This window comes from Armigeres subalbatus, chromosome 2, assembly GCF_024139115.2.
Source record: "Armigeres subalbatus isolate Guangzhou_Male chromosome 2, GZ_Asu_2, whole genome shotgun sequence".
NCBI lineage: Eukaryota > Metazoa > Arthropoda > Insecta > Diptera > Culicidae > Armigeres > Armigeres subalbatus.
The window spans coordinates 24878031-25166388 of NC_085140.1; the positions used below are offsets into that span (position 1 = coordinate 24878031).

Consider the following 288358-nt stretch of genomic DNA (forward strand, 5'->3'; position numbering starts at 1 on the left):
AATTTTCAGAAAGATTGCAGGTTTTAAAAAATTATTAGAATTCTCTGTATTTCTCCAAGTAAAACGAGTTTGAAAAATTCAACGACATATTACTTAAGTTGGAGAAAATTGACATGGGACGCTTCTGCAAATGTTGAAAAGTGTGGATTTTGTTTTTTGTCTTTATTCAGTGGAGCCGGGAGTGGGTGGGACAAGTAGGATATGTCCTACGCATGAAAATACCTGGGTAGGACAGTCGAAGCATTGTCCTACCAATGGTTATGCTAAGTATATACTTAGTATGTATACATACTATATGGATAACTAAAAGATCTAATACTATCAACTTTATTTCAATTTCTAGATCTATTAAAATATCATTAAAACGTTTCAAAGTTAATCAAAGGTTTGAAAGTTTATCAGAGGTTAAACTAACAATCTTGGAGGTTTCCAGGGATTGTAAAGGAGAAATCTATTCCGAAAGGCTACTCAGAGTCTATGAGGAATTCTTTTCATTCTAAAAAGTGCTCAATGATGTATAAATTTTCCAAGAAGTCTTGAAGTTTCTAATAGTATCTGCTCTCCCATAAAATTGTTTCTGAAATTTTATAAGAATTGACAGGCTGACTGTGAATTGGTCAGAAGTTGAATATCTTAATAAGGATATAACTTAGCTTAACTTAGCTAAGACTGACTGTTGGAAATAGTCACGTTTAAATACTTTTTGAGAAAAGATTCCATTTCTATCAGCTTCAAAGCTTTACATAATTTATTTATCATTCATTTACATTATTAATTCATATTTTCATATTTATATTTATTCATATTTATATTTATTCTTACATTCTAGTATTATAATCTAGCGGACCTTTTTTTCCCGACATACGACATTTTCCCATATACTTGTCAATTCTTAAGCACAGACGACGGAATACCATCTGGGCTGACCGTGGTTGAGCTTTTCAGTTTTCTAATGGGTGACAGAACGGTCTACCGTTTTGACTCGAAGCCCGGACACTTAAGCACTGCTGAATTAAACTGAAAGTTTAATATTCTAAACGGAATTGAGTACTTGATACTAAGTGATAACACACCCTGTTATGATTAACTTATCAAATTTGCTGTAGTGTACTGAAAATGACATTTTGTATACACCAATTAGCTAATATAAACGAAAACATTGAACATCGTTTGCTTCGAAATCCGGACACAGTATAAGGGATGCTTCAAATACCGGACAATTTTGATTCGAATTTCCGGACACATCGAGTTTGGCTGTATTGATTCTCAAATAGCCAATTTAATCCGTTCATAGACAACTAGGATATAAAGCATTCATATTTCTCGATTAATATAAATCCGTAAGGTAAGGTTTCTATACACATTTGTATGGAAATCTGGCATCCCTCGGTTGTGTGTACCATCCGAAGTTTCTGCTCCGAGATTGACCAGGACTACAAAAAACAGCATTTGAAATCAAGCAGGAGCATTTAACTGCAATATACAACATTGGGAATCTAATACTTTCATACAATCTCCACCCTCTCCCTTTCAAGGTAGAACGCTTTTTTGACATTTGACGTGTCTGTGGGTAATGAAATATTTTCTTCAATACTACCTCTCACATGCAATTAGTGGTATTTATGTGTCTTTTGAAAACCGTTTCAGTTTGCTTTTAGAAATCAAGGATTGAAAGGAGCGATTGAAATAATGAATTCATGCGGATTGGTAAATCCGGGCGTGTCGAAATGTTGAGTTTTTTATTTGACGGGAGTCATTCACAACGTGTCTTTTTATACAATTCTGCTAAAAAAGCTAGTTTTACGAACTTGTTTTTTTTTCTAAAAAAAAATGTGAATGGTCGAAAAAAATACATTTGAAGACAACCTTTCACTAGAAACTGAAGGCAAGTTTTGCTACTTGTGTACAATTAATAAAGTGATACCATTTACACATATATTATACTGTATAAGTATATATCGATAAGCTGAGAGCAAGCAATGTTCCTTTTAGGGTGTAGCAACTCAAATCTAATGAAATTGTTACTATGATTGCTCATTACGAATCATTTGATTTCAATTAACTTAACTGATAAACAGTTATTTAACATCATTTCAGCATGTCCGGAAATCGAAGCAATTGTAAAAACTTGCCTCGAAGTCCGGACATACAGAAAATGTAATAAAAATTATAAAGCTATGAATTCCCAAGCAATTTCTCTAATTCATGACAAAGAGTGCTATCATACTATGTTAATAAATTACTAATACCCCTTGCAAATGATAGAATATAGAAAACATGAGCTTCTTGAGTCGTAAACTGCATTCTAAGAAAAACGAAATTCATCGTTGATTATGTACATGCTTTCAACTTTTACCTCTAATTTTCAAGTTTTTATTACAGATCACGGATTACTTACTTTTGTTAAAATGGTTTCAAGTACAAGAATCGTTCCCTGCATTGATAACCTAAGAAATACTTGTTGAGATGGTAAATAAAGTCAAATAACAATTGAAGTGTCCGGCTTTCGAAGCGTCCGGCAATTCGAAGCAAAACGTCACTTATCGATTCAAAACGCATGTAAATCAAATACATTGCTTGGTGTCAGTGGTTCCGGGATCGGGTGGGACAAGTAGTAGTAGTAGTAGTAGTAGTAGTAGTAGTAGTAGTAGTAGTAGTAGTAGTAGTAGTAGTAGTAGTAGTAGTAGTAGTAGTAGTAGTAGTAGTAGTAGTAGTAGTAGTAGTAGTAGTAGTAGTAGTAGTAGTAGTAGTAGTAGTAGTAGTAGTAGTAGTAGTAGTAGTAGTAGTAGTAGTAGTAGTAGTAGTAGTAGTAGTAGTCGTAGTAGTAGTAGTAGTAGTAGTAGTAGTAGTAGTAGTAGTAGTAGTAGTAGTAGTAGTAGTAGTAGTAGTAGTATTAGTAGTAGTAGTAGTAGTAGTAGTAGTAGTAGTAGTAGTAGTAGTAGTAGTAGTAGTAGTAGTAGTAGTAGTAGTAGTAGTAGTAGTAGTAGTAGTAGTAGTAGTAGTAGTAGTAGTAGTAGTAGTAGTAGTAGTAGTAGTAGTAGTAGTAGTAGTAGTAGTAGTAGTAGTAGTAGTAGTAGTAGTAGTAGTAGTAGTAGTAGTAGTAGTAGTAGTAGTAGTAGTAGTAGTAGTAGTAGTAGTAGTAGTAGTCTATAGACTGCCGAGCTCCAGAGCGCTGATTAATTGGGAAAGAAGCGGATACGAATTTGGTGGATCTGCTGAACCCCCTTACTGATTAGAACTCTGCAAGAAATATTAGAAGTTTGAAAGAAAAAATGTCTGAATTTCAGAGTAACATTGTTCTCGAGAATTCTGAAAACCTGTAAATAGTGCTGAACACCCTTAAAGATTCTTGGACGATCATAAGCTTTACTGGTATCGTAGGATCGTGGTGAAATTTCTTGAGATTTCTAAAGGTTCGAATTCCTAGAAGTTGGTGATAATTGCTTGAAATCAAATATTTTACAAAATTTACAGGAATCCATAATCACTTTTGGAGATTCCTAAAAATGTTTGAAGACATTCTTTTAAGAAATATTCTATAAACACTGGAAATGTAATGATTGTCCTAGTAGTCATAGGGAGTCAACTTATCTGATGATGTCCAAAAAAAATCTCTTGAAATCCGAGAGGATCTTCGGAAAGTCACTAAAATTCCATAAAAGTATTCCATAGATTTGATAATCCAGTTTTTGTCCTACCCACGTCTCGGGACGTGGCTGCGCCTTTGCACACAATGGACAAAGTACGTAAGAATACGTTTAAAGAAATTTTCACGAGTAGAGTCCGCGCGCCGGCTCATTTAGATGTAATTCGGTTTAAGGCTAACATCCTGAAAATTTCCGCACTAGAGGTACATACTATCTACAAAGATGAAAATGATCGCTGATTTTTTGATGAACCGGATTTTTATTGCTTCGTTTCTGGAATCGAAGAATAATACCGATTTGAGTACGGTGATGGCGATTCGACAATGGTAAAATTGGAAGTGGCCAGTAGACTGTTTAGATACGTGAGGATTTTCAATCTGCCTCCGGAAGTGGAAGATAAAGACATTGCTACAGCACTAAGCCAATTTGGTGTAATAAGACAGCATGTTCGAGAACGATATCCTTCAGACTTCGACTGTGTTCAGTGGAATACATCGGACATTTCAAGACTCGTCTGTACTATGATGGACTGAAGAACAGATGCTTTTTCTGTAAGCAGGAAGGTCATGTTAAATCTGATTGACCTAAGCTGACCAGGTTGAAGAGTTCAACTAACACCGCATCATACAGTGGTGTGGTTTCCGGGGCAGTGGCTAACAATCTCTCCAAGCATAACGATGACAAGCTTCAGTTGAACATGACACAATTGCAGCAGTTAATTAACAATGCAACAGCTTCGAATACCAAAACAATCTATCCCTAACCCAACCCGGCCGCTCAACTGGAGCGATTCGAAGGCTAAACAGGCAATTCAACCACAGCCGTTTGACGTGGAAGAAAAACGACACGAGACCATAGATGTCACAGTGACGCAGAAGAGAGCTGCAGAGAAGTCGCCAGACGACATCTTCCCCGTTTCGCAATCATCGCGAAACGTAGCAAAAAGCCGAAAGTTGAACTCAAAATTGAACAATTGCTAACGCAATTATTCGGTAGGTCAAGGACCAAGGTCCCGAGGTCATAGTGATCTAAGTGATAAGTAATGTAATGATAAAGGCAGAACAAGTGTAACTACTTAAGTTAGATTTTCTCTAGTTACTAGTGTAGTGGTGAGTGTATCGTGCTAGAACAACTCACTAATCAAAGCTATACGAAGCCATGACGATCGTTCGTAGGCTAGCGACAATTAATTTAAATGCGATAAGCTCTCCGGTGAAGAAGTCTCGCTTAACTTTTCGAAGGACCTAAGTAACATTTTTTCATGAATTAATTTGAATAGCGCAATCAACAGAAAAACATGAAAGCTTTTGGTTGCAGTACTCAGATTAATTCATGAAAAAAATGTTACTTAGGTCCTTTTGAAAAGTTAGGAGGACCTAGGACCTCGGACCTAGGACCTAGGACCTAGGACCTAGTTAAAAAAGGACCTAACTTTTGAAAAGTTAAGCGAGAAGTCACTCTTGAGAGCTTTTATTTGGAACCACGATCTAGACATAATTTTTGTCCAAGAAATAGTATTTGAAAACTTTGCGTTTATCGGTAGCCATAGAGCAGTAGTCAACATAAGCGAGGATAAAAAAGGGACGGGAATCCTCCTACGAAAAAACTTAAATTATTCTAACGTCATTTTAAACATCAATAGACAAATAACATCGTTAACAGTCGATTGTGTAAACTACATCAACGTTTACGCTCATTCTAAGAGAGAGGTTTTAAGAAGGAAGGAGATGTTTTATTTCAAGACGAAATGATCATGTATTTGAGGTACGGTATGGAGATTTCAACTGCGTGTTGAATAGAGATTACATGATTGGCTCGGTAAAGAATTTCTGTAGTGGTCTTAAGAATTTAGTGGAATCACGGGGTTTAAAGAACATTGAGATAACAATGCAGCAAAAACGTACTAATTACACTTTTATAAGGGGTGGTTCGATGTCTCATCTAGATAGATACTACGGCTCTGAAAACTTTTTAAGGTCTACTCAAAGTATAAGTACTGTTCCTCTGTCTTTTTCTGATCAATACAGTGTAATATTTAACGTCCAGCTTTCCGAGGATCAAGAAATGTTTTTTATTGGCCGATGGTATTGGAAACTGAATCCTTATTTTTTGAATGGTGATACAATTATGCATAGATTTGAAGAGCTCTACAATCGCCTAAAAACTCGAAACTCGTATAATAATCTTAGTTTTTGGTGGAATAATGACTTTAAGTTTGCCGTCAAAAGACTTTTCAAGAACGAGTCTTTTAAGAAGGAATCAAGAAATCAGTAGGGACAAAACTTTTACTATAATTGTTCAAATGAGTTATTTTTGGAGCAGCAAAATAATAAGGGTGTGGACGATGAAATTAAAATAGTTAAATCGTGCTATCTTACCCAAAGTGAATACCCTCCTGCACGCATGTTATATGCTGGTGGTTGTCTGATAAGTAACTACTTTATCAAGGTAGTTGCATACGCGGATGACATCAATGTGTTGATTCGTAATAACCACGAGTTTGACAAGGTCTTAGAACAGTGGTCCCCAGCCTGCTTACTATCGAGGGCCACACAGCAATTTTGAACTGTTGAAGCGGGCCGCGGTATATCTGCAATATTTGTTTATCATTTCGAATAAATTTTGAAGTATAATAAAAAAAACCCTGATTAATCCACCTAGCGGTAATGGTGCCTTTCTCGTGCATTATAAAAATAGTATTTTGGCCATTACTCTTGAGCCCATAGTCCGATCTGCCCAATTTTCAATAGGAAGCAATGGCAGAGTATCTTGCGTCGAATGCAATTTGTTGCGAGTAAAACGGTTAAGGATATGTGCCTGAAAAATGAGTGACATTTTTATTACTCAATTTTTCTATAAAAAAGTGGTATTTTGGTCATAGCTTCCGAGCCCATAGTCCGATCTGACCAATTTTCAATAGGAAACAATGGCAGAGTATACTGCGTCGAATACAACAACAAATGCGAGTAAATCGGTTAAGGATAAGTACCTGAAAAATGAGTGACATTTTTTTTGGGTGGGTGCGCACAGACGCACACACACACACACACACACACACACACACACACACACACACACACACACACACACACACACACACACACACACACACACACACACACACACACACACACACACACACACACACACACACACACACACACACACACACACACACAAACACACACACACAGAGACATCACCTCAATTCGTCGAGCTGAGTCGATCGGTATATAACACTATGGGTCTCCGGGCCTTCTATAAAAAGTTTGTTTTTGGAGCGATCATATAGCCTTTACCGTGTAACAGTAGCCGTTTTCGTTATTTATTTATTTAACAGTTATTTGTTTTCTTGTTATTATTGTTTTGCTTAAGCATTCTAAATAAATGTAAATATTATATAAAAATCTTAAAAGTAGTAAATTACATGAACATAGAAACGCGAAACACAATTAAACAAAATAAATTACCACACAACGCACAATACTTGGAAATTGCATACAACTTTCGAAGCGTTAATAGGTATCCCGTTACGCAAGGTTGATGCGCGAAGCGATTCGAGAATCACTATTCGTGCTCTCGTTGCCTGGATAGAGAACACTGAAAGGCAACTATTGAATTCTTCGACACGATAACGGAATGAGATGAGTAAACTAATTTCGATTCGAAAGCAAAAGGAGATAGCTACAATTGATATCTCTCGAATATAGTAAGCGGAGACCATTGGGTTCCCGTTTCTTAAAACCATACCGTGACAGTTTAATCTGAGGGATTTCAGAAATAGTCTCGTCCACTTTGTCCCAGACCGTGGTAGAAGAAGGATCGCGAAGTTGTGTAGTTTCCGTGGTGTAATTGTTGTAAGTTTATTAAAACGTGAAGTGTTCTTAAGTTAGTAGTAATTATTTCTAAATGTTTCCCCGTAAAGACCCTAGCTAGATTTCGAAGTTTGTGCGGTAAAAGTTGTGCGTGTTGAACTGTTGTGTCAGAGTTCAAAGGTAAATGACTTTAATTGTGTGTCATCATATGTGCTAATTGTGTCGTCTAGCCTAGCGCAAGCTACGGCTTTTTCATTCAGAGCCAGCCCAAAAATATCGCACAAAGCGCAAACGAAAAGCCAGCCGCCGCACCATCCTCCGTCGCGCATCCAGTCTACGCTCTGGAAGCAAAGTTTCCCGGCGGTTTGAGGCCGGAAGGGAGTCGCGAACGCCCTCAACGCACTCCAGGCGACTATTCCGTTCATCGTTCGCCCAGCCAGTAAGTTCACGGCACGAGAAAACCACCAAAATCTCGTGCGTGAACGTGAAACTCGGTTGTAGCTCAACGAATCATCGCCGGTGGCAGCCATCGCCGTCGTCGTCGTAGGAAGCGCAAAAGGGAGCTTGAAAGCGTAAGCCCCGAAAGACCGTGAGTAGAGAGCCTTGCATGCAAGCACCTTAGCACAGACACACAATATTAGCTAGAGTAGGCAAAAAACCGCACACGTTAGGTAGCCAGATGTGAACAGGGGAAATTAAGCCGGCCGGTCGGAATGACCGTTGTAAATACCTAGGTTAAGTAATCCGTTAAATAAACGTCGTTGATAAAGTCTTTGTTTCCGTAAAAACATGTATTAGTGATAGTTAAGAAAGCTTAAGTGTGTTTCACGTTCGAGTAGTTTTAGTTTGTCCGTGTAATGTCTGGTTTATCCGGCTTCCAAAGTGGAATGAGGGTGAAGAGGTTGGGGAATTTCTGCCAGTGATGATAACGAACTTAGGTAGTGTTGATGGAATTCGGTTATCTGGTGGAATTTGCGAGCTATGCTAGATAGGTGTCGATTGTCTGCGTTTCCAGGTCATTCGGGTCGGAATTAGAATGCTTGCTTGTTCCCGTTCATCTCCGAGAATTTAGTAGCTGACTTTCGGTCAGTATCTAGCCGGGCATCGTAGAAAACGACAGGTGGTCCTCTTCGGAGGTGGCGCATAAGCCATTTTGTTTGCAAGGAGTCGGGAACAAGCCGCGGAATGCTAGCCGCCATTTTGGCCGCTACAACCGTATACTTAGTATACGAGAAAGGCAATAATCAAAGAATCTTACACTTGTACCTACCCTACATACACTTGTAGGGGCATTACATTCTACAGCGTAGCTGAGTATTAGTTCATATTACACACTTCTGCGATAGCGGACTTAGCGTGAAATTTTACTTTCGCAACAAAACCTTCTCGGCTTATTACCAAAACTATTTTACCAAATAAACATCTGTCGACCGATTATTGTTCAATGAAAGTTGTTGCAAGCAACAACAGCATGTTTGAAACGTGAGAACTGAGCTTTGAACTTTTTTTTACACTTAATTTTTTTACTGGGATCTCAGTAATTTGTTCAACTTTTATCGACATTTGCACAGCCGAGCCCCAGCAAACATGTTTTTCGCTGAGCAATTAAACCGAAACTCCGCTAACAAACCTAATTTTTGACGGGATATCAGTTTTAGTTTTGCTGGGCACACGGCTGTGCGGATTTTGCCGAGCTGCAAAAATAAAAACTGAGTGTGTACTTATTTTTTGACTTTTTCGATCTGAGATACTCAAACGGGATTATACCTGCATTACCCGACGTGTCGACTCGTTTATTTGATCTTTTTTCAAGGAAAATGCTCATCAGGAAAAAACTCAATAACGGACCGAAACGTCCAACTCTGCAAATGTAAACCCGTTTGAATATCTCAGTCGAACTACAAGCACTTACCAGCAGTATTGATATAAAATTGAGTAAATCGGAACTATGAACTGTTTAACGTGTTTCAATTATTTCCAAGTATCTAATTGAATTTTCCGGAAACCTTTTCTTTATCATCCCAACTAATCGCAGCATGACAAAATCTTGAATTCGTTGAACATTTTTCTTAGTGTGAAGTACGTTAACATGACGCATTTTCAGGAATTATAAATCAAGCAATTTCCAATCGAATTTTGCCACAACTTAACTTATTTTGAAGAATGAAAGAATTCATATTAGGGTGCAATGTATGACAACATTATTTTTACCTAATAACGTTATATATTCAGCTTGGTTAAAGCGCCAAAAATACCATCAAGGTATGTTGCCGTTAGCCTACATAGCATGTATGAAATGAGAAATTTATTTAATCATGATGATAAAAAGATTCTTGGTTTATATGATTCTTGAACATCATAATGATGTGAACTCGACATACAACGAAAAACTGGACACGATGAAAGCTTTTCCTGGATGTGATGTTTGTCAATGGACCACATGTAGTGTATATTCTGAAACCCTTCGCGGGCCGCTGGAAAAGGCTTCGAGGGCCGTACTTTGGGGATCACTGTCTTAGAACTAGTCAACTACTTTAGCATCTATGCTCAAATAAGGTTGAACATTGTTAAATCATAATACTTGCGGTTTAACAATTGTAGGTCAGGACCTCACATGATAGAAGAAGTGGATAGTCTTAAATAAAAATAGTTTCTGCAAGGACTTGCATAGACCGCGTAACCCTATGGAAAATGATGGACGATAACAGCTTCCCTGGGAAGCTTACCAGACTGATCAAAGCAACCGTGGATGGTGTGCAAAACTGTGTGAAGATTTCGAGCGAACACTCCAGTTCGTTCGAATCGCGCCGGGGACTAAGACAAGGTGATGGACTTTCATGCCTGTTCTTCAATATTGCGCTAGAAGGTGTCATGCGGAGAGCCGGGTGTAACAGCCGGGGTACGACTTTCAACAGATCCAGTTAATTTATTTGTTTCGCGGTTGACATGGACATTGTCGGCCGAACATTTGCAAATGTGGCAGAGCTGTACACCTGCCTGAAACATGAAGTAACAAAAGTTGGACTGGTGGTTAATGCATCGAAGACAAAGTAAAAGCGCGACAGGGCCCGGCTGGGAAGCAGTGTTACGATAGACGGGGATACCTTCGAGGTGGTCAAGGAATTCGTCTACCTCGGATCCTCGCTAACGGCTGATAACAATGTTATTCGTGAAATACGAAGGCGCATCATCTGTGGAAGTCGAGCCTACTACGGGCTCCAGAAAAAACTGCGGTCAAAAAAGATTCATCATCGCACCAAATGTGTCATGTACAAGACGCTGATAATACCGGTTGTTCTCTACGGACATGAAACATGGACAATGCTCGAGGAGGACTTGCAAGCACTCGGAGTATTCGAGAGATGGGTGTATAGAACCATCTTTGGCGATTTGCAAGATAATGGTGTGTGGCGGCGAAGAATGAACCACAACCTCACACAGCTCTACGGCGAACCCAGTATCCAAAGCCGGAAGGGTACGATGGGCAGGGCATGTTGCAAGAATACCGGACAGCAACCCTGCAAAGATGGTGTTCGCTGCCGATCCGGCAGGTACGAGACAGCGTGGAGTGCAGCGAGCGAGGTGGACATACCAGGCGTAAAACGACTAGGCGAGCGTGGGGCGCATTCGAGGATGGAGATATGCGGTCTCGAACTATGTATTGTTAGGCGCAACGTTAAGACATAACCGAACCCCTCAAAATGTTATGTAAGTTGTGTTCGCCGACAAATTCAATGAATATTGGCTTTTTGGTAGCTTTGACCCCTCCTTTATATGGGGCTGTCTTATTGTGAGGCGGTGGAAAGCATCGCAATACTTAAGAGTTCCGCATAAAGGATACGTATCCTATGTGCGGGGCTCTTTACGGATCGCGGACAATTTCCAAACGTGTCATAAGGATGTGCGTCTTTGCTGGGAATCTGCAGTTATTCTTGTGAAGGAGGACTTTAAGGTCACTCCTGACAGAATCCAGGTTTAAAAATGCTTGCGTTTTCGGGGGCACACCACTCGATACGGAAGCAACGCACAACTGTCATTTTTATTTTTTCACGCATGCTGCGACGCAGCAAAGCTGAATCAACAAAAATGACAGTTGTCCGCCGCCTCCGTATCGAGTGGTGTGCCCTCGAAAACGCGAGCACTTTGAAACTTGGATTCTGTCAGGAGTGACCTTAAGGCAGGGTTTGGTATTTTTAAATAAAAAAAAAAATAAAAATGACAGTTGTGCGTTGCTTCCGTATCGAGTGGTGTGCCCCCGAAAACGCGAGCATTTTGAAACCTGGATTCTGTCAGGAGTGACCTTAAAGTCCTCCTTCACAAGAATAACTGCACAACAACTCCGTAGTTAATCAAGTACCAAATCCTGCGGATAAAAACTTCTTCCTCTTTATCGAAGGAGTCGTTTTTAATACCAGTACATTAACAACTACTGGAGCAAGATTTCCGCACGGCTTGCAATGACGGGTTATAAACGTATTGATTTTAATCAATATATCCATAAGATACGAAATAAAATTACATCTATATTTGAAGTGAGAAACACCTTGAAATAAACTTCCAGTTCTACAATAAAATTTTAAAATAAGCAGAAGCATCTTCAGTATATTTGATTCCCTGGTAAATTAGAAAATTACAGTTTTTCGGTAAAATCGCTTACAAACTCAACTTTTTTTTCGATAAAATTCACAGATCTGTCAGTAAATTTGATGGATTCTCAATTAATGCAAATTACGGATCAAGTTCGGTTTTTCGGCAAATAATACAGAAAAATCAATAAACTTGACACCTCTCATCCTAATACAAAATAACAAATCTATCGATATTTTATAATTTCACCGAAACCATTACCGAGGTCGGTAATTTTTTCAGGAAATTACGGAAACGTATTTCATAACAGAGTTAGGTATCAATAACAGAATTAATTATTCTTGAGATATTTTCCCCTGATCGGTAAGGTCAAGTGACACCAGGAATTGGAATATGCGGAAATGGTAGGTAGATCCACTCGCTCATTCCCAATGTGTCGGTGTGGGTGAACAAGGAAACATGCAGTGGTGAACTGTTTCCGCAAATACTAGCACCGGTGTGACTATGCGTCGTCACACTTCTGCCCGGCGTGTATCTACGTAGAGCTAACTCCAGATCACGTGGTATACGATGGTCCGAGGTTAGACAAATTCCGTGAAGGAATGCCTGCTCTAAGTGCGGATAATATCGGAGTCAATGTGTCACGAGGATGCCACGTGGAATGCGATAAACAGAGTCGTGTCGCAAGTACTGACGGAGGCAGCAGCGTCAGTTTGGGAGAGTATCTAGTAGAGTGGGGCGTCATGGTCATTTTTTCAAATCAATGGTTTTTCGAAGCCATTGTGGGTCCTGAACAACTGTGCAAAATTTGGGACCGATTGGTTGCTTCCTCGCTTTCCGCATCGCGTTTGAAGTTTGTATGAAAATTAGTATGGGAGAACGTATATTTTTGCATTTCTACTACTAGAGGCTTCAGTTCATCGTAAACCAAGTAGCACATTGCGTTAAAGTATTACCCAAAGGATGCCGAAAAACTTTGCTGAAGAAGGCACGTTGCTGGAACGTCCACGAAAAAAGTTATAACGCTAAGAACATTGAGTGTTCAAACCATATGCAAAAAATCGTTTATTCTGCCAGCACTGCCGTACTACGTAGACCAATAATTTAACTGAGTGTTATTTCAAAATAATTGATCTTATAGGACTTTAGAGCTAATGGGAGCTATCAGGAATCATTTCACAAAGAAAAAAATCCGAAGAGAAGGAAGATGGGTTTTGCCCTTCGAGAACCATAGGTCGTCCGGTAGTGCTGGCAGAAACATTGATTTCTTGCAAATGGTTTACACAATCAATTTTCGAAACGTAATAACATTTTTTGTACACCTTCCAGCTACGTACCTTCTTCGGCAAAGTCTTTTGGCATCTTCCAGACTAGATGCTAACGTATTGAGTCACGTGATTGATGATAAATTGAAGCCGCTAAGAGCAAAAATGTAAAAAAGTACGTTTTCCCATACTAATCTCCATGTAAATTTAAAACGCGATGCGGCATGCGAGGTTGCAACCAATCGAGCCCATATTTTGCACAGTTGATTGGGGTCCCAAAACGATTCAGAAAAACCTTGATCTCACTTGATCGGACGAAGTTTGCGTTTTTCCATACAACTGCGCCCCACTCTAGTATCTAGAGTAGTGAGCAGTGCCGTGTCGTCAGTACGCCGGTGAATCGGAAATCTTCTGTCAACCGGAATTGTCGCAACCTGCTGAAGAAAAGCACCGCCAGTATGGCCGTGGGGCCACCTATCATCGGAACTGTCAGACCACTGTGATAGACGTCGGTAGTTGAGGCACCATCAGTGTGGAAGTTTCCTTCACCGGAAGTAGTGGACTACCCTCGACGCTAGCGCTGGGGGGAGATTGTAGTGGAGCAGTCAGCCAGTTAGCGAACTAGCCTAAGCGAATGTGGCTACTATTTTTTTTTCAATCTTATTCTATTGGTTTTCTTTCATCATTTTCGAAGAAAAACAAATTCTCTTTATTACACTGTAAAGACTCCTTTATTTACATTTGTCCCTTACATATGTGAGTGTTTGCTTGTCTGTTGTCCGTTTGTTTGTGTCCAGTATTGTGTTTTTCTTGCATGTTCCGGTTCGTAAGTATCTGTCTGTTTTTTTTTCTCTGTGATGTAACTGTTTGTTTTTTCTTCTTTTCTTGTATATTAAACTTATTCTTTAGATAATATTTCTAATGATTTCTGTTTTGCATCTTTCTTCCTCTGATTTACAATAACTATTCTCTCTTCAATTATCGAGTTTTGCTGCATCTCTTTTACGTTGCCTCAATACATCCGACATTTTGTTTTCTATGTATTTGTTTATTATTCGCCAGGCTGATCACTTCGAACTCGTCTTCGCCTATTCCGATATACTCTGTGTCTATTTATTGTTTTGCTTTTTTTCCATTTACCGCACTTTAGTAGTATTAGTAGTTCGGGTGCGAGCACGCACATTTACAATTTCCAGTTAATTTCGTGGCTAATTCTATCGAAATCTTTCCAACACTGAGAGAAAAATATAGTTCCAGTAGAAACGAGTCGAGTTAGTGGAAATTATATCAAGAGTTTCGAAAATTTTCATTTACCTTCGTTCGGAATGTAATTCGCGGTTTATTTGATTTTGAAGCGACATGTTAATAATAAATGCATATCTTTTACTGTAGTTACCGGGAGATTCCAAGCAGTGGGATGGCGAATTTACGGTCATTTGCGGTAGTGGAAGGAAGAAGGAAGTGTTACCAGCTAAACTTAAATCTTTCCCAATGGCACAAAAATAAAATCGAGAGGACAGGGATTGGCATTAAATTAAAATGTTATTTTCGAATCATTTCTTTCCTATAATCAGTCTCTAGTTAGCGTTTGAAGTAATTGGGAAGGGGAAGAGGGGTGTCAAAATAAAAAGTGAATCATTTTAGGAACGGCAGATAATTGTGGGTTGCATTTCCTCAGTTTATCAAAGTTCAGCTTAGGCCATTGAATCATCGTTTCTCATCTTATTAGTGCGTACATCTGAGAGGGGTTAGTTTTTTGGTTTTCGTTTACAAATCGTTTTGACATCTGATCACTGGTTTCTGTTCAACGATGTGGGCGTGCTTTGTTTTGGATTCGAGTCTATGTGGTGGTAAGAGGTTGCTGCGATTGGACGTGTCTGTGGGGGAAGCTGTCAAAATTGGTGGCTTCAGTAAGCTGCCACAACGTCACCGAGATGGCGCTGCTGTTCGGGCGTTGGATTTGCGCTTTGCGTTAATGTGGCGAATTCAAATGCGTTGCAGGTGTTCGTGTTTATGATTATTTTCCGAGTGATAAAATGTCCATCCAAATATTTCTGGCGCATCTTACTAAGTCAGCAGTATATAGGTTCGTTAGCATGATATTACTCTCTATATATAGGATACATTTGTTTATCTCTTCTGTAAGCAATATCTAAATAACGGGCAAAACAACGGAAACTGAGCATGGTTACAGATTTTCCTAAACATGAGTACATTTTCTTATTCTCGGGCACATATAAGGTTTGGTTGATCAAAACGAGTAAAAATATAGCTCTCCCACTCTAGTGGAGAGAATTTCTTTATCTGGTTGCTATGGTAATACTTGTTTGTTTTCGTTCGGGAGCTTTGCACGGTATACACGCCTACTATTCAGATGGGTAAACATTACGTAAAATCCATGACGTCACATATTTTTTGTTTGTTTTGGTTTGTTTGTTTGTTTACTATACTAATTACAATGATAATTATAATAGTAAATTTTGCGTCCACTTGATTTATACATACAATTTGTTTTCATTATCTCAGTTTATAATTTAGTAAAAAGCTATTTGTATGTGTGATATCTGTTCGATTTATCTTTCACTTCATGTTTTTGAAAAAAAAAAAGCAATTCATCTTCCTCAGAGTCATTGAATCTTGGAGCTCTACTGAGGAAGATATACGCAAAACCTCGTTTTGATTACCATCCTTCAGTGAGTTTAATTCATTTAACCGAAAACTAAACGCCACGTAATTAGGTGTCGAAAAATGTCTACCTACTACGTTATAATGTTTCAAAACCTGATCCTTTTCAAGCTACGAATCAAGACGCTCATTTGATTAAGTGTTTTGGATCGCTCTTCAGCTGGTTCAATTCCGTCGCGTGACAATAACTGAAACAAAAGTGTACGCGTGAGTAAAAAGAAACTACATATTCGACAACATTTAACCAATTAAGCTGCATTGGAAAATGTCTCCCCGTTTTCCCAATTTCCCCCCTCTATTTGATCGCTTTTTTTTGCACATTAACCCGAGTTGAGACGCACTGAAAAAAATGTTCATCAATTCACCGTTAGTATACGCTTCCTATTTTACTAAAATGCTCATTAATCGTCGTTTTTCAACTTTTGAACAGAAAAGACGAGCTGTTTGAAAACTCTGCTTGTTTGAGTTTTATTGCTATCAGAATTAATTGTAACAGATTCTCTTTTTGTTAATAGTTAGTCTGTTTAGGGCTTAATTTGTGTTTCTTCTTCATTAAAAAAGAGTAATAAGTAATTGTATAAATAATAATAGTTTTATATATATTTTTGTCCTATACAAAGATTTCTCATTTTTCTCAGATATCTTTTCAGCATTCTAATTACCATACTTTAACAATAAAGTATCAATCGTCTTTCCCCAGTTATGGATGAAATGTTCAGTTTTTCTTAGATTTTGCCTATATGATTTTCAAATATTGTCTGAAAAAAAGATGCCGTGGCGTTAGAACAGAAAATATGGCGATCCCAATCGAAAAAAAAGAACGAAAAAAAAAAACTTTATTTGTTTTCTGTTCTGCCTCCATTTTCCGTCATCCAGCTTGCCATTTATAAATATGTAACATCTATTTACTCCTATATAAACGATTTTTAGCCTTTTTCTTACATATTAGAACTTTGCCTGTTTTCAATCGCCAGTGTTATTCACTGCGTGTCAGAGTGAGTAAATATGCCTGCCTTCCGTAATAAATGCTGCAACGTTACACTTCATATCTTAACTTTTCAGGTTTAAAAGGAATAGAAAAAACAGTTGCCACGTTTCCTAAAAAAACATTTTAGTTTTTGAAAATAAAACGAAAATCTAAAAAATATAAAATAATCATGCTCTTTGTAGGCGTTAGGTGCACCGCACCCACGCCTACTATTATTTTCTCCCTCTGTTAGTCTCTTTTTCGCTGTCTATGTCGCCAAAAGTAAACAACTAATCAATCGCCTACCAAATCATCTTATTCGCACCGTGAAAAAACTGTTGCTGAATTAACTCCGTCAACACGACTCTACAGATCAGTTGTGACTCGCCGTTTGTGTAATGCCGCCGTCACTCTCAGTTTCAATACGCGTTTCCATTGAAATTTCGCTCTAGTCAGAATTTTCTCGGAAAGTTTTGCATTTTAAAAAAGCATTCTACCCGCAGCATTCTGATGTTTTAGTTGTTTTGTCTACATTCTACCTTTTGCGCTAGTGTTGTTCCAATTGTTTTGTTCCCCTCAATTGGTGACCATCCCCACCGAACCGTTCAAATCAACACAAGTAGTAGTAGCTTTGCTTTTTTTCTATTGAGGAGAGAAAGAGAGCAACGTCGATGCACCCGATTCGTACACGAACGCAGCTTACAAATCACCGTCACTGGAGTCGATCGAGTAGTCTCAGGCGTAGAATTCCCGATTGTTGGCGTTCTTGGCGTAGGTGTTGGCCGTCGGGGATCGCTTGGGTTCGTCCAAGGCGTAGCTTCCTTCGTCCTTTTTCCGCATTCGGTAGACAATGAACATGACCACCAGGATGGCGCAAAGCAGCCCAACTACGGCGCCTCCAATCACAGCTAGAAGGAGAGAAAAAACAATGGAAGAATTGTGAGATTTTTTTGTAACTCAGAGAACATAATATTTCAGTTTTTTAAGCAGTTTTTCAATAGACCGCGACCTTTATAAGTGTCTCAATACTCAAGAGATACGGAATTGTAAAAGAAAACAGTTCAGGTCGCGTATTGAACCAACACCATCAGCGAATAAGGCATACTCGATAGTCATTTTACCACAAGACTATCACACAACTGTTTCTTGAACCGTTCACACCGGGCTGCAATGCTGTTAACTACTTTGATTCTAATGATTTTTATGTACTATTCAGAATACGAGCTATACTGCCGTTAACCGCAAGTCGAGCACATCTGTATATGGGCCTCCATATACAGATGTGCTCGACTTGCGGTTAGCGGCAGTATATCTCATATTTCAAATTAGCTTAATGGTGAAGATCACACATTTGATCTATGTTTCACTAGAAAGAATATGCGTTTCATACCCACTCTACATCACATTATAAAGTTCATAGTCGGAACACCCTATCACACTTTACAAGTTTAAATTAAACAATTCTCCATAATTTTAGATCGGAGTGCTATCTTCTAATTCTGAATAAGCTAGAAACTGTTCTAGATGAATAAGTTCTACCTAATCCCTTGGATTCATAATCCAATAAGTTAATTTACCCCTAGAGAAATCAGCAATTCTTCATTGCACAAAATATTGACCCAAACTTCCAAAGTCGACAACTTTTGGTGCAGAGAATAACAAACTTCATCCACCCGCAGGGTCCACTGGGCTTACAAGGAAAGCCAACCACCCCCCGAGCTCCATTATTTATCCGGCGATTATTAATGCGCAAATAATTCATTATCACTGGAGTTGGGTTTGCACGATTCGCCGGCAAAGCCGTCCCTAAGCAAGCACATTAATTCCCAATCGAAAACCCTCCGAGCTGTGGAGAACAAAAATAAACCCGAACCCTTGCCCACTAAATTCGCCATCCATCGAAAGGCAACCCGCAATAATGGTTGTCAATTCTTGTATTAGGTTCGAAATGGCATTACCATACACATATCCGTCCCCGATCAAGGAGAATCCTTGTCAAGCAACTACCATCTTCGACGTTAGGACGGACAGAATGCGGTTTAACGAGAAAAGTTTTCCAGTGTCTTTGGAATTATTTTCGGCTACACGTCCCGCGAGTCGACCGACCATGACCACCGACTGCTGATGGCTGACGGAAGCTCTTATCGACGACGACGACGGCTTTCATTAAAATTTAAACCCAATTTGATCATAAATCAATGCCAGTGGAAATGGTTTTTATCGTCGAAGTTGGTGAGTTGATATGAAGCTCACTGGTTGTCAGTCCTAAGCCCGAACGAATGATTCAACTCGAAACTATTAACGAACTGCTGATCAAACATTGAAAAAATGGTTCTGTTGCTGCAGTGCCTTTAATTAGAGGTGTGCGTCGCCGACGTCGACAGTTTTTGGCATCACGCTACCGCTGACATTTTCGCAACGGTGAGTCGCAGTTCAAAATCAGTCACGCTGCTGATCTAAAATAACTCACCCAGAACAAATTTGTAGGAGTCGTGTGAAACTGGCAGAAACTGCACTTCCAGTTCCAGTAAGTTCAGTAAGGATTCAAACCACGAGAATGAAAATTAAACATGCATTTGTTCAGGATACCGTTTTATTTATTTTTTGTCATTGTAACTATGCAATGCTCAAAAGAATGTGCGGTAAAAAATCAGAGGAACTTTTATTCTCTGAATTTTCACTATAGCGACATTTAATTATTTCACTAGTTCGCACTCTGAATTTCTGGTAACTTCGTAAAAATTATCCGTGGGAATTGGGAAATGTCCTTGATGATTCGATTCGAAACGAAACGAAATATAGATTTACTTCCGTGACATCGAAACGAAACGAAATCAAGACTAATTTGAAACGAAATTTTATTTTTTTCCATGTAATTTTAATTTTTGAGCATACAATATCAATTCAATATTTGTAACAGTAACAATTGATTACAATAACGCCGTTACAAATAGTTAATTGAAACTATGTCCTACTGGTCTCCGTAAGTTCAATATAAACAACGTAGATCATTTTCAGTGATTGTTACATCTCCCCCAGGTTTACCCTCGTAGACCTAAGAAGACCTTTTCAAATCCTCCCCTTTTAAAAGTCTATATAGACCGTCGAAAATATTATACAGTACAGTAAACCAATATGGTACGCCAAAATATGCTTGACTTGATTTGCTACAATTGAATTGAATCAGAATCAAGTGAGATGCATCCATTTCTTTATTTCTTTGGTCCTGTAAGTAATTAGTGTCGTCAACAGTCCATGCTTCCCGATGAAAAACCAGCCTTCAGATGATAAGCTAAATTTCAATTATTCCTATCAGTTTTTATGGAAGCAGTCATGGTAAGTATATTTTGAAGTTTGAATTCCTAAGTAAAAAGAAAACGTTTCTAACAAAGTTATAGCGAAAGAACACTCTATTTGTGGTTACCAACATTATTCAGTTCTAGGCAACAACTTTTCGTAAATTTCTTCCGAAAAATCCGGAATGTCCATGCCCATGGTCGGTCTCAGGAACATATAGAGAAATTGCACACAAGAGAAAAAAAATCCTACGAATCCGTTTACCCAACACTTCTGAGCGAATGTTTTCATTACAATTTAACAAAAACTACTAGAAAAAACTAGAAAGGCGCTCTCGATAGGTAGAAATCCAAAAAAGTTTCTTCTGATTATCCATGAGAAATTCCCAGAGGAATTGCTGATTTCGTTTGGGTCATTTTTTCCCAGCTGCATTTTAGGCCATTCTCACCACCACCAAAACTATTTGCATTAAAAGGGCCTTTAATAACCATGAAGATTGATATCCACACAGATATCATTGAAAAAAAAAATATTTGTGGCCATATTCAGAACCCGTTTCACGGATTTCACGGAAACGGTCATATCTCATGTGTGTGTGTTGACCCATTTATGATGTCAATATATCAACCAGTTCAGGAAAAGTTTGAGTAGTGAAAAGTGAGTTATCCCTCCACTCACAGAAAGAAGAAGGAAGATAGTAAACAGAAGAAGAAAAAAGAAAGAAGAAAAGCGAAAGAATCTCGTTTTTAACTTCTCGTACTCCGGTCCTCACTTCTCCCTTCTTTCCACTCATTTCTCACAACTCACTTCTCACTTCTCATTTCCCACTTCTCACTACTTACTTCTTACTTCTCTCTTCACACATATCGCTTCTCACCTTTCTCTTCTCACTATTCTCTTCTCACTTTTCACTATTCATTTTTTACTTTGCACAACTCATTTCTCACTTCTTTTTCACTTTTCACTTCTCTCTTCTCATTTCTTATATCTCATCTCAGACTTATCACTTCATCTCTCACTTATCACTTTTCACTTCTAACTTCAAACTTTTCACTTCTCACTACTATTTCGCACTTCGAATTTCTCACTTCTAACTTCTCACTTATCACCTCTAATTTTCACTTCCCACTACTCACTTCTCACTTCTTACTTTGCACTTCTAGCTTCTCATTTCTCACTTCACACTTCGAATTTCTCACTTCTTTTTCTTTTACTTTCACTTTTAATTTTTTACTTCTCACTTCACTCTTTTTCTAAATTCTTATTTTTCAATTTCCACTTCTTACTTATTTATATTTGCTTTCTGACTCCTTATTTCTCACTTATCACTTTCCACTTCTATCTTCTAACTTCCCACTTCTTCACACTTTTCATTTTTTATTTATTACTTTTCAATTATAACCACCCACTTTGCACTTCAAATTATTCACATCTAACTTCTCACTCCTCATTTCTAACTTCCCACTACTCACTTCTCACTTCGCACTTCTCACTTTTCACTTTGCACTTCGAATTTCTCACTTCTATCTATTCATTTCTCACTTCTCATTTTTCACTATAAAAATTCTTATATCTCACTTCAGACTTCTCATTACTCACTTATCACTTTTCACTTCTAACTTCTAACTTTTCACTTCTTACTTTTAATTTTTCACTTATTGCTTTTCACTCCTCACTTCCCACTACTCTCTTCCCACTTCTTACTTCGCACTTCTCACTTCTCATTTCTGTCTTTTCACTTCAAATTTCTTACTTATCACTTCTATTTTTTCACTTCTTCCTTCTCATTTCTCACTTTTAACTTATTATTTCTCTCTTCTCGCTTATCACTTTTCACTTCTAACGGAGAGGTGAAAGTGCATTAGAAAATTACTTCGACTTAGAGAATATCGAGTAAGGGAGATATCGACTACGGAGGGAACGCAGTTAGTATGATAGTTTCAAGGTACTTTGAATTCCATCGAGTAAGAGAAAATATCGAGATACAGAACATCGAATTAGGGAGTTCACTGTAATTTAAATTTTGTGAAGTTACTAGACAAAAAATATTAAGAATCATGATTTTGAGCGACAAAGCTCACATGAACTACGCTTCGAAGAGTGAGATTTTGATGAACGGTCCGTAAAAAGCATACGCATTTTGACGTGAACTACGTCTAAGGGGAAGCCTCGGATACAGAGTGCCAAATGAAAATTTCCAAATTGGGGACCGTCACGAAATCTAAGATTTCAAACGTTAATAGCGACTTTATCTTTCGATAGATTTTCGAAATTATATTATCAGTAGAATCGGAAACTTTCCACCAATTCGCTAATTGTTTTTAAACTATTGTTTATCAACGTAATACTATTGAAAATTTTAGTTGTTTCACGTCTGGTAACAATTTCAGAACTAACCAATTCCATTCATGCATCCCCAACACGGATATCAGATTGCTGTAACTTACGCACCTTTTGGCCCACCGCTTCATTTTCCCTGTGCGCTTCATTTTCGTTCGAGATTTCAGGCGCACAATTTAGAAAATCGGTCCTTTATCAGGACCATTTACTATACAAAGTGAAGGGTTTGATTTGCCGTGTTAAAATTTGGTGCTTGAATTCTCGAAAAGATTGCTCTTTGTACTGCTGAACGACAGACGATAGCGCGGATATTTTTTTTGCAGCAACCACCGCCGACGGACAGCTCTGATGCGGCTGCGACTGCTACCCGCGCCATAATTTCCGCTTTTAATTTGTGGAGATAATTCGTCTCAAATCTACTATCTTCCAATCAAAATGGGGATCATAAAAAGGAATCCGAATCTTGCGAGAATATTTCACTTTTTATATCAGATTTTTCTTAATCCAAGTTTTTACCACATTACTAAGCACATTCTCAAGATGACTGTCAAAAATTGGATGGCTTCATACTTGACCTCTGTGCCGGCCGTCGGCAGGTAGATGCAACACAAAATTGTAGACAATAATGCGCCTTTCCAAATATTAAACACAACCTAGCATTAAAATTTCACTTTTCAATGCAATTCTCTGTTCCTGTAAATAATATTCGTAACATATCCAGTGTCTTCCATTTAAAGTATTAATCCTGAAAAGGACCGGTTGATGCGCCTCGATACATATCCGCCGACGATTGTTGCGGATGGCCACTCAGTGCTTCACCACGATTTGCTGTACTGCTGTTCACTTGAGTACTGCTGATGAAGGCCACACGATGATGATTCTGCATCAACAAGCGGTCCCAGTATCGACATCAGTGATGTTCGCTCGTGTAATTGGCGGATGCTGCAGATCAACACCATCAAGATTTCGAAATTCTGCCAGCATTGATGGTCGTCGGCGGTGGTTTCTGCAGGAATCTCGTTGTCGGAAGGAGCAGTACTAAAGCGAAATTTTCTCGCATACTGATAGTGGATGGCGCACTTAATTGGTCCTTTTTCTGGACCATCATTTTATAAAGAAGGAGGTTTTGTTTGCTGTATTGGAAATTGTCGCCCAAGTTAAATTTTCTCGCAATGTTCTTACTTTCGTTTTGCTGCTGTTAGTGACTGGGAAAGGGGTATTAAGAGGACTTTTTGCCATTGGCGGCCGTCAACGAGTAGTTGCTGCAGAAAATTATTCACAAAGATGACGTATATGTAGCAAATAAGCGGAAATTAATCAGGGGCTGTCGTCAATGACAGCGAAATTGTACAAGTGCAATTTTCTCTCTCATTTTAACTCGCTGTCGACAAACGTGTTCTACTAAAAAATTAAAACATATTCTATTGGCACTTTGATGTTCCATGAAGAAGAAGAAGAAGCAGAAAAATAATAATCGAAAAAATCTCCACGGGAAAGCATAGGTACGAAGAAGTTTTTTAAAATCTTCTCTTTTTATTTTACTTCATTAAGGGGACAGATTTTAGGCATAAATGTTTAAATAAAATAGCGTGGTGATGGATATTTAAAATAAAATGCGGTTTGAACTTGATGTAATGTTCCCGAAAAAAATGATCAAAAGGTTCGGCATTCGAGCTGCAATTGATATTTGTTCTGCGCGACCCACCAACAATCCGCTCGCGACCCTCCTGGGGGTCGGGACCCACAGTTTGGGAAACCATGTTCTACGGTATAATAAACACAATATTTCTATTCGAAATTTTATTTTGTGATATTACACTTGATACACAGTATAAGAAAAGTCCAACCCAGTACTGCCTACCGTTTTTAATTAAATGGCTTTTAGAATTTTTGAGAAGAGTTTTAAAAACTTCTTCGTATGCTATCCCGTGGAGATTTTTTCGATTATCATCTTTCTGCTTCTTCTTCTTCTTCATGCGACATCAAAGCGCCAATTGAACGCTGCCGATGCTGATAACCGCACGATGATTTCAAGAAAAACCGCAAACGCGCGCGTGACGGTTACGATATTACGATTCTCATTGCACTAAGAGGTTTTACGTAGTTTACGTCGAGCGGTCGTGTCTTGTACACAACCCTTCAAATTTTTTTTGTGTAAATAGTTATTGAGAAATAAAGCGAGATTTGCATTTAATATTTATTTTCATTTATTGAATATTTATTGGGTCTGCTTCATTTGATGTTACCCAACATTATCCAGGGATTTTGATAATATTCGATGACAAATTTATATAGTCGCAGTAAACAAACAAAGTAATGAAGATTTACATAAAAAAAAAAATCATACTCACTGGGGGAACCAGATGTGGGAACCACTCATCGCAAGCACGCTGTAGTTCTTGATATTTTAGAAACAAGCAAAATCAAAGCTTATTATTTAAGCTTTATTTTGAAGTTTGTTGCAATAAGGTGGTCCCACTACATTTTGAGATAAATTTTTTAACTCCTGTATTTCCAATTTTGACATTGTTCGATGTTCTAGAAAGTTGTTCCTTATTTCATTTTGTTGAAAAAACCAATGTTGTACGTCATTTGTATCACGTGTTATATTAACGTGTTGATAATAATGTCAGGGTGACCCCAAAAAATCAATATTCTGATTATAACTTTTTAGATTAAATTTTTAACTTAATTTTTATAATTTGTAGTAACGTCTCCTACAAAGTTTTAGAGCATAAAAAATGCATGTTTTGGTTACACAACCAAGCAGAGATATCACTGATTTTCTTGAAAAAATCCACCATTTTTAAATGTCTGTATTTTTGAATGGGGGAAAGGGGGATCCATTTCTCCCTGGATTAGACAAATCATCAATTAAAAAATGGCTATTTGTACGAGAATATTAAATATCATCAGATCTAGAAGTGTTGTAAAATCAAAAATTCCGCTCCATTCTTCAAAAATAAATAAGGAGGCGTACGCTTCATTAACTCAGGAAGAAGGGTGCGCGTCGCTGCCACCGCCGGTGCAAAAGCGTCGCGTGTCGCTGAACAACATCTGCCATTCCACAAATTAAAAGTTTAGCGGACATTTGTAATAATTTATCATTGAAATGCAGAAAATACTATTGCGGATCTTTTCAAAATTTTCCATTTTAAGGATTCCGTAAAGCTCTTCCGCAGCTGTCAAAGTTCTACCGCAAGCCTGAAAATCTTGAGTACACTGAAACAAAAATCTGCTATTTGGCGTAGTCATCGTAGAATGCCATGGCAAACAGCAGAGAGAAAGTATAAAGGGACAGCTGCGGTAGTTTAAAAGTTGAACCGTAAAGAGGAAAGTTTTCTCTTGAACAGCAATATCTTAAAATCTGTCGTGATAATGATCCGGTGATTTGAATTCACAGTTAATCGCACATAATAGATACTGGATAGACTGATGTTCAGGACCAGAGTGTAAAATAATCGAAAATTTTTAGTGAAGTTCATTTTTCTTCATTTGTCAGTTCACTTCCGACACATTCATAGTCGGCTCTGCACAGTCAATATTCAGTTGAATATTAGTCATTGAATATTTATGCACATTTTACAAATTGATAAATTATCTGAAATCTGAACATGTTTCAAATGAGTAAAGTGATTTATCACACAGGACTGAATCCGATTTTCATCCGCGAGGCACTTTCAGCGGTCAACATCAACATAAACAATGCTAATTATATTTTTTGTCTGCACATAGTAAACACATTCAGTGACAGTCGAATGAATGAGTTCGTGGAGTAGTCGTCTGACTACGTCATTCTATGTTTTGAATATTCATGCGATGTTTGTCAAAATTCGGACTGAAGTTGCTTCATGAAGATGAATATTTTAAGCTCTGTTCAGGACATGCAAATATCAGAAGCACCGAAGGGCGCTTATGACAATAGAACGCTACATCATTTCAATCGATTGAAAAATACCAATAAATATACCGAAACTTCGTATCTTAATAAATATAGCGTTTAAAGGGTCCGCAAAGCCAATAAACACTACATCGAGCTAAATTCCAGTCAATAACCACCTCAACTGGAAACATCTCCTTTATTTCCGTGGGAAGTTCTTCTCAATTTGGGACGTGGGAATTTTGGTTAGCGGCACACGAATGTAGACTTTTCGGCTGTGGCGGCGCAAGCCTCTATTCCTGAGTTAGTAAAGTGTACGCCTCCTGATAACTATAAACATTTTGTTTTGGACGAAATTTCCACAAATAAAGGTGGACATTATAAAATCAACTAAAGGATCGTGTCGTATTCTGAAAGGATATGGAAGCAATAAACCTCTTAACGTTGTCGGTACTTTCGAAGCAGAAGTAATTATCGGATGCAGATCAGCGATTGCGGAGTTCTTTGTCGTCAATGGAGGCCAGCAAGATATTATCGGTGATTCGACGGCCAAGAAGTTGGGTGTGCTGCGAGTGGGAGTAGAGGTGAATAACATCAACTTGGAAGGTAAACCGTTTGCAAAAATAAAAGGAGTGAAGGCAACAATTGAACTGGATCCGAATATCAAGCCGGTGTTTCAGCCATTACGCAGAATACCCATACCATTGGAAACAGCAGTAAACCGCAAGCTTGATCAATTATTGATTCGCGATATTATCGAAGTCAAGACTGGGCCTGTCACGTGGGTGTCTCCGCTGGTCGTTGTGGGTAAATCTTCAGGGGAGCCCAGGCTTTGTTTGGACTTACGAAGAGTTAACCAAGCAGTGATTCGGGAACACTTTCCAATGCCGGTAGCGCGGTTAGGGAAAGGAAGAATATGGAGTAAATTGGACATACGTGAGGCATTTCATCAGGTCGAATTGAGTATGGAGTCAAGAGATGCCACAACGTTTATCACTAATCAAGGATTGTTTCGATTCAAGAGGCTACCGTTTGGTCTAGTAACCGCACCGGAAATATTTCAGCGAATTATGGAGGAGATGCTAACAGGATGCAACTTTGAACTTTTGAAATGGATTTTCAACATCAAATTTAGGGTCTATGAGTGTGAAAAAATATGTTGTAGCTCAGAGAAAGGTAATCTATCGTATGAATAAAAAAATCAACATGATTTTCATAATTGAAAAAAAAACATATGTTATTCCAGATTTCTGCGTGGTCTTTAAATACATAGACATAGTGGAAGTTCCTTAACAGGTTCTCAACCGTAGGGGAATCGGTTGCCTAAAAGTTCCTATCTCTTCAGCCCAATTACAAATACAGGAAACTTTTGAAAAAAAAATCTCGTCCAGCAAAAGGTAGGGGAACTGCTTCTTGATTTCATACCATGTACCCAAATGCCCAAATCTTTGTACCATTCGAGAACAAAGAATTGATGCGAAAATTGTTTTTTTCTCATTTTTGTGATTTTTTTTTTCAGCAGTAAGCACGCCGGATAATAACAAAACACGACACAAATTGAGCCTAAAATGCCTGTTTTGCGAATGTTTTTTTATATAGGAGCATGTCATTAATAGTGGAACAGATACCCTATTTATTTTGGAGACCTTACTCGAAGATGTAAGAATGAAAATCGAACGTGACGAGATAGTCAGTTAGTTAAAACAAAATAGTAACACAATTACATCAATATGTGTTACAAGTAACTGCAATAATTTTATTATATTTATAAATTATCTGTCCCGGATGAAGAAAAGAAAATTGCATGACCATCATAACATGATAATAATAAATCATGAATAGTCAAGGGGCAACCAACTCTAAACTTTCGACAGTATCTAGAAATATAAACAAATACTAGCGAAATACTTCGTCGTATCAATGGCAAATTGATCGAAAAGCCCTGGTTGGGAAAGCATGAAGCACAACGCCACACAGTCATTACAGTCAACCCCGTTATAGGCAACACATAATTTCCGTCTCCTTCAAATTCTAAAAAAAATACCGATCAACTATTTCTATTACTGATGCTTTTCGGACAATCTCTGGGAGTCCTGTTTTGGATTGATGGCATGAGAAATATGAAATGCAGTTTGAAAGTTTTCTAGAATGTGTGGATGGTAGAAATCAGTTGTTTCCAAACCGGAGAAGCACCATGTTTCAACAACTAACTGGCAAACGTCATACCAACCGAAATAGCAACCGTATCTTGTTTGAAGAAAATCATGGATACCAGAAATATCACGAAATTCTATTGCGGGACAATGATTAATATATTACAAGTAATTATTATAATAGCAAAGTTTAGAGTTAGTTGCCCCCTGTGAATTGCGATATTTGTAACACAAACAGTGCTAACTTTGTTGTATTCATTATCGTAATTTGTAATATTTATAGTTACTGACGTAAGACTTACGTCTTCCTTTACTATACTGGGTGTCATTTAATTTTTTTTCATAACTTTTCACGTAACACATCGAGTTATGTTTTGCTCAATTGTAAACATATTTAGTAACGTTTTCGCTAAAGCTAGATGGAATTTTGTTACAAACACAAATTTTGACCGATTCTCCAATAAAAGCAGCATCGAAGTCAGAGGAAATGCTCGAGAAAGTGATATGAACCGTAAGTGTACTAAAGTTTACTAAAAATGTTTAAAAAGACTACCATTTTCCTACTTCTAAAGTGAAGTCTTTGACTACCTGTTGGTGGTGTTGGTTTGCGTGGAAGTGCTCTCAGATTCGACAAATCGACGTTTGAATCTTCGTTTACAAAAGCAGATATTCATCGTTTTGAAAATTTTGTATTGACTTATTTTAACAAACTCAGCCAACCGCCTCAGACCCAGGGTTGATTGGCAGATTTTTTTCGCCGCATTTGTTTGTTTATAATTTTTTGCTGAATTTGTTTTCATCGATAAAAAATATGTCATTCGCATATTCGAACTTATCGACCTTCCCATGCTTCCTTCAATTTCACAACATTACGAAAAGACTGAAATATTCACAATACATTGCTGACAACGTGTCACAATCTCACCCTTGCAAGAAAAAAACAAAAAATACCGCATTGGTCGGATTCCGAGATGGAACCCTGAGCTTCAGCTTCATAGTATTCTTTCGAATCACTATTGCATCCATTACTTTCGCTACTAATGAACTATTCATTCAATCACTTATTATTTTTATGTGAAATATTGCGCTACTCAGAGGGTTTTAAAGAATTTCTACAGATTTCTTCATATTGCATCGGATTTTATAAACTGTTCCCGAAATTATAAGCACACTTGGTTTTTTGAATATTTTTTTTTGTCTTTATTATCAAGACTTTCAGATATTTTTGAATACTTAGTAATTTAAAATATTAAATATTAATTGCAATTTTTTTAATAAGTCTTTGACTATCATGTTGCTTATCATGTCTACTTTCTTCTAGTGCCGAGTTTTGCCGATTTTATGGAATATAAGTCATGCTTTAGGATTTATTTTTATATCAAGCGGTTTCGAGGTATTTGTACAACACAGTTTCAAATGGTTTCTTCAAATTTTAAAACTTAAAATATTGTAACCGAAGGAGAATTAGAAGCATCCGGAGTTCACAGAAAAACTTCAAATAAATGTCAAGCCATCGTTTCCACTTATTTATCATGTTTTTTGCTTTATTTAATCAGTGTTGGCTTATGACTAGGATTCTTAATGAACCCCAACATATACCAAACGCCAAAGAATTTTAATTTTTATGACACGCACCTAGATAAAGTTGTGCACTTTTTCGACGTTTTCTAACCATCACAATATTGACGAATTTCGTGCCAACTCGACCAGCGCACACTGGGGATTTTCAAAAGCAAAAGGCTCGAAATTCAATTACTCCAGCTGACGCTGCAAAATTTCCAGAAAGTAGATGTTTCCTGAAGGGAAAAAGTGCGATAAATCGATTGCGCGGGGTTTCGTGCTGGTCAGACCACTTTAAAGTGCCCGTTTTGCCCAAATTCCCCTAAAAATCACAACATTTCTACTATGCCTCGAACTGACGCTGATATTTTTAGAATAATTATAAGTTTGCTGAAGGGAAAAAGTGTAATAAATCGAATGCGAGGGGTTTCGTGCTGGTCAGACCACTTTAAAGTGCCCATTTTGCCCTAATTCCCCTGAAATTATAATATTTGTACTGTGCCTCGAACTGACGCTGATATTTTTTCAATAATTATAAGTTTCCTGTAGGGAAAACGTGTGATAAATCAATTTCTAGGGGTTTCGTGCTGGTCAGATCACTTTAAAGTGCCCATTTTGCCCAAATTCCCCTAAAAATCACAACATTTCTACTATGCCTCGAACTGACGCTGATATTTTTTCAATAATTATAAGTTTCCTGAAGCGAAAAAGTGTGATAAATCAATTGCGAGGGGTTTCGTGCTGGTCAGAACACTTTCAAGTGCCCATTTTGCCCTAATTCCCCTGAAATCACAATATTTCTACTATGCCTTAAACTGACGCTGATATTTCTTCAATAAATATATGTTTCATGAAGAGAAAAAGTGCGCTAAATCGATTGCGGGTGGTATCGTGCTGGTCAGACCTCTTTAAAGTGCCCATTTTGCCGATATTTCCTTTAAAATCGATATTTCCGCTATGCCTCGAACTGACGCTGATATTTCTTTAATAAATATATGTTTCCTGAAGGAAAAAAGTGCGATTATTCGATTGAGTGGGATTTCGTGCTGGTCAGACCACTTTGAAGTGTCCGTTTTGCACAATTCTCTTGAAAATCACAATATTTTTCCTATACCTTGAAGTTACGCTGATATTTTCTCAACAAAAATGTTACGAAATGTATCGAAGAAGACAATAAAATTCAATGAAGAACATTCTTCAGGAGGTAGAAACATATTGTTCAAACACACTTTGTCTTGTGCGATTCTTTCTTCAAAGGATGCATTTTCCCGGCATATGGAAAAGGAAGATATGAATCCCTTTTATTCAAATGCTTCTAAAGTAATTTTTTTAACTAGAATCAATGTTAATCAATTTGATTCCTTCTTTCAATTGATGTATTTTCATGGTTTATGACAAGGGAAGATAATAATAAGAAGATATAAGATATATTTGATTCCTTCTTTTAATTCGTGTAGTCGCTTGGTTTAAGGCAAGTCAAGCATTTGCCCAACAGAAGGCAAGAGGGAATATAATTTTTGCTATTCTCGTGCAACAAAGTTGTACCGAAATGCTATCATTTCACTCCAATATCGAACTTTTTATAGAAAGCTCAGAGAACAGAGACCCATAATGTTATATACCAATCGACTCAGCTCGACGAACTGAGTAAGTGTCTGTTTGTCCGTGTGTATGTGTGTGTGCGTGTAAATTCACATACTAATTCTAAACCGATTCTCTTACATCAAGTTACAGAGAATAAAGCGTAGTTGATCACTATTGAATTTCATAACGATTGCGCATTCCAAAAAATCTAAATATTAAAATAGTTATGAAACATAGTAATTAAGTTATAGCATGCCATAAAATTCCTTGAAGTATCAACCCATGCAAGCTTTAGTACACGACTTTACTGCCGTCATACGCACATTTGTCACATGTTTGCTTGGATTTCCTATATACATGGGACAGTTATGCGTATAACGGCAGTTTAGTATGTACAACAATTGAAACGCAAGCTTTGATTGCATGCAAGTTACGACGCATAACACCAGAACGTTTCTGCAACTTTCTGATATAATAAAAAATCTCGCATAAAACGCGCACGCTAATAATACTTTACTTAGTGATTTTAAAATTAATGTCACAAATAATTCAGCATTTCAACGAATTTTCCGATAATGCATTTGATTGTTTGATTGGGTTGTTTAATAATGCACGAGAAAGGCAATCACTGCTAGGTGGATCAATCTGGATTTTTTTTTCTTTGAATTCAGTCATTCACTCGGTTTAAGGCAAGAGGATATATGATTCCTTCTTTGAGGGATGCATTTACCTGGCGGAAGGCAAGAAAGAATATAATTCTTATTTTAAATTCACATTTTCTCGGTTTAAGGCAAGAGGAGATATGGTCTCTTTTTCCGAAGAATGCATTTTTACGGCTGACGGTAAGGTAGGATATGAAACATGCATTTCCCCTCTCTGTCATTCCTTACTTTTAAGCATTTATCAGTCTTGTCTTAGAAGAGAACACATGTCTCGAATGAAGACTCAGAGTTCCATACATCAGCGTCAGTTCGATGCACAACTGAAATATTGGTATTTCAGAGGAATTGGGGTAAAATGGGCATGTTAAAGATGACTGACCAGCACGAAATCCCGCGAAATCGATTTATAGTACTTTTTCATAATCGATTTATCACACGTTTTCCCTTCAGGAAACTTATAATTATTGAAGAAATATCAGCGTCAGTTCGAGGCATAGTAGAAATATTGTGATTCCAAGGGAATTGGGGCAAAATGGGCACTTCAAAGTGGTCTGACCAGCACGAAACCCCTCGCAATTGATTTATCACACTTTTTCCCTTCATGAAACTTATAATTATTGAAAAAATATCAGCGTCAGTTCGAAGCATAGTAGAAATGTTGTGATTTTTAGGGGAATTTGGGCAAAATGGGCACTTCAAAGTGGTCTGACCAGCACGAAACCCCTCGCAATTGATTTATCACGCTTTTTCGCTTCAGGAAACTTATAATTATTGAAAAAATATCAGCGTCAGTTCGAGGCATAGTAGAAATGTTGTGATTTTTAGGGGAATTTGGGCAAAATGGGCACTTCAAAGTGGTCTGACCAGCACGAAACCCCTCGCAATCGATTTATCACGCTTTTTCGCTTCAGGAAACTTATAATTATTGAAAAAATATCAGCGTCAGTTCGAGGCATAGTAGAAATGTTGTGATTTTTAGGGGAATTTGGGCAAAATGGGCTCTTGAAAGTAGTCTGACCAGCACGAAACCCCTCGCAATTGATTTATCACACTTTTTTGCTTCAGGAAACTTATAATTATTGAAAAAATATCAGCGTCAGTTCGAGGCATAGTAGAAATGTTGTGATTTTTAGGGGAATTTGGGCAAAATGGGCACTTCAAAGTGGTCTGACCAGCACGAAACCCCTCGCAATCGATTTATCACACTTTTTTGCTTCAGGAAACTTATAATTATTGAAAAAAATATCAGCGTCAGTTCGAGGCATAGTAGAAATATTGTGATTTTTAGGGAATTTGGGCAAAATGGGCACTTTAAAGTGGTCTGACCAGCACGAAACCCCGCGCAATCGATTTATCGCACTTTTTCCCTTCAGGAAACATCTACTTTCTGGAAATTTTGCAGCGTCAGCAGGAGTAATTGAATTTCGAGCCTTTTGCTATTGAAAATCCCCAGTGTGCAGCGGTTGGCAGCACCATCTTAGAATCGAATGAAACTTGGTGGGCATATAGATATGATATTTCTAAGCCACTCTGCATACTTAGTTTTTCAAAAATTGTTAAGAGTAACATTTGATGAGGGCCTTATTTTTTTCATTGATGTTTTAAAAACCGATGTGAATCTTAAATGGCAAGACTTTCAAAAAAGTGTTGTATGGCGGACTGTCGTGAAACTCCCTGATTTTTTTTGGAAAGATATCCAAAAAATAAAAATAATACTCTGAAAAAAAAATATTTTAAAAATATATATCGATTATCAGAAATCGATGAAATTTTCTGCAGATAGGTATTCAATTTTCGTGTTCATATTGAGTGAAAATTTATCAGCGTGTTTTATGCCTACAACGCCGAATATAGGTTCTGTAGCCTATCATCAATCAACGACACATTTTGGACGTATAAAATTTTAATTTTGTTTAGGAAGCAATTTAGCATAATCTCAAATATACTCGATTACCAATATAGTCCACTCTGGCTGATTTGAAAAGACAACGCAGTAGCGTGTCACGAGAGGAAAGCAACGTAGTGAAGAGACATTCCGAGGGGTGCCTCAACGTATGATTGAATATGCAGTATAACATTTCGAAATAATATGCTAGAAATCATCCCATGATCCCATTTTGGTATCTGAGTTCAAAAATAAAATTTTGAATAATGCAACTCAAATTTTCAAAAATTGTTAAATTTGTGTATTTTTTGCAATTATCGCTCTCCTTGGCTATGGTTTTCAGGCGTTAGTTACCTTTTGTGACGCAAGATGGTGTGAATGTGCTGTCTCTTGCCTAATATATGGGGATTTACGAAGTGGACTATATTGCTAATATACTATATTTGATAATCTTACATTAATGTGGACCAACATTTGAAAATGGCGTATATTTTCTTAGAAATACTATCGTCGGGGGTGACAATGGGTCAAATGGGGGTTGAAACTACTTAGAATGCTTGTAGAACAGATTGAATGTATCTGAGGACAAGAAGACTAAAATATAAGAGATCTTTTTTAAAGACGATTTTGCTCTACGACCTCCAGATTGCCGGTGAGAGCTGACCCATGACCCATGACCCATTCGCACCCTCAAACCCATTGTCACCCCCAATTGGCGGCACCATATCTTTATGCCCATAAAGTTTCATTCGATTCTGAGATGGTGCTGCCAGCCCCATAGAAGGGTTGGAGCGAAATTCGTCTATTCGCAACCATTTCTAGACAACAAGACTTACATTTTCATACGCTTCCAATGGAAATTCAACTGATTTAATAGCTCTACCGTTTTAAAGGTGATTCTTTAAAAAAGGCATCGTAAAAATGGTCAATTTGTGCGTAGCAATTTTTCTGACTCAAAATAGAAGCTAAATATTTTCTAAATTTGACGCAGAATATTCAGAAAAATCACATCACTTTTATTAAATGGATATTATCTGTAGGATGCATCGAGATTTTCATAGAATATGACATGCATTTTAATTTGACTATTTTTAATGTACTAATAATTTCTGGAACAGTCTATACGCATGATTTTAAGAAAATATTTTCTGATTTTCTCAACAAACACGAATCAATCTCAGTTAATCAATCTCAAGTTAAAATTTTAAAAACATTGAACATTTTTTAATTTGAAAACAACACAAAATGTGAAAACAAGATTTAAATATTCAAATATTTCTATAAATATCAAGAAAAGGTATAAAAAATATCAATGTTATGGAGTTATTTTTTTTTTCAATGAAAAATTTTACTCCATTTTTGACAAAACTCAAGTTTCTTCCAAGTTTCCAGTTTTTATAAATTTTATATTTTGTAATTGCTTTCACCCTGATTTCATATGCAATATTTGAATTGTCTATAAAACAACGATACAGTTTCAAAATGAATCTAAATTTATATCTCCGAACGAAGATACGGACAGCGGACGATTATTTACTGATGGAAATTCAAATGTGTTCAAGAAAACTGGAAGGATATTGTTTGTTCTGGAAGCGCGTGTCTTTGCATAATTTAATCCCCTCAGATGCGTGAGAGTGCACTTGACATCAATACCAATTTGATTTGAACAAAAATAAACATCCCAATCCCAAACAAGGTAATCACCAGCCACTAACGAGGGCACAGACCCGCATCAATTGACAAAACTCCGTTCACCTCTCATTATCAATTCCACCCCAATCAAACCCGAAAACCCAACCAAAATTGAAGAGCACTGCTTACCTGCGAGAATGCCCGGCTGCGCGAAGAAGCTCGCGGTCCTGTCCTCATTCTTGGCGTTCATGATCAGGACGCCGCTGCCGCCGTACGCGTTGTTGCTATCGTGGCCGCCGCCCTCCGTCGGCGGGATGCGCGGGGTGTAGATCTCCGGATCGGTTCCGTCCGGTGCGTGACCGTGGCCGTGCGTTACGCTGCCGCCGCCCGATTTGCTCGTGTCGATTGGCACTGTTTTCGGTGTGCCACACCAAGGGGAGGGAAACACGGGAAAGAAACGGAGAATTGTCGTTAGTGGGAAACGTGTTGCCGTTCCGAATGGGTTCCCGCTGGGGACCAAAACATTACGATATTAGGATGTAAAACTAAACTTAAGGGCATGCATGATGAGTAGTGAAACTTACATTAACTAAGCTAACTCTGAGGTTAATGGGTGGGGACGTGTGTACAACGATGAGTGGTTTTGATGGGGTTCTAGCATTATAACTTGAGCGTGGGATACAACGTGATTTGCCTACACAACTTCGTGGGTCGACATATGATTCAAGGGATTTACATTACTGCTGAAGGGATACTTTCGAGCACGGATTTGAATCCACGTTGCGGAATCCACCTTTATCCGGGCAAGCTTGCCTTGGAACTTGATTAGCATATGAATTCGGTCTATATGAGCCTAAAAGCATCCATTATGTTGTTTTATTTGTTATTTGACTACGCAATGGTAGCTTTTAGCGCTGAAAACATCGAATGATCCATAAACTTTCGTTGACAGTAATTTCGAGGATTAAATCATCATAAGTGAAACCCCCTCAGAAGGTGAATATGGTCAATTAACGATAAATCTAGCAATAATAAAACAAAAATAAAAATTTATCGAAGATGAAATCGATGCTTCATTCTATACATTAATTTGTTTGAAAGTTAACTGTGTGATTCTTTGCATAATTACGCAAAACAGACATTTGATTTTTCAATCTGTTGTCCTGTGAGATAGACAATCAGAACGGGAACTTTAAATGTATGATCTACAATTTACCAAGTCCATTTCCTAAAACATTTGTTAACCTCTCTAATAAAAATTGATATAATCTAAGGCATGGTTGTAACACAAAACTATCATAAAATCGCCTTCCAGCATTGTACAAACAGACATGTGCACTTATTACATTGTGGAAATATTCGTAATGTTCATTTCAAGATAGCTCGCAATGTCATCATTCCGTTGCACTGATTCAGCGCTAGCGTAATAAAAAATACCAATGTATGCTTTTGCTTGAGTGCTCGAGCGTCTATATCAGCGTCTTGGCGTTGTCAGAAAGAATTTTTAATTTGCATTATCGATGTTGGAGGTTTCTATTTGCTTACATGTTGGTACACAAATAATCTAGAGAAAATTTGTTCGATCCTCTATACTGGATCTTTCTTTGTGCTGCTGAATAGTATCAGACGAGCTTTGACGCCGGATTTCAAATAGCTCATATCTTAATTTCCACCATCAACAACTGATGATAATGTTTGAAAGCACGCTGCGAAACAGCATAGATGGAAAAGTCGTTTCAGCTTAAGTATTAACGTAAAACGTGATTCTAAAAGTAGTTGATTGGGGAAGAAAAATAAACATTGAAAATCATGGATACTTGCTTTTTCTTGTTTTTTTTTTTAATTTGTTTGGCAAATTAAATTATGCATAACCATTGGTCATTTTTCCTATAAAAAGCTTGATTGGGTCTACTTTTTAGCGCTGTTATCAGCAAAATGGCGTATACGTCATTTTACTGGATTATGGCAGCAATCACAATGTCTTTCTCCTCCACTGCACTGCAGGAATAATGTGAACATGAAGCAAATTCACTCATAAATTTCTTATCGCGTTGTCAAACCTTGTTTAAAATGATGGCCTATCAATTAAGCGGCCCCACATTTACAAAGAAGTTAAATCAAACACATTAATTTTGATTATTGTTGATTTATTGGCATTTGTCGATAGGTTCAACATCTAAAGCTCGAAGTTGGAAGGGAACAGAATGAATAGATGTAACATCACCAGTACGAAGCGAATAGAAATTAAAATTTTAGCAGTAGGTCAATTGTAAGAACAGCAATTCGGATCTTACAATTGGACTACTGCTGAAATATCAATTTCTATTCGCTTAATACTAGTCATTCGCTTGCGATCAGTCTGGCATTGTAGAATTTTAAAAATGGAACCTAGGAAAGAGAGGAATAGCAACAAAGTATTTTTTTAGTTTTTATGGCCAAGTTGTACATCGTTATAGATACTAGGAAAGCAATAAATTAAATATAAAATAAATTGTGATGACTTGTGATTTCAAAGAAAATCGTTCCTTATACTGCCATTTCAGATCTCTATTTCATCGTGCTCGAAAAATGAGTTAGTTTCTAAAACGCAGTTTGAGTTCGAAAAAGATGATTTTTTCAGCAAGAGTTGTACATTTATCCAACGATAGGGACACGGCAGGTATTTCCGTCCATCGTCGTAGGGGCTAAAACCAACGCAACGAAAGCAACGTACATTTGCTAGAACTCCACTATAGCAGAACGTTTCTCCTGAGCTTACGATTTGGTACGTATGAGTTTTACAAAAAAGCGTCTCTTTTATTGGTTTTCTAGACTATGACGAACAGACGAAAATACCTGCCGTGTCCCTACTTGCTGAGTTAAATGAATACTACGAGTGTTGAAATAATTGAGTTTTGCAACGAGTTGCAAACGCTTTTTTTTTGCAATGAAGAAAAATGGACTTTAATATGATAAATATGTACTAAAATGGTTCAATTTTATTTACTTCACATGACCAATATTCCCAAAACATCATGCTGCTGTAGAAAACAAACATATTCCATGTTATTGAGCCGCACTGTATGCACTAATGCTCAAAAAAAACTTTCAAAAGAGTGCTATAATGATTTTTTGCAACCCTTCTGAGTTGCATAATCTTCACAAAAGCATCCATTTCATTGGTATGGGAAAGTAGGCCGTTTTATAAACGCCACCGTAAACCAGGTATAGGGCACTGCACGGAAACATCTCTTTCTCTTTTGCTCCTCATAAGTTTAGACGTTTACTGGCATTGCTGCTTTCTAATTTCTTTGCAGCGAGAAAGAGACGAAGCAGTCGGTGCAGTGCCCCATTATGATCAGGAATTGCAAAAATAATATTTTGGCCTTAACTTTTAAGATTGTTCCTAATCGACTGTAACTTGTTGAGAGTAAATTAGTTAAGAATAACTGTCTTAAAAATGAGGATGTTTTTGAAATGTATTCAGCATATAAAAATTGGCCATACATTCTGAGCCCATATGGTTCGATCTGACCCATTTTCATTAAGAAACAAAGAAATAGGACACACCAAATGCAACTTTCGAGTAAATCCGTCTAGGATAAGTGCCAGAAAATGAATGAGTTTTTGAAATGCATTTTGCTTATATAAAATTGTATTTCGTCTATAGTCAAAACTGGATAGCTTTCATCAAGGAACGGTGTGAAAAGATTCTATGTCAAATGGAACTTGTTGCAAGCAAATCGACAGAGCGCGTAGCCTAGTTGATGACTATTGAACGATCGGCCATTACATTAAAAGTATATAAGTATATAAGTATAAAAGTTGTGAAGAAATTTGAACGAATGTTATGGAACGTACACACGGTCAAGCAGATTGACGAACATTGACTCCGCCCCCCCAGAAAACGCTTCGGTTGCTGCTATGTTTGAACTAGAGGCCTGAATAAGAGAAACGCGGATAGAAAATATGACTCTGCCAACACTGCATTCAATCTTCTTCATCAAAGAACAACACATGAAAAGGAAGAAATGGTTTATGTAGATAAAATCTCACAATCCGCTATTTTATGTGTCCACATTACATAACAATTGAATCCAATAAACAATGGAATTTCATTTCATAATCTATTAATGACTTGCATATATTATTGCAAACTAATATAAAATACATTCAATTTTGTTTGTTGATAAATGGCATAAAATCGAATTTGGCCATTTTCAGTATTTGAGCCAACATTTTGGCTGCTTGACAGGTCTCCTGCTCGATTGGCTGCTATTTTCTGACGGTTCGATTGGCGGCACATGGCTATCCGCGTTTCTCTTATTCAGGCCTCTAGTTTGAACGTGTGTGAAGTTATTCGAACAACCATTTGACAGTTGGCGACTCGGTTGGAAAAAATTAAAACGGTTTGATTTTGGTTTCAGTTGTCGGGGGTGGAGTCAAGGTTCGCCGAACATGTTTGAGCATTTGTAGTGAAGTTGCACAAACTCCCATATATTTTTTGATGGTCGGTGCTCAAGTTGGTGCTTCGGTCGTTCGTGTGTGATATTGTTGGTCGAATAAATTGATTGTTCGTGTCGCTGTTGGTAAAACGAGAGGTGGAGTCAATGTTGGTCAAACTGCTTGACCGTGTGTACGTTCCATTAGTGTCTAGGTTAAATGCGAGACAAGCAGAATCACTACTAAGTGATTGATCTGGTTAGACTGTTGTCTTGAAAGAATTGTTGTTTAATTCTAGAGCAACATTTGAAAAGGGCGTAACAGCCAACATTTATTCCTTCTGATTCTTTGTATATGTATAGCTATGTATTTGAACGAAAAATCAGAAGGAATAAATTTTGGCTGTTACACCCTTTTCAAATGTTGGTCTAGAATAGTATCAGATGAAACAATACTCAAATACATGAACTCCCGAAGAAATGACGTATTTACTTTTAGGAATAAAAAAAATTGGAAATTCATGAAAAAGCTTTTGTGGAAATTCATGAAAAAGCTTGTTGAACAGCTTCACAAAAGTGAGGGTTTTTTGGCATTTGTTTTTGCAATTGTAATAATAAAGTTTTGACATAATTTTGAACAACGCTAAAAAGGGTAATTTTGAAAAATATGAAATATTAATAGCGTGGAAAAAGATAACATTCAACTTTTCCATAACGATCTATTTACAAACTACGTGACGCATTTGGGGGTAGGAAACGAGGTCCGATTCTACCTTGAAGGTCTCGTACTACCGTATAATTTTTTATATTTATATTTTTTACATATATTATGCGTAACGCAAATGAAACATGTCTTGAACAACTGATCAGACTATTTTCTGACGTTTCTTCATCGAGACGATGCATCCGAGTCCACAAAACGACTTCACCACTCTTCCATGCATAAGTTCCCGATGTTAGTCAACGATTTATCTCAGAGTAGTCTCCATTTTGTTTATCTTTGTTTGTTTTAAATATATTTATGGATATTTTTCGAAAACTGTTCCAGATTGTTTGAAATGCAACGCAGCATGCGTGGAATAATAAAAGTGACAGTTGTGCGTGTCTTCCGTTTTGAATGGAGTGTCCTTGAAAACGCAAGTGCGTTTAGTTTTGGATTCCGGGAGGCTTGTCCTTATACATCAAGCTTTTTACAAGATTTTGAAGATTTTCAAAGACTCGCAGGTTTCTTGAAAGGAAGCTCCTTTGCCTCTTGAAAGAAGACTCTTGAGCCTCTTAAAAGGAGGCTTCCAAGCCTCTCGAAAGGAGGTTTTCGAACCTCTTGAAAAAAAGGTTTTCAAGGCCTTTGAGCCTCTTGGGAGGAGGTTTCTAAGCCTCTTGAAAGAAGGCTCTTAGTCTCTTGAAAGGACGCTTTCGAGCTTCATAAAAGCAAGCTTCCAAGCCTTTTGTAAGAAGGATTTTGAGATACTTACAAAGGGATTCCGAGCCTTTTGAAAAAAGGCTTCAGATACTCGTGACAGGTGGCTTTCGAGCCTCGTGAAAGTAAACTTTCAAGCCTCTGGAAAGACGGCTTTCGAGTCTATTGAAATAAGGCTTCGTAACCTTTTGAAAAGAGGCTTCCGATCCTCTTGAGAGGAGACTTCACAGCCTCTTGGAAAGAGACTTCCGAGCCTCTCGAAAGGAGGAATCCGAGCTTCTTGATAAAAAGCTTCCTAGCTTCTTGAAACGCCTTCTTATAGCAGAATTTCCAGGCTTTTTAATGGAGGCTTCCGATTCTTTTAAAAATAGTCCTACGAGCCGTTTTGAAGAGAGCTACCAAAACAATTTAAACCGGAGCCACTCAGCTTTTTGAAAAAAAAGTCCTTTATGCCTCTCAAGCTTCTGAACCTTCAGATGCTAAATTTAAGATCAGAAGAATATTCTCAATAAATTATTCAAAACAAAATTTTGTCTCTATCGGATAGATTACACTAGTCAACAGTATTTTACTTCCTTCAACCATTCTCAGTGTACTTGAAAGATTTTTCTTCGCTGAATTCAGTCATGTATTAAGATTTTTTGTAACACGTTCCACAAGGCCCATTCTACAAAATTCAAACTTTATTCCCAAAGTGAGGAGCCGAAATTCAGCTTTGCAGAGCACATAATCCAAATTTCATTGAAAATACGTATATTTGTGAATTAAATTCCGTTTTTCACAACAAATGCACGTGCCAAATAAAATACAACAACCCACATGCATTCTACAAGGCCCATTCTACAAAATTCATAGGCGGTAGGCCTTGATTTAATGATCGCCATACATATTGTGTACAATGCAAAGTTTTAGAATAAAAAAACTCATTAATATTTTTTATTGGAACTGGAATACATTCGCCATTACGCGATTTTGTCCAACGTACCAGGCCAGTGAAGGTGCCCCTAGGGATGCATGTACCCCAGGTTGAATACCAATGTTCTAACTGATTGCATTTTGACTTCACTTCAACCACATACGGAAAAGAGCTTTTTGGCCGAAAGTTTTGCGGCCAGGCAACTATGCCGAAAGTTGTTTTGCCTGACATGGCATTTGGCCGAAAAAAAACCATTAGGCCGAAAACCTTCCGACCGAAAGTTATTTGGCCGAAAAATGTCATTTGGCCGAATAAGTAATTTGATCGAAAATGACGTTTGCCCGCAATTGCCGTTTGGCATGAAGGGTTATTTGACACTTTTCTGAACAGGCCAAAATATCGTTTGATCGAACAGCTCATACGGCGGAAAGTTTTATGTGGCCAAACAATAGTGTTTGTGAAAAGGAATGTGAAAAGAAAGTAAGGAATGAGAAACGATAAGTGAGAAGTAAGAAATAAGAAGATGTTTATCTTCTGCCCTCTTACTCCTCATTTTTCACTTCCCACTTCTCATGTGTACTTTTACCCGGGGAATGAATTGCAGAAATATTCCCGGAGAAGCACTTTAAAAAATGTTTGAAGAGTTTTCGAACGATTTCCAAAGAGAATTCCTAGAGCATTCCTAATAAAATTTCCGGAGTAGATCCTGGGCTAGTTTTTAGAGGAATGCTAGAGAACGTGTTTCCAAAAGAAAGTCGGAAGCAACTTCTGGTAGAAATATTGAGGAACTGCCTGTAGAATTCTTAGAGAAAATTTCCTGGGGAGCTCCGGGTCGGAGGGTCAGATTTCCCAAGGAACTAAGCAAGTAATTTCCAGAGGAAGGAAGCAATTTCCAATGAAATTCTTGGCGAAATTTAAGGCGCAACTACTGGAGGGTTTCAAAGAAGAACTTTGAGGAAAGAAGGAATTTTTTTTGGTCATTTCCTGAGGAGTTTGGAGTGGACGAATTCCTGCAGATATTTCTTTAAAAATTACTTAAATTCGTAAAAGCCCCCTTAGCAATGCTCGGACGAATATGAAGGAAAACTCTGTAAAGCGTTTCCGGGGACTCGTGGCAGATCATTTCACTAATATTTGAGAGGATTTCCGGAGGAAACAATTTCGAATTACTTGAGTAATTGTTGTGACTAGGAATAATTCGCAAGAAAAAAAATCAGTTATATGATCTGTCCTACCAAACAACATTTCGCCGGATCGACTAATCTACAGTTTTGGACATTCTGCCAAACGATTGTTTCAGTTAAACGACATTTTCGGCCAAATGACTTGTTTGACCAAACGACTTTTCATCTGTCATAAGACAAATTTAGTACTTTTTTATTTAATTCTACTACGTTGCTTTCTTTACAGATACCTATGTCGACTTCAACTGTAAGGCCGCCTCCAGTGTCTCGACTTTTTCGACCAAATGACCAGTTTGACCGAACAATATTTTCAGCTTATAACGCTTTCGGTCAAACCATTTTCGGCGAAATCATAGCCAATAATGCCTTAAGAAGCGTGCTCACAGTTAAACTGTTCGTATCGGATTTGACAGCCGAAGCTTTTCCCCCGATCTTGGATCGTTGATGTATCCAGGGGCTACATTAAAGAGCTGAGCAGAATAGATATGTTATTGCGTACGTTTGGACAGTTTTTCTATGAGAAAACTATCAAACCGTACGTAAACGTATCTATTCTGCTCAGCTCTTAACTGTACCTGATGTTCCGTGTTGGTCATCGCAATCAACAACCTAATACTTTTCACCTAGATCGGAATCGCCATTCCAATTATTCAAATTAGTAACAATATTTCCAACATATTTGCTAGACGAAATAGCGTACTAAAAATGTTTTGTAATTTTCTCGCTCAAACTTTTTTCAAATTCTTTATTTATGTCAAAGTTTATTGATCAATTCTTCATTGAGAGGCCTGAGAGCCAAGGGACCTGCCATAGGCGAAAATTTTAAAATTCAAGATTTAATCACAAATTTTGTTGGTATCCACTAGTCGGTTGGGGATCGTCGACAATCTGATGGAAATTCTAATGCGATGCTCTCCGGAGATGTAGTTATGGTTTGAGGCCAAAGTCGTACCGCAAAAGGTCGTGATTTTACCCTACTTTCCCCCTGATAAAAAAATATCAGAATCGGGAGTATTTCCGTTGGCTGAAGGAACACAGAGTGCTAGATTTGTTGTTGTAATCGGCTTTTCTGGTGAACCCTGCTGTGGATTTTTTTTATTCGAACACTAGGTTAATCGACAAATATTTATTGTCATATATAAATCAAAATGCTGTAAGCAGCATAGGACTTTTTCGAGAAGCGTTTTTGAGCTTGATGTGTAAGACCAGGGATCCCTGATGTAAGAAACGAGGTGTTTTGTGGCAGCATAGATATTGGGGGTTAGAAGGCCCCTAGCTGACCGAATTGAGATTTGTAGTTGTATTATAAAGAGGTACTTAAAGGCTGGGTTGAGGCTCTTGAAAAGGAAACGGTGATAGCAGACCCGCCTCTTTCAGAAGAAGAAACGTAGTTTGGATGCAGCGGTGTACGAGAAGATGGCATGGAACAGCTGTGTCATTATCAAGAAACGCGCAAGATCTATCAGAGGCTCAACGTATGCCGCAAAGGTCTCGTGCCGCAATCATGGATGTGTAGGATGAAGTATCTTGACTAACGAACATGTGATTATCGAAAGATGGAAGCAGCACTTCGAGGAACACCTAAATTGCGCTAAGAGTAGAGGCAGTCAAAATCAAGGCAGCGGAAAAATGACAACAGCTCAAGAACAACAAAGCAGCTGGTAAGGATGGTGTCGAGGCAAAACTCATCAAGATGGGCCCGGAAAAGCTGATCACAAAAGCACGGATATTGCCGGAAATTCCCCACCTGCTCAACGGCTGGAGGACGAAGGGAGTCCAAGTCCGGTTGAAGGCCTTGGAGATATCCAGAGATACCAGGTCGGTGTCTCCCAAATATGCAAAGTATGTGCGTGTTTCGTATCCTGGGCAAAACGCGTACTGTCAGAATTCTAGTCTACCTTCCAATTTGTCACGCAGCCGCCGGTTTACTAACCTCAAGATGACCTTGGACACACAAGAGGTGAAATGGGCCCATACTTAGTGAAAATGACCAAGCTTTTTCGCCACTCATCCGGAAAGGATTGGCCAAACAATATTTGGTCAATTTGGGCGAAAGTTCTGGTACCGTCAACTGGGGGGAATATGATCATTGAGGTGAAGATGATCATTTGATGTGTCAGTCAAAAGTGTCAAATTTTTTTATGAAACGGTAGTCAACAATATTCTCCGTTCAAGTAATGTTACCGCTAGGTAGAAATCCGAGTATTTCTATTTGACTACTAGGTCATAATGGTTTTAGTAGAGCTGTCTTGATCAACCTCACCCCAAACCAGATTATTCAAAAAATGTGTGATAATTTAATTTATTTTAATAAATGCGAACGCATTTCAGAAAACTAAAGTTGTTGATTATTGCAACGTATAGCAGTACATATTTTGAAAATATTTGTTTCGATTTAAAATGTAAACACACATTGTTATTGCATGTTTTATCTTAAAAATGATCATCTTCCCCCCAGTTGACGGTACTAACATTAGCATTAAGCGATTCGCACAAATTTGTACAAGCCTAGACTGTTGTATGAGAGTATCATCTCCGCTGTAACCCGTTACCACAGAGACACTCACCAACAGTCGAGATCTGTCCTGGCCACGTGCTTGTGAATATTTTAGGGGAAAAGGATAGACTTTTATTAACCCGTATCGGCCTGAATGATGAAAAAAAATCAAATTGATCCCATTTCGTCATTTTTTTTACTGTTCTGCTTGTACGGATCCCTGAATTCAGAATACATGTTGGGACTTGTGATGTGGTCATCCTATCTGAAGTTATTATTATACAAATTTGACCACTACTTCCTTTTTTGACGATATAGAAAAGAAGAAGAAAGAAAGAAAAGAAAATGACGTTTATTTTGTTCCTATTTATACCATTTCGGTAGATTTGTATAAAGGAATTATATCAAAACCAAAAATCATGATGACACCTGTTACAGAAATGGCCAACAACAGGTTTCTTTGAAGTGACCCTTTGGGAACCGGCCCTAAAATGGCCAGATCAATATTTTCGCTCCATTTTAGCAATGTGGGTATCAAACTACAGCATTTTGCTAGACAAGTAGGATTATGACATCCGAATATGATTCTGGGGACATTGGCCACCCTGGGGTAAGTTCCGATGTCCTTGAGAAAGCATCAAATTAGGATATTTTCGAAAAACTATGGCAATATGGGTATCAAGCTTCAGCATTTTACAATTTAGCTGTATTGAATTTTGCCGAGAACTCTACGACATCTCATAAGTGCCACAGGAGGTTTTGCACCTGTTCGTGTGGAAGGCATAACAGTATGAATCGTTTTGGTAGAACATGAAATGCAGAAGAAAAAAAGTCATGCAGAATAGGAAAGGGACGAGTCTGCGATCGAGCCCACGACCTCCTGCTTATAGGCAGAAGCGGTAGCCACTAGACCATCGAGCTTGCCTTCTTGATTTAGGCACCCGTTCTTGTGTAGAGAAATCGCGACTGCCACTGAAAGCATAACCGTCCCATGTCCCATGTTAAAATCCATTTCAATATGGGTCAGTTATGATATGAAATCAACTTAAACTATTCAATAATAACTTGTGAAAGTTCTTGCGGAGAATATTCACATAACTTAAGATTTTTTTTTTCAAGACAGACATTGCTTTTCCAGGATTATTAGGCCTCCCAAGAGCTGACATACTTGAATACTTACAAGCTACAGAAGTTGCAGATCATAGAGATCTGCATAAATCATCAATGGTTCCAATCAATTATTGCTAACTGCTAGGATTTTTTATTAACTTTCAGAAATGGTTATGGATCTAGCGATTCAAAGCAAACTACCAAGATTACGCATGATTGTCAAACGATCTTTTTGGGAGCTCAGAATTCTTTAACGATCAAACCAGATCGAGATATGTTTGGTAAATTTGTGGAAAAACCTTCACACTAGAAGAAAACATTTGAAAATGTAGCCTTTGAAGTAAGTTATTGACATACTACAAAATGATCGAGCCCAAATTACTAAATGAACGAAAACATTATTAATCCCAGAAATCCCTATGATTATTGGTAAGACTCTAAATAACTTTGAAATCATCATTTGCTAACACACAGAATTACGGTAAACTATTTCGGGGTCTCCAAAACGTCCTGGAGTTCGGAACATGTGATTTACCCGATTAATCAAGTACTGAACGATGTATCTGTGCATCACTGGGCATTTCAGAAGGACCGTCGAGCCGATATAATGTATCTTATTACTTTTACTACAAGCCATTTTGTATTTCCAAAACGTCCTGGAGTTCAGAACAAGTCGATCAACTAAGTCCTGAACGATGCGTTCTTGCAACGCTGATCATCCTAGCAGGTCCGATAGGATTCCACTCATTACTTTTACAAGCTACTAAATGCTTTTTTGGTTCTAAATAACGTCTTGGAGTTCAAAACATGTGATCTACCCGATCAGCCAAGCCCTGAACGATGCATCTGTGCATCGCCTAATATCTGAGCAGGTCCATCATAGAATGTTACTCATTACTTTTACAAGCTACTATAGGCCTTTTTTAAATCTCCAAAATGTCCTTGATATGATGATATATTCGTGCATCACTAAACACTCCAGCAGCTACATTGAGCTAGTAGGATTTCACTCACTACTTTTACAAGCTACAGTGGACTCTCCATAAGTCGATGTTCTAAGACACGCTATCGGTTGGTGGAAACCAATGCCTTACTAAAATATTGTCTCGGTAACTCTGATAGTTCTTTCGAACAATTTTCCAATGAACTTCTGTTCCAAATCTCGATATCGATTGTAATACATCTCGAGGGTCGACTGTATTATAGACCCTTTTTGGTTCTTCAAAACGTCCCGAAGCTCAGATCATTCCACCTATCCAATGATCCAACTTATTAACGATGTTCGATGTGATATCCCAGTAGTTCAATTGAGCTTGGGGTTATATGACTTGTACGAATCTTTGCAGGCCTTTATGGTTAGCTAAAATATCCTGGAAGTCGTATTGTTTGATTTAATCATCCAAGTCTGTGAGCACTGTTCTACGCCCCAACAAAAAAAGTCCACAGCCAAATTCGAATGGACGTTGCTCGACACTAATATCTTCTTAGTTATAGATCATCTGGTAGATATCTTGATCTTAACTCAAGATCATTTTGGAGTACCTTGGACATTTTGAGAATATTGCAAAATTATTATTATTATAGAGTTTTGGCACTTCCTTAGCAAGCGTGCTGGGAATTTTCACCGAATCTATACCATTTCGTCGAATGACATTTGGTCGAAAGGACATTACGTCAAACAGACGTTTGGTCGAAGGGACATTTAGTCGAAAATGATTTTCTATTCCACTAGAGACGCAGGACATTTGGTCGAAAGGACACTACGTCGAATGGACATTTGGTCGAATGGACATTTAGTCGAAATCAGATTTTAGAATGAAAAATCTTCGTACATTTAGTCTAATGACGTTCCGTCGAATGGCTATTTGAAAAAAGAACTTTAGTGAATAACAATTAAAAAAATGAATGATTTACTGTGGTGTTTATAAAAGTCACATAATTATTGCTTCAATATTGTCCGAAGAATGGTAGGTTCATAAAAAGAATAAATAATATGAAAACGGTGAGTATTCCCGACTGGATATTGACTTTGGCGAACCCCCGCTAACCGACTATGATGAATCTATTCCACCTGGTCAAAAGAAATTCAGTCGAATGATGTTTCGTCAATAGACTTGACGTCGAATAGATTATGTCATATCACCATCTGGTCGGAAGTAAATTTTATTGAGTGAAAGAATGAGTTTCAATATGAAGTATTGGCAAAATAACATTGATATCATTGGTTTTTGACCATGTGCCATAACATAGATTAGAGATGTGCCAAAAAATAGATCAGTAACTAATATTTTGCTATTTCTGTAAGCTTTAAATTTTTCTATAATCCATCAGGGTCTCCAGTTTCTGTTAGCTCAGGTGAAAAATCCTCATTGGCATCCGTATTCGTTTCTTCCGCTGCTGATTGAACTTCCTCACGTCTACTGGATTCCTCTAATCAGTTTATCAATGTATCTTGTGGATTATATATTCAAATTTAACCAAAAATCTATTGACGAATTACCTATTTAACTTATTACCTATTACCGACTAAACATTTTCAACATTCACCTAAATTTACATGCGACTAAATGTCCATTCGACTAAATGTCAATTTGACTAAATTTCCATTCGACTAAATGTCCCTTCGACAAAATGTACTTTCGACTTAATGTCATTCGACTAAACGTCATTCGACGAACTGTCTCAAAGCCATTTTCACCTACCCCGGGCAATATGAATGCCAAAGGGGATTAGGATCTGTGAACCTCATTCGCCGGTTGACTTAAAATCCTATAATAAACGTTTGCACCGGATGTATTAGTTATGGTGGTTCAGGAATCTTCTTACGATGCTACAAGTTCCAAGAAGCACTGTCTTTTGGATGCTGTGTAGGTTATGCGATAGTTCCAGCTCTCCTAAGTATTTCAGCACGAGTACGTTTTAGAGTACCATGAACACCTCGTATTCAAGGTAAATTTGGTGTACATTATGCGCATATGTCTATTTGACTGAATTGGGTACATGCCAAAGATGGCAAACGCCTTGATTGATTTGGTAGATTCTTTGAGCACATGAGCACTTTGAGCACAGTAAAGCACATGTGAAGATTTGAGAAATCAAGCATCCGAAAGATTTTCAATTTGCAAAAAAGAGCTAATCGCGGTGGATGTTGATACTCGGATTCTGATGGCTTTCCGCAAACGTGACCTTTAAGTGGTCTTGTTGTGTAGGGGTTTTCACGCCTATCTAGAGAGTAGGAGGTTGAGGGTTCGAGTCCATCCAAGACACGTGGATTTTTTTCCGCAAATTTCATATCAATTTGTCCATTTCGAAACATGTGCTGTGCATATGCACAGACAAGATATTTAACAAAAGAAAAACTTTGAGCTGAACTCGAGAATGCTTTGGAGAACCTTGAGCATCTCGAATTTCTGAAAATTAATCACTGTCTCAACGATCAGGATGACTAAACTTGATTGGGTGTTTAGAATTATCAAACAATGTGGTATAGGCAGTGGCGTTTCCCTAACCTCAATCTACCTGTGCACTGAACTTAAATTTAAGGAATTTTTGTGCGAAAAGGTATAGAATAACTAGATTTTGATTAGATTAAACGACTCTGATCATTTTATTTTCCATTTGGGCTGTAGACATATCAAATTTTTTATTTTTTTTATCAGTGCACAGGTAAAAAGTGAGGTTACGCGACGCCACTGGGTATAGGATCCAAACTTTTCAGGTTCTTATGCATGCTTTCAGAAGCGAAGGGTATAGTCAAACCTGACCTTCAACATTTTTCCTGTAAAGCCGATCAGGATGAACATTTTTGCTGAAGAAAGTGGGGTCCTAGCTCTCTTCTGTGATTTTTCACAGTCCATCTAAAACGATGGACATATATGACCCATCCGTTCTAAAAGGGTTAAACATGCCTCACGTTATATGAGTATACCAATCACTCAATACATGAATGGTCGAGTAAAAGCAAGAAAAAAAATCTTGAAATAAATTTGTAAAAATAAATTAAAATCTTTTAAAGGAAGTCAAGTTAAAATTGGACAAATGCATATTAACAAAAACCAACCATTAAGAATTGTTATTTGAGATACTGATTCTATCTTTAAATTGTAATAGGGGAACGGTTCGGCACTTCATCCCATAGCTCTTATTTCCATCCCATCAAAAACAAAGCAATGAAAAGGAATTTGATTTGTTTCTTATTTTTGTGATTTTTGTCAGCAGTAGCACGCGTGTTAGCAAAAAGAAGCGACAAGATTTGTGCTGTATTTCATTGTTTTGCGATGAGATGAATATATGTTCAGTGAGATGGAAAACGGAACATTTCTTCTATATGTTTCGTTGCCTCGGTGCTGCTCAAAAAGCAAACAGTTCTAAAAGCGCAAGTTTACATTGTAAATCAAAAACACGTCATTGCTCTAATCGCTATGAAAAAAGAACAGTCCTGATGAAACACGTGAGTGATAGTCAACCATTTAATTTAGACTGTATTCAAAAGTAATTAGCCACGTGAAAACAATTTCCACAGTTCCTTTCAAATGTCAATACGATTACGAATCGAATGAGCGAGCACAACTGCGTTCATGGTTTTCCGATTTTCCAAACCAGACTTCGCCAGAGTCGAAGCCTGGAAACTTTTCCCTGCACTAAATAACTACCACTGACTGTGGCGCAAGGAAGTTTTTAGCCACTAATTAACTGTCACCGCTCGGTGGTGGTTGCAACCGCAAATGATTCGGCACCGAAATTGGCCTAGAAACAATAAACTCCGGTTTTCACCATCCAATAATTATCGTAGCAAATGTGAAAGTCACGGCTCAACTGGTGGATCGTAAAATTGGTAATTTCCAGCGAATAAGCCAAACAGCAGCAGCACATCTGTGCGATGGTCCTGATTAAGGGCACGTTTGGCCCAACGGAAATGGTCACTCGAATGGGTACGGTCAGGGAAGGAGGGGGAAAAGCAACACGCAACACAATATTCTGATTCTGATGAATTGACATAAAATTCGCAAAATCTACCGAGAATGAACATGAATCAATGATGAAGGTGTGTGGAACAAGCGTGGATTGTCGTCGGCATGTTTGCGGTTGTTCCAAAAATCAACCGAATGCTCTGGTTAATATTTGAAGCGGAATGCTGTTTTTTATTTACCCGACGATGTTTATAATATCGAGCTATGAAAGACTTTGCACGTGGCTTGAGCGGGGGTGGTACATGGGAAGGTAGAAAACAAACGATGGGACAGTGTTTCCCGAGAAGTCAGTTCCATGATCGGAAATATTTCGACGTGCAAAGTTAATCAGATTATAAAAAAAAAGTTTCCTTTCTGTTCCTGATAAAACGAAATTAAGCCTCCGGAAGTTTTTAAAATATTGTTCATTTTTAAATGAATCCTTGATTACCTGAAGCTAAAGTTTCGAAAAAAAAACTTTGATAATAAGCCATCAATATAATTTTAATGTACAATGATAATCTTTAACCATTTTTAATTTATAAATGACAAGGTATGTAGTTGAACAAATCTTCTAATAAAATTATGAACATCATTTTTACTGTTTCTGTTTCAGAAAACATTGTAAATATGATCAAGAGTATTGAGCATGATTTTTAAAAACGATCCAAATGTAACATTAAGACGAAAGACCCTTTCATATAATATTTTTCAGAGATTTCTTAGTGAATATCGAAGCACAAAAGATCGAATAAACGTATAATGATAATACTGCAACAAGTGAAAATATAAATAATACAAACAGAGCTTCTTTTTCTGACCTAGGACGTCTTCAAAAATCATGCTTGATTTAATTACACCAGCCAACCAACAGAGCGCCGAAATAGCAGCGAGCGATCAATAAAAGCGTCATGATTTCGATTCACAGAAAAACAAAACAAAAAATATTTTGCTGGAAGATGGATTTAAATTTAGCACCAACGGAGATGACGGGCGAGTATTGATGAGTTGTTTGTTTACGGTGATGGAATGCAGCTGGGTGATGCAATGAATGAATATATTCGGAAAACAGACCAAAACGAGCTCATGCAAAAATACGCAACAACGAAAACACGATTGAACTGATTGAAGAATTTTCGGCTCGAACAAATACGAACAGCAAAGAGACAAAGAACATGGCAAGAGAGTAACAAGTTAACCGGAAGAAAGTAGGTCAGGACGGTGCGCGATGAGACCGTATTCGTTTGGTTCAAAGTAGATAAACGTTCGAATTTGAAACATGGTTCGACAGTCACCTTCCACCCTAAGCTGTGAAATGATAGAGAGTCATACGGAGTCTGATCTTAAAAATAAAATCCTCAACCTCAAAAGGCTCCTGATGTGCTACCAAAGGTGGGGTACGAGCGAGCTTCCCTTCAGGGAAGCAACCGTGACTGGAATTTGATATGCTTTCAAACCTTGTCACGTTTGATTCCCAGCTTGGAGAACGGAAGCAAAACCCCGTACCCCGCCTCGTTCTAAGTCCCTACACCTTGCTTCCCTACACTTAAAAGATAAATAAAGAAAAAAGCCATGCAAAACTGACTATCTTCGTCGTCGGTCGGGCCCAGATCAATGGACGGTCTTTTGGTCTCTGTGTAGAGATCATCATCTTCATCGTCATCTTCGCGCCCGTCGAGCTCATGATCACCTGATCCGGCGCCGCCGCCGCCGATGGAACCTGCCCCGCCGGATGAGCTTCCGCCGCTGTCGCCCTTTGAGCTGCCGCCGAGGCCTATGCCCGAGATGCCGGTGCTGCCGCTGTTGCTTCGACTGGGGCCTCGCGCGGAGGAGTCCTCGTCATCGTCCCCGTACCCGGAGCCGGAAGATTCGTCGTCTTCCTTCTCTAGATCGTCGCGAATCTGCGTGGAGGGGGGAGAAAAGATGGAAAAGAACGGAATTAGAATTAGACTTCCTTTTGTTGAAAAACTTGTCAATTTCAACTAATTTTATTTATGGCTGCTTTTAAGAGAGAAATGAAATGAAATCTGCGAGGAAGCACACGGGCATACAATTCAGGATATTGGAGAAATTTATTTCGCCAAGTAAAACTTTCGCTGCAACTTTCGTGAATCTGCTTTTTGTCAACTTGTTTATTATCTTGTTTCTAGATACGGTAAGAGACAGCGACGCAAGGCGGAGATGCTGGTGCGGTGGTTTCACGAGAGATGGGACAAAGCTTGACGAATAAAACGTAGCTGTACGGTTTCCAGGCGGGCTAAATTTTGAAGTGAGAAACATTGGAGCAGAACAGCGATTTTGGAAAGTAAAACATTATATTTATCTATTTCACCGTTTCAAAGTTTATAATGTCTATGTGCTGAAAATAATGAAGTTTTTGTGGACCAAATTAAAATAAGTTAAATAGTTCATCAAAAGGGTGTGACCGTATGGATCACAAGAATGAATACATTTTTAATATTGGTATACAGGGAAACCGTTCAATTTTTCTGCTCACCGTCACCAAATAATATCTTTTTTTTTTTCTTTGCTTTCTGCTTCACAACTGCTCGGCTGAGACCTATACAGATCCATCTCGCCACCAAATGTATCTTAGCTTGAAAAAAGATTAAACCATCATTTTCGTCGCCATTTTTACTAGAATGCACTAACTAAAGAAACCAGTTCTTGTTTTCCACCTTGGGCCTTCCATGAGTCGATGATCTATAATTTGATATCGATTTATAGAAGCAATTTATGTTATATTAAAAAAGATTTTCTGAATTGCTGACCCTTAAATTACTTCATACTGGTTCTCAAGTATGTTCGGTTCCTTATCTCGATGATCCCTTCAATATCGAATCACACTGGGTTTACTGTTTTATTTTTATTTCTGTGTCACGTACTGAAGACATTGAAGAAGGTCTTACTGTTGAGGTCAAAATACGTTACTGAAAAGCTATAATCAAGTGATGGAATGAAATCGAATAGTATAACTCGTCTTATGACAAGGGGTGGGTACACTATTTCTGTTTGTATCATAAATGGTTTAATGACGAAATACTGGAGGAGAAACCCACCATCCACTTAAACGCATATACATGTCATACACTGATGGATTATTTTGACGATTCTGAATGTTGAAAACAAATCACCTTTTTTCCAATCCTTAGAAAAGATGGCGTAGATCTGCGTAGTCTTTTAAAACGTCGGAAAAAGAAAAAAAAACTTTTATTTTCATTGCTTAAGGAACTGCAATGTCGAAAAATACCGGTAATATGATGAGCAGAAACAGTAAAACTATGCACACTTCAAAAATCCTTAATCCAGGTAGGATTGGATGCACATGGAAGGAGTAGCCCGATTGACGCATATTTACGTCTGTTCTTGAAATTGCACAACCCTAAATAGAACTCAAACAAATTTTAAATCCAGATCTTTTGACCTTCTGCCCCTTTCGATTATTTGTCTTTGAGACCTTTTGTTTTTTCGACCTTTTAATTTTTTGTCATTCGACATTTTGTCATAGATTCTTATATTGTACTTTTTTTCACGTCATAACGTGTAAATTAGAGATCCTATGATGAGAGATATGCAAATACGTCTCCAAACGATTTAGCAACGTTGATACTTTTGGAGCACACTCGCCACCGCGCAAAATGTTAAAGCTTTGACTTGGCATTTGATGACAATTTGGAATGGTTGTAGGACAAAATATCGAAGGTCAAAAGGTCGAAGGACGTAAGGTCGAATGTCAAAAGGTCAAAAGGACAAAAGGATCAAGGATCAAAAGGTCGAAGGGACAAAAGGTCGAAACAAAAAAACTGCGTAAGAAGGTCGAAATGAAGAAAGACCCTTCTTTTTTCTTCCTTCTTCATTATTTTGTCTCCCTTTTACCCTCTATTTTCTTTCTTCTTTTTTTCCTTCTTCCTTCTTCCTTCATACCTAATATGTTTCTTTCTTTCCATTCTTCTTCCTTCTTTCTTCTTTCTTACTTCTTTCTTCATTCTTCCTTCCATATTTCATCTTCCTTATTTCTAACTTCTTTCTTTTTTTATTTTTCTTCATTTTTCCATCTTTCTTGCTTCTTTCCACCTTCTCCATTCCTTATTTCTTTCTTCTTTTTTCTGTCTTTCTTCATTCTTTCTCCTTTTTTCTTTCTTTTTTCCTTTTTTTCCTCTTTTCTATCTTCTTTCTTCTCTCTTTCTTTCTTATTCCTCCCTTCTTTCATTTTTTTTCAGTTTTTCAGGAAACAGTTTTTCTTCCTTCTTTCTTCTTTCTTTCTTCACTCTTTTTGCCTTCTTTCTTTCTTCCGTCTTTCTTCAATCTTTCTTTCTTCTTTTTTATTTCTTGCTTCCTTTCTTCTTCTTCCTTCTTTCTTTCTTCCTATTTTCTTCCTTCTTTCTTCCTTTTTTCTTCCTTCTTTTTTCCTTCTTTCTTCCTTTTTTCTTCCTTCTTTCTTCCTTCTGTTTTCCTTTTTACTTCCTTATTTCTCCCTTCTTTGTTTTTTATTTACCCCATCTTTCTTTCTTCCTTCCCTGTTATTTGCTTCTTCTGTCTACCTTCTTTTTTGTTTCCTTGTGTCTTCCTTCCCTTTTCCTTCCTTCTTCCTTCTCTCTTCTACTTTTCTTCAAACTTCTCTCTTCATTCTAACTTCTTTCTTCCCTCTTTTTTTCTTCTTCTTTCCTTTCGTATTTTTCTTAATTTTTCTGTTTTCTTTCCACCTTCTTTCTTCCTTATTACTTTGTTCCGTCTTTCTTTATTCTTTCTTCCTCCGTTTTTCTTTCTTTCTTCTTTTTTTATCTTTTCTTCCTTCTTTCTTTTTTATCTATTTCTTCAGTCTTTCTCTCTTCTCTCTTTCTTCCTTCTTGTTTCCTTTTTTTCCGTTTTTTTTCAATTGCTTCCTCCTTTTTCCCTTCTTTATTCATTCATTCTTTTTTTGCTTTTCTCTTCCTTTTTTCTTCTTGTATCCTTTTTTATTCTTTCTTCTTCTTTTCTTCTTCCTTTCTTCATCCTTTCTTCCTTCTTCCTTTCCTCATTTTTTCTTACTTATTTTTTCTCCTTTGTTCCTTATTTCTTTTCTATTTTTCCATACCCTTGTTCTTGCTTCTTTCTTTTTTTTGCATCCTTGTGTCTTCTCTCCTTCTTCCTTCTTTTTTCTTCCTCCATCTTCCTCCTCCTGTCTTCCTTTTTTGTTATTCTTTCTTCTGCTGTTGTTCTTCATTCTTCTTTTCTCTCTCTTACCGTTTATTTTTCCTCCTTCCTTCTTTCTACCTTTTCACTTCTCATTTTTATCACTCCTTACATCACATTTTTCACTTGTCACTTTCTACTTCTCATTTCTTCCTTTTTACTTTTCACTACTCACTACTCACTATACACTTCTCACTTCTTACTACTCACTACTCACTTCTCACTACTCACTTCTCACCACTCACTTCTTAATACTCACTTCTCATTTCATACTTATCAATTCTCACTTCTCACTTTTCACTTCTCATTTACCTATGTTCCCTACTTCCTTCTTACGGCTTATTTTTCACTACTTATTCCTTGTCTCTTTGTCCTTTCGACCTTTGTCCTTCGACCTTTTGACCCTTCGACCTTTCGACCCTTCGACCTTTTGTCCTTTCGGTCTTTTGTCCTTCGACCTTTTGACACAGATTCATTTGGAATTTGTTTGTTTATACTCTAACAGTGTTTAAATGGGAATTTTCACTAAAATATAAGTGCAATACAGGGTAAAGTATCCAATAGTGGACCCCCAACCAATAGTGCACCTTCCAGCCGTTTTTGCATTATTACAGCACAATGTAAATATTTTGCTTTGAAATTCCATCGGGAGAACCTACCTTACAGTCCTATGATTTGATTACATGCATTGGAAATGCTATGGAAAGTAAAATTAGATGATTTTTTACAATTCCATAAAAAATAAACACAAGAGTGTCCATTATAGGAATATTTTGGGGGGTCCACAATAGGGAAGAAGAACGTCCCGAAACGAAACATGAAAATCAAATGAAGTGTCGACTATAGGGAAGCAATTTCCTATTATGGACCCCCAGGGGGTCTACTATAGGGCGAATTCAGTCAGACTTTAAAATGTTAATTTCAACGAATAACGTCGTGTATTTGAGTGTTGTACGTATCGTGAACAGGTGATGCAGAACTTGTTATTAGATATCAAACAGAATTATTATGTTGAAAATTTCTACTCCTTATGACAAGAAGAACAAAACTCCGCTACTAGGGGGTCCACTAGTGGGTATTTTACCCTAAATTACCCAAATAGGATGTATAAACTGAACTACTTCCTCTTGCGAAAGTAAACCAAATTTTTTATTTGATAACTCTTTTCTATTTCATAACAATCGCAATATCTCTCAATCTGCAACAATGTTCATTTGGCTCACATTTCGACAGTTCTCAATGCTCGATTGGCTCAAAATGGCCGCTTTTGCATATCTTTCATTACAGGATCCCTAGTGTAAATTAAATATTAGTTTCATCAGCCTTTCAAAATTGAAGTAAATAAAAGGAAAAAAATGAAATTATTGTTTTTTAGATTTTTCTAAAACATTTTAATTTTTGGGATTTCAACGTGTCTCTGTCTCGATACGGACATGGAGATACATTTCAAAATTTTGAAGAATGAGACGGAGATCGCCCAGAAAAAAATAATAGTTTTGGAGGCTAAGGGTTCGCGACGCACACTGGGGCAGCCCTGGTCCAAACATGGAATAAACCTCTCATTCATTGAAATGATGAAATTGATCATAGGTATCTTCAGCGAAGTTTCAATATACATCAATGGCGACATTTTGGTCAATATTCGCAATTTTTAACGATAATCGCATGAAAGTCCTATACGCCAAATTGGCCAAACAGCGTTTTTAAAGTGTGATTTCTTCAGAGAAGTTGCTTATCACTTAATTTCGATGAACCTTGCTAAAAATTTTATATTTCCAGAGCATACTGTGATGATTTATTCACTTATTTTGAAAAAACAGACCAAAAAAAGAAATTTGATCAGTAATTGTATTTTTTCAACACTTTTACTATTGGACAGTACTGGTAGTTTTCGTGACTGTCATGTGAAAGCGAAAACAGTTGCATTTTCATTTTCAAGAGACCAAATGAAAATGTAACCGTCTCCCGGTCACCTGTCATATTACAAGCAGTCATGATGGCAATGTTGCTTTGTTTTGAAATCTGAATTTCTCAATAGTTTTAATAGATATGTGCAAATAACGATGACTAGTCGATAAAATGCTTGCATTGTTTTTGATTTTCGAGTTAGATATAACATTTTCGAAGAAGAAACAGCTTGTTTGCAATAGTTTAATGCGCTTTCATGAAATAAAAATCCGTGAAAATATGAGAGAATTCCTTTCATTGTTTATATTTTCTATGAAAGCGGGAGCGAATAAAATGTAAATATCGCGAGACCGCTCTGAATGAGAATGAAAAGCGCAGTACTGCTATTGGATATTATTCAAAATCATAGATATTGGTAAAATACACGATTCGTGGCGGTGATCCAGTTAGAAAAAAATGATTTTTAGTGATTAATCTGTTTCAATCGGCAATGGACAGAAGAGTTCATGCCCTTTCATACAAACACTTTCCCAAAGACATGATATTCGATGATTTTTTTCAAAATAAATTTTACTGAATGCCAGTACTAATGATTTTCTACTAATAATTTTCGATTAGTTAGGAGGATAAATAATTGAACAACATGGTACGATGAATTAAATTTAAATTCGCATCGCATTTGTTAGAAAAAAATATAAGAACTAATGAAATATTGTTATTGCCCCCTTCGGAAGATATTATTTTATTTAAAAATATTTGTATACACTCAGAAGAAAATGGATAAAGACTAGCTTTGTAAATATTGTATGGATTACTTTTTGTTCATGAGCTTTTTATATTGAACAATATGTACCAGTATTTTCATAATCATTTTTAGTAAATAATGTGATATTTGCAAAAGTGTCCTATGTATCTGCGTGTTTTCTTATATTTTATAAAGAAGTGTAACAGTAAAATATAAAAAATACAACAAAAGGAAAAACCGCAGATATGCTACACTTTTTGCAAATATCACAATACATAGTCAAAATAGTACATATGTACTAATATTCACATGCTTAGTATAAAAAACTAAATAAAATGTCCATATGATATTTAAACAACTAACTCTTTTCTAATTTCTTCTATGTCGAATCGATATGAATATGTCTAATAAACTTTATCTTTCAAAGGGACAATAATAATATTTCATCAGTTTTTAAATATATGTATAACAAATGCGATGCAAATCTTAATTCCATTCATCGTACCATGTTGTTCAATTATTTAACCTCCTAACTAATCGAAAATCATTAGGAGGTATTTTTTTAGCATCAGTACTGGCTTTCAGTAAAGTTTATTAAAAAAAAAATCATCGAATATCATGTCTTTGGGAAAGTGTTTGTATGAAAGGGCATGAATTTTTCTGTCCATTGCCGATTGAAACAGCTGCCCGTCTCTGCCCCATCGCATAAACGGCATATGTGAAAAATACCATAAATTTGCCTTTTTTCCACGATTAATCGCCAAAAATCATTTTTTCTAACTGGATCACCGCCACGAATCGTGTATTTTACCAATATCTATGATTTTGAATAATATCCAATAGTAAAAGTGTTGAAAAAGTACAATTACTGATCAAATTTCTTTTTTTGGTCTGTCTTTTCAAAATAAGTAAATAAATCATCACAGTAGGCTCTGGAAATATGAAATTTTTAGCAAGGTTCATCGAAATTAAGTGATAAGCAACATGTCTGAAGAAATCACACTTTAAAAACGCTGTTTGGCCAATTTGGCGTATAGGACTTTTATGCGATTATCGTTAAAAATTGGGAATATTGACCAAAATGTCGCCATTGATGTATATTGAAACTTCGCTGAAGATACCTTCAATTTCATCATTTCAATGAATGAGAGGTTTATTCCATGTTTGGACCAGGGCTGCCCCAGTGTGCGACGTTGGGCATAAGGACGTTAGGCATAAGGAAGTAAGCATAAGTACGCTAGGCATAATGGACGTTTGCTATAATTCTGCCTTCTTTATGTCATGGGCTGTTCTTTGGGTCATTTTATGCCTAACGTACTTATGCCTAACGGGGTATACCCGGAGGCTAATAAGTCGATTATTTCTCTACAGATCTCTAGGTTCTTTTTTTTTCAAATCGGCGTAACTGTGTTTGACATTGAAAATTGAAACGGCCAATACTCTCTTTATTCAGCATAGTTTGCTCAACTTACGCTACTACCACATAGATTGCCTTCCTTCTTCTGGGCACATTAGATGACGAAAATAGTTTGAATGAAGCGCACAATAGCGGTTTCAAAAACCAAGGTCAAAATCAATTACGCTTATTGAAAAAAAAATCCCTAGATCTTGTCTTCAATCGATTGCAAATCTAATCTAACAATTCAAGATTCAAAATTTTATATTTTTTATATTCAATAGCAAACTATTAGTTTGTGCCCTACTCTCAAACACAGTTTGTTCTGTCAGTGCGTTTTTTTCTCTTGCTTCGGATCGGACAGCAGAAGGATTGCGCGATCTGCCGAAATATTGTGTTCTGCATTGCGTGACCGGTAATAAAGTTAATCAGCTCAGTGCGTGTTTTTTCGGAGTAGTCATTGAGCAAGCGTTGTGCAGTGCGTGTTTTAGTCGTCACTAAGTAGTTAAGAAATCGAATAAGTCTTCGGTAAAATACGTAAGACACGCGTTTCTCGGTCTCTTGAAGCAATGAGTGTCGATCTAATTTTCCTCCCCTTATCCTTGTCTGGTACATGACACATTTGGTGCGGTGGCGAATCTTTTTTGGCCGTAGTTTCTTCGGGAGCCCGTAGTAGGCCCGACTTCCACAGTTGATACGCCTTCGTATTTCACGATTGATATTGTTATCAGTCGTTAGCAAGGATCCGAGGTAGACGAATTCCTCGACCACCTCGAAGGTATCCCCGTTTATCGTAACACTGCTTCCCAGGCGGGCCCTGTCGCGCTCGGTTCCGCCAACAAGCATGTACTTTGTCTTTGACGCATTCACCAGCAGTCCAACTTTTGTTGCTTCACGTTTCAAGCGCGTGTACAGTTCTGCCACCTTTGCAAATGTTCGGCCGACAATCTCCATGTCATCCGCGAAGCAAATAAATTAACTGGATCTATTGAAAATCGTACCCCGGCTGCTACACCCGGCTCTCCGCATGACATCTTCTAGCGCAATGTTGAACAACAGGCACGAAAGTCCATCACCTTGTCTTAGTCCCCGGCGCGATTCGAATGAACTGGAGTGTTCGCCCGAATACTTCACACAATTTTGCACACCATCCACCGTTGCTGTGATCAGTCTGGTAAGCTTCCCAGTGAAGGTCTTCTCGTCCATAATTTTCCATAGCTCCACGCGGTCTATACTGGCGTATGCCGCCTTGAAATCAACGAACAGATGGTGCGTTGGGACCTGGTATTCACGGCAATTTTGAAGGATTTGCCGTACAGTAAAGATCTCCGTTGTCGAGCGGCCGTCAACGAAGCCGGCTTGATAACTTCCCACGAACTAATTCACTAATGGTGACAGACGACGGAAGATGATCTGGGATATCACTTTGTAGGCGGCATTAAGGATGGTGATCGCTCGAAAGTTCTCACACTCCAGCTTGTCGCCTTTCTTGTAGATGGGGCATATAACCCCTTCCTTCCACTCCTCCGGTAGCTGTTCAGTTTCCCAGATTATGAGTATCAATTTGTGCAGGCAAATGGCTAGCTTTTCCGGGCCCATCTTAATGAGCTCAGCTCCAATACCATCCTTACCAGCTGCTTTATTGGCCTTTAACTGTTGGATGGCATCCTTAACTTCCCTCAAGGTGGTGGCTGGTAGGCTTCCATCGTCCGCTGAATTGACGTAGTCATCTCCTCCGCTGCCTTGACTTTCACTTCCTGTACTCTTAGCGCCATTCAAATGTTCCTCGTAGTACTGCTTCCACCTTTCGATCACCACACGTCCGTCCGTCAAGATGCTCCCATCCTTATCCCGGCACATTTCGGCTCGCGGCACGAAGCCTTTGCGGGATGGGTTGAGCTTCTGGTAGAACTTGCGTGTTTCTTGAGAACGGCACAACTGTTCTATCTCCTCGCACTTCGCTTCTTCATCCGCCGATTTCGCACTTTTTTTTTTTTTTAATTTTGTTTTTCAAGTTTTTATCGAATCTATTAATCTTCCTTGCATGAGAAAAAAAAATACACATTGTGCATTGGAGAGGACCACTTCTGCAGTATTTGGAGGTCACAATTTTTTTTTATTATTGATTGCATTGATAATTCGCCAGGATAGATTATTACGAAAAAAAAAATCGCGTAGCTTCTGGGGCATTTGGAGGTCACAGAAGACATGTACTATTGATTGCAGACACAATAATTTGCCAGAATGAATGATTACGAAAAAATCGCGAAACTCTGGGATGAACTTTTAGAATTGGCCACTTTTACGGATGAGATCTTTCAGAGGGCTTTCCGTTGACCTCTCAAGGGATAAAATTTCCCAGAAATAGTGTGCACAAAATAACAAATACAGTTGGAATCATCAGAGCACATAGGGGCACTGTTCCGATTTCCATCTCACTGAATATATTCATCTCATCGCAAAACAAAGAAATACAATACCAATCTTGTCGCTTCTTTTTGCTAACCCCCGTGCTCACTGGTGAAAAAAATCACAAATAAGAAACAAACCAAATTCCTTTTCATTGCTTTGTTTTTGATGGGATTGAAATAGGAGCTATGGGATGAAGTGCCGAACCGTTCCCCTATTTGCAAGCAATTTTATGTTTCATGACACGAAAATTAGGTGTCAAACTGAGAGGCTCAAACAGTACCCCTTTGATACAGGTTCCGTGGGGACTAGAGGGGTCAATTTGGATAAATCACCCCATGGGCTTGTTCTAGGACCCTACAGCTTTCGTTTGGTGCCTAAATATCAAAAATCGGATGAAATCTGAGAGTTTGTGATCGTGATAAAATCTTGGGTCCGAATGGACCCCAATGCACAATGTGTCACTTTTTTGTGGCGTTTCTTAGATGTCGCTCCAGGATGATTTTCTCAGAGAACCTTAGTTTCCGAAAGTTAGGAAAATTCTGAATTTTTCAGATTTTATCTCGTTGCATTACAAAGTTACAGCGTTGTTTTGAGTTTGCTTGGGTCGACCCCAATGCCCTAGGAAGGGTAATCTTTTTTAATTTTTCAAAACATTCAGAGTTTGAAAATTCTAATTCAATGCTGACTTATTGCAGCTTTTTAATTTCCAGTGTTAATTTTTTATTTACCGTGTAATAAGTGGGATAAATATTTTAGAGTGTAACATTCATCACTTTAACATTCTGTGAAAAAAGGTTAGTTGTAGGAAACTACAAATATTTCACTCTTCAAAGGTATACGAGCGAAAACACGGAGGAACAAAATATTATAATGTGTAGAACTTTGAAAATTGTCTTTAAATTACTTTTAAACATGCATTGAAGTTTATATTATTGATCAATCAATTATTGATATTATTGACATTACAAAAAAATATTAAAATACCTCGGCCCAAAATAGGGGGCCTTGGGCATTAGAGGGTTAAATGGATATTACATTTTTATTTTTAGAATTTCAAGCTTTCGGATTTTTAACATTTCAGTATTTTTGGATTTATAGACATAAAATTCTTAGATTGTTTAGATTATTTAGATTGCTGTAAATTTTCCAAACTTTTTGATCTTAAGAGTTAGGGAATTCAGGGTTTTCTGTTGTTTATTTATTTACATTTACTGATTCATTGATTTTCTATTTTGGTTTAACAATTTCATAACATTTCAAATTTTTGCCTTTCTTGTTTTTGTACAAGCAACTTTTACTATTTGCTGTTCGTAAATTAGGATGGACATTATTTCCACTTCCGTCATACAAAGCACGCTGCATGCTTATTGACATAAAAACTTTGGAAGAGCGGCGTGAAACAGCAATGGATTCATTCGTAAATGATATCTTTTCGCAACGTATGGATTCCCCTGAAATATTATCAAACTTAAACTTTTATATTCCTTCAAGGCAACTACGAAATCGTACCTTATTCATAACAAACTATCTTCGAACGAAAGGAAGAGAGAAAGGCAGTATTACTACTCGGTGAATTAAGGCTCAAATTACCGTCCTCCAGTCATTGACGAGAAAGCCACGTGCTCGTACCACCTCCCAGTAATAAAACTATCCACCGAGGAGAAAAAGCAGTCTCCAGCTGAATGGGGGAAGTTTTTTTGTTTCAAAACTACATCATCCAATAGCGAAGACATAATTATATCCGGTGGATGCTTCATTTGGTTGTATTCCGCTTTAGTTTTCAAAAAAACTACCTTTTGCAACATTTTTTCCCAAGAGGGGAAATCGTCGATTTACTCTCATGCTCTCCTACACACTTAACTCATTTCACAGTATTCGGTAAATTTTGTCGAAATCTCAACAGCAGAACTGTTCGGTAAATATTTCACAGATTTTTTGTAATTTTTTCCATTGTTCAACTGTCAAAATCACCGAAAATCAGTAACAATATTTACCGAACAGTTCTGCTATTGAGATTTTGGTAAAATTTACCGAATTCGGCGATTTATTTTAAGTGTGTATATATAAGAGCTCTCATAAATCATCGATTTCCCGTCTAGGGGAAAAATGTTGCAAAAGGCAGTTTTTTTTTGAAAACTGAAGCGGAATACAACCAAATGAAGCATCCACCGGATATAATTATGTCTTCGCTATTGAATGATGTAGTTTTGAAACAAAAATGTTTCCCCCATCCAGCTGGAGACTGCTTTTTCTCCTCGGTGGGTGGTTTCATTACTGGGAGGTGGTACGAGCACGTGGCTGTCTTTCTCGTCAATGACTGAATCACGGTAATTTGAGCCTTAAGTAATTCGTACAATACTGGCAAAACTTTTTTTTTGTTGTTTACATTTTGATGGCAAAGCACGGAAAATAGTATAATGTTAGGGATGCAGAGCTTGTTGTTAGATATCAAGCAGAGTTAATATGTTGAACATTACTAAGCCTTATGACAGGAAGAGCAAAATTCCGCTACTAGGAGGTCTACTATTGGGCATTTTACCCTACATAGTCGCATATAAGTTATCATAACATTGCAAATTAATGTCCAAGTCGGGTGGTTTGATCCCCGGAAATAGGCAATTAACTTTGATTAAACTATAATTTAGCTTCAAATCAAATTTTCGCAAATAAATTTAGACTTACTTTGTTTCATACGCACCTTCATGAGCTAACAATGGGCAAGAAATGTAATTCATTTTCTAATTCCAAACATTTGGCCGATGTGACTCTATCTTTGTTTTATACAAAAAGTGCAATTTTGGTTCAAATTTCAACATTCTTCTCAATAAAAATTGGTTCTGTCAAACATCTTAAGCTCAAGATCTACTCATTATCTGCATAGATCACAATAAGACTAAAGAAATATGGGTTAAACTCTTTGTCATATTTTTTTAAAGGTGAACCCAAACTTATGGCCGGGAGTGTACGTTGTAAGGTGAGTTTGTAGGAAGCGTCCGTTGCTATTTTTGACTAATTATCTTCTTTTTATCGCAGCTGGCATTTATTTTCAACTGGATAGCATAATACAGCATAGCATAACATAGAATGATAGAACCCTTGCATAAATCGTAGATGGAGTTGCAGAGATAAACATATCAACGGCAATTTTCACCACGCCGCCAACTATTGAGCACAGTATTTTCCAAAAATTCGATTGACTACATCTTTTAACGTTCATGCTTCATGTCCGCACAGGGTGACTGGAGGAATTAACGATGTGTACAGAGCTAGTTCGTGTCTGTTAGCTGCAAGACTTTGGCTGTTTACGCTAAAGTCCTTCCTGCAGCCACAACACGTCGTTTCACCTCGTGGCTAACGTCATTATCACATAATTGAAACAGATTTTACGACCGTGATTGTGGTGAATGATTTGTTTATCGGCTTTATCGGTCATTTCTACTCAAAGTGGTAGGGGTTAGCTACTCCCTCATACTTTGAGGAGAAATGACCGAGAAAGCCGATAAATAAGTTATTATCACATGTACCGAGTGTTCAAAGATATATCAATTCGTCGACAAACGCATCTCAATCATTTCCACCTAGGGATCAACACCGTTTGGACTGCCCCGTTCTCTGTGATCTACACCAATGATGTCGATTTCATCCGCAAAACCAAGGACTTGTTGATGATAGTTCTGTTTCTTTGAACACCAGATGTTTGTATTGTACCTTCCAAAGCAATGTTGAATAGCAGATTAGACAGCACATCGCCCTGTTTTAATTCATCTGAAGTCACGAACGAATCACGCACGATTTCGTACGAATAAGCTTTGCCGGAAATACTTGATACACAACTCCGCAAGTTGTATTCCCGGAATTTATCAAGGATTTGTCGCAGAGTAGCTATGGTCCGTTGTTGGTCGACCTTTCGAAAACCGTCGACATCTGGTCCGTTGTTGTTCGTTCTTCTCGAAAAGCGATTTAATATTCGACGACAAAGGACTCCACAAACGGTCTGCTAAACAAAATTCGGGAAACTACCTTGTAGGCGGTATTGCGGAGAGTTATACCTCGATAATTAAATAGCACAATAGAGTCTGTGGCCTTTCTTGTAGATAAGACTTATGAGTCCATTAAGTCAGCTCGAAGGCATTTTTACTCCCCCAAATCATTTCAATCACTTGGTGTTTTTTTTTTCGTTGAGCTGGTCACTCCCCTCTTTAAGAAGCTCAGCCGGGATTCCGTTCTCCACAGCGGCCTTACTGTTCTTTAGCTTTCGAACAGCTTTTCTTACTTCGTCTAGCGTTGGTGGCACCACTAATTGTCCATCATCCCCAATCCTGATACTGTGTGTACCCTCTCTGTCCAATTCTGCATTCAACAATAACTCAAAGTTGTAACGTTTTACGTTATTTGCCGTTTTAAATTTACGTAAATTTCCGTAGCTTCAGACGTTTTTATCTTTTTGAGCAAAATCAAGTGTAAATAAGTTTTTGAAAATAGTTTTACGTGTCGTCTATTTTAGTTGAATTTAATATTTGTAGTTATTTGTTGTTTTTGACATTTTTTTCTTTTTAAGTAAAATAATGTTCCAATTTAAATTTAAATTCGGTACGCGTCAGCACGAAAGCAAGTCGTTGACATGGTTTGTGTCTCGACTAAATGTTGTGATCATTGAGTACTATGACTACAGCCATAATCAATATGACAACGATACTTTGTAATGTTCTATGTAGTAAAGTTAGCTCGATGGTTCCAAAGGCGCGAACTCTATGTCGCCATTTGAAATTTAAATTGGCGCAATTGCTAAATAGGGTAAGACGGTATAATGCGCCCCACCAGGCCAAAACGCCCCCTTTGATTTATAGAAAACTATAACTAACTAAGGGCCAATTTCTTCACCTTCGCTTAACTCTTAAGCGGTGCTTACCCATACGTTTAAACCTGGTTTAAGGCCTAAGCGGAGGTGAAGAAATCGGCCCTAAGAGTAAAAATCAGTTGGTACCTTAAATATTTGTAAAAGCATCATACTATGTGAATGTGGAAGTATTTTTGTATTACATAATGAAAATAATAGCAAAATACAAAAAGTGACAATTTTGATGTAACTTTTATTGTTTGTTTGCTCAACATTCTGGAGCGATGCTAGCATATTGTCCGCAAAATTTGCACTGGAATACTCAGTTGGGCAACAAAATAACTTTTCTCAGTGATTAATGTAATATAAAATTGCTTCCATCTTCAAAAATGTAAAGGATTTCGAAAATATGTTTCACTGGTCAAAACGCCCCAGTGTAGGCAGGACGGTATGCCCTTACCAACTGGACACAAGCGCAGCGAGCCTGCAGCAGTTGCTTCCAAATTATATGGAAAATATTAAAATGTAATTCACACCTGCTTGAATGGACTTATGTTGGTTTTTAATGTCAAGCACATAAGGATTTGTAACCTTTTTATTATGGGATAGAAAAAATAATAATGAAGGGCTATGAAACGTCTCTGGCTAAGGTGGGGCGTATTGTCCAGGCACTTTTTGAAATCCATTTTTTCACGACTTTTCAAAAAAGCTTTATTACGTGGTATCTGTAATATTTTTATATGACTACTCACGGACAATGCATTTGTGACTTCTTACACTACCAAATAACACAAAGTTTGCATGAATTGCGATGAAAAGTAAAAAGTTATCATAGGTGTTGCCTTAGGGGGGGCGTATTATACCGTCTTACCCTAATGGGTTAATTGTTGTAGAAGGTTTCTTGTTCAAGAACAAACTCAAACTCGGTCATTTCGCTCCCATAACGGCTGGCAGTTAGAAGTTTTGCGAGTTTAAGAATTTGATTTAGAGAATCGTTTAGTTTATCGAGGTAATTAAAGTGATTGGAGTGATTTTGTACGTGATTGTAATTAGTTTTTTCGTTTGTTCCTTAGATTTTATTCTGTTGTCGGTGTAGCCGACTCTCGCAAATTTTAATTTTAAATAGTGTAGTGTACCAAAAAAGGTAAATTTTTGTCGAACTACTCGTTGTCTGTTTAAATGTTAATTTATGTTTCGCGTTGGACTTCCAGCGCGTGGCGCTTTTTTTTGGTACGGGCTGGAATTTCGGAGTCGACGAAAAGGGTTTGTGGCATTTCCGCCGTTTGATCGTTTTATCGCCAATCAATCGACGGTGGTCCAAAACGTTCCGAACCCTACGGACCGTTCGGAGAGCTCGGCGCGTGGAAAACGTCGCCAGTTGCGTACCACAGTGCCGGATTGGAACCGACGGCGAAGGTCATCTTATCACGGGCGGTCATAGCCGTGAAAAGCGAAGCCCTGTGAAAGTACGGTGCCCCTTGTCCAGAGGGGAAGATCATCCCGGGAGGCGCGACATCCGTCGACGCAGCTCTCACGAGAAAATCGCAACTTTAGTTCGGCCATATTTGCACGGGCTCATCAGCTGCGCACCACCCTGCAGCTAGGCGATTCTTCTGTCGCCGCCATCGCCACGAACAGGTTCGAAGCCATCGTTCCGAACCGGTTCGCCGCCATCGCGCCGGCGAAACCCAGCAAGTCGACGAAGAAGAAAACCTGCGCAGGTATGTGACTAGTGTGTAGACATGGCCATGATCTAGATAAACATTTCCATATCCGTACCAATTCCAAATGTGTTCAACCCGAAACAAATAAACCCCATGAATTGTAAGTAAGAAGATCGAGTAGTTTTTTTTAGTTGGAGTAATCGCTGAGAGATCACTCCGTTCGCTTTTCCGTTCCGTTCCGTTGACTACGTTGATCACTCGCTTTGCATAATTTCTGCCGGGATTTATTGGCGGGTTGGAAGAGTTTGAGGGTAACGTAACTTGGGAGGTGGCCAAATTGGAGAAGCACTTGGTGCAAAGCAATATTTTAAGTTTCAGCCAGCGACCGTTCGAGTGACCCCTGAGGAGAGAAGTCGAGTATTAGTCGGGCAATAGTAACTCGAGCGTTGGTCTTCCGGATCCCGGAAGTGGCGCTTAAGCCACCGGTTAATCATAAACCTCGAGCTGAAGCAACGAACGGTTACAAAGTGCTCCTTCTACCTAGCAGCCACCCCTGGTCCTGTTCGGTCAGTGTATCGCGTCAGAAATACTAAATATGTCTTTCAGATTCAAGATAGCCTTACGAGCAAAGACGCAGGATTGCTCGATCAATGCCGGATTTTTTCAGGTGAAAAACATTTCCGGCTCCCTGGTCTTAGTCATTTAATCTTTATATTCCGACTAGTGTTACCTTCATCTCATACTCATCAAATTATTCACTGCACCGTTTTTTTCCAAGCCAACATCTTAATTTTGGGCACGAACTTTACGCCAATGCTTTTAGAACAAGTTTTATGCATAATTTAGTGTTCTCGTTTTCTAGGCGTGCAAGCGAAGCGAGCCTTTTTTATTCCTTCGGTGCTGCACCTACCTACTCGAGAATGTGTTACTCTGCCAGCAACCGTTGTCGGTTGCCGGTTGAGTAAAAGCAAGCAAGCAGCAAGGCAACTGAAAAACATACTTTCCGGGAGCGAGCTATGCAATAGCTGAATATTTCAAGCGTTTGCCTTCTTCCAGACCGAAAAGGCTTCGGAGGTTCACAAAACCGTGTGGTGAGGTCAGGACGAGAAGCCTTCGCTTCTGCTGCATCATTTGAACCCGAAACGGAGGCGGTGTAGGGGAATGATGGAATAAAAGTGGAAACTGGGGAAAACTCTTAATGGATCACGGTCCGTGAGTGATGATAAACAATGAGCGTGATTCATGAATGTTGCCGATTCGAGGATGCACTAGTTTTGGGGGTTAATCATTGAACAGAACAGCTTCAGTGTAAATTGACTGCGAGGGATGCGATGTCAACATGCTCGTGTTTTCCAATGCCAAATTTCAGAGAAACTAATTGAAAGTGAAACCTGATCACTTTTCTAAGAAAACTTAGCGTAAATTGTTTGATTGTAGTATGAACATTTATGAATTTTAACCTAAGACAAAATAAGTTATAATTAAACTAATGTTCGTGGAAATGCTAAGAAGCATCCTTACTTCCACTTGAAACGTAACGCCAAAGAGAAAATGAAGTCAGAACCAACTTAATTTTAGTAAGGTGTGCTCCACAGTGAATACTTTGTTTTGCTCCTGAATCATGGGGAGGTTGATGCAATGAGCCGTTTTTTGGCACGGCGATGAAGAAAGTTTGTTTAAAGTAGAAAGATGTTAACGCTGGAACGGGAAGCAGAGGGTTTAACGAGCATACAAGAAACACAGGTTTATGTATTATTCATAATTAAGGTTTCCTTCGGTAATGGAAAATTATTATGCTGTTTTAGTGCATTACCGTGCGCTACTTGACTGGGCTTCATGGTGCTTTTGCTCCTGATAATAATATTTCCAAGGTAAAGTAATGAGACACAAAACAAATTGCGCTCCAATCCTTTATTTTCCATTGTGATTGATATGGGTACATGGACCTAATTCAAAGAGAAGGAACCCCAAATCAATGAAATGGAATAGCAATATGTATAAATAGTTCAAAGGACTGCTTGAAGAACGGTCGAGGTATATTTTAGAACGTCGATCAAACGATATCCAATATAACTGAGAAATCACTACTCTTGATACTTGCCTTCTATAAATATGGCAAATTATTGAAAAATGTGTTTAGTAACTGAATAATGTTATCTGCAAAAATCTCGATTAACTTTTCAAAAGGTCCTAAGTAAAATTTTTTCATGATTTAATTTGAATATTGCAATCAAAAGCTTTCATATTCGTCTGTTAATTGCAATATTCAAATTATTTCATGAAAAAGTGTTACTTAGGTCCTTTTGAAAAATTAAGCGAGAAATGTTTAAGTAATTTGAAAGTTCCTCGGTATTAATTTATCAATTTATCGTTTCTACTTGAAACTTTTTCAATGTTTTGTTATCGACTACAAAACACTGAAGAAGTTTCAAAGTAGAAAACGAAATACGTATCTGTTGATACAAAGTGAATACATATAGTGGAAGTAAATTGGATAGTGAAGTCTCTTTTAACTTTGCAACATTTTCCCCGAAGAAGCTCAATTTTAATTAATCATTTGAAAACTTAAACTACCTCCGAAGAAAACTTCCATTTAACTCGTATTTTAATAATAATTAGCGCTCTCCACTAAAAGGACTTTCCCAAATAAGGTATTTGCTACTTATAACATCGTACATCAACAAATTTTCGTAAAAGGGGCTATTTCAGTTAACTATGTATCGTTTTTTGTTGCTAACGTATGTGCTTACTGCTGAAAAGTTTTTGGATGTTCCTAATTATGGGTACTTGTTATGAATTCAAGTATCAGTAACCATATGCAATAAATCATCTATTAACTACTACTATATTACTTTTAAATTTCTTATATTACTCATTGATTTTTTTCCTGGGCGTTACTTTAGTTTTTTTTTTATTTCAGAAATTATTTAAGGAAGATCTTACAAAAATTGGGGGTATTTCTGGAATAATTCCACGGAGAATGTCTGGAGATGTTTCCAGGGGAATTTATGAGGGAATTACTGGTGGAAATCCTGGAAAATTCGACGTGAAAACTTCTAAAGGAATTCACAGATGAATTTCTGAAAGAATTTCCGAAGAAATTGCTTGAAGAATTTCTTGAATATTTATGAAAGTATACCCGCGGATCTTTCGGAATAATTCTTGCAGGAACTGCCGGGTTAATTTCTGAAGGAACTTCAGGAGGATTTCCTGACGCAGCTTCCGGAGGAATTCCTGACGGAACTTCCGGAGGAATTCCTGACGGAACTTCCGGAGGAATTCCTGACGGAACTTCCGGAGGAATTCCTGACGGAACTTCCGGAGGAATTCCTGACGGAACTTCCGGAGGAATTCCTGACGGAACTTCCGGAGGAATTCCTGACGGAACTTCCGGAGGAATTCCTGACGGAACTTCCGGAGGAATTCCTGACGGAACTTCCGGAGGAATTCCTGACGGAACTTCCGGAGGAATTCCTGACGGAACTTCCGGAGGAATTCCTGACGGAACTTCCGCAGGAATTCCTGACGGAACTTCCGGAGGAATTCCTGACGGAACTTCCGGAGGAATTCCTGACGGAACTTCCGGAGGAATTCCTGACGGAACTTCCGGAGGAATTCCTGACGGAACTTCCGGAGGAATTCCTGACGGCAAAAATAATTTCTTCTCCATCTCTTAACTAAAAAAACGAAAAAAAAACCACCAAGTGATTGAAATGATTTGGAGCGAGTAGAAATGCCTTCGAGATGGCTTGATGGACTCATAAGTCTTATCTACAAGAAATGCCACAGACTCTATTGTGCTATTTAATTATCGAGGTATAACTCTCCGCAATACCGCCTACAAGGTAGTTTCCCGAATTTTGTTTAGCAGACCGTTTGTTGAGTCCTTTGTCGTCGAATATCAAATCGCTTTTCGAGAAGAACGAACAACAACGGACCAGATGTCGACGGTTTTCGAAAGGACGATCAACAACGGACCATAGCTACTCTGCGACAAATCCTTGATAAATTCCAGGAATACAACTTGCGGAGTTGTGGATCAAAAAAGCACCGTACGAGTCAGTGAAACGGAACTAACTGTGGCTTATAATGCTAGACCAAGTATTTCTGCAAAGCTTATCATTAGGTTGATTCGTACGAAGCAAATCGTGCGTCAAAATATCTGGTGATACATCTGATTCGTTCGTGACTTTAAATGAATTAAAGTAGGGCGATATGCTGTCTAATCTGCTATTCAACATTGCTTAGGAAGGTACAATACAAACATCTGGTGTTCAAAGAAACAGAACTATCATTAACAAGTCCTTGGTCTTAGAATAGTCTTTGCAAATCACGTTTCAGGCTCCACCAAAAGGGAAAATGTCATCCAAGCAATCAGCTGTCAAAAATAGCAACAGACGCTTCTTACCAACTCATCTTACAGCGCACACTCCCGACCATAAGTTTGGGTTCACCTTTAAAAAAATATGACAAAGAGTTTTACCAATATTTCTTAAGTCTTATGTCCGATTTGTGATCTTCACAGCAGATAATGAGTAGATCTTGAGCTTGAGATGTTTGACAGAACCAATTTTTATATAGAAGCATGTTGAAATTTGAACTAAAATTGAACTTTTTGTATAAAACAAAGATAATTTTTTAAACCTTAATTATTCGAAAAAAAAACGGGGGATAAATCTTGATTTGTTTATATTTACTCGGCCAAATGTTTGGAATTAGAAAATGAATTACATTTCTTGCCCGTTGTTAGCTCATGAAGGTGCGTATGAAACACAGTAAGTCTAAATTTACTTCCGGAGGAATTCCTGACGGAACTTCCGGAGGAATTCCTGACGGAACTTCCGGAGGAATTCCTGACGGAACTTCCGGAGGAATTCCTGACGGAACTTCCGGAGGAATTCCTGACGGAACTTCCGGAGGAATTCCTGACGGAACTTCCGGAGGAATTCCTGACGGAACTTCCGGAGGAATTCCTGACGGAACTTCCGGAGGAATTCCTGACGGAACTTCCGGAGGAATTCCTGACGGAACTTCCGGAGGAATTCCTGACGGAACTTCCGGAGGAACTCCTGACGGAACTTCCGGAGGAACTCCTGACGGAACTTCCGGAGGAACTCCTGACGGAACTTCCGGAGGAATTCCTGACGGAACTTCCGGAGGAATTCCTGACGGAACTTCCGGAGGAATTCCTGACGGAACTTCCGGAGGAATTCCTGACGGAACTTCCGGAGGAATTCCTGACGGAACTTCCGGAGGAATTCCTGACGGAACTTCCGGAGGAATTCCTGACGGAACTTCCGGAGGAATTCCTGACGGAACTTCCGGAGGAATTCCTGACGGAACTTCCGGAGGAATTCCTGACGGAACTTCCGGAGGAATTCCTGACGGAACTTCCGGAGGAATTCCTGACGGAACTTCCGGAGGAATTCCTGACGGAACTTCCGGAGGAATTCCTGACGGAACTTCCGGAGGAATTCCTGACGGAACTTCCGGAGGAATTCCTGACGGAACTTCCGGAGGAATTCCTGACGGAACTTCCGGAGGAATTCCTGACGGAACTTCCGGAGGAATTCCTGACGGAACTTCCGGAGGAATTCCTGACGGAACTTCCGGAGGAATTCCTGACGGAACTTCCGGAGGAATTCCTGACGGAACTTCCGGAGGAATTCCTGACGGAACTTCCGGAGGAATTCCTGACGGAACTTCCGGAGGAATTCCTGACGGAACTTCCGGAGGAATTCCTGACGGAACTTCCGGAGGAATTCCTGACGGAACTTCCGGAGGAATTCCAGACGGAACTTCCGGAGGAATTCCTGACGGAACTTCCGGAGGAATTCCTGACGGAACTTCCGGAGGAATTCCTGACGGAACTTCCGGAGGAATTCCTGACGGAACTTCCGGAGGAATTCCTGACGGAACTTCCGGAGGAATTCCTGACGGAACTTCCGGAGGAATTCCTGACGGAACTTCCGGAGGAATTCCTGACGGAACTTCCGGAGGAATTCCTGACGGAACTTCCGGAGGAATTCCTGACGGAACTTCCGGAGGAATTCCTGACGGAACTTCCGGAGGAATTCCTGACGGAACTTCCGGAGGAATTCCTGACGGAACTTCCGGAGGAATTCCTGACGGAACTTCCGGAGGAATTCCTGACGGAACTTCCGGAGGAATTCCTGACGGAACTTCCGGAGGAATTCCTGACGGAACTTCCGGAGGAATTCCTGCCGGAACTTCCGGAGGAATTCCTGACGGAACTTCCGGAGGAATTCCTGACGGAACTTCCGGAGGAATTCCTGACGGAACTTCCGGAGGAATTCCTGACGGAACTTCCGAAGGAATTCCTGACGGAACTTCCGGAGGAATTCCTGACGGAACTTCCGGAGGAATTTCTGACGGAACTTCCGGAGGAATTCCTGACGGAACTTCCGGAGGAATTCCTGACGGAACTTCCGGAGGAATTCCTGACGGAACTTCCGGAGGAATTCCTGACGGAACTTCCGGAGGAATTCCTGACGGAACTTCCGGGAAATTCCTGACGGAAAATCTGGAAGAATTCCTGACGGAACTTCCGGAGAAATTTCTAACGGGACTTTCGGAGGAATTCTTGGCGGAGCTTCCGGTGGTGTTCCTGACGGAACTTCCGGAGGAATTCCTGACGGAACTTCCGGAGGAATTCCTGACGGAACTTCCGGAATAATTCCTGACGGAACTTCTGGAGGAATTCCTGACGGAACTTCTGGAAGAATTCCTAATGGAACTTCCGAAAGAATCTCTGACGGAACATCCAGAAGAATTCTAAGTAAGGTCTGTTTGATAAAAACCCGTTTCCTACTGTTCAAAGCAGAAAACAATCTTCCGCATTTTGTCATTACCCCTGTGAAACGTAGGAAGACCTAATCCCAGGGTTGTTTTTTATCATAACTCGATGCAAATAGGCTCTCTCTGGTATGCAGATTATTATAAACCTGTTTGCACGCTAAGTTTACTCACAAGGAGTAGATGAAGCAATACACCATGCGTCTCCATACTCCTGTATCATCATATATATAATAGCCCTGTTTGTCTGTCCGGTGACTAGCCAACCAGACGAAGCACGCGGGGAATTCTCACAAAAAATAAAATATTTGACACTTCAATTCTTTTTTACTATCAGATGCAGAAAACAAAACCAGTGACAACCTTAGACAACCAGACACAGCATTTGATGAAAAAATCACAGACAACAGACGTTGAAAATTTTGATTTTTTTAAATGCAGAAAAGAATATATCACTCTTGAAAATTAAAATTAAAACTTGCCACGGGCGCTTTTGCGTCCACAAATAAACTAGTGCTTATATAATGAACATGTTTAAAGGGGTCGTTCAATAATTACGTCACAGGTTCTAGGGGAGATTTAAGATTTTGTGACAGTACATATACAAGGTATACGAAAAAACGTGACAGAGGCGGGAGGGTGATAATCGAAACGTCCCAAAACTATTGGGATAAAAAGTCATAATCCTCCTAAAGTAATGAAATTACGAGCTTGGCGTTTTCGACAAAGTTTTTCTTTAGAATTGTTGCTACATCTTTTGTGAAGACACAAACCTTGTATGTTGTAAAGTGGAAAAAATGTTTTTCTATCTTACTTTTAGGAGGATCGATTGGAGATTTTGAAGAATTTATAGAATTTAAATTCGGAATAATCCATATGTTTTGAATTGTTGTTGAATTGCGACAATCAGATGCTTAACTCGTACTATTTATAAAAACAGATAGAGACCAAATCTTACAAATGTTAAGCTGCAATCAAATTGAAATTAAAATAGCTACTGTTAATCAATTGATGGACACCCAAAGTAACAATACAAGTTTTAGAAATTATTTCACAATATGTTGGCATTGTAATCTGTTGTTTACGGCAAAATTTTCAACAAAAAAGTCTCATTCTTCAATTTTTCTTTCCATTGCCTCTGAAATTGTTCATATTTCAAACGCTTATTTATTGCTGAAACAGAATTTTTGGAACATAACCTGACTCCCGGGCTCATTGCTGACAGCTTTTCCCTCGAGACTGAAACAGTGCGAAAAATGCTTACCTCTCCTCTGCTTCCGGAACCCTCGAGGCCTTCGTCGTCGATGTAGATGTCATTATTCGGACTGGATCCACCCGCGCCAAACGAGGCCGACGGAGACTGACTGTTGCGGTTATTTAATTTCTGCAATTAAAACCAAACACAGAGAAAAAGAGAGTGAGTGAGGTTAGGTTAGGTTAGGCGAAGAAACGGGTTAGACGGGCGTCGGCACGTGAAGGCTTTTATGAATTATGGTTTCGCATCAATCCGTGAACCAGCGGGAACTGGCGAGAGCTCGGGCTTGGACGGGAAAATTCTTTTCAAACGGAGTTGCTTTCACCGTGGCAGGACAAACAATCGAGTGCTCGGCAAACTGTGCTCCGGAATGGAAAACCGTCCGTCGTCATCGTTGAATGGGAGTGCGCGTTGCAAACCGTTTGAGGCATTTCCTTTTGAAACTATGTCACCTTTGGGGATTTTGCAGTCAGTCAATGCTGACTGCTGCTATAACTCATGCGAGAAAGTATGAAAAGCGATGGAGCCCTCGTTTGTGTACCAACTTCTTTTGGCGCAGAGAATGGTGACTTTCAGTCCGGAGGTAGTATGCCAGTAATGGGATTAATTAGAACCGGATGAACAACGCAGAACGGAATTATGTCGGAGTGCAAAGGCATGTTTGCGGAACAGGACTCGTAAGTTTGTTATCCTATAACAATTTAGCAGATCTGTAATCTGTATTACATTGAATACGTCAGAAAGTGCTTATTCGAGAGTTCAAACTTTATTCGAAGGCGGAATTTTACTTGCACTAAAAATCACTGATGGTTTCCATCAACAATACAAAAGTGTAGGAAGACTGAATTATAGATTGCAGCTCCAATTATAAAATAAAACAAAACTATTAAATAAAAAACAAAAATCTAAAAATATTTTAAAATAATTTAGACGTACATAAAAAACAGAAATGCATTAACGACAAATGCAATGCTGTACAATAAATTATCTTCAGCAAAGTATTTCTCTTTATTCACGCATCTTATCGCTAAGTCAAAGAAATCCCCTATGTAAGCAGTGTCATGAAATATGAGTGTAAATTGTTGTTGCAACCTTAACAACTAGTTCTGCATGGATTGAAAATAACTGCAAACATGATATGAGGCATGACAACAACCACATATTCCACCGAAGAGATTCTAATCTAATCTAATCTAATATTTGATCAGCATTTCGCAAAACACATTACATATGTTGTACATATTCACTTACGAATAAGCTTGTTTATATTACCACTATCCGCCATGTGGTTTTATGAATTCAGAACGATTACTTGGAACTGTTTAGCTCATACAGCATTATCTCGTATCATAATTGATAATCTTTATTGTCAGTGAAGGTTAGTCTGAATTTTGTTCAACCGTCAATCAGGATTCACATGAAAGAAACCATTCCCGAAACATAACTCAAATTGTTTACTCCAATCCATATCCATTATTCTCAAATAAGATCAATCTGATATGGACGTAAATGCTTGCCAAGGATTAGGTGAGTACTTCCACCGTGCCGTTCTTCTGTCGATCATTCATCACCAGCAATGGGTGGAAATTTCATCGAAGCGGAAATATCCGGCTCTTACGTCAGCCGATAAATTCTATTTCCCAGAGTGGAGAGAATTCCCGTCTCCCGCAGAACCGTATCCATATTTAATTGTCTTGTGTACCCAACCAACCGATACTTCAATGGAAAAATATTGTGCCGTGTGTTCGTAGCGGATTGCGGCTCGAAAAGTACCAACGTAAATGGAATTCGTCGAAATATACTCGCACAACATTATTTCGTAAACCGTTTCAAAATGAATAATAGATCACATCGGGGCTGTTCCCATCAGGGAATATTTTGGTATTCAATTCAAATGTTTGTTTTCACGTGCCGCATAATGAAGTAATCAGATGGAGGCGCTTGGTTATTCTTCACATTCCAATAGCTTTGAAATGATAAAACAGTATCAGAATCAAAATTGATTATCATAAATTCATCTGTATTCTTCTTGCCGACTGAAACATATTTGAAAAAATAAATTTTACAATGAATTCTTCACCGCCATTCCCTATGTCTGTGGCTTTCAACCTATCAATACAAGTTTCAGAAACACTTTTCGTCTCCCAACTTCTCAGCATCCGAACGAGAACCATTCTGACACAATTTCCGGAATGCTCCCGACTCCTTGCGGCCTCGCCGTTTCCCCGGACATGTCTGACGTCATTCATTTGTTTCCCTTGTTCCACTCCAGATCGAGTTACCCCAATTTGTCTTGCACGGTACGGTACGGAACCAAACTCCCGTGGAGGAAGCAGAGGACGCAAATTCATTTTCTCGACATCCACATCCTACTTCCGAACGATAAAATTGTGCTCCTTGCGTTTCGAATGTTCCGCACATTTTGTTTGACAAGAGCTCGTGTTGCTGCGTGTGTCTATCGGAAGAGTTACGGGGCGCTGCGAACGCCACACTATAGCGGACATTCCTTCTTCCCAACTTTTTATTACCACGAAAACGGGTCAGTCTGGGTCGTGTATTTATTCAAGATTTCTTTTCCGGGGATTGTTTTCCGAAGAAAAGCTTTTCTGGAATTTTCCACCCGGAAGGGTAAAGTGTGCAGTGGACTGCACTAATTGGGGCACAACACGGACGATTGCTTTATCTATTTCTGAATAAACAATGGCTTGGAAAACGTTACGAGAAGGCCTTTGGGTGTTTCTTTTGAATGTTTGATTCGTTTCTTTAGAAGAACATTTCCAATTGTACAACCCATTGTGCTTATTATGAGTTCAAACATTTATCGTGGAAATTGGTCATAGGTTCATTTTAGTCAATGGTAAATTTGTTTGATTATTGTATATGATTTTCGAAAATCTCTTTCAAAAATCTCAAATCATCTTCTAGTCATTTAGGGCTCAAAAGTGTTTACTTCTTGGTGTTCAATGTCTCTACATTCCAACTGGAACTTGCCCTGCTTCCCAAAAACTTGTTGTATTTAAGTTATAATAGTGACACCTTCTTGTTATAGGAACCTTCTTTGTTATAGGAAAGGTTTATTATGGTTTGATCCGAACATTTGTTAGCTAAATTATTCTGTGTTGTATAGTTGCGAATATATATTTATATCTTCATTATAACATTCATTGTATCTAACATTTTTTTATGTTTTATTGATGTTATATAAATGCAACGGCGCACATGACATACATTCATTGACGAATATATAACAAGTTGATTATTGCATTTTTTATTACAGATAAAGACGAAGAAAACTACCGACTTGAACAATTCTCGATATAATTTTGAAGATTCCAAATGAAAATTTATTTTCAAATTTCGAAAAAAATCTTGTCTGATCATATTTTATTCTAAAAATGATTTTAATTGACTTTTACTGCTAAAAAAATTATATAGTTTTATTGTCTCAGTCAATTGTTATGCTAATTTAAGGTCAACTTTTAAAGCTTCTAGGAGTGAAATCAGCAATGATTCAGTTTCATTGCAAATATACGAAAACTATTCTAGTTTGATTTTTTAGTGAAATAGAACAAACTCGCTGGTTTCCCCAGCAATGTTACATTAAAAATTCTTCATTTCATGAATAAATTATGTTGCTGTTAAGAAAGCGTCGAAACTGCAAAGTGGATTGATCGTCAATAAAATGGCGCGTCCATACACCAAAACAATTGAAAAATAATGTAATCTCGTAATTCATCCGTAGTTCAAATCCGCTAAAAAAAACTGAGCGGTATAACAGTTTTAAGCTTTTGAAACTCAACTGTTATAAAAAATTAATCAAGAATGTCTGCTGAGAAAATTGATGTTTCATATTAAAAATGACAGCCCTGATTACGCTCTTACTATTTGAAAACCGATAGCTCTAGACCAATATTTGAAAAGGGTGTAACAACCAAAACTTATTTTTCCAGTTCTTTTTCTAAGAATGTAGACCAGGAATAGAAAAAAATAAATTTTGGCTGTTACGCGCTTTTCAATTGTTGGTCTAGAGCAGCGCTTCTCAACCTGGGGTTCATGCACCCCTGGGGTTACCTTCGCTGACCCTAGTGGGTAGCTACGCAGTATCCTTTCAAATGAGTCAGAAATCTCCTTCCATGAGGCTCGAATGCCTCCTTCCATGAGGCTCGAATGCCTCCTTTCAAGAGGCTCGGAAGCCTCCTTTCAAGAGGCTCGGAAGCCTCCTTTCAAGAGGCTCAGAAGCCTCCTTTCAAGAGGCTCGGAAGCCTCCTTTCAAGAGGCTCGGAAGCCTCCTTTCAAGAGGCTCGGAAGCCTCCTTTCAAGAGGCTCAGGCCTCCTTTCAAGAGGCTCAGGAAGCCTCCTTTCAAGAGGCTCAGGCCTCCTTTCAAGAGGCTCAGAAGCCTCCTTTCAAGAGGCTCAGGCCTCCTTTCAAGAGGCTCAGAAGCCTCCTTTCAAGAGGCTCAGAAGCCTCCTTTCAAGAGGCTCAGAAGCCTCCTTTCAAGAGGCTCGGAAGCCTCCTTTCAAGAGGCCTGGAAGCCTCCTTTCAAGAGGCTCAGAGCCTCCTTTCAAGAGGCCTGGAAGCCTCCTTTCAAGAGGCTCAGCCTCCTTTCAAGAGGCTCAGGCCTCCTTTCAAGAGGCTCAGAAGCCTCCTTTCAAGAGGCTCAGAGCCTCCTTTCAAGAGGCCTCAAGCCTCCTTTCAAGAGGCTCAAGCCTCCTTTCAAGGGCTCAGAAGCCTTCTTTCAAGAGGCTCGGAAGCCTCCTTTCAAGAGGCTCAGAAGCCTCCTTTCAAGAGGCTCAGAAGTCTCCTTTCAAGAGGGTCAGAAGCCTCCTTTCAAGAGGCTTGGAAGCCTCATTTCAAGAGGCTGGGAAGCCTCCTTTCAAGAGGCTCCAGCCTCCTTCAAGAGGCTCAGAAGCCTCCTTTCAAGAGGCTCAGAAGCCTCCTTTCAAGAGGCCTCAGAGCCTCCTTTCAAGAGGCTCTGGAAGCCTCCTTTCAAGAGGCCTCAGGCCTCCCTTCAAGAGGCTCGAGCCTCCTTTCAAGAGGCCTGGAAGCCTCCTTTCAAGAGGTTCAGAAGCCTCCTTTCAAGAGGCTCGGAAGCCTTCTTCAAGAGGCTCGGGAGCCTAGTTTCAAGAGGCTCGGGAGCCTAGTTTCAAGAGGCTCGTAAACCTCCTTTCAAGAGGCTCGGAAGCTTGAATTCAAGAGGTTCGGAAGCCTCCTTTCAAGAGGCTCGGAAGCCTCCTTCCAAGAGACTCGGAAGCCTTTTTTCAAGAGGCTCGGAAGCCTTTTTTCAAGAGGCTCGGAAGCCTCCTTTCAAGAGGCTAGGAAACCTCCTTTCGAGAGGGTCGGCAGCTTTCTTTCAAGAGGCTCGGAAGCCGCGAATAGTTCTAGAAGTCTTGTAGGAAGCTTGATGTATATAAACTTGGTTTAAATTGGAAAGTTTCACTGAATAACAGAAATATCAGATAACTTTTTGGAGTGCCATAAATCCCTTTTGTTTTCCATATATCTAATTAGTTACGCCTATTTTTATATATAGCGAGAGAATAAGGGGTACCTCAATGAATGCAGAAGTTCGAAGGGGTACCTCTCAAGAAAAAGGTTGAGAGCTGCTGGTCTAGAGTTAACCTTGAATAAATTAAAGAGTCTGTTAAGCAAACAGACATTTTTGCTTCTGCCAATATTTTGGCATTCATATTCTCCAACACCTTTATTTTTTCGGAGATGAGTCAGCCTTGGGCTGCATCAAGGTGTAAAAAAATGGAATATTATCGAAGTTTTATGTACCTCTGATTTTTTTTTTCACAGAAAGTTAGGCAAGGTCACTAGAAATGAGGTACGGAGTGTTTTAAAATATTTCATCGGCGATTTTTTGAGAAAAAGGATTTTTATTGTTTTCTTCCTTGATATACCGTCTAAAAAGTCGATTGATAACACAGTAATGAATAAATTATTGCAATTAGCCCTCAGAATTTAAAATATACATATTTGTTGCCTCTTTTGTATAGGAAACCTATCTTGCAACGGATCTTAAATTTTGAAAAATATGTTGTTTTTTCTGTGAATTAAGCGTTTATAGAGCATGTTTTCGGATATTTGTTTTATGCTTTATTGATCATCTTTTTTCAGTTGTTTCAGCAAGTATCATCTATTTCCATCCTTGGTTATCTGTTGGATTCACATTTTTTTTTCTTCCGACATTCGCACTAGATGGCTAGCCCTTTGTCAGTTTGCCATATTTTATAGGATTCATAATATTTTCCCTTAGATACAGTGTCTCATCATTACTGTGAAACACGCCATGTACAAGAACCACACTGATTGTTCGCAGCACCTTTTACTTGAAAACCCCAAATCTTCCTGGCCTGCTTCTTACAGTGTTCACGCTTCATGACCGAAATAGGCTATCGGATGAAATCGGGCTTTATACAGAGAGAATTTCATTTTCGACTGCATGTTACTGAAGCTAAACTGTTGCTACAAGCACAACTGGTCTATATTTGAGTGATTCCATTTATGTAAGTTGGTTACGTAAGTCGTAAAAGACCGTATTCGCAACAGCAATCTACGGGTTAGGGACAAAAGGTCGAAAGACAAAAGGTCGAAAGGACAAAAGGTCGAAAGACAAAACGTCGAAAGACAAAAGGTCGAAGGGACAAATGGTCGAAAAGGACAAAAGGTCGAAAGGGACAAAAGGTCGAAAGGACAAAACGTCGAATGGGACAAAAGGTCGAAAGGAACAAAACGTCGAATGGAACAAAAGGCCGAAAGAAATAAAAGATCAATAAGATCAAAAGGCACAAAAGGTCAAAATAGACAAGAAACTGAAACGGGGAGATTAAATCCCGCACCAGAGTTGCCTTACACAATTTGCAAAACTCTGCTTTTTTATTTTTTAACAATTTTTAATAATTAAATAAAACTCATTCAATGAGTACAGATGGATGTTTGAGTTTTCAAAATGTAACTTCGTTCTCTCACAATTGCGCAAGCCGCACATTAAATACACCGGCATGTATTAAGGTTCCCCCAAACACACGCGACGAGACAATCTTGACGCGATTCTATTGCCTGGCGACTGCGATTCTGTCACCGTTGGTATGGAAGCGTAAATGGTGCATTGCGAGCATCCACCCAACGATAGAATCGTGGCATCAAGCTATCGCTGTCCCGGCAATAAAATTGCTTAGGCCTGGGGGTGCCTTTACACACCGGTGTATTTTTAATGCGCGCACTTGCGTGGCTGCGGCGTGCACTATTTAGACAGATTGAAGTGACATTTAGAAAATCTAGATCTCCATCTACTATTTTTGGACTCATTCAATGATTTTATGTGTTATTGTTAAAATAGTGGAAAATAAAAAGCATTTTTTGCCAACTTTATAGGACAATTCTGTTTCGTGCAATACAAGTTTTATTCATTTCTTAAATTAGCTATCTTTTTATTTTAACAGAACTATCTATATATTCATAATATTGGTTTATAGTAATTACTCCTTCTTTGAAAATTGCTCATTCTTCAGCTTTGATTGATGAGATGAGTGTGTTATTTCTGCTTGAAAATAAATGCATTTAACAAATTCCTATAGAATACACCCAACTTGTTCTTTATCGACCTTTTGTCCCTTTAGACATTTTGTTCTTTTCGACCTTTTGTCCCTTTCGACCTTTTGTCCTTTCGACCTTCTGTCCCTTTCGACGTTTTGTCTTTTCGACCTTTTGTCCTTTCGACCTTTTGTCTTTTCGACCTTTTGTCTTTCGACCTTTTGTCCTTTCGACCTTTTGTCTTTCGACCTTTTGTCATAGATTCGTAGAGTGAATTATCTCAATAATCTCAATCTTCAAAAAGATAAAAAATTCCACCATTCCGTCTGCAAAACCATATGCGTAAGTACTGCCGAGATGAAGTACATGTTAATAATTATTTTCCGAACGGAAGGTGCTGCGTACAATACATAGTAAGGGGCCAGTAAATGACGAGTGGTGCTTACGCACGAATTACAAGGAATATCACATGTTTAAGAGAGAAAATATTATTGATCTTTAAAAATACGGCACACTTCAGTGGGCAGGTCATATATTGCAAATGTCAAAAGATAGAATTGCAAAATCAATATTCAAGTGAATATTCATCAGAAAACAGTATAGATGCCGGAGATAGAAGATTTTTAAAAATGCCAAAATTAAAAACAATAAAAAATACTTGAAAAAATGCCTAACTTCAGAAAAACAATATTCTTACAAATTTTAGACCTGTTTTAAAATAGGTTTTCTATACAAAAAAGGCTACAAATATGTATATTTTCAATTCTGCGGGCTAGTACATGAAACTTCGATAATATTCTATTTTTTACACCGTGTGCAAATCTCTTTAAATAAGATAATAAGAACAACAACCTTCATGTTTTTTTATTTCTATTACCTTGACAAGTGAATTATTATTTATTTGATTATTTCTACTATTGCTACGAATCCTGATCTTATTAAGGCATCATATTTTATTATTTATGCCAGTCTTTCCTGCATTCTTATACTGGTTTACGATCAAATAGTGTTCATTAATCTAAAGCACTTCTCCTGTACAGCGATGTACGAATTACCAGATTGAAATGTGTGTCTGGAATCGAACATAATTGGATATACTCGACTACGGTCGACAAGCCTCCAGACAAAACTCTAGTCGCTTTCGAAAGAAGATCGACCAAGCATCTTCTTCAGGAATCCACAAGCTGCAACGTAATGCTCATTAGGTTCTGCTAGGACCTTTGGGGATATCTTTAGTCTCAGAAACATTCCGAAGCGTAGGTGGCATGTTGCTTTCCATTATCACTACAGAAATGAGCTCTAGACTCGACATTTAAAAAATCTGGGGTGACATTGCGCATCGTGATTCGAACGAATTTCTATCGAATCGAGCATGTTTGGCATTACGACTTCCGATTCGATCTCGAAAACGAATTATCGTTCGAGGAAGTACAAGAAGAGCGAAATATTTTGGCATTATGGATACTCGATAGCACATTGAAAAACGACTCAAGTCGAATAAAAAACGCTCGTCATCTTTGGTGCTTTCAAATGTTGTTCGAGAGTTATTTATTGTTGAAAGTTTATATTAATATTTAACGTCATTTATTGTAGGAGTGCGAAATCTCATCATGTGGTGTTCTGTTTTACATTAAGTTCTATCGATCGGCAGGTTTATGCGGATTTCGCACTACCATTCATGGAGGTAAGTCCATATCGTGACGTGTTCTTCCATTCACCCGATTTCGATCTAATTGGATAGAACCTCATTTTTTTTGTATTTAGCCAATTTTATTTCATAATTGAAACAGATTTTACGACCGTGATTGAAATGAATGATTTGTTATTATCAATAATTTCAATCACGATCGTAAAGTCTGTTTCAATTAATAATAATTTAAATAATAACTAATATATAACATACATGCTGTATGTATCAGATCTTGCTCGGAAGTGCCAGTTTGATTCGCATTTTTCCACAATCGGAAAATAATAAACCAATTGGTCAACAGGATGATTGTGTCTTCTTATTATTTCTTATACTTCATCATTTGGTAAAAAAGAAGCCAGGTTTCATTTGAAAGCATTGACTGATTTTGAAGGAAGGATCAAATCCATAATCGCCTTATTCCGACCAACGGTAATTTCCAAAGAAGGAAAACCATCCACCGATGCCTTATTCCGGTCAAACGTCTTTTTAAAGAAGGAATCATATTCACCATCCAGAAGGAAACACATTACACTATCCATCAAAATTGAGCTTTTTCTCGCTCCCTTCAACCATTTTTAATGTACTTGTCACGACCCCTCGGTCGGCGAGTCGCTTCATCTGGGATTGACAACGGAACGTCAAGCGTGAAACGTCAAACACCGGGCTCTCGGACGGGATGACGGGACCACTTTTCGCTGACAATAGTTTGGATGATAAACAGAGGAATTGGTATGCTGAAAACGATGAAATGTGCCTGCAAACGAATGTGTAAAACTTAAAATCCAGTTTAAAACTAGTTTTTCTTTTCTTTATTTAAATAGTGTATAAGTAAATTATAATTCTCCTTGCTATTCTAATATTAGGGTAGGGCGAAGTGTATTACGAATATTGAATATGTGCCTAAATTACCTAAATATTTTTCCATTCGTAGAAATTAACCTAAACTATACCTATACTTACACTATACTGCTCAAATCGGATAAGAGTTAGATATTAGGATTCACGGTGAGCCGAATTGATAATGCGTTAAATAACTAAATTAATTAATGTATTCGGTTGATAGCTGAATTCGTTTTGTAGGATTTAAGCTAGTGAGCAGTGAGCACTGCTGATATTCGTAGCCTGAAGCGAGGGTGAATATTAGAACAAACCACGAAGGTGAAACATTAATTATATGAAGTGTTCTTACAGGAGTAATATTTCAACCAGAGTAGGAGTTGGGGAATACCATAGGAAAGAGTAAGAACCCTAAACGTAAGTTTCTTTGACAAAACTATACTGCATACTTCTGAATGAGCCATTGTTATCCTTTTGCAGAAAGTTTTAATATACGTTGTATTAAAACCTGGAATTCTTATTCTTCGTTGGCCGTACGCCAACAGTACTCAAAAAGATTTTTACGCTGAATTCAGGTACGTATTCAGATTTTCTGTAACACGTCCAGTTTTCCATTTTTCACAACAAATGAACGTGTCAAATAAGATTCAACAAGTTACTTAGATCTTGTACAACTTCTTCTATATAATTCAAAACTCTTTCTCAAAGTTGTAAACCGAAAACCAACTTAGCTAAGGCTATACTAGTATAGCCTCTGAACCGCTAGACCGATTTCAACCAAATTTGGAACACGCATTCTTTATATTAAGGAGCAGAGTGTAAAATAGTCGAAATTTTTTGGTGAAGTCCACCTTTCTTCACTTGTCAGCTCACTTCCAAACACATTCATAGTCGGCTCGTCATTCTATGTTTTGAATATTCATGAGATGTTTGTCAAAATTTAGACCGAAGTTGCTTCATGAAGATGAATATTTTAAGCTCTGGTCTCGCCCCTATTGTGAGCGTCAAGCGAGCTTTTTCCAAGGTGTAATTTTTACAACGGCGCGAGTTTCGGAAGGTTAAAAATAGGATAACCCAAAAATTAAGTAAAAGATGCTTTTAGTTTTCTGTTGAACATTTCCAACAAAACACTGGAAACGTTTTCTGAGAATATAATTCAATTTGTCAACTCGGAAGGGGGTTACGTAAATAGTAGGCGTCAATATAAAAAAAAACTTGTATAGGTAAGGAAATTATTTTTATTAAATTTAATGTGGAATGTATTCACTGTATAGGTAACAAAATCCAAAAACGGCCTCTGTGACTTTTTTCAGCGGCGCAGCTGAAATTTTGAGAAATTTAAAGAATGATATTAGTTTAGTCTAGAAATTCCGCGGAATTCCGTTAAATTTCGTTAAAAGCTAGTTTTTGATGGCGAAATGTATGTTAATCAACGAAACGAAACGAAATCATCAAATCAGATTTCGCCACGCTCAAATTCCGCGAAATTCCGCGGAATTTCGTTTCGAACCACCTGAAACGAAATTTTTCGAAATACTGCATATGCTTAGTACTGTGACTTATAAAATACACGGCCAGTGAAATTTTCTCGCCAGATTGTTAGTTTGGTTATGTACTGTTAGGGGCTGTACACATATTACGTAAGCACTTATGGAAGAAGCGTGGTCTGTCGGTTTCTTACGCGCCATATAAATAAAAACCATTTGTATGAAACATATCTTACATGAGAAAAAACCCAGAAAAATTGCTTGCGTAATTAGTGTGCGACCCTTTAGTGGTTTGAAATGGATATTATTAAGACGAATACCAAGAGAATTACCCAACACGAATTACAAAAAATCGCTTAGCGTTGGTCGTGGAATCATGGCCTCCATCTCGGTCAGAGCGGAGGCATTCGGCGGGTAATTGTTGCATAAATTTATTGGTGTCTCCATCGATTTCGTTGTCGCCAGCAAAAATTGATATTTTCTTTCAAGATTCTGACTATAGTTTTATTGCCCAGAGCCAAGATTTGTTGAAGAGAAAGTTGATCCGAGACGAATATTCATCACAATACGTGACAATATAATACACAATCGCTTAACGACGGCAGACAGTTCGTCGGACGCTGCCATAAATTTATTCACAGACGACGGCTGAAAATTTTCTTACTATGATGGCGTTTTCATCGGTTTGGCTGTTGTCGATAAAAATGGAATTTTTCTCGCAAGATTCTGAGTTTGATTTTGTTGCCATTAGTGTTTGAAAATGTGCATTTATGAAAATAATTTGATTTTTCAGGACCACCATTTGTTAATCTGAGTCATTGTTTCTCCATATTTCAAAATACTATCGCTTGACGATGGCAGGCAGTTCGATCTTAACGATGCCGTCGGTGGTGGAATCACGAGCGTTTCGAGAAAAGCGCTGCAATAAATTTATTCGCATGGTGACTGAACAAAATTTGGATATCGTCCGAAAACCAACCAACGAATTTTCTTCAGTCACCGTACGAGTAAATTCATTGAAGCGTCTTTTTCCGATACGTAGTTGAGTTTCTTCCATCGCAATTATGTTTCGTACTTTAAAGGGAATTAATCTCGTATCTACCTTCTCTTATGAATACATTTTCGGAGGCATTTTCCATAGTGAATACATTTTCGAGTGCAAACACCTGACGACAGCCGGCGTTAGGACCGATACTGACGCCATCGGTTTTTCTTCAGTCATCATGCTAATAAATTTGTTGCATCGTCTCATTCCGACACGTGCTTGAGATTCTGCTACCGATGACAACCTTTGTGCAGTCGCTTCGCCAACCGATTATGCTTTGCAGTTTGAATAAGATTCATCTCGGAGCCGATTTCATTTCCAATCACTCCAGAAAACACCCGTCGATGGCCACTGCTTGTATCGATACTGACGCCATGGTTCTTTGAAGAAAGTTAGTGCAGAATCAACTTTCACTTGGTACTCTTCTCAACAATGCGCATTTTAAATCACTGACAGGACATAATTGAACACAGCACCAAACGGAAAAAAACAAGTAAGTGCAGTGCGTGTTTTAGTCGTCGGGAAAAAAAATAAATATTCATTTTGTTTTTGGTCGAAACAAGCGCGATCTTCAATAGTTTGCATAAGCCATCGAGCAAGGAAGTACAGTGCGTGTTTTAGTCGTCGAATATATCGAATCAGACTTCGGGAAAATACGTAAGACATGCGTTGCTTTTCCATTTCTGTGTCATCATAAATATGGCGTCGTTCCTTAGAAATAATTATTCGCTTATTAAGGCGATTTGCAATAAGTTTCCTTCCCAGCTAACATAACTATTCCTTCCCAGTGCGCTCATGGAGATGCAGAGGATTCCTCGGTCTCTTGTAGCAATAAGTGTCGAACAAATTTTCCTCTCCTTATCCTAATTGACTCTGAGGACGTGGCTGGCATAAATATTGGTCTTGAATTAAAGAAACTCCGAAGCATGTACAGTAAGAATAGCTTTGTAGTCCCGAGAAAACTACTCAATTGGTGAACTGTGCATTATTTATTCGTTTCTCGGCCAATAACGACTAGCAACTACGATGTGTATTGACTGTACACAAGCTAAGCTAAACTAAGCTACCAAGGTGACTTCCCACGAATTACCTTTTCAACTAACCAACTATTCCTCACGGTGATGCAGAGGATTCCTCGGTCTGTTGTAGCAAAGAGAGTCGAAATATTTTTTCTCGGGAAAATTATTTAAGCTCTTTTAGTGGAATGTCTTAAACTGTCTAATACGAGTTTAGTACTTTCCTTTCTCTTCCACGTTTTTTTATCTTTGCAAGTACGTCTTCAGTGTCTTCAGTTGAGTCAAATACGAAATTCGTCTTGTCTTAGATAGTATTTTTTCTCTCCTAATCTTAAATTGACAGTGACAGGGTGGCATCGTTATTAATCTTGAAATAATGAAACTCCAAATCATGTACAGTTCTAGCCCTTAGAAAACTATTCAATTGGTGAGGTGTGCATATTTGTTGTTTCTGACTAGCAATAATGATGTGTACAGTCAATCAAGCCAAGCATAACCATGGTGCTAATTGTTGATGATTTGATCGATTGTTAAATTTCCCTTTTTTTTAATTTTCGATTTTTCTCGGTAGTATCCAATTTCCGTTTTTTTTACTTTTCCCGGGCTTCCCGACTGAATGAACCCCCTGGAAAACCTTCAGAATGATCCCATCCCAACTTGGTTGTTTAACAGTCTTGAAAACTATGATGTGATCTGCAAGACTTAATCGTTCATGACAGTGATCCAACGGGCATAAGGTTCGCAGCGAGCAAGTTGGATCGATCAAGTGATTGACGGAGCCTTCGTAAATTGCGTGGCTGGCGACGTGCAGTCGTGGACAAAACGAAATGGAGAAATCTCGCTTAACTTTTCAAAACATATAAACATATTTAGATGAAAAACCAAACCAGTAGGAACAAAAGCGCTATGATTTTGCATCACATAAATGATTATCATTTATGTGATGCAAAATCATAGCGCTTTGTTCCTTCATCTAAATATGTTTGTGAGAATGTGTATGGGAACGTGAGCGCACACTTCTAGTTTTTGGTGCGATCCGCGAATAGGTATAATTTTAAGAAGTTGGTAGCACTGACTTTTTTTTCCGTTTCCTAGCATTGTTAACGACGCGATCGCGAGGGCCAAAGAGCCATTTTTTGTAGTTTGAATTTTGGTGGAATAAAAATTAAGTTGACTCTGTAAAGTGTTGAAGTTGTTATTACAGAATGGAAAATCAGTCTTTTTTGGATTCAGACAGCTGCATTTATTGGATTTCGATATTTTTTTAGCTTATGAAGAAATTTGAAGAAATATAAAATTTGTCCAAACGTCTTCTTTTACATAGACGGACCAATTTTTCAAATGGCAGCCAGATTGGGGAACATCGTATCAATGTTCAATGAAAAGTGGGTCACCCTTCTCACGAACCAACTTCTAAAGCCTTTACACAACAGGGGATACAGTAAATAACACAGTAATAATGACTCACTTGGAAGCCACATATTCACACCATTGCTATGGTATGGAAAATTGTGTAAAAATACAATCAAATCGATAAGAGACTATATTGAAGCAGAACTTTGTTTATTTATGATACCATGTTCGAGAATACAACTTAAAGGCCAGAACTTACTATTATTTGCACTATTCTTATAGTGCCAAGAAAACTGGGATCAATACCTATAAACATCCTATACTTGACAATTTTGCGCACCTTAAGAAGAAGTTATTTAAAGCATTGCTATAATTATCCATTAAATCCATCCAATGGTAGTATCTCTATCTTTGTTCTAATTACAGCATATTACTTGTTTCGAGGTATTTTGAATGCTAATGCGGATACCGAACTCGGTGATATACCAACCTTGAAACCCATTACATGTAAGGTGCATTGAAGCAAATGATTGGAATAATAATCATTTTCTGAATTTAATTTAATTTGGGTTAAGCTTAGGAACGTAAACAAATTCTAAGCTCGAAACATATATATTCACAAACAACATAAAATTTACCTCCGAAGAAGCGGTGAAAAACAACTTCCAACCATAGAGAACCGCACCCAGCAACACTCCCCCTCTGCACACCCTCCACGGCTTCCGTTCCTCCGGCCTGGTTTAAACTGCTAACGTCATCATTTCGTCCCTGAATGTGCCTGTCGGAGTATTTACTCAAACTACTGCCACCCGACTACTTATACGTGCCGGCACCAACTTTCCCCATAAGAACAACAACAGCATCCCACCCAGCCATCCAGCGAGCGTGATAATGCTGATGCAGCTGGATGTGCAGTGCGAACCTATAGCGAGCACCGACAGCGACCCATCCCACCAATTAGCACCAAGGCGTTTAGTTAGGCGTTTCCATGCCTAGTGGATGGATGAATTCCACGCCAAATGGTTGATGGGTAGAGCTTGGTATGTTCTCTGATATGGATAAAAAAAACTTGACTCGTTTTACTCTAGGCTATTCATTTAAAAAAAGTTGAAATTAAAAATTCACAAAAATGTTAAATTGCAAAATTTTATGAAAATCTAACGATGGAACACAAGTATAAAAATGAAGAATGACGATCAATTAAATGAAAATAGAGTATTTTTTTCATTTAATAAGATTTACTTCTATTTCTCTCTATAAAATATTTGTTTTGTAAAATAAAAACCTTTTTGAAAAAATGCTCTAAGCAAGTTAGCTAATAAGTGCAGGGTTTTTTTAAACTATGATTTTTTGTGTGAACACTATGCATTCCATGTTACTATTTCACACCGATGAAAACTCGAGTGTGATCATTCACTATTAAAGGTACTTCTGCTGTCAAATTTTACATAAATGATCTAATGAAAAATGTTCTTGTGTACGTATACATTTTAATGCTAAAAAAACATTTAGATTTTTTTTTTCCTGCATTGAGAATTTACGCTCTTTACAAAAATTAGAAATTCGATGGAATGTTTTTTCAGAGTTGCGTTACAAAGGTACGATCCAAAATAAACGATAGTTGGTTACTATATCGGAAATTGTTCGTTTATTATGGGTGGAATCACCCAGTACGTGTACCAGCAGCTCGGTTACCAACCAACGAGAGGAAGCTTCTTCCGGTTTTCCGATAATATTGATTTTTTCGCTTGAATTCAAAATTGCATAACACGCACTTGGAGTTACGCGGTTCAGGCAGCGTCCGTACTCGCCGATGAATCCAATCATCGCCAGGACATAAACGAAATACCAAACGAACGGACAATATACCCACCTCTTCACAGCCAGCTTCGATTTCGGCTAATCCACTGCCACTTGTATATAAAAAAGCACACACGCCTACTATGTACGGTCGTAGCACACCAAAAACGCGAACGTAACAACCAACGGCACACGGGGAAAATAACAACAAGAGTTTTTATTATGTCTCTTTAACAATTCCAAGAGTTTTCCAGATTTATTTCGACTTCGTCTTCGTTGTAACTTTGTATGATCCGTTCAAATCCGCACAAATTCCTTCGTTCATAAGTTTTGCAAATTGACAATTCTTGTTCGTATTCCTCCCACTTCAGACACACGCACACTCACACCGAAAACTGTTCTACAAAATTTGCCTAGCAAAGATTCAACAATGTACATGGAAAACAAGGAAACCAGAACCAGAAGATAGCACCAGGGAGTCCTTCAGCTCACACTGCGTTGTTCGTCCTTTCGCCGTGACGGAATGTGAAACTCTGACGACCAGCCAGGAACGAACGGCACTGCAGCAATTTGCCTCCGTACCCAACCCAGCAGGGATCGAGGCCACACCATCCGCACTCCCATATCGCACAAGGCTGGCGAACGGGCGGGCGACCGATTCGCACAAGAGAACGATGCTCTCGAGTGAGATTCATCTCCGTCATCTGCCACCGCGCGCGTTCGCTGCGTTTTGGGGTGGATGGTGGTGGTGCGATGGTCGTCCTTCTCGATGCTCCGAACTCTCGAGAAATGGTTCGCTCTTTTTTTTTGCACACCAAACAAACGTGCGGGGATATCCTTCACGAGGATACCGCAGGCGTTCTCGAACCGGGTTCCTTGGAACTGGTGCGATTGTTGGATAGTGAAGGTATTGAAGGCATTCCATGAAAAATAAGAATAGATTTCACATTGCTGCACAACTGAAGCAGGAAATTTAATATTGGGCACGTGTTTCATAATTATGTACATTGAGGAGTTCTAACTCTATCATATTTGCAACATTTCGCACTTTTGAAACAAACGAGATATTGTAATTTTTACGGATGCATATTTACCTACTTCATGCAGGATGAACTTCACTTGTTTTTTACTATCATTTATTGGGAAGGCTCATTTGCCGTGAAGCGTAATGGAGCCGAAATCATGTTTTTAAATACATTTTTTCACAGATCTAATACAATAATGTTAGTTATAGGGAACCGAAAGACTCGTGGTTTGGTCGAGATTAGGGAATACAATTATTCAACAGGAAAGGAAGGGAATGTAGGATGCTTAATAAATTACAAAGCTGATGTTAACACAGTTGAAATCCTTGGCGATGTTTCACATCTGTAACGAGACAAACATTTTTCGAGAGACAGCAACAAGAGGAAGATATATGAATGGGGTTTAACGGTAGACAACAGGAGGAAGACCTTTATAAGGAATTGCGACAGCAAAAGAGATGGATGGACGACGATTATAATCTAACATCAGCAACTTTCAACAATTGGTGGACAAGGGACCAGTATTCGAGATCAAGGTCCGCCAACACTTCCCTAATAGGCTTTGGCTGCTTCCCTCGGACCCGATGATGTTCAGTTAGCGCCGATCTGGGGCCACGATGCTCCTCGCACGCCCACACGACATGGTCAATGTCATGATAATCTGCCTCGCAAACGCAGAGATTGCCTTCTGAGAGCCCCACTCGAAAACGATGTGCATTTAAAGAGTAGTGATTGAACATTAGACGACCCATGGTTCGAATGAAGTCTCGTCCCAAATTCAATTTTTGAACTATGGACGTTTCGACACCTGTTGGCGAATTGAATACATCTACCCATCTACCCATCTCCCCTTTTGTCAATTTTTTGCCAGCTGATCAAGGTTTCCTGACGAACTAATGAGAAAAATTTATCGAAGGTGTTTTGCCGATCGTAAATATCACCTTCCATAGAGCCCACATTAGCCAGAGAGTCCGCTTTCTCATTTCCTGGGATCGAACAATGAGAAGGGCCCCAAGCCATTGTGTAAGGCCTTTGCGATAAAGCACTCAAAGCTTTACGTATCCCATTCATAAGATACGCTGAGTGCTTAACCGGTTTCACTGACCGAACAGCCTCCAAGGAACTTAGACTGTCGGTGAAGATAAAAAGTGGTCAGGAGGTAGGGATGCGATTTGCTCGAGAGAATAGTGTATAGCTGCTAGCTCAGCAGTATACACGGAGCTAGGCTCTTTGAGCTTAAAGTAGGCGCTATGAAAAACGTTGAATACTCCGAAACCAGTGGAGTCATCCGATTTTGACCCATCTGTAAAAAAGCTTCTCTCTTCACTGGCGTGCCCGTATTTGCTTGCAAATAATAGAGGTATGACCTCCGGACGAAGGAAGTCTGGTATTCCATAAACCTCCTGCTTCAATTGTTGGGCGAATTAATTTTAACGAGCGCACCAAGGATATTATCGCACTTTCGATAAACTTTATAAGCACGATCCATTTTCCATGCAGATTGTTATATAGCTTTTATACACGGAAAATTAATTTAATTTTACCGAACTTACATCAACAAATTATATTGAATTTACAACGAAAATTCCATAGAGATTCCACTGATTCCATAGAATTTCCACTTTCATCTATAATCCTTCCATTAAAATCCATCAAATTCTATTAAAATTCCAATGGAAATTCCATCGAATCAAAATGGAAATGTCTTTCAAATTTTTGTCAGAAATTTCTTCAAAATTTCTATGAATGTCCATCGAGAATTTCAATAAAAAATTTTATGAGAAGTACCTTCAAGCTTCCCTGAATCGCAAATCGTTAAATTTGATTGAATATGAAGGGATTTTGTTCATTTTCCTAATGGAGCTCAATTATGGATAACCTACTGAATTGTGATGGTAATATTCGTTCATAAATGTCCTACAACATATTGTATGAATAATTTAATGAGTGACCATTCTCACCTCATCTCAGATTGCGTGCACCTCTTTATTGACATACCTTTAGCTGGGGGCTGCAGATGCTGCAGATAGAGTCAAAACAAATGTCAAAAAATCTCCACCGCAAGCTGTCAAAAAGTATCCATCGCATCAAGAGTTTGTGAGCATTTTGAGCAACGCTGGGAGAGTACACGTGTAAATCCGCTTATACTGATTATAGTTCATTTCTAACAAAACTCATTTTTCTGGTATCATTTTGAATCTATCGAGGAAGTCTATAAAAGAAAACAGCATAGAGAATTTTACAATCGTCACAATAATTTATGTAAATCGACGATTTTTCAGAAAAGATAAACAAGATAATAATTCAATGTGAGAAAACCGTAACGTGTACATGAAACACTGAGAGGAAATTCGCGGGTTTCAAGCAAAATAAGCTTGAAAATTATAATCGATTGAGCCCCACACGGAAGAAAAAAGGTTTTTTAAAACGCCGCCGCCGCCGACAGTTTTTGGCACGCCGATGATTTATAATTTTCCACGCCGAGTCAAATTTTCAGTGCAAACTCCAAAGATTCAGTACAATTTCCATATAATTTCCTGATAGATCTCTAAAACATCACGTTGAAACTCCAGAGAATTTTTTTTTGAAGATACCAATAATTTTCATAAAAATTCCAAACAATATCTTGTTGAAATTTTGAAAAGCTCTCCGTAAAAACTAAGCGTGAAAATTGCCAAGGAGCTCCCATTGAAATTTAAAAAAACTAAATGAAATTGAATTTTTGAACAGAAAAGAGTCGTTTGGCAGAAAGCCACAAAGCTAAAAGTTGTTAGGCCGAAATGTCGTTTAACCGAAAAGACTATTTGGTAGGAGCCTTCACGAGCAAATCGATAACTTTTTTTAAAGCTGTGGAATCATTGATTATGTTTACTTAATTTGATATGTTTTGGTCGTTTTAACGGTTAAAATAACAAAACGTAATAGCAGAAATATCTTACTGTGACATTCAATCATAAACTATTCCTGCACCCAACCACCGGTTGTTAGATTTTTCAACAATTCTGTATTAGAATCTACCAAAACCTGTATAAGAACTGGGCATATGCGAAATTGCTAGATTCTTATACAAATATTGTATAAGAATCTAACAATTTTGTAAGCTTTTCTCACTTTTTTTGTACAAGAATCTAACAATTTCGCATATGCCCAGTTCTCATATAGGTTTTGGTAGATTCTTATACAGACTTGATAGAAAATCTAACAACCGCCGGTTGGGTGGCTGTCGATGAGGGCAAATGAAAACTTATCTTGATATTGGTTTCCGATAACAAAATAAGGACACAGTTCGATGTCATATCATTCAATTTAGTAATCTCCAGCAAAATGTGATCAAAGTATGTAATCAATCATAATCATTTATACATAAATGAACACGAATTATGACTCAATTTGATGTCAAAATCAAAATATGTTTTGTATATGATTTCATTATGTTTTCAGCCAAGCACAAACTTAAAATTTAAAGTTATTTGGTCAAGAATGTCATTTGGTCGAACAGTTCCTTTGGCTAAAAAAATCGTGAAAATGTCCTTCGACCGAAATAGTCGTTTGGTCGAAAAGGACTTTCAGTCGAAAGTGTCGTTCGGCTGAATTGATCATTTTGGATATTTTCAAGACAATAACAGGAGAATTTTTTGATTTTCGCCTCAAAATTTTAAAGAAAGATTTCTATTTTTCCCGAATAGTTATTCGAAAATTATTTTCAGATTTTCCGCGGAAATTACTTAGTTGTTCCAAATTTCTATAGGAAAATGTTCGGAATATCCACGGAATTTGTATTGAGTTTCTGTTGAATATTCTTTGAAATTCACACAGAAAATTGTGACTGGTAAAAGAGATGCTTTACGTTGACTTCCCCAATGTAGATTATATAAGACGGGTAGTTGTTTTTATCCTTTATTAAAGTGATTTTTTCGCAGGGAGAAGTTCATCACTAAACGGCTAGTTTGGTACAGCCAACTTTAAAACATCGAAAAAATGCTCGGATTTCTTCAGAAAATTCTTTCTATTTTCGATTAGAAATTCTTGGTAAGTTCCTTTGACCGAAAGCGACAGACGGCGACAGACGGCCGGAAAAGCCGTTTGCCCTACCAGGTTGTCCGGCCGAAACGATGGTTGGCCAAAAATGCCTTTTGGCAGAAAACGTTTTTTGACAGAATGGGCCATTTGGCCGAAAAAGACATTTGGTCCAACGGTTAACACAACCAAATTTCAATGAGTGATCCTCGTACTGAACGGGTAATATGGTCAGAAATGGCCATTTGTTTGGTGAAATGGTCTTTTTGTCTATTGACCATTGAACAAAATTCCGTGGCCTCTCTATTTTAAGTCGATACTGGCCTTTAGGCCAAAAGACATCTAACCAGGTACCATTTAGCAAAACTTAACGTTTCACGGAAACTGTTATCAGGTGAAAACTGGTTTGACCGAAAATGTAGTTTGGCCGAAAGCAATGTAAAAAGTTGTTTACCCTAACTATTTGGCTGAATTTGCCGTTTGGATGAAAAAGTCGTTTGACCGAATATAGATCATTTGACCAAAAATGCCGTTTGGTAAAAAATGTCATTCTGTAGAAAGAGCCATTTGGCCCAAAAATGTACTTTCTGCAACCTTCTTTGAAAAGTGTTGTTCGGCTGAATTGATCATTTTGCCAAAAAAGACGTTTATCCGAATATTATTTCGGCTTAATGGGATGGCTTTTGGCTTCAAGGCCAGTATCAACTTAAAAAGTAGAGAGGTTACAAAATTTCGTTCAAGGTTCAAGGGACAATTAGCCTTTTCAACGTGAATGTTATTAGGCCAAATGGATGGACATTTTAGATTAAATTACCCGTTCAGTTATTGACATTTGGCCGTATAACCTGTTGACCTGAACTATATTTTCGGACAAATATTCCGTTCTGCCAAATGACCATTTCAGCCAAACAGCATTTTTGGGCTGATGACCTATTCGGCCAAACGACCTATTAGGGCAAACGACTATTTGGGCCAAATTACCAGTTCGGCCGTGTGTCGCTTGCGGCCAATGGGATTTTCCAACAATTTCTTATGGACAATACATTAGTCGTTCGATAACTGCAACATGTTTTCGTTTCAGCTAGCCAATGGCGTTCGATAACTGCGACGCATTCAAGACGGCAAACAATTGTCAGACGGCGTCAGAATAGAAGTGCACCTGATTGTTCAGCGCTATCCAGCTTTCCACGCTCGGTAATGGCGGCTTATCGGTGTGTAAAAATCAATTGGTCACTGTACTGTTTGACACTAGCTGGAGGAAAGCCTACTGGCGTTCCTGGGTGAGGGGAAGGGAAAAAAGGCCTTTTCGACAGTGAGTTTTCCTCCAGCTAGTGTCAAACAGTACAGCGACCGATTGATTTTACACTCCGACAAGCCGCCATAACCGAGCGTGGAAAGCTGGATGCAGCTATCATCGACATTGACATCGTTTTGAAGCTCAGCCCTCCGATAACTACAAAACTGATGTAACTATCGAAATGCTGATAAAAGCATTGCATTTAAATAACTTTCAGTTATCGAACGTTTAATGTACAAAGAATTTTCCGTAGAAACCCAATAATTTTAGAGCAATTTTTCGTGGAGACATTTTGAACAATTTCCGTTAAACTGACGGACAATTTCTCGTGAACATTCCAGAGATTTTTCTTGAAAGTCTACCGCGGAAATTTATGATAATTTACTGTTTTATTGTTGGCCATGCCAAGCTAGCCGTCCTTATTATTCTAGACTGAGAAAGCCAACGGTTAAACACCCATTCTACCAACCGCACTCTCCTACAATTATCAAGATTTTTTTGTGAATATTTCGAAGAATACTCAATAGAAATTCAACAGGAACTTTTCATAAATTTCTGAAGTTTTTCCTGTAGAAGTTAAGAACATTTTTTGTGAAAATTCTGAAGTTTCTCATGCAAAATGCGACGATTTTTCTGCTGAAATTCCAAACAATTTTATTTGGGAATTACAAAGACCTTCTTTTTGAAATTCCAAAGATTGCTCCAAAACGTTTTCCAAATTATGGAAAAACTTATAAATTTTTCAGGATAAGTTCATTAGATTTTTCATACGAAATTCAAAGAATTTTCTTTTAATGTCTTGAAAATATCCCGAAAAAATGCAAAAAAAAAATCTTAGAAAAATGCAATGAAAAAATCGCCACTCCGATTCACGCCGCCGCCGCTGGCTAAAATGGCTTTCGGCGTGACACCGAAAACGCCACCGCCGCCGACCAAAATTCTGACAAACGCCGCCGCCGACGAATATGGGACCGGCGGACACCTCTACTTTCGTATTGCTTACGTTCTGATATTTCTGTTCAATAAAGCGAATCTGTGTCAAAAGGTCGAAGGTCATAACGTCTAAGGACAAAAGGTCGAAATGACAAAAGATCGAAGGGACAAAAGGTCGAAAGGACAAAATGTTGAAAGGACAGAACGTCGAAAAGACAAAAGGTCGAACGGACAAAAGGTCGAAAGGATTGAAGGTCAGAAGGAACAAAAAGTCGAAATGACAAAAAGTCTAAAGGACGAAAGGTCGAAGCTCAAAAGGTGGAAGCACAAAAGGTTGAAATGACAAAAGGCCGAAAAAAAATAAGGTAGAAAAATGACAGAAGGTTGAAGGAAAAGAAGGTTGGAAGAAATAACTGGTTCAAAGGGTCGAAAGGACCAAAGATCGAAAAGACAGAAGGTCGACAGAACAAATAGTCGAAAAGACAGAGATTGGAGGTTTCGTTCTATTAATAATTGACTGTTCTTACGAGTTATGCCTTATATTTTAGACAGACAACGATGAAATATTATCAGGTGAAACACAAATAAATAGAAATATACGAAACTCGAAAGGAAGCAACATGATAAGAATAAGGAGAAATGCAACAATAAAACATATTTTCGTGAAATACAAATCAATATGTATATGCGAAACCCGAAAAAAACAGTCTATGGCTAAAAAAAGGTAAAAATCAACAATGAAAATCAGGCTATACACAAATTTATATAAATGTGCGAAACTCAAAAGCAAGCCTATGATTAACAGAAGGAAAAATTCTGCAATTGAATATTAGCAGGTAAAACACAAACTCTACGTAAAACTTAAAACTCGACGTTTTGCCTCATTTTTTATAATTCCAACCTCTTATCTCATCTCACCTTTTAACCCTCTGATCTTTTGCCCTTCGATATTTTGTCCTACAACCTATCTTTTGTTCAACATTCGACATTTTGGCTCAGATTTTTTTTGTTTGATCTTTTATCCCTCGACCTTTTAATCTTCGACGTTTTGTCCTTCGACCTATTGACCTTCGACCTTTTGTCCTACAACCTTCTCACCATAGTCCCGGGTGGAAGAAAATAACATAAATTTGAGTTGGTGAAACCCAGAGTCTATTATATAGAGTTGCGCAAAGAGTGAAGCCAAATCTACCTATTGAACTGTCAAACCGTCTACCTATCGAGCAAAATAAACAAATGCTTGTTGGTGAGGCGGAAGTATTGTTATCGCCTAATGATTATTATGGCGAATTAAAACGCATGAATTGAAATGTATTAGATTTGATCTAGAAACAGCTTCAAAAAACATCAATACATTCCCCAATAAAGTAGCAACAAGAAACTCACGTGTTTGCACTCTGTGGGTAACTAGGTTATCGAATTAAAAAGCTTTAGAAGTGAACGCTCCCGTGAAGTCACTTGAAGGGTTGAACAAAAGTGAAAGTTGGCAACAGAATAACAAGAGCATCATTCAGAATAAGTGTAAGAAGATCCTCTTTGCGTAACTCTATATAATAGACTCTGGTGAAACCTAGTGGTGAGTCAAAATTCAACACGGGAGTAAAGGTAGAGAACTCACTTTTTTCGCTTTTCACTTACTTTTGACTCTCGAAATAGAGTCGCTTAGAAGCCGTCTGGGAACCTGCTATTTGAAATCACGATTCTTATGATTTCTTGATCGCAGTATTCGACTTGTTAACCAAGAACATGAACTTTCCAACACCCAGTTCAGGTTTCTCATAATACAAGTTTCATGCAAATGTTTGAACACTTGTTCATTTATTTAACGGATTTGATGAAATTTCCATAAAAAGTTCAGTCACATGATAAATCATTGAACAAATGTACCATGCGTTTCCACATGTCTGTATGCTAACGTGCTTTTGAACAGTTTTCAAAATTGCTGGCTTCTCCTGGGAGGCCCATTTTGCCTGTGTTTTCAGGACATGAGGACATGAGGACATTCAGATATCGTTATTACTTAGATTAGTGTAATAACTTACTATTGAAGCCAATTGAGAGTTTGAGGGTTTTGTCTCAGTTAAGAGAATTTTTTTTTTCTCATTTATGAACTTTTGTTTTTAAACTTATCTGAACATATAATCATGCAAACATGCAAGTGACTTTAACGCCGTTAAAGCGAACATCCTTTTCTAATTTGAGACCATAATCTCTGAATTTTGTCAATCACACAACAAACGCCAGTAACCTGTCAATTTTAGAGGTCGAGAACTACAAATGCAACACATGAGCATCGCGAATACAAACTTTTTTTTTCTGATTTTGTCGTCCAGTGATAATCGATTTTTGATAATCGAATCATTTTAGGTGCGAAGATACTACTTTTTCATTACATATGCACTTGAAATTCAGGATGGACCAAACAATCGGCATTCAATAGGAGCGCGCATACATTTTAGAAGGGAAGCTACCGATGAAAATCTTTTGGCCCATGCACTGAATAATTCGTTTTGTTTTATTGTATTTTGTTTTTAATTTAATGTTATTTATCACATCTCGGATGTGCCATAACATTTTATATATTCTAAAAACAGTTAAAGCCTTGATTGTATTCTGGAAGATGCTTCTCCGATTAAATTATGATTTTGAGCAAGGGCTGCACCAGCGGCACTGATTCGCAAATTGATTGGCAATGCTGTGAACGATGCAATAATTATCTTATTGCGATGCACACTTAAAAAAACTCATGTAATTTTAGATGCTCCGAAACCGACACCCACAAGCATAATTATTGATGCGAATTTGTGTCGTGACAAAAATGAAAAAATTCACTATTAATTTTACACGACTATTTTATTGAAACAAAAATCATAAAGTTCCAGACGGGAATCGAATATTGGTGTGCTGCGTGACCGCCACTCACGCTACCATTCAGCCATCTCAGCTTCTGGAAAGAAGAGAGATCGAAGTAAAATAACTTCTACACTCTAACTGCATGCTCTGTTCACTGCATCAACCCGTCATGTGCTTGAGTGCCGAGTGCTTTCCATCACTCATCGCACCGCTCGCTGTGTTTGGTTCCGAGGGATATAAAATTAAGTTCTTTTCACTAAAACTGTGGTAGTTGCACTAAAACTTTCGTGTGCATCCAAGTTGACTAAAAATACATCTCAATGCATATGTTATATTAAGTCATTCAATTCAATTACGTCACATGTAAAATTCTTAATTTTTTGGTGTGTGATACTTAAGGTCAGGTCTCTCGGAATCCATAATTAAATTCACTCTCCAAATAAATTCACAGCAAAGCTGAAATAATAAAAATGACAAGTGTGCGTTGCTTACGTATCGAGTGGTGTGCCCGTGACAATGCGAATAGATTTAATTTCGAATTTCGGGAGGCTTGTCCTTTAGTGGATTTTCCTGTGTGTGTGTTTTCCATGAAAGAGATTCATCGTGTCTTCCTGTACTTAACGTCCGCCATAGGATAATCCAGATTCCATGCAGAGCATGTTGATAATTAAAAGTATAAACCCTATTGATTTTGTTGACAAAACCATTCGATGTTGCTGAAAAAAATATTTTTTTTTAATTTTATTTTTGAAATTGTTTATAATCCGCGCAAAACTAATTTTCCGCTTAAAAATTCTGTTCAAATACCGAAACAAGTATGAAAAAATCGCACTTTCTTATTTCAAATGCGTTAGAAAATCAAAGAAACCATATTTTAAATAAAAGCTAGTATTGTAAATTTTACATCTACATGTTGAAATGGATCGATACTCTTTTTTTAAGAAAATTATTTTGAGCCTTTTAGTAGAATGTCTTTACTTGTCATAAGACGAATTTGTACCATCCCTTTTAATTCCACCACTTGATTGTACCTTGACAGATACATATTTCGACCTCAACAGTAAGGTCGTATACGTATCTGTCAAGGTACAATCAAGTGGTGGAATTAAAAGGGAAGGTACAAACTCGTCTTATGACAAGTGAAGACAGTCCACTAAAAAGCTCAAAATAATTTTCTTATCGAAAATCTAAATAATGTATCTCCACAATGTTAGTTTTTTTTTTAATTGTTGACATTTTTTTGTTGGCATTGAACCGAACATCTACCAGGAAAACGTGTTGAAAAAGAATCATGACTGTGTATGTGAAAATATAAGAATTTTACTGCAAAAAAAATCAGCAAGATTCGGATAACATCATTTCAATGTCTCGTGGAAATGAATCGCACTTCTCGCGAATTGTCTCTTTAAAAATAAGATTTGTTGACATTGTGCTATTAAGCATCTCATGTTACTCTCCTCAAACAAAATTTGAACAAGCTCTCCTGCCAAGTTTATAGATGGGATGGGAACTTACTCAAATGTATAACCCCTGCCGATTGTCGCCAAAGCAACGGAGAAACAGAGCGCACGATTCAAGCTCCGAATCTCACAGAATTGGGGCGAAAATTTTTGAAAGAGATTGTCGTCGCTGATAAACATCAACATCTAACTTTGCTGCACTCAATCGCCATAGTCATCGCCAGCATCAGTGTTATCATCGTTAGCATCATCACCATCGTCATCATCATCATCAACCCGCTGCAAGAATGGAGGACAAATTTTCCGACTAAATTTCCCACGTCCTTCCTCCACCGAAGAAGAGTTGCCAAAAAGTTCCTCCCGTTGTGTTGTTGGCTGGTGAGCATCTCTCCGGAGCAACAACGACGAAAGCGATGATGATTGTGCATAAATGATACCGTGGCGGATCGTTATCCTTTCAGTGCTGTGTTATCTGGCTCCCGTAAGTCCGGGGCACCCGTCTAATGGCACACTAATGGCAAATCGATTTATGGGTAATCAATTGCGAGCTTTTTGGGGCTTTCCTTCCGTTCGATTGCCATCGAAATATGGGCACGTCTATTGATAATGGGTGATTGCCAGAGGAATCACATCAGTGCATTATCCTTTTCGGCGAGTACGACGACGTCATTCGGTGGGTCGGTGCGCAGGAAGTTAGGCAGAAATATCTCATACAAGCGAGACTAGATTTCGATCTTTGCTGATTTTAGTACCAATTATAGCCATTTGTCGAGACGGTTTCCGCCGATAGGGAGAATTTTATGAGAAACGGAATTGAAATTGATGTGTTAAGTGATTGATGCATGGTTGGTCTTACGGGGAAGGATGGTTTATTCCGAATTCGAACAATAGATACCTTAATGTACCAAAAAACATTAGGGCCGATTTTTAGTAAGAGATCATGGTACCTTCTTTTGATATTTTCTTCTAGGGAATGACGGCTTTGGCAGGTTTTGTTCTATTATTGGCAGGGGTTTATTATGACTGACTAGGCTCAAATTTGGCCTAAACATTCTTTGCATATCAAAGAATATTGTGGCCAAATTTCAAAAAAAATGGTTGACAAAACCCCCCTGCCAATAATAGAACAAAACCTGCCAAAGCCGTCTTTCCCCCTATGAATTGTTTTCCTAATTTGTAAGAACCGTTCTCACATGCTGGATGGACGTCTCTGGATGTTTCAGGAAACCGCCGTTTTACGATAAGCATAGTTTTAACTCTGGAGTAACGCACGATGCAAAATATCATACCGCTCGTATTGGTTCACCAAAAGTCGATTTGTTTATACAAATGCAAACCGAACTCCTAACAGCGATATAATCATCATCAAGTTCCAAGGCGTGATACCTACGAGCCACCGATTTCGGTGATGAAATCCTACCACGCTTTAAACTATTTCACACGAAACATTCGTCCGGTTCATGAGGCACACAATCAACCCGTCCCGTCCGGCAAATTCCAAAACGCCGAAAGATGCGCGCTATTTTGTATACAAATATATTCATTCGTTGAAATAACGACTGCCGGCAGCAATATTATTTGTCTATTTTCGGGCGGATATCGAATTATTATGTTCTTTGCGCCTACGCGCGCATCACCGCGGCAGCAGTGGCCTGCATTGGATTGAAGCAGCTCTCATATTACCGGATCGTGGATCGCATCGTATCTATCATCGTATGGAGATTGGAGGTATTTGAAACGCATTTCATTCAGTCAGTCACATCATAACGCAGACCTGATGGGGTAATGGCGCGCGAAGATCAGCAGCCGCCAACGCAAATGTAGCCACAATCAGAGACATGAATACGTTACAAATGGGGTATATTTTCAATAAAAATAATCAATCGATAGAGAGAAATAAAATAAAAACCTTGAGAATTGTGTTGAGTTGGATTTTGAGTCATTTCAAGTGCTACATCTGTTTGTCTTTGATATTGCATTATTGTGATTTTTCAAAACCAAAGCAAATACGAAATAATGGTCAATATGAATCTAAGACTGATCTACGACATTTTCTGGACACGTTTACTCATCGTGGCCTTTTTTGAATGCCTAACAACAAGGCACTGTCATTCCTGGCTGATGGTGTTCCAATAAAGACGAAAAACATTGTGCTACCACAACCACTTAACTAAAAACCAGATACAGCCGAAATAAACTTTTGATTGTTTTCATCATCGCATTCTATTCTGACAGGTTTGAGTGCGATTCTTGCCGGGACCATTTTCGGCAAGTTTTTTGTTGTTGTGCTGAAGCCGAGACCGTGTGCTAATGATAATGCCCAAATACATTACGATCTGTTCTTATGAATGGTTGTGTGGTTGAAATAGCTGTGGTTGCGATGCTTCTAAACTAGACTGGAAACGTGATGACCAAAGGTGAAAACAAAGTTGTTTTGACTTGCTTATGAATGGAGTGAAAGTTTGCCACCATCTATTCCATTCTATCATCGACGTATATTGTTATCAATTATAATGATTGAAGTGCTTATGGATTTAATTTTTTTGTGTCTGTTTAATTTAAATAATTTTTCACGTTTTCAATTAATCGTGACAAGTTGTTACCACGTATGCGCATTAGGGGTGGTATATACCTTCATGGAGATTTTATTTTCATTTTTAAGATATACATACTGCAATCTTCTTCTTCTTCTTCTTCTTTTTGTTCAATGGATCTAAATTCCAACTGGAACTTGGCCTGCTTTACAACTTCTTCTTCTTCTTCTTCTTCTTATTGGCATTACGTCCCCACACTGGGACAGAGCCGCCTCGCAACTTAGTGTTCATTAAGCACTTCCACAGTTATTAACTGCGAGGTTTCTAAGCCAGGTTACCATTTTTGCATTCGTATATCATGAGGCTAACACGATGATACTTTTATGCCCAGGATGTCGAGACAATTTCCAATCCGAAAATTACCTAGACCGGCACCAGGAATTGAACCCAGTCTCCCTCAGCATGGTCTTGCTTTGTAGCCGCGCGTCTTACCACACGGCTAAGGAGGGCCCCTTTACAACTTAATATTATATTAAAATTTCTACTCGCTCACTACCAGGGATACGGATGTGTGAGAGGGTGCTTTATAACCCCGTCGTCCTCTTTGGTGTTTGAACTGCCGGGCGACAGTTCGTGCTCAACACGGATTTCACAGGATGGTGGCCGAGAAATTCGATGGCATTATCGAGTTCGTAAGCGGAAAGCAGAACGCCAACAAGGAACTTAAACAGAGCCTGTTGGTGCATCGGCAAGCTGTTCGAGTCGCAAAACAAGAACAGAACGCTTCCATTAGGCGTGTAGCGGGAACATAGAAGATAGCCAAAAGTACCCAGACTAAGGCCCTCTCCTCCACTACCGGTGTTACTATGGCCAAAGAGGCCCAACTCCGTCCTTACGGCCAGCAAGGGCAACAAAACGCCCAACTCGAAGCGACCCAGACGCGCTACCATAATGGTCAAACGTCGTCTGGACGGTGCACCGGCATACAAAGTGTGAGCCAAGTGAAAGGAAGTTTCCGAGCCTCTTGAAAGGAGGCTTCCGAGCCTCTTGAAAGGAGGCTTCCGAGCCTCTTGAAGGAGGCTTCCGCGCCTCTTGAGAGGAGGCATCCGAGCCACTTGAAAGGAGGCTTCCAGCCTCTTGAAAGGAGGCTTCCAGGCCTCTTGAAAGAGGCTTCCAGGAGCCTCTTGAAAGGAGGCTTCCGAGCCTTTGAAGGAGGCTTCCAGGCCTCTTGAAAGGAGGCTTCCGAGCCTCTTGAAAGGAGGCTTCCGGGCTTCTTGAAATAAGGGCTTCCAGGCCTCTTGAAAGGAGGCTCCCGGGCTTCTTGAAATAAGGGCTTCCAGGCCTCTTGAAAGGAGGCTTCCGAGCCTCTTAAAAGGAGGCTTCCAGGCCTCTTGAAGGAGGAGGCTGGAGTCTCTTGAAGGAGGCTTCCAGGCCTCTTGAAAGGAGGCTTCCAGGCCTCTTGAAAGGAGGCTTCCTGAGCCTCTTGAAAGGGAGGCTTCCGAGCCTCTTGAAAGGAGGCTTCCGAGCCTCTTGAAAGGAGGCTTCCGAGGCCTCTTGAAAGGAGGCTTGAGCCTCTTGAAAGGAGGCTTCCAGGCCTCTTGAAGGAGGCTTCCAGAGCCTCTTGAAAGGAGGCTTCTGAGCCTCTTGAAGGAGGCTTGAGCCTCTTGAAGGAGGCTTCCAGGCCTCTTGAAAGGAGGCTTCCGGGCCTCTTGAAAGGAGGCTTCCAGGCCTCTTGAAGGAGGCTTCCGGGCCTCTTGAAAGGAGGCTTCAGGCCTCTTGAAAGGAGGCTTCTGAGCCTCTTGAAGGAGGCTTCTGGGCCTCTTGAAAGGAGGCTTCCAGGCCTCTTGAAAGGAGGCTTCCTGAGCCTCTTGAAAGGAGGCTTGAGCCTCTTGAAAGGAGGCTCTGAGCCTCTTGAAAGGAGGCTTCCGGGCCTCTTGAAAGGAGGCTTCCAGGAGCCTCTTGAAAGGAGGCCTGAGCCTCTTGAAAGGAGGCTTCTGAGCCTCTTGAAGGTGGCTTCCGGGCCTCTTGAAGGAGGCTTCCGGGCCTCTTGAAATGATGCTTCTGGGCCTCTTGAAAGAAGGCTTCCAGGCATCTTGAAAGGAGGCTTCCAGGCATCTTGAAAGGAGGCTGAGCCTCTTGAAAGGAGGCTTCCAGGCCTCTTGAAAGGAGGCTTGAGCCTCTTGAAGGAGGCTTCCAGGCCTCTTGAAAGGAGGCTTCCAGGCCTCTTGAAGGAGGCTTCTGGAGCCTCTTGAAAGGAGGCTTCCTGAGCCTCTTGAAAGGAGGCTTCCAGGCCTCTTGAAAGGAGGCTTCCAGGCCTCTTGAAGGAGGCTTCCGAGCCTCTTGAAAGGAGGCCTGAGCCTCTTGAAGGAGGCTTCCAGGCCTCTTGAAAGGTGGCTTCCAGGCCTCTTGAAAGGAGGCTTCCAGGCCTCTTGAAAGGAGGCTTCAGCCTCTTGAAAGAAGGCTTCCAGGCATCTTGAAAGGAGGCTTCCAGGCCTCTTGAAAGGAGGCTTGAGCCTCTTGAAAGGAGGCTTCCAGGCCTCTTGAAAGGAGGCTTCCTGAGCCTCTTGAAAGGAGGCTTCCAGGCCTCTTGAAGGGCTTCCGAGCCTCTTGAAAGGAGGCTTCTGAGCCTCTTGAAAGGAGGCTCTGAGCCTCTTGAAAGGAGGCTTCCTGAGCCTCTTGAAAGGAGGCTTCCAGGCCTCTTGAAAGGAGGCTGGAGCCTCTTGAAGGAGGCTTCCAGGCCTCTTGAAAGGAGGCTTCCGAGCCTCTTGAAAGGAGGCTTCCGAGCCTCTTGAAAGGAGGCTTCCAGGCCTCTTGAAAGGAGGCTGCCGAGCCTCATGAAAGGAGGCTTCCGAGCCTAATGAAAGGAGGCTTCCGAGCCTCTTGAAAGGAGGCTTCCGAGCCTCTTGAAAGGAGGCTTCCGAGCCTCTTGAAAGGAGGCTTCCGAGCCTCTTGAAAGGAGGCAGCCGAGCTTCTTGAAAGGAGGCTGCCGAGCCTCTTGAAAGGACATTTCCCGTCACTGGTCCGGGCACAAGTCTTATGACTACAAGGGCCCAGACGGAAGCAAGATGTGCCGTCGCTGTGGCGAGGAGGGACACAAGACGCAGGAATGCGCAACCCTTGCAGCACACAAGTTCCACATAGGTTACAGTAACTCATATGTGACCGGATTCAGTCACAATAAAGTTGTTGCAACCATTTTTGTCTGACTTGTGCTGCTCGGGAAGGCACCTAAGCGCCTAAGCGCCTCAGCGCGGAACCATGCTATGGGCGGGCCTGCGTGACCCTTCGGAGATGCTAATCAGAAAAAGCCGTGCAAGTAACACAGCTGAACCTAAATCACAGTGCATCTGACTAGCAACTGCTATGGCAGTCGGTCTCGGAGTTGAGGACCAATGTCGCCCTCCTGTCCGACCCGTACAACGTCCCTGCCGAGAATGGCAACTGGGTGGCGGACGGGTCTATGTCGGCGGAAAGCTGCACAACGGGAAGGTACCCGGTTCAAGAGGTTGTACACTCCTCTGATAGCCAAGATCAATGGTGTGTTCTATTGTAGCTGCTCTGCCCCACCAAGGTGACCAATAGAACAATTTAACCAGATGATCGACAGGCTATCGTCCGACCTAGTAGGTCGGAACCCGTTCGTTATAGCGCGAGATTTAAATGCTTGGGCAGTGGAATGGGGCAACCGCAGCACCAATCAGAGGGAACAAGCGTTACTCGAGGCACTTGCGAACATCTACGCAGTGCTAGTCAATGACGGAGCCAGTAGCACATTCAATAGAAATGGGGCCGAGTCATGGATAGATGTAACGTTTGTTAGCCCCGGTATGGTCTTTGACCTGGACTGGAGGGTAGACGAGGGCTACACCCACGGCGATCACTTAGCAATTCGCTTCAAGTTATCAACTATGGTATGCAGCATCCATGGGCGGGGGATTCCTGACAGGCCCGTGGGTGGAAGACCAATCACTTCGACAGCGAAGTTTTCATCGCAGCCCTAGGGCAACACTGACAGACTAAGCGGGGATGCACTGGTACCTGTCTTATCACGCGCGTGCGATGCTACTATGCCGAGGAAAGCCCTGTCAAGAAATGGCAGACGCCCGGCATACTGGTGGAGTGCCGAAATTTTAGCCCTACGATCAGCCTGTCTCAAGGCTAGACGTAAGACGCAACGAGCCCGCACCGAGGAGGTAAGAGCGGTCCGCCGTGAAGTGTTTCAGCAGCAAGAGAACGTGCTTCGACAACCTGTGCGAGGGTGCCAACGCGAATCCGTGGGGTGACGCCTATAGGATCGTTATGGCCAAGACCAAAGGGGCTCTTCACCCCCCGAACGGTCACCGGACCGGTTGGCGAGGATTATCGAAGTACTCATCCTATCCAGTCTCACGATTCCCTGGCCACTTGCGCTGCAAGGCGCTGGGAGTGTGGTCGATATGGTGGCTCCGGTGACAAACGAAGAGTTACTCGCAGTGGCTAATTCCTTTGCGACAAACAAAGCTCCACGGTCTGATGGAGTCCCAAACAACGCACTCAAGGCAGCAATCATTGCGAACCCGAACATGTTCAGGCAAGCTATGCAAAGATGCCTCGATGAGTGTCGTTTCCCTGAGAGATGGAAACGACAGAAGTTGGTACTGCTGCCGAAGTCCGGGAGACGCCGACGAACCCTCGGCGTACAGACCAATTTGTCTGATCTACTCGACGCACAGTGGCGGGCCCTCATTCAAATCTCGGACAAAACCTGAGATTGCGTTCAAAATTTCACCACAGAGTAATTTTGAAACGTTGAACTCATTTTGAGGTTAAAATGGTTATCCGACATTCTTTATGTTAGCCAAGGGCTTCCGCAAGCCCAAGCCCTAGGATCTAAAACAAAGACAGCGTCCTCATTCTAACATTGCACCAGTCAATTTCCCGCTTTAGCGCAGCTATGCGCAATTCATCACACTAACCACCGGAAAGTAGACAAATAATACATAGTAATACATAGTACCAGATCTTTTCGAATATTTCCCAAAAAAGTTTAGCCAAATTTCATTTTCCCATATTACATATTTCTTCGGAAGACACTTTACGGAATGAACCACCAAAAATGAAGACACCAAAAATTAAATTTACAAGCTACAATCAAAAAATGTTGGAACTAGCTCATTCAATATATATGTTAAATTAAAAAATATGGGCTTCACGAAAATCACGAAAAAAAATTTGAGGTTTTGTCCGGCTTTCCGCCACTGTGCGACGGGTAAACTGCTCGTGACGATTATCCTCAACAGGCTCAACCCGTACGCAGAGGGTACGGACGGCCTGTCGAGCAACCAGTTTGGTTTTCGGAATGGTAAGTCTACGGTGGACGCTATCAACTCAGTGCTAAAAACTGCAGAGGTAACGATCCAACGGAAAAGGCGAGGAATTCAATACTGTGCGTTGGTGACACTGGACGTGAAGAACGCATTCAATAGCGCAAGCTGGGATGCCATCGCGCTCTCGTTACTCCGGCTTAGCCTGCCGGTGGGACTGTACCGGATCTTGGAAAGCTACTTCCAGAACCGTGTGCTGCTATACGAGACCGATGCCGGTCAGAAAAGTGCTCCCATTACCGCAGGAGTCCCGCAAGGGTCAATCCTGGGCCCGGTACTATGGAACCTGATGTATGACGGGGTTCTGAAGCTAAAGTTCCCTCCTGATGTGAAGATCGTCGGGTTCGCGGGCGATGTAATCTTGGAGGTCTACGGGGAGTCAATTCCTGAATTAGAGCTAACCGCAGCACACGCAATCAGCACTGTGGCGGACTGGATGAGTCCGAGAGGCCTTGAGCTCGCTCAACATAAGACGGAGGTGGTTATCGTCAATAACCGTAAGTCGGCACAACATGCATTTGTTCACGTGGGAGACGTCGCGATCACTTCAAAGCGGAGTCTGAAAATTCTTGGGGTCATCATAGACGACAAGCTGACCTTCGGTAGCCATGTCGAATATGCGTGCAAGAAGACTTTAACTACTGTGGCGGCATTGTCGAGGATGATGTCCAACAGCTCCAAGGAGTGCGCCAGTAGACGTAGGCTACTGGCAGGCGTTGCCGCATCTATCCTTAGGTACGGCGGCCCGTCCTGGGCAAAAGCACTGGGGGTTACCAGTTACCTGCGGAAACCGCTTGATGTGTCTCAGAGTTATATCTACTTACCGCACGGTATCGCACGACGCATCCTGCGCATCCCAGGTTGGCTTCTTCCAGGCGGCGTTTCTTCTCCTGAAAAGGGCGAATATGCTGTCTCCTTTTCCGTGTATAGCGTTCTACGTTCCTTTGCTGCAGCGCGACCGCCCGCTTTGCATCCTTCTCACCCAAAATCTGTCTGCATTTTTTTATGAAACGATGCTCATTTTGTAACTTTTTCCTATTATTTGATCCACCCCAACGACAATTTTACACTTGAGCTACAAAAAAAGAAATGGAATGCCAATAACATGTTAAATTTTCTGTTGGACATTCCTTAAAGCTAATCTTTCTGAGTCATATTGCCATGGGGTCATCGCCAGGTGAATATGAGTCATCACCAAAGCCTTTGCGTTTGAATACATCATTCTCGGCTATTTCCTTGGCAGAGATAATTTGCTCATAAACTGATACTGATGATACTTTCATTTGCAAAGCAACGTTTTTACAAATGTTACGCTGATTATGCAGCTTGAATTCTAAAAGTCGAAAGCTTGTCGACGTGTTTCGACGCACGCACTGTAACTGATAAATAGGTGCCACAGTGTAAGGTGACGTTGGTTAATTTCCAACTCACTGCTTGTAAAGTCAATTTAAAGACTGTGATAGACATGAAAACAGCTCCAGCTCTAGTAATTGCAGACATAAGCGAAGAGCCCCATGACTTTCTGCGTATGAAGCAAACACGATTGCAATTATATCATAGATTAGAAGTCTTCAACTTTTCCAATTAGTTCATCGAAGAAAACTATACGTACCACTTGATTAATTACGGGACTGGACAACTCTTCGATTTGGGAAAACATCAGTTATGTGCATGGGATTGAAACAGTTGCCACTTTCATATTACACAATCAAGATTAATGTAAAGTGCGTAAGAGCCCGACTTCAAAATAACAAATATCAAACCTTGACGCAGAAGGAACAGACAAAAGCGTAAACAATGTATCTCTGCAATTCAGAAATATTCATGCATCATGCTTGAGCAATTGTTTTCAAGTGTGTTGTTTGAACTTAATTCTATTACTTTTTGTTTCACCACTTTGTAATCTTCACTGATATGTATTTCGAACTCAACAGTAAGGCTGTCTTCGGTGTCTCGTACTTGACCCGACTTCTTTATTGAATGGAATGTCACAAAAATCAGAACCGTAAGACAATCATTGTGGTGGTCTAAGGACGTAAAATGTCACAAAGGTAAATTTACTATTCCATGATTTTACGATTTTGTATTTCTATTGATGCGAATACTAGTCATGAGTTGATTACCATTTTATGACTAACCAGTTTTATCTCGGTTACCGATGTGTGTTGAAAGATTTACCTGCAACAAGACGAAAAGAAACATATTAGTTGGGAATCAAATAAGAAAATAAAAGAAAGAGAAATATTATACCTGGAACTTAATATAAATATTGGATTTGAATTGAAGAATTTTCATGTTTGCTAGAGGAGATACATAAAACGCGTTACGCAAAGTTTGGCGATTTGTAATCAGCGCATTCTACACCTTTTGTTATGAGACCTAAAACAAATTGCATAAGCACTCCTCACGAAGCATAAAAAAATCAAAAAAATACCGAAATCAGTATGATAAGTAGGTATCACTGGTACCAAATAAAAAAATTACAATAATAAATTTCGTTTCTTCGTTGTTCGTGAAGTTAATCCAGTATTATTGCCTTCTTCTCGAAACGCATTGCTATCGGCGTTGATTTCACATTAGTTTTATTTATCAAACAATTTCATGAGCTCGAACCGAGATAAGAAAAAATATTGAACGGATACGGTTTATTCCCTATAATAAATATGTCAAAACAAAGATGCCGGAAGCAGCGGCTCAATACTTCCGAAGAATGTCTACCACCTGCAAGTGCACTTGACACAAAGCATCATTTGCCAGCTGTTTGTTTAGCGTCATAGATTAAATGATACGTGTGCAAAGATGGGGAATGCCGTAGGCAAACTAAACAAAGACCCTCCTCTGGGCTTTACAGTGAGAAGTTTTACGTGTCACTAACATTAGATTAAAATAAACGGATTTATTGCGATCTACAATGAAGATTAAATGTGCTAAATATTGAACCCCTATTCCGAACACCCGCTTCCAAATGGCCATTTGGCCACTTGTTTACGCAATTCTTCCCGTAGATTCTTGAATTCGTGTGTACTGCTGATCCTCGGTACGAAAACCCAATTAAAGAGAGAGAGACAGGATCCTTTTTCTTATATCCGATCCCGATGCCTCCCTTCTCTCTTTATTGGCACTACATCCCTCTACCCGAGCAAAGTCGGTTAAAACAAATAGAGAAAAATGACATTAAGTTCTGCAGTTGAGATTATATCGAAGACAAAACTTGATGTCAATTATTATAATAAAAATTGATATCGGAACAAGTTTTCATTATGCACTCTTCAGTTATTATAATAATAACAGCTATACATCAAATTATTCAGTCGATTAACTTTAGTGAGTTATTTACGAAGATTAAAAGCAATAATCTGTAAATTAAAAACACATAAAGGCCGATACAAATATTTAAAAACATTAAGAAAATTATTTTGAGCTTTTTAGTGGAATGTCTTCACTTGTCATAAGACGAGTTTGTACAATCCCATTTAATTCCACCACTTAATTGTACCTTGACAGATGCGTATTTCGACCTCAACAGTAAGGTCGTCTTCAGTGTCTCGTACTTGACTCGACTTCGACTGGAAGTTGTTTTTGGCCCATAACATGTTTAGGAGACAATAAAAAAAATCGGACATTTTCGAGGATTTTCAAAACATTCTCTAACAAATCCGAGGACCAATCGTCTAAAACGAGTTAAATGGAATGAAGAATTAAATGGAGTTATTCTACCAATTATTTCGATATCTTTGCAGATACGTATTTCGACCACAACTGTGTGGTCGTCTTCAGTGTCTCGTACTTGACTCGACTCAAGACGATTGAATACATTCCACTAAAAAGAGCTTAATATATTTTTCTGAAATCCGAGGAGTTTTATTAATTTTTTTCATTTTTTCAATTTTTTATTTTTTTATTATCCCCCCCCCCACCCTCCTTGACCTTTCGGAGACCAGAAGGACATAATTTAAATTAAATATTTGTAACGGCCTAAATAAGGTTAAAAAAAGGTCAAAAGCGACCTGCAAATAAAATATGCTCATAAGAATAATTTAATTGAATACTCATTTTGATATCAATTTTTTTTCAGCTTAAAGCCACTGTGTAAAAACATGCTCTCATTTCTGCTGTGTTAATCGTCATTAAGCACTTCCACAATCCACAGTTGTTAACTGCGAGGTTTCTAAGCCAATTATCAATTTTGCATTCGCATATCATGGGGCTAACACGATGATACTCTAAGCCCACGGAAGTCGAGATAATTTTTAAACCGAACATTTGTAGCCGCTCTTCTTATCGCTAGACTATGGAGGGCCATTTCCCACAGCTAAAAATAAATAAACGCGGTTTTCGGACAGTTTGTAAATTGGTGTTGTTATTGATACACAAACGATTTTTTTGGAGTGCAATCAAAAATCAAATTTAAAAATATTCGGGGGGAATCGATCCCTCTTCAAGTAGAAAGGTAAACACTGATTTTTTGAATATTTTTCCTCCAAAACACCCAGATTTTCCGATTTTTGATATGGAATTTGACAGGAATCTTAGAATCAAATCTGTCAAACCTACTAAATATTAGAGGCCTGGTATCATTTTTTTCCTTGTCATAAGACGAGTTTGTACCTTCCCATTTAATTCCACCACTTGGTTGTAGCTTGACAGATACGTATTTCGACCTCAACAGTAAGCTCGTCTTTTATAAGCCTGTCGATGTCTGAATTTTTGTACTCGTGGCACATCTCGTGATTCATGCGTCAGCGGCATTCACCTTTTTCCACCACGCCACCAAGTATTGAGTGCAGATTTTTTCGCTCAAAACTCCGAAAATTCGACAGTCCGCATCTTTTAACGTCCATGCTTCTTGGCCATACAGAGCGACGATGTGTACAGAGCTAGTTTTGTCCGTGTCTGTAGGCTGCGAGACTTTAGCTGGCTACGCAAACCGTAGAAAGTCCTACTTGCAGCCGCAACACGTCTTTTCACCTCGCGGTTATTATTACATGTAACGAGTATTCCAAGATATATGAATTCGTCGACAATCTCCAATCGCATCCCATCCATTTCCACCTCGAGACCAATACTGTTCGGACTGCCACGTTCTCTGCCATCCACCAGGTATTTAGTTTTGGCAGAGTTTATGAGCAGTCCTATTATTTCAGTTTCCAGTTCAAAAGGCACGGAAGGCTCTTCCACTGCTATGCGATCTATATCAATGATGTAAACGACATCCGCAAAATCAAGGAGCTTGTAAGACTTGTTGATAATGGTTTCGTTTCTTTGCACACCGGATCTTCAAAACATCATAAAATCCAAATATCCCAAATGCTAGGGGGAATGACGGCTTTGGCAGGTTTTGTTCTATTATTGTCAGGGGTTTTTTTTTGTGACTGATTATGCTCAAATTTGGCCTAAACATTTTTTGCACATCAAAGAATATTGTGGCCAAATTTCATAAAATTTGGTCGACAAAAACCCCCCTGCCAATAATAGAACAAAACCTGCCAAAGCCGTCTTTTCTCCTATATGTTCGCTCCAAAAACAAACTTTTTATAGAATTCTTATAGAGACCCATAGCGTTATATGGAAGGAGGCTTCTAAGCCTCTTGAAAGGAGGCTTCAAGCCTCTTGAAAGGAGGCTTCTGAGCCTCTTGAAAGGAGGCTTCTGAGCCTCTTGAAAGGAGGCTTCCAGCCTCTTGAAAGGAGGCTTCAGAGCCTCTTGAAGGAGGCTTCAGGCCTCTTGAAAGGAGGCTTCTGAGCCTCTTGAAAGGAGGCTTCCAGGCCTCTTGAAGGAGGCTTCCAGGCCTCTTGAAAGGAGGCTTCTGAGCCTCTTGAAAGGAGGCTTCCAGGCCTCTTGAAAGGAGGCTTCCAGGCCTCTTGAAGGAGGCTTCCGAGGCCTCTTGAAGGAGGCTGGAGCCTCTTGAAAGGAGGCTTCAGGCCTCTTGAAAGGAGGCTTCCAGGCCTCTTGAAAGGAGGCTTCCAGGCCTCTTGAAAGGAGGCTTCGAGCCTCTTGAAAGGAGGCTTCCAGGCCTCTTGAAGGAGGCTTCCAGGCCTCTTGAAAGGAGGCTTCCAGGCCTCTTGAAAGGAGGCTTCTGAGCCTCTTGAAAGGAGGCTTCCAGGCCTCTTGAAAGGAGGCTTCCAGGCCTCTTGAAAGGAGGCTTCTGAGCCTCTTGAAGGAGGCTTCCTGAGCCTCTTGAAAGGAGGCTTCCGAGCCTCTTGAAAGGAGGCTTCCAGGCCTCTTGAAAGGAGGCTTCCGAGCCTCTTGAAAGGAGGCTCTGAGCCTCTTGAAAGGAGGCTTCCGAGCCTCTTGAAAGGAGGCTTCCTGAGCCTCTTGAAAGGAGGCTCTGAGCCTCTTGAAAGGAGGCTTCTGAGCTCTTGAAAGGAGGCCTGAGCCTCTTGAAAGGAGGCTTCCAGGCCTCTTGAAAGGAGGCTTCCAGAGCCTCTTGAAGGAGGCTTCCAGGCCTCTTGAAGGAGGCTTCCGGGCCTCTTGAAAGGAGGCTTCCGAGCCTCTTGAAAGGAGGCTTGAGGCCTCTTGAAAGGAGGCTTCCAGGCCTCTTGAAGGAGGCTTCCAGGCCTCTTGAAAGCAGGCTTCCGAGCCTCTTGAAAGGAGGCCTGAGCCTCTTGTAGGAGGCTTCCGAGCCTCTTGAAAGGAGGCTTCCGAGCCTCTTGAAAGGAGGCTTCCGAGCCTCTTGAAAGGAGGCTTCCGAGCCTCTTGAAAGGAGCCCAAGCAACACCTCTTGTTTCTCAGTGAGTAACAACAACTGTGGTGTGACTTACTAAAGGTCTGACTTATGCACAACGCGTCGTATTTGGAACTCCTTTGTGACACAAAAAGCGCAAGAGGTGGAGCCTATTTGCAACATCTTGCGGCTACAATGAAAATAAAAACACAAAAACCAACCGGGAATCGAACCATGGACCTTGAGATTTGCAACCTGCTACTATAACCATCACACCAACAATTCTATTTGGAGATTCTGCTACAAGTGCACTACATAAACAACAAAGTCATTTGTAACTTCATTTGTACCTTATACGGAACATGCAGGGGACTGTCAAAAATAAAATATGGCTCAGCTGAGCTAAAAGTGTTTTGCAACATATCAGAAACATTGTCATAACAGCAATGAACCGAAGTGTTATTAATTCTGCAACTTATCTGTTTTGTTTTTGATATGAAACACAACAAATTGAAAACCATCCAAAAAGACAGAAGGATAAAATATTGCGACGCCACTTAAACAAAAATGAAACAATGAGATGGTCTGAAACTGTGAAGTGGCTGTAGTGTTACTCGATGTATTGCCAGTGTCTTCAATGCAATTTATTAGGCACAAACACCTATTTGAAAGATGTTGCGCGTGCTGCTTGGGAAGAGGCTTCCGAGCCTCTTGAAAGGAGGCTTCCGAGCCTCTTGAAAGGAGGCTTTCGAGCCTCTTGAAAGGAGGCTTTCGAGCCTCTTGAAAGGAGGCTTTCGAGCCTCTTGAAAGAAGGCTTTCGAGCCTCTTGAAAGGAGGCTTTCGAGCCTCTTGAAAGGAGGCTTTCGAGCCTCTTGAAAGGAGGCTTTCGAGCCTCTTGAAAGGAGGCTTTCGAGCCTCTTGAAAGGAGGCTTTCGAGCCTCTTGAAAGGAGGCTTTCGAGCCTCTTGAAAGGAGGCTTTCAGGCCTCTTGAAAGGAGGCTTTCAGGCCTCTTGAAAGGAGGCTTTCAGGCCTCTTGAAAGGAGGCTTTCAGGCCTCTTGAAGCTTCCAGGCCTCTTGAAAGGAGGCTTCCAGGCTCTTGAAAAGAAGCTTCCAGGCCTCTTGAAAGGAGGCTTCCAGTCCTCTTGAAAGCAGGCCTACATGCCTCTTGAAAGGAGGCTTCCAGGCCTCTTGAAAAGAGGCTTCCAGGCCCCTTGAAAGGAGGCTTCCAGGCCTATTGAAAGGAGGCTTCCGAGCCTCTTGAAAGGAGGCTTCCAGGCCTCTTGAAAGGAGGCTTTCAGGCCTCTTGAAAGGAGGCTTTCAGGCCTCTTGAAAGGAGGCTTCCAGGCCTCTTGAAAGGAGGCTTTCAGGCCTCTTGAAGGAGGCTTTCAGGCCTCTTGAAAGGAGGCTTTCAGGCCTCCTGAAAGGAGGCTTTCACGCCCCTTGAAAGGAGGCTTCCAGGCCCCTTGAAAGGAGGCTTGCAGGCCTCTTGAAGGAGGCTTCCAGGCCTCTTGAAAGGAGGCTTCCGAGCCTCTTGAAAGGAGGCTTCCAGGCCTCTTGAAAGGAGGCTTCCAGGCCTCTTGAAAGGAGGCTTTGAGGCCTCTTGAAAGGAGGCTTCCGAGCCTCTTTCGCGGCTTTCGGGCCGCTTGAAAGAAGGCTTCCAGAGCTCTTGAAAGGAGGCTTCCAGGCCTCTTGAAAGGAGGCTTTGAGCCTCTTGAAAGGAGGCTGAGGCCTCTTGAAAGGAGGCTTTCGAGGCCTCTTGAAAGGAGGCTTTGAGGCCTCTTGAAAGGAGGCTTTCAGGCCTCTTGAAGGAGGCTTTCAGGCCTCTTGAAAGGAGGCTTTCAGGCCTCTTGAAAGGAGGCTTTCCAGGCCTCTTGAAAGGAGGCTTTCGAGCCTCTTGAAAGGAGGCTTTCAGGCCTCTTGAAAGGAGGCTTTGAGCCTCTTGAAAGGAGGCTTTCGATCCTCTTGAAAGGAGGCTTTCGGGCCGCTAGAAAGGAGGCTTTCGAGCCTCTTGAAAGGAGGCTTCCGAGCCTTTCGGGAGGCTTTCATATACCCCAGGTTAATTACCACTGGTCTGAGGATCTATGCTTAAAATATGCGAAGATAAACTACTTTGGCTCTTGGAAAACAGGGGGGAGGGTCAAGTCCCCCAAAGGTTCAAGTCTCCCCACTTTCTCTTAAACTTCATGTTTATTTTACGATTGTCTCATCGCAGGGCAAAACAAATCTGTAACTTTTTAGATTACGTGGTTCCTCTGAAAATGCGAAGTTAAGAAATATCTGAAAAAAGGTAAATAAGTAAACCCACCAAAATCCGAATATTTAATTCTTACGTGAAATCTGTACTGCTATACGCTAGTGAAACATGGTCTGTATCAGTAGACCACAGTCAACAAATGCCTTCGGTAATTCTTGCCTGGTGGCCTCACAACTGGTTCTCAAACAACGAGCTCCATCGTCTTTGTCACCATAGGCCGATAGCAACCGAAATTCGGGATCGAATGTGGGCTGGGTCGGCCACACTCTACGTAGGGGCGGAAACGAAATCTGTAAACAAGCATTAGTCTGGAACCCAGCGGGACATCTCAGCAGAGGCAGACCCGGAGGCCCATGCTGGGGTAGCCTCAATAAAGAAATAAAGAAATCAATCGAAATCGGAATTGTTGACAACAGCCTAAGTCGATAGCTGGAGGTCGTTCAGGATGAAGATCTTTCACATTGGTCCTTTGCACAACTCGGAGTGTACAGCAGCCAAGCAAGCCTTAAGGTTTTGATAAGCTTCGGTTATTAAATATTTCGTCTTAATTTCCTGAATTAAACAGTTTTACAAGTTGACCAGTTACTTGATTGTCTCAATCTTGGTAATGATCGCATTCAAATCCTTTATATTTAAGAACGAAGGAAAAAATAATGATCTCATTTTTGATTCCGCTTCTACTGTTCCTGGTATAGGCTTCTAGTGCTAAATGTTGATCTATGTCGAACAGGATTCAGTACTAGCAAACACTCCTCGAAATAACTACAACGCTAAGATTTGCTTTCGTCCAAACAAGAAAGCACATTCATTACGATCAGTTAGTCCAACTGACTACACACCTTTAAAATACACATTCACGTTTCCTTCGCTAGGTTGCTTTCGTTCTTCCGTTCTGTTACCTCCACGCCCTCCTCCTGATCCACTATCACCTGATCCTAGTTAATACAACAAAATGGGAGAATGATGCAAAACGACCTGCCAAGGAATTTTTGTTTCTACGTCAATTAGGATTAATTTTTTGCTGTTGCAATTTACGCTATTTTGTATTGTATATATTATTGTTTATATAAGAAAGTCGGTTGAAACAATCCATAGTCATTATGAACATCCACAATAAACTGGACATATTTTTTGTGGGCATAAATGGAAGTATCTATTTGGAAATCCTATTAATCCATTATCAGACTCATAATCCTGATAGGCTATCGAGTGAATTATAAAACAAAATTTGATTATTTTGGAGAACAACGAGCACATCTTCTAATCTTGTTTCATTTTTCCACCGACACATTTCACACCATTCCCACCTAAATCAGCGATTTAGTTGTGAGCAATGTAGCATTGCAGCTCACATGTGCACGTACCTAAACAGTGTTTACGGAGCTCCGCTGGTGCGGCTGAACCCGACCGACCGAACAACCGACGTAAGTTTTTGCGTTTCGTTAACTTGCTTGCCAGACACCGTATCGGAAATGAAATGGAATGGAGAAAAAATCTATAATTCACTTGATACGATGACGGCAAAAGCCGCTAGCTCGGAATGTCGGTGGGTGCGATGTAGGTAACAGACGGAATTCAACGGATATCGCCATAAAGCGGGATTAGTGGACCTTGTCACACTTCTAGTTCTTCTGTAGCGAAGTTTTTCAATTAATCAATGCAAGCGAATTAGACGGCTAAAATTGGATTGAAACTCTTTTATAATTTTTTGATTCGCGCTTTTGCGCTTCTCAATCATCAAGATGTACGAAAAAGCTATCAGTTCACACCAATTTCATGAGATCTGCTCCATAAGACAATTTGTGTCTGTACGTATGACTGTATAGTGTATATTTACCTTTTCAATAGTCACAATTTACCATCGAAAGTGATATATTTGAATTTTCTCTACGATCGTAATCAAATGCCGCTTCTTCATTGCCGACGCCGTCAGATATTTATATGGAGTAGAAAATACGTAGTTGTCATAATAGTTCTGTAACATGAAATTTTTGTTCGTTTTCTTTATTTAGCTAACTAGTGTTTATAATGGATTCAACATGACCATAACAAATTAGCACATCGAATAGCATCCAAACAATAACATCGAACGGAGATGCCACAGAAAAACCCATAAGAATGAAACAAAATTGATAAAAAAAAAACTATTCTGTACTAATAAAAAGATCACGAAGCAGACGAGACAACTTTCGTTGCATTTGATTGAATAATTGATGAGACTCGCCCGCTCCAGCGATGCCAGATTGCTTCAACATGAATTCCGTAGATTCGCTCAAAAAATTTGACTAGCCCTATTTCGGCGCTTATCCACAGGACATTACACGGACGATCTCTAGCATTTTCTCAATTAGATACAAACTGATAGTTACTGGTTACACCTAAAGGATTTTTTTCCTTCGGATTTTTTTCAGGAAAACCTTAGTAAGTTCCGTAAGGAATTCTTCCGGAAATTCGTTCAGAATTTCTTCTACGAATCTTAACCTTCCGGAACTGGCACCGTTGTAAAAAGTACAACTCCTTTGAAAAAAGCTCGCTTGTCGTTCACAACAAGGGTGGAACTGCGTGAGTGATCCAGAACTATGCGAGTCCCGGAAGGTTAAGGTAATTCCTATAAAAATGACTTCAGAAATTCGAGCAAGAATTTATTTAGAAATAGTTTCATTAATTTCTAGGGAAATCGCTACTCTAAAAATTCCATTGCTTTTTAAATTCTCCAGTAGTTTTTTTCAAATTACACCAGGAAATTTTAGGCCGAAACTCTAGGAACATCCGAACGAATTACAAAAGAAAGAAAGAATCCCCTAGTATTCTAAGAGAAGAATTCTACCTAGAATTAGTTTGGAAATATATTCGGAAATTCCTACAACCATTTCTTTAGAACATTTTCCAGATATATTTATAGATATTCGGAAATTCCTTTAGAAATTCTTTCGGGAATCTTTCCAGAACTTTATTTAAAGTTCTCAGTCTTCAATGAATTTCCGGAAGAATTCCTACAGGAATTGCGGGAAGAATTTCTTAGAGAATTTTATACAAATTTACTGAAATAATTTCTAAGGAGAATTCCAACGGATTTCTTAGATTTTTTAGAGAGTTTCCCATACTAGCTTCCGAAGAAATTTACGAAGATTTTTTCCGAACGATTTTTCGAAGGAATCCTTGAAAGAATGTCCAATTGAATTACTGGCGGATTTTTTTCTGAAAACTATTTGGAACTTCTGGATTTTCCGAGAACCCGAACGGATTTTCGAAAAGTATTTCTAAATGAATTTCTGAGAGAATTGCTTAAGGAATATCCGAAGAAGTTTCTAAAAGATTGCTTTAAGGAACTTCCATATGATTTCCTGATGGAATTTTAAATAAAATTTACGATGGAATGTCGAATGAAATTTCTAAAGATCCACCTAGATTTCTTCAGGAATAACTTCGGGAATCACGTCAGGTTACCTCCAGGTATTTCTTCAAAAATTCCTCCAAGAATTCTTTCGGTACTTTCCCCGGGATTTATAAAAATTGGCAAACAATCATTTTTTAGAACTATTTTGACGTAAATATATGAGTTTGAGGGAAAATATTCAATTTGGTGGGTCTCGTGTCTTATCGTGCCCCAATTCAATTTCACCAGTGTAAATTAGTAAGCTTTAAATGATCATGAAATTAAGTTGAAGACGAATTAAAAACACAATACAACATGTTTTAAGCAATGATGTTTCTAGTTACGTGTTAAAAATATGTGTGCTGTCGGACAATATGCTATGAATTGTGCAATATCTAGAACCCTCACGGCTGAGTCTTAAATTCATTAGTGTTTATGACAGCGCCCTCTATTTATCTCTTTTTATGTTAGAGAGAGTCCCGTAACCCAATATAATGGTCCTTCGAGCCGGATTATTGGGATACTATGCGATTCGAAGGACCAAATATTGGGTAGCCGGCTTACCTCCTTCGATTTAAATCAGTGGAACCTTCCTTTGCTGATTTCCAAATGGTTGGAGGTGATTCCTTAATTCCAAATAGATTCAACACACGGCTTTTTTATCCTAGCTCCAGAGTTAGGAAACAAAAGTGTTCTTCAAGAATTTGAATAGAATGTTCGACTTCATTGAATAAATTGGTTAAATTAATAAAATAAAATAAACAGGTTATTTGCAATAAGTTTCATGTATCATACACACGATACACTGGTGATTCAACTTACAGAAATATTTACCGATTGGAATTAAAAGTGTGCCTTTAAAAAAATCCGTAGATTTCCGCAGAAATTTTCAAATTTCCGTAGTTTTTATCTACGGATCCGTAGATCCGTAGAAAGCACTCAATTCCGTAAATCTACGGAAATTTCCGTAGATCTGGCATCGCTGGCCCGCTCACTCGTCCATTCGTAGTAGCTCGTGATTGGTTTGACATTTTTCCTTATTCCATTATCGCCCCATTCGCTGAACATCGCAATGCTGAACATTTTATGACAATGTGTTTATTTTACTTTCCCATCCACCACGCCAGAAACAAAGACGATCGGTTACTTCTCGGAAGTATGGAACAATAACAGAGACAGTGTAGGTTCATTCAACATACATCATAAAAAAAAGTTCAACCCGCACAGGACACGAAGGTGCGCAATTCACCGTCCTTGTCGGTGGGACCCGTACAGGCCATAGCAGCATACAACATAGGAAAAAAGATTCCAACTGGTGAAAGAAACAGAGACGCAAAAAGGAAAGCGACAATATCGATGACTGTCGTGATGACGGTACGCGGTGAGGAGAAAATTTCCTAGGAATCGAAATTTTGACGTGAGGCAATAAAATCAATATAAAAACATCGTGACGAGAGCGAGAGGCGGCGAAAATAGCTCCGGTGCCCGATACGTGCAGCGTCCACGGTGGTGTTAGGTTTAGCTCTCACGAACACAATCAATAGAGCGTGTAGAATGAGGTTTTTGTGAATTGGCGACAGAGCTGCCAGGATAAGAACAATATTGATATCATAAGAATTACAGCAATATTGCTCTTGTCTGCATTTGTGTTGCAAACTTCGGTTGATGACAAATTAAATAATATAAAAAATGCATTAACATTAAACATAATTTTGGTAAAAAATAATGTAGACGAAGTTTTGCTAAACGTTCTTAAATCTGAAACCCTCAAGAATACAAATGTCATTGCCAATGGTGAAAAATATTTTGATCAACATAAGGAACTTCTCTGGCACAAAATCCCAATGCACAGGCATTAACATAAACCATCATTTGGACACACAACAATCCGTCAATAAAAAAGTATGGCACAGTAGTTTACAACGGTTTGATTTTTGCTTGCGAATATTGTCACGCTGGAGTTTTTGGGGTTTCGAATCTTTCCTAACGGTAAAATTTGCTAACCAATCTAAAGCACTGCTTTAAATAATGAATTCGAAAATCAATCAATCAAAAATAAATTATAATTGACAAAACAACTAGAACAATTTTAATTGATTCCAATAACACGATTAGTAAATAGATATTATGTATTGTTTACGGTGGCATACATCACTACTTCATTAAGGTACTTGAAAAACCATGCGCCTCCATATTGATCAAATCCCTCCAACCCAGTCTTGCAAAATGTCGTGACCATCACCAGATGATCAGATATGAAAACAAAAACCACCACGCTTTTAAACGATGTTCTTTACTGACAATCACTGCAAGCGCATCGTGACATGTAGAAGCTGACACGTGAATACCTTCGGTAAGCGTGACACCCAGATTGACAACCACAAGCTGAGCGCCATAAAGAGCATCAGGTCGGTCAGCTGTCAAAAGTGCAGGTGAGCACCGTTATTGATTGATTTTGTTGTCGTTTGATTGGACTGACGTCGTTTTTAATTGATAAATTGGATAAATCAATAGTTAAATTAAGGGTTCATTCACAAATTACATAACGCTAAAATGGACCTGGGGCTGAAAGCCCCACCCACCCTCTCGTAGCGTATTTTGTATGGGAGGGTTCTGAAATTTGTATGGGCCGTATTTGAGAATGGCTCTAACTAAGTTTTTACCAATTTGATCCAGACTATCTTTTGAAAAGGCCAAATTTTTTTATTGATTTTTCAAATGGATACAATTAAAAACGACGCATCCTACAAAAAATGTTGTATGGGTGACTATCGCAAAATCAGTCAAAGTTTCTAATAAAGATATCGGAAACAATTCAAATTCAGCCCTACACTGAAAAAAATCAGTTTCAACAATTTCAAAATTAAAACTCGATTTGCGAAAAAACGCTTTTTTTGATTTGTATGAAATTGTGTCTCAAGATAGGTGATTATGTTCCCTACCAACCGTCCATACATCGCAAGCTTGACACTTTTAAGGGAAAAAAGTTTTTCTAACAAAAATTTTTGTTGTCGAAATTATTTTCAGTTTATTTTTATCCGTTGCGATTAGTTACGACCTAAATATTGTACTCTGCTTGACTGTACAGGAATATTTTAATATATGCATGTATATGTTAAATCCACTGGCACTCCTTGACACTGAGAAAAAAGTCAATTCCGACAAGAAAAATTTTTGTTAGAAAAACTTTTTCCTTAAAAATGTCAAGCTTGCGATGTATGGACGATTGGTAGGGAACATAATCACCTATCTTGAGACACAATTTCATACAAATTAAAAAAGCGTTTTTCCGCAAATCAAGTTTTAATTTTTAAAACTGTTTTTTTTTCAGTGTAGGGCTCAATTTGAATTGTTTCCAATATCTTTACTAAAAACTTTGACTGATTTTGCGATTGTCACCCATACAACATTTTTTGTAGGATGCGTCGTTTTTAATTGTATCCATTTGAAAAATCAATAAAAAATTTGGCCTTTTCAAAAGATAGTCTGGATCAAATTTGGAAAAACTATGTATGTACTTTTCTTTTAATAGCACCTCTTAAAATATTGCACAAAAGTCAATATAAACAATAAGAACACTTAAATGTTCCCAAAAATTCTATTTTGGCTTCATGCATTTTATCACAGCAAAAATCCATTAATTCCGCTAAGTGGATTATTCCATTGCTGTCGAGCGTTGATTTCGAACCAAACACCGCATAGGTCAAGTGATCATCACGATAGTCAAGATGACATGGATATGACAACCACAACATCAGGAAAGTTTTCCTATCATTCATGCTGGTGATCACAGGCAGAAGAAGTGAAGACATGGTGAGTGACCAAGCGCTAGTTGCTAAAATGTCACTTTCATGGTGATCGTTACACCAAGCATGTGAGATCCACATTGAGCATCACAATTGAGTGCTTGACACATGACCTGGATTTTGTTATTGTCACGCTTTGCGTGACTTGTACGGTGACACTTTGCAGCACTGCTCCAACCCTTGCTTCCGGGCAGGGCTGACAATCGTCATCGTCATAGCACGAAATGCCACAGTAGCGACGAGTTGCATTGTCTTCATTGCTACTCTACACATCGTCAATGACGCGCACGACGTTAGCTTTCGTCGTGTAACCAAATCGTCCTGACAACATCGAAGAACGAAGACTTCATACCGTTATTCTTCAAGCGGCAGCTGTCATGCGAAGATTTTTACTAATTCTTTGTAATAATGAATTTGAAGCAACGTATGAAAGCGTTATGATTGTTTGCGATACATTTATGTTACCAAATATCCTACTATTTGTTTATTTGAGACACTATTTTGTTTTTATTAGTCCGTCTATAATGACGTGCAATCAATTGTGTGAAGAAGTGACGACGAAAATCGTCTTAACTTTTGGCTGCGCGACTATCGTCGTGGTACGCATGCGGCGCGAAGAAAACGAGTAGGTGATGCGTCGTGCAATGTTATGACGAAGACTAATTTTTTCGCTTTCTTCATACGACGAGAATGACTATTGTCAGCCCTGCTTCTGGGGACAAATTTGAAGTCTACCTGTGCAGGAGGAAATAACTCAATAATACCTAGTTCTGTTATTGATACCCGTACCCAGTTATGAACTAGGTGTGCATAAGAGATAAAATTCCAAAGGAATAATACAAAAATTAATATGCAAAATACTTCAGGCATAAAGAAGTATTTTTCATATTAATTTGGTCTCAATAGCCTTGCGAGCAAAGGCGTAGGATTGCCAATCCGGAGATGGCGAGTTCGATTCTCGGTCCGGTCTAGGATGTTTCCGGGTTGGAAACATTCTCGACTCCCTAGGCATTGTACTTGCCACACAATATACATACTCATGCAATGGCGGGCATAGAAAAGTTTTAAATTAATAACTGAGGAAATGCTAATAGAATACTAAGTTGAACAGCAGGCCAAGTTCCAGTTGGAATGACATAACTTAACATATTCTGTTATCACAATACCAAACCCATAATCAATTATAAGTTGACTGATAATGAAATACGTAAGCATATTATGCCCAAAGTATTTTGCATAATAATTTTTGGTATTTTACCTCTTATTATCAAAGTTCATACCAACTTTCTAGATCAGGATTTAAAAAAGGAGTAACAGCCAAAATTTATAGAAAAACATTTGAAAAGGCCAGCCTTTGTCTTTGTACAATCTACTGAACATTTATTTTCAAATATCTAAATAGAATTATCTTTACTAGATGCCAGGTTATATGTCCAGTATCATATAACACCCACACATGAGCAATAATAGGATTATTCCCAGCCCACGAACATGTTTTTGTTGACAAGCGATATTTTACGTTGGACGAAACAAATACAACTTCATGATTCTATTCGTAAAGTTTTACAAAATCAAAGCCACAAATTTGTCATTTTACACCAATAATATTATATTTAAGTTATCTCTGGCCATTAAACTGTATACATTTCTGAACAATCTTGGCTTTGAAGATTCATCGAGAGTTATTGCAAATTTACAAGAAGGATTGCTATAAACAGATTTGTGACAAATGTCGGGTGCAGAAACCGACAAAATTGTGATTTGTTGCAAAATTCCTTTTAACAGACTAATGAATTAAAGAGGTGACAAACCAAGTTCCACCGTTGGCGTAACAAAGTGGTGGTCAGGGGAGCCTGGCCCTTCCAGAGTCACTTGTACCCCTCAGAAAATTTGAATAGCGTGTTCTAAACTGGTCAATTTTCATGTATCACAAAAATATTTCCTCTTTCCTCATTGCACCGTATTTTCAATGGTCAATTGTTCGTCAAAGTACCGTATTTGTCATTGCAAAATGTCAAGTCCAAGTCATATAAATTTTTCATTTTTCAATGCGAATTACTTTCTGTGACATTAAGTGTTAGCCAAGCGCGGTAACATTCTGGTTTATTAATTGTACCAAGTTCAAACACCAGATTGTTTGAAGAACTATACATTTCTGTTCTGACTGGTTCTGTCCAACTGCGATTAGATTTAAACGAAGCTGGAATATGTTTTGACCAGAACCTATTAAACATTTTTAGGGATTTCGACTGGATTAGTTGCTAATAATTAGGATCTTCGGCTTTCAGTCACATGAAAATTTTGATAATTAATCTTGAGCCCTGATTAATCTCGAGCCCTGATGAAGATCCAGACCCCGAATCGAAACGTTGGCAATAATTTAAAATTGTCAACATTTTCATGTGACTTGAAGTCGAAAATTATAATTATTAATACAAAGTAATCGTAATTGTCTACACATATTCTTAATAAGAGTTCAAACAATAATTCTTTTGAAACCCTTTCCAAAATAGAGATTAGAATCCATTGTATACCATTTCAGTATTTAGCAAAACGTTTGATCAAAATATTATAAAGATTTTTAGTAGAATGTCATTACAAGTCCATATGATATGTTTTCGTTATTCCAGAAAAACGACCTTTTAACTTAGCAGATATACCTGTTCCAGTCTTACTGTTGAGATCGGAGAACGTAGATCTGAACAAATACAAAGTTGTGGAACAAGGAATAGTTCTTTTAGGAACTAGTTTGATGAGGAACTGATAAAATAATGAAAATAGAATGATTCCAAGATTCGTTAATTTTAAGGTTCTTCCGAATTCCCACTAATTATGCTTAATTACAGAAATTTCGAACTCTGACGAAAACTTACAAAACAAATTTCACACAATATTGTAGTCCCTATTAAAAACCGAAGTAACATTCCTTGTCGTGTTTCTGGACGAGCCGGACGTATTTTACTCCCGTGTCTCATCACGTGACGCGCTTTATACCGCTAGAGTTTTTTCCCCGTTTAGTATTCGGCGGGTTGTTTTATATCGTTAAGTTGCCTACGCGAGTGTAAAGCTAGTTACAAGGTGATTTATCCAGCCGACTAGTTAAGGAAGCGAGCTGTTCTAGCGATGCTATTGCAGTCTCGTTAGCTTGGTTTTTTTTCATCAAGTGCTGCGACGACGATCAGTATCAATCAGCATCAGGTCGTCATCGACAACGCTACCTACTCAGGTAGGCAGCAAACAGGCTAAGTAAAAAGATTGTATCCCATTGTCTCTTTGCATTCGTTTAACTTTCATCCACGCACCAGTGGTGAAGCTTTTGTGTGCTCTGCCTGTCGTTAGGCAAGGTGGCACCGTTGCATTAGAGTGGGACGAAACGCAAAAAAGGTTGCCTGAATTATTATTAAAACTTTGAATTTTTTTCTTCTTTTTTTTTTGTGTGTGTGTTTGTTTTGTTATTATTATAATTAAAACCTATTAGTATTATTTTTTCTCTTCTATTTTTTTGGGGGATTTTGTATTACATTTCATGGACGATTCTACCAGGCTTCTTCGCCTGGGCCTTGGGTTGTTTACTTTCGGCAGAAAGTGAAAAGTATTGATTTCCTAGGAATCAAACGTGATTTGACGCGTCGTTTTCCGAAAACTGATTTTCATCAAATCAATCGGAACAAACTACGTGTAACCGCACCTACATACCAGGATGCAAATGCTATCGCAAAAGACCAGAACTATAATGTGGAATATTTGGTTTATGTGCCCTCGCGGGAGGTCGAGATTGAAGGCGTAATTAACGCAGCGAGCCTGACTTGTAAGGATGTGCTTGCAGCAAAAGGCCGTTTAAAGAATGCCCTGCAATCTACCGTGGATATTCTGGACTGCAAGGAATTGCATTCAGCAGCCATGGTAGAAGGTAAAAAAGAATATTCGAAGTCAGGTTCGCTACGGGTAACGTTTGCCGGTTCGATACTCCCAAAATATGTAGATATCGAAAATATGTTGTTTCCAATGCGTCTTTTGTACCCAGAGTTTTCAATTGTACCAACTGCAAACAGTTGGGGCACACTGCCGAGTTTTGCGACAACAAGCCCCGTTGTGGCAAATGTTTTGAAAGGCATAGGGAGGAGTCCTGCCAACAACAAGTTACAAAGTGCGCTTATTGTGGCATGGACCCTCCCCATGGTTTGCAAGAATGTCCGGTGTACAAAAGCGCACCCAAAAGTTAAGCGTTCATTAGTTCAGCGCTCTAAGCAGTCGTATGCAGAAATGGTGAAGTCGCAAGACACATCCGCAACTGCCAACGCAACGGCTGCTATTTCAGCTGCCTTTCAAGTAAGTGATTTTTATGATGTCATTTCCATAGACGAATCGGACTCTGACGTAGCCGATATGGATGATTCTGCGGAGGTACACGTACCCGAATAGAGGAAGAAACTGTCTTCCCGGGATTGCGCCGTAAGAAAACAAAAATCATCCCTAGAAGCTTGCCGAAATCTGATGGTAATGGGGATTATTTAAAATTCCGAAGCAGCCTGTCTATACTGCTCCTTTTGACCCATGTTGCAGTAAGACATTCCCGCCATTACCTAAAACTGATGTTACAAAGAAACATCAGGCAAGGAATATCTCTGAGCAGAAAACTGCTACTCGCACTTCTAAGAAAAGAATCTCGTCCAAGCGAGGATTGATATCCTTTAAGGATCTTGTGGATCGTATTTTGAACTTGTTCAATATTCCGAATTCATTGAGGCCAATCATTGACCTCTTTATTCCAACAGTTGAAAGTTATCTGAAGCAATTGACTGTTTCATGGCCCTTCTTGCAGGACTTGTATCTTTCGATGGATAATACGGCCATACAAGATACAATCACTGTGCTGCAGTGGAACTGTCATAGTCTGAAACATAAATTGGACGTGTTTAAGTTTTTAATTCGCAACTCCGATTGCGATATATTTGCACTCTGTGAAACATGGCTTTCTTCTGAAGATGAAATCAACTTCCACGATTTTAACATTATTCGCCAAGATCGGAATGATCATTATGGTGGCGTTCTTTTGGGAATCAAAAATGTCACACTTTCTACGAAATTCCATTCCGACTGTTAATGGTTTAGAAATCGTCGCTTGCCAAGTAAATGTAAAGAATAAAGACCTTTGCATAGCTTCAGTGTATATTCCCCAAATGCCTCACTTAATCGTCGGCATCTTTGGAGCGCAGTCTCTCTTTATCATCCCCAGTTTTAATACTGGGTGATATGAATGCACATGGTATTGCATGGGCGAAACTAGAGCAGATAACAGAGCGCCTATTTTCTATGATTTGTGCGACGAACTCAACTTGAATATTTTGAACACAGGCGAAGTAACTCGAATAGGACCTCAAGGTCAGGAAAGTCGAATAGATCTGTCTTTATGCTCTAATTCACTATCATTAGATTCCACGTGGAAGGTAATCCAAGATCCCCATGGTAGTGACCACATGCCGATAGTCACCACAATCAAAAGCGGCTATCAACGATCAGTGCCAGTTAATGTTCCTTTCGACCTCACGAAAAACATTGACTGGAAAAAAATTGCATCGGCGGTAAACATTGGTATTGAATCAACTGATATTCTTCCTCCACTGGATGAGTATCGATTCCTTACCGAATTGATTCATAAAAGCGCACTAGAAGCTCAGAAACGACGCGTTCCAAGTACATCTGTCATAAGAAGACCAGCCACTCCTGGATGGGATGATGAATGTACTAAGTTGTATTCCGAGAAATCTGATGCCTTCAAGGCTTTCCGTAAACACGGAAGGTCTGAGCTTTTCGAAGAGTATTTGAGGCTTGAAAGAAAGCTCAAAAATCTTCTCAAGGCAAAAAACGTAGCTACTGGCGACGTTTTGTCGAGGGACTACTATCACGAGAAACCTCAATGACAACACTTTGGAAAACGGCCCGCAACATGCGGAACCGCATTTCCACCAACGAGAGTGAAGAATACTCCAATTGATGGATATTCAATTTCGTACAAAAGGTCTGTCCAGATTCTTTACCAGCTGAACCGCTATTTCGAGAATCTACGCTGGATCCCGGTTCTTTGGGTGGACCATTCTCAATGCTGGAACTATCTATGTCTCTTCTTTCATCAAACAGTTTTTCTCCGGGATGCGATAATATCAAATTCAATCTTCTAAAAACCTCCCAGATATCGCTAAAGACGATTACTTGACCTGTACAACTGTTTCATGGAGTACAACATCGTACCACCAGAATGGCGCCAGGTCAAAGTAATAGCTATTCAAAAGCCTGGGAAACCAGCGTCTAATCACAATTCATACCGACCGATTGCCATGCTATCATGCATGAGAAAATTATTGGAGAAAATGATCCTTTCAAGAATTGACCATTGGGTCGAGCAAAATGCATTACTGTCAAATACTCAATTCGGGTTTCGAAAAGGTAAAGGAACAAATGACTGTCTAGCGTTGCTCTCTTCAGATATACAGCTGGCCTATGCGCACAAGGAGCAACTGGCTTCAGTTTTCTTGGATATTAAGGGCGCTTTTGATTCTGTTTCCATAGAAGTACTGTCGGAAAATCTGCACAGTAGTGGATTTCCCGTTATTTTGAATAATTTCTTGTACAATTTGTTGTCAGTAAAACACATGAACTTTACTCTCGGCACTCTGACAACTTCCAGAAATAGCTACATGGGCCTTCCCCAAGGTTCATGTTTAAGTCCCTTGCTTTACAATTTCTATGTTAAAGATATTGACAATTGTTTGGAAGGACAATGCACGCTTAGACAACTTGCAGATGATGCCGTGATCTCCCTAAGAGGTTCATGTGCAAAGTCCTGCAAAGACCATTGCAAAATTCCTAAATAACCTGTCTGTTTGGGCCAGACATTTAGGGATCGAGTTCTCTCCGCAAAAAACTCAATTGGTTGTGTTTACTAAGAAGCGGTACCCTGCTCAACTGAAACTAAAGCTGTTGAAAGATGACATAAACCAATCTTTATCTTCTAAATACCTTGGGGTCTGGTTTGATTCTAAGTGTGGAAGACCCATATTGATTATTTGTTAGAGAAATGCCGAAAAAGGATCCATTTTCTCCGTTCTATCTCCGGAACATGGTGGGGCGCTCACCCGGAAGACCTCATCAAACTATATAAAACGACTATTCTCTCTGTTTTAGAGTATGGCTCTTTCTGCTTCCTCTCAGCAGCTGAGTGCCACCTAATCAAATTGGAACGAATTCAATATCGTTGTTTGCGTATTGCCCTTGGCTGTATGCATTCAACGCATAACATGAGCCTAGAGGTGCTTGCTGGAGTCACTCCTTTAAAGCACCGTTACTGGGAAGCTCTCACTTAGAATACTGATCAAATGTGGAACAAGTAACACACTTGTATTAGAAAACTTCGATAATATGCTTGAACTGGCTCATCATTCAAGATACCTGCGAGTCTATCTCAACTACATATCGACAGATCTCTGTCTTCCATGTTATAATCCACCTCGAGTTCACTTCGTCAACGACAGTTCCTCAATTGAATACGATCTGTCCATGAAACACGCTATTCAAGGAATACCAGATCATCTTCGACAAATATCTATCCCTTCCATTTTTCTGAAAAATATGAACATGTCAATTGCAATAACAGATATTTCACTGATTGTTCTCGCATTAACGGATCCACTGGCTTCGGTGTTTTCAACGTAAATTCAACCACCTTCCGAAAACTTCAAGAACCGTGTTCGGTTTATGTTGCTGAGCTGGCAGCAATTAATTACGCTTTGGGGATAATTTCCAATCAGCCCGTAGACCATTATCTTATCTTCTCGGATAGTCTTAGTTCTATCGAGGCACTCCGGTCGATGAAACCTGTTAAGCACGCATCTTACTTTCTTACAACTGTAAGAGAGCAGATGCGTGATTTGGTCGAAAGATCATTTAAGATTACCTTTGTATGGGTCCCATCCCATTGCCTAATCTATGGCAATGAGAAGGCGGACTCGCTAGCAAAGGTGGGCGCACAGGAAGGTGAAGTTTATGATAGACAAATCTCGAACAACGAGTTTTTCCCATTAGTCCGTCAGAGTACTCTTCAAAATTGGCAAATGATTTGGTCACACAATGAACTTGGACGGTGGCTCTTTTCCATAGTTCCTAAAGTTTCTGCGTGAGCGTGGTTCAGAGGTGAGGACTTAATCTGAGGCTTCATTCGCACGATGTCGAGACTTATGTCCAATCACTATTCACTAAACGCACACCTCTATAGAATAAACCTGGTTGATAGCAACCTATGTAGGTGTGGAGCCGGTTACGATGACATCGATCACGTAGTTTGGTATTGCTCGGAAAACGACGCCTCCAGAGAGCAACTATTGGATACCCTTGTGGCCCGAGGTAAACAACCCTACAGGGAAGTAAGAGGTGTTTTGGGGATCGCGATGTGGTTTATATGCAGGCCATCTATGCCTTTCTTTGCTCGTCTGATATAAAAGTGTAATACCCCTTTTTTTCTTTCTCGTTTTGTTTTGTCTTATTGTTCTGTGTAATACGAAGCTATGGCCATCCGGAAGATGCTCCTGACGAACCACAACTCGAGCCCGACGCTACGCCATACCGTTATTGACGTCAAATACCCGGATGAGCAGCTGAAATACCTCAAACCTAAATCCCAAGGCCGTCCTGAAATCACGCAATCCAACCTTGAGTCGCCACGAGTCTCTTGGTCTATACTCTTTCCCTTTACTTACTGTTGATAATAAGATGATATCGATTGTAAATATCATAAAGTCTCGGCTCCGTTAAGTGTTATACACGCCTGAGCCTGTCAAATAAACACAATAGATAAAAAAAAAAAAAACCGAAGTAAGCTCGGATCTCAATCCTCCCAATGAGTCTCAATGTTTTAATGCCTAAAATATTTCCCGAATTAGAAACAAAGAGAAGATTGACAAAAGTCTAGCAAAATCTCAAAATTAGTGTATATATTAGGATATTTTTATTAGTTTGATTATTTGGTACGTACACGGTACGCGGTCATACACGACCCGAGCAGCACCAGTTAGACAAAAGTGGTTGCAGCAACTTGATTGGGACTGAATCTGGTCACATATAAGTTGCAGTGGCTCATGCGGAACATGTGTGCTGCTAGGGGACACTTTGAGGAGTCCCAATCATTTTTTTGTTAAAAGTGCATTTTTACTGGTAAGATCATCCTATCGGAAATACATATATCCAGTCAAGTACATATTGCATTTATCTACTATCTAGCGTGTAAAAAAGTTTTCAGTTCAGAATTTGAAACTCCGTGTTAAAAAAGTTTTATGATTTCTCGAAGAATCATGCAAAATGTAGCAACTTTGCAAAAAAATTGTATAGGATTCTTTTTACACGGTTTTGTAAAAAAAAAATCCGTGTAAAAACAGAATCGGGTGTATGCAGAAATTATTGGACGGCGACCTACCCACAACTGTAACTAGCATTAGTTTGATTTTGCTCAAATATGGTCAGGCAAACATAAAAAAAAATTTCTAAGGCCTAACTTCGGTCGAAATACTGGAGGAACTTGCGGACGACATCCTGAAGGAACTTGCAGGCGACATTCAGAAGGAACTTCCGGACGAAATCCTGGAGGAACTTCCGGACGAAATCCTGTAGGAACTTCCGGCCGAAATCCTGGAGGAACTTCCGGACGACATCCAGAGAAACTTCTAGAGGAATTCCTAGATGAACTTCCGGAGGAATTTCTGGAGGAACATCCGGAAGAAATTTTAGAGGAACTTCCGTTTGAAATCCTGGAGGAACTTTCGGACGAAATTCTGGAGTAACTTTGAGACGACATCCTGGATTCCGGACGCAATCCTGGAGAAACTTTCAGACAAATTTTGGAATCTTTGGAGGAACTTTCCCGAGCAACACGAATCGGACAGAAATAGTTGTAGCAACTTTACTGTGACTGAATTCAGTCACACAAGAGTTTCAGTAACCCATGTGGAACATGTGTGCTACAAGGGATCGGACGAAACTCCAGGACGAAATTATGGAGAAACTTTCGGACGAAATTCTGGAGGAACTTCCGGACGAAATCCTGGAGGAACCACCTGAAGAAATCCTAAAGGAACTTCCGGAGGTATTCCTAAAGGAACTTCCGGACGACATTTTGGAGCAATTTCCAGAGAAATTACTGGAGGAACTTCCATATGAAATTCTGGAGGAACTTCCGGGCGAAAATCTGGAGGAACTTCCGGACGAAATCATGGAGGAACTTCCGGACGAAATTCTGGAGGAATTGTCGGAAGAAATACTGGAGGAACTTCAGGTTCCGGACGAAATCCTGGAGGAACTTTCGAACGAAATCTTGGAGGAACCTTCGGACGAAATCCAGGAGGAACTTCTGGACGAAATCCTGGAAAATCTTCCAGATGAAATCCTGGAGGAACTTCCGGACGAAATCCTGGAGGAACGTCTGGAGAAATTCCTGGAGGAACTTCCAGACGAAATCTCGAGGAACTACCGGACAAAATCATGGATGAACTTCCGGACGAAATCCAGAGGAACTTCCAGACGAAATCCTGGAGGAACTTCCGGTCGAAATCCTGGAGGAATTTTCCGACGAAATCCTGGAGCAACTTCCGGACGAAATCCTGGAGGAACTTCGAGAGGAATTTCTGGAGGAATTCCCAGACGAAATCCTGAAGAACTTTCAGACAAAATCTTGGAGAAACCTCCGGACTAAATCGTGTAGGAACTTCTGGATGAAATCCTGGTGGAACTTCCGAACGAAATCCTGGTGGCACTTCCGGACGAAATCCTGGAGGCACTTTCGGACGAAATCCTGGAGGCACTTTCGGAGGAAATCCTGGAGGAACTTCCCGAAGAAATCCTGAAGGAACTACCGGAAGAAATCATGTAGGAACTTTCGGACGAAATCCTGAGGACCTTTCGAACGAAATCCTGGAGTAACCTTCGGACAAAATTCTGGAGGAATTCTGGAAGAATTCCTGGAAAAACTTCCAGACGAAATCCTGGAGGAACTTCCGGAAGAAATCCTGGAGGAACTTCTTGAGGAATTCCTGGAGGAACTGCCAGACGAAACCTCGAAGAACTTTCAGACGAAGTCCAGGAGGAACTATCGAATGAAATCCTGGAGGAACTTCCGGACGAAATCCTGGAGAAACTTTCAGACGAAATCCTGGAGGAACTTCAGGAGGAACTTTCGGAGGAATTTCTGGAGGAACATCTGGACAAAATCCTGAAGGAACTTTTGGACCAAACCCTGGAGGAATTATTGGAGGAATTCCTGGAGAAACTTCCAGACGAAATCATGGTGGAACTTCCGGACGAAATCCTGGAGGAACTTCCGGATGAAATCCTGGAGGAACTGTCGGACGAAATCCAGTAGGAACTTCCGGAAGAATTCCTGGTGATACTTCCGAAGAAATATCTAAGGGAATGTTTCTTCATGAACTTCCCATCGGACTCGTGAAAAAAATCCTTAAGAATTTGTTGAGGTATTTTTTCCGTAATTTCGGAGAATGTTTGACGCACGCTGACCCACGCCGCCGCCGATTATCAACGGCGTGACCCCGCCTCGTCGTCGCCGGTATTATTATAATCAGCGCACAGATCTACATCTAGCACCTCTTCACTTCCACCACCACTAATGAATCCACGTTGAATGCCAGCAACTATGTACTTCGTTTTGCTGGTTCTGATTGAGAGTCCAATCCTCGCTGTTTCGCTCAGAGGCCCAAAAGTCTCTTTCACCCTTTCACTCTGCATCAATCCATGTAAGGTTACAAATGATGTCGTAGTTTCATCCGAAACCCTTGATTTCGAACCGTCCAACGTTACACGAATCAGCCAAATCAGTTTCGCCGGAAAACCGTGTTCTGGCATAATTTTGCGTTACCTACATCGCACTGGTGGGGCTGTCACCTTAGGCAAAACTGACGCGATGCAGCGTTTCGTTAATCAGCCGCTCAATACAAGGCAGCCATTGTTTGAGATATGATAGACGCTCGAGGTGTACCTTCTCAATGGAAGCGGGTCGTTTGGCATGATGCAATTTGGCATAACGCCATTTGTCATAAGGTCATTTGGCATAATTTAGACCGGAGTTATTTGGCATAACGGGCATATGGCATATTTTTGTATTAACTAAATTAGTTGTTATTTAACTAAGTGGTGCTGGAAAAAATCTAGAATAGTGAAAACAACATCGGTCAATAATAGTATTGAAAAGTCATAATCCTGTGGTAGAAAGCCAGGTACAAAAGCCGTCATTTGGATGCATGGCTCGTCCTGTAAAAACCAGTAATTAATGTGTTTCCGTTCGACCAGAATTTGGTAACGGTAAATGAATTTCGTTTTTTGGAGGTAGGAGTTTGCCAGAAATAAAGCAGTGGTGAATATGATTCTTTCGTAAAAGGTAGGCGTTTGTTCGGATTATGACAATGGTGGTTTGCTGCTGGAACTAAGGCAATGATGGCTGGGATCTCTTCCTTAGGAGTAGGCGCTTGCACAGATTAGGATTATGAATGGGATTCCTTCTTTAATGAAAGGCATTTTTCCGGAATCGGGCAATGGTCGATGCGATTTCTTCTTCAAAAGTACCGTCGTGCGAGGCTTCTTTTGACTACGGGGGCTGCTTTGGAATTTTAATTTTCTGAAAAAAAATAAACGAAATAAATACAAAATTTGAAACAGAAAGTTGTTATCCAACTATATTGATAGTAATTTACGTTATAATTATTGTATCAAAATGTTCAAAGTAGCCCCTGATTTGTCAAAAGAAGCCCCGGACGACGGTAGGCATTGGAATAAGGCAATGGTAGATACGATCCGTTCTTCAAAAGTAGACATTTTCCTAGATTTGGGCAATGGTGGATGTAGTCCCTTCTATAAAAGTAGGCATTTGCCCGGATTGAGGCATATTGGATTTGATCTTTTCTTCAAAAATAGGTATGGGTTCGTTCAAAATGACGTCACAGGTTTTAAGGATGGGAGGGGGATTACAATTTTCTAACAGCACATGTACCAGGTATACAAGAAAGCGTGGCAGAGGGGGGAGGGGGTGTCAAGAAATCTTTAAAAGTAGTGGTTGTAATATTCAAATCGCCTTTATTAGGCATCAGGCAACGATAATTGCGGTTCTATATCGCAAGTGGGCGTTTGCTTAGAATAAGTTAATAATGGATGTGACTGGATGTGAGTCTGAATTCTTATGTTCTGTTAAATTTTAAACCTATTTTATCCATGTAAAAAAATACATCAAATAACTCTTTCTCTTTCACTGCTCTAAATTATGCCAAATCTCCGTCATGCCAAATGACCCACTCTTGTGTAGCAGTTCAAATTTATGCCAAATGTCCGTTATGCTAAATGACTTTTGCAAAATAACCCAGACCCGTCTTATGGCATCGTTCGAACCGTGGAAACATGAGATTGGACCATGTGGGGACCAAAGCTATATTTGACGCTCCTCCTTCTTTTTCGAGAAAAACATTAGCGTTTTTAAATGTCAAATGAATTAGTTGCTGAAGGATTATCACAGTCAAAAAATCAACAAAGTAGCCTTTTTCTAAATAGTTCGACGTACATGAGTTCTGAGTTCCTAACGGAGCTATCAAATCTATACTTTCGCCTCTAATCCTACCATGAACATGTACATCTAAGTTTGGAAGATGATATTAGCATTTCCATAACATTGTGCATTAGTTTCCAAACAAACTAATTGTTATCCATTTCTCAATTTGTGTTGAAAAAAAAAACAAGTAATTTCAGTAAATAATGCGATCTTTCAGAAACTTGGAACATTTTCGTAATCCTGGTAATAACTTCTAAAATTTATAGTCAAAATAGTGAAATATGTGCCTTGATGTTGGTTTCTTAAAAGGCGGATCAGAAACTTCGCATTTTACGTTGATAACTTGATACATTGATCTCCGAAACAGGTGCAACATGGAACCGTCAAGAAACGCTAACACCTGGTTATTTCTTAGTTAATCGTGATGTTCGGCAGCAAAGGCTGATATGTCCGGCAAGAGATAGGAGAGAACAGTCCAAAGTGCATATCTTAAGCTTATTAGATGGTTCCACTAATACCGAACCATTTCAACTAGCAGATGCAAAATTTACAAAGTCGGGTACATTTCACACTGCTCTCTTATTCAAAACCACATTTTTTTTGTACTCAGGGTCGTGGGTTCGAGGTTAATCGAAGGAAAGTGGTTACCTCCAATATATTTTCCAAATCGAAACCTTTCACAGGACGTACATATTAACATCAGAGTTTTCAGAGCATAGTAAATTAATGTACAAGTCGGGTGGTCCAATACCCGGAAAAAAGACAAATAATTTTGATTGAACTGAAGGTTTTTGTGACTTTCTAACGCATTGAAAATATGTCTTGAGAATTGACCTGGGGCCAAACGCCCCAATAGTGGTGTAAAGGTTCTCCCAGACCTACGCGACTCAACTTGATTTGAGCCATGGAACATAGGAATATAGCAAAACTCTTAATGTATTATGTATTATGTATTATTTTAACTTAAAACGGCTACACAGTCTTTAAGGATTAAAACAAGATTTATATTTGTCCAACGTTTCGACACGGGAAGACACCAACCCCGTGTCAAAACGTTGGACAAATATAAATCTTGTTTTAATCCTTAAAGACTGTGTAGCCGTTTTAAGTTAAAATAACAATAAACAGTCGATCATTCGAAAGTACATTATGTATTATGTTTATTTCTACGATATCCTGTTAACTTATAACTTTATATCCTTGACGGACCTAATATCTCCAGCTTCCTAAGTAACTCACTTGAACGTTACCTAAACAGAAACTATTCATATAGCACACACTGTTCAAGTAAAACAAAATGATAGCCTCAAAGAAAACGAAACCTCGAAATTTTTATTGGTGTTCTCTGGTGTCCCCAACAATTTTTCGGCAACATGTATTTATGCTTGACAAATAATAATAATGACTATATGCAACGGTTGAAGCGTGATTAATGATGAAGAACCACTTGAAAAACTTGTGCGAAAATCTCGAAACAGTGTAAGAAGTAAAATTGTAGAACTTTCTTATCTTTGACAAAAAAATCTACAAAACTCGATACTATAAAAAAATAAACAAAATAATAAACTATATGTTTGCAAAAAAAATGATAAAATATTTGAAAGGTAATAACAATATTTGAAAATTAGAATTTGTTTGTAATTATCGGAGAAACTATAATATTTTGTCAGACAACCTTGCCCCACCTATTCAATCGTCGACGTAATCGTAAACGGCGCCAAAACAATTCACCGGTCCTTCTGAAAATATTAATTCGACAATAATTCCACTTTGTTTTGAATTGCAATTCACTGATTTCCATTCCAATTCCATCATTGCTAATCCATTTTCAACGACCTTCATACCACCGAACAACAGCCACCCTCGGAATGCGGGACCCCGCCACTACGTCGTTTCTTCTACCCGAGAATCCTTCAGCAGTGCTCTGTTGTTCTTTCTACCCGCGTGTGGCCGAGAGGGGGCGCCGAGATACCGCACCAAAGTGATAATAAACATCACTAATGATGTCACACCCTCTTACAGTCTTTCTTTGCGTTTTTGGGTCGGACCGTTGTTGGTTGGTTGGTTGGGCCTTCGCATATCTGTATGAATAGGCCAACAACCGTTCATCGTCGGTCGTACCGCCCTGCCAGCCAGCCAGCCAGCCACCCAACCAACCAAGCACAGGCACCATAAAAGTGACATCATTAGCGGAACAGCCCCCGGCACCGAAATAATGCACAGAACGGGCCTTCCGTCGATTCCGCCTGCCATAAAAGCTGGCAGCATTGATAAAAAAAAAGAAAAGCGATTCATATTTTGCTCTTGCTGGCTGACTGGCAAGTGGCCCTGCCTGGCCGCGCAGGCTGTTCTTTTTCTCTTCCGCACGTTTTCCTATCAGGCTCGTGTTAATATTATTGTTATTGGCATTCTTACTGCCTCCGGATTCCGACTACAGTTCCGACCTCTCGGAACCAGCCGTCGTCCGTCGTCATCGTCGTCGTCGTCGTCGGCCAACAAATCGACCAGCCCCAGTCAGTCAGTTTTCTCTCACTTCCACCAGCTTAATCGTGCAGCAAGCGGAGCCTTCTGTATAGAGTCGGGGTTCCTATGGCATGTCTTACGAAGCGCGTTGCGGCGTCTCCAAGTGCTTTCCTATTTTAATATGGGGTGCATTGGGGAAGCTGAATCGTGAACCCCTGGTTAAATAAATATATTATTTTGGCAAAGAAGTGGTCTTCACCCACAAACTTCCTATTACAATCCTTATAATATGTCACAGTGACAGTATATAGATTCATAACTTAACAAGGACATCCAATTATAATTTATTCGATATTAGACTAAAATACATACAACAGTGTATAATCCGAATTTTTTTAAATCTAGATTTTAAGATATTATGTCGAAACGATTTGATGCTTGCATTAAAAGTTATTGCGGAAATACCGTATTGAGCGAAACTCAAATTCAATAAAGAACATTTTTGTTTTCCTTTTAGCTTAGGTTACAAAAGTAAAATCGCTTAGTAACAACAACTGTCTTTCAGCTCAGGACGTATTCTATGAAGGCGACGTATTGATTATATTAAAATAGTTCATAGGCCATCTCACGAAAAGACCTTTTACATTAGTAGGGTGAGCACAATCAAGTTGCATTCAAACCAATTAAAAAACTAGGAGGTTTATTAAAATGGCAAATGCAGCATTTGAAACATCAGGGATCAAAAAAATTAAAATTTGAATCACATTCACATGTACTGAAACATAAAACCAGAAATTTTATTTTGCATCGGTATTACCAGAACGTTGATAGAGAAAGTTGTAAACGATGAAAACCATTCATTGGTTTTTGAAAATTGATTATCATTCAGGTTGACAATTTTGACCCCCATGCATACTATATTTTTGGGCACGGCAAATGCTGGGTAAAATGTACCATAGGTATTTGCGTACCTGACGGAATAAAATAGACCCGGGATACGAGCAACCCTTGGGAAGATCAGGTAACCAATCCCAATGGGCACTGGTGGCGTTAAACTGGGGCACGATGGAGCACGTGATCAAATAAAATATTTATCCTGAAATTTTATTGCATACGCGAAAATTTCTCCAGGGATATCTCAGATAATTTCTATTGAAAATCCTGCCGAAGTTCTTTCCACTCTAGGAATAATTTAAGAGCATTACGCAATTAATTATTTTTGCCATTCCTCCAGGGATTCCTTCGGAAAATCCTCTGAAGAGACCTTTTCAAATTCATCTGGATATTTCTTCAAAACTTCCATAACTCGTAGCTCCGTCATGTTAGTAAAACCATACAAAATTCCTTCTGAAATTGCTGCAGGAATTATTCCGGAAATTTTATGGGTAGATTTTTCCCGGAAATTTATTATAGATTGAAATAGAAAATCCTAAAGGAATTTTCGGAAGGGTTTCTAACGATACTGTTAAATGAATTTCTAGACGAAATTTCCGACGGAACTCTTGAAGTAATTTGTGAATGATTGCTAAAGGAAGATCTGAATAATTTTCCGGTTTTCAAAAAAATCTCCACAGATAACAGATATTAAAGCAGGAGCGATGCATTTGAATCATCGGTTGCGGATATTCACACATGTATGGTATACCAGCCTAAATATCTGTTATCTGTGGAATTTCCAAAGGAATATACGAAAGTCTTAGGAAATTTCCAATTGAATTTCCGGAGAAACGTCCAAAAGAATTCCTGAGGGAATTTTCGCAAAAAATTCTGTGTGAGTTTCCGAAAATATAAGAGTAATTTCGATGGAATACCAAGAATTCCTTCCAAGAGTTTCGGAAGAGATTTCTTAAGGAATTACAAGAAGAATTTGTTTGAGGAATCCTGAAATAATTGCTGATACAATTTATTATAAAAATTTGAAGGGGCTCCTAATTCAATTTCGGCAGGAATTCCTACATCAATTTCCAAATAAATTCATAAAAGAAATTTTGGAAGGTTTTCTTGAAACAATTTCCGTAGGTATCCACAAAAAAAAGTTAAGGTTATCGACTTTTGTTTTACTTTTTATGATGTGGAAAACGATATTGAAGACCGAAAAACATTGAGAAGGAGAATATTTATGAAAAATGCAAAAATACCCCTGCCCACCGCACAGTGGGACGGATTGGAAAAAAGACGGTCAAAAGTACAAATATGGCTTAGAATGAGAACAAATGGGTTTATTATACTTACTGTGATGAAATTTTATCATTTTCAACTACATTCATAACGATTGTTGTGATTGTAGCATTCAATACATATACATACATTTTCATGTATTTAACGTCATTTTCAAAAGCCTCGGAAAAAACCTGCGGGCCCTAGTGGGTCTTAAATTTGGCTTAGTTCGAAAATATGTGATGAAAACTAGTAGTCATGCAATTTTCAGCGCTGGGTAATGATGGGTAAATTGTTTTCTGACCACATGAAAACACCACGAAATGAGTAAATTTCGAAATAAGCCCAAATTCAACTCCATAAGTCAAGGGTGAACATTACATGAATTTGTGATACAATGTATGCAATAAGTAGTTGATTATGTTATCTTTAAAGATGTTTTGAGTTTGAAATGATTTGAAAAACAAATTTGAAAAATATTGCAAAAATATCATACTTCATTATTATATATATTATCAATGGTGTTAAAAACAGTTTTCATGCCAACTTCGAAAGTACTCCAATGGGCACAATATCGTCAAATTGACTCAACCAAAGTAATTTACAATGTTTTATAACCTGTATAATGCGAGAAAAATATTTAAAAAATAAAATACATCATTTTGAAAAATGACCTTTTGACCCTCTTTCTAAGGATTCGTCCCTCTGTGCACCGGTGGGATTAGAACCCGAACTTAATGAGGGTAGCATTAAGTTTACTGTAGCATAGTGGTAGAGCACCCGTCTAGCGGACGGGGAGGCGTGGGTACGATTCCCACAGGTTTGCAGAATGCAGTAAATATTTTTACATATTTCATAAATATTCTTTTCATCAAAAACACATGTTTTTCAATTTTCAGTATCGTTTTCCACATGGTAGCCTTAAAGGAATTTCTGAAGGGTTTTCCGTAGAAAAACCAATCCAATTTCCAATGGAATATACAAAAAAACCCCTAAAGGATGTACCTAAGGAATTTCTATAAAATGGACTTCGGAAGAAATTCTTAAAAAAAAAATGCAAAACATTCTCGAAGGAATCTCTAGAAGGATTACCGAGGGAACTTCCGAAAATAATTTGAACTTTCAGAGGATTTCCTGAGTAAATTGCTCAATGATTTTTCCTAAAGGGAATTTTCGAACTGAAATTTCAAATTACATTCTGAAGAAATTTTCGTCAGTCTTAAAACTCTGCAAGAGTTTTTTAAGACATTCCTCCAAGAATTCTTTCGGGATTTCTTCTGGAAACCTTCCGGAAATTACTTCGTAGATAAATCCAGAACTTATTTTAGAATTACCTTTGGAAGTTTCTTCAGGAATTTCTTCGGAATATATTTTTAAGAATTCTGCCAATACTATCTCAAGAAATGCCTAGCAAGAAATTTCTTCAGAACTTCCGCCACGAATTCTTTCGAAAATTCCTTTAGGTATTCCTTTGGTCATTTCTCCGGATGTTATTTAATAATTGCCGAAATTCCTTTAACCTTCGAGATTCCTTTCGATTTTCGTTCGAAATTTCCTTTGCGCATTCTTTTGGGAATCTCTTCAGAAAATCCTTTAGAATTTCTTTTACTAATCCTTCGTAAGTTTTGTTTGAAAATTATTTTTAAATTTCCTCGAGAGTTTTTCGGACATTTTCATCGAAATTTCTTTAGGAAATCGTTTGAAATTTCCGTTAGAAACAACTCTGGAACTCCTATTTCATTCAACCATAATTTTCCGAATGAGTTTTTTCAACAAAATTTTCGAAATAATTTCTGCAGGAATTTTACACTGTTTTACAAAAGAATTTTCTGGAGAAATATAATATAACATAAACCTTTCGTGAGGTCTTACCAAATAATCCATACAGGGGAATTTATAAATCATTCCTGGAGGAGAAAGAATCTCTGGAGAAATTCCTGGATGTGAAACTCCAAATGTATTTCAGGAGGAATTTCCGAAAAACAACCTTATGACTATATTTGGGACAAGATTTTCTAAACGAACTTCTGAAGGAAGCAATTTTCCAAGAAATTATGGAAAGAATTCTGAAAAGAATTCCCAATGGAATTTTCCAACAAATTCCTATTGAACTTTCATATGAATTTTCAGAACTCTTTCAGGGAAGTTTTTCGAAAACTCGGACAGTAGTAAAACAAAAACCTGTTTTGAATTTCGAATTCAGAATTGCCAAAAAAACTCAAAAATATTGGGATTGCAGTAGATTTATCATCATACTTCTTCAGAAAATCTCAAGAATTCCTTGGGAATTTGATTCAGAAGAAACTTCCGAAATTTTTTCAGTGATATTCCATAAATTTATTCAGAAGTTCGTCCGGAAAATCCTCCCCCGATATTAATTCGGTTAGTTACCCAGAAATCTTCGAAAACTCCTTCAGGAATTACACCATGAACATCCTCTCTCTCCTCTAGGAATTTCTTCAAAAATCCACCGCAAATAAATTTAGGAATACCTTCGAAAATTCCTTATGATTTCTTTTGGAAATGGTTTTAGGAATGTTTGCGAAATTGGTTCAGGAATTCTTGAAACTTGAACAACTTCTTATCCGAAGATACTGGTAGCCAAATCAGAATCTAAAATTAGGTTTTAAGACACTCTTGTACAGTAATGATCTTCAAGTGCGTTATAAAACTAAAAATGTTACTTAGGATGTAAGATTTTGAACGTTAAAAGAGCCTTCATTTTTCGATGGATTTTTGAGATTTATATATTTATCGACTCGGAAACTCTTCAGCAATTTGTCAATTTCCTTGAAACTTTTGCTTATTGCTATAAACTATTGAAAATTTCAATAGCGGTTCAGTGGCAAACTATCGAATGGCTATCGTTGGCGTCAGCGGCAATCCAGTGAAATTTTCTTGCATGGTTCTGGATCTGGTTTTGTTTCAGGGCCAATACATTTGTTCTTTTAAGGACCACTATCTTATACAAGGGAAGGTTGATGTGTGGAGAATTTTGTTCAAAGTGCAAATTGAACGCATTGCGACACCAGAAAGTTACCGTAGCAGAATCACGAACGCGCGTCAGAGGGAGATGCTACAAATATTTATTTGCATGGGTGGCATCAGTGGCAGCCATGTAATTTTTATTTCGAGATTCTTATTTTTTGTTTGCAGTTTGTTTTTGGAAATGGGGATTATTGAAAACCTATCGGTTCTCATAAAGATTATGTCAATTTTGTGGAAGTGAAGGTTTGACCGAGACGTTTTTTTTAGTGCAAATTATAATGTTGCCGTTGGTAGTAGAATCACGAACGCGTGTCTACTAAAATTATAATCTTGAGGGAAAATTTCACTTGACTGCTACTGCTGCTATCCATGCGAATAATTTTCTGCAGCGTCTCTCTCTGACGCGCGCTCGTGATTCTGCTACCGACGGAAACTATCTGCCATCACCAAGCCAATCATTTTTGTGCTTTGATCAAAATTCGTCTCGCCTCAAATTTTCGTAGTGCTGCTGATGGCGACGACGATGACCGCACGACCCACACCATCGGCGGGAATAAAACTTCCGGCAGGAGTTCGGCCGATGCCGATGGTAGGACCGCGGTCTGCTCTTCGCGACGAATGGATCGCGCGCGCGGATAAGCTGCTTTCTTGTTATCAGTATAGTTAACCCTGTAGCCACGCCCCTTTGGTGAGTGTTACGGTTATACAATATTTGCACTCATACCTATAAACAAAACATAGGGACGGGACTAATGGGCCTTCAGGGGTGCAGAGGCTTCAGAGTGCAGATAGCGGTCCAATAATAGTTTAGCTTACACTAAAATCATAGCCACGCGTATTGTGTTACAATAATATCCTTACGTTGTCCAGCGTCTACCTTGCGGTCATTTCTTGTACACAACCTTTCTGATATTTTTTAAAGCAATTACTTCAGCAATTATTCCAGGAATAAATAAATTCTTCCAGTCTTAAGAAATCGATTAAGATTTTTTTTTTTTGGAATCACTTCTAAAATTCATTCAGAAATTATTTTAGGATCATTCGGAAATTACTTTAAGAGTTCTTTCGAAATTAATTTGAAATTTCCTCTAGAAACTCTTCCAAAAATTCCTACTATTGTAATGTGACCAGACGTCCGAAGAAATTTCTAAAAGAATTCGTAAAGGAAAATCCGATTTTTTTTTAGAAATTTTCTTCGAATTGAATCGATTGAATCCTAAAGAGAATAAACAAGTCTCTCACTTACCATCTATGTATACATATACGAGACTTTTTCCGCAAGTTGTCATGATAGAGAACTGATTCGGGAGGCTATACCCCATGGTAAATTTCTTTTAGAAAGCTCCAAATGCGGGGAGCACTAGCTCTGATGATGCATTTCAACTTGTTCTACACAGCTGTGCAGTAACCAACACGAAATGAGCGAAAACAAAGCGAGAATCACCATTTTTCTGTGGGGGCTTCCTATCCGATTCTGTTTTTTTGCACTTGTATACAAGTTTGATAAATTTGTTATCATGGCTTGTTATGATTCGGAACAGTTTTTGCCTCTCTTTTATCGTTGTTCGTTATCTATTGAGAGCGATTTCTGCAAACCCTGCAGTTGTCACTTCTGTGGTTCGCGCAAGAAACAGATTCGGCTGATGTTTATATTTTGCATGTACTAGAAAAGTGTTTTGAAGTTTGGAATTTACCTTTAATAAAGTGTATTTCTTAATTGAGTGCGCGAAGTCGTTTGTGTATAAGGGGATGTTTTTGGTGAAATATGTGTGGCTGTGTGATAATACCAGAGATAGATGGTTATTTATACATTATTTATCGAATTACTCCGTATAGCTTTGAAGGAGTGAAGTAAATTGTTCGTGGAAGTGATTGGATCATTTTGGTGAGATTGTTTCAATATGTTTTTATATGATTCCAAAATTAAATGCGCGCTGGATTAAAAAAAATCCGGAAGTTTGTTTATGGATCCATTATCCAATTGATAATAGTAGCATAAACAGGCGGGGCTTATTGCTAGTGAAAGTGACCTCGGACTGGACGTGAGTTACCAGGCAGTCTGAAATGGGTCACTGGAGCTGTAGTAGAGCTAGCACCTTCTAACTCCCGGGCTAAAGCTGACTTTATTAAAGACAGCTTTCTTCCATAATACCACTGCCGGACAGTGGGGGTTAGATTGAAGATACACACATACACACCCTGCAGTTGTCACTTCCGTTAGCAATTCGTTCAGAAACTCCTAAGAAAATTCCTGAAATTTTGTCCTAGATTTGTGGAAAAGATTTTTTCTGGAAATTCCGGAGAAAAACTGGAAAAATTTCACATTGAATGGAATTTTCGATCGTATTTGAAGGAATACCTGAAATAAATTTTTAAATTTAAAGTTTTTGGAAAAACATTCCAAAGAATTTGTTGAGACCTTTTCAATAAATCAGACTATTACATTGCATTTCATGGACGATAAAATGCAATAAAAATTTATTAATATTTCAAATTGCCTGACATTTTAATTGATTTTTCGCTTGATTGATTAACAACGCCTCCAATTGTAGTTCTTACCACTGACGCCAAATTATAAATGAATCAACCACCGCGCCGCCAGTACCGGTAGGTTATTGTTACTATAGATAGTGGAATATATAGATGAGCGAAGATAATCCCTCTGTCTCCAAACGAATTATTGTCAAACGTGTCTCCAAAGTCCAAACGAGCATAAAGTCACGATTTAGGTAAAAATATTAAGGGGTGTGACGTCATATGCGTCTGGTACACGATAAAAAACGAACCCAACCGTGCTTTCGCTCATCTATAGATTCTTCTATCTATAATTGTAACCAACAATGGGAGCTATTGTGAAAAAATCATCGAAGACGATTTGTCGCTCGTAGTATTGCCTTCCATTGCGCCTACCTTAGCCAGGGAGTCCAATTTCTCAATGCCCGGAATCGTCTTATTTTATAATCGCTCAGAACAATATAATTCTTTCCAAAGTTTTAGAACAGCATTTTAATCTAATTTAATGACACTTTAAAACTTCCGAAAACCCCATAAGTCATAGAAAACCCATGATATCTTTGATTTCCATCAGATATATTTTTGTTAAGTCCTATCAACAATTTCATCATTATGCACAATTCATAAATTGGGCACATCCGTCACTTTTTCAGCTTACGTCGGATCAGAAATATAGCAGAAATATCCTCAAATAAGATAACCGCGATAACCGTATTCCTAGAATTCCAACGTGACGCGCACACTTATCTACAATCATACCCATATTATGAAAGTGAACGAAATGTTGTTGATGCAATAACGCAATTACACTGAAGTCGGTTTTAGCGCAGGGGGATACGTATCGCGCAAAATACCGGATAAAAACATGAAGAAGAAAACTATTTCAAGCGATTGCACAAATTGGATTAAAGCTCATATAATTGCAGCTTGATGTTTAGCTTACACGTTGCGTATTTTCGAAAAGCCTTCAGTTTCCACAATTTAGATCGACTATTACATTTTTGTAGAACTTAACTGGAACTATTCGGAAGGTTGAAGAATTTGAGTCTTGAACATATGGAACTTTTACAATGGATATTTGGCCAAAATGTGGCAAAAAGTAGAACATTGTGCTGAAAATGGAAGACATGCTTCAATATTCAAAAATCTCTTATGTTTGTTTCTTAGCACTGCTACAGCAGTCGGTCCATGAGAATAAAACTTATGTCGCTTTGCTGTCCGACCCATATTGCATCCCTGTTGGGAATGGCAGTTGGACTACGGACAAATCCAGAACAATGGCCATCTGGAAGAGCGGGCGGTATCCCATCCAGCAGATAGTATCATCTCCTGATGATAAGGGTTTCGTTATAGCAAAGGTAAACGGATTAATTTTATTTTATCTTTATCCAATTATTTTAATAATATCCAATCAAAATTTCTTTTAGTATTGCGAAAAACTCCGGGCCGGGACTTCCCAGGAACGGCAACTTTTTCTATTTTAAATCCTGGGACGAAATAAATTGCCGGGAAATGTACTCTCTAGTTAGTACATATTATCATAACTGAACTCAATAACATGTCAACCACACTTTGGTCGATGGACAACAGTTCTTTGGCAGTATTGATATAAGAATTTATCCGTGTCCAGAAAATCTACGCCATAACACAGTTGACAAACGTCTGTTGGCGCTTCGGTCCGTATGATCTTGCTTGATCAGAGCCAGGAACGCATAAAATTTTGAAGTCGTGATCAACGCCTTTTTGGATTCAGGTTCATGAAATCGTCGAAAAGTATGTGAGTTAAGCCACCGGGTTGACTTCCTTGAAGAGAATTACAGACTCCATTTGTCCCGTTGGAGGCTACGCGAGCTTCTTCTTCTTCTTCTTCTTCTTCTTATTGGCATTACATCCCCACACTGGGACAGAGTTGCCTCGCAGCTTAGTGTTCATTAAGCACTTCCACAGTTATTAACTGCGAGGTTTCTAAGCCAGGTTACCATTTTTGCATTCGTATATCATGAGGCTAAAACGATGATACTTTTATGCCCAGGGAAGTCGAGACAATTTCCAATCCGAAAATTGCCTAGACCGGCACCGGGAATCGAACCCAGCCACCCTCAGCATGGTCTTGCTTACCGCACGGCTAAGGAGGGCCCCACGCGAGCTAGTCTCTATATTATAACTATTCTTTTTAGGGCTGCAACGCTAACTCTTGGCTAATGCATAGTCTGATGTCTTTAAACATGTTACATCTTTGCTTATTGCCAACGCATCATGTACTACTCTATTGTTAGATGTCGATTGTCTTTCGCTTCTGCTTCAAATCACATGCTGTTTATGCGAAATCCAAAAAGAAGCCCATTTCTTCGTTGCCTTTGGTTTGTTTCCATTATTCGAGTCTTTGGTGATATCTATGAGAAATGCAGTGTCAGTCGCTATCCGATAGTCATAATGAGCAGGCCACCATTTGGATACCCCAGAAACATTCTGGTTTAATGAAACATTTATGGAAACCTTGTAGAGCAAATATTTGTTGGAAACTGGATGATAAAGTCGTTCAAGGTGATCTTGACATCCGGAAAATGTTGAGTAAATTGCACAGAAAATCCAATGAAGATCCAAAATTTATGACTTCCTTTACGTCTTGTTTGCCAAGCTACGAAATATGTTTTCAGTTGCACGTCTTTTTTCACTTTATCCAGTAATCAAGTTAGAAGAATCCGAAAAAAGCTATCCGAATATTGCTCCGTCGCTCAACCTGCTTGAAGGCCTCTGACTTACTGGTCTTCATTGCCTTGCATGACATTTTGTATTGAAAGATTTTTGTAATTTGTAATGATGAACCAACTAACTCTAGAATGCTCCGGTCGCAGCTTCGTTGACACATACCTGTTCATCCTGAGCCAAGGCATTGGACCACTGTGCTGTCAGCATGAAACATGCCAACAGTATCGTCGATATGTGAATTCTTCTGAGATACATCCTGTTTTTTGCTGGCCCCTGCTACCGCTACTCCTCTCGTGTATCGTTCCCACGACCTGATCCGCTCACCTGTGTATACCAACACTACAGCGCTTCTGCCTTGAGATTTTCTTCCTAGGATTAATTAAATCTATCCTAGTCCACTTTGCACTCCAGTGCGATAGGAAATTCTTCACACGTTGTGGCGGCTACTCACTGCCACAGGCAACTTCGGGCGGAATGTTTTTCGCGAAAACTACTTCCCAACCGCGAAGCACTTTTCCTGTGCGTTTCTTTTTTTATGGATTCGGAAATCGGATTCCAAAACCTGCGATGTATATTATTTTGCTTGCTTCGTATGTGCCCTGAACATCAGCACGCACCACTACACGCATGCACGCACTATACACACAGACACATCATTCTTCGCCCAGTACTGAATGGGAGAAAAAAGTAAAATAACACACAGCCCACAAACAGACGCGGGGGCGGACGCGAGGAGAAACCGACTTATCGAAAGAAAATATTCCGGCCCGTCCCGTAAGTGAGAACGGAATGGCACCACCGCACAAAAACCACAAAGACCAACACACAAGCTCGAACCAGCACCAGCAGCGGAGAGGAACGTAAATCTTTCACACAATTTTCACGCTCGGATTTTCGGCCCTGGACACGGCCTGGACTTTTGGCCCTTCACAAATGCACCAACCAAAGTCTATTCGGTCTCATACGGACGGTGAACGATAGCTCCGACGTGCAAAAATGTATCCCCACACGCAAATATCGAAATATTCTTCCCGAATATCGCCTAAATCACAAAATATTCCAACCGAGAGTAGAACGCACAACTCCTCCTTCGCACACGCTCTGTATTCGTCTACTCACTTCACTTCACTGTCAAACAGGCCTGGCTCTAATGGTTGATTCGTTCACACTCAGCCACCGATGGCAATGATCAATGAACATCATCAGCGAGCGAGAAATATTCTCGACGGACGGCTCTAGACTTGCGCTTTCAAAATGTCTTCCCCCTGAATCGATGGGTCTGCTCTGAACCTCACTCGCTTCTCACCAGCTCACCAGCATACAAACATAGAAACCATAGAACGATGAACGTGATGCCATAAGCAGGTTTGTATTAACTATGCTCGTCGTTTGTGAATGGAAGAGAGGCGAACACTGAATGCGCAGGGTTCAGGTAAAAATGACACTGACAAGGGGCAATTGCGCTGTGAGCATGCAAAGTGGCTGCATGTTGAAAACCGTTCCGGGAACATACCCCTCGGCGAAAATGGTTGCGCTCTTTTTCAGTAACACTGAGAATGGAAAATATGTAGGATAAACCAATCTCTTATCGAGTTCTCTGTGCAATGTCTAATAATTTTCTTCATGTTAATTATGTCCATTTTTACGAGCCTAATGCTCCTTGTTCTGAAACAAGTGTTCCATTCGTGCTGGGAGTGCATTATGGTTGCCGTGAGGGCAACCATACGAAAACTCCATGAGGCGGGATTTTTATTCGCTTCAATTTAATTCTTCTTTCTCCGCTGCGCTGATGCGCATAGAACAAATCGGCAGCGCGCACGATGACCCGGTGTTGGTGTAGAGGCATTCCACGGGGCATGTCAGTCGATCCTGAGCGACCATTTCGAAAAATATTTGAAACTCTGCACAGTTTTTCAATTTCATCTAAGTCGTCATTTTCGATATCAAATCTTCATATTGAGTCACGACTAACTTTTCAAAAGGGTGTATGTGAAAATGGTTCAAAAATATTTAAAAAGCTGCACAGCAAAAACGGAATTTCGATTGTTATGATTTTTTCAGCAAAGTTAGACAACTAAATGGCAATTCTTAAGAAAGTGTGCACAGTAAAAAAAATTTTTTGCCTTTAAAAATATCATTTTTGTCACAAAACTCAAATATCTCAAAACCCTATCTTTTTTCGAACGTAATTTTTTAGGAAAACGGTCCATTATATTAGCTATCTACCATAAAAATTTGGTGATGGTAAACTAATAAACAAAAAGTTATGACATTTCAAACATTTCACAATTTTCACATTTAGTAAAAAAATTTTTTTTCTGTGTAAGTTATTTCGAGAATTGCAGTTTGATGCAGATTTTATTGTTAAGGGACGTGATTTAAACAAGTTGTTTTCATGATATTTTGATTTAATTATTCATAGCATCTATACACAGCAAAAAATAATGTAATTTACTTCGATGTGAAGTGAGAGATGTACAAAAATTCCTATGTATTGATGAAATTCAAATGCATATAAACATTCATTTGAATGTGATATTACATCTCCATGAAATTACACTGGTTTACAATCATAATTTCCCATTGCGTAGAAGTTGTGTAATATTCCACTTTAAATGCAATGAAAATTACACAGAATTAGATGCAACCCGTTTAGTCCAAAATACGATGTGTAAAATTACACAAGTCGAATGTGATATCGCCTTAAATTGATATGCGATATTAAATCTTGGCAACACTTCCCCATTTTGTTTCACCAAATTCGCTCAGTGTTGGTTGGCGAAGAAGCGCCATTTTTATTTGAATTTGTTTTTGAGCGTTCGGGTAGTCCGTGAGCAGTAAATTATTTAAAATTTAATAAAATCTATTTTTATTCATTTCTTTATGTTTAAATATTTGCAGGTTCATTCATAATCCTCCACATCGGCATCGAGGGCATCGAGATCGACGGTTCTGAGATCAGAACCGGGTCAACAGAATTTTCAACCTCGCAAATCGCTGAGAAACCACCGGAATATGGGTAAGCACTGTTTTCGTTGCAATTCATCCTCAGATATATTCCCGTCGGTTTTTGTTAGATTTTCTTTAAGAATTTTGGGACATTTGGTGTTACGGAATATTACGATGAATAGTGCTGTCCAATGAGCAGCTTGAAGTAGCTCGAAGTGATCCTCATCCCGCTCATGTCCATTAACGAGCAGGACGGGAGAAACTTCGAGCTACTTCAAGCTGCTCATTGGACATCATTAATGTATCTTATATAATGGATTCCAGTGGGAATTATACTGTAGTTTCAACATAAATTTCGTCTATTAATTTTAGTCAATATTTACAGATTTCTGAATTCCACTCGGCAAAACTGGGCGAGCAAATTAAATAAATTCTTCGAAATCGACTGGACGGATCACAAAATATATTCTACTTCTTACCTATGAAGATCGGACCGGATCAACACTTCGTCGGAAAACGGGTAGGCATTGTTTATTTTGATAACATTTATCTCAGAAAGATTCCCGTTGGTTGTCTGAAAAAAAATTCCATATAGGGGGGTAAGATAGATATGTAAGTAAGAGGAGGAGTTGCCAATTAGAGAACCCATTTCAAATCTATTTGTGGATGCCAACGGGTATAAATATGTATCCGAAGAAATGCTTTCCGTGGGTTCTGGAGTTCTGACACAGTAAAGAACCTTAATTCCAATTAGCAAGTTAAAAATTAATCGTGTGTGCTATCAGCTTTTGCTGATTGAAATTAGGACAGATGACCTTGACGATAATCCATTTGAGCTTTCATAAAACTAAATTCCTTATTTTTAAAATTCCAAGTTCTGCTACACTATGAAGATTATTGCTGTAGGCAACTTCCAACCTCGACTCTTCTTCAGCGATTTTGTACTCGAAGGGAATCCTTTTGGGATCCCGAAATGATTCATTTTTAAATCCCAATGGGAATCCTTTTGGGATCCCGATGGAAATCCTTTTGAGATCCCGATGGAAATCCTTTTGGCATTCTGATGGGAATCCTTTTGGGATCCCGTAGGGAATCCTTTTAGGATCCCGAAGGGAATCCTTTTGGGATCCCGAAGGGAATCCTTTTGGGATCCCGAAGGGAATCCTTTTGGGATCCCGAAGGGAATCCTTTTGCGATCCCGAAGGGAATCCTTTTTCAATCCCGAAGGGATTCCTTTTGCTATCCCTAGGGGAATCCATTTGCTATTCCGGAAGGAGTCCTTTTGCGATCCTGAAGGGAATCTTGTCAGCACAAACAAACAGATATAACACATGGAATTTTTTTCGATGAAATTCAAAATTCAAATTCCAGAAGCATTCGGTTAATTCAATTAGGAATATCTAACAGATTTTGTTCAAAATCCTTGAAAAAATCGGAATATCATCGAGATCGTAGTAGGATTTTTTTTAAATATCAATGGCATCAATGAAATTTGTTTGGTTCCGTTCGGCATCCCAGAAAGCTTTCTTGCCGAATGATGCCGTTTTGTATCGTAGAAGAATATCATTAGAAATCGCAAAAGGATTTCGTTCAGAATGACGGAAGGATTTCTTTTGGTTTCCGATTAGAATCCCAGAAAGGTTTCACTCAAAATTAAAATCCCAGACTCTCAGAAGTTTTCCGTTCAGAATCTCAAAAGAACTTCATTTTCATTCTCAGATGAATTACGCCACAAGGACTTCTTTCAGAATCCAAGAAGCAAGCCGCTCAAAATCCTTGGAGAATTCCGTTCAAAATCCCATCCGGAAAAAATCGTTTGCAATATCATCAAAATTAATGGATTTCGTTCGGAATCGTTCAAAATTAAGAAATCAAAGCATCAAGGCATGCCGTTCGTAATTCCAGGAAGATTATTTTTGAAATCCCACAAAAATTCTGTTCGTAGGTCCAGAAGAATTCCATTTGGAATGCCACAAAGATTTCGTTCGAAATCTCACAGTTTTTTTTTTCAGAATCAAAATATTCCGTGTGGAATGCTAGAAGGTATCACAGAAGGCTTCTCTTTGCAATCCAATGAGTATACCCTGCAAAACCGCAGAAGAATTTAATCAGAATTCCCAAAAAAGGTTGAGAATTTAAGGATTCCATCCTGAATCGCAGAAAAATTCGGTTCGTAATCTTTGAAGGGTTTCGATCAAAATAGTTAAAGTAGTTAGTTCAAAATCCTAGATAAAATCAGTATGGTATCTAAGGTAGATTCACTTCACAATCTCAAAAGAATCCTTGGACGGAATCCTTTTGAGAATCTAATGCATCCAGAATAAAAAGTGATGAACTCGATGTACCATTTGACTTTGATTTACAACGCATTCGTGAGTTTTTGACCGAAATTCTCGAGGGATTCTTTATGGAATCCTTTTGGGATTCGGATCGCAGCTTCTCTTTCAAAGGCTTTGCTTTTTAACTGGAACCTGCCCTTTTTTCAGCTGCCGCTGCATGAATATGCGTATCTTGTGCGGCAAACACAAAGGATGGACTAATCTCAGGAAGTCGTGGATATTTTCTAGCCGAAAGCATCCAGGACTGGACCAACAATCGAACTCTATCTCTAGATTGACAATCCTACGCCTCTGCTCATATTATGTATTAACTCCAGACCAAATGCCATTGAAGCTAAATGCTCGCATAAATTTGATTACAATTACGCCGAAAAGAATCCTGGTTCTGGAGTGGATTGGATTTTTAGAAATATTATAATATTAAAAATATGTCAAGGAAAAACAGATTCAGATAGGATTAAAAAACCTTCGCACATATAGGGACTTGTATAAACGTCGTGCGGGGCTTTTTTTGACAAACCGGGGGCTACTTAGGACATTTTGAAAGAATTTTAACGTAAGTTACTATGAAATTGCCATTGTCACCATTCGGGTGTCTTGTTGTTAGTTGGATGACATCTCTCTGTTTCAAATTTGGTATTTTTTCCGTTTATCTTTTTCAGAAAATCAAAAATCCAAAGTAGCCCATGGAATCAAAAGAACCCCCGCACGATGGTACCCATGTTTCTCATGCGAAAGCATCTTGGAGTGGACCAAGAATCGAACAATTCATCTCCAGATTGTAGGTAGAATTAGAATTCGAGACCGGAATAGTTTTCATTTTATAACTGGAAATGTTAAAAGAACAATAAGTTGATAAGCAGGCCCAGTTTCAGTTGGAATATAGAGTAATTGAAGAATAAGAAGACTAAGCACAGATAACTTCTCCAAACGAAGCGAGCTCAATCAACTGGACTTGAACATTGAGTATGAATTTCTATATTCGCTTAGCGACACGAGAGGAAAAAAATGGAGATTGAGCAGCTTCACTCTAGTCAGGGATTAAATTAAAATTGAAAGAGCTTGAGAACGAACAAGTGAGCGAAGTACGACCTCAAATAAAAAAAAGTTTCGTTCTTGTTCATATAATTTCGTTGTTTAATATTTGTAATGTTTCTCTTTTAAAGGTCAATGCATCGGAAATAACAGGTATGTTCCGCAATTCCTCGTCACCCGATTTGCTACCAATCCGTAGGCACCAGGATCGTAAAATTTTGTTACGGTGGAATCAAACGGAAACGGATATGGCAACAGCGCCCGTAGCTTTTCGGTTCAACAGTAGCACCAAGTAGAGCCATCCGAACGTACGTAACGACGCACTAAGGGAACAAGCGGGAATGGCAATGAGGACGGTAGCAAAGTGGACATTGCACGATTGTTCTTCGCTGGCGAGCAAACTATTCGAAATAGACTGGCACCGATTACAGGATGTTGCTCAGTCACCTACGGGAAATTGGTTGGATGAAGAATTACACGGGCCGATGATGGTGGGGAATATGTCTGGTCCCTACCGAATAAGAACAACCGGGAACTGAAAATATTGTAACTCCGTTAGGGATTTAGGGAATGATGAAAGGTACCCAATTTTCAATAACCAATGTAACTAAAATGAAACATGAATAAAATAAAAATGAGAAAGTACTAGTACTAGATTGCCTGAAGCCAACCTGAAGAAAGAAAACCCAATTTTGCTTTTTACATTTACATCGTACCGTATTACATGACCCCATTTTACATCGCTTCGAATGCATCGTCTAATTTAGTACATCGGAACAAAATTACATCGTTCATATTAATTACGCAGAATGTCCTTGAGTACATCGTGCGATGTAATATTCAACAACCGATGGATTTAGTGGGTTGCAGCTGTTTCGATGTAATATTCAACAACTTTTTTTGCTGTGTAAGTAACTTAGACATGATCCAGTGTTGTGATCAAAAGTATTGATAGTGTCATAATTTTCATTGCACGTGACTGGCGAAAATTCTTTTAATAGTGTTGAAACCTGTTGATAATAACGTTGATAGAAACATATCAGAAATGTTATTTTTAAGACAAAAGCTGCAAAATCAAAGATACACGTGTACGTCTATAGTTTACCTGCAAAAAATATACCTCTTAGAGAATAGACTTTATGATCGGGAGGAAACGGGTATCTTCAACAACAACAAATGCATGATAGGTACATACCATGACAATGCTCACGAAAAGCAAAAAAATTACTACTACTAAGGTTGTTAAAGATCTTATAGTAATTTTTTCTTCAGTCAAGCAAATGACACCAAACTAGTCAGTAAAAACTTAAAAGTGATTTTGTTTATTGAAATATAACGAACAACATGAGTAGCCGCTTTCTCAACTGTTGTAGGCCGTTTGATGGAAAAAGTGTTCAAAAGAGTTACGAAATCTCACCGAAAGCACCATAGATAAACTGAAAGCGACTGGTTATGCTCCAATGTCCACATTGAATACAAATTTACGCATTTGCACGTCCTGCCGTCTAAACGTTGACAAAAGAGCAATCTGTATATCATCGGTTGAGCAGAGCGCAGGAAGTTCGAAAACGACAGCAACTGAGGAATTGCCAGAGTGTTTCTACCGAGGCACATTATTTGCTGCAGTGGTCGCATTGTTCGGCAACAACATATGAAAAGGGCAATTCTTTTCGTTTTCTGATACAATGGAAAAATCATTAATTATATTGATTTGTAGAGGATTTTTGCGGGCTTCAGGGAGCTCGGTTAGTTCAGTAAGAAAGAGTTCAGTTTTGGAGTGGAGCCAGTGTGGTTCACCAGTCAGTTGTTAGATTAAGTAAGAGCAGTAAATGAGTACGTTCAGTTAGCCAGTGCGGTTAAGTTAAACCAAACAAACTAAAACTAATTTATTACACAAAAAGTATAATGTACTATGGAAACAAATGAATAAAGAGTGTATAACCGGACAATAACGAGTTTCCTTAGTTTGGAAAAAGTGAGAAATTCAGCCGAGAGCACGAGTGTACGCTACATCTGTTTCAAGTGAGAAGATGGGTGGAAGACTGTATAGTTGGTGGGATGCATTTTTCTAAATCGAAGTAAGGCACTGCGCACATGGGTTGCAATAGAAATTGTTTGACAAAATTTTTCGCTTATTCGAAAACTATTATTTACTCTTCAAGAATGTTTTAAAACCAACATAAAACCAAAATGTTACTAGGATATTTAAATATTTATTATGTCAATATTGAACCCTTAGCTTTCTAGTGCTTACGAATAACGGCTTCTATCTATTCAAGAGCAAGTTTGAAATAGACGAAAATCATACTGTACCGTGGATGAGGTTTTATTTATGAAACAGTAATTTGAAATGAGCATCAGTTGTTAAATAATCTCTCAAAATTGCAACATTCTTAGATGCCCTCCAAATGTACTTCACAAAATGTTCCCGCAGGAATTTATAGACGACAAATTCTTAAAGGAGTTTCTGAATATATTCTCAAAAGAATTTTCAAAGAAATCTCTAAAGAAATTTCCCAAAGCATTCCTGAAGGAATTTTCGTAGAAATTTCGGAAGAAATTTCAGAAGAAAATCTCAAAGATGTTTTCGAAAGAACTCTTTTTGGAATTGTGTACGGTCTTACTAAATCAATTACCAAAGAATTCCTGTGGAAAGTAATTTTCGAAGGAATCCCTGTATAAATTTTTGAAGGAGTTTCCAAAGCAATTAGGGTATCTGTTCCTATATCAATAACAATAAGGCAATGCGCATATAAAATGCATTGATTTCTCACCCAATAATCAAGAAACATGAGAATAATTATTCTCGGCTCACGTCATTTTTAATTAATAACAATTTGGTAACTTCAAAAATGAAATTATTATCACATTTTAGAAGTATTTAGCTGAAAAACATCATCACCGCCATGCACCTATTTCAATAACATCCAAGAATAGTTAATCCTATGCCTGTACCTATATCAATAATACTGTTTCCAACATAAAAGTGTGTATACGTAACGATATGATTGCAGTGATGCTGAATTCTACAATGTTTTGTATTTGAGTTGAAATATAATTACGAAATTGCAGTTTTTGTTGTAGTTTTCAACTTATCAGTTAAATTTTATGTTTGTCGTAGATTATCTTTTCGATTATTTTACAAACATAAGAGTTGAATTCCACAGTAAAAGTTTATTCAAGCATTTTTGAAATAAAAATCTAGGTCGGCAACCATTGAGAGTACTGCAAGGCATGTAAACAGTTTGGAATACGGGCAAGGATAATTTAGACGTTGTTCGAAATAAACCTATATCAAACTATAGGAAATCGCGTTGGTTTTTCAAATATAATTATGTGTATAGTGAAAATGTGATGTGCTTTATGTGTTGTGAAGTGAATTTCGAAAGGATACACTTTGGTTAGCTTGAAATTGAGTGCAAAACAACGGCGTGAAAACGGATGAATCTGCTAGTAGCAATCGAGCAGTGCATCAAACCAACAGTTCGGAGGTAGGAAAATGAAAATAAAAGTGCATAATAATTTTATCTTTTGATAATTTGATTCTTGTGCATTAAAACATTACTTTAAGAAAATCTTGAGTAATATTCGAAACATTCAAGAATGTGTTCCATCCATTATTGTGTACATAGGATGTGATAAATTGTATTTAAATTGATTTTTTATTTGGTTTATCGACGGTTGGTATTAATATACGGGCTGTTATTAATATGGGAACAGATACCCTAATTAAAAAGAATTGAGAATGTCCTAATTGGAATTTATTTAAATATTCTTATAGAATTTTCAAGGATTTCGTGCTAGAGTTTTGAAAGAAATTCCTGAAGGATTCGTTCAGGAGAAGTTCATGAAGGAATTTTCGGAAACATGAAGAAATATCCGAAAGGAATCCTGAAGCAATTTGTAAGGTTTTCCTGGATTTTTTTAGAAGCAATTCGTGAGGGTAGTTCTCAGTGGCGTAGCCAGAAAATGACTAAAATAAATACTCCCCCTAAACAATTAGAAAATTCCATAATAGAATTGGAAATTGCCAATAAAGAAATCAGGGTATGAGCAATAAATAAATATAAAATTTCCACAAATAAAACAAAATTTCCATAAACAATTAAAAATTTTCCACAAAACAAAAATAAATAAGCATTTTTAAAAGCAAAAATTGCAATTATAAAAGAAGAATTTTCCATAAAAAAATAAAATGTTCCACAAAAAATACAAAATTTCCATAAATAAATCAATATTAGCAATAAAAAATAACAATTTTTTTCAAAAAATTAATATATTTTTCCATAACAAAATAAAATTTTCCACGAAATGATCAATAAAAGCAATAAAAAAATAAGAAAATTTCCATAAAGAAATATAAAAAGCAATCAAACTGTGCTTTTTTCCATAGATGACTTTCTTTAAAAGTGTTTAAAGTTCATGTAAAATTTCATCAGCTTTATTGCTTTCTTGTATTTTTAATGGAAATTTTCTTATTTTTATTGCTCTTTATTGATTATTTCGTGGAAATTTTTTAATAAGAAAAATATTTTGTGGAAAATTTTGTAATTGTTTATTGCTAATATTGATTTATTTATGGAAATTTTGTATTTTTTCGTGGAACATTTTCATTTCTTTATGGAAAATTCTTCTTTTATAATTGCTATTTTTGCTTTTAAAAGTGCTTATTTATTTTTGTTTTGTGGAAAGTTCTTAATAGTTTATGGAAATTTTGTTTTATTTGTGGAAATTTTATAATTATTTATTGCTCATACCCTGATTTTTTTATTGGCAATTTCCTAATTGTTTATGGAAAATTTCTAATTTTAAATGGAAATTTTATTTAGCTGCCCCAGAAAATTGGTCTGGGGGGGGTTTCCTGCACATTTTTTTTTCGAAAAAAACAATTTCTTCCAAAAATTTTGTCTCTGGGGAGGGGGGTTATGCCCAAAACCACCCCCGTGGCTACGCCACTGATAGTTCTAATTGAATTCCTGACAAGAGCTCCGAAGAAATTCCTGGAGGAAAGACCGAAGTTAGTTTTGGAGAAATTTTAGAAAAGTTACTGAAGAGCTTCCGAAGGAATGCTTGAAGGAAGTTTCAAGACGACTTTTCGATGAAATTCTGGAGGATTATTTTTTGAAGAGTTATTAAGGATATTTACAAAATAAATGTCTGGAACATTCTCCGGAAGATCTTCTGAATATATTTTTTAAAATTAATATTCTTAAAATATTTGAAAAAATATCCGAAGGAACTCCTGAAGTAAAATACCCAAAGAATTCCTGCACAGAAAGAACAAACATGGTTCTATTAAATATTTTGCCCTTTTGATTTGAAAAGTATTCAATTTTATTGAAAATAAAAGTTCAATTTTCATGTGCGAAAATGATTTATTTATTTTCAAAGTGATTTTTCACGATTTAGAGTGTACGTTTAAAAGTTGCACTTTTTGATACAAAAATTGTGCAACTGCCAAAATAATCAAATAAAAATATGTTTTATTTTGCAAGTGCCAGCAACTGCTCGTGTCAGTTTTTGTTTTGTGCAGCTTGTGCAGGTGCAATCCGGCGAAAATTTTATAAAGGATAAGGGATCTGATCCAGCATCATTCCGGTGTTCTTGCATTCACCGTAAACATTCCAGAGGAATCCAGGAATCCACCGATTGAATCCAGCCAATGCGAGATGACGTTCGGGATGAAACTCTGGAATATTTCCCTTCTGCCATATTGGCGCAAGTAAGTACTTCCAACCAGGGACTAATAATCCCTGCTAATAAGTCCCTGCTTCTAATTCTACTGGAGAATTGTATATGCTTATACATAATGAGCTTATGTTTCGTTCCAGCAATTGTTTGCCGTTGCCAGACGCCCCGGATTTCATGTTTAGCCCTGCCTACCATTGTTCATTTCAACAAGGATTATCTTGCTGCCATCGCAGTTAAGGCGACAACAAAGGTAAGTTTTCGAAACACTGGTGTTTTATTTGTACATCAGCTTTGCTGATAACCCACCAATTTTCTTTGTCTACTTTTTTTTTATGTACCAGGTCCTGACCGTTTTGCCCACTATCGAAGTGGAAATGGCTTACGCATCTCGAGACGCATCTATACTAATATGGGGCCCCATCGCTAGCTCTGCCCATTGGGTCATCAATCAAATAAGGACATAACATTAATAAATATTTTCCAAAAACAAACTGTGCAATAAGTTATTTACATGTGAAATCAGAAATAGAAAAAGGGAGGGAGAAAGGGGTGGTTATGGGAAATTTACTGAAAAAAAAAACATTTTTATTCTTAACTGTGTCATTATTTAGGTTTGACAGTTTGACAATTTATTTCAAAAGTTCATAAACTTTTATTTTAGGGGTAGGTAACTGGTGGCTATCAACTTTTTTATTAACAGTGTGTTGACTTTTGTCTTGAACATACACAACTCTCTACGAAAAAGAACCAACGCAACTTTTTGTTTTTACCAATGGTTTTTTTAATAATACCAATGAAATTTCTTTGTGTGTAGAATTAAAAAAAAAGTATAGTGGGATAATGAATCAAATGTAATCTCGATATTTTATGGGTATTTTTCTTGGCATGCAGACGTAATTCCAAAAGTCACAACATGGTTTTATTTAATTTCTGATCTGGACATTAGTAAGTCTCTATTTTGTCTGGAATTGGGAAATTACATTCAATCCATCATCACACCATACTTCTTCGGATATTGTCAGGAATTGCAGGAACTGGAAGTTTTTGGAAAAATTTTGAAGAATTTCTAGATACCTTTCCATTGAATTAAATTTTGTAATCTTTAAAGGTGACTGACAACATTTTAGCAGATTCTTAACTTAACTGATGAACCCCTCCAATTATAGAGCTTATTGCTGAAGCCGAATTACCAATCAACCTATTACGCCAAAACTGGAAGTCTCACCTTGATAGTAATCACTCTTAATCATAATATTACGAAAACGTAAGGGAAATGAAATCGATTTGGGGAAAATGAAACATATCGAATCATATCAAGATGTTAAGCTTCATCTAATTTAGTATATTTTGGTCTCGATTCGATAAAGTGTCTCGAAAAATAAAATGAACAGTAATACCATTTTTTTTTTCAGGACAGTGACATAGTTTGCTATCTTGAAATGCAGCTTTAGGTGTGTGTATCAAAAGGATTTGATGTATATTGAAATATTCACAATCATGAGTTTGTCTACAATTTATTTCGGATTCAATTTTTTGTGCTTGGAAAAAAATAACCAGAGATTTAGACAAGACATACAAAAGAAACAAAAGGCTAAAATGAAACAAATCAAACAAACTCTCTTGCATATTGTTATTGGATGGGTGATTATCTATCTGTTAAATAAAACACAATTCCACCTTCCGACTCTAATGACACGCACTTTGACCTCAGCAAAGCCGCCTCCACTGTCTAGCACTTGAATTGAGTCAAGTGCGAGACTTCGAAAACTGCCCCAACGCTGAGGCCGAAATACGCATCCGCAAAACTACAATCTAGTGGCGGAACCAAATAAGACAGTACCCATAAAAATAATGATAAATATATGACGAGAGAACTAACATAGAAGTATAAATCGGAAAGGGCTCACCGAATTTGTGCTATGAAAAAATTTCATCGTAAGACTTGAGGTAATGGAGCTTGAAATATCTATTGTCCTTCATCATCTGCTGCAAGCAAAGAACATCCTTCATAGAACTTCTTATCCGTCTTGATTTTATTTAGACTTCAACAGGCAACGAAATTTTTGAATTCTTGAACGAATATTCACAAAAAAAAACATTTTTGGGAGCGAAATTAAAAACCTGCCATTCACACGCGCAGTCTACTTCGATTCGAATCTGATTGATTCCAAGATGAATACAGTAGTAGGTGCTTCAACCTGCCCACGGCATACAAAAAACAAGGCAGGCTCATCACGTATGTAAACATTCAGTTTGAATATAAACATATGACGTCACTGCTATCTTCGCACAAGCTGGATCGAGACGATGCTCTACGGTCGCTGCATGCTTACTTTTGTACTCCAATATGTGGCGATAAAACATGCGTCACATTCGAAGTGTCATTTTTCTAACGAGCCTACCTTGTTTTCTGTATACCGTGAACCTGCCAAGTTTGTGGAAGAGAAGACGGCGGGGCTGAAAAGTTCATTTTCAGTGCAAAATGAAAACAAACCGGCTGGCTCTCCCATACTAAAATCCAAGATGGCTGAATCGTGAATTTGGCAGATTGGAACACCTAGTGGTGTATTCTCGCTTAACTTTTCAAAAGGACCTAAGTAACATTTTTTTCATGAATTAATTTGAATAGCGCAATCAACATAACAACATGAAAGCTATTGATTGCGCTATTCAAATTAATTCATGAAAAAATGTTACTTAGGTCCTTTTGAAAAGTTAAGCGAGTATTCATCTTGATTGATTCTAGACAACGCATAGTGGCTAAAATCATGTTTTGAGAGCGTTTATTTAATAGTACCTTTATTATTCAATTTCGCGTAATGGTGTCTTCAAACATTTTATCAGTAAGTTAATGCGCTGCTTTGGAGGTATTCAGCTTATTGATCATTCCCCCTTAAAGAGAGATGAAAAATTTAATTTTTCCACTTCATTACATATAAGGTTTGATTCTTCATAAGAGTTGTAATTTTGTCGAAGACACTAAGCTCGTAATTTCGTTACTTTTGGAGATTTTTTACGTTTTATGCAGACAACCCCTCAAAAATGTTTTTTCATCGCTTTAATTTCTATTTCACTTTAATTTCTACGTTTTTTGAATGTTCTAGAATGTTTAAGATAATATTAAAATACGCCGCTTGGTGGCTATTGCGATTTAAAAACCTAAAAAATAAAAAAAAATTGACAGTTTTATTATCCAATATTCAATTTTTTGTCATATTTGATTTAATTGCTACTTCACAACGGGCAAATTGTGGCAGTCAATCTCATACGCTTGCAATGGGTGTGACTCTCCGTGACATGCATTCCTGTACATGGAAGCCATGTACTTCGTGCAACCAGAATAGTGTTAGAAAGTTTTGTTTATTATATTTTACGTGATCAAAATAGGTACCATGATGCCACACACTTAAATTATTATGCAGATCTCGGCAAAATTTGTGCCGATATTCCAACAGCTGAGATTCGGTAATTTTTTTACCGAATTTAACCGAAATTCGACAAAGTTGATCTTGTGCCGAGATCTCGGTAACGATTACCGATTACTCGGTAAAGTTTACCGAAATATCGGTAAAAAATTAATCAAAATTCGTTGAAATTATGGATTATGGCTGTTGGATTCTCGGAAATCGGTAAACTTAGAATTTTAAGTGTGCACACGTTTTAAAATGTTTCGGGATTGAGTATAAAATAAAACAAGAAACATCATCACGATATGTTGTAAAAATACGATAAATGCAAAAAAAAAATTTTTTTGTGATTTCATACTGCTTCACGCCTTGATATTTTTTTATATTTCATTGAAAAGAAAAACAAATAAAATTATTTATATAGGGGAACAGACGGCTTTGGCAGGTTTTGTTCTATTATTGGCAGGGGGTTTTGTCGACTGATTTTATGAAATTTGGTCACAATATTCTTTGATATGCAAAGAATGTTTGGGCCAAATTTGAGCTTAATTAGTCATAAAAAACCCTGCCAATAATAATCTGATCTAATCCAATCTAATCTCATACTTGCGTAGCCTATACTTGAGAGCATCCTGGAAAATGACGGTTTCTATATTCCGTCATTTTTCTTTTCTTACGTTCAGGCCAACTACGTAGTATGTGTCGCAGAGATGATTCCGGAATATAAGCAACTTTGGAATAATTGAGTATCCGAAGTACTCTCATATCCCGGAATCGAGGGGAAAGGAAGAAAGCGTGGACCTCCCGTACCAAACGCTTTCATATAATGATGGTAAGATTTTCGTTGGGAGCGAGGCTGTAGTAAAGTTATAGAGTGCTCCTTTCAGTTGATGATGTCTTATAGTCGTGTGGTCCAGGATTATTTCGCTTGTTGTAATCGAGAAAATAAATTTTGAAATAATATACTTTAAAAAGGTAGATAAATATTATAAGAAAGGTCATCTTTCAAGGAAATTGTGTAATATTCATTTATTATGATTATGTAAGCAAGTGTTGTTACCATTTGAGCTCCTTCGTAGATGAATCGGGTACATACATACGCCGTCGAGCAACACCCGTTACTTACACTTACGCGCGCACTCTCATTTACTCACTAACACCCACACATGCAAACGCATAGACTAACATGTCCGTACTCATGATGCCATTTTCAAAAACTTTTGAAGTTTTTCGGAGTTTTCAGTCATTGAAATCATTTTTCAATCAGATTTCGTCGTTTATGCGACAAAACAGAGATTTTAAAGCAGCTGTATTGAAAATTATATTGATATAACAGTTAAACGTTTTTTTTCTGAGCATGAGCATGAGCATTATGACCGCACAATTCGCAGTTGCTACTCCGTGATTGACTGAACTTGCGAAATTGTACAGAGAACACAATGAATGGGGCTTGGGATTAGCTACCCATTCTCAATGTACACGTTTCGGGAGCTCAAATATTTAAATTCAATAACGGCGCCGGCCACGTCCTTACGGTCATATAGGAATGTAAGGATTGTTAGTCCTACTCTCGTTGCTACTAGAGACCGAGTATACCTCTGCATCTCCACGTTTGTCTTCGGATAGGATATCGTTTTAGTTACAAAGGATAATTTATCTGGATTCACTTTGGTAAGCGATGCGATCTATGGGATGGGAAATAACACTAATATTTCGGCCGACCGCGCGATCGTTCTGCTGCGCGAAACAAGAGAGATCACGCACTGAACTGATTATTTTTATTACCAGCCGCGCAATGCAGAATGGACGGATCGCAGTAGTCAACGATCGCAAGTTGACTTTTTTGCGGCTGTTTTTCTTGCCTATGGAAAATTTTACCGAATTTTTCGAACGCGTTTTCGAGTGAACTTCCAAATGTTATTCCTGCATCAAACTGTTCTCAGTCAAAGCATGTAAACTGAAGAAGGCACACGCAAAAAAGCGTTCATGAATTCGTGAACTAACAAGTTTACGGTGTATTTTTTCGTGAACAACAGCCACGGATTCGAGAACACAATCACGATTTCTGGAACGTTCTGGAAAACGTGACTGGTGTTCTCCAATCCATGAATTAAATCACGGTGTATTTTTGCTTGCATAATAGTTTCGGAAGATTGTAAAGAAAAAGAGGAACGCTGAAAAACGTTGGACCAACAAAGAAGTGGCTCAGGGAAGTTCTGCCGAAGTTTGCAGCAATCGTGACATTCATCTACCAGACACCAAGAAGAAATCCCGAACATCACATGCGTTTCATCGTCGCGGCGCTGAGCTGGAGTATCTTTCGATTTTTACAATTACCGGAAACACACTGAAGCCGAGCAGTGCTGCCTAAAACCGATGCGATGGTATAGAGAATGGGAAGAAGGTAGGGAAGTAAGAGACGCAAACAGAGGAATTCAATTGGTGAGCATGTTCCAGTTATTCTCTATTTCATGTCTTATGCAAAATTTAAAACTAAATACGCACAGGGCATCGTTTGCTGCTATTGCCGCGGATATTGTGGGAATCCCAGATATCCGGTTCACGCTTAAGTAGGCAGCGGTGGCTCTTCTCGGCCTTCTACTCCCTGAGTAGTTAGTGTGAATAAGGGCGTCCTTGCAATGTTTTGCTGCACCTGCTGTGAACATCTGGTACATCCCCATTCCCAGCATATTCTGAAAACACCTCCTTGCTTCAGAACTGTTTCCTTTTTCTAGTACTAGTCTTCATAACAAAAAGGGCACCATCACAGAGCATGAGATTTGATCAAATTATTCGCAGTACTACTTATTCAACACTCCCAGCTGGGTGAGGGATAGAGGATGACATACACACACATACACACACATTACCGGCTGCGCAATGCAGAACACAATACTTCGGCCGACCGCGCGATCGTTCTGCTGTCCGAAACAAGAGAAATCACGCACTGAACTCAAAATAAAAAACCCTGCCAATAATAGAACAAAAACTGCCAAAGCCGTCATTACCCCTATTTGGGCATTGTGTATCCATTGTACACAAGATATTCATGCAATGGCGGGCATAGAAAGCTGTCAATTAATAACTGAGGAAATGCTAATAGAATACTAAGTTCATAAGCAGGCCAAGTTCCAGTTGGAATGTAGAGCCATTGAAGAGGGTGAATAAGAATCTACTCCCTCATGCTTTGAATAGCACCACATAGCACTGACCGATAAAGCCGATAAACGAATCTAGTTTGTTACAATAGATGGATTGAAGCAGGATGATGCGCTCTCGTATTCACAGTTCAGCATTGCACTAGGCGGTGCGATTAGGAGATCTGGTCTGCAGAGGAACGGTACTATCACCACATGGTGGCATACATGCTGCTGGACTTTGCAGGTCATATCATTGGAAGCGATCGTAGCGCAGAAGTAGAAGCTTTTATCTCACTGAAAAAGCAGGCGGCAAGGAAAGTCTTAACCATCAGCTCTACCAAGGCTAAGTATATGGTTGTGGGTAAAGACAGAAGTAGACCTAGTGGTTGATGAGAATGTGTCTGATGTTGTTGAAGAATTTGTCAACTTTGAACCCTTGTATGATATGAGGCACAACTCAGTGCGTAGCAGCCTTAAAAATGATCTTGGACATTTCATATAAGTGTGTTATCCTTAGCAGTTGTTTATTATAAATTTGTTTTTTTTTTCAAAGGTAGCACAACAAAACATTTTAAAAAAAATCTGAGTTCAATTCTCAAATTTTATCACGAGCTTCCGATAAGTCTAAGAATTTCTTTATTTTGAGTAAGCTTTTAAAATTTTGATCCTGGGTTTTCTATAAAGAATTTCAGATTTGAACAGAAAAAAAGTAACTAGGAAAACTTTCAATTCTTATTTGTTTTAATTTTGAGCTATCGGAATCTCAGATAATTTCATTTTCTAGAAAAAATTCCTACGTTCCGTATTTTGAGAGTAAAATAAATTATTTGGAAACCCCATCAAATATAAAATTCAAAAACCTAAGATAGAGTTCCACCCAGAGCATGAAATATTCATATGAAAAATGAAGCACATTCGGTTCGAGTTATGATATTGATGTTTTGATTATTCAAAACAAAGAATGGCTCACTCAGTTTTCTTCTTCATAGATTCACTCATTTGATTACCACTGAGTATGGTAAATGCGTGCTAAAATATAGAAGTTTCCTCGTGATTTATATATGAAGATCTTCTATGGAGTCTTTAAATACACCTTGTCTCCACAAGATTTTCAAGTCTTTTCATAAATTACCTCGAAAATATGACAGGAATTTGCGAGGTTCTCTATAAGCTCTCCTAACAGATTATTATTGGACTTTTTCAAGAAGTATCTGGAGAATGTTTCATCTAGCATTCACACAACTCTATGAAGCATGTCAACGGCCATGGAGAATATTATATCCTAATTTGTCCCAAACTATGAAAGCGGCTTTCAAATGTAATTCATAGATCATTAACCTTTCGTCTGTGCTCTGGGGTCAATATGACCCCATGCCACTGCCATTTTTTAATTTTCAACCGATTCTCCAAATTTTTGGTAGTTTGGTAAAACTCATGAGATCTATCTCCTAGGTGCAAATTCACTTCAAAAATCTTTAAAATATGCGCTACAGTGTACTTTTTTCAAAAAACTTACGTTGTCTGTGCTCTGGGGTCAAATTGACCCCAAATTGAAATTGCTATAACTTTTTTAATGCTTGGCCAATGTTGGATTTTTGGGGCTGTTTTGAAAGATAATTTAATCATATTTCAGGTCGTTACCAAAGATTGACTTTAGGTGGGCGGGTACATCGCGGGGAGGGTTTTTCCTAAAAAGGGTACAAAAACAGTAATTATTCATGCTTATTTTACTTAAATCTGAAAATACTACCCTTTAGAACTGCATCTTTTCGGTTATACAGGGAGGCGTGTGCTTTGATATGAGGTATTGTTTAGTTTAGAGCTTGTTCGCTGGCGGTGGCGGTATATTTGAATTCATTAATTTAGACTACTCAAGTAATTCCGATATATGGAATTTTCCTCATTGTAAATATTCTTATCGCACAAATTTGCAATTTGTAACGATGACGTCTTTAATAAAGTTCGTCTGGTGGGAATCGACTGTCATGTGACTGAATAAATAATTAGGAAATTTACAAATAGGCGGCGCTAGTGTACTTGCAATATTCTTACATATATGAAATATTGCTTTAGCTTGAGATCCCTCGTACCTACACTCAAGTTGTATTCGGCAACATTGTTCAAGATGTGTAGCACTACAAAGCGGTGCTCAATATAATGAGTACGTTTTCCAATTTTTGAATTTGTGCGATAAGAATATTTACACTGAGGAGAATTCTATATATCGGAATATCTTAAGTAGTCCAAAATAATGAATTCAAATATACCACCACCTGGCAGCCGAGTTCTAAACTTATCAACGCCTTATGCCAGAGCACATGCCTTCCTGCACAGACTTTTAAAAAAGTTGCAGTTCAAAATGGGTAGGATTTTCGGATATAAGTAAAATAATCATGAAAAATCACTCGTTTTATATCCTTGTTCACTAAAACCCCTCCCCGCGATGTACCCGCCCACCAATAGTCAATCTTTGGTAACGACCTGAAAGATGATTAAATTATCTTTCGAAACAGCCCCATAAATCAAAAATTGGCCAAACATTAAAAAAGTTATAGCAATTTCAATTTGGGGTCAATTTGACCCCAGAGCACAGACAACGTAAGTTTTTTTGAGCACAGACAGAAGGTTAATTAATGTTGAAGAAGCGTATGACACCAAGTTGATAGCAAATAGTCGTTTTTTTGTTTTGATGTGAATCACGAATACATTTTTTTAAATTGTGTGATATTGCACCAGTTATGGCCATAATGTGCTTAAGTTGGCCATAAAAGGGGATTAGTTATGGTTAGCGGTTATTTGGTCTAATCATAGGAGTCTTCAAATTCAGGCGTTTTTTCAAATCCTTCAGAATCCATTCAGAAATATAAAACCAGTTTAGAAATGATATCCTCTGTTACATAGAGAACAAACAGATTTCCCATTAATGTACAATAAAATATTTAGTACCTTAGATTACGGAAATAAGCTTTTTTGTTCCGGATAATAATATGAATTTACAGCTAAGCCGATCCCAACCCGAAAACATCCGTATCGAGAAACGCCTGCCTTGACTCTTTGGCTAAAATTCACCATAATCCGTAATCGGTAAAAATTGAATTCAACAGCTTTCATAGTGATGGGCGATATGCAAAGGCGTGTAATCGGGTGGTGACCGATCAATGAGAGAATGTGCAGGTTGAGGATCAAAGGCCGGTTCTTCAACTTCAGCATAATCAACGTCCATAGTCCACACTCCGGAAGCATTGATGAAGAGAAGAACGCATTCTACGCGCAGCTGGAACGTGAGTACGACAGATGCCCAAGCCTCGTCGTCAAAATCATCATAGGAGATTTGAACGCTCAGATTGGCCAAGAGGAGGAGTTTAGACCGACTATTGGGATGTTCAACGCTCACCGGCTGACGAACGAAAACGGCCTACGACTAGTTGATTTCGCCGCCTCTAAGAATATGGTCATTCGCAGCACATACTTCCAACATAGCCTTCCGTATCGATACACCTGGAGATCACAAATCGACCACATTCTGATTGATGGAAGGCACTTCTCCGACATTATCGACATCAGGACATATCGTGGCGCCAACATCGACTCGGTACCGACAGCCGCCGCGGTACGACCTAGAGCGACTGAAGCAACCTGATGCCGCCACTGCATACGCGCAGCATCTCGAGGCAACGTTCCGGAAGAAGGTGAGCTCGACGGGGCCCCTCTTGAGAACTGCTGGAATACAGTCGAAGCAGCCATCAACGACGCAGTGGAGAACAACGTCAGGTATGTGGGACGAAGTCGACGGAGCGATTGGTTCGACGAAGAGTGCAGAAAAATTCTGGAGAAGAAGAACACAGCGCGGGTGGTCGCGCTGCAGCAAGGTATCCGGCAGGGTGGAAGGAAGTCTATTCAGCAGGCCACCGATTTTCTAGGAAATATTGAGGTACGTTCAAAATCCTCTAAGATACGCATTGGTACGCATTTGGCACATCAACTTAGACGTATTTATTTTCAATTTTATGATAAGTGGCCTGCCAACTAGACGGACATGGGTCAAAAGCCTCATCTACAAGAAAGGCGACAAGCTGGGGTGTGAGATCTTTCGAGCCATCATCAGCCTTAATGCCGCCTACAAAGTGATATCCCAGATCATCTTCCGTCGTCTGTCACCATTAGTGAATGAGTTTGTGGGAAGTTATTAAGCCGGCTTCGTTGACGGCCGCTCGACAACGGACCAAATCTTTGCTGTACGGCAAATCCTTCAAAAATGCCGTGAATACCAGGTCCCAACGCACCATCTGTTCGTTGACTTCAAGGCGGCATACGACAGTATAGACCGCGTAGAGCTATGGAAAATTATGGACGAGAACAGCTTCCCTGGGAAACTTACCAGACTGATCAAAGCAACGGTGGATGGTGTGACAAGACAAGGTGATGGACTTTCGTACCTGTTGTTCGACATTGCACCAGAAGATGTCATGCAGAGAGCCGGGTGTAACAGCCGGGGTATGTTTTTCAACAGATCCAGTCAATTTATTTGTTTCGCCTAAGACATGGACATTGTCGACCAAACATTTGTAAAAGTGGCAGAAGTGTACACTCGCCTGAAACGTGAAGCAACTAAGGTTGGACTGGTGATGAATGCGTCTAAGACATAGTATATGCATGTGGGCGGAACCGAGCGCGACGGGGTCGGCCTGGGGAGTAGTGTTACGATAGACGGGGATACCTTCGTGGAGGTCGACGAATTCGTCTACCTTGGATCCTAGCTAATGGCTGATAATAATGTTAGTCGTTAAACACGAAGATGCATTATCTGTGGAAGTCGAGTCTACTACGGGCTCCAGAAGTAACTGCGGTCAAAAAATATTCGCCACTGCACCAAATGTGTCATGTACAAGACGCTAATAAGACCGGTTGTCCTCTACGGGCATGAAACATGGACAATGCTCGTGAAGGACTTGCAAGCACTCGGAGTATTCGAGAGACGGGTGCATAGGACCATCTTTGACAGTGTGCAAGAAGACGGTGTGTGGCGGAATAGGATGATCCACGAGCTCGTGCAGCTCTATGGCAAACCCAGCATTCTAAAGCATTCCAGCAAGGTAGCTAAACCTGGAAGGGTACGATGGGCTGGGTATGTTGCAAAAATGCTGGACAGCAACGCTGCAATGATGGTGTTCGCTTCCGATTCAGCAGGTACGAGACGGCGCGGAAAGCAGCGAGCGAGGTGGGCTGAACAGCTATCGGCTTTGGGACAGTTCGTCGAATGACATTCCGTCGAATGACGTTTAGTCGAATGACATTTAGTCGAAAGTACATTTTGTCGAATGGATATTTAGTCGAAAGGACATTTAGTCGAATGTTGAAAGTGTTTTGTCGGTAATAGGTAATTAGTTAAATAGATAATTCGTCAATAGATTTTTGGTTAAATTTGAATATATGTATAATCCACAAGATACATTGATAAACTGATTAGAGAAATCCAGTAGACGCGAGGAAGTTCAATCAGCAACGGAAGGGACGGGTACGGATGTCAATTAGGGTTTTTCACCTGAGCTAACAGAAACTGAAGACCCTGGACATTGAAAACCTACAGAACTGGCAAAATATTAGGTACTGATGGTGAAATACCTTCTAATCTATTTTTCGGCACATGGTCAATGTTATTTTGCCAATACTTCATCATAATCGGCTTTAGAGCATTTAGTCTAATGACATTTGGTCAAAGGCCGTTTAGTCGAATGGAAATGATTTTTTTATTCTTTACATTGAAACTCTTTCTTTCACTCAATATTTATTCAATAATTCAAGCTCTATCTGGTGAAAGGGCGAATGTCGCAAGAGAGGATTCTCTTCGTCGACTTCCCCTCTTTTAAATAAAAGTGACAAGCAAAGGATTTCATGGCGGTTTATCAACTCAGAATGCAAGTTTTCATTATTTTCTTTCGTTCTGAGAGGAGAAACCGCAAAGAAATCATCTGCTTGTCACTTTAATTTCAAAGAGGGGAAGTCGGCAAAGAGAATTCTCTCTTGCGACATTCGCCCTTATTCCAGATAGAGCTTGAATTAGTTCAGAATAAAATCCCAACCATAATTTGTTAATTATTGGCCGAAAATTTAATTCCGACCAAATGGTCATATGACCTAATCTTTTCGACGTCATGTCTATTGACGAAACATTATTTGACTGATTTTTTTTTTGAGCAGATGGAATAGATTCGTCATAGTCGGTTAGAGGGGCTCGCCAAAGTCAATATCCAGTCGGGAATATTCTCGGAATATTCACCGTTTTCATATTATTTGTTCTTTTTATAAACCTATCATTCTTCGGACAATATTGGAGAAATAATTATGTGATTTTTACAAACACCACAATAAGTCGTCCAATTTTTTAATTGTTCTTAACTAAAGTTCTTTTTTTTTTAAATAGCCATTCGACGGAACGAATTCAATTCGAAAATCCGCTTTTGAACAAACGTCATTCGACCAAATGTACGAGATTTTTCAAGCCCTTGAAAAGGTGCTTCAGAGCATCTTGATAGGAAGCCTCCGAGCCTCTTTAAGGGATACTTCAGTGCCGACTGAAAGCGGCTTTCGAGTCACTTGAAAGTACTTCTGAGCATCTTGAAAGTACGCTTGAAAGCTTCTTAAAAGAAGAATATTGTGCCTCTTGAAGGGATTCTTCCGAGCCTCTCTAAGGTAGGCTTCCGAGCCTCTCGAAGGGAGGTTCCAAAGCATCTCGAACGGAGGCTTCAGAGCCTCTTGAAAGGCGGCTTCAAGCCACATAAAAGGAGGCTTTCAAGCAACATTAAAACAGACTTCTGAGCCTCTTAAAAGTATTTTTCCAACCATTTTGAAAGAAGAATTTCGAGCCTCTTAAAAGGAAGCTTCCAAACCTTGAATGGAGATTTACGAGCTTTTTGGAAGGAGGCTAACAAGCCTCTTGAAATGACCTTTCTGAGTCTCTTGAAAGTAAGAATACGCGCATTTTTTTAAAAAAAAGGCCTCCAAGCCTCTTAAAAAGAGGTTTCCAAGAATCTTGAAGGGAGACATCCAAGCCTCTTGAAGGGAAGCTTTCGAGCATTTCTAAGGAAGGCAGCATCTCGAAGGAAGACTTCAGACCCTCTTGAAAGGCAGCATTCGAACTACTTAAAAGGAGGCTCTTGAGCATCTTGAAAGTGCGCTTCCAAGCCTCTTGAAAGACGAATTCCAAGCTTATTGATGATTAGCTTCTGCGCTTCTTGAAAGGAGGCTTCCGAGTTACTTGAAGCAGCCATCCGAGCCTCCTGAAAACAGCCTTCCGAGCCTCTTGTAAGTAGGCTACTGCGTCTTTTGAAAATAGACTTCCGAGCCACTTTTAGGGAGGTTTCCGAGCATCCTGAAGGAAGGTTTCCGAGCCTATTGAAAGGTGGCTTTCGAGCCAATTAAAAGCATGCTTCTGAAAGGGCGTTCCTAAGCCTCTTGAAAGTATGCTTCAAGCCTCTTGAAAAAAGAATTCCGAGCCTCTGGGTAATTGTCGCTGAGATCGGGCTTGTATTTGCACGAGGTTCTGAAAAATGCCTAAATTTATATTCTCTCGAAAGCTTTCGGCGAGTATATTAAGGATCCGAGTTAAATTCACCAGAAAGATGAACTTCTCGTTAGTTATACACGAAATCATTTTAATGGACCCCTCGATTTTTGTCAATTCATGACTCACCAAAACTGTCATAACTCCAACATTTCTCAACCGATCAAAGAGATTAGCATATCGTTGGAAAGAGGAAGAGTGTATCCTCGAATTTGCAATAATAAAAATAGAAGCCGCCATAGGGGAAGTGTACCGGTTTTGGCCACCTTAGTGCCTATTTTGGCCAACCCTGAAAAATGCATATTTTCCAAAAACTATCGATCAGTTTCCACAGCGAGAAGGCATAAGGGATATATCTCCTGCCAGTGTGGGGATGTAATGCCAATAAGAAGAAGAAGATGACCAACGAACATTATTTTTATGCATAATATGGTACTTGATTTCCTTGATTTCATACACTATTCTAAGCCAAATATGTTTCACAAATGAAAAGCATATCTACAACAGTATTTTATTTGAAGGGCTCAAAAGTTTTGAGCATAACGGAGTCGTATTCAAGTTATTGTATTAAATAATTCAAGAATTTTGGTATTGGTAAATAGTACGTAACTTTTGATAGAAAAAACATACACCTGATATTTTCGGACACAATGCACAATATTAGCTTCGCTTTCCATCGATGTATTAATATTCAAAATCGGTGGTTGCGAACCTGGCAGGAAAATAGTTTCCAAAAAAAATAACCAAGATGGCGGCCAAATTCAATATGGCTGCTTCTATTTCTATTATTGCAAACTGAGGATACACTCTTCCTCTTTCGAACGATATGCTAATCTCTATGATCGGTTGAGAAATGTTGGAGTTATGACAGTTTTGGTGAGTCAAGAATTGACCAAAATCGAGGGGTCAATTAAAATGATTTCGTGTATAACTAACGAGAAGATCATCTTTTTGAAGAATTTAATTTGGATCCTTAATATACTCGCCGAAAGCTTTCGAAAGAATATAAATTTAGGCATTTTTAAGAACCTCGTGCAAATAGTGGTCCGGTCTCAGCGAGAATTACTCTTCTTGAAGGGAGGCTTCCGAGTCATTTGATAGGTGGCTGCCGGGACTCTTGAAAGGAGACTTACGAGCCTCTTGAAAGAAGGCTTTTGAACCTCTTGAAAGAGGCTTCCGAACCTCTTGAAGGATGCTTCCGAATCTCTTGAGAAAAGGCTTCCGAACCTCTTGAAAGGAGGCTTCGTGCAGCTTGGACGAAGACTTCTGAGAAAAGTAGAAGGATGCTTCCAACTTTCTTGCAACGAAGCAACCGAGCGTTTCGGAAAACAGCCTTCTTGCTTCTCAAATGGAGGCTTTCGTACCTTCAGACTCTAGATTTTAGTTCAGATCATGTTGATAATAATCACATTATAATCACACGTTGACATCCCCGCAACTTCGATGTCGTAGCGCTGCAGGAAATCTGCTGGACAGGACAGAAAGTGTGGAAAAGCGGGCATAGAGCGGCTACCTTCTACCAAAGCTGTGGCACCACCAACGAGCTGGGAACCGGCTTCATAGTGCTGGGAAAGATGCGCCAACGCGTGATTGGGTGGCAGCCAATCAACGCAAGGATGTGCAAGCTGAGGATAAAAGGCCGTTTCTTCAACTATAGCATCATCAACGTGCACTGCCCACACGAAGGGAGATCCGACGACGAGAAAGAAGCGTTCTATGCGCAGCTGGAGCAGACATACGATGGATGCCCACTGCGGACGTCAAAATCGTCATCGGTGACATGAACGCTCAGGTAGGAAGGGAGGAAATGTTTAGACCGGTCATCGGACCGGATAGTCTGCATACCGTATCGAACGACAACGGCCAACGATGCATAAACTTTGCAGCCTCCCGCGGAATGGTAGTCCGAAGCACTTTCTTCCCCCGTAAGAATATCCACAAGGCCACATGGAAATCACCTAATCAAGTAACGGAAAACCAAATCGACCACGTTCTAATCGACGGTAAATTCTTCTCCGACATCACGAACGTACGCACTTACCGCAGTGCGAATATTGAATCCGACCACTACCTCGTTGCAGTATATCTGCCTTCAAAACTCTCGACGGTATACAACACGGAGTCGACCGCCGCGGAAAAACATTGGGCGGCTACAAGACGATAGACTAGCACAAGACTACGCGCAGCAGCTGGAAGCGGCACTACCAACGGAAGAACAGCCAGGCGCAGTGTCTCTTGAAGATGGCTGGAGAGATATTCGATCCGCCATTGGAAACACCGCAACCGCTGCACTAGGCACGGTGGCTCCGGATCAGAGAAACGACTGGTATGACGGCGAATGTGAGCAGTTAGTTGAGGAGAAGAATGCAGCATGGGCGAGATTGCTGCAACACCGCACGAGGGCGAACGAGGCACGATACAAACGGGCGCGGAACAGACAAAACTCGATTTTCCGGAGGAAAAAGCGCCAGCAGGAAGATCGAGACCGTGAAGAGACGGAGGAACTGTACCGCGCTAATAACGGACGAAAGTTCTATGAGAAGTTGAACCGTTCACGTAAGGGCTACGTGCCACAGCCAGGCTTGTAAAATGTCATCTGCATGTCATTTGACTAATTTGTTCATAACTTTCTTCAGAAGCCAAATTTATTCCATAATTTTAGATGTACACATAACGCTTGAGTAGGGCTATATTTTTGTCCAAGGGTACATTGCTCTAAATATTACATATGAGGCTGGATAGTGAAAACTCTCCAAAATGTCACGTGTCATTTGACATAATGTCATTTGAATGACATTTTGCCTCCCACGCCTCAGATTACATATTTACAGCAATGCCTTATTAGACAAAGTTGTAGGCACATTTAAGGGCTATAAGTTCGACATACCTCAGGAACCGATAGCTAATTTCTGAACAAGTTCAGGAAAAATTATACAAACGAATGCAAATGACATTTTACAACACTGGCCACAGCCCGATATGTGTAAGGACATAAACGGGAACCTTCTTACGAACGAGCGTGAGGTGATCCAAAGGTGGCGGCAGCACTACGAAGAGCACCTGAATGGCGATATGGCAGACAACGGTGGCGGCATGGTAATGAACCTAGGAGCACGCGCGCAGGACATGCGACTTCCAGCTCCGAATCTCCAGGAAATCCAGGAGGAGATCGGCCGGCTGAAAAACAACAAAGCCCCTGGAGTTGACCAACTACCAGGAGAGCTGTTTAAACACGGTGGTGAAGCACTGGCTAGAGCGCTGCACTGGGTGATTACCAAGGTTTGGGAGGATGAGGTTCTGCCGCAGGAGTTGATGGAAGGTGTCGTGTGTCCCATCTACAAAAATAAGATGGATTGTAGCAACTACCGCGCAATCACATTGATGAACGCCGCCTACAAGGTACTCTCCCAAATTTTATGCCGTTGACTAACACCAATTGCAAGAGAGTTCGTGGGGCAGTACCAGGCGGGTTTTATGGGTGAACGCTCTACCACAGACCAGGTGTTCGCCATACGTCAGGTATTGCAGAAATGCCGCGAATACAACGTGCCCACACATCATCTATTTATCGACTTCAAAGCCGCATATGATACAATCGATCGGGACCAGCTATGGCAGCTAATGCACGAAAACGGATTTCCGGATAAACTGATACGGTTGATCAAGGCGACGATGGATCGGGTGATGTGCGTAGTTCGAGTTTCAGGGGCATTCTCGAGTCCCTTCGAAACGCGTAGAGGGTTACGGCAAGGTGATGGTCTTTCGTGTCTGCTATTCAACATCGCTTTGGAGGAGTAATACGAAGGGCAGGGATTGACACGAGTGGTACGATTTTCACGAAGTCCGTCCAGTTATTTGGTTTCGCCGACGACATTGATATCATGGCACGTAACTTTGAGAGGATGGAGGAAGCCTACATCAGACTGAAAAGCGAAGCTAAACGGATTGGACTAGTCATCAACACGTCGAAGACGAAGTACATGATAGGAAGAGGCTCAAGAGAGGTCAATGTGAGCCACTTACCACGGGTTTCTATCGGTGGTGACGAAATCGAGGTGGTTGAAGAATTTGTGTACTTGGGCTCACTGGTGACCGCCGATAACGCCTCCGTACCAAACTGACTATCTACAAAACGCTTATAAGACCGGTAGTTCTCTACGGACACGAGACCTGGACGATGCTCGTGGAGGACCAACGCGCACTGGGAGTTTTCGAAAGGAAAGTGTTGCGTACCATCTATGGTGGGTTGCAGATGGCGGACGGTACGTGGAGGAGGCGAATGAACCACGAGTTGCATCAGCTGTTGGGAGAACCATCCATCGTTCACACCGCGAAAATCGGAAGACTGCGGTGGGCCGGGCACGTAGCCAGAATGTCGGACAGTAATCCGGTTCTCGACAACGATCCGACGGGAACAAGAAGGCGACGTGCACAGCGGGCAAGGTGGATCGATCAGGTGGAGGACGACTTGTGGACCCTCCGCAGACTGCGTGGTTGTCGAAGTGCAGCCATGAACCGAGCTGAATGGAGAAGTCTTTTATGTGCAGCACAGGCCACTCCGGCCTTAGTCTGATGATAAATAAATAAAAATGTTGATAATAAATGATTCAATATTTTGTTTCGAATGGGTAGATTGCATTGAATATTTAAAAAAAAAAATCATTCAACGTTTTATCTGTTTGGTCTTTTGTCGCACAGCTCTTTATATACTGTGCTGGTTTTGGAGGGCAATATTCGATAGGTTTGCTGGGGGTGGCTGGGTTTGATTCCCGGTGCCGGTCTAGGAAATTTACGGATTGGAAATTGTCTCGACTTTCCTGGGCATAATGCTAGCCTCATGATATACGAATGCAAATCCTGGCTTAGAAACCTCGGCTGGTTTAGAAACCTGGCTTAGAAACCTCGCAGTTAATAACTGTGGAAGTGCCTCATGAACACTAAGCTGCGAGGTGGCTCTGTCCCAGTGTGGGGATGCAATGCCAATAAGAAGAAGATTCGATAGGCTTCGATTAACTGCTGATTAATCACAATGCAAATTAAGTACAAGAAAAAGTTTTGAAATCAAAAAATTATACAATTATCACAACTTGATCAATAAGTTTTGATTGCAATTGTAATACATCCGCCATTACGCTTTCTTGTCCGGATTACCCCCTATGGCCAGCGAAGAGAGCGAGCTAGATAAATGAAAAAAATAAATGAATAAACGTTCTGTCGTGTCGAAGTGCAATAACTTTCCGGAAATACTTGTCTGTTTCTGATTGCAATTTCCTTACAACAAAATTAAAAAGAATATAGTCATTGATATTTTAATCATTCGACAATGACTTAAAAGCTTACATGGATGCCAGCTTCAGGCAAATCCTTCCCCACTGAATAACTCAATTAAACTCTGTAGTTCCTATGAAGGTCTCGGTAAGTCTTGGATGTCTCCTGACCACAAGTATCGGATTCAAACTATGATTAAAATCAATCAATCCAGTATTTAGGATGTTGTATGATAATTTAGTCACGGATACCTCCTGAAAATAAAATTTTTGGATTCCGAAAGCTACTGTAAGAAATTCAGCCAGATCCAGTATTTTTTGTGTTTTGAAAAAAACTACTTGCGGTTTTCTGGAGCCTCTGCGCCACCTAGACGGAAAGGAGTGGAAGGTCTGCATTGTTTCATATGTTTAGACGAGTTTTTGCATATATAAACTTCATGCTCGTTGAGCACCGACATACCCTAGATGAAAAGTAGAGCAAGTTCCAGTTGGAAGTTGGAATAGTCGTTGAAGAAGACGAGGACTTCTGTGAAATTTTATGTGGGGCATTGAAGTCCGTACACTTTAGCACTCCACTTTATGTGAAAGTTTCTAGAAAATACGAATCAAATGCACATAAAATTGTCTTCGTCGATACATGTGCATGAAGGCCTCTATTTTTAAAGTGTTTCACTTTTATGCATTATAAACTCCGGTAAATGTGAGAAAATAATCAATAAATTCTGAATCGAAATCCGTACAGATATTTTGAACTAAATTGGTTTTGATTTAATGGAAATCGATTGACTAATCCACAACTGTGAATAGTTCATTACGCATCTTGAGAAGTGATCGCTTTGATTAACATTTCGTTGATCTTATTTAGTTCACTGCAATTTTAACTTTCCGAACAGTGAGCAGTCATCGAGTAAGCGAGTAGAGTGCGTATTTTAGTCGTAACGAAAATGGTAAATTATTTATATGGTGTTCGGTGGCTAATGCGCATGTATTGTGCTTTGCTCCGGTTGAAACAAGCGCGATCTTCAATAGCTTGCAGTAGCCATCGAGCAAGTAAGTACAGATTGCTGCACGTCGTTTAGATCGTCCAAAACGCGATCCTCAACGTTTTGCGTATGCCACCGGGCATACATGGTGAGGAGTATTCATGCACGGTTCAACGCTCTCGTTTCGTTGTGCTTTGTGTGGTCGAGAATCAAATCAATTGTGTTCCTGCTCGGTGTGCGGGTAGTTAGTTTGTTCTGCTTTGTGCGGGCGAATCATAGTTAAAATTGTGTTAAAAATGACATGGTCGCATCGCTTATCAGATTGAATCCAAATCCAACGATGCCTACCGACTAACTGATATTTCTTCCTGTGGTTTTTATGGAGACGCAGAGTTAAACACGGTCTTCGAATAGCAAAAATCACCTGCTAATATTCCTTCCCTCTTCCAAACTGACGACAAGGACGTGGTTGGCACCGTTATTGATCATTTGAATATTTGAGTTACTGGAACTTGCACACTGGGAATGCTTGAACAATCCCAGTCTATCATTCAATTGATTCAATTTCACTGATCCTGGTCGTGGTCAATCATGGAGTACCATTCATAGATATGTGTAGTCAGTCAAAGCATCTAACACGAACGAATGGCACCTGAAAATCCGCGTTTGCTGGGTGGCGATTTGTTTTTTTTATTTATGTTATTTTAATTTTATGGTCTACTTTCCAATTCAATGGCCAAAAAGCTTACTGTCAGTAATATGAACACGATAAGGTTAATTATTCATAAATTAATTACCTCAAGCCCCCTTTTAATTTATAGTTATTTCAATGCTGTACGAATGTTGAGACCCCACAGTTTCCAGATTTGTAATCCGCTGAAATGTTAGGAAAATAATTTAACACATTTTCGATAATTTTTAAAGTTGAAAATTCATAAGAAAATCTCTACAATAATGATCGAACATTTCTGCTGTCGAGACAGGCATAGAAAAACTTCCAATTAATATCTGTGGAAATGCTAAAAGAATCCAACCGTCTAAGACGAGTTAAGTAACCTCTATTTAATTCCACCAATTATTTCGATATCTTTGCAGATACGTATTTCGACCACAACTGTGTGGTCGTCTTCAGTGTCTCGTACTTGACTCGACTTAAGTACGAGACACTGAAGACGACCACTGAAGACGACACTGAAGACGGCCACACAGTTGTGATCGAAATACGTATCTGCAAAGTTATCGAAATAATTGGTGGAATTAAATGGAGGTTACTTAACTCGTCTTAGACGCAATTAATTGCATATTATTCGGCAACTCGGCCGTACGAAAACCATTTTTTTGTTAAATATCTTGGCTTTGCATATGCACAGCATATGTTTCGAAATGGACAAATTGATATGAAATTTGCGAAAAAGAATCCACGTGTCTTGGAGGGACTCGAACCCTCAACCTCCTACTCTCTAGATAGGCCTACACAACAAGACCACTTAAAGGTCACGTTTGCGGAAAAGCCATCAGAATCCGAGTACCAACCTCCACCGCGGTATAGAATGCGAATTCAATCGCACTCTGCTGTGCCAAAGGCTTGCTTGGCTAAAGCATTTGATGAGTTTGATTGCCTTTACGCACTGTGCCTTTGGCACAGCAGAGTGCGATTGAATTCGCATTTTATACCGTCCCGCCCAGTCCGTTACTGGGGGGCATGGAGTGCGATCCTCTCGTTTAATAAACCATGTGCACTCGCTTGGCTGTGGATATACAACAGTAAAGCACATGTGGAGATTGGGCAAATCAAGCATCCGAAAGATATTAAATTTGCAAAAAAGAGAGCTTACCGCGGTGGAGGTTGGTACTCGGATTCTGATGGCTTTTCCGCAAACGTGACCTTTAAGTGGTCTTGTTGTGTAGGGGTTATCACGCCTATCTAGAGAGTAGGAGGTTGAGGGTTCGAGTCCCTCCAAGACACGTGGATTCTTTTTCGCAAATTTCATATCAATTTGTCCATTTCGAAACATATGCTGTGCATATGCACAGCCAAGATATTTAACAGAAAAATCGTCTTAGACGGTCGAATACATTCCACTAAAAAGAGCGTAAAATATTTTTGCTAAAAGAATACCAAGTTTAATAGCAGGCAAACATCCAGTTGAAATGTAGAGGCATTGAAAAACAAGAAGAAATATGCAAACATAAAGACAAACCTTGTTATGTTTACATGACGGTGAACCCAATTATATGAACGGGGCTGTTGCTTCACCTAAAATAAGCTAGCCGCAATAACTAGCCTTAGTAATTGTGCTCTCTACACTATCGATTTCAGTGGCAATCAGCTCCACCATGTGCATGTCATCACTATTATTCATAGCTAGCCAATAAATAACAATATGTACCTCGAGTGGTAATTTAAGCATGGCAAATACACATTAAAAAGCACATCTTCAAGATAAAACAGTTACATAAATTTGATTTTATTCAGTTATTCGTATAAGTTCACATTTGTTATTACATCGTAGTGAGATGCATTAAATTAAATACTACAAGTATGAATCGGACAATATGTGCGCGTTGGAAAACGCAGCACTACACACTCACATCTATCCTTTATTCACTCATCAGATAGACCATTTGGTTTATAATTGCCTTGTTCTACAAAAATCGAATGAAATAATTATACAGATTTCTTCTTGAACAAAAAAGTAGGAGACTAAAATCCGTATGAAAAAAAAACTTGAAATTATAATAATAACAGAAAAGGCTTAAAACCGCGATGCACCTAGTTTACGATTTTGGCGTTTCGCGATTTGCCTACTGGTAGCGGCGACCGCCCGCTTGAGGTAGTTATTTTGCGCAACACTGGTCCTAGTCTCTCGTCTGCGCTTTATTGCTATCCAACGTGATTAGCCTGCTTGGTTCAACCGAGAAGCGCAAGCGCCCGGAGTCCACCCTGAGTTGCTTGGATCGGGCTCAAATTATTTTATTACGCCTACTTTTAAACACTAACTATTGCGACTGGTGCGCGCCTCGACTGGCTACACTGCAGCATTGGTATAATTATTACTTCAACTGTTCAAATTGTTTAGCTTCTGAAGTGCAATTTGTCGATTTATTTCAGCGGTTTCTTTGTTTATCTTAGCCGTCTCGAGATCGGTTTTTAATATTTCCATCCGTAATTCGTGCTCGCTCTGTTGGTGCTGTTCGGTCACTTTGTTGGTTGCATTCTGCTGACTGTTGCCGTTGCTGGTCGCACTCGCACTGACCGGAATTGGGGAACTGGGTTGCTGGAGCTCTCTCTGGACCGGGGCTGGCAACGGCAGAGGCTGATGCGTCGGATGTGGTGACTGGTGCGGATGATGCGCTTCGTTGTGACTGTTGTTCGCGTTGGTGCTGAGATTTTGCGCTTCGTGGAAGGGGTTCTTCCACTGGCCGAGCTCGTTCAGTCGGGTGAACCGGTTCTTAAGGATGTTGATTGCTTCCAAGGTGTTGCTCAGATCATTCTGAGACATGTTGACAGGTACATCGGATAGGTTCGATTCGCCACCGAATGTTCTACTGTAGCTATCGACTTCGATTTTGTTGTTATTGTTGTTGTTGGCCAGATGCTCGTTCAGTCGACTGGCGAAGCTGCTTGCCAGCAGCTCGTTAAATTTGGTATGTGCATTTTCCGCTGAGTATGGAGACGAACTCGGCAACGTGCCAAGCCGAGGAAATTTGGCAGGTCGACTTTTGTCGTAATCGTCACCTTCTTCCATGGAATCTTCTTTGATCTGAACCTCGCAGAGGTTCTGAGAATTCTTTTCCCTGCAAAAAGAAGAAAGCAAATATGATATATGTGTTTTAATTACTAATCAATTCTCACACTCACCACACCGATGAACTTTCGTCGTCATTCTCGTCGCTGATCGAGTCCTTGATCGACACCCCCTGGGGGAGGTTCTCCTCGAGCGATAGCTTCATCTTCGAGTAGTCCACATCGTCCATCAGTTCGTTTTTGCACACCTTCTTCGCCTCTTGCATAAACTCCCAGATTTCGAAAGTGAACTGGCTCGGCTTTTTGCGGTCTGCCACCTCTTGGCCGTATCGCTGGATGCGCTGCTGGTAATCGAGCATTTCGGCACGCGTGCAGGCTGTGGGAGGCAGAGAAGGGGAAATGGTGAGATTGACGGCAATCAGTGTTAAATAGCGTATTATTTGCTCGAGCGATTTGAGAGGGCACGCATCGTTGCTTCATTGAGACGCTTTTCTGGGGGTGAACAAATTGAGTGATTGTGGAGCAAAATCAGTGTTGGAAATCGAGATTCCAGAGAAAAAGCCTGGTGCCATCAATTAAAACTATTGAAGAAGCACCATGCGTCTCCATCAGAAAAGCTTCGTATATGTGATATTCTGTTTCTGTGAACCATTCCAAACTTGAGAGCAGTGAATGTAAAACTACCACTTTGCCAATGATAACAACATTGTCCTCTCTTGTAAATGTTGGGACAAACTCAAATCGCAACAAGCAACTGCAGACAACAGATTAGGACAATGATCGCCCATTTGGGAAATTAGTTGGTTTTTATGATATTTTCGGTTGAAAATGTTTCAATTATCATTGTTTAGACATAAACATAGGTTAACATGATTTGTCTTTTACTTCTAAAATACACAATCTTGCGCTATTTGAAAAGTTCACAACAATTACCTCGCCATATTTGTTGCAGATAAAATAGAAAGCCACATTGTCTTTATCCTCTTGAGATGAGAACAAAGAATTATCATCCTCATTCTCATTTGTTGCTTGTTTTTTTGCATTTTTCAGTATAAATTCTTGAGAGAGGAATTCTTCATAATTTTAATGGAAAATTGTATTGAATACACAGATGAAATGCTTTGGAATTTTCATTTGAAATTGTTCGTAGTTTTCACGGTAAATTCTTCGGAATATTCACGAAGAATGCATCGAAAATTCTTACGAGATATTTTTTCAAATTTCAACGAGGGATAAGTTTTCGATACCTATGTGTGCATAAACCATAAACCATAAGCCATATCCTATAACACATAAAAAAACAATGTTGCATGGAGATTTTTTCGGACTGCAAAGAGACCATTTTGGATAAATGTGGTCATTAGAATGATTCAAATTTTGACCTTTTCGCTCCCCTATGCTTGAACGATGAGATTTGCGGTTTTAATAATCCTCGATGTGCATCGATTGTTTCGAGAAAGGCATTATCACCGCTAGTGGAGCTATCTGAGTCTTAAACAATAAAGATCAAACTTTGAAAAAAAAAAACATGGATCAGCCAAGGAAATAAGATAACCTATCACACAATTATAGGTACGTGCTTATTTTTTTGTTACCGCCATCGGGGGTGATCACACTCCCAATCATCTTATTCCGGCAAATGCCTATTTTTAAAGAAGTGATCAAACCTACTATTGCCTTATTCCGGGCAAACGCCTACTTTTAAAGTAGCAATCGCGTTCACCGTCTAGAAGGAAACACATAAATCATTGTTCTTCGCTGGATAAAACATCCCAAGTAACAATTTTACTTGTCATAAGACGAGTTTGCACCGAGGATGCCAGACATACAGACATTTGGTCTTACATACAGACATTATACAGACTTTTGATTGAAGTTACAGGCTTTTACAGACATTTGTTGTTTTTCGAAAACTTTGGGCTTTCAAACAGAAAACTATTGGCACAGACAAATAGACGTAACACTAGAGAAAATAGCATCGACCATGACTATAACGATCAATTTGAATTTGATTGATTGCGCGTTTCGAAACTAGAGACGCTAGCGTCGTAATCCTTCGACTTTGACATCTCTCCACAGAGAACAGACGTTCATCTTCATTCGCGTGGTTGTGTAAAAGTTTGTACTGGTCATTTTATTATGCCACCGTTGCGCGGTGCTAGTGTGCTGATGAATATGGTTAAAATTTGTTTTGCTTTTTGACCCTTCCTTCGGGAGTGTATATAATTTCGCTTTGTATGCGTTACGCAGGCGTGTTACGTATTAATTTACACGCTAAAAATGAACTGCTTAAAATTGAGTCGAATCCGACTCATTTTCATTAAAAACGGGACAACTCAAAACTTGAGTAAAAGATACTACTTCAATAAAATGATGATTGCACTTAAACTAGGAGTCTGCTTGTCGTAAAATGCACTTAGATAGATAGATAAACTTGATTCGCATCTGTCGTATTAAAAATTGATGGAAGGCCAAGCTTAACTTTCGCGAAATCATCATTTTATTGAAGTAGTATCTTTTACTCAAATTTTGAGTTGTCCCGTTTTTAATGAAAATGAGTCGGATTCGACTCAATTTTGAGTAGTTCATTTTTAGCGTGTACCAATAAATCTCTTGAATTATTAAATAAAATGTATGGTATTTGGAACAAATTTACTTTAATATTGAAAATATAATTATGACAAATGATATGGTATGGAAATATGCATATTTTTCTGATTTGTTTCAAAGAAATAATTGATTTTAATTGAGGAACATATAGAAGCATGTACCTACCAAACAATTTTCTCAGAAAAGCAAAAACGTAAAAATTTAAAGGGATTTCAAAAATTTCTTCAGTGGAAGCTAGATAGCAAATGTGAGCATGTTTTGAGACACTAATAGACCACTTATTTGCAAGTATGTGTGCGTATGTTTGCAAATTCTGGAATTTACTAACATATAAATCTCATTCATTTTGAAGGTATTAAACAAGATTAATATTACAAAATTAGGCATCCATAAGGCGAAATATATGTTATTATTGAACGCTATTGAATTTCGTTCAGACCAATTACTGATTTATTTAGTTTTGGATTAATTAATATCGACTTCTCTGGAAACTACGAGTATATGTATTTGCTACCAGCGTTACGCTAGTTAATAACCTTGTTACAAAAGCTATTTAATCCGACGAGCACCTGATAGATATTGTCTATGCGGGTCATCGCTGGAACGTCGCTGGACCGTCGCGTCGCTCAACCAGCGAGCGCTTTCCAGTTTGGTGCTGTGGCGACGCATTGAATTTGCCTGCGTCGCTGGAGCACTTACTGGAAAGGGTCGCCAGCGACCAGCGACGTTTCAGTCGAGCGACATAGTTGTAACCGTTCGGTTTCAAATAAATAGCTTGCTGGCTCCACCGCAAGTCGATATCTCATGTCCCGCCCTAATCTTAGAAACTGACAGCATCGAATGAATGTGAGCACTGTTGGTCATTTGACAAACAGAGTTCTCATTCAAATTTCCAATCCATTCCTTCACATGAACACTTCGCACAGCGGATTCAAAGTGAGAAACACTGAAACAAAAATAATAATAAATTTGACAAATAGGGGTCACTAGTATGTGAAAATATGAATGTTCCTGCAGGGTAGGAGGAAACAAAATGTCAAACTTCGTAACTTTTACGAAGTTTGTTCTCCGTCTTCTCACGTTTTCCGATAAATACCCTCAGCCATCTTTAAGAAGCTCTTTTACTGTGACAACCTGAGAAGAAGTGAAGTGCGCGTCGTGTAATAATCAAAATTGTAAGGCTGAAATTATAGCCTATATTCCTTATTATTCTAAATTTTGTGTCTTTTTAGAAGAATCTCAGGGTCGCAAGTTAAAAGTATTAGACCAGCAAGTAAAGAGTCTAAGAAATAAAATCACAGAAAGTGAAAAAAGTAAAATCAATAGTACGGTTAGTGAGGTAGTCATTATTGAAGATAAAACCTAACCTAATTTAAAACAATTGTATTACAGGCTTTTTATGAGTCAATGTAAAAATGTTAAAATAGTGCGCGGATAAACGAATAGACAAGAAAAAGGTAAAGAAAAGAACATAAAGGTTAAAACTAAATGAGAAAGCATAAATACGTCACATGGTAGGTGTACTAATGCCCAATGGCAGGTCCACAATCAGGGCCTTTTTCTTCTCATTCGGAACAGGTTCCGACTATTTCGTTCGACCGTGTAAGGTACAACCAAAGCCAGTGGTTCCACAGCGTCGACGCAAGGACTATGATTCCGATGGAATAACTCTCGGTCTAGTGGAAGTGTAGTGATGATTTTCATTGTGGTAAACGGCTGGGCGAAACAAAGTGTCCCGAAGAAACGGTCTGAAAACTCGCCGACCTTAAATTCGTTCTGGCCATGTTCGGCGATGTTTGGCGATAAGCAAAGGACCATCCGAGCAGAGTCACTGTTAGAAGCTTCGTTAGCCGACGCCTGCGGAGGCCATTTTGTTTCGGCCATGTTTGAATTCGACGATCATCCAAGTACCATTCCAGCGGCGTTCTATTCCGTCGTGGTAGGAGCGTTAACCCACCATCGGCCGTCGGTCATGTTCTTGCCCACCCAAAATAAGACCACCATCGCTACCACCTCATCGACAAGCTCCATCGCTACCACCTCATCGACAAACACCATCGCGACCACCTCATCGACAAGCTCTATCGCTACCACCGCATCGACAATCTACCAAGCCATTCCGGATACAGGGCATGACGATGCCCTGCAAGCAAGTACCCTACCATTTGTGACGTCAGGTCAAGACTAGTCTAAGAGAGAACCCCCCCCCCTATGTGTAATAAAATTAAGATAAGAATAAGTTGAAATTATGATGGTAGATGTTTCTTTTAAAAACTACGCATCCTTGGAACAATAAGGGTTTTGATTTTCCGTCTTTTCGTGCTTCAAGAGCAACCATGCCTCGTCCTCTTCGGTAAAACAGAGCTCAGCTTCTTTAAGGCTTTTGAGCCAGTTATGCGTGAAGGCTTTGCATGAACGTCCATTCATATTGATGTCACCTCACTGGGTAAGTGTTCATTTTCTTTGAGTTCCCTGGAGTGAATGAGTGATTCATGGAAATAATGGAAGTGAAAGGGTTTATGCCGATTAATCGACCCTGTGTCCTGTGTCTCTTTTCCTATCCGCGAGCAGCGAGCTAGTTTCATAGTTGAGACAAGTTCATACATGTTCTTGATTTTATCTGCATCGACAATAGGCAGCATGACATACAGTACGTATTCGTTCATTTTGTTGCACGCTAAAAATGAACTGCTCAAAATTGAGTCGAATCCGACTCATTTTCATTAAAAACGGGACAACTCAAAACTTGAGTAAAAGATACTACTTCAATAAAATGATGATTGCACTTAAACTAGGAGTCTGTTTGTCGTAAAATGCACTTAGATAGATAGATAAACTTGATTCGCACCTGTCGTATTAAAAATTGATGGAAGGCCAAGCTTAACTTTCGCGAAATCATCATTTTATTGAAGTAGTATCTTTTACTCAAATTTTGAGTTGTCCCGTTTTTAATGAAAATGAGTCGGATTCGACTCAATTTTGAGTAGTTCATTTTAGCGTGTGTCACTCAACCCATGGAATCCGCCTTTTGGTAGGCAATTAATTTGTCACTTTATATGTTCAATCGCCGTGGGAAGTTGAGTACTTTAATCTCGTTTTAAATACTGGAGTCTGACAATATTTCCTTACGACTAAGGAAGGGTCAAAATCTCACTGTAGGTGGATTAATCTGGGTTTTAGCGTTAGTGTTCATTCCGAATTGTTCCTAGGCTCGCTCCTAGGTGGCAGCACTACATTGTTTGTGTAGTGTATACCAACGCCATCGCTTAGTGAGATTGAGTTTTTATGTCAGGCAGCCTGCGTTGGCGGCGCTGAGGTGCGATTTAAATCTTCACACACTTTCTTCTTCTTCTTCTTCTTCTTCTTCTTATTGGCATTACATCCCTACACTGGGACAGAGCCGCCGCGCAGCTTAGTGTTCATTAAGCACTTCCACAGTTATTAACTGCGAGGTTTCGTGGCCAAGTTACCATTTTTGCATTCGTATATCATGAGGCTAACACGATAATACTTTTATGCCCAGGGAAGTCGAGACAATTTCCAATCCGAAAATTGCCTAGACCGGCACTGGGAATCGAACCCAGCCACCCTCAGCATGGTCTTGCTTTGTAGCCGCGCTTCTTTACCGTACGGCTAAGGAGGGCCCCCTCTTCACACACGTTTTAAACGAAATTTAGTTCGAGCATCCATGTCTGTTCTCTGTGATCTCTCTTTCCAGTAAAAAATTGTATCACGTTTTATTGTCTCAGTCAATTCTTTGACTTATTTAAGGCTAACTTTCCCAAAGAGCCCATATTTTTTGAAGCCTCTAACTATTTTGAAAATCGAAAACAAACCCGAAAAATTGCTGCAAGTGTGAACCGGTCAGAAAAATTCACCCGAAGTTTGTTCAAAGTCGGGCAAATCTTTGACCAATATTGAAAAACAGCACTTTTTCGAATTTTATTTTTAAATTTTAAAAATAGTTAGAGGCGTCAAAAAAGAAAGTTAACCTTAAATAAAATAAAGAACCGATTGAACGAATAATTTGTTTTTGACGAGAAAGGTCATTGCTTTGGGAAGCCCAAAAGATCTCCGTTCGTACGGATTTTTGCACAGAATTGTGTGAGCTTCAAAATGTATTCCTCTGGGTTTCCTGTTTAACCCTTTCTCGGCATTCCTTTGAAATTCGGAACGAAATACTGTTGGACTTTCGAATCTGCGTTTCGATTGGAATCCTTTTGGGCTTTAGAACGGAATCCTTCTGGACTTTCGAAAGGAATTCATTTGGACTTTCAATTGGAGCCTTCGGGGATTCTGAACGGAATCCTTTTCTGCTTCTGGACAGGGGAATCCAAATAAAATACTAAAGCTTTTAGTCTTTCAAAGCAGAATTCGTTTGCGCTTCCTAACCAAATTCTTTAGGGCTTCCGGATGAAATTCTTTTGGACTTCCGAATGCAATACTGTTGGGCCGCCGAACGAAATTATTTTGGACTTTTGAATGGAGTCGTTTTAGACTTTCGAAAGGAATACTTTTGGGATTCCGAGCGGAGCCATCTAGGCTTCTGAATGGATTTTTTTCTGCTTCTATACGAGTGATACCGAACGTATGTCCTTTTAGGGATTCCAAACGGAAATCTTCTGGAATTTCTTTAAGAAACCTAAAAAGAATCCGTTGGGATTTTGTTCGGAAACGCAAAAGGATTCGGATTGAAAGCGTTCCGTTCGGAAGAACAAAAAAGTTCGGAAGACCAAAGATTCTCCGTTCGTAAATAAAAAAAAAAGTCCGTTCCGGTCTCTGGATTTCCGAACGGAATTATTCCTTCATTTTAGGTCTCTCCTCCAATCCAAATTCTTTTGGACTTCCTAACGGAATTCTGTTATGCTCAGAAAGAAAATTACATATTATCTATTTATTTCAATGTAGTAACATACCTCCATATTAATTTGAAAAAAAGGGCTTTTCAAAGAACTGTCAAAACGCGAGATAGTACCATTTCATTCCACCACTTGATTGTAATTCTGCAGAAACGTATATCGAACTCAACAACGTCTTCAGTATCTCGTACTTGACTCGACTAAGTTTTACACCAACTCTTTGATTGTCGATATTTTACGTTGACAAAAGTACATTGTTTTGCATAATTTTCTAATTCTTGTACCTCACAAACTTCATACAGACAAATACAGACATTTTGCTGAGATTGATGCAGGCTTATAAAAATTTTATCCGCCATCTCTGGTTTGTTCAATCCCATTTAATTCACCACTTAATTGTACCTTGACAGATACGTACATATTTCGACCTCAAAAGTAAGGTCGTCTTCAGTGTCTCGTACTTGACTCGACTGGAGTACGAGACACTGAAGACGACCTTACTGTTGAGATCGAAATACGTATCTGTCAAGGTACAATTAAGTGGTGGAATTAAATGGGATTGTACAAACTCGTCTTATGACAAGTGAAGACATTCCATTAAAAAGCTCAAAATAATTTTCTTAAGGTGATTATAGAATGAAGCCTGTGGTGAATTTCAATTTCACCACACGTTTATCTACATACATTTCCAAAATCCCAAATCTGGCGTAATAGTTTCCGTACAGAACCGAAACTCAAATTATGATTGTTCAGCATAACTAAGCAAACGGTCTACCATTATTTCAGCCCCATACACGTTATTGTTCTTTCCTCTCGTGCTCTTGAAAAAAATATTGGAAAAGCACGTGGTTTACAAAATGGCCGATTTCTGGCTTCATTCTATAATCACCTTAACATTTTAAGTTTTAAAACGCTCTTGAAGAACATTATTTACTCTACAAGAGTGCCTTAAAATCATTACAAAACCAAAATGTTACTGGGGATGATTCCGATGGAAGGTAACAGTTACTATTACTTTACCCCCGGGTAATACATGCTTTCTATGTGTTGAGGCATCGATGACTACAACAGAGTGCAGCTACCAGACAACACTACATACTTGACTTGACTGGGCGAACATGTCACCCCGAAGATTGCACAATCCATCACGAGGAAGAAGAAAAGGACGAAGAAGAAGTCATCGGTAAGAAACATGAATGGTAATCGGTATCGCAAGAAGAAGCAGCCAAATATCGACTCGGCAGTTTCTTTCCCGAGAGCTGCCAAATTTCACCGGCCGGCCAGATGAGTGGCCGATCTTCATAAGCAGTTTCAATACGATGATAAAAGCGTGCGGGTTTTAAAACCTGGCACGACTGCAGGAGAGCTTCCCTAGTAGCACAGTTCTGGCCGATTTGGTTGCTGCAACTCCAATGTGACTCGATTTGGTCACGTATGAGTCACAGAAACTTGTGTATGACAAGTGTGCTGCTCGGGTTACGAGGCTCTGCTGAAGAAGCAGTGTGTAGTCGGGTGCTGTTGCCGCATGCAGTACCGCAAATCGCCGACACGTTGCAAAGGCAGTACGGGCGGCCGGAACAACTGCTAAATACATTGCTAGTGAAAGTGCGGAAGGCGAATCCTCCAAAAGCAGACGGGTTGGAGAAGTTCATAGGATTTGGGATGGTAGTTCAGCAATTAACGATCATCTCGAAGCGACGCAGCTTAACGACCATCTGGTAAATTCTTTACTGATTCAGGAGCTGGTCTAAAAGCTGCCGCCGTCGACGAAAAAGGAATGGGTGCGATTAAAGAGGCATCATGTTAGGATCACACGAACGTGGTGTCAACGGCAAGTGAAGTGACCAGGATGGTCCATACGCAACCGAATTCATCCGGTAATCGTCCTGTAAAGGCCAGAGGAGGAAAGTAAAAGGAATACGAGAGCTACATGCAAGAACAATCTGAGGGCTCTTCAATGAAAACGGATTACACAAGAATGCCGGATCCAGTTTGTCGACGTACGGATCATGGGCGGAAAATGGACGTTCATCAACCTTTGGAAGTGGTGAAACGATTCGAGCTGTGCCCGTCCTGCTTGAATGGCCACGGGAAAAGTAGGTACAAGGCGAACATCCGGTGTAAAGTGGAGAGGCATCAACGACCCGGCGAACACAACACAATGCTCCATTGTCCGCAGTCAGAGATGCGATCGAACTGCAATGCACACAACGCAAGTGTGCATGTGCCGTTCAGCTTCCGGATGATTCCGGTAACGTTGAACTACGGAGGACGGTCAGTCACTATCATGGCCTTTCTCGTCGAAGGTAGCTCGTTCTCGTTGATCGAGGACTCCATCACGAGTTAACTGAAGCCCGACGGGAACCACAGCTGCTCCGTGTTACCTTACCTGGACGGCAGGTATATGAGTAGGTTGGAGAGAGATTTGGTGATGCTCAGTCTGATAACATCCGCCGTCGGATCAAAGGAGGAGTTACCGATCAATAAAGTCCACACTGTGGAGGAACTAAAGTTGCCCAAACTGTCGATGACCTATCGCGAACCGCTAGCGGAGCGGTATAGTTACCAACGGAACCGCTAGCGGAGTACTCGAGTCAAATTGAAAGTAGCACCTTGTAGCAACGTATCCGACGCTACCTCTGAAACTGATGACGGCGGTTCTAGGAGCGAGAATGGATGAGACGATTAGAGCGAACCATAGTTTGACGGTGAAGCGCGTTCAGTTCTGGACGGACGGTTCTTCGATTCATTTCCAACACCAGACAAAAACAACGAGATTTGCTGATCGAGGTTCTTCAAAACGACGCGGCAGTTGGTAATGATAGGCGAGTGGTAGCGGTTACAGTGCGGTGTACAGAGCGATCGTTTCAAGCGAAGAGTACCAGGCTAAGAGGCCAGTTTAGTCTTAAACCAGCATAAAACCAAAATGTTACTAGGGGTGCAAAGGACAACTCCGTTGATCTGTCCATTCAGCTACACAGGAGTAGACTTCTTTGGTCCGATCAACGTCGCTGTGGGACGGCGCACCGAGAAGCGTAGGTGTGCGTTATTCACCTGTTTCGGAACAAGAGCCATCTGTAAGTACTCCACAGCTTCTCCACTCAGGCATGCGTGATGGCCATCCGGAAGTTTATCTGCCGGCGAGGAGTTCCGACCAAATGCTTTTCCGATAACGGAAGGAATTTTGTCGGTGCAAACAAGGAGATCGTGAAGAAAATAGAAACCGACTGTTCGCAAGCGTTGACAAGCTCCCGGACACAGTGGAATTTCAAACCACCCTCGGTGCCCCATTTCGGCGTCGTATGGGAGAGATTGGTGCGGTCCGTTAAGGAGGCGATGGAGATGCTAGACGATGGACTGATCAACGAAGTATTATAGATGACATTGGCTGAGGCAGAGGATATGGTCAATTCTCGGCCATTGACTTATGTCCATCAGGACCCAGGAAATGGCGGATCAATAACGCCAAACCACTTTCTGAAGGGTCTTCCAGTGGGCGAGAAACAAAGCTGTTGTTAGTTTAAGTAATTAAATAAACTGACGATAAGCCGATAGGAGAAAATAACTAATTGTTGGCAATTTGTCTGCTGTTCCCCAACCTGCAGTCCCCTTACGTTGAGGTACTGGTTGTTCCATTGTAATCAGCTTCGTGTACGTTAGCTGCATTTTTGATTACCAATTACAACCGTCATCCCCTGGGGTTGCTGTGCGCAGTGACTGTCGACCTTCAAATCCCGATCAGGGTAGTACACCCAGGTTTTTTTTACACGGTATGGTTTTGGTCGTTTAAGACCTTCAGGGTCAATGAAGCAATGAGTTAACCCCACCAAAAAATTCACAAAAAATCAAAGAAAATTCAGGGGATATTTGAAAAGCTTTAAAAGTTCAGGTTAACCGAGAAATTAATGAATTCCAACCGCGTAAAAAAAACCTGGGTGTAGTCGTTTTTATTTTCATCCTTTCGATCTGGACTGAATCGGTAAGGCAAAAGTGCTTGACCAGCAGCTCGGCTATTAGCTTTGATAACGAAATTCCACCAATCGAACAACCATTCGACCGGCCTGACAAACCAAAAATACTGATTAGGGTAAGGGAGGTATTTTGGACCACTTTAGGAGATGGACGAACAATTTTTCGAATAAAAGTTTGATTTAGTATTAATTCTTGGTCAATTCCCTACGCAAGTAAAAAGTGGTGAATGCTAGGTAGGATTTGTAGGCAAAAAAAATTTGTAAATCCCACCGAAAAAACCAAAATATCGTAAATTATGAAGATATGTAAGATTTAATTTTGGACCACATGTTTTTATTTTGGACCACCTATTAAACATATTTTGGACCACTCGAATAATTTTGAATTGCTTGCAAAGTTATGTTACTGTTAGATTAAATTAGTGATCCCCAGCATTTTTGACGTTTCATCCCTAAAGTCTTTGTTAAGCAATACATTTTTATAAGCATTCAAAAGCTTAGAACAATAAGCGTATTGAAATTAATTAATTTCAATACCAGTCGGTACAGCATCTTCAAAGCAAAACAAACTTGCGGCTCATGATCTTGATGTATGCACCTGGTCACTCCTACCCTGCAATATTTTTTATGTAGTTTACCGATCTGTTCCATTTGCGTCCTTGATAGTAGTGGGTTGCTCGATTCTTCATTGCTTCTTGCGCATTCTTTTTCCAAAACGAAACATAATCGTAGAACACGGAACTCTGTTCCATTGGCAAGCAGCACGGATGGAGTGCTCTAGCAAAGATTGGTTTTTGTCATTTTGAATTGACCAATAAACAATCGTCTGCTTTGGAATACGCCTTCCAAATTTGGATTAAATCGACCTTTGCAATAAACAGTTAAGCAAAACTGTTAGTTTTAATGAATCATTTGTTTGAGAAACTGCACATATCAATTTAAAACAATTTCGAGAAAACAACAAAAAACTATTTTTAAACAAATTGGTACCGAGTTTTTGGATTTATTTAATACAGATCAATAGTTTTTGGTAAAACTCAACACCCTGGGGCACTTCTAGTGCGAAAACGGTAAGCAGTTTTTCATAATTGTCAAACAAACGAAAAGAAGAATTCACATATTTCTGAACAATTTTTTTTTGTATTTTTTGCCATAAAACATATTTTTTTGACGAAGATTCAGAATATATAAAAATCTAAAACCACCAAGTCTTATATCGTTTCCTTAGACAGAAAATATGTGTTCCAAATTATGTAAAAACTAGTCGACCCGGCAGACGTTGTCCTGCATAGTAGGCGAAAATGCGCGTTGTGAACTGTCCATGGGAAGTTTGCATACAAATCTAAATTCTAGCTTTTCACGATTTACTCAAACTTATTCGTGATTTTTACATTAGGAAATATCATATAAACCCGTCGGAAACTATAACGAATGTTTCTGCTGAAGAAATGAAAAAAATCCATCCAGCCGTTTTCGAGTTATGCGGATACGAACACAGACCATTTCATTTTTATATATAAGATTGGTAGAGGGGTTATTCTGAATTGATCGATAACTAAACAATACCCCTTCCTCACACCCTTCCCCTTTTCCAATGACCTACCCGCCTCCACTAAAATCTTTTTTGCCTTTCTCGTATACTAAGTATACGGTAAAGGCTATACGATCGCTCCAAAAACAAACTTTTTATAGAAGGCCCGGAGACCCATAGTGTTATATACCAATCGACTCAGTTCGACAAATTGAGGTGATGTGTGTGTGTGTGTGTGTGTGTGTGTGTGTGTGTGTGTGTGTGTGTGTGTGTGTGTGTGTGTGTGTGTGTGTGTGTGTGTGTGTGTGTGTGTGTGTGTGTGTGTGTGTGTGTGTGTGTGTGTGTGTGTGTGTGTGTGTGTGTGTGTGTGTGTGTGTGTGTGTGTGTGTGTGCGCAAAACTACTCAAAAAATGTCACTCATTTTTCGGGCACTTATCCTCAACCGATTTGCAAGCAAGTTGCATTCGACGCAGAATCCTGTCCCATTGTTTTCTATTTGAAATTGGCCAGATCGGACTATGGGATCAAAAGTTATGGCCGAAATACAAATTCATACAAAAAAATCGCGTAAAAAATGTCACTCATTTTTCGGGCACTTATCCTCAACCGATTTGCTCGCAACAAGTTGCATTCGACGCAGAATCCTGTCTCATTGTTTCCTATTTGAAATTGGCCAGATCGGACTATGGGATCAAAAGTTATGGCCAAAATATAAATTCATACAAAAAAATCGCGTAAAAAATGTCACTCATTTTTCGGGCACTTATCCTCGACCGATTTGCTCGCAACAAGTTGCATTCGACGCAGAATCCTGTCTCATTGTTTCCTATTTGAAATTGGCCAGATCGGACTATGGGATCGAAAGTTATGGCCGAAATACAAATTCGTACAAAAAAATCGCGTAAAAAATGTCACTCATTTTTCGGGCACTTATCCTCAACCGATTTGCTTGCAACAAGTTGCATTCGACGCAGAATACTATCCCATTGTTTCCTATTTGAAATTCAGACTATGGGAACGAAAGTTATGGCCAAAATACAAATTCGTACGAAAAAATCGCGTAAGAAATGTCACTCATTTTTCGGGCACTTATCCTTAACCGATTTGCTCACAACAAGTTGCATTCGACGTAGAATCCTGTCCCGTTGTTTCCTATTGAAAATTGGCCATATCGGACTATGGGATAGAAAATTATACCATTTTTTATGCAAAATCGCTAAAAAAAGTCACTCATTTTTCAGGTACTTTTCCTCAACTGATTTGCTCGCATTAAATTGCATTCGACTCAGAATGTCTCATTGATTCTTATTGAAAATAGGCCAGATCGGACTATGGGCTTAGAAGTTATGGTAAAATTACTATTTATTGTGAAAAAGAGTTCAAAAAAGTCTAGCACACTTTTTTAGTACTTAGACTTCATCTATTCCCCAAGCAACACAAGTTCAACAAATCTGGTTGCAGTAACCATATTGTGACTCAATCCGGTCATATACAAGTTACTGTGATTGATGTGAAATATGTGTGCTTTTCAGGTCTCTCGCATCAGATTGCATTCGACGCAGAATCTTGTCCCATTGTGTCCTATAGATACTTGGCCGGATCGTACAATTGGGTCAAAAGTTATGGCGAAAATACTAATTTTAAAACTACAAAATAAAATGCCATGTTTTGCTCTTATGCTCATCCGATTTGATTGCAACAAATTGCGTTTGGCGAGAATTTTTTTTTATTCATATAAACAAAAATGAAAAATAAGACCAATCCACATATTGGTGTTATTTTAGATTTTTCCAAACCTTTTGAACGAACGAGAAAGGCACCATCACCGCTAGGTGGATTAATCTGGGTTTTTATGTTGGAATCGGTCGAAGGGGTCAGGAGTTACTTGAGTTAATGTTTTCCAAATATGTTTGAAATCGGCCAAGAGATTCAGAAGTTACACTGAGTTCATCAATGACTAAATATAATTATTGAATACATTCACTTTTGGTAGAATTATGGTCAGCATGCAAACAAATGGCACTTTAAACTACTCGTAGTAATTTGTTTTCAATTTTTGTTATTTTAATTTCAAAGCCTACTCTATATTTCAATGGCCAAAAAGTTTACTGTCAAAAATATGAACTGGATAGGATAAATTATTTTTAAATTAATTACATTTAACTCACTATAATTTATTGATTTCCCCCTAGATGGACAGACTACGGTGCACAATGGAACAACTCTGAAAAAAGACGGTCAAAACCACTTTGAGACGTTTGATACAGATTTAGATCCATGATTTGATTATAGAATGTGTTCATAAAGTTGTCCGACAACATTTAGAGCGTGAAATTCACTTTTAGGTTTTATTGCGACACCCGAGCAAAAAAAAAAATTTTTTTTCTCCAATTTTTTTTGTTCGATTTTTTGACAGTGTTCTAGAATATTGTGTTTTGAGAAACTTTGCTGAAGATACTTTATGATTTCCTCCTATTTTGAAGGGTTGAATCATTGTTTTTCGATATTGCAATCCAGAACTAATGTAAAAATCGATTTTCAATATTTGTAAACTAAATATACAACATATGGACCTGTTTTGTATTACAAAACATTGAATGGCACTAATCTTCTATATAATAAAAATGAAATGGTCTGTGTTCGTATCCGCATAACTCGAAAACGGCTGGATGGATTTTCTTCATTCCTTCAGCAGATATGTTCGTTACAGTTTCCGACGGGTTTATATGATATTTCCTCAGTCGAAAATCATTAGTAAAGTTGATAAAATCGTGAAAAATTAAAATTAGGATTCGTATGGGAATTCCGAATGTGCAGTTTCGCCTACTATGCAGGACAACGTCTGCCGGGTCAACTAGTATACGATAATTTGCAGATAGTATGGTGTTTTTGATTTAAATTTCAATCAAATGGAACAGTTTTATCGAAAAAAAATAGGTCAATTTCATGATTAAATATGTGCCTTATAGGCACATTTTGGCAGCTAGATTTGCATTATTCTGATAGCTTATTGTATATAGATGAAGCCAGTGGTTAAAACTCAGTTTCAAGAGGCTCATTGATTTTTTTTTCCAATTTTTATAATATTAGTTTTCGATTACACCATTCTATCTGCAGATTATCTTATATTAATGCCATTCAATGTTTTGTGATACAAAACATGTCCATATGTTGTATATTTAGTTTACAAATATTGAAAATCGATTTTTACATTAGTTCTGGATTGCAATATCGAAAAACAAAGATTCAACCCTTCAAAATAGGAGGAAAACATATAGTATCTTCAGCAAAGTTTCTCAAAACACAATATTCTAGAACACTGTCAAAAATCTGAATAAATTTATTTTTACAAAATTTTTTTTTTGCTCGGGTACCTAACACAATAGTGAGTTTTATGCTCCAGATGTTGATGGGCAACTTTATGAACACGTTCTATGAACAAATCATGGATCTAAATCGGTATCAAACGTCTCAAAGAGGTTTTGACCGTCTTTTTTCAGAGTTGTTCCATTGTGCGGTGCTGTACGCAACTCATTCCCTCGCGACAATAAAGTTATTTAAGGTTTAAATATGTGAAGTTATTAATGTATTTAAGATAGTAGATTTTATTGCAATTATACAGGTCATGTATGTGCAAACACGACACTCTCGAACAATACCAATACAGAGGTTGTGTAAATCAGGTGCTCACCATTATTTCCGCAGCCACCTACCTTTCATTCTCCGCCACTGCTCCTTCAGCCGGTTACAGTTCCGGTCCGTGCCGAACGCGATCGCAAACTGCTGGTGAATGATTTTCCACGCCCGGTTCTTCAGCGACGTCAGCGCACTGTCCAGCCTCTTATTCTCGATGATGTGCATATCCTTGCGGCATAACTCCAGCAGAAAGTGCTTCTCCTCGTAGGCCCAGTTCTGTGTCCGTTCGCGCTTCTTAAACCGCTGAGCCGAGCCCAACGTGCTCTGCAGCATATCGACAATCGTTTGCGACTCCAGATTGGCAGCCTTTTCTTCTCACTGTTAATCACTAATAAATATTCAACCGATTGGATCGGATTGTTGGGGAAAAAATCGAAGAATTTTCTACACTTCTTCGTTCCGTTTGTATACTTCTGCTTCAGCTGGTACTATTTGGTGTTCTTTGGTCGTTTACTCCGCTGATCAGCTCCGAATTCCGATCCGATGTTCCTACCTGTTCATAAGATGTTTGTATTTCGTTGAATCGAAGGTCGATTGGGATCACATCTTGTTGGAAATTGCCTATTCAGTGATAAAAATTGAGAAGAAAAGGAGAAAAATGAACTACTTTTTCCACTTTGTTGCAAATCGCGGGCGGCAACCCGCGTTGATTATCATGATTTTGGATTCGTGTCATGGTTGAACTTAGCAGAGAATAGCATTGAAAATCCTACTCAACTGACGAGAGGCGAATCAGATGAGAGAAGCAGCATAGAAAATCATTCAAAGAAATCGATTTGAATGGGTACTAAATAGTTGAACGAGTAATAGGGTAAAGAGACAATTTATGCCCTGAGCCATTGCGTAGAATTCATTTCTGCATTAAGAAACCATTTAATATTAAAAGGTCAACCGTGTAAAATAATTTTCGTTAGAACGTTCAGAAATACACACATTTTGGGTTGGTTCTTGCCAAAAATCATCACGCTACTCTATGTATAATTGTCTGTGCGAAAAAGGGTGATTTGGGCAGAGCATGCAAACGCGGAAAAAGAGAATCCAATTGAAACGATCATAAAAGCTCGGTCCGAAAAGGAAAGAAACGATGCCTAAAGTTGAGCTAAGACTATCAATTAATAAATATGTGTGTTTTCGGCAACGGCTGTTTGTTCAACGATCTGTGGGCAATTAATTGAGCTGCTAAACGCTTGGGAGATTTTACCAGCAGCGATTAGCGTTGCTGCCCAATGAAATTGGGCAGATGAACTCCTTACCGAATGAAGTTGTAGTCACTGCTTCACGGAGAAGAAGAAATGAAAAAGAAGGTAATGATCGTGTAAACATTTTGAGCGCCCGTTATAAAAATGATGACCCGTCTAATGAAACCGAAGCGATGATTAGCACCATTGCACCTAGTTGATGCCTATGCGAAGAAATGTAAAACGTTGATCTCTTTTTATGAGGTTTTTGGAAACTCGGATTAGGGTATGAAAGGCAAATTACTAAATTAGGTCAAGTTCGAGATAGGGAAGACGGCCCTAATGATGTCGTCGTAATACCTATAGGAAAATAAGATTAAATCACAACTGTAGTAGTAAAATCTGTTATTTATATTAACCATTGATATGATTGAACTTAGGATAATAACTAGATTGATTAGGTTTCAATATTTCAATATAAATTTCAGTTACTTTAGCTACATCCTGGACCTGGAGTTTATAACAGTCTGCTTCAAAAAACTTCTAAACTCAATAATACAACAATATTATATAACTTTGTTATTCTGTCCTGCTTATGTAGGGTGGACCTAAGACTAGTAGTTGGGTTTGATTTCAGGTCTAGCCGCGGCAATTTTCTTGACTTCTCTGGACGTCCTCATGATATAAGAATGTAAAAAAGGTAGCTTGACATGGAATCCTCGCAGTTAGAAACTGTAGTGGTGCTTATTGAACATAAAAAGGGAAGCGACATTGTCCCACTGGGTAATAGAATACCAATAAATGAAAAAGAAGAAGTAAAGTTATACCTTTCCAAGTCTAATATTTCAATCAACCGGAACAAAATGATTCGTATGTATTTAATAAATCCGATAAAAATAGCAGCAAAAAGTACACACCACAAAACATCAGCATCATCATCCCCATGGTCGTCATCGTAATCCTCTCACATGCCCATCTTCTTTATCTGATATGTCCCGTAAATACCCAAAACGATTAACACTCGACGATTGGGTGCTGCTGCTGTGAAGGCGGAGAAGGGTACCAACAAAAAACTGGTCTGCCTTACTCGGCACCAAGCTCCCGGAGACTAAGCCTAAACCCCATTACAATTGAACTGAGCTGAGCATCACCGGGAGGAGGAAAAAACGCACAGAGAGCCTAAACTAACCAAATTCGTTCGACATGTCCCCCCAGCAGCTCGATCGATGACTCAAGCGCGCATGACGAAGGGTGCGCGGCGCGCGCTCTGTGGCAATAAGAAACGATGAGCGTTTATGACTTGTTAAACATAGAGAGTAAATGAAGTAATAGTAATAATAATCGCGAGATGGTGCCCAAAAATGACGGACCTAATTCGGTGATCGCATAACTAACTACGGGTCGTAGCCGTATAGTCATCGATGCGATGGCGATTAGTGGTGTGAAGTACGGTTTAGGTATGACCGTGCGTGTGTTGTGTATGGACGTGCGCAAGAAGGTGCTGTACATCTTGAGGCCACAATAATAATTTGGTGGAGTGAATTTAGTAGAGATTTGGAGGTGGGGTTCATATGACGGATGATGGAATTCAAATCGGTTTATTTGGGTGTGAAATTTAGCATGGATATTTGAACAGTCTGTAGCGAGCTAAAAACACTGTTCAATCGACGAAGCAGTGGTAAAAACTTTCTAGAAACAGCAACAAAACTTTAAGGATATGTTAAAGATAACACTGACCGGGTAATAAGTCTCACCATTGGTATTCAATCAAAAATGTTTTCATTAATTTGTGTTTGTTTTACCGCTTGACCAACATTCCTCCAGCGAGTGCAAGATTTTTCTACAACTCTAACTAAGATCCTAGGGATGAAAAGTTACCAACAAGTGACTTCTTTTTTTGTTGCTGACAAAATGTTTCGGATCTTTGTCATTAGTACCTCCTACAAAAACAAAACTTCGTCATTGATTCTCTTTTGTCGCTTGTTTTGCATGCGCATTCAAGAAAAAATGAATCTCTGGTACCAGTGGCGTAGTGACGAGGAGTGGTTTTATTGATATAAAGGCGCCGGCCACATCCTCACAATCATATAGGAAAGGATTAAATTAAAGGATTGTTAGTTCGACCTCCGTTACTACTAGAGACCGAGAATACCTATGTATCTCCACGATTGTTTTAGTATGTGGTATTGTGTATAGGATAGTGATGCTATCTAAGGGAGGGGATTATATAAAATGCAAATAAAAACGCGTACCGCTAACGGGGGTGTCATTGGACCAAAATGTGGTATGCTTCAAATAAATGTTACAAAGCTCTCGTAGTTAACATGGGAATCAAGTTTTAATTAGTTTGGTAAAAGCTTGAACAATGAATTTACCACTGTGTGGGGAAAAAATAATAAATGAGGGAAATTCTTCAAAGTTATATGTTGTTTAAAACTGGCCCATTCTCACCCCTCACAGGGGGTGACATTGGGCCAAGTACAATAAAGTTCAGCGGTGACGATGCAACGATTCAATCGTTCATTTAAAATAATTGCCTACCTTACGGCTCTTACCAACTATGTATGGCAAATCAACCAAAGGCTTGGCCCAATCTCACCCCTTTTCAGCGTGCATTGCTCGTTGCTACGAAAAACCAGAACCGCTATATAAATATTCATAAAATTCGATAAAACAACAACAGATTATCGTAACAGGATAACCAGGTATCGATCTAAAAACTAGTTATCTAATAGATTTGTGGGGTATTACTGACACTATTTTAATACGGGTTCATTCGATCAATAGTTTTACATTCAAATTCCAAGCATTATGGTACAAGCACAATTAGTTCTTGGAATTTGTTTTGTGATTTCCTAGACGTGAATTTTACAATAATTTCGAACCATTTGAAGTTTTGATCAAAATTCGTAACAGTTTCTGAGATATTAGGAGTTGAAACATTTTTCGTTTTTGGCCCAATCTTACCCCCTAGGCCCAATGTCACCCCGAACGACGGTAATAATTGATTTACTCTCAGTACAGTATAGAGCAAAACAAACTATCTCGGATTGCGACCATTTTGCTTGCTAATCGAAATACAGTGAACTCTCTCTAACTCGATATTTTCTCTTACTCGATGAAATTCAAAGTCCCTTGATTCTAGCGTACTGCGTTCCTTCCTCAAGTCGATACCTCCCTTACTCGATTTTCTCTAAGTCGAAGTAATTTCCCAAAGCATTTTCACTCCGCTAACTCGATGTTGTCTGAATCAGTTCACATGCACAATGTATACAATGTCGGACCATTTGGCCGAATGCCGTTTGATCGAATGCCTTTTGGCCGAGAAGCTAAAAAAACTTATATTGTGAGTGATCAGTAGTCGGAATTACATTAAGTGTGCAGCGAGAAGTGAGGAATGAGACATTTTGCACATCTCACAAATAGGAAATAGGAAGTGAAAAGTGATAAGTGAAAAGTTAGAAGTGAGAAGTAAGAATGAGAAATTGAAAAATGTGAAGTGAGAAGTGAAAAGTGAAAAATGAAAAATGAAAAGTAAGAAGTGAGAAGTGAAAAGTAAGAAGTGGGAAGTGACAAATTCGAAGTGAGAAGTGTGAAGTGAAGTGAGATATGAAAAGTGAGAAAAGGAAAGTAAATTGTGAAAAATGAGAAATAAGAAGAAAGAAGTATGAAGTAAGCATTGAGAAGTGAGAAGTAAAAAGTTTTTTTTTAATCTTTATTAGAGCGATTGTGAAGTAAAAAGTGAGAAGTGAAAAGTGAGAAGTTAGAAATTGGAGAAGTGAGAACCGTATCGGGAGAAGTGAAGAATGAAAGTGAGCAGCAAAAAAAGAGAACAGAAAGTGAAAAATCAGAAGTGAAAAGTAAGAAGTCAGAAGTGAGAAGTAAGAAGTTAAAGATAAGTAGTGAAAAGTGACAAACTCAAAGCGAGATGTGAGAAATGAAAGTCGAGGAAATAAAAGCAAAAAAACACGAAGTGAGAAGTGAAAAGTGAGAAAGGAGAAGCACAATGTGAGTAGTGAGAAGTGAGAAGAATGAGGTGAGAATTGAGAAGTAAGACGGCCAAGTAATGAGAAGTGAAAAGTGAAGTGAAAATTAGATTTTTTTAACTTAATCTTCCGGAGACGAGCCAGCCTCGGGCTGAAAGTCTCCTTAATAAAGACACAAAAAAAAACTTAATCTTTATTTCTTCTTATCATTCCTCTCCTGAAAGGACCATCGAGTTAGGGTGGTATCGAGATAGAGAACACATTCATATTTTTCTTCCAACATATCAACCACTTTTCATAACATGTAGAAAAATGGTTTGGGGTCACCTGACAGAATGCTATTTGGACGAATGACGTTTGGCCGAATAGTTAAAATCGATTTCCTTATTAAGTGTAGTGAGGAGTGAGATGTTCAAAATGAATAGTGAGAAGTGAGAAATGAAATGCTCGAAATCACCACTTCTCACTTTTTACCTTTTACTTCTCACTTTCCACTTCTCACTGTCACTTCACAGTTCTTACTTCACATTTTTTTCACTTCTATGCTTCTACCTAGAAGTGAAAAAATATGAAGTGAGAAGTGAAAGGTAAAGAGGGAAAAGTGAGAAGTGCTGACTTCAAGCATTTCATTTCTCACTTCTCAATTCTCAATTCTCACTATTCATTTCGAGCATCTCACTCCTTACTTCACTTAATAAGGAAATCGATTTTAACTATTCGGCCATACGTCATTCATCCAAATAGCATTCTGTCAAGTGGATGAAAAAAAATATTATATTGTGATCAAAAAACAGTTTTCCCTGACATGTTGAAAAATATTTCGAAAATGGGCAACTGTGGTTTCTCAAATAAAAAATATATCAATATGTATTAAAATTTAAAAAATTCTCCCATTCTGATCTTGCACTATATCGGTTGGAACAAGTGTGTCTGAATTAGAACTGCAAGAGGTCGTGATCATCATAAGACAGAGAGAGAAGCACAATAAACACAAAAACAAATCAGATATTGCACACTTTCATGGCCTGCCGTGGAACAAATATTTTTTGAGATTTTTGTAGCATGCCATTCATACTTTGCGTTTCTATAGATATTGAAAGGGGCAGATATGTAAATATCCCGTGACATCTACCATTGAAAATGAGAAATTGCAATACTGGTCTGAATTAGAATATTTGCGAAAATTGGAACACGATATTTTCCACAAGAAAGCTGAGAAAACTAAAAGAACGGACTTGGTAGTCATACGGCTACCACATGGATTCAATCCCAGGCACATTCCATTCTTCAAATTTGTATCTTTTTCTATATTCATCATGGTCTATCAATCGCTAGAACTGAAAATGGTCTTCCATACCGCTCTCATTTCTATCATCTATATTGACAGTAGCTGCTACAATTGTGAAAGAACGAAAGCAAATATCTGTTGGTTCTCTGTGCAATAGCAGCTTACTTTGTCATAATGGAGTAGCAACTACGAATCAAGCTCATGTTCAAGAAGCTGAGAAAACTCAAAATTTCTGGATGATGGTATTTGCGAGAGGAGGAACGCTAAGTCGGTCAGAATCAAAGTATGAATGAAACCCATAACTAGAATCAGAGAAAAACCATCGCAATTGCTTCATCAAACGCAATTGAGAAAATTTTATTTTTATTATTATTATTTTCGTATTTTTTTATTATTTTATAAAATCATCACGTACGTTCAGGAGTTCAACCAATTCGTCTACCAAATCAACTACTGTTGGTGTGAAAACGACAACAACTTATCATAGCCGCCAGACATTATAAATACTCACGCTCCTCTAATACACATGTAGAAGTGTTGGCTTGAGAAATGGATTACGAGTGATTTGACTATGCGTCCAATTTGGGAATCTCGAGCTCGTTCAGTAGCCGCTAGGTTGCGAATGCCGACGGAGGTCCTTCGTAGCTTAGTTGGTTAAAGCACCAGTCTAGCGTACTGCAGGGTCATGGGTTCGAGTCCCATTGAAGGGAAAGTGGTTACCTCCAATACATTTTACAAATCAATATCTTCCACAGAACGTACATATTCACACATGAGTTTTCACAATATTGTAAACTTATCATGTCCAAATAGGACCTTAGAGGCCATGTGTATGATTCATGATCCAGATATATTCAAATTGGATGTTCTAAGTTCTACAAATTGTACTGGAGCTTAGACCAATGGGACTACCAGGTAACTAAGTTTAGTGCAAGACCGATATCAATGCATCACGTCCAGACAGGATCTTAGTGGCTATGCGTATGATTTATGATAACTAAATTTTCAAATCAGATGTTCTAAGTTCTCCAAATTGTCTTGGAGTTCAGACCAGCAACGCTTGGTTCAAAACCGATCAAAATGCATCATATCCAGACAGTAGGGAGTTCTGGCCAATTGGCGACCAATTGTTGATATCGGTTTTGCCCCAAGCTGAGTCACGTCCAGGTAGGCACAGAACCTTAAAAGCCATGCGTATGATTTATTATTTTCAAATGTTGAAATTGAATGTTCTAAGTTCAAGGACAACAATGCAACGGCAGTTGTCACACTTAAATATATTCACTTTTTTGGGGACTCAAACTCAAAATACGACTTGCATCCAGACTACCGTAAAAGTTGCGGGTTTTCAGATATTGCAAAGTAGTAGCTGCAAATTTGCGCGGATAGCATGGGGTCAGCTTTGAGCGACTCTACTGATATGCGATCGACAGCGAAAGCCTTGTTAGATTCCATGGCTTGGATGGCTGCCTCAATTTCCTGCAATGATGGGGCTTCTGAGTTGAACCAGGTGATACGTTGCAATGGCGGCAAATATCGCTAGTTGTTTTCACCCGTTCATCGGTCAGGGAGTCCACTCACGCTACTTTTTACATTCTTCCCTAAAACCGAATCCCGTTAACGGGACTCGCATTTGACTGCTCAGGTTTCTTGCTCGCTCTATTGTGGCCTTTGCTCCTTCACGCTCTTCAACATTTTGCCAGATTGCGTCAGTAATCTACATTTATTGTTCTTACAATCGTCAAAGGAGTTAAAAATTACCTTTCTGTCGACCGGTTTCGGGTGCGATATAACCCATCTTCAGGACAATGTCCGACTGGTTGCTTTCAGGTTTTGAACATCTTTCGTACACATCATGTGAAAGGAGAGGCCATTGTATAGCTGTGTTTGTTAAACTGTAGAGGCAGGACCTGATGGGCGGATCATCTTCATCCATCAATGGTGTTTTGTATTGGTGATGAATATTGAGTTGAGGTGTGATGGTTTCCTGATGGATTTGATGAGTTTCGCGCTGTTCTAATCAATTTTATGATTGAGTTCGACCGTGTGCTCAGCCATGCTTGACTCGGTCGGTTTACTGTGGTCCACGGCGTTTTTGTGTTCTTTTAGGCGGGTCCTCACTTTTCGGCGTATTTAGCCGATGTAAACGGCTGAGCAATCCTTACGAGGAATTTGAAATTCCTTATATGTAGGTCATCTGGGGTATTTTCTCATAGCAAGACTTTTACATGACGTCCTGAAGATGGGTGACATCGCGCTCGAAACCGGAAACTCCTTTGACGATTGTGAGAACAATAAGTGTTATGTCTTGTCTCGCGTCGCGTCCTTAAGTGTCGTGTAGTTCTTACATTAGCACAAACAAAAATCCTTTTGAAGTGAAATAAATCACACTGCTCTAAAATAAACCTCATGATAAGTCATTATTTACGGATGTTCCTAACTTCCAGAAATGAACTTCAAACATATCAAATTTGAAAAATCCACTTAGGGTCACAAAAAATAATAAAATACCACACAAATCCGCATTGTTTCACGGATATGCCGGTTTTCCCGAGATGACTGTTAGCTAAGCTATAAAATTTGTTTGAGAAATGTCCGCGGGATTCGAAAAATGTCAGCCGGATTCAGACAACTAAGATGTAAATTTTTTGGGCCATTAGAAACGAGATGAGAAGTTTCCTGAAATGTTTTATATTCTCCAATGTGTGTTTTTTTTTCTCACATCTAATTGGATCGTATGCACTTCAGGATATTTTGCTTTCCACGCTTCGTACGGCACTGACACATTGGAATGACTCTAGAGAAACTAAAATAATCAGAAACTAAAATGATCATCAATTCCAAAACTAGACCTAAAATTTTGTTAGACGTTAGACGAAAAAAGAGTTAAAATAGTAAATAGGAAGGTAGGAAGATCCGAAACTTCAACATTTGGTGAAACATCTAACATTTACGCGAGGCAAAACGCCCAAGTGAGACTATCATACAATGTACTGCGCGTCTCCACGCACTGTCAATACAAAAACATTGATTCGCCGACACGTTGTTCCCAAAGAGCTGCCAACTAAAAGGCGTTTTGCCTCATGAGCGTTTGTGCTGGCATACATTAGCTGAAGCTGAAAACCTCCTCCTCGAAAACTATAACCAGAATGGCAGCCCTGTCAAATAGAACCGGGAATGTTTAAGCGATACTTAAAAAGGTATGACACACAAACTTTGTAGAAAACAAACTACCGTTGAAACAGGTAATGAGATAAACTAGTATTCGAGATGTAACCGATTATCGGCACCAAGGAATTCGTTTTCTACACAACGCTCAGATACAGGTGGCGATCAACAAGTGAAAACCAATAAATGAAAGAATAATAATTGCTAAATTCAGAGCACGAACTTGGAACCTTACGTTAATCCAATATTATGTGTCAACCGATGCTGCCGAATTCATAAGCAAGGGGATTTTGTTTTACAATGAACAGAAAGGCACACCGGGCCCGGAGCCCATGGTGAGATGCGTTAATTAAAGAGTTAATTTTTACATGATATAATTTGGTAGTATAGTAGGTACTAACACCCCATGGTCCACCATGTTATCTAGCACGACTTTCTGATTTCTGAATTTCTGATCGCAACACCACGCGCATCTTACCGCACGGCTAAGGAGAGCCCCTGTTATGATCATTTAACCCAATCACGAATGCGAGTTCGTCACGGAAAGTGACCTTTTCCCAACCGGTACGTTTTCATTGATAACACTTTGCAACGATTTTGTTCCAATGAAATTCTTTATTCCTTATAAATAATCTGAAAAGGGAAATTATTAGGCTCCAGTCGAGTCAAGTACGAAACACTGAAGACGGCTTTACAGTTCAGGTTGAAATAGATATCTGTAAAGATTACAACGGGGTGGAAATAATTGGAATCGTACTGAAAAGTTCAGTAGGCATCCTGGCTATGAAGGAAATTCTTTGCAAACAAATTAGAAAGAGAAGCAATACGTTTATTACCCTATTTGTAAATTGACCACCTGTAAAAACTTCGTTTGAAATGCATTGAACGTTTTCTTCCCCTTAGTTGGCTAATGCAAATCCTGGTGGTCATGTCAGCTCATACACATTAATCTTACAGTATCCTGCCACAATTTATCATTTCTCTTCTATACCGTTTAGAGAAGAACTTATTCTGAATGAAGATCGGCTGTAGATCAATCTGCTTAACTCTAAGACTCAAAAGGAAAAACAAAACTAAAAAAATCCTTTTCATACACACCTCTGCAGCTACAGATGCCTTAATACCAATGCACAACTAAAACCAATCCCTAAACTACCTACTTGAAAGAAGCTCTTAAAGCAAAAAAAAAATCAGTGTACCTTTTCGGGGAACGATTAGGACGAGCAGCACTCACATCACAACACATCACATTTTTTCCTCCCCCATCCACCCGTACGTCAACACGACGACGACGACGCTGCCCATGCTGTAGTCTTGTTGCGGTGGTGGTAGACAAGCGGGCAGGCATTTGCCACAGGCCACAGCAGCCAGGCACGGCAGAAGGGGACACGGCAGCAGGTAGGCAATTGAACAACAACTAAAAAAGAATCTGCTGCTAGTGGATTGACAAGCAGGCTGCTGTACACTGCAGGGCGAGGGTTTTGGAACACGTGTGCGCGAATGATATGCGAGAAGATAGAAAAGTTGGACAAGGAGGAAATAATCCGATTGAACAGTCTGCATACCGTAATGAAGGACATGACGTTGCGTGACAAGTTAGGCAGCCTCCTGTTAAAATGAAAATACATAGCATTCCCCTACAAATATTCAAAAAAAAGAAAAGAAATAAATGATAAAGGTTAGGTGTACTCGCGTTTTCAAGGGCACAGATCTCAATACGGAAGCAAGGAACAACTGTCATTTTTAATATTTCACGCATGCTGCGACGCAGCAAAGCACAAATAATGAAAATGACAGTTGTGCGTTGCTTCCGTATTGTGTTGTGTGCCCTTGGAAATGCGAGTACTTTTGAATTTGGATTCCTCGACGAGTGTCCTTAACGTCACAAATGTTAGCACTTGCTCAACCGTCTAAGTCGAGTTAAGTAACCTCCATTTAATTCCACCAATTATTTCGATATCTTTGCAGATACGTATTTCGACCACAACTGTGTGGTCGTCTTCAGTGTCTCGTACTTGACTCGACCTGGAAAAAGACTTGACTCGAAGGGAAAATAAGTTTAAAATATTTTTTCTAGCACTTGCTGCCAAGCTGCGGTCAAAACATTCAACGACGTACATCACGTGTCAAAGCCACACGCCATTTAAGAGGTAGAGCTTCTACCGGCGGCGGGTGATTTGTGTATGTAGCTCTATTCGAGCTCAGGATCAGCATCGCACCGAAGGAAACTGGGCTTGCACAGAGTCATTTACGTAAGAGTTCATAGTCGGCTTAAAATGTAAATTGTCCTTGCTACTAATGCTGGAACTAGAAGAAATTCAGAAAATATTACAATGGTATATAAAAACATATTACCGTAGAAAATCAGCAAGATTTCCCGCTGAATTTTGGAAAAGAAATTGTGTCAAAGAAATTCCCGATGAGGTTCAGAAGTAATTTCTTTCGAATTTCCATGGGAATTTTTAACGAATTTTCACAAAAATGTCCACAGCATTTTCAAAAAAATTCTTCTGAATTTCCAAGGGAAATTTTTCCGATTATTCACAGAAAATCATTTTGAATTTCCATTGGAAATTGTTCTGCAATTTCTCAGGAATTTTTATAAAGATCCAAAAGGTTTTTTTTTTCAAATAAATTCCAAAAAACTATCTAAAAAATCAAAAGAACTTTTCGCGAAATTTCAGAAAATTTTTGGAAAAAATTCTTTCAAACGCGTATCCGCCAGAAATTATCATTAATTAAAAAAATGGCACTGAAATTGTAATTAAAATTCTCCAGAACTTTCGCGAACAAAATAGTTTCCCGTGAAATTTAGAAAAACTGTCAGCAGACATTCAGAAAAGATCTTGTGATATTTTAGAAAGCTTTCTCGTGTAGAAGGCTTGATAGTTTTAATCATAGTCCAGGTCAGTCTGCATTTGCCATTTGAAATGGATTAGATGAGTCATTCCGTTTGAATGTTATGAATAAAACACCTTTGGTCTAAATACTCCAATCCTCATAAAAGCACTGTTTCCATCCAAAATGCCGAAAACTCTTAGGGTCGTGGGTTCGAGTCCCATCGAAGGGACAATACATTCAATCGAAATCTTCCACATAACGTACATATTCACATCTGAGTTTTTAGAAGTTATAAATCTGTTATTGAGTTACAAACATACGTAAATGATGGATCCGTTTTTTCGTGATTTGTTTTCATCGCAAAACAACATTTTATTATGCGAAAATGAATCATTTCCACAGTTAATTTAGTAAGTTTAGTGATGAGCTTCAAAACACTCATTAGACACGAGGTGGGAAATTTTGCTGCAATCACAGGATCGCGTGCATAGCGCTCCACCTTGCATAATTATTCGTTATTATATGTGACTTTGTGATTCATGAGTTGGATGGAGTTAATACAGTGCAGATGGATGACGGCTCATATAAAAGGCGAATGAACCATAATTCACATCAGTTGTTGGGAAAACCAACGATCTTTTATTTTGCGAAAGATATTCGACCACAAGCTGCTGGAAATGTTCATCGGCATTTTTTTGGTTGGATATAAACTAGACCATGCTGAGGGTGGCTGGGTTCGATTCCCTGTGCCGTTCTAGGTAATTTTCGGATTGGAAATTGTCTCGACTTCCCTGGACATAAAAGTATCATCGTGTTAGCCTCATGATATACGAATGCAAAAATGGTAACCTGGCTAAGAATCCTCGCAGTTAATAACTGTGGAAGTGTTTAATGAACACTAAGCTGCGAGGCGGCTCTGTCCCAGTGTGGGGATGTAATGCCAATAAGAAGAAGAAGAATAAGAAGAATGAACTAGCCTAGGGCTGCAAGTCTCCACATTTTTTTTTTTAATTTTTTTGACATTGATATTTTTAGCCCGTGGCTAGCTAACTCCGCTCATCGACAATGATTCGATTTATACGAAGGCCCAAGGATTTATCAGTTTGTTTGTCCCGTTACAGATGCGAAAATGCGAGGAATGTCAACTTTGTGAACATCAGCATCGTAATTACTTAAGCACCCTAAAATCCTTTCCTTTCCTACTGTATTATTGTATTCCCTAACCTCGACTAAACCGCGACTTTTTCGGTTCCCCAAAACTAACACTATGTATAAGAATCGAGAAATGTATTGTTAAACTTGATTTCGGCTCCGTAACGCTTCACGGCAAATGAGCCTTCCAAATAAACGAAAGATTAAAAAAAGGATTTATTAGTTGAAAACGGAACGTAGGGAACGTAGATTTTCGCCGAAAAATCGTTTTGCGGGAAAGTAAAAAAGATCTCTAAAAGGCCGCGGAAAGTTAATTTGCTCAAAAGTAGCAAAAGTACCTTTGCTTCAAAAGAAGTTGATGTGGAGGTGTGGCTAAAGTGAGCGCATCCGAATGCCGTCTTTGCTGATGTTCTAGGTTCTATATCCGTTGCGTACGACATTTTTTTGTAAATTGCTAACATGAACAAAAAATAGTGAGGAGTAAGGATGATTAAACGAAAAAAGGGGTTCATCAAGTACGCACGATTTTTGTTTATCTTCCAGGTTTGTTCATCAGAAAAGAGAGTCTTTTTCTTCTCTTATTGCTATTACATCCTCCACTTTTCCAAATTATGATAAGGCAATTAGATTTTACTATCTGGACATGTCAGAGTATAAAAGTAAACAGATTTTAGGTCTTTAATTTAAGGTCCTTACAACCGCCTAACAACAAAAACTCGACGAACTTATGTCATTTTAGGGTATACCCCGTTAGGCATAAGTACGTTAGGCATAATGGACGTCAGGCATAACGTACTTTAGGCATAATGGACGTTAGGCATAAAATGACCCAAAGAACAGCCCATGACATAAAGAAGGCAGAATTATGCCAAACGTCCATTACGCCTAACGTACATTATGCCTAACGTCCGTTATGCCTATCGTCCATTATGCCTAACGTACTTATGCCTAACGTCGCGGACCCGTCATTTTATGCGTTTTTGGTTCTCTTCGGAATTTAAAACTTAGTTTGATTGAAAGAATCATTTGATGTTGATGTTACGATACGACCATCAAGTGCTCATATGATTTTTTCCGGGGCATTTTTTTGTCTTTATTTATGTGAATTTTGATATTTGGAACAGTACTGGGACAATTTTTTTTAAATATTTTCAATTTTTGCTTCAAATACCTTAAATTTAAAGAGGAAAATGTGCTCATGTGTTCGTAAGATTAATCAAAACGGTGTTTTATTCAAACTTGACCAGAAGATTGTTTGTATTAAAAAATGTATGGTCGAGTTTCAGAATGGTTGATGTTCGAAACTCTTTGGCAATAATAGAACAAATCATCTCAAAGCCGTATTTTTCCTCATATCAAGGAATTATGCGAACATTATGGAAATGTAGCACATACCGGAACTCATCTGGATACAGCAGATTTAACTTTTGAACAAGGGCAGATGCCGTTTCCCGGGAAATGGAACCCCTAGTTACAAGCAGCCCTAAGCATCCATGAGAAAGTTCATGATTAGCTGAAAGACTTCTTACTGACTTGAACGAAGCAAATGTAGAAAAAAAACCGGTTTTCCATGGTAAAAAAGAGTTGAAGGTTCTTCTTCTGTGAATATAGTGGGATAGTGAAGTTTTGTAACCTTTCATTTAAAAACGTTAGTGGAGAGCTGTGAAAAGGATACATGGGACGTTTTCTTAAGCAATTACCAGATCAAATTTGAGTGGATTAATTTTTCACTTTTCAGTAGAACTTTTGGAGTAGAAATTCGAAGTGGGGATTTTCTAAAAAAAAATGAAACATCATCCACTCTCCACATTTCGATATTGAAAGGTCCATCGTGATAAGGTAGATATCAAGATATGAAAGAAACATTGAAAGAGGTACTGCCTATGATCGCATGTGTGTAGCAAACGACAGAAGTAGGCATGAGAAAAATAGAACGTTTATGTAAAAGTAAGGTATAAGTAAGGAAATCTAATCAATTTTCTGAAATTCATTGCACAAAAACTTTTTTTTTCAGATGAAATCTTTGGTAACATCATTTACGTTACTTATTATTTAAGTGTAATTAATTTTTTTATTCGAGGTCGAGCTCTCGTCTCGGCGAATGAATTTACCAGTGTTACCGTTATGCAGTCAATTCGCCCAATATTACAAAAAAAACTTCTTCGTGTTTCCGCTTCAAAACTAACTTTCTGATTTAACTTAGGTAGCATTAAAAGTTAACAATTTGGAGGCGATTCTAAAGCTGAGCTCGAAATCCCCAATAATTCTAATGTTACAAATACGCAATCAAGGGTAGATTTGAGGGCAGTGCACCACCGGAGGTGTAATAAGTAAGTAAGTAAGTAAGTAAGTAAGTAAGTAAGTAAGTAAGTAAGTAAGTAAGTAAGTAACATTCACCTACTCAGTGACTGAGTAAAATTGTATTGCCCTCTCTCTTTGTCCAGCGGAAACTTTACTCAATTTCCAAAAGCCAAAGTCAATTTCCAAAGTCAAAAGCGGAACTATTTGAAACTATACTTGAAACTAGAGTAGTCTTGTTTTTGACGGAAATTAAGTAGAATTTCCCTGGGAAGAAAAGAAACGGCAATACTTTATTTTCTCAGCCACTGAGCCACTGAAAGTTAGAGTGACATACATATATACATATTGAAGTGACCGAGAAGTAACAAGAAATAGCATTAAAGCGACAATGATGCAACAATGTTTTTAGCGACCGTCGGGAGACTGTAGAAAGTGGAGGAAGTTGTAAGCATGCTTTCCTCTTATTACAAAAGGCCTGGGTTCAATTCTAGTCGAAACCGTTTGTATCTTTTAAAATGATTAAGTGCTGACTAACTAGTTATCCCTCGTATACTGTGTTGATGGATTTAATAAAGGATCCAGGCAAGATCCATCTCTTTGGCATAGGTAATAAGCACTCGTGGGGAAATAGACCGACGGGGACGAACAATATGAAAAAAAGGGGGTTGACCTAAAACCTACGAACAAGAGTGTACCCACAGCAGCAGGGCGATGTGACCGAAAAACGAGAAGAGCGCAAGCGGGGGCAAAAAAAGTTGTCTATTTGAATTAATGACGGGGTATAATATGTTCAATAACGCTTTAAGAGTTACCATCAGCGTCATACGCACCTTCGATTTTTGCTGGCGATGTTTAGTTTAATGACATCATTTTTTTTTCGGCGGCTACAATTTATCCCCTTTAGAATCCGGACTTTGAGCGTGGAAGGAATAGCACGTGTTCCTGGGTTTCCGTTGAACCTAAGCTAAGGTTCGCCACACTGCTCTCGGGACGAGCGTTTAAATCTTTTGTTGTTTTCCACTGTTGTTCTTCTTTGCACTCACTTTAATCCGAAACCTAATCCGACCCTTGACACTCGACACTGGGTACTCGAAATTCCTCAGCTAGTAAACGAGTGTTTCTGTTAAATACCGCACTTCTATTGATCTTCTTCTCGCTGATGGGATAGTCTTTTCCAGCACTCTGGTCGGTGTGATTAGGCAGGACTCGTAACTAACGCAATTCAGCACGTGAGCTCTCTCGGCGATATTTGGCGAGCCGTGACTTCACCCCAACTTTCGGCACATCCGTCAACAAATACAGACTCTTCGTACTTATTTATCTTAAGAATCACCACTTTATCTGGAAGACGCGCGCGTTAATTCTACTCGCAGCATCTCTCTGCCACAGGCCAGCGCACCTCGAAAAAGACCGAACCCCGATCGCAACTTGCTCCACTCACAACAAGTACATTGGTTCAAATCCAATTGAAGTGCCAAAAAAGAAGGAACCAACATCAGTAAAAAGAACTAACGACAAGCTGCTTCGGTTAGCGGGTAACAATACACAAAAACCAGTCATCAGTCACCACAAATCTGTGTATTATGTGTGCACGTACAGATCCCGGCCGAAAAAAAACACCTCCAACCAACCAATCGTAAGTACAGAGAGAAGCACGCGCGATCGCACCTAATCCGACGAATATCGACGAAACAAATAACGATCGTTGGCTGCAGGCGAGAGGCTGCCTGCGATTGCGATGTACTCCGGCCGAGCAATGAATCCCAACTATTTTCGTTACTTGCACGCCTATCGACGATCACAGCAACCCGAAAAGTGCCAAAATATTGAATTCGAAGATGAGGTGTGTTGCCATAAGCTGCACCACTAGTTAGATCCTTAGCTCCTCGCCCTCTCTGTCTCGCTCTTTCTGCCGGTTCTGCTCCATCGTCCCAGCCTACTGCTGCTGCTGCTCGATCGTAATAAAATATTACTAATGACTAAAATTGATTTTTATTTTTCGGTATGCCTCCTCTATTTTCTGTGGAATAGAGGCCGTGAGGTGCGATTGGGAGGAGTGGTGCGTGCGCGGGTACAATTCTTCGGATCTGCACCGGAGAAAAAGGAATGCAGAGATCGCCCATTCCAGATCGATTTGTTTACTGCGTGCATAGTTTGCTTCTAGTGTTGCTTTGCTTCGGAGATGCTGATCCGATCGGATTTTGATTCGCATGGTTAGAAAACAGGGATGGTGATCTCTCTTTTCCGCAACCGTCCGGCTACCCGACCGGGAAGAAATAGCATCTCGTGCAATCCCGTAAATACTACCCATTCAGAGGCTGAAAATTGTAATGGTTAGTGTTATGGAATGATAATGGCATTCAAAGCATTTAGCGAAGAATGCCTTGTTGAATCATGCGCAGCTGATTCTTAAAACAGGTGATTGTAACATAACCCCGTTTATATTTACAAACTGTAAAACATGTACAACATATATGTACATATATAGGGGAGAACTCAACGTCAAGGTGGGGGATGTTGCAATCAGTTATGATTTATGGAAACTTTGTTGAGAGCTCATCAAGAAGGATGAGAAGGTGGTTGAAAGTGACTATTTTTCAGTGTTGTGCTCAAAATTATAGTTTATCTTATTTATTTGTTTCAATATTGCTGAATCATTCTGATATTGAAAGATTGTAAGAGTCGATAACCCGATAGAGGACCGATACAATAATAGGCGTCCCAATATCAGGGTATTCAAACAATTAGAGTAGAATTACCAATACTGGCCCCCCAAGATTGCAGTTTTGGATTAATGATCCCAAGTAACATTTTTAGTTTTATAACGTTCTTGAAACCCATTTTTTGCTGTACAAGAGTGCCTTAAAACCATTATAAAACCAAAATGTTACTGGGGATAATATTACTTGTTGACAGTAGGAAAGAATCATTTATGCATAACCTCCAACTCCCGTTTTTTTGTTTAAATTCGTTTTATTTCTACAATCTGAAAAACCAACTACATATTTACACTCAATATTTACAACGACAAGTGCCCTAATAGCAGCATGATCGGATATGGTGCAACGAACCCTAAACACTCACCAAAGCGTTCATGTAATCCAGAAGGTAGATCTCGGATGTTCTTGTCCTGGGAGGAGTGTTGAGGATCATCATCAGGAATTTGTTTTGGACCCGTTGAAGTTTGAGGTGATGGGTTTTAGCGGGAACGGGACAAATTTAGGATTTTTTAAATTACGACGGGACAGCACAATAAGATCTAATAAACGGGACTGTCCCGTTAAATACGGTACGTATGGTCAGCCTAGCTCGATGCATATCTAAATCCTTAAAACAATTTGAGCAGGCGTGGTGCTCGCAAAAGTGCTCAGTTCGTATTTAAAATTTCTGAAATATTTTGACCACAGGTGTTACTCACTAAAGTGCTCAGTGAGTATTAAATAGCTGAAATCGACACTGTTGTTTCATAAGGGCCAATGTCGCAAACGTAAACAATGCTTTTTGCTGCAAACTCCTCAACAACTAGGACCGCTCCCAACTAACAATTGCTTGGAACTTCTATCGAACGGAAGTTGAAAATACCGCCAGTAGTCTCTAATATTCCAGAAATCAGCAGAAGAAGTCAATGTTTACGTTTGCGACTTTCGCCCTTTTGAAACAACAATGTCGAAATGTGCTTCATTGTACCTAGTTTCTGAGACTAGTGACGATGGATGCGAGCACAGTCAACAGGAGGAAGACATCTCGATGAAAATAAATTCAGTGGATAATGACACGAACAAAATAAATACACAAAAATGAAAGTTTACTCAAAATTAAGTTGTTCTCACGCACTTGGCACTAGGTAGTTTGACTTAAACTACTGGACAAGCGAGCGCGGGCGGACTGTTTTACCGATTAAGGAGAGAGAGCCACCGCAGCAATCAGAGACATTCGCCCCCTCTACAATATATCACGGGCGAAGACGAATGTAACGATGCCTGTGAAAGACTCGAACGGTCAGCTACTGGCCGATCCAATTGACCAGCGAGCACTTCGTACAACTTTTTCAAGTGCTAGCTAAGTTGCTACATCTCGGCATGATCTGCCTAGGATCCGACCACGAACCAATAATATTGAATCTCCATCATTGCTAGAGATTCAAACGGCCATCCAATGCATGAAATCGAACAAAGCCCCTAAGGTTTTGGCCTAACTGTGTGCGATAACTGGCTAACTGACGAGGCATTAGGTTGCTGTACACCGTTCTCAAAGTTCAATGCACAGTTATCGTAGCCTGGATGTCGAAGAGATCTATGCCACCCTCCGGCGGCAGCAGGCCTGAAGATTCTGTGTGAACCATATTATCACTCTCCGCATCATTCTGGAGCAGGTCAACGAACTACAAGAGTCTCTGGGTCGTTACAATTCTGATAACAATCATGAGAAATAAAAAAATGAATCTATCACCTGAAGGAATAAAATAGACCCTATATCGCGGTCCTTGGCCTCTTACCACACGGAAACAAATGCATACCCACAACCATGAATAAAAAATCATGCAATCATGAATCAGGTCAGTTCATTAAACCATGATTATAATTTATGATTTCAGGAACATTATTCATGGTACTAGGCAATCCTCATCAGTCGACAGTATGCATAACCGGTTATACTTCGAACACTCCATTCGCAAGAAGTAAGAACGGCTGAGAGGTAGCACGCCGGACTCTTGTTTAGTGTACTCGAGTTCAAATCCCCTGTTGAACTTTTATTTTATTCTGCCGATCTTAACAACCAAAATGTAACGCAAATCATGAAATCATGATTTATATTCATGGTGTATTTTCAAAGCATGAAACACGACGGATTCGACGGATTCACGAATTATTTTCTCATTTCTGGGAACGGATTCTTACCCGTGCAGGAGTTGCTGCCCTACCTCCCCATGGTGCTGGCCGGGATACGAGCAACCTTAGGAAAGATCGGGTAACCAACCCCCTGTGGGAACTATGGTCGTATGCTGACAGGGAAGGGGGGCTTTGTTTCTCTCCGGAGATGCAAATCTTATTGAGCGTCTGTTTTCCATGTCAGGATCGGCTTACAACAGCGTCTGTTCTCCATGTTAGGGGCGGCTGATCATCGTCCGAGTGCCAGCGAGACTCTAAGTGAAACTGTGCACCATGGTCCACCGGAGATAAGGAGGAATGGTCCTCCGGAAATTTAGGTGGTTTGGTGTCAGGCCATGCAAGCCAGCCAAAAAAACTCACGCAAAGAACAATCAACAAAAGAGTACGGACCGGAACCACCGGCGAAGACCACTGCGACGAAAAGGGACTAGCGATTGGAAACTCGGTTCGTGGAACTGCAAATCTCTCAACTTCATCGGAAGCACTCGCATACTCGCCGATGTGCTCAAGGACCGTGGATTCGGCATCGTAGCGCTGCAGAAGGCTTGTTGGAAAAGAAAATGGTGCGAACGTTTAGAGGTAATCATACCATCTACCAGAGCTGCGGCAACACACATGAGCTGGGAACAGCTTTCATAGTGATGGGCGATATGCAAAGGCGCGTGATCGGGTGGTGGCCGATCAATGAAGGAATGTGCAGGATGAAGATCAAAGGCCGGTTCTTTAACTTCAGCATAATCAACGTCCATAGCCCACACTCCGGAAGCACTGATGATGATAAGGACGCATTCTGATTTTGACGTCGTAGCTTGGGCAGCTGTCGAACTCACGTTCCAAGTTCGACAGCTGCCCAAGCTACGACGTCAAAATCATCATAGGAAATTTGAACGCTCTGGTTGGCCAAGAGGAGGAGCTTAGATCGTCTATTGGAAAGTTCAGCGCTCACCGACTGACGAACGAAAATGGCCTACGACTAATTGATTTTGCTGCCTCCAAGAATATGGCCATTCGCAGCACCTACTTCCAACACAGCCTTCCGTATCGGTACACCTGGAGATCACCACTGCAGAATCACAAATCGACCACGTTCTGATTGATGGACGGCACTTCTCCGACATTATCGACGTCAGGACATATCGTGGCGCTAACATCGACTCTGACCACTATCTGGTGATGATTAAACTGCGCCCAAAACTAGAGATAACTAGATAAAATAGAGATGGCACATGATGAAAAACCAAGTATATCAAGAAAGCAGCTAGTAGAAACGAAAATAGAATTCGCGACCATGGCCATTAAAATAGTTTAGCGGAACTGTTTTGACGAGAAATATAATATTCGCTTAGTATTTTAACGCATATCAGTCCCGCTATGTGCTTGATTTCGATAATGACTAATATACGATAATGATATAATTTTTAAATTGAACTGGCTGAGCTAAAATGCAATTGCTTACAATGAAAACCCTCTTGTCTCTATTAACTTTAGCTTGGTTTGTTAGATCTAATCATAAAAAACGTGAGACAAAGGCACGGCAAATGCACGGTAAAGTGTTTCATTGGTACTTCGCGTACCTGAAGGAATAAAATAGACCCCATCTCGCGGTCCTTAGCCTCTTACCCAGCAACTCCTATCCCTACCTCCCCGCGGTGCTGGCCGAGATACGAGCAACCTTAGGGAAGATCGGGTAACCAATCCCGCTGGGAACTATGGTCGTATGCTGACAGGGAAGGGGGAGGGTTGCTCCTCTCCGGAGGTGCAAATCTTATTGAGCGTCTGTGCTTCATGTCAGGATCGGCTCACAACAGCGTCTGTTCTCCATGTTACGGGCGGCTGATCATCGTCCGAGTGCCAGCGAGGGACTCTAAGTGAAACTGTGCACCATGGTCCACCGGAAATAAGGAGGAATGGTCCTCCGGAAATTTAGGGGGTTTGGTGTCAGGCCCTGCAAGCCAGCCTTTAAAAAATCATACGCAACGAATAATCAACAAGAGAGTACGGACCAGAACCATCGGCGAAGACCACTGCGACAAAAAGGGACCAGCGATTGGAAACTCGGTTCGTGGAACTGCAAGTCTCTCAACTTCATCGGAAGCACACGCATACTCGCTGATGTGCTCAAGGACCGTGGATTCGGCATCGTAGCGCTGCAGGAGGTTTGTTGGAAGGGATCAATGGTGCAAACGTTTAGAGGTAATCATACCATCTACCAGAGCTGCGGCAACACACACGAGCTGGGAACAGCTTTCATAGTAATGGGCGATATGCAAAGGCGCGTGATCGGATGGTGGCCGATTGACGAGAGAATGTGCAGTTTGAGGATCAAAGACCGGTTCTTCAACTTCAGCATAATCAACGTTGATTATGTCCATAGCCCACACTCCGGAAGCACTGATGATGATAAGGACGCAGCTGGAACGTGAGTACGATAGCTGCCCAAGCCACGTCGTCAAAATCATCATAGGAGATTCGAACGCTCAGGTTGGCCAAGAGGAGGAGTTTAGACCGACTATTGGGAAGTTCAGCGCTCACCGATTGACGAACGAAAACGGCCTACGACTAATTGATTTTGCCGCCTCCAAGAATATGGCCATTCGCAGCACCTACTTCCAACACAGCCTTCCGTATCGGTACACCTGGAGATCACCACTGCAGACAGAATCACAAATCGACCACGTTCTGATTGATGGACGGCACTTCTCCGATATTATCGACGTCAGGACATCGACTCTGACCACTATCTGGTGATGCTTAAACTGCGCCCAAATCTATCCATCATCAACAATGTTCGGTACCGACGACCGCCGCGGTACGACCTATAGCGACTGAAGCAACCTGATGTCGCCACTGCATACGCGCAGCATCTCAAGGCAGCGTTGCCGGAAGAGTGGGAATGTGGGACGAAGTCGACGGAACGATTGGTTCGACGAAGAGTGCAGATAGATTCTAGAGGAGAAGGACGCAGCACGGGCGGTCGCGGTGCAGCAAGGTACCCGGCAGAACGTGGAACGTTATAGACGGAAGCGGAGACAACAGACCCGCCTTTTTCAGGAGAAGAAACGCCGCCTGGAAGAAGCGGAGTGCGAAGAGATGGAACAGCTGTGCCGTTCTCATGAAACACGCAAGTTCTACCAGAAGCTCAACGCATCCCGCAAAGGCTTCGTGCCGCGAGCCGAAATGTGCCGGGATAAGGATGGGAGCTACTTGACGGACGAACGTGTGGTGATCGAAAGGTGAAAGCAGCACTACGAGGAACATTTAAATGGCGCTGAGAGTACACGCAGTGAAAGTCAAGGTAGTGGAGGAGATGACCAAGTCAGTTCAGCGGACGATGGAAGCCAACCAGCCCCCACCTTGAGGGAAGTTGAGGATGCCATCCAACAGCTAGAGATCAATAAAGCAGCTAGTAAGGATGGTATAAGGTGAGGATAATATTTAGTAGAGCACCCGGGAGAGGCCGCAGGCTTCGTGGAAGGCCGTGTACACGATGGCTTTTTGCAGTTAAAAAGGACCTGAGGGCGCTCAATGTTCAGGGCGACTTGAAACGATTGGCCCAGGATCGAGTCCACTGAAAAAGGATAATCCATTCGGTGTAGGTTCATCGAAGAGCTGTAGCCCATCAAGTATTAAGTATCAAGGATGGTATCAGAGCTGGGCTCATCAAGATGGGCCCGGAAAAGCTAGCCACTTGCCTGCACAAATTGATAGTCAGAATCTGGGAAACTGAACAGCTACCGGAGGAGTGCAAGGAAGGGGTTATATGCCCCATCTTCAAGAGAAGCGACAAGCTGGAGTGTGAGAACTTTCGAGCGATTACCATCCTTAATGCCGCCTACAAAGTGATATCCCAGATTATCTTCTGTCGTCTGTCACCATTAGTGAATAAGTTCGTGGGAAGTTATCAAGCCGGTTTCGTTGACGCCCGCTCGACAACGAACCAGATCTTTACTGTACGGCAAATCCTTCAAAAATGACGTGAATACCAGGTCCCAACGCACCATCTGTTCGTTGATTTCAAGGTGGCATACCACAGTATAGATCGCGTAGAGCTATGGAATATTATGGACAAGAACAGCTTCCCTGGGAAGCTTACCAGACTGATCAAAGCAACGGTGGATGGTGTGCAAAACTGTGTGAAGATTTCGGGTGAACACTCCAGTTCGTTCGAATCGCGCCGGGGACTAAGACAAGGTGATGGACTTTCGTGCCTGTTGTTCAACATTACGCTAGAAGGTGTCATGCGAAGAGCCGGGGTACGATTTTCAACAGATCCAGTCAATTTATTTGTTTCGCGGATGACATGGACATTGTCGGCCGAACATTTGCAAAGGTTGCAGAACTGTATACCCGCCTGAACCGTGAAGCAACAAAAGTTGGACTGGTGGTGAATGCGTCAAAGACAAAGTACATGCTTGTGGACGGAACCGAGCGCGACAGGGCCCGCCTGGGAAGCAGTGTTACGATAGACGGCGATACCTTCGAGGTGGTTGAGGAATTCGTCTACCTCGGATCTTTGCTAACGGCTGACAACAACGTTAGTCGTGAAATACGAAGGCGCATCATCTGTGGAAGTCGGGCCTACTACGGGCTCCAGAAGAAACTGCGGTCAAAAAAGATTCGCCACCGCACCAAATGTGTCATATACACGGCGCTAATAAGACCGGTTGTCCTCTACGGACATGAAACATGGACAATGCTCGAAGAGGACTTGTATGCACTCGGATTACTCGAGAGACGGGTGCTTAGGACCATCTTTGGTGGTGTGCAAGAAGACGGTGTGTGGCGGCGAAGAATGAACCAAGAGCTCGCCCAACTCTACGGCGAACCCAGTATCCAGAAGGTAGCTAAAGTCGGAAGGGTACGATGGGCTGGGCATGTTGCAAGAATGCCGGACAGCAACCCTGCAAAGATGGTGTTCGCTTCCGAACCGGCAGGTACGAGACGACGTGGAGCGCAGCGAGCGAGATGGGCAGACCAGGTGCAAAACGACTTGGCGAGCGGGGGGCGTATTCGAGGATGGAGAGATGCGGCCTCGAACCGTGTATTGTGGCGTCATATTGTGGAATGAATGAATGAATGAAAGAATTTATCACAGTTTTGAGAGAAATTTTATACAATTTTCTCATCTGTAAGTATTCTCAACTTAAATTTTGGAAAAATTCATGTGTGCGTAAGGAAACCAAATAATAATTTCGCAAAGAAATCAAATTACAATCTTGCTACTTAACAAATTTTTCAACCGTGAATCTTTCTGAAGGCAGTGTGTAATATGCATAACATCCATTGCCGATATCTATTTTATCGATCTTACATATCACGTGACTCGCCGCCATACGCAACCGCGCTAATGCGGCATAATTTGAATTGAGCATCCGTAGGCCATGACTCACAACCCGTTTGCAAAGCAACCAGTTTTGAAGCGTCAGCGCCCAGTGCCGGAAAGGGAGAGGGTGAGAGGGTGGAGAGGAAGACAAATCAGCAGCCAGCATTCGTCCCCAGGACGAGTTACGTCCCCAGTCAAGTTTGATACAGAGATGACTCTTTCGAAATTTCAGATTCGGACACCGGTATTAATCAAGGAAGCGGTATTGAAGAAACTTCCTTGTCCGGCGGAAAAATGTAAGCTCCCACATTGTCGAACGGTGTGGTCCAGTATCAATTAGAACGAAAACGAAATCATTTAACCTAAGATGGATATCCCGTTGCTGCTAGCTTCCGCTGATGATTGTGACGTTTTGGTTCTACAGTCTTTTTGAAGACTAGCTGATTGGAAAATAGACAAATGAATTCGGTGAGCAAGTTCCAATTATTTTCTCATGCATCCTCCAGATGCTTAAAAAAATCAAGCATCAATAAAAAATAAATACACAAAGGGCATCGTATGCTGCTATTGCCGCAGATATTGTGGGAGTCCCAGGTATCCGGTTCACGCTTTAGTTGGCAGCGGTGGCTCTTCTAGGCCTTCTATTCCCTGAGTAGTTAGTGCGAATATGGGCGTCCTTGTGATGTTTTCCTGTACCTGTTATGAAGAACTAGTACATCCCAATCACCTACACATTCTGAAGACACTTTTTTTGCTCCATATGTAAATCCTTTTTATATTACTAGCGTTCATAACAAAAAGGGTACCATTACGGAGCATGAGAATTGATCAAATTATTCGCAGTACTACTTGTTCACCACCCCGGCTGGGTGAGGGATAGAGGATGAATCACACACACAATAGTCCTTATGCTGAACATGTCTTAGCATAAGAGCAATTCAATGAAAATATGATATATAATTTCAATGGCCAGCATAATAAAGTGCCCACTTGCCGTTTTTTATACTACTTTAGATCTCTAGATCTCGGTTGACCGTTTACCGATTTTTCTGAAAATTTCACGGGGTAAAAGAACATATTACGTTAATACCAAAATGATTTATTTGCCATTTTTTTTATTCTGTAGGTTGTAGATGAAGACTACTCACATGTTCAACAAAAACTTGTATTTTGGCAATACAAAAAAGTTTGCTAAAGATTCCTGTACTACAGTTGTGCACCAAAAGTTGTAGTTTTCAATGTTCCATTTTTTTACACGGTTGGAATTCATCACTTTCTCGAATAACCCGAACTTTCGCAGTTTTTTTTAAATACCATCTAAATTTTCTTTGATTTTTTGTGACAAGTGGGCACTGTATTATGCCGGCCAGTGTATGTCCAACAGTGTAGGCTTAAACAAATTATTAGCAAGGGCAATCAAAGGAATGTTTTTTTCGTGATTCAAACGTAAGAAATAACCTTGATTCTGAGTCTGTCCGTGAGTCTGTGAAAAAGTGATGGGCGAATTTAATCGTTTAGAAGGCCACCATGTTATTCCTTCCCGTAATATTGGGTAGACACCTTTACGTGGTGTGTTACGGGGTAAGATCTACCACGGTCACATTACCAGATACAGGCAAATCCTGACCCAACGAAAACCTTCCCCAATTCCCAATTCTGTAGTGCTTATGATATTGTCGATAAGTCATTAAGTAAATACTACACTAATCCCCTAGCAGCACAATTCACGTTGATTTGGTTGATATAACTCATATATGACCAAATTTAGTCTTATATGAGTATAATAGACTGATTTACAACATGTGTGTTGCTCGGGTCCTTCCTTCCAACTTCCTAGATGCTTCCCGACCGCAATTAATAATACTCATGTCCCTGTAATATTTTTCTTAGATTGGAATCAAGGATTAAACCCCCCTTGATTTCTGATAGCAGTCTGGAAAAGCATTTCAAAAATAACATGAGTATAATTAAAGTGACCAATCTTCTAATGTTGTGCTAGTACTTCTTTCATGTTCAGAATTGTCATCACATCTGTCACCGAGGAAAGAAGCTAAGCCGAAAGGAGCATTTCATAACTTTCAAATAGCTTCGCTCCCAACGAAAAATTCGATTACTATTTATACTAACAGGAAGCGTTTGGTACGGGAGGTCCACGCTTTATTCCTGCCCCTCGATTTCATGGTATGGATCGACTTTAAGGGTTTACAAATTCTGAAGTCGCTCAGTATCTAGAAATCATCTCTTCGGTACATACTGCGTAGTTGTCCTGTCCGTATGAAAAGAAAAATGACGGAATTTATGAACCGTCATTTTCCAGGATGCCTTCAAGTATTGGCTGCGCAAGTATGAAATTAGATTAGATTAGATTATTAGATTTAGAAGTACCAGAAGAATATCTGGAATCAACTTCAAATGATAATCTACAACAAACTAGTTTATTTATCGACGCAGTAGCGCCAGTGGCAAGTTTTTTTTCAATCAAAATTTTCAACACAGACAACAGTGTGATTTTTTTCATCAAATGCTGTGTCTGGTTGTCTAAGGTCGTCACTGGTTTTGTTTTCTGCATCTGATAGTAAAAAAGAATTGAAGTGTCAAATATTTAATTTTTTGTGAGAATTTCCCCGCGTGCTGCGTCTGGTTGGCTAGTCATCGGACAGACAAACAGGGCTATTATATTTATAACAAACATAAGAGAGTTACGTCTGCTTATTTGTGAAAAAATAAAAGGATTATAACCTTCAAGTAATATTTTGACTATTAATAATAAACAATAATAATATTAATGTTACTACAGTTTCAAATATATTGACCAACTTATTTACAAGATTTTGTCGCTTTGCACCATTGCCTGAACATTTAACCCCGCCCTGAACAAACCAGAATTATTTTGGACTACCTATTTTTAAATGATCAGTGTAACATATTTTGATATGAAATAATTAATATTGAGCGTCTTAGGGGAAAATGTTACAAGGTTAAAATACTTCAATCTTCCATTTTATTGAATATAGCGGAAGTAAATGGAAGATTGAAGTATTTTAACCTTATATTTTGATATTTTCCTAATATTTTTCTACAATAGGCTTTGATATCCGATAAGTTTCAACACATCTGCATTGAAAAATCATTTTCTTGGTAGCCACTATATAAACAGCAGCGGTTCTTAGACTGTCTAATTCACCCTCACCACCCTAGTTGATCTAATCGAATATTTTCAAAGTTTGAACTACCCCTACCCAGTTTTGATCCGAATCAGGCAATTTGAGCATCTGCCATAGCATTTTACTTTTTAACAAACCCCGCAAAAGTGTTTTCCCAGTGTTGCAGGTGGACATTTTCCTTTCCTTGTTTATACCAACAAGTGGTGAAAGCAGATGGTGGCTACACTCCATTTAAGTTGATTTAAAATCAGAAATCCCAGAATTATGTACGTTGTTGATTGCTTCTTTAACATTGCTCTTGTTACTTTTTGTAGTCGTCAGCAACCAAGTAGAAATCTTCTTATCTTCCTAATACTGGTTCACTATCTTTTTTTTAGCTCACCTTAATGGAAATTGAATTAGACGGGCTTGCTATTGCTTCACCCGGTCGGCGATATGGTAATGAAAGAATCTCTTGCATGGGTGTGCTCCATATGTTGGGTTATTAAAAATTAAAATCACCTCTGCTGCTCTGATTAACTTCCGATATACGCACTGCTGAAAAATGTTGAACAATTTGGAAACCATCGGTAAAACTAAAGACGTAAACTGCTTCTTTTGAAGAAAATGCCAATAGAGAGAGAGGGTGATGTGTGCGTAATGATCGCCCAATCACAGAAATTAGGGGTACGCGCGTATTCATATGCAAGTACGCACAACTGGGAACAGTTGGCAAAACACGCTTTACCGTATTAATGACGAAAATAGAACTCACATCATTTTTCATAATTAAACTTATAAACATACACTCCAGGCCATTTATCTCTGATCCTTTGCCTACCATGGCGTCAGTTCTGCTTTCAGCTTCTTTGGTGGATATCGGAATGCCAGATTGGGTGGAAACCATGGTCGTAATTTACTGTGGTCTAGCAGATAGTATGACTTCCCATAATGAATTAGAATTCAGTAAATCTGTGATTATTGAAAATTTGTTTGTCTTTCAATTAAAAGTAATTTTTAAGAAAAAAAAATGAAAAAAATTTGATCAAAACCATAAACTCGGCACCAACATTTCAAAACGGCGTAACTGCTTTTGTAAACAAGAACTTCTCACGTCACTGGTGGATTAATTTGGAAGCAGATAATTAACTAGATTTTTTAAATCAATTAGTAAGAAAATTATAATAATTATTATAATTGTAATATTTTTATTATTTTGTGGAGTAGATTTGGTAATGAGGTTTCAATATGTTTTTTTTTTACAAATAATGACGATAAAGAAAAAGAAAGCCCGCATTAGCAGACGCCATGGCGTCTCAAGGTGCATTACCACCTGCCATCGTCAACAGACCGACATCCATCACCGGGCAGCATTCACGCACGTATGTACACTGCTGACGTCAATATTTGCCATGTTTCGAAATTCCTCTACAATCGTTCAACAACCCATCCATCATCTGCTTAGCGACCCAAACAACAGTTTGGAACCGTTTTTTTTTTCTTCTTCTCGGAGCCCGTTGCACTTCCGAATCACCATAGGCAAGTGCAGTAACCCCGTCGAATGACGATCTTAGAACCATCTGGTCCACAACCGAAATGACGGCTGCCGGTAAGACGGGTATGCTTAAACAATATTGCTTTGCATTGAACGTAATAACTATTTCATACCTCGAGCTAGATCTCTAATGAGCGGCTCGGAAATGATGTACTTCCTCTTATTTCAATGCCCGAGAATCTAAGTGCTCCCCGTATCTGATACGCGGGATGAGGAGAGAAGACACTTAACAAACATCCTACTTCCTATTGGGATCATTGCAGCGCCGATTTCGGGCGTAGCAGAACGGGGCCAAAAGTAGCGCTGCTGCTGGGAGAACGTGAAACCGGAACCAGTAATGCTGATTGGACGAACGTGGTGAGCACACGTAACTAAAAGAAAAGTTAAACACATGTTCGAATCAATTATCCATACAAATGTTTTCTCCACGTTAACAAATGTAAGCCGACCACCCCTAGAGCGATCCAGCTTGTCTAAATACCCATAATTTTACCTTATCAAACCGGGGGGAAACGGTCTAATCTGCATCCAGAAGAAAAGTTTAATAATAAAATAATAGTATCATGTTTATTTATATTAAGGCCGTTTTCTCCACTTCCGCATAACTGTTGAAGAATGCTTACCATACTCTTGTTGATGTAAATTTGAACATTCTAGTGCTTGGGCAAATTTTTTACAATATTCTACACAATCCGTCAAACCCGTATATTCTCCTCATATAGGATTCACATATTAAAACAAATTAAATGTATTTTCATATATTAACTACATAAAACACAAAGAAGCAGTCAAGTAGCGCATATTGGACTATACTTTTCTAATTTCCCACAACCTCATTCATGGATCGAATCAGAATAGTTCAGCTGAACAGAAGAATGATTCAGCACGCGGGCTAAGCACAGGCTTGCCAAAAACTCCTCGCCGAGTAGAAAATGAGCAAGAGCAAGAGTTTTTTTGAGGAGCAGAAATAAGCATCAAAACTCACAACATTGTGCATCATTAAACCCGAGCTTGTGCGTCGCAAAACAAGAGCGAGTCTATCTGTTCATCTTTTTCTTGTGGCGCATCACTCACTTACACTTACACTCAAAACAGCCTCCAAGATTTTTTTCACATACAAAGCGTCGCTCCGGAGGCTCAATGAGTGCTCTTTCGCCCGACGCCTCACTCACATGTGTTTTTATTTTGCTTTTCCTCACGCTGTTTTTTTGTACTTCTGCTTTTTTTCGCTTCCACTCAATTGTGAGGATGCGAAGGCAGCATTTTGCTGATGATGATTTTATTTGACTCTAGCGAGTGTGAGGAGTTTTGACAAGCCTGGCTAAGCATGCCGACAAATCCATGCGTTGGGAAAATTTAAACCGGTTACTTATAAGGGGCGACCTAAAAACTGCGTCGCATTTTCCAAGCAAATTCTGCGCACACTATCCTTTCTCCGTCTCATTGGATTCTTTATAAATTATCATGTGACTTGCCGGAAAAATACTTTCCCTTCGTACAGCAAGTTCATCATTTATGAACGTTCCCTGGAAAACATAGCCAATTTGAGAAATTCTGAAAGCACCTGAGCGTACCAATTCAGATCAATTATGCGCAACTGCATGAACATTGAGCATGTCTTGTTTTCCCTACTGTTGTTCAAAAGGTGCAATGGATACACCCTGTTTACCGTCTTTCCGGTTCGGTATCTGCATAAATCACTTGTAGTACTTTCATTCGCGTACTTTGCTCTGGCGCTTCCTTTCGGTTATTCGAATTTTATTTCCGTTTATGTAGCACGCATTCACCTCGTGATACGTAATTGCAGCGATTGGCAGATGATTGAGCATGATTCTGTAGAGATGATTGGTTGCTCGCTCATAAAATTGTGCTGTGAGGTAAGGTTGAGGTTGTTTGACATATCACTGCTTGGTATTATGGGTTATATTTTTGAAGATGGAAGTAATTTTATATCATATTAATCACTGAGAAAAGACATTTTGTTGCCGAAGTGTTCCAGTGCAAGTTTTGCGGACAGTATGCTAGCGTCGCTCCAGAATGTTGAGCAACCAAACATCCACCAGTCCGACAAATTTTTAGCATTAACTAATTTAAGTTTTGACGAAATTTTACCAACGGATACTTTTGTGTGTTTTATTTTATTTATTTTTTTGTTGGTTGGGCAATATCAACTACAACGATCGCCTAGCTGATTATGATGGATTTTATACTTTCTTGACGTAATTATTAATTTAACTTTTCTTTGTGTAGTTTACAAGAGTTTGAGCCTCGCGCGCGGAATACAGGTATAAATTATTTCGAATTTAATTTTCGTGTGCCACATTTTGATCTGTTTGAATGATTAGGAGTGAATGACGTTTGTATGAGTACTTCTGAAAGAGTTTTGAAAGTTCGATATACATAGCTGTCTAGTAGATTGTTTCGCGGTTAAACTGAAACTTTTGATAACGACGGTATCACAAGTGTTGATGCCTGAATTGTCGAGAATCATGAATACTATAGATACATCATATGAGTTGTTGGGCGAAAATTGACCTGATACGGCTGGCTAGCGACGTCAGTCGTCTAGACACATATGATGTAGAGTGTGTGTTCGATTCCCGCCCCGGTTAAGGAGAAAACTTTCTCCACTTGTCCACTGGGTGTTGTGTAAATGTCTTGTCCGTCTCATGCTAGATGTTAAGTGTTCTGTTCTGTTCAGCACGGATCACACAATTTTCTTCAAGTCTTTAATGGTTTCAAGAAATGATTACTAACTTCTTGAACTTTAAATTAATTTCAGAGTTTTTTATAGATCGTAACGAACTACCAGGGAATCGTAGGATCATCAAATAATCTTTTGGGGAGTTCAGAACTCCTTGCAAACGAGATTTTATGCGGGCTTAGAGATACAAGTCTTTCCTTAGATTTCCATAAACCCTTTCCGGTTTCTGAAAATCTTTTTCCTGTATGCTTCTAATAATCCAATTATACGTGCTATAATTATAATAAATGACTAAAAATTGTGTGAATTTTGAAATAATCACAATTTCAAATTCCTACAACTAGTTTTTTGCCTCTTGAGAACCTTAAACATATTCGAGGACTTTTTTTTATTGTCTTTATTAATGAGGTTTTCGGCCCTAGACCGGTTCACCTCAACTTCGAGGACTTTTGGGATTAAAAATTATTTCTTGGAATCCTTTAAGAATCTTAAGGATCCCAGAAACCTTTATGATTAGTGTTTGAACTCTGATTAACTTTGATATCATCCTGTGGGGCCCTCCTTAGCCGTGCGGTAAGACGCGCGGCTACAAAGCAAGACCATGCTGAGGGTGGCTGGGTTCGATTCCCGGTGCCGGTCTAGGCAATTTTAGGATGGAAATTGTCTCGACTTCCCTGGGCATAAAAGTATCATCATGTTAGCCTCATGATATACGTATGCAAAATGGTAACTTGGCTTAGAAACCTCGCAGTTAATAACTGTGGAAGTGCTTAATGAACACTAAGCTGCGAGGCGGCTCTGTCGCAGTGTGGGGATGTAATGCCATTAAGAAGAAGAAAAAGAAGAAGAATCCTCATTGATAACACACACATCTAATCAGATAATTACTTCATGCAAAACTACATACGTCAAGCTGCATAATATTTATTGATATTTTTGTAGACCTGAAAATCAGACCTATCAGAGAGTATTGCAACTGAAATAATTAGCTAGATGATATTTTCTTACCATAATCATGGGTAGGACAATGCCTTGACTGTCCTACCCAGGAACATTCATGCGTAGGACATGTCCTACTTATCCTACCAACTCCCGGCGCCACTGATTGGAGTATCCTGGTTTTTTGCTTTTTTCAAAGTGTCATAAATTAAAGTGATTTAATTTAAAAGTGTGTTCCAATGCATACTTATACAGTGAATTTAATCTATTTTGAGGCTAAATGACGATTGCCATTAAAATTTCAGCACGATTTTTTTTTCTTCATTTTCCAAAAAGGCTGCGAAATTCGTTTGTGGGCACCTTTATTGGTTCGGTTATGGGCACCGTTATTTTATTTACAAATCATTCAATATCGTTTTGGTTGCCCCTGACTTATTTCAAATGACGTTTTTATGCAGTTTTTATACTTGTATAATTTGACTTGATTGAACATTTGATTGAAATAATGAGTCTAATTCATATTTTTGTTCTTTGGGTATGTCTAGTTATTATATCCACACTTTTTTAAACAAATCGTTGATTGATTTGCTTTCGACGAGGAATCGTGCCCCATTGTTTCCTTTTGAAAATTGGTCAGATCGGACTATGGGATCAAAATTTATGGCCAAAATATTAATTTATGTAATGAACGAGAAAATCACTATAATCGCTAGGGTGATTAATCAGTATTTTTTTGACTGTGGGGTATATCAATAAAACATAAATTAATGAAAAATTGAAACACATTTACCTTAAGCGCTATTTTAGACTTTACTTATGTGATTTTTTTTTAATATCTTCCCTAATGCACCGATGGAGGCATCATTGATCTGATTTTTTTTAGTGTTTCCTGGCTATTAGAATGAATAAATTATTCCTTTTCTTAAAATCTGGGTGGTCTCTATTCATGCTTCTTCATTTTTAGGGTGCCCACAGCCGAAGCACAAAATTGAAATACCCAAAAAAAAATTTTTTCAAATCGATTAAGTCAAACTATGTTTTCCACTTCTTCTTCTCATTGGCATTACATCCCCACACTGGGACAGAGCCGCCTCGCAGCTTAGTGTTCAGTAAGCATTTCCACAGTTATTAACTGCGAGGTTTCTAAGCCAGGTTACCATTTTTGCATTCGTATATCATGAGGCTAGCACTATGATACTTTTATGCCCAGGGAAGTCGAGACAATTTCCAATCCGAAAATTGCCTAGACCGACACCGGGAATCGAACCCAGCCACCCTCAGCATGGTCTTGCTTTGTAGCCGCGCGTCTTACCGCACGGCTAAGGAGGACCCCAATTTTTTCCGCTAGTAGTACGGTTATTAGTCTAGCCTTCCATTGGTATACAAATGTCGGCATAAGATCAACTAGGGCCAAAGATATGGATCAAAGACAAAAGGGTGCCCACAACCGAACCTCTTCCCCTACCTACTGATAATCGTCGAAAGTGTGGTTCCTTTGTCGATACTCTGTATCCAACTGAAGCTCGTAGCTAGTCAGTGACAAAGTTAACTCTTGAGTGAGTTTCAGGTTTTACCTTTAGATGACGTTGCTGTTGTCACTCGGAGCCAACTAAGTATCAGTTTTTATTTATATATTTATTCACATAATAAATTTACTCGTTTCCTGCAACTTTTTGGTCTTCACGTAAACTAAGTATACGTAAAGGCTACAGGATCACTCTAAAAGCGAACTTTTGATAGAAGGTTCGGAGACCCATAGTGTTAAAGCTATGTCTATTTAGAATCCGGAATAATAAAACATCTGTATCTAGGTAACGGATTGACATACAAATTAGGTTAATATATCAAAACAAAGGTAATTTACTGTACTTTAAGGAAAAAATATAAATGCAAATCATTTCTAGTTTTATAGTGACAATTTGCACTTTCTTCTGTATTCCCCTCATCAAGCGCTGCACACCTCCGGAGACAACTTCCTTTGCACATTTGTTCCACATTTTGGTCATCTGAGTCGCGTCCCGAGCCGTTTATCCACTTTTGTTAGGCTTTCGCTTCATTATTGCCCTTAATGTCTCGATGGGCCAGAACTGCGGGCAGTTGGGTGGATTATGTTTTTATTGTTGAAATCTACGTTATTATCGCGGTACAACTGAATGACTTCCCGGCTGTAGTGGCTACTCGCCAAATCTGGCCAAAACTTCACGGGACCTTCATGGGCTTTCATGAAACTTAGTACGCGGTTTTTGAGACATTCTTCCTTGTACAGCTTAAAGCTTGATCCACTTAGAATTTGGCTGCACGAAATTAGACATTTCTTTGCCGAAAAAGTTCATGAAAAGGTGGGTCAAGTTTTATTATCCCTGCATATAATATTTAATAAACTTTGAAGGAAAAAATATCGAAAAATTATTCATTGGCATTTCGGATGAAATCTCAGCCTTACCACTCTAACCACTCTCTCAATACCACTCAATACCATTTTTGTACAGTAGAACGGTCAACTTAATCTGCCATTTTTCACACCACTTCTCCATATAAGATGGTTTTCTGATTGTTTTGCACCATTTCTCAAGTTTCCCTATGATAATTGCCTAATATTTTTCGTTCGGATGAAAATTTGGGCATTTTGGTGGGTTGATAGATTTTTCAATAACGTCATTATCATTCGGTTTATACCATGCCATTACATCGCGTCTGTAATGGCAGCTTATTTTGTCAGGACAAAGTAACACCGGACAGTCTTGTAATTAAATGGATGGCAAAAATCACTTCTGAAGACACTCCTCCTTGTATTTTTGCCCATTTATGGTCGCTCCAGTGATGAAAACTTTAGTTTTCTTTCCACAACTGCAGATGCTTTGACATACCATCAATTTGTGGGCAATCTTGCCTGCATATACATATTTGAATTTTCCTGGGGCATTACCCTTCCGTTTGGCAAGGTAAAACTTGTGTCCCGGGAATTGAAAGTCAATTTTAATATTAATTTCATTGCTCATCAAAATATGTCAATGAATCGACTGCTTTGAGCGTGCTTACAGCGGCACACTAGAGTTAACTTTCTGAAATCAGTATGGCGAAAGGCATCTAAGGTTCGATTTCTCAAAATTAAGCAATCAAATCGAAAAAATATTTGGTAGAAGCAGTAGCGGACACCATCCTTCATAACCGGTACCAAATAGTTCTTCTTGAAAAGTTCTTAATTTTGAAAAAACGAGCCATACAAATTTCTGGCGGTTAACTCATGCTGGCTAGTTGTGCATATACTATAGCGCCTGGAAGTGGCAGCGGCGAGTAGAAAATCAGCCACTGCCAATAATGAATCGCCTGCTTTGAGCGTGCTTACAGCGGCACACTAGGAGTTAACTTTCTGAAATCAGTATGGCGAAAGGCTTCTAAGGTTCGATTTCTCAAAATTAAGCACCTTAATCGAAAAAATATTTGGTAGGCGTAGTAGCGGACACCATCCTTCTTAACCGGTACCAAATAGTTTTTCATGAAAAGTTCCTAATTTTGAGCAAACCCGCGTTAGATGTCTTTCGCCATACAAATTTCTGGCGGTTAACTCATGCTGGCTATTTTGCGCATATACTATAGCGCCTGGATGGGGCAGTGGTGGGTTGAAAATCAGGCACTGCCAATAATTCATTCATTGTATTTCGTCAGAACTTGCTCGACCAGCATTCTTGCGCGATGTTTGGCAACCAGGTTCTGTTTCAGGGTCCTTTTGGGACGCTTACTGACATCATATGACTTGAAACCTTCACGCCGACAGATTATTTGAGCGGCGCAGTGAACTTTTCGCTAAATCATTCAAGGAAATCCCAGAATTGTTCCGAACTGCTCTGCAGACTTTCACTAGCAGTTTCTGGTTGTATGTTCCATTTCTACGATTGTTTTGTTCCACGCGATCCAGCAATAGTGTTTCCCTATAACGTTTGACAAGTTTTTACAGTCAATTTCGGTACTTTTAGATACTAGAAAATGATTCCTCCTAACCTTGTTGGATTTCCAACGTGACTGTGCAAAATTTGTTCCCAACTCTCGCGTTCCATTTCCGATAACTTTTGAACGTGAGCATCAATACTGATGAAACTTTCACCATAAATTAAACAAACCCTCCACAACGATGTGATGTATTTTACTACTCGGTACGGCGCCGCAGTAATTTGAAAGAAACGGCCAAATACTATGTAGATCAAGCTTTAGAGTCCATCGTCTTATTCGTCACGAACACTTTGGTCTTTGCTCTGCAGCTGCATATCTCTCGCCAAATCATCAGTTTTTTGGCAAATTTGTCCATAAAAGCAAACTTAATCTCGCAGGAACAACTTCTCGTGCCGTCGCCATGCAGAATTTTTGGCCAGGAAGCTGTCCTAAATCCATTTTGACGTAGGTTCCACCGTCGATGAGCAGGATTATCAACGGGGGTGTGCAGAATTTTTTCTCTCCTCTCGGCTTCCATCTGGAATAATTTTTGACTCGCTGCACGAAACACCATGAAATTTATAGAAAATGGGCGCCCTAGGTAGTCATACCGCTGTAAAATTCTTACAGCGGTCACATTCCGTGCCTCTGCAATACAATAAATGATTCCGGATTCTAACTGGACAGAGCTTTATATTACAATCGACTCAGCTCGACGAATGAATTATTGGCAGTGGCTGATTTTCTACCCGCCGCTGTCACATCCAGGCGCTATAGTATATGCACAAAATAGCCAGCATGAGTTAACCGCCAGAAATTTGTATGGCGAAAGACATCTAACGCTGGTTTCTCAAAATTAGAAACTTTTCATGAAAAACTATTTGGTACCGGTTATGAGGGATGGTGTCTGCTACTACGCCTACCAAATATTTTTTCGATGAGGGTGCTTAATTTTGAGAAATCAAACTTAGATGCTTTTGCCATACTGATTTCAGAAAGTTAACTCCTAGTGTGCCGCTGTAAGCACGCTCAAAGCAGTCGATTCATTGAGGTGATGTCTGTGTGTGTGCTGCAACTACTTTGGTTGGGGGGGGGGGGTGGTCTGGGTGGTGTTGGGCTCATGCACTTCTTCTGAAATTGCGGCACCTAACTTAGGTTAGTTCGCCGACTGGCTTGGTGAGATCCACTAACTCGAGTCCTCCTGACTCCCCGGCGTCGCAGTTCCGGTGAAGGAAACTTCCGCATTGATGGTGCCCCAACTAACGGCGGCTATCGCAGGGGATGCTTTCGCACATTGCGCCAACTTCGTCTTCGGGTTGCAGAGGTGGTCCGACAGTTCCGGTGGTGGATGACGTCCGCACTAGCGGTGCCCTACATACCCCAAGCACTTTCGACTTTCTTCAGCAGGTTGGCTGATCGAGTGCCGAAGTCGGTCCGACGATTCCGATTGGAAGAAGACTTCCGGTTCACCGGCGCCCCGACGAACCGAGTCCAAACACTGCTCACTGCGCTGGATTTTCCTCCGAACTGACGCTTATTTGCCGGTCCCTTCTCCATCTACTTTGCAGCTCTGACGGTATTTGTGTCGCGACTCGGCTTACCGCATTCCACGTGTCTTCTTCGTTACACATTCGCTCCGCGATGTTGTCCGCCAGTAGAGCTGGTAATCCTCTACGTACTTCTGCAAACCTTGGGCAATCGAATACCACGTGTTCTGGAGTCTCCTCTATGTTGAGACACGCCGGGCAGAATGGCGTCTCTATGCTCCACGATCACCCACGTCGACACATTGGGTATGAGCTGGTGGGTCCACCTTTCATTATCTGCAATATCCCACTCCTGCTGCCACTTCACAATAGAGTCCAGTCTCACATCTCCGCTGGCGTCGCTGTACCTCTGATCTTCGCTGTTACAACTCGATAAGCGTTGCCGCAAGGATCAGCGTCAGCTTTCCGGCAGAACTAATTGAAGCGGTTGGATTGGCTGACTTCAATGTCCTATTTATATGCTGACCTAACGGGCAGCAGGGACTATGTCCAAGAGCTTGATGAACCTTCCCCAGGCAATCTGCGAGTTGTGGTTCCTGCCTAGGATGTGCTGGTGTTTGACAGTGGGCCCTGTTAAATTCCTATAAAAAGCTGCATGTATCCGCAAGTAGGCCAAAGCGACTGTGTGCCGCTCAAAGCGCACAAGTTCAAGTCCTGGTGTTAGGTGGGACACTAAACAGCCCAGGCCAATAAAAAAGTGTGGAAAAGCGGGCATCGAGCGGCTACCTTCTACCAAAGCTGTGGCACCAACGAGCTGGGGACCGGCTTCATAGTGCTGGGTACAATGCGCCATCATGTGGTTGGGTGGCAGCCAATCAACGCAAGGATGTGCAAGCTGAGGATTAAAGGCCGTTTCTTCAACTATAGCACCATCAACGTGCACTGCCCACACGAAGGGAGACCCGACGACGAGAAGCGATCTACGCACAGCTGGAGCAGACATACGATGGATGCCCACTGCGGGACGTCAAAATCGTCATCGGTGACATGAACGCACAGGTAGGAAAGGATGTATAGACCGGTCATCGGACCGGATAGTCTGCACACCCCATCTAATGACAACGGCCATAACGATGCATAAACTTCGCAGCCTTCCGCGGAATGGTAGTCCGTAGCACCTTCTCTCCCCGCAAAATATCCATAAGGTCACATGGAGATCGTCAAACCAAGAAACGGTAAACCAAATCGACCACGTTCTAATCGACGGTAAATTCTTCTCCGACATCACGAACGTCCGCACTTACCGCAGTGCGAATATTGAATCCGACCACTACCTCGTTGCAGTATGCCTGCGCTCAAAACTCTCGACGGTGTACAACACGCGTCGAAGTCGGACGCCGCAGCTTAACATTGGGCGGCTACAAGACGGTAGACTAGCCCAAGAATACGCGCAGCAGCTGGAAGTGGCACTCCCAACGGAAGAGCAGCTAGGCGCAGCGTCTCTTGAAGATGGCTGGAGAGATATTCGATCCGCCATTGATAGCACCGCAACCACTGCACTTGGTACGGTGCCCCCGGATCAGAGAAACGACTGGTATGATGGCCAATGTGAGCAGTTAGTAGAAGAGAAGAATGCAGCATGAGCGAGATTGCTGCAACAGGCACGATATAAACAGGCGCGGAACAGACAAAACTCGATTTTCCGGAGGAAAAAGCGTCAGCAGGAAGATCGAGACCGTGAAGAGACGGAACAACTGTGCCTAAAAACACACGAAAATTCTATGAGAAGTTGAACCGTTCACGTAAGGGCCACGTGCCACAGCCTGATATGTGTAAGGACAGAAACGGGAACCTTCTTACGAACGAGCGTGAGGTGATCCAAAGGTGGCGGCACTACGAAGAACACCTAAATGGTGATGTGACAGACGAAGATGGCAGTATGGTGATGGACCTGGGAGAACGCGCGCAGGGCATAATTTTACCGGCTCCGAAACTCCAGGAAATCCAGGAGAAGATTGGCGAGCTGAAGAACAACAAAGCCCCTGTTGTTGACCAACTACCAGGAGAGCTATTAAAACACGGTGGTGAGACACTGGCTAGAGCGCTGCACTGGGTCCTTACCAAGATTTTGGGGGGAGGAAGATTTGCCGCAGGAGTGGACGGAAGGTGTCGTGTGTCCCATCTACAAAAAGGGCGATAAGCTGGATTGTAGCAACTACCTACAAGGTAGGTACTCTCCCAAATTTTATGCCGTCCGACTGGCACCAATTGCAAGGGAGTTCGTGGGGCAGTACCAGGCGGGTTTTATGGGCAAACACTCCATCACGGAGCAGGTGTTCGCCATTCGCCAAGTACTGCAGAAATACCGCGAATACAACATGCCCACACATCATCTATCCATCGACTTCAAAGCCGCATATGATACATTCGATTGGAACCAGCTATGGCAGCTAATGCACGACACGGATTTCCGGATAAACTGACACGGTTGATCAAAGCGACGATGGATCGGGTGATGTGCGTAGTTCGAGTTTCAGGAGCATTCTCAAGTCCCTTTGAAACCCGCAGAGGATTACGGCAAGGTGATGATCTTTCGTGTCTGCTATTCAACATCGCTTTGGAGGGGGTAATACGAAGAGCAGGGATTAACACGAGTGGTACAATTTTCAATAAGACCGTCCAGCTATTTGGCTTCGCCGACGACATAGATATTATGGCGCGTAACTTTGAGAAGATGAAGGAAGTCTACATCAGACTGAAGAGGGAAGCTAAGCGGATCGTACTAGTCATCAACACGTCGAAGACGAAGTACGTGATAGGAAGAGGTTCAAGAGAAGACAATGTGAGCCACCCACCGCAAGTTTGCATCGGTGGTGATGAAATCGAGGTGGTAGAAGAATTTGTGTACTTGGGATCACTGGTGACTGCCGAAAATGATACCAGCAGAGAAATTTGGAGACGGCTGGAAATCGTACATACTTTGGAGTCCGCAAGACGCTCCGATCGAATAGAGTTTGCCGCCGTACCAAACTGCCAATCTACAAAACGCTCATTAGACCGGTAGTCTTCTACAGACACGAGACTTGAACGATGCTCGTGGAGGACCAACGCTCACTTGGAGTTTTCGAAAGGAAAGTTCTGCGTACCATCTATGGTGGGGTGTAGATGGCGGACGGTACGTGAAGGAGGCGAATGAACCACGAGTTGTATGAGCTGCTGGGAGAACCATCCATCGTTTACACCGCGTAAATCGGACAACTACGGTGGGCTTGGCACCTAGCCAGAATGTCGGACAGTAACCCGGTGAAAATGGTTCTCGACAACGATCCGACGGGCACAAGAAGGCGAGTTGCGCAGCGGGCAAAGTGGATCGATCATCTTCCACCTGATGACTTGCGGACCCTTCGTAGACTGCGTGGTTGGCGACGTGTAGCCATGGACCGAGCCGAATGGAGAAGACTTTTATATACCGCACAGGCCACTTCGGCCTTAGTCTGAATAAATAATAATCTATATACACAAAAATGAATTTCTGTCTGTCTGAACCTTATAGACTTGGAAACTACTGAAAAGGGGGCTGCGGTACGAATCAAACACCAATTTCTTCATAACTCAAGATCTAATCAGAGAATAGATCAATTTTAGACGAAACAAAGTTCGTCGGGTCTGCTAGTAAATAATAAATAATAATATTGTATGCCGATCTAGCTTCACGGAAGATTATTCTACGCTCCTCTCTGACTGTTTCAGACCTTGCTCTCTGAAAGCGTCTTCTGGCTCTGAGACAGGCAGCACGAAGATAAGCAAGAAATTCTTTCCGCCAGTAATTTGGCCGCCGGCTTTCCTTGGCTCCAGTCTCCTTGGCATCGTCGCATCGCATGCCCTCGCAAGAGTTTCTGTCAGCTCATCTGCATCGAGATTTGTAGCGCCACTGTCTGCTCGAAGTGCTTCGATAAAAAGATCCTTGTCGAAGTCCTTCGTCTTCTATTTTCACCCGCTATTCCTAATCTCACGCCGTACCGTCGGCATTCGTGTTCCAACACTATTCCGCATTGCCTGGTGTTCACTATGTGTATAGTCCTCACTAACTCTCCAGTTCATGTTCCTCACCAGCGACGGATTGCAGAACGTGACGTCGATGATTGACTCCTTGCCATCTCTGCGAAATGTACTAACGATACCTTCGTTGCACAGCCTGACGTCCAGTTTTGCCAACGACTCCAGCAAACTGTAACCTCTGGGATTAGTCAGTCTGCTTCCCCACTCCACTGCCCAAGTTGAAGACGCGTCCGATGATTACGGGTTTTTGGACGATCAGCTTCTGCGTGAGTGAGTCCAGCATCCGCGTATATTGCTCCAAAGTCCATCTTGGGGGTGCGTAGCAGCTACACACGAAAATCCCGTTGATTTTGGAGATAACGAAACCCTCGCTTGAGCTGTCTACCATTTCTTGAACGGCAGCCCTTACTTTGCACCGTTCAATGTGGAAAAACGATCCATAAAAGAATTAAAAGCGATCCATAAATAACATCTGAATGTTCCATAAAACGCTACTATAAATCCATAAAATAGTTCGAGAGATTCCATAAAGAATATTTTTATGATCCATAAAACTTTGAAAAATGATCCATAAAGACTTTATATTGATCCATAAAATTTCAAATTTGCGCAATTTATATCCTGATGATGATCCATAATTTCAGCCATATGATCCATAATTTTGGTCATATGATCCATAATTTTGAAAATGTGATCCATAATGCTTGGAAAGAAGGCCAATGAAACTATATTAATTGATCCACACATTTTATAAAATCTATGGATCATTTATCAAAATTTATGGATCATATCACCAAAACTATGGATCATTTGAACAAAATTATGGATCAAATTGCCAGAATTATGGATCATATGACTAAAATTATGGATCATATTACTGAAATTATGGATCATCATCACGATAAAAAAATGCGCAAATTTGAAGTTTTATGGATCAAAATATATTTTTATGGATCATTTTCCAAAGATTTATGGATCATTTGTCAAGAATTGTATTGTTTTTCTTGACCATGTTAATGGAACATATTTCCCAATTAATTGCTAAATTTTAGCTTAGTTATGGATCGAAAAATTATTCTTTATGGAATCTCATTAACTATTTTATGGATTTATGGTAGCATTTTAAGGAACATTCAGATGTTATTTATGGATCGTTTTCCAGTTTTTTATGGATCCGTCTTTATCGTTTATATGCAAAAGTATGTTTTGCCCTTCTTGAACATGTAATTTGCCCATCACTTGGATAGCCGCAATCCCCGATGAATCCGCCACCCAGTTGCCGTTGTCAGAAGGGATCCGATATGGTTAAGCAATAATTGCCACGTCACACATTGCTTCTGTTGTCGACTGCCACAACAGTTGTTGTGCGGTGCAATAATGTGTCGCAATAATTGAGATATGACTGGATGATCTCCATTAAACCCGGCCCACCATCGCTTTCTTTTAGGCAGGCCATTGAAAGCCACCCGTCGATGGTCGTTTCCGTCCTCCGATTTGCAGAGCAGGCATCTCGGTTGCTTCCTACAGTCCCTAGCAACGTGTCCTTCTTCGCTTCATTTTCTACTTACCTTTGCAGTTTCGCGCCTGGTGTCCAAACATCATGCATTCGAAGCATCGCTCCATCTCTTTGGTGACGGAGTGAGTCTCAACGGGCACACCGACCTCCACCATTTAGTTGGCAGCAATTGCTACTCTCTCTGAAATTTACTCTGAAAATTACTATGCATGAGTTTTTGGGACAACTGCAGCTTCTTAACCTTCCTAGTGCATTGGGGTCTATTTTGGCCCAGAGATGATTTAAAAACGTTGTAGCTTTGTAATCAAATGAGATAGGGCGTTGAAATTTTCTGACTTTTCCTAACTTTTGGAAATGAAAATTTTGGGGTGATAACCAGCTATCAGCGACCTCTAGGAACGCCACAACAAAAAAGTAACACATTGTGCATTAGCGGGTCAAAAATGACCCCAAATTGAATTCGCTCCCAAAAGTTCATTTTCGAACCGATTCTCAATCTTTTGGAACCAAATTGAAGGTATGGAATCCGCGGATGTCGCTACGGACAGATTTTTGCAATTTGGCCATTCTGGTTCCCAGGAATCGATGTTGAAGGAACATGGATTCTTAGGCCGATTTTTGGCCTGTTTTCTTGCCTTTCGAAGGTTTATTTTGGAAATGCTCATAATTTTGCGTAGCAATAATTCCAATAGAATGTAGCCATTGTCCATTTCCATGGATCAACACAATTCCTGGTTATTACGCGGTCCGGTGTCCCTCCGGAAGATCCGGAACATCCGTAGAAGTGGTCAATTCATTGAACTCATCCTAGAAGAGCGCGGTTTTTTCCAAAGCTTTTAATTATCGAACGCTGAGTAGCAAATGATTGTGGTGACCCATTTTGATGGACCTGTGTGGCCTCCGAAGGTCCTCCAGAAGATCCGGAACATCCGTAAAAATGGCCAATTCATGGAACTCATCCTAGAAGTACGCGTTTTTTCTCAAAGCTTTTCATTATCGTACTTTGAGTAACAAATGATTGTGGTGACCCATTTTGGTGGACCTGGGTGGCCACCGGAGGTCCTCCAGTAGATCCGGAACGTCCGTAAAAATGGCCAATTCATGAAACTTATCATAAAAGGGTGCGGTTTTTTCCAAAGCTTTTCTTCATAGTACTTTGAGCAACAAATGATTGTGGGGACCTATTTTGGTGGACCTGGGTGGCCACCGGAGGTCCTCCAGTAGATCCGGAACGTCCGTAAAAATGGCCAATTCATGAAACTTATCATAAAAGGGTGCGGTTTTCCAAAGCTTTCCCTCATAGTACTGAGCTGAATCACCGAACGCTGAGTAATAAAATATTATGATGACCCTTTTTGAAGGACCTGGATGGCCACCGGAGGTCTTCCGGGATATTCCGAATGTCCGTTAAAGTGGTCAATTCATGAAACTCATCATGGAAGAGTGCGATTTTTACAAAGCTACTCTGAGTAACAAAAGATAGTGATGACCCATTTAAATGTTCTTGAGCTACCGGAGGTCCTTTCTAAGATCCGGAACATTCGTAGAAATGTTCATTCCATGCAACTCATCATAGAAGAACGCGGCTTAGCTTTTTATTAACATTCTCTGAGTTATAGAAAATTATCGTAACCCATTCTTTTGGACCTGAGTGGCCACTCCTTCATGAATAATGCCCGTAATATTCCTAAAAGCTGCAAACTAACGAATCTCGAATCATAGGAACATGGTTTTACAAAAAATCTATTATCGAAATCTGAGCAAGATATTAGTGGAGGCCCTCTCGTAATCCATACACATGACTTAAGTGATCACTGAATGTCCTTCTAAAGTTCCTACGGATTGCTCAACACTTGATACTCCTTTCCCGTGCCCCCGTGCGATAAGATTCGCGGCTACAAAGCAAGATCATGCTGAGGGTGGTTGTTGTTGTCAAAAGTTGTCAAAAGATTCAACCAAAGTAAATTTTTATTTTAAGTCAAACTTTCATGAGTCGATGATTTATGACTGAATACACACGATCATGGAAGCAAATTATGCTATACTTGAAAATATTTTCTGGGTTAATGTGATTGTCCTTTCAAAAAAAAAATAGTGTCATCCTAATTTTTATGAATTGACTATAATTACAGATTTTTTGATCTTGCGGAGTTTCATTGATGACTACACACGTTCCTGAGAATGGGTTACAACGATCATCCATTACTCAGGATATGAAAATAGGAAAACTATGACAAGTTTCATGAATTGACCGATTTTACGGATGATCTGAATGTACCTGAAGACATACAGTGGGCAATTCATGCGAATTGGTTACGATCATTTGTTTCTAAAATTAGGAAAATAAAAAGATTTAGAAGAATAGTGTGCTTCATCCACTTCTTCTATGGATTATATGGCGTGTTTTTCGAAGATGGGTTTTATGAATTGATCTCTTTTACGTGTGATACGGATATTCCGGAGGGCCTTTGGTTGCTACTCACATCCGTGAGAAAAGGTCACGGCAATAATTTCATGTTCAGAGTACGACAAGGAAATAAAAAAAATAGGCTCTTCTAGTATGTATTACATCCATTAACCACTTTAACCGATGTTCCGTATCTTCCGTAAGACCTCCGATAGTCACTTTGGTAAATAAGAACGGGTCACGACATTCCTTCGTGTCTTGCTCAGAGTTCGATAATAGAAAGATTTTTTTTAAAAGTTCGATAATGAAAAGCTTTAGAAAAAACCGTGCTCTTTTATGATAAGTTTCATGAATTGACCATTTTTACGGACGTTCCGGATCTTCTGGGGCACTTCCGGTGGCCACCCAGATCCACCAAAATAGGTCACCACAATCATTTGCTACTCAAAGTATTATAAGAAAAGCTTTGAAAAAAAAAACCGCGCTCTTCTATGATGTATTTCATGATTTGACCACTTTTACGGACGTTCCGGATCTTCTGAAGGACCTTCGGCCACACAGGTCTATCAAAATGGGTCACCACATTCATTTGTTACTCGTAGCTCGATAATGAAAATCGTTGAAAAAAAAACCGCGCTCTTATATGATAAGTTTCATTAATTGACCATTTCATTTTTACGGACGTTCCTGATCCTCTGGAGGACTCCGGTGGCCACGCAGTTCCACCAAAATGGGTCACCACAATCATTTGTTACTCAAATTACAATAATCAAAAGTTTTGTGAAAACTGCATTCTTCTAGGATGAGTTCTATGAATTGACCACTTCATCGAATGTTCCGGATCCTCTGGAGGACCTCCGGTAGCCACGCAGGTCCATCAAAATGGGTCACCACAATCATTTGTTACTCAGCGTTCGATAATGAAAAGCTTTGGAAAAAAACGCGCATTTCTAGGATGAGTTCAATTAATTGACCACTTCTACGGATGTTCCGGATCTTCCGGAGGGACACCGGACCGCGTTATAACCAGGAATTGTGTTGATCCATGGAAATGGACAATGGCTACATTCTATTGGAATTATTGCTACGCAAATTAATGAGCATTTCCAAAATCACCCTTCGAAAGGCAAGAAATCCCGCTAAAAATTTGCCTGAGAATCTATGTTCCTTCAACATCGATTCCTGGGAATGAGGTGAATCGGTCAAGGGCCGAAAACCTCATTAATAAAGACAATAAAAAAAAGATTCCTGGGAACCAGAATGGCCAAAGCGCAAAAATCTGTCCGTATCAACGTCCGTGGAATCCATACCTTCAATTTGGTTCCAGAAGATTAAGAATCGATTCGAAAATGAACTTTTGGGAGCGAACTCAATTTGGGGTCATTTTTGACCCGCTAATGCACAATGTGTAACTTTTTTTTAATGCACTAGGAAGGTTAAGAGGGTTCGAGAACCCTTCCCATTTCGGAATGTCATGTCATTTCACCATAGCTCGGGAATCAATCAAGCAAATGGAACCAAATCCGCCATGTGGAGGTTTTGGAAGGAAATATATGTTTCTGTGAGGGTTTAAAATCCCTTCCCTTTCTGGAAAGGGGGCCTCCCATACAAATGAACCACAAATTTCTGCATATCTCGAGAACTAATCAGACAATAAATCAATTTTAGGCGAAACAAAGTTCGTCGGGTCTGGTAAATAAATTTACTCACTTTCACCAAAAAAAACAGAAAACGTGGTTCTACGTAAACGAAAACACAAAAATACATGAAATTAATTCCATTCATGGGTGACCTTATACCCCACCAAAATCGGCCGGTCTTCCCTATATATTAATTTAAACAAAGTCACTAATGTTATGCTGTTCGATAGTGCATTCCTTCTTTCTATCTCACCTTTTTAGGATCCTTGAATTTTATTTTTCAAACTTCATTCAAAACGCAACATATATTCCCTAAATTTAACCAGGGTCCAGGACGGACCATGGGACTTTCCATCTCTGAAAACAATCTTTACATTTCACAAATTTTTGCGTTAATAATATGTAAGTTTAAAACAACGCCCTTCGAAACATCTATAAAATTTGGAATTGATCTTATAACAATATCAATTTTTAGTCAATATGACCACAGATCACAGACACCGTAAATTTTTTTATAGCACAGACAGATAACGCCGACGGAGGTGGTAACTTCCACTCCAGTGGCTTCGATGAATTTTGGCTTGAAGCTCGGCAGCACACATATAGTCGGAAGGTATACTTCAGGCCCCGAGCAGGTCGGAATGCAAGTCCGTCGGGTCACAAACACCGGCGGGAATTTCTTCTTACGCTTTTTTCTTTTCCTTATTGTTCTCAGCGTCCACTTTCGTCAGCGGGGTGAATTTCCCGAGTTGATGAAAAGAGATTAATAATAACAAATCGTGATAGCAAAATGAGATATGGATATGATTGATATAAGACGACAATATTGACAATATTTTGCACTGAAATATCATGATTAGGTTATGATATTTGTAAAAAAATATCAATAGCTCGATCTATTAGTTTGTTTTTATCCATAGCATCTATTGATACTTAAACGATATTTCGTTGCAAATTTTCGATAATTTTGCCAGTTTTTTTTATCTCTTATATCAATCAAGTACATTTCATGTTTTGTTATTCAGTTCATGATTCTACGATATTTCGAAGAAAAAAAGTTAATTCTATCCAATTTCCTAAAAAAGTTCTTTGGACTTTCCGAGGGAAAATATCGAAATTAGAAGAGAATTCATTCGATTTTTCGAGACAAGTTCTTTAGAACTTCCGAAATAAATTCTTTTCAGTTTTCAAATCAATTTCTTATATCTTTATTAAAGAGATTTTCAGCCCTTGGCTGGCTAATCTCTTATAAATCAATTTAAATCTTGCAATCAATTCGTATCTCAGATATAGATTAAAAATCCAGCTTCTTATGCATACTAATTTCCTACAGATTCTACTGTAAATGAGGGTTTACATTTTCTTACTCCTAATTCAAGCGAATTTCAAACATGAATTTTTTTTAATATCATTCGAAGTAGCAGATATTAGAGAAAATCATTTACGGCGATCAACAAAATCCATTAATTTTAACTGTGCACATCCAATGAATTTACTAAACACTTCCTACATTGCCTGCAACATAGCTCGTATCGGAAGCTACACGACAAATCCTTATCAGTCCGGCCGACATAATTTCTAATCGTCAGAAGGATGAAAACAAACAGAGAAGCATGCTTTCGCTAGTATCAGCAACGTGAGAGAGAATTAAGATTATTTCCACATCTTACAATTTCTCACTGGTCGTCGTCATTCAATTAACAAGCAGCAGTCGTCTAGTCCGGATGATCAGAATCAATCGGAGTGAAATATTCCAAGTGATCATACGTAATGGAGTTGAATGATCGTTTCGATGCGGGTCCAGGCGAGCCCAATGTTCTCCTGGAGTGGAAGTCTCTGTCGGTTCGTGTTGGTGGACAACGTCCGTGGAGTAAAACGGAACAAAAGGACATTTTGAAAAATGGTGAGCATTCGCACATAGGTAAGTGATATTCGCGAATAATGATTGATTAATGCAATTGCAGCGACGGGTGCAGTTCGATCCGGTGACCTTGTTGCTGTAATGGGTGCAAGGTTAGTACGATTATTGTTAGGTATGCCGGTAATGATTAAGTAATTCAAATCGTTTATGCTTCTAACGGGTAGTGGGTCTGGGAAGACAACTCTACTGGCGGCAGTGTCGATGCGTTTGGTAGCCAAAGTGGACGGCAATGTACTTATCAATGGGTTAAACGTGACCCAGTCGCAGATGAAGCGTCTGTCGGGATTTGTGCCACAGTTCGAGATCGCTATCAAGTCGTTAACGGTGATGGAACACCTGTTGTTTGTGGTAGGTCGAGAATACGAGAGACTAGTGCATTATTTGTTACATCTATTTTTTTTTATTTTAGTCAAAGCTAAAGGGTCTCGATCGTCATCGAATGGTTGAGGTGATCAAGGAGTTGAACTTGGACAAATGCGAACACACGAGAATTTCGAACCTTTCCGGTGGCGAACGTAAAAAGGTTAATCTGGCGGGAGAGTTGCTGACCGAGCCTGATATATTATTCTGTGACGAACCCACAACAGGTTTAGACAGTTTCAATGCACTCGCCGTGTTGAAGACTTTGAAGAAAATTGCGTTTAAGGGCAGAAAAGCTGTTATTTGCACCATTCATCATCCAACGTCCGAGGCGTTCCAGTGTTTCACCGATGTGGTGTTGGTCAAGAATGGTGAAATCTGTTATCAAGGTCCAACCGAGGAAGCAAGAACGTTCTTCAGAAGGTAGGTGAAAAGTGGTATCGCAAGCTGTGCATGAGGATGGTAGTTAGATCTTGTCGCGGTCTCTGCTTGTTCTAGGGAGTTTTTGAGTGGAAAACAAAACCCACTGCCCGACTTATTGTTATAGTAAGTTCGACTGCTTGCGTGACCTTAACTTCAGCTTTTAGTGAAATAGGATGCATTCGAAAGCGAACAAAAAGAATCGACTTTTTATAAATCTTAAAGATGTTCTAAGATTTGAACTTCCGAACATTTTTTGTTTGATACTAGTCGACCCGGCAGACGTTGTCCTGCGTAGTAAGCGAAAATGCCCATGTGAATTTGCCATACGAATGCTAATTTCAGTTTTTCACGATTTGCACAACCTTACGCGTAATTCTCGCATGAGGAAATATCATATAAACCCGTCGGAAACGGTAACGAACATATCTGCTGAAGAAATGAAGAAAATCCAGACCATTTCATTTTATATATATAGATAAGAAATTCTAGAGGAACATAAAGTAAAAGTAAAGTAAAAGTAAAAGTAAAGTAAAGTAAAAGTAAAGTTAAAAAGTAAAAAAGTAAAAGTAAAAGTAAGCAAAAGAAGTAAAAGTAAAGTAAACAGAAGTAAAGTAAAGTAAAAGTAAAGTAAAAGTAAAGTAAAGTAAAAGTTAAAAAGTTAAAGTAAAAAGTAAAAGTTAAAAGTAAAGTAAAAGAAAGCTAAAAAGTAAAAGTAAAAGCAAAGTAAAAGTAAAAGCAAAAAGTAAAGTAAAGAAAAGTTAAAAGAAGCTAAAGTAAAGTAAAATAAAGCTAAAAGAAAAAAGAAGCTAAAAGTAAAAGCAAAAGTAAAAAAGTAAAGTTAAAAAGTAAGTAAAGAAAGTTAAAAGCAAAAGTAAAAGTAAGTAAAAAAGCAAGTAAAAGTTAAAAGTAAAAGTAAAGAAAAGTTAGTAAAGTAAAGAAAAGTAAAGTAAAAGAAAAGCAAAAGAAAAGTAAAAGTAAAGTAAAAAGTAAAAGTAAAAGTAAAGTAAAAGTAAAGTAAAAGAAAAAATAAAGTAAAAGTTAAAAAGTAAAATAAAAGAAAGTAAAAATAAAAGAAAAGTAAAAGAAAGTAAAAGAAGTAAGTAAAAGTAAAAGTAAAAGTAAAAGTAAAAGTAAAGTAAAAGTAAAGTAAGTAAAGTAAAAGTAAAGTAAAAGTAAAGTAAAAGTAAAGTAAAAGTAAAGTAAAAGTAAAGTAAAAGTAAAGTAAAAGTAAAGTAAAAGTAAAGTAAAAGTAAAGTAAAAGTAAAGTAAAAGTAAAGTAAAAGTAAAGTAAAAGTAAAGTAAAAGTAAAGTAAAAGTAAAGTAAAAGTAAAGTAAAAGTAAAAGTAAGTCAATATTACGGAGAAAAAGAAAAATTTGGATAGCCACGCGGAAATAACGCGCAGAGGTAAATCCCCGCATAGAACAAATCATGCATAGTGTGCGTTGAATTGAGTTTTAACATTAACACAAATGAACTGTCACTAGTTCACTAATTTGAATGGCGTATACATACCTACGTAGACATGGAAATATTTACTATTCTGTACTATTCTGTCATATAATTTTTATGTTGTTCGAAAATATTGGCCTTACATACATTGGCCGTTTTTCAGGTCTGTTTAGAGTCCCGCTACGGACACACGGTCCCGCCCAACATCAGGATTTGGACTAGTGTGATTTAAGTGGCACACGGTACCTGTGGTAGGGTCTACATGCGAATGCATGCATTTTTTTATGAGAGTTCAAAAGAGCTCATAGTGAAACCACAGCACGTCCTAGACGAACCCCACAACTTTCAGTGGCTAAGTGAAAGGTCTGCAAGCTCTTGGAAATAGTGTTTTTGTTCGCTAAGGCATCTTTTCTTTCATACAGTGGAACGTTTTTAATTTGAACCTTTCATTCACTCCTCTGCCATGATTAGGAACGGGGAAAATATTTATTCCTACTTTGTTTCCCCTCCTTTGAAATTCAGTGGCCATTTGATTCTTTTCGAAGAGTTTTCCGGTTTATTAAAATCATTCATTTATTGTTCTCACCAGTGTTGTAAAATGTCATTTGCATTATTTTTCATAATTTTCCCAGAACTTTTTCAGTAGTAAGCTATCAACTATCAAGTATGGCAAACTTATAGCGCTTAAATGTGGCTACAACTTTGTCTAACAAGACATTGCTGTAAATATGTAATCTGGGGCGTGGGAGGCAAAATGTCATTCAAATGACATTATGTCAAATGACATGTGACATTTTGGAGAGATTTCACTCACTAGCCTCAGATGTTATATTTAGAGTAATGTACCTTTGGACAAAAAATATAGCACTACTCAAGCGTTATGCGTGCATCTAAAATTTTGAAGTAAATTTGGCTTCCGAAGAAAATTATGAACAAATTGGTCAAATGACATGCAGATGACATTTTACAAGCCTGGTTCTCACCTCCTTCATTATTCAAAATTCAGGCCTCAATAACCCTACTAATCCAGTGATTCTTCAGTAGGATTCAAATATAGAAATGTCATAGGTAAATGTGAATAAAAACAAAACATTGCAAATTTAGCATACGCTGCCTTTGATCACTAGCCTGGAAAACATTCATTAGAGGGGGTTTCAATTTTCCCGGATTCCAAATTTTTCTTGCAATGCGTAATATTTTCCTTATTCGATATTCTCCAAGTCGAAGTAATTTCCCAAAGCATTTTCACCTCGCCAACTCGATGTTGTCGAATGCCGTTTGACCGAAAAGTTAAAAAAAAAACTTTTATTGTGAGTAATGATTAGTAGGATAGGAATTACATGAAGTGTGCAGCAAGAAGTAAGGAATGAGACATTTCGCAAATCTCATAATAGGAAATAGGAAGTGAATAGTTAAAAGTGATAAGTGAAAGTGAAACGTGAGAATGAGAATTGGAAAGTGAAAAGTGAGAAGTTATAAATAAGGAATGAAGTGAAAATTGGAAAGTGAGAAATGAGAAAGGAGAAGTGAGATGTAAAAACTGAGAACTAAAAAGTAAGAAGTGACAAATTCGAAGTGATTAGTGAGAAATGAAAAGTGAAGTAAAAAGTGGAAAATTGTGAAAAGTGAGAAGTGAGAAGGAAGAAGTAAGTGAGAAGTGAGAAGTGAGAAGTAAGAATTGAGAAGTGAAAAGTGAGAAGTTAGAAGTAAGAAATTTGAGAAGTGAGAACTGTGAAGTGAGAAGTGAAAAGTGGGAAGTGAAAGTAAAAAATGACCAGTGAAAAGTAAGAAGTCAGAATACTTATTAGTTAAGTTAAATTCGAAGTGAGAATTGTGAAGTGAAATGTGATAAATGAAAAGTGAGAAAATAAAGGCCAAAAGTAAAAAGTAAATTAAGAAAAGTGAGAAGTGAGAAGGAAAAAGTGTGAAGTGAGAAGTACGAATTAAGAAGTGAGAAATGAAAAATGAGAGGTCAGAAGTTAGAAGTGAAAAGTTTGAGAAGTGAAAAATGAAGTGTAAAAAATGAGAATATAAAAGTGAGAAGTAAGAAATTCGAAGTGAGAAGTGAAAAGTGAGAAAGGAGAAGTGAGAAGCGAGAAGTGCGAAGTGAATGGTGAGAAGTGCCGAGTGGAAAGTGAGAAGAGTAAAGTGAGAACTGGGAGGTAAGAGGACCAAATAGTGAGAAGTGAAAAGTGAGGTGAAAATTGGAATTTTTCAACTTAATCTTTACTCCTTCTCGTCATTCCTTCCTGTTTTCCTTGAGAAATTAGAAGTGAAAAAATTGTGAAGTAAGAACTGCGAAGTGAGAAGTGAAGAGTGAGGAGTGAAAGGTAAAAAGTGAGAACTGAGAAGTGCTGACTTCGAACATTAAGTCCCTTACTTCTCAATTCTTACTTTTCACTATACATTTCGAACATCTCACTCCTCACTTCACTTAACAAGGGAATCAATTTTAACTATTCGGCTAAACGGCATTCGGCCAAATGGCATTCTGTCAAATGATCCTAAACCATATTTCTATATGTTATGAAATGTTATGTTTGATATTTTGGAAGAAAAATACAAATGTGTTCTCTATCTCGATACCTCCTTAACTCGATGGTTCCTTCAATATCGAGTAAGGAACCTTTGTAGGGGTATGTGGCAGGACCATCATCATCATCATCATCATCATCATCATCATCATCAATCATCATCAAGGGAGAGTTCACTGTAAAGTAAAATACAGTGAAGTAAAGTAAAATAAAGCAAAATGAAGCAAAGTAAAGGAAAAAAAGGAAAGAAAGAGAATTAAAGTACGGTGGCAGCGTAGAATAGAATTGGGTGGCGAATAATACTTTTAACGAAACTGGCGAGAACAGCTTGGCTGCGCACTTAGCGAAAAGATTTACTGATATAACCTGATGGAAGATTGAGGAGCGTAAAGAATCAAAGACTGCGGATCATAGCAACATAGCAATACCATTAAATAACGATATGAATAGATGTTCAAGAACGTCGATGGAGATGGTTTAGACGAAGTCTGTTATCAGGAATCCTTTTAATATTCGTGACGTGATAGTATATACAATATTTATGCAGATAAAGATAAATGTTCGTACTTGCATTCAAAAGTCTCTTAGTGACAAGTTTTGTCTAGAACTGGTATATTTTGTGCCGAGATAAAGACAGTGATGCATAATGTTCAAAAATAATTTGAAAAAATCTTTCGAAATTTTCATTTTGGTCCCCTCAATATTTTTGGAAAGTTGAAGGAAGGATATCCAATAAATTTAATAGTTAAATCGGCCTAAATTAATTCAAAATAAATTAAATTCAATTGAGCTAAATTAAATTAAATTAATCTTAATTTAATGAAAGGAAATAGAATAAAATTGAATGGGAGCGAGTGGATTGCAGTGGAATGAAATGAAAAGGAATAGAAATAAGACTAAAATAAAACAAAATAAAACTAGAATGGAATTGAATGGTAGGACAGAAAAGAATAGGACAAAGAAAGAAATGAATAGAACGGAAAGGAAAAGAAAGGAATGAAAAAGACAGGGAAAAAAGAAAGGGAAGAATGCATGGGAAAGAAAAGGAAATGAAATGGAATTACTTTTTGTGTGGAATATATGAAATGAGGAGTGGAATGGAATGGGAAGCGGAATATAATTTGGAGTGAATGAAGTGGAATAGAGTAAAATGGAATGTGGAAAGGAATGCACTAGAATGAGGTGTGAAATGTGAAATGGAAAGGAATGGAAAGTGGAATGGAATATGGAGTGGGACGGAATGTGGAGTTAAATGGAATGTGGAGTGGAATTAAAGAAATGGAATATGGAGTGTACTGGAACGTAGATTGAAATAAAATGGAATATAGAGTGGAATGTGGAGTGGAATGTGGAGTGGGATGTGGAGTGGAATTAAATGAAATATGGAGTAGAATGGAATGCATTGTGGAGTGAGAAGGAATGGGAAGCGGATTGGATTGTGGAATGGAATGTAGTGAAATAAAATGTGCAGTAGAATGGAATTGAATCTGGAGTGGAATGGAACGTACAGTGAAATAAATCGGAATGTGGAGAGGAATATGAAGTGGAATAGAATGTGGAGAGAAATGGCATGAAATGTGGAGTAGAATGGATTGTGGATTGTAATGGAAAGTAAAGTGGAATGAAATGTGAAGTGGAATGGAATGTGGAGTGGAATGTGGAGTGTAATTGAATGAAAGATGGAGTGGAATGAAATGCATTGTGGAGTGAGAAGGAATGGGAAGCGGGATGGAATATGCTGTGGAAAGGAGTGGAATAGACTGGAAAGAAATGTGAAGTGGATTGGAATATGGAGTGGAATGTGGAATGGAATTGAATGAAATATGGAGTGGAATGGAATACAATGTGGAGTGAAAACGAATGGGATGCGGAATGGAATATGGAGTGGAATGTGGGATGGAATAGAGTGGAATGGAATGTGGAGTGGAATGGAATGTGGAGAAAAATAGCATGAAATATGAAGTGTGATGGAATGGAAAGTGGAGTAGAATGTGGAGTGGGATGTGGAGTGGAATGTGGAGTGGAATGTGGAGTGGAATGTGGAGTGGAATGTGGAGTGGAATGTGGAGTGGAATGTGGAGTGGAATGTGGAGTGGAATGTGGAGTGGAATGTGGAGTGGAATGTGGAGTAGAATGTGGAGTGGAATGTGGAGTGGAATGTGGAGTGGAATTGAATGAAATATGGAGTGGAAAGGAACGCATTGTGGAGTGAAAAAGAATGGGAAGCGGAATGGAATGTAGAGTAGAATGGAGTGCCAAACTCTGCAAAAAGCCAAACTCTGGTTATTTAAGAATATACTTACCTAATGAAATCAGTTTGATGGAAAACCATGTCGGAATGTCCCAGTCCGTTAGACGACGAACCATAACCACAGACAAACAGACGTAATACTAAAAGAATTCCCATCAATCACGAATTTAACGACCGTGATTCAAAATTGATTACAATTCTCATCTGTAGAGGGACGCGCATCGAATTCCTTGACATTTTTGGCAGCTTAACATTTCTCACTAACGTATTCTATTGACATGGTCATACTAAACTTTATATCGTACAACATACAAATTCAAAGGTTTAAAAATTATGACATCGTTGACATCAGTAAGTTGGAAAATATCTCACAGTTCACCCAACCTTTATTGTAGCTTCTCTATTCTCTAGATATGCTTTAAGCATTCGGTCGAAACAAGATCTAAATCAAAAGTAGGTCTAACTGAAAATATAACCGAATTCGATCTGCTTAAATTCCCGACGACAGTAACCATTCAATTGCAAATCGATCCACAGTTGTACATTAATTAACCAACCTAGAAATGGTGCACCGCACACTTCTATTTTCCACAAACTTTTCCCGTTTTCCTCAGCAAACATTTTCACCGCACGAATTTTAGTATGATGACCCTAAAAGCCTCTAATGAGCCTCTTCGCTCGTTCGTTTCTACTTTCAGCGTACATTTTCCGCTACCGATTAATTGCAATCCCGCCGATCACTACTTCAAATTGGTCTGCGATTACAGCCAAATCGATCATATGGAAAACGATGATCATCATTTGCAACAACAGCAGCAGCAGCACCACCAGTCGGAACAGCAACGAGAAACGGATAGCCAAACGAGGCGATACGAGATCCTGCACAAGTGCCATATGGAAAACATTGTTAAAAAGTGTATGATGGGTCCGTACCACCAAAATGACGTGATTGATAAGCTTTGTCGGTGAGGGGGAAAACGAACGAACGAGCCATTTTTGCTTATTAAATGTTTTAACACCCATTTTCCACATGTCTGCCAACGTTTTTCCTCAGGAACAATCACCATGCGTGTTGGTCCTCGCAGCTCTACCTGCTGGTCCGACGGGGCGTCATCGACAGCGTCCGCAACATTCGACAGCACGCCATTGTGACGCTTTTGTTTCTGGTAAATTGGAGCTTGATTCAATTCAACAACGGAATTGATATGATCAATTAAAAAAATAATGATTTATCATGTTGAGATGATTATGGTCCAGAATATTTTGAACTCAAACGATGCCATCTGTTTACTTTTTCCTAGCACTTTTTTTTTCCCTAGAAGACACATACGATCTATTGCAGGAACCTTAAAAAGGTCGATAACATTGATTTTTTTAAATTTTAATACTTTCATTACTTTGTATATTGCTGCCGAGCAGTTATGAATGAAACAATCGTAAAATTATGCTCCAGACCATGATCGCCTCAACATTATTAACCGTCGACCACTGTTATTTATAATTTTTTGTTTTCTAACTGCCCAATTAACACCAGATTACGAGCATAACCATCTCGGCGCTTTACTTTCCCGTGAAGCCCACGAGTCAGACGGCGATCCAAGACATACGGGGTGCGCTGTTCCTGATGATCTGCGAGCTGCTGTACACCATCAGCTATGCGGTGTTCTACGAGTTCCCCCACGAGATGCCGCTGCTGAGGCGCGAGGTGGGCGAACAGATGTACCGATTATCGGCGTATTATGCTCACAAAGTGCTGCTGACGGTTCCGAAAGCGATTTTCGACTCGTACCTGTTCATCGGGATCATCTACGGATGTGTGCAGTTTTCAACCGGATTTGCCACTTATGTTGGTATCTCGGCGGTGTGCACCGTGGCTAGTTTGCTGGCTGTGGCTTATGGTACGTAAAACTTTATGTTTAATGGAGTGGAATTTTCCTACGTGGGTATATGGACAAAATCCCAGAACACTGGACAGAAAACTAAAGAATTGATATATTTCAAATCTCAACAAATTTACCAGCCATCTAACACAATCTTGAATAGTAATTACCTATTAATTCTACTCCTAATTAGTCTAATTATAAAATTAGAACTCCAAACTATCTCACTTCACCTAAACATCACAGTGCCAAAGTAAATCTTTTTACAATCGAATAAGTACTATCACTTTTATTTCACATATATTATTCCTAATTAAATTTAATAAATGCAATTTTATCACTAAGAGCCAAATTTCTAATTAATGTCACTCTTAAAACTATGTTTAAATAACAAAACAAGCAAATGACTGGTCATATTGTGCGTTTCCAATGAGTGATTATTACAAATGGAACAGGAAAACTCTACACGATGACGCTATATGGTAATTAATTATTCTTTCAATTATATATTTATTGACTTTATTAAGGAGACTTTCAGCCCGAGGCTGGCTCGTCTCCGTTCTTTCAATTTTAAAAGACATTGGAATAGGTATTAAACTTTATTTTCAAATAATACTTATAAAAATGGTAATGATCGAAGGATCTGCCGAAGGGATTTTAGGTGTGTCGGAAAAAGCCATTGCAGTATCTGAATTAAGTGCTGCACTTATTACCAGTTTTGAACATTGTCGAGCAAGGATTAATGTTTTTGAAAAGATGCAAACCCTATTGGATTTTTCGGGTGCTAAAAATACAATCAGTGATATTGAATTACATCAAACAGTGCAACGTAATGCATGTTAAGCCCGCAGTCCAATGTTTGTCATAATGACAAATGTTTGGCAAGAATGACTACATGGAAAATAATTATGAAAATTCTACGACGTGTAAAATTACATATGATCCCAACAAACGAATAAACATACGATATTCAATTGAATTTGATTAAATTTTACAAGCAAGTACAGTTTGAATTCATTTTTATTCATTTTAAGGGCAAGCATCACAGAATTCAAAAATTCACTTGCATTTTCAAGAGCACACACACTAGGATTGATTCGCTAAAAAAACTTACGCGTATACATTCGTGCGGAAAATCGATGTGACTAAATTTTCAAATGACCATATCTCAGTGGTTTTTCAACCGATTTTCTCAGTTTTTTCACCAACCTCTTAGCCATCTCTTCTCGTTTCTGGACATTGCAAAATATTGTATCTAGGGGTGTTCAATTTTTCACTACAGCTGTGGAAGTAAAGCAACGGATTTAGAAAAATGCGATTTTGGAGATATACTTATATTTCATTACCAAAAATGATATCTATTCATATAGTGATGATGGAAATAATAAAATAACACATAAAAGACATCACATGGAACATGAGAACACATTTTGAGCATCCCCACTATGCAAACGATGATAATTCGGTGCCTTTAGGAACCACTTTATGCTACAGGATGTTTGAAGCTCCAGAAAATGTTTTCAAGCATTTTGTCTACTGTGAACTTGTTAAAATAAAAGTAAAATATAAACGAAACATGTGTGATAATAAATTATGATGTTCTTGGATCTCCAAATTGTCCTGGAGTTTGAATCAAATGGTCACCGAATCAACCAAGGCTTCCATGATGCCCCCAGCCACAGTTTCAACCCAATTATGCCCTCCGAGTATTTGTCTTTCACTTGCGTCTCAAATCCATACATATGAGATGTTGTAAGATCTCCAAATTGTTCTGGAGTTTGAATCAAATGGTCAACCGAATCAACCAAAGCTTCCATGATGTCCCATACCGCGGTATCATCTCATTTATGTCCTCCGAGTATTTATCTTTAACTTGCGTCTCAAATGCAAACATATGAGATGTTGTAAGATCTCCAAATTGCCCTGGAGTTTGAGTAAAATATTCTATCGAATCAACCAAGGATTCCATGATGTCCCCAGCCGCAGTATCAACCCAATTATGCCCTCCGAGTATTTGTCTTTCACTTGCGTCTCAAATCCATACATATGAGATGTTGTAAGATCTCCAAATTGTTCTGGAGTTTGAATCAAATGGTCAACCGAATCAACCAAGGCTTCCATGATGTCCCATACCACGGTATCAAACCAATTATTTCCTCCGAGTATTTATCTTTCACTTGCGTCTCAAATCCAGGAATTTGAGATGTTGTAAGATCTCCAAATTGTCCTGAAGTTTGAATAAAATATTCTATCGAATCAACCAAGGCTTCCATGATGCCCCCAGCCACAGAATCAACCCAATTATGCCCTCCGAGTATATGTCTTTCACTTGCGTCTCAAATCCATACATATGAGATGTTGTAAGATCTCCAAATTGTTTTGGAGTTTGAATCAAATGGTAAACCGAATCAACCAAGGCTTCCATGATGTCCCATACCACGGTATCAAACCAATTATTTCCTCCGAGTATTTATCTTTCACTTGCGTCTCAAATCCAGGAATTTGAGATGTTGTAAGATCTCCAAATTGTCCTGAAGTTTGAATAAAATATTCTATCGAATCAACCAAGGCTTCCATGATGCCCCCAGCCACAGAATCAACCCAATTATGCCCTCCGAGTATATGTCTTTCACTTGCGTCTCAAATCCATACATATGAGATGTTGTAAGATCTCCAAATTGTTCTGGAGTTTGAATCAAATGGTCAACCGAATCAACCAAGGCTTCCATGATGTCCCATACCACGGTATCAAACCAATTATTTCCTCCGAGTATTTATCTTTCACTTGCGTCTCAAATCCAGGAATTTGAGATGTTGTAAGATCTCCAAATTGTCCTGAAGTTTGAGTAAAATATTCTATCGAATCAACCAAGCATTCCATGATGCCCCCAGCTGCAGTATCAACCCAATTATGTCCTCCGAGTATTTGTCTTTCACTTGCGTCTCAAATCCAGACATATGAGATGTTGTAAGATCTCCAAATTGTTCTGGAGTTTGAATCAAATGGTCTACCGAATCAACCAAGGCTTCCATGATGTCCCATGCCGTGGTATCAAACCAATTATGTCCTCCGAGTATTTTTCTTTAACTTGCTTCTCAAATCCAGGCATATGAGATGTAAGATCTCCAAATTGTACTGGAATTTGAATCGAATGGTCTACCGAATCAACCAAGGCTTCCATGATGTCCCATACCACGGTATCAAACCAATTATTTCCTCCGAATATTTATCTTTCACTTGCGTATCAAATCCAGGAATTTGAGATGTTGTAAGATCTCCAAATTGTCCTGAAGTTTGAATAAAATATTCTATCGAATCAACCAAGGCTTCCATGATGCCCCCAGCCACAGAATCAACCCAATTATGCCCTCCGAGTATATGTCTTTCACTTGCGTCTCAAATCCAAACATATTAGATGTTGTAAGATCTCCAAATTGTTCTGGTGTTTGAATCAAATGGTCAACCGAATCAACCAAGGCTTCTATGATGTCTTACACCGCGGTATCAACCCAATTATGTCCTCCAAGTATTTATATTTCACTTGCGTCTCAAATCCAGGCATTTGGGATGTTGTAAGATCTCCAAATTGTCCTGAAGTTTGAGTAAAATGGTCTACCGAATCAACCAAGGTTTCCATGATGCCCCCAGCCGCAGAATCAACCCAATAATGTCCTCCGAGTATTTGTCTTTCACTTGCGTCTCAAATCCAAACATATGAGATGTTGTAAGATCTCCAAATTGTCCTGGAATTTGAATTAAATGGTCAACCGAATCATCCAAGCTTTCCATGATGTCCCATACCACGGAATCAAACCAATTATTTCCTCCGACTATTTGTCTTTCACTAGCGTCTCAAGTCCAGGCATTTGAGATGTTGTAAGATCTCCAAATTGTCCTGAAGTTTAAGTAAAATATTCTATCGAATCAAAAAAGGCTTCCATGATGCCCCAGCCACAGTTTCAACCCAATTATGCTCTCCGAGTATTTGTCTTTCATTTGCGTTTCAAATCCATACATATGAGATGTTTTAAGATCTCCAAATTGTCCTGGAGTTTGAATCAAATGGTCACCGAATCAACCAAGGCTTCCATGATGTCCCATACCACGGTATCAAACCAATTATTTCCTCCGAGTATTTATCTTTCACTTGCGTCTCAAATCCAGGAATTTGAGATGTTGTAAGATCTCCAAATTGTCCTGAAGTTTGAGTAAAATATTCTATCGAATCAACCAAGGCTTCCATGATGCCCCCAGCCACAGTATCAACCCAATTATGCCCTCCGAGTATTTGTCTTTCACTTGCGTCTCAAATCCATACATATGAGATGTTGTAAGATCTCCAAATTGTTCTGGAGTTTGAATCAAATGGTCAACCGAATCAACCAAGGCTTCCATGATGTCCCATACCACGGTATCAAACCAATTATTTCCTCCGAGTATTTATCTTTCACTTGCGTCTCAAATCCAGGAATTTGAGATGTTGTAAGATCTCCAAATTGTCCTGAAGTTTGAATAAAATATTCTATCGAATCAACCAAGGCTTCTATGAGGACCCCAGCCATGGTATCAACCCAATTATGTCCTCCGAATATTTGTCTTTCACTTGCGTCTCAAATCCAGGCATATGAGATGTTGTAAGATCTCCAAATTGTTCTGGAGTTTGAATCAAATGGTCTACCGAATCAACCAAGGCTTCCATGATGTCCCATACCACGGTATCAAACCAATTATTTCCTCCGAGTATTTATCTTTCACTTGCGTCTCAAATCCAGGCATTTGAGATGTTGTAAGATCTCCAAATTGTCCTGAAGTTTGAGTAAAATATTCTATCGAATCAACCAAGGCTTCCATGATTCCCCCAGCCACAGTATCAACCCAATTATGCCCTCGGAGTATTTGTCTTTCACTAGCGTCGCAAATCCATACATATGAGATGTTGTAAGATCTCCAAATTGTTCTGGAGTTTGAATCAAATGGTAAACCGAATCAACCAAGGCTTCCATGATGTCCCATACCACGGTATCAAACCAATTATTTCCTCCGAATATTTATCTTTCACTTGCGTATCAAATCCAGGAATTTGAGATGTTGTAAGATCTCCAAATTGTCCTGAAGTTTGAATAAAATATTCTATCGAATCAACCAAGGCTTCCATGATGCCCCAGCCACGGTATCAATCCAATTATGCCCTCCGAGTATTTGTCTTCCACTCGCGTCTCAAATCCAGGCATATGAGATGTTGTACGATATCTAAATCATTCTGGAGTTTGAATCAAATGGTCAACCGAATCAACCAAGGCTTCCATGGTGTCCCATACCACGGTATCAAACCAATTATTTCCTCCGAGTATTTATCTTTCACTTGCGTCTCAAATCCAGGAATTTGAGATGTTGTAAGATCTCCAAATTATCCTGAAGTTTGAGTAAAATATTCTATCGAATCAACCAAGGCTTCCATGATGCCCCAGCCACAGTATCAACCCAATTATGCTCTCCAAGTATATGTCTTTGACTTGCGTCTCAAATCCATACATATGAAATGTTGTAAGATCTCCAAATTGTTCTTGAGTTTGAATTAAATCGTCTAATGAATCAACCAAGGCTTCCATGATGTCCTCATCCACGGTATCAAACCAATTATTTCCTCCGAGTATTTATCTTTCACTTGCGTCTCAAATCCAGGAATTTGAGATGTTGTAAGATCTCCAAATTGTCCTGAAGTTTGAATAAAATATTCTATCGAATCAACCAAGGCTTCCATGATGCCCCAGCCACAGTATCAACCCAATTATGCCCTCAGGTATTTGTCTTTCACTTGCGTCTCAAATCCATACATATGAGATGTTGTAAGATCTCCAAATTGTTCTGGAGTTTGAATCAAATGGTCAACCGAATCAACCAAGGCTTCCATGATGTCCCATACCACGGTATCAAACCAATTATTTCCTCCGAGTATTTATCTTTCACTTGCGTCTCAAATCCAGGAATTTGAGATGTTGTAAGATCTCCAAATTGTCCTGAAATTTGAGTGAAATATTCTATCGAATCAACCAAGGATTCCATGATGCCCCCAGCCGCAGTATCAACCCAATTATGTCCTCCGAGTATTTGTCTTTCACCTTCGTCTCAAATCCAAACAAATGAGATGTTGTAAGATCTCCAAATTGTTCTGGAGTTTGAATCAAATGGTAAACCGAATCAACCAAGGCTTCCATGATGTCCCATACCACGGTATCAAACCAATTATTTCCTCCGAGTATTTATCTTTCACTTGCGTCTCAAATCCAGGAATTTGAGATGTTGTAAGATCTCCAAATTGTCCTGAAGTTTGAATAAAATATTCTATCGAATCAACCAAGGCTTCCATGATGCCCCCAGCCACAGAATCAACCCAATTATGCCCTCCGAGTATATGTCTTTCACTTGCGTCTCAAATCCAAACATATTAGATGTTGTAAGATCTCCAAATTGTTCTGGTGTTTGAATCAAATGGTCAACCGAATCAACCAAGGCTTCTATGATGTCTTACACCGCGGTATCAACCCAATTATGTCCTCCGAGTATTTATCTTTCACTTGCGTCTCAAATCCAGGCATTTGAGATGTTGTAAGATCTCCAAATTGTCCTGAAGTTTGAGTAAAATGGTCTATCGAATCAACCAAGGATTCCATGATGCCCCCAGCCGCAGTATCAACCCAATTATGCCCTCTTTCACTTGCGTCTCAAATCCATACATATGAGATGTTGTAAGATCTCCAAATTGTTCTGGAGTTTGAATCAAATGGTCAACCGAATCAACCAAGGCTTCCATGATGTCCCATACCACGGTATCAAACCAATTATTTCCTCCGAGTATTTATCTTTCACTTGCGTCTCAAATCCAGGCATTTGAGATGTTGTAAGATCTCCAAAATGTCCTGAAGTTTGAGTAAAATATTCTATCGAATCAACCAAGGATTCCATGATGCCCCCAGCCGCAGTATCAACCCAATTATGCCCTCCGAGTATTTGTCTTTCACTTGCGTCTCAAATCCATACATATGAGATGTTATAAGATCTCCAAATTGTTCTGGAGTTTGAATCAAATGGTCAACCGAATGAACCAAGGCTTCCATTATGTCCCATACCGCGGTATCAAACCAATTATGTCCTCCGAGTATTTATCTTTCACTTGCGTCTCAAATCCAGGAATTTGAGATGGTGTAAGATCTCCAAATTGTCCTGAAGTTTGAATAAAATATTCTATCGAATCAACCAAGGCTTCCATGATGCCCCCAGCCACAGAATCAACCCAATTATGCCCTCCGAGTATATGTCTTTCACTTGCGTCTCAAATCCAAACATATTAGATGTTGTAAGATCTCCAAATTGTTCTGGTGTTTGAATCAAATGGTCAACCGAATCAACCAAGGCTTCTATGATGTCCCACACCGCGGTATCAACCCAATTATGTCCTCCGAGTATTTATCTTTCACTTGCGTCTCAAATCCAAGCATTTGAGATGTTGTAAGATCTCCAAATTGTCCTGAAGTTTGAGTAAAATGGTCTATCGAATCAACCAAGGATTCCATGATGCCCCCAGCCGCAGTATCAACCCAATTATGCCCTCTTTCACTTGCGTCTCAAATCCATACATATGAGATGTTGTAAGATCTCCAAATTGTTCTGGAGTTTGAATCAAATGGTCTACCGAATCAACCAAGGCTTCTATGATGTCAACGGCCGCGGTATCAACTCAATTATGTTCTCAGAGTATCTGTCTTTCACTTGCGTCTCAAATCCAGGCATTTGAGATGTTTAAGATCTCCAAATTGTCCTGAAGTTTGAGTAAAATATTCTATCAAATCAACCAAGGCTTCCATGATGTCCTCAGCCGCTGTATCAACCCAATTATGTCCTCCAAGTATTTGCCTTTCACTTGCGTCTCAAATCCAGGCATATGAGATGTTGAAAGTTCTCCAAATTGTTCTGGAGTTTGAATCAAATGGTCTACCGAATCAACTGAGGCTTTCATGATGTCCCCAGCCACGGTATCAACCCAATTATGTCCTCTGAGTTTTTGTCTTTCACTTGCGTCTCAAATCCAGACATATGAGATGTAGAAAGATCTCCAAATTGTCCAGGAGTTTGAATCAAATAGTCTGCCGAATCAACCAAGGATTCTATGTTGTCCCCAGCCGCAGTATCAACATAATTATGTCCTCCACGTATTTGTCTTTCGCTCGCGTCTCAAATCCAGGCATATGAGATGTTGTAAGATCTCCAAATCTTTCTGGAGTTTGAATCAAATGGTCTACCGAATCAACAATGGCTTCCATGATGTCCCATACCGCGGTATCAAACCAATTATTTCCTCCGAGTATTTATCTTTCACTTAAGTCTCAAATCCAGGCATTTGAGATGTGTTAAGATCTCCAAATTGTCCTGAAGTTTGAGTAAAATATTCTATCGAATCAACCCAGGATTCCATGATGACCCCAGCCGCAGTATCAACCCAATTATGCCCTCCGAGTATTTGTCTTTCACTTGCGTCTCAAATCCATACATATGAGATGTTGTAAGATCTCCAAATTGTTCTGGAGTTTGAATCAAATGGTAAACCGAACCAACCAAGGCTTCCATGATGTCCCATACCACGGTATCAAATCAATTATTTCCTCCGAGTATTTATCTTTCACTTGCGTCTCAAATCCAGGAATTTTGTTGTAAGATCTCCAAATTGTCCTGAAGTTTGAGTAAAATATTCTATCGAAACAACCAAGGCTTCCATGATGCCCCAAGCCACAGTATCAACCCAATTATGCCCTCCGAGTATTTGTCTTTCACTTGCGTCTCAAATCCATACATATGAGATGTTGTAAGATCTCCAAATTGTTCTGGAGTTTGAATCAGATGGTCAAGCCTTGGTTCATGGCTTCCATTATGTCCCATACCGCGGTATCAAACCAATTATGTCCTCCGAGTATTTATCTTTCACTTGCGTCTCAAATCCAGGAATTTGAGATGGTGTAAGATCTCCAAATTGTCCTGAAGTTTGAGTAAAATATTCTATCGAATCAACCAAGGATTCCATGATGCCCCCAGCCGCAGTAACAACCCAATTATGTCCTCCGAGTATTAATCTTTCACTTGCGTCTCAAATCCAAACATATGAGATGTTGCAAGGTCTCCAAATTGTTCTGGAGTTTGAGTAAAATATTCTATCGAATCAACCAAGGCTTCTATGATGTCCCATTCCGCGGTATCAACTCATTTATGTCCTCCTAGTATTCATCTTTAACTTGCGTCACAAATCCAAGCATTTGCGATGTTGTAAGATCTCCAAAGGGTCCAATCAAGTTTAAACTATTTCTTCATTTTCAGAATATTGTATTTATTTATTTGTATTCATTTTGCAGGTTGAGGCGCTAACAAATGATTGAACGAATGCAGCAATACTTGAGTTTACCAGGAAAGTAATTTGATTGCGAGAAAAGTTGTCCAAAAGGATAAAAAAGGACGAATTGGTTTCGACTGCAGACAACTGAATACCATATACGAATTGTCTAGTTTGTAATTGAAAACGGATACAAGTTGGGGTCATCGAGGATGGAATAGATGAACTGCAAAAATTACTTCAGACCGACGTCAATTTGAACTCTGTTGCCAATTAAATATTTCTTCCTAGTGCACCGAAACGGGATCATCGCCACTGACTGCACTGTTGAGGCCGGTATCCTGTGATTCCCGTGGCATTTCACTTGAGCTAAACAAAAGCTTTCAAACGTTCTCATGAAGTTTTAAAGTTTTTACAAGCTTTTCGTTGAATATAGTTCGATTTGAAATTACAACAAACCGATTGAAGTTTCAGCTCTAAAATTTTGCAAGCTCTCCCAAAGTTCGAATTGAGTTAAAAGGGCGTTGAAGATTCCTAATATAATATATTTCCAGAAAGGTCATGATAATTTCAGAAATGTTTTCAAGAATTTGTAGAAGTCCGTCAGTAGTCTTTGAGATGTATTGCACTTCAGATTCAGATTAAAGTACGTCTCTGATAAAAGAATGTGATGTATGCTATAATCTGGTTAACTTCTAGGAGCCAGGAATATACAACTTGGAAATATTTACTGGAATCTTGTCGAAAATCCCATCCAGTCATTACACACTATTTTCTTTCTCATTCGTTTTAAAAAGCTGTTTATAAATAAACGTTTTTATTGACATCAGGTTAAACTGGGTATTGTAGACCATCGGAACAAAACGACCTTCTAATGTTTTTAGCGGTGATTCTGACCCATTTTCGAGAATGTTTACTACTGGATTGTATTGCCCCTGAGCTGAGGTGTTACCCCTGTTACCCCTTCCATATTTTCATGCCTGATTTTTTTTCGGTCTGAATATAAGGCAATTCCCAGATTTAAGCCAACACCATTTTCCAAAGCATTAAGAAGCGATTTGAGTTGGGATAAGAGCGATTTTTTAAAGACAATAAATCTGGTATGTAAAACATTCTGAAAATGGAGACATTGTTTTAACCCGACTGCAGAGATAATGTTTTTTCACTGAGATTAATAAATAAACAAAGTGTAAATTGTTGCTTGGATACGACAGCGTCAGATACGCTTCGGCGTCGGAAACAGTTACTGTCAGAAATATTTATAGCGTGACATTATGACGAGCGTGGAAAGCTGGATAGGACATTTAACTAAATAAAAGTGAGAAACTAGGAGTGAGAAGATAGACAATTCTTATTCCTAATTTCTCACTTCTAACTTTTCATAGTGAGAAATGAGAAATGAGAAGTGAGGAGTGAGACGTCTCACTTCTCATTCCTCATATCTCACTTCTCACTGTGAAAAGTGAGTGATGCGAAATGGGTAGTGAGACGCCTCAATATTCACTTCACGCTTCTCACTTTTTACTGTGAGACGTGAGAAATCAAGAGTGAGAAGAGAGACGTCTCAATTCTCATTCCTCATTTCTCACTTCTCACAGTAAAAAGTGAGAAGCGTGAGGCGAGTAGTGAGAGGTCTCACTATTCACTTCACGCTTCTCACAGAATTGTCCCTCTTCTCACTCCAAGTTTCTCACTTTTCAAATAACCTATTCAGTCAAATGTCCTATTCGGATAAATGACCCTTTCGGCCAAACGATCATTTCGGCCAAATGAACCTTTTGGCCAAATTACCCTTTCGGCCAAATGACCCTTTCGGCCAAATGACCCTTTCGGCCAAATGACCCTTTCGGCCGAACGACCCTTTCGGCCAAATGACTTTCGGCCTAATGGTACATTCGGCCAAACAACTTTCGGCCTAGTGGCATTCGGCCGAACGGTATTCGGTTAAACGGCCCTTCCCCAGCTAATTAATATCACTTTAAAAACATTGTTTAAACAACAAACTAAAGCAGCTTTAGCACCATAATGGCTGGTCATATTGTGCCATTCCAATTAGTGAATAATTATTCATTACAAATGGAACAAGTAAACCTTACACGATGACGCTATCTTGTAATTTATTATTCTTTCAATTTTTAAAGAAGAAACTACAACTATGTCGTTGAAATTTTTTTATCACTGTATTTATTTGGTAGGCTCTCTGTGTTCTTAACCTCTACTGTGCCGCGATCTACTATGGCAGCGGTTCTCTACCGGAAGTACATGTACCCCTGGGGGTACCTTCGCTGACCCTAGGGGGTACCACGGACAAAAATGCGTAATGGCGGACATATTATAATTTCAATCAAAATTCATTGATAAAGTTTTGATAATTGCGTATTTTCTATTTCAAAAATTTATATTGTTCATAATATGTAATGCGATCAATAAATCCCAATTGACACAACCAGCACAATGTTTGAAGGGCTGGGGAACAAAAGATCAAACGAACAAAACGTCGAATGAACAAAACGTTTTTTTTCACTAAAACTCGGTTGCTTCGTTGCAAGAGGATTAGAAGCATTCTTTTATGCCTCTCGGAAGCCTTCTTCCAAGCAGCTCGAAGGCTTTCTTTCAAGAGGATCGGAAGCCTCCTCTGAAGAGGCTCGGAAGCCTCCTCTGAAGAGGCTCGGAAGCCTCCTTTCAAGAGGCTCAAAAGCCTCCTCTCAAGAGGCTTAGAAGCCTCCTCTCAAGAGGCTCAGAAGCCTCCTCTCAAGAGGCTCAGAAACCTTCTTTCAAGATGCTCGGAAGCCTCCTCTCAAGAGGCCTGGAAGCCTCCTCTCAAGAGGCTCGGAAGCCTCCTCTCAAGAGGCCTCAGAGCCTCCTCTCAAGAGGCCTCAAGCCTCCTCTCAAGAGGCCTCAAGCCTCCTCTCAAGAGGCCTCGGAAGCCTCCTCTCAAGAGGCTCAAGCCTCCTCTCAAGAGGCCTCAGAGCCTCCTCTCAAGAGGCCTGAAAGCCTCCTCTCAAGAGGCTAGGAAACCTGCTCTCAAGAGGCTCAGGCCTCCTCTCAAGAGGCCTGGAAGCCTCCTCTCAAGAGGCTCAGCCTCCTCTCAAGAGGCTAGAAACCTGCTCTCAAGAGGCCTGGAAGCCTCCTCTCAAGAGGCCTGGAAGCCTCCTCTCAAGAGGCTCAGGAAGCCTCCTCTCAAGAGGCCTGGAAGCCTCCTCTCAAGAGGCTCGGAAGCCTCCTCCAAGAGGCCCGGAAGCCTCCTCCTCAAGAGGCCTCGGAAGCCTCCTCTCAAGAGGCTCAGGAAGCCTCCTCTCTCAAGAGGCCTCGAAGCCTCCTCTCAAGAGGCCTCAGGCTTCCTCTCAAGAGGCTCAGGCCTCCTCTCAAGAGGCTCAGGCCTCCTCTCAAGAGGCTCAGAGCCTCCTCCTCAAGGGGCTCAGAAGCCTCCTCTCAAGAGGCTCAGAAGCCTCCTCTCAAGAGGCCTGAAGCCTCCTCTCAAGAGGCCTCAAGCCTCCTCTCAAGAGGCCTGGAAGCCTCCTCTCAAGAGGCTCAAGCCTCCTCTCAAGAGGCCTCAGAGCCTCCTCTCAAGAGGCTCAGGCCTCCTCTCAAAGGCCTCAAGCCTCCTCTCCAAGAGGCTCAGGCCTCCTCTCAAGAGGCTCAGAAGCCTCCTCTCAAGAGGCCTGGAAGCCTTCTCTCAAGATGCTCAAGCCTCCTTTCAAGAGGTTCGGAAGGATCCTTTCAAGAGGCTCCAAGCCTCCTTTCAAGAGGCTTGAAGCCTTCTTTAAAGAGGCTCAGAAGCCTCCCCAGACAACCAGAATGCATGCATAAAAGAATTACGTTTTCATTATGCGATGCCTATGCACAAATTTCATCGCTTACCAGTCGCGAAAACACTTTTTACGTACAAAAGTGGAGGCGATATAAGTGTATTTCTTATCCGACGTTCCACGGAAGTGTATGCGATGTGCACGATTATGCGAGTTTGTTCGTTATGCATTGCGATGTAATTTGTGATAACAAACTCTGTTTGACAGATAATCCGATTTCATGTGAGTTTAATTGCAGGAATATGCGATGTCAACAAATGAAGCTGGAATAAACTCGTAAAATAGCCTACTGTGCGGGAAAATTTATAAATAAACTGATGAGCTTTGCACAACAATGCGAATCTGATGAAACTTGGATCGGTAAACGATTTTGATCGTGCATTCTTATGCGATGTGTGGTTGTCTGGGTCCTTTTAAGAAGCTCAAAAGCCTTCTTTTTCAGAGGCTCAAAAGCCTCCTTTTCTAGATACTCAAAAACCTCCTTTCAAGAGGCTCGGAAGCCTTCTTTCAAGAGGCTCGGAAGCCTTCTTTCAAGAGGCTCAAAAGCCTTATTTCAAGAGTCTCTGAAGCCTTTTTCCAAGAGGATCGGAAGGCTCCTTTTAAGAGGCTCGGAAGCCTCTTTTCAAGTGGTTAGGTTTCCTTCTTTCAAGAGGCTCGGAAGTCTACTTTCAAGTGGTTCGGAAGCCTTCTTTCAAGAGGCTTGGCAGCCTCCTTTTAAGAGGCTCGGAAGTCTCGCTTCAAGAAGATCAGAATTCTTCTTTCAATAGGCTTGGAAGCATACTATCAAGAGGCTCAGAAGCGTTCTTTCAAAATGGAACGGAAGCTTCCTTTTAAGTGGCTCGAAAACCGCCTTCAAGAGGCTCGGAAGCCTCTCTACAAAAGGCTCAGAAGCCTCTCTACAAGAGGCGCAGAAGCCTCTAATAATGAGGTGCGGAAGTCTACTCTAAAGGGACTCAAAAGCTTAAAAGAGCTTCCCTTCAAAAGGGCTCGGAATTATGTTATCAAGAGGATTGGAAGCCTACTTTCGAGAGGGGGTACCTCAAATAATGCAAAAGTTCAAAGGGGTACCTCTCAAGAAAAAGGTTGAGAACCGCTGTACTATGGTATTCTGCTGTACAGAATTCAAACAGAATCTATTTTTAGATTTCCATTACTCGTTATTGTCATTGCCCGTTCATCTTGTCGTGAGTCCATTGTGTCCGTTTGTTCATGTCGAGTATCCAATGATCGTTGCATTGTTTGGTTGCCATTTAATACGGGTAACGTTGGAGGAATGCCTCCGAGAAGAAAAAGTTGTCAGTCGCCATCAGGCAGCCGTGATGGTGAGGCGCGTACCCCAAAACGCCACCGTATGGGCTGCGGATCCGGCGACTAACGATGGTTTGGTGGAGAGCCTGGGAGTCGAACCCATGGCGGTTCGCTTATAAAGTGAACATGTAGCCAACTACGCTACGGCCTTGTTGTTGAAATGTTCTATAAAAAATTGATTTAGGTATTAAATTTTATTAAAAAAAAAACATTTATCAAAATGGTCATGATTGAAGAATCTGACGAAGTGATTTTAGATGTGCCGGAAAAAGCCATATTACCATTTTTCCAACAAGGATTGATGTTTTTAAACAGATGCAAAACCCTTTAGATTTTTTCTGGGGCTAAAAATACAATCTGTGATATTGAATTAGGGGAAAAGACGGCTGGCAGGTTTTGTTCTATTATTGGCAGGGGGTTTTTGTCGACCAAATTTTATGAAATTTGGCCACAATATTCGTTTATATGCAAATGTTTAGGCCAAATTTGAGCATAATCAGTCATAAGAAACCCCCCTGACAATAATAGAACAAAACCTGCCAAAGCCGTCATTCCCCCTACATCAATTAATTCAACGCTTTGCATGTTAAGACCGCAGTCCAGCAGTCCACTATTTGTCATAAAGACAAATATTTTGTCAAGTATATCTGAACATCTTTCAGACTGACTTGAAATCGACATGGATGTCAGGCTGATTTTACAAATATTTCGAAAAATTAATTTATTGGCTTTTTTCGGTGATAATTATACTACTCAAAGCGAAAGGGAGTAGATGAAAGTAATAAAGATACAGATTCGATTGACACCGCAAGTGAGCGGCAAGTGTGAAATGAATAGAAACTGAGGATTAGCAGAGGGCCATATGAGAGAACAAACATTGTTGAAATCGCTGTTATTCTGCCTAACGTCCACCCAAATGTGGATTCTTTTTCGTAAATTTCATATCAAACATTTCGAAACATGTTCTGTGCATATGAACAGCCAAAGTTTTTAGGAAAAATTCTGAATAGTTCGAAATCATCAACTGTAAAAAGAACCCTGATTAATCCACCTAGCGGTGATGGTGCCTTTCTCGTGCATTATAAAAATAGTATTTTGGCCATCACTCTTGAGCCCATAGTCCGATCTGGCCAGTTTTCAATAGGAATCAATGGGAGAGTATTCTGCGTCGAATGCAACTTGTTGCGAGTAAATCGGTTAAGGATAAGTGCGTGAAAAATGAGTGACATTTTTTCTACTAATTTTCTCTATAAAAAAGTGGTATTTTGACCATAACTTCCAAGCCCATAGTCCGATCTGACCAATTTTCAATAGGAAACAATGGTAGAGTATCCTGCGTCGAATGCAACTTGTTGCGAGTAAATCGGTTGAGGATAAGTACCTGAAAAATGAGTGACATTTTTTTTGGGCGGGTGCACACACACACACACACACACACACACACACACACACACACACACACACACACACACACACACACACACACACACACACACACACACACACACACACACACACACACATACACACAGACATCACCTCAATTCGTCGAGCTGAGTCGATCGGTATATAACACTATGGGTCTCCGGGCCTTCTAAAAAGTTTGTTTTTGGAGCGATCATATAGCCTTTACCGTATACTTAGTATACGAGAAAGGCAAAACGACGGCATGAAAATAAAATTTATAAATCAACTGAACAAAATCGAGTTTAAGGCTGTTTCAAACCGAGGAAAAATTTGGTCGGATTAAAGGCTAGATTTAAGGTCCTCACATACTTTAAGGCTAGTTTACACATCAGGAGCTTTCCTGCAAATTTCGCTCCCATGTGTTTGGATGGTATTTATGGGATTCCGTTATGGAAAATTAGAAACTCAGCCCGATTTAAAATACAATTCGCCGGAAATCTTTGATAGTTCAAGCTGTAACTGGACTACGAGATTCTTGTTATTTTTTATCCGCAGATTTTTTCCCACTTATGTTTATGAAAAAGGGGTTTGGTACAGGAAATCAATAATCCCACCCCATTGCTCTTTTCGCTTTTGTCTCTTTGACACATTTTACCGAAATGGTCTAGTCAGCCTAGTTATCAATTATGCATTGAGCACGCGTGATAGACGGCACAAATTAAGATGAAATCGTTGTTTGTGCAGACATTATTAAAATAAGAGCATGATATTGAACATGGAACAAATACTCTATATTTAGAATCTTTTCCATTTTTGAATTGTTGCGCTTACTATGGAGCGAAGAACTATGATACTTAAAACATTTTTTTTTTCTATATTTATCATTTAAGGCTACCTTTTCACGTGTGTCACCGGTTCACTGGAGATGTCCATCGAAGCCGCCAATCTTATCTTCCTCCTGTACAACCTGCTGGGTGGTCTGTACTTAAACGTGGTAGCGTTTCCCATCAGCAAGTACCTGTCGTTCTTCTTCTTCGCGTCGGAGGGTGCTTCCATTTACTACTGGCAAGGCGTGCAAAACATCACCTGCGACCGGGGCCGGAATACTACCTGCCTGCGAAACGGAGAAGCTGTGCTGCTGGATTATGGCTACGGAACGACCCTGGACACGGTGTACTTTAACTATCTCGTGATGGCAGGGGAGATTTTAGTCATTCATTTTGCGGCCTATTTATGCTTGAGGCGATTTGTCCGCCGTGTCGGATTCTATTGATGAGCGCTGCAATCCGTTTTTGGGTTGCTTTAAAATAGAATACAGTTTACGAGGAAAAAAAAAGACAAAGCCTTTGCCTATCTCAGGTAAATTATGTTTCGAAAGCCGGGGTTAAAAAATAACAATCCGAACGGTAATTATAGTTACTCGGGTGTTCCAAAATCGTAGCTACGCATGCATTATGGTTTGGCTTTCGCTTCAGGTGTATCGGTCGTAGTGCGAGCGATCAGCATAGATGAATGATTGAACACTGATTCGCTTGCACTATCGACAGGCCAGGCTACAGGGAGCACCAGCTAGCGAGCAATTGACCGATCGGTGGTGATGGACTACCATTCAACGAGAAAACAATTACACAGACTCCAATGGTATACGAGCGAAAAATGAGCTTTGGTATCGAACAGAAGAAATTGGAGATAACAATAATGACTAACCCGTCCACTCCCACTTTGTCTTCGTTGGATTCCATTGGCGTAGCTGGAGAGGAAAGATATTTTGCAGTTTTCTGATAAAGAAAATCTGAAAAAAAAATCTCGTGTGCTGGCCCTCATTTGCAATTTGCATGAAAAATGTATGAAGAAATATCATTAATTAGGTATTCCTTCACGCACATTAATTAATTCTTAAAATAGAATATTCGGAATAATTCGATA

At 39.4% G+C, this 288358-nt stretch overlaps 3 protein-coding genes and 3 long non-coding RNA genes across 7 annotated transcripts; 4 read left to right on the forward strand and 2 right to left on the reverse strand.

Moving 5' to 3' along the window:
• Positions 1–14017: 14017 nt before the first annotated feature.
• Positions 14018–158778, reverse strand: LOC134218274 (syndecan). Of its 2 annotated transcripts, none has more exons than XM_062697207.1 (5): positions 157585–158778; positions 78668–78787; positions 54144–54354; positions 36149–36370; positions 14018–17874 (listed from the first exon to the last, which is right to left on the reverse strand). In XM_062697207.1, exons 1-5 carry the CDS (start codon positions 157675–157677, stop codon positions 17702–17704), a joined length of 819 nt encoding a protein of 272 aa, XP_062553191.1. In that variant the 5' UTR covers positions 157678–158778; the 3' UTR covers positions 14018–17701. The 2 variants fall into 2 exon arrangements, with proteins under 2 accessions (XP_062553191.1, XP_062553190.1); XM_062697206.1 differs by having other exon boundaries at positions 54039–54354; positions 157585–158772.
• A 1545-nt stretch (positions 158779–160323) lies between these two features.
• Positions 160324–164072, forward strand: LOC134214153 (uncharacterized). The gene is made up of 3 exons (XR_009979681.1): positions 160324–160441; positions 160757–160891; positions 163877–164072. It is a non-coding gene; the product is annotated as an uncharacterized LOC134214153 (long non-coding RNA).
• A 5021-nt stretch (positions 164073–169093) lies between these two features.
• On the forward strand, positions 169094–169918 carry LOC134214154 (uncharacterized). Its single transcript, XR_009979682.1, has 3 exons — positions 169094–169467; positions 169577–169686; positions 169778–169918. It is a non-coding gene; the product is annotated as an uncharacterized LOC134214154 (long non-coding RNA).
• A 22313-nt stretch (positions 169919–192231) lies between these two features.
• On the reverse strand, positions 192232–227978 carry LOC134218276 (probable serine/threonine-protein kinase DDB_G0282963). The gene is made up of 5 exons (XM_062697209.1): positions 227755–227978; positions 226954–227464; positions 210227–210770; positions 193657–193918; positions 192232–193592 (listed from the first exon to the last, which is right to left on the reverse strand). The coding sequence occupies exons 3-5, from the start codon at positions 210480–210482 to the stop codon at positions 192854–192856; spliced, it is 1257 nt and encodes a 418-aa protein (XP_062553193.1). The 5' UTR covers positions 210483–210770; positions 226954–227464; positions 227755–227978; the 3' UTR covers positions 192232–192853.
• Positions 196906–198398, forward strand: LOC134218277 (uncharacterized). Its single transcript, XR_009981296.1, has 4 exons — positions 196906–197327; positions 197385–197482; positions 197545–197609; positions 197693–198398. It is a non-coding gene; the product is annotated as an uncharacterized LOC134218277 (long non-coding RNA).
• A 33318-nt stretch (positions 227979–261296) lies between the features above and the next one.
• LOC134214155 (protein brown) lies at positions 261297–287857 on the forward strand. Its single transcript, XM_062693574.1, has 8 exons — positions 261297–261615; positions 261677–261725; positions 261798–261981; positions 262043–262416; positions 269350–269616; positions 269706–269817; positions 270186–270549; positions 287323–287857. The coding sequence occupies exons 1-8, from the start codon at positions 261483–261485 to the stop codon at positions 287703–287705; spliced, it is 1866 nt and encodes a 621-aa protein (XP_062549558.1). The 5' UTR covers positions 261297–261482; the 3' UTR covers positions 287706–287857.
• The last annotated feature ends 501 nt before the right edge of the window (positions 287858–288358 follow it).

Excerpts from the sequence above, each read along its gene's own strand:
- LOC134218274 (XM_062697206.1), bottom strand. The coding sequence starts at position 157,677 with ATGTATCTCAGAAGAATTCACATATCGACGATACTGTTGGCATGTTTC. Across the intron at positions 36,371-54,038 it reads CCCGACCGACGACGAAGATA|TGCCAATCGACACGAGCAAA; the intron begins GTCAGTTTTGCA and ends CACCGAAAACAG. Across the intron at positions 17,875-36,148 it reads GCAGCCGGGCATTCTCGCAG|CTGTGATTGGAGGCGCCGTA; the intron begins GTAAGCAGTGCT and ends CTCTCCTTCTAG.
- LOC134218276 (XM_062697209.1), bottom strand. The coding sequence starts at position 210,482 with ATGCTGCAGAGCACGTTGGGCTCGGCTCAGCGGTTTAAGAAGCGCGAA. Across the intron at positions 193,919-210,226 it reads GCAGTGGCGGAGAATGAAAG|CCTGCACGCGTGCCGAAATG; the intron begins GTAGGTGGCTGC and ends TGCCTCCCACAG. Across the intron at positions 193,593-193,656 it reads GACGAAAGTTCATCGGTGTG|GGAAAAGAATTCTCAGAACC; the intron begins GTGAGTGTGAGA and ends TTCTTTTTGCAG.
- LOC134214155 (XM_062693574.1), top strand. The coding sequence starts at position 261,483 with ATGGAGTTGAATGATCGTTTCGATGCGGGTCCAGGCGAGCCCAATGTT. Across the intron at positions 262,417-269,349 it reads GCAAGAACGTTCTTCAGAAG|CGTACATTTTCCGCTACCGA; the intron begins GTAGGTGAAAAG and ends TTCTACTTTCAG. Across the intron at positions 270,550-287,322 it reads TTTGCTGGCTGTGGCTTATG|GCTACCTTTTCACGTGTGTC; the intron begins GTACGTAAAACT and ends TTATCATTTAAG.